Genomic DNA, 288,358 nt, shown 5'->3' with positions numbered 1-288,358 from the left:
CACCGTCTTAGTTACAAAGGATGCTCTGTGTAACTTTTAGTCTTTCTCTCCCTCAAAACGTATGCATTTTGTCTTTTACAGAGCTTCCATATTGTTTTTCATAGTGGCTGTAGTAATTCACATTCCCACCAGCAGTGTATGAGTGTACACTTTTCTTCACATCCCTGCCAGTAACTGTTATTTTTGTCTTTTTGATAGCCATTTTAACTGGGGTAAGATGATATTTTATTGTGGTTTTGGTTGGTGTTTCCCTGATGATTAGTGATGTTGAGCATTTTTTTCATATACCTGTTCATCAATTGTATGTCTTCTTCTGAGAAATGTCTATTCAAATCTTTTGTCTGTTTTTAATCAGGTTATTTTTTTTAACCATTGAGTTGTTTTAGTTTTTTATAGATTCTGTTTACCAATCCCTCTTTGGATGGATAGCTTGCTAATATTTTCTTTTATTCTACAGGTTGTTTCTTCACTCTGTGGATTTTTTCCTTTGCAGTGTGGAAGCTTTTTAGCTTAATTTAATCCCATTTGTCTATTTTTGCTTTTGTTGACTGTGTTTTTGGAGGTCTTAATTAAAAAAATTCTTTGCACAGATCAATGCTCTGAAGCATTTCCCCAGTTTTCTCCTAGTAGTTTCATAGTTTCAGGCCGTACACATAAGTTTTTAATTCCTTATGAATTTATTTTTGTATATGACAAGAAATAGGAATGCACTTTTCTTCTGCATATGGATATACAGTTTTACCAGCACCATTTATTAAAGAGACTGTCCTTTTCCCCAATGAATGTTCTTGCTGGCTTCTTTGAAAATAAGTTGGCTGTCAATGTATAGATATTATCTCTGGGTTCTCAATTCTGTTCCATTGGTATAAGTTTCTGTTTTATGTCAGTACTATGCTGTTTTGGTTACTATAGTTTTGTAGTATATTTTGAAGTCAAGTACTGTGATTTTTCCAGTTTGGTTCTTTTTGCTCTTTTCAACTATGGCCACCCTACTGTGCTATTGAACACTTTATTCCTTTGATGTCACTCTATTCTGACACCAATGAACTAACCTCTCTCATCCCCTTTTCTCCCTATCTTTCACTGCCTCTGTTAACAACTTTTCTATTCTACACCTCAATGAGATCAGCTTTTTTTTAGCTCCCATAGAATTTTTTTCTTTTTTGAAAAGATGAACAAAATTAACAAACTTTTAGGTAGATTAACTAAGAGAAAAAGAGAGAAGACCAAAATAAATAAAATCAGCAAAAAAGGGGAGCAACTGATACCACAGAAATACAAAGAATCATTAGACACTACTATAAATTATATGCTCACAAATTGGAAAATCTAGAAGGGTATAACTTTCTGAACACATAGAGCTTACCAAGATTGTACCATGAAGAAGTATACAAACTGCAGAGTTTTATTTCATTCTTCAATAATGAGTAACAAGATCAAAGCAGTAATGAAAATCCTGGCATCAACAAAGTTTAGGGCCTGATAAATTTACTTCTGAATTCTATTGAACATTTAAAGAAGAATTGATACCAATTCTACTCAAAAAAAGAGGAAGATGGAATATTACCAAACTTATTCTGCAAGGCCAGAATTGCTTTGTCTAGTTGTACTCTTTTGCAGTATTATACAACTTTTATAATTTTTTTCTATTACTATGAAAATGTCATTGCTGTTTTGAGAGAGATTGCATTGAATCTATATATCACTTTGGATAGTAAATATATTTTAACAATATTAATTTACCAACATCGATAGATGTTTTTTCAACATCTATAAATGTACCACATTTATTGATTTTCATATGCTAAATTATTATTGCATACATAAGATTAATACCACTTGATCAAGCTAAATGGTATTTTCTATGTGATGTTGGATTCAGTTTGCTAGAATTGTTTTTTTATTGTTGATTTCAAGTCAGCCAGAAGAGATAACTTGTAATGTTCCTAACACAAAGCTATAATAAATGTTTAAGGTGATGTCTGGATATTCCAATCATACTCATTTAATCATTACATATTGTATGTATGTACCGAAATATCACAGGTATTTCCATGTGATGTACCAATAAAAATAACAATAAATAGAATGAAAAGAAGTTGTACATTCCAGCCTTCCCCTTTAAATAGTGACAATATCTTTAAATCTTGTCCATGCCTTCAAATAATAAATATTTTTAAGTTACTTCCTTTAACTCCAGTCTTCCAGATTTAAACAGAAATTATGTAGAAAAAAGAAATATGACATCATTTCATGCTTAGAAAAAAAGTGTGATTAAAAATTTATTACAAAATATAATAGAATTTGGTAACAATTTCTTATGCAATTAAATAGGAAAATTAGTGATATTATATATTAATAGAATATTAAAGTTTATATTTAAAGTAATCACCTAAACTGTATTAGCAAGAAAAAATAAAACTACTTATGAATAAATTTATTATAAAATTGACAGATATTACACAAGTAAACGTTGAAATTAATGCTGAGGAAAATTTTGACAAAAGATACATCTACATTGTTTGAATGGAAGGCACTAAAAACATTTTAAATAATGTAAAAAATTAATCCAATATCAATATGATTAACACCTCTTCTTGTAAAATGGGGTATATTAACACATGTCAAAATGATAATGACATTCATAAAAAATAGTTGATATGTAAGAACAGCTTAGCCGCCACATTTCTTACTTTGCATATATAATCATAAAATCAAAATCACCTGTTATTTCTTGCCTGAATTATTCTATGACTCCTTCTCTCTTATAATATATAATGGCTTCACTTCAGTTTCAGCATTATTTTGAGTTATTTTTACAAATATGTGTGTGCACGTGTGCACATGCACACACATACACACAACCACACATCTAAATGATTGCAATGATGTACTCTTACATAAACTCCTCAAGTGTTCTTCTTTGCCACCATTTTTAAAGAAGAATCCATATGGTGATAAATTTCATTACTATTTTTTTACCGCTCACCAACTGTGTTTCAATTGAACACTATTTTCTTGGTGACCTCTCTAAGAAATTCTCACATAAAAATAAAACTTATAAATGTGCCATGACAAATGTAAGATGTTATGATATATGAACATTCATTTACATATATAATTCTCAATTACTTAAGTGTGATTTTGAATATCAAAATCATAAAATTAACCTTATATATTTAACACGCAAGTTCACAATTTTAAAAAAGGAATTGTGAAGACAGAATACAATGAAAGGAACCTATCTTAATTTAGACTCTTCTCTCTAAACATAGAAATTCACTAGGGATACTAAGTATATTCTAATTAATTAGTATATTCAATGTTTTTCAGTAAATACCATTAGTTATAAGACATAAGAACATATGATTTGGGTTTTAGAAAGTATGTAAATTCATAATTAGAAAAATACAAACCATTAAAATATCTGACAAGTCATATTTGGAGAAGAAAAGATAGCTTGATAGCTGACTTATCAAAAAAATAAAAACTAGGATAAAAGCCAGAAAATTAGAGTGCCATTTTCGTGATCCTGAGGAAAATATACACGTTATAGCTATCAAAATTATCCTTCACAAAATAAGGTCCCAAAAAAGAAATGTCCAGGCCCAAAAGTTTTAACTTGAGAATTTCATCAAACATTAAAAAAAAAATTAATACCAAGTTTACACAATATTTTTTCAAAAACATAAAATAAAGAGAAATACTGCCCATCTCTGGTTATGAGCCTGTTATTACCCCAATACCAAAACTAAGCAAATCATTATTTAAAAAAATAAAACTGCAGACCAATACCAGTCACAAACCTCCATGCATAATTCATTAAGAAAATATTAGCAAATCAAATTCAGCAATGTATAATTTATATGCAATGACAATTGGAGTGTATTGCGGGTATGCAAGGCTATTTCAACATTAGAAAACTAATGAATATAATTAACCCTAGCAACAAGCTAAGACAGAAAAATTATAAGATTATATCAATTGGCTAAAAAATAGCATTTCACAAAATCCAATCAACAAAACCCTCAAGAAACTGAAAATAGAGAGAAACCATATAAACTTGATAGAGAGCATCTAAATACACCTGTTTTTTATAGCTTACTTACCATTGAGAGACCTAATGCTTTTCCCCTAAGTTCAAGAACAAGGCAAGCATGTTCGCTCCTATTCAAAATAGTTCTGGAACTTCTAGTCACTGGAAAAGAACAAAAGACATTTTGAAAAGCACATATATTGGAAGTGAAAAATACAACCAGATTTTTTTTGCATACAACACAATTTTCTACATTGAAAATTTCAGCAAATCTATAAATAATTCTTCTGTACTAATAAATAAGTCCAGCAATGACACAAGTTAAACAATCAACTTATAAAAATAAATAAAATGTCCTCACACTGGCAACTAACAAGTGGAAACCAAATTTCAGATGGAAACACAATGTTATTCACACTTCTTAAAAAGAAACCAAAATATTTTGTGTAACACAAAACAAAACAAACCATGAATGAAAAAACTTACCATGAATATTGCAAAGTGTTGATGAAAGGAATAAAAGTCATCTTTCTACATAGGGAGACATACCATGTTTGTAATTTGAAAGAATAAACATAGTAAAGATGTCAATTATTTTTCAATAGCCCTATGTGGCTGTGACTACCGTATTGCATACTACAGAAACAGAATATTTCCAACCTGAATTTGATACACATAGCATAATACCTATCCTCTGGCCAATCCACCCTGTAAATCTCATTGATCAAAATAAGCTTCTTGTCCTAATCACTGACATCCAAGAACAATAACCAGAGGCTAATCTCCCATAAATACATGGGAAATAGTGGGCTGAGTTTATAACCAATTTATTTGGCCTAGGTTCTGTATGCAAGGCAGATAACAACCAAGTTTCTTTGACTATATTATTATGTTCCCCTATTAGCATGACTTAGAATAACACTAAACAATACAAATTTATCTTCATAGGAATGCAGAGAATACAAACAGCAGAGAGATTTGTTGACCTGTATGGAAGTCAAATGGCTTCCTCTATCATAAGCTTCCCCTAGTCTGAGCTTTGGCAACATATCCTACATTCATTGTGTTTGGTCAAAATTCCTTGGCCAGGCTGGAAATTCCAGTTGATTTTCGTAAAGTAGAAACCCTCCCCAAATACTTGTCCCTCAAAACCATACTGGCTGCAACTCTCTAATGCCATACAAAAAAATCTTTCCTAATTGTCCCCTTGTACTAACCACCCTAGGGACAATAATTCTTGAGGCAGTGATGACGTCATATGTGCAAGACATTACACAAAAGTGAAAAGAAACACAAATAGTCATATCCAAGGAATTATCCATATAAATTAAAGAAATGGCCCAAGGACTTAATCTCCTCATATTTTAAGGGCTATAACCACATAGCCCCTAAGTTACTATTGACTTCTTAATGGGAGGTCTGTGCACTTGCTAACATATCTTGCTGTACTTAGGTAGATAACACTCAGCAAGTTTTTTGGATAGCGAGTGACATGTACCAAATAATGTCACACTATTAACCAAGCAGACGGAGCAAATTAAAGTCTTCTTATTTTCTGATCTACTCTTCTGACTTTCTCTGAGGGCAGGCTAGCTGTGAAGAGTCTTTGAAATCCTGCTGTGCTCCCTTGTAGGATTCTTTGTCTTTAGGATGCTGTATCACTGGCTGCAAATTCAGATATTATGAAATACAATACAACTTGGATTCTTAAATGATTTGGAGCTAAAGAAAATGGATTTATATATAAATGAGCTAAAAATGGCACCTCTGTATTGGCCCCTATGTTTTTTACTTCTTCATAACAAGCTAGGATCATTGGCTCAAAGATTTAATTTGAGGCAGTGTATTAGTTCATTCTCACACAGCTATAAAGATATTACCTGAGACTGAGTAATTTATAAACAAAAAACGTTTAATTGACTCACAGTTCTGCATGGCTGGGGAAGCCTCAGGAAACTTACAATCATGGCTGTAGGTGAAGGGAAAGCAAGCACCTTCTTCACAAAGCAGCAGTAGAGAGAGAGAAGAGCAAATTGAGAACTGCCAAACACTTTTAAAATCATAAGCTCTTGTGAGAACTCACTCACTCATGAAAACAGCATGGAGGAACCATCCCCATAATACAATTACTTCCCACCAGGTCCCTCTCTCACGGGTATTACAGTTCAAGTTGACATTTTGGTGGGAACAAAGAGCCAAACCATATCAGGCAGAAAATTCTAATTTTCAACACCCAATTATTTGAAAAATAGTTAATATCAACAAAGTTTTAGCCATTTAGAGCTTGTCTGATTTCCATACTGTTTATAAGTTCTCCCCTAACTACAGAAAAGACCCACCCTATAACTAGGCAAGTCCTTAACCTGCTGTTGTCCTTCCGAGCTCTCTGATTCAGACTCCCTACCTTGAGCAACATTGCCTAGACATATAAGTTCCCACTAATTCTTCTGTTCCCTGGTAGTTCCCTTGCCTTTTCTGTTTCTGTGAGATAGCCCTGCACTTCAATCTTTGGAAAGCCACCTACTGAGAATGACTTCCTCTTTCATGAAACCCTTCCCAAGTGGTTGGACACCCAATAAAGCTTGTTCAACATTGTTTTCTCATGGTCATTTATTTTCCTTGATGAGTCCTTGAACTTAACACATTGTCTCTTAGCTGTCGGCTATTCTCTCACAGCTATATTATGAAGACCACATTTACATTCTTGCCCTTTTCTAAGCAGTAGACTACTGTTTCTTGTTTATTCATGACTGTTAGCTTAATGAGAAAGAATAGAATTTATTATTTAATCAAAATAGTAAATATTATCTAACAAGATATTAAATGATGAAAAAAGGCCAAGAAGTAAAAATAAATTTGCAAACTTTTAAATATTTGAGGGATGCTTATAGCTATAGCATGAAACATTTGCCTATCATAGTAGAAATCTAAATAGAATAAGATTTAAGTAAAAATGTTATTATTCTTAATGTAAACCAATTTTCTTTAGTTTTTTTAAGGTATGGAAGAGATTCCTAATAATTTTCAGCCATCTAAATAGTCATCTCATTTTCTTTCAACAGACACTGATATTTAATATTTTAAACAAAGTGATTCTCAGTGGGCCTAGTGACTGTCATATTCTTCTCTAAGACTACAGGGGTGTCAGAGTTTCCAGATAACATTATTGGAATAAAACCTTATACTCATAGCAAGCATATCAGAAAATCACTGTTGTATAGCAGCTTGAAAGCTATGGGCTTTGTTAAGTAACTAGCATCACAGTTTGTCAGAATCATCAACCACCAACTGGGACAGTGATATAACAGTTTAAAGAAGCACTGTTAAAAAGCACTGTTATCTTTTCAGTGGATGGAATTAATATTTAAAACTGTAGCTTTCACCTTTTATATTTCTGTGAATTGAGTTAGTTGATTGTTTTATGCTGAGCAAAACCATTCTAACTGTGAATATAATCAGTGTATTCCTTTCCCCAAAGCTAGAGTTTACAAAATAATTTCTGCTTAAACATTTCTTCAGTTCAAGCATTAATGACCATAGAATTAGAGTCATTTTATCTAAAAGGTTTATTTTTATTATTATTATTAATTTCAATGGAACAAAGGAAGATTTCCTGTCTCTTCCAGTTTTGTCACGTGTAGCTTCAACATCAGGCATTGCATTAGGAAAATGACAAAACTGATTTAATAAATTCCAAATGTCAACCCATATCAAAATCTAAAATGAATGGCAAATTGTTTTTCCATTTATATGAATAACCAATGCTTTTCTTCTTCAATCTGTTCTGTCCAAACATTCTACTGAGGGAAACCATTTAAATATGACACTTTTAGTTTGTTTTCATTACTGTAAAAATTATTTAAAAGTTGTTCAAATGAGACAACATATAAAAAAATGTAACATTTACATTCTTAAGTAAAAATATGTGCTTTAACCTGGAATTTATTAATATAAGACTCAATTTTATAACTTACATGCTTTGGATGTGTACGATGTTACAGGTGCTCCATCTACAGCCCTCAGGCTTTCATAATTCTGATGTCCTGGACAATGTCCAGCTGCCACTATCTCTATGTCTGCTTAAGGCCTTTCTCTAGGGAAGGCTACTGGATGTCATCAGAGCCTGGCATTCAATCTGGGAGAAGGTCTCAAATAAATTTATCCCAGATTCCTGTCTTTCAGATGGAGTAACAAATATGTGTTCTATGCTATTTCTTATGATGCTGGCTGGCCTGATAACACAACCTAATTAGCTGACTTCTCTTTCCAGTTTTAATTTCTGACTGCCCTACTAGTATTTCTGTACCTCCAAAATAAACTACTTACACTTGATTTATTTTTTCATGGGTGGCTGCTGGAGGAATCCAAATTACAAAATTCATCAGTTAAACTTCTGGTATTGTTCTCTCTCCTGAATCATGAAATATTCGTATTTCTTTTTATTCTCAAGAGAAATTAATTTCTCTATTCTAATAATAATGAGCTACACTAGCTACATCATTCATTTGCTTATAGAGACTATAATTCACTCTATATTTACTCTTTTCTCTGCCCACCTTCAATAAACACTTCTTGATAGTATTTCTTGTAAAGAACCACCTCCTCACATTGTACTCTTCAACTCACTCCAATCCAGCAAAAGGCTCTAACCCCTCCAGAATAGTACATGTGTTCATGCCAAAGTAACTTTATTTTTAAATCCAATAAATACATCTCTGTCTTCATTGATGTCAAAATCTCAACAAAATTTGATGTTATTGAATGCACTCCATTTCTTGTGAACCTTAGCCTTTGAATTTTTAATGTCTGTAAACCATTTGGGCCGTTTCTTTTTTTCCTTTTATTGTTTATACTGTACCTTTGCACAAGCTCTACACATTTCTTTTAGTTTTATTTCTTCTTTATTAGTAAGTGTAGCAACCATTTACCCAGAGCCTTGAGACAAATACCCATGAGACATAAATCATTTTCTCTTTCTTTGTATTCCCAACAGTTAATGTATTACAAAGAAACAACAACAACAATAACAACAAAACACACAAAAGAAACTACTGTTGCATACAGCACTTTGTTTTTACACATTCTCTAAGCTTTTCAGTGTCTTTTGCCTACCCATGAAATTCTCGACTGAGCCACCATCAGTTTAAGCCTGAATAATAAAATTGATTTCCAGCTCATATCTGATTTTATTCTGGCTTCCTTTCTCTAATCTCCTCTTCACACAGGAACCAGAGTAACATATTTTTTTGATACAAGCCTGGTACACAGTAAAGATACAATTTCAATTCTTCCTATTGCCTAAAAGTCCACCAGAATCTGGCTTTGCACTAGCTTTAAAAGACCATTTCCTAATGCTCTTCCATTTCTGTGTAGGCTTTTGATGTATAGTCAGGGTGGAGTCAGCTTTTGATGTATAGTCAGGGTGGAGTCAGGCATTGCAAATCTTTTTAAAATAATATAGAACACAAAAATATTGAAAATAAAATTATATGTGAACATAATAGTAATTTAGAATGAACAAACAAATCATAACAGATTATAAATGTTTAAAAACTTGCAAATTCTAAAGGCATCACAAAATACAGAAAAACAAGACAATATTATTGGTTAACTGCTTGCATTATTCTGTAGTATTTTTTACTGTGCTTTACGGGTGGAATCTCTAATTGTGTCTTCATATCATAATTAGAATATAATTTTCTAAAGAGATAGTAGAAAGATAATTCAGCCTCACATCATGTGGTATTCATTATGTATTGTTTGATGTGTAAGCTATTTACAAACAAACATAATCTGGTTGGTACCTTACAAACACAGATTCTGATTATTTTAATTGCAGGTATGCTAATCAAAACAAAAAAATTCTATGTTTATAATTTTGTGTGCTGCATTGTCAGTTTCTGATGAGAACTGCCATTTTAACTAGGCATTAATGAGAACTAGATCTTCACTTACAATTTTGCAACCTTATGAATGTAAATGTTTTCTGCTAACTGCCTCCTGCCTGTGATCATGTCACATTTTAGTTATTCTACAGAGCTTTCATCCTTCCATTTTGAGGTGCTAAAGCACATAAGCTTTTCAATGTACATCCAAAAATTGGGTGAAGAAGTATTCCTAGAAGCAAGTCCCATGCAAGTATGGTTAGAATTATAACTGTGTAATGTAACATTATATATATATATATATATACACACACACACACACACACACATACATATATATATGTACGTATTCCAGTCTCTCTCTTCATTCTAGTCTCTCTCTCTTCATATATCTCATATATCTCTTCATATATATGTAATATATACATGATATATATGTGTATATATAGAACATATGTGTGTGTATATATACATATATACACATGCATTTGGCAACATTCATTCACTGGACCCCAAAACTACTTTTTGTAGTTTGAATATTAATCTTAGCAATTTCTGTCCCCCTTGTAAGTGACTTTTCTCCTAAAAAGAGGCAACCATACTAGTAAGAGAGAAATAATATTTTTATATAGGAATTAGAAGAACAAGGATCAGTTAGCATTCATTGTTTTGAGACACAACCAAGGCATTTGGGAATGAAAAAGGAAGATCTGAGGGAGGCACTCCAAGAAATTAGAATTCTAACAAATGAAATAAATAGAGAGAAAAGAAAAAGAACTACCTCAAATCTGTAGAATTTGTCTTCACTGGAAAGAAAAAAAAAACAAAACAGGAAAAAATGATCACTTGGAATTTAGAGTGTGGACCAAGCACAACCAAAATTTAGGAAAATAGTTATGTGCACATAAGCCTGAAGTTAATTCAACTGCAAGATATTCCCTTTGGCCCAGAACCTTGCTGAGTACCATGCAAGATATTCTGTGCATGCAATACTGCCCTCTTCCCACTGCATCTTACATGCAGTAGCTTATTAAAGGCCCAAGGTACCTCATAAGTCCTTAATAGAGAGGGTAGGAGGCTTTGACAAAGAGCAAGTTGGTGGTGGTACAGGAGGTTAAAGGCCTAAGAATAGTAGTTTTGTGGAGACAAGTGTAAAAATTGCTCCCATAAAATTGGTTAGTTTTTGATTGTTACAACTATCTACTGGATATAATCACCTTGAAAGATAAAGATAATGTGTGATGATCAATAAACATTTGTAGAATGAACAACTGTATGCATGAATAATACTTGTCTACTTCATAGTACTATGAATTTGTGTTAGGAAATAATTAAGGCATGTGTTCTAGAATACAGTCCGCATTTGATTAATTGCTGTGTTGTTTACCAAGCTCTCTCATCCTCAGCAGGAATAATTTGAAAAGAAATAACATGATGATAGGTTTACCTAATATAAATAATGACATGAAATGTTAGTGTCCTAGCTTTTTAATTTCAATTTAGAGATTGTCTGATTTGATAAAATAGCAAGAGATATAAAGAATTCAAGCTAGACATAAAACCAAGAAAAATTTAAAAGTAAAATGTAAAAAGAAAAATTTGTAAGTATGGCCAAAAATATTAATACTCTCCTCTTAATTGATCAGTGAGACAAAAATAATAAGAATATGGAAGAGTTAAATAATGCTATCAACCAACTTAATTGACACATGCAGAACACTCTACCCAATAACAAAATAATTTACTGTCTTCAAAGTGTACAAAAAGTTTTACCAAAATAGACAATATTCTGAGCCATAAAATCTGTTTGAATAAGTTAAAAATTATTTAAGTCATACAAAATATAGTTCTTTCACTATAATAAAGTTATATTAGAAGTCAATAACAGAAAGATATCTGGAAAAATCTCCAAATAATTTGAAACAAACCAGCAACTTTTAAAAATAATGCATGAGTCAAATAAGACATTTTTTAAAATTACAAAATTTGTTTATTTAATGAAGGTGAACAGGAGATAAAATGAATTTAGAAATCATTTTGAATTGAAAGAATGTAAAAACACACATAAAATATTGAGAGATGCCCCTAAAGAATGATGATGTAGTGGGAAATTTATGGAAGTAAACGTCAATACTAGAAAAGAAAAATGGTTTTACATCAATGATCTCCACTTACAGCAGAAGAATCTAGAAAAAAAGTAAACCTAACCTCAAATAGAAGAAATTAAATAATGAAGATGAAAACAGAAATCAATGAAATAGATAACAAAAAGCCAATAGAGAAAATTAAAAAATCCCAAATCTGGTTATTTCATATATTCAGTAAAATTTATAAACCCATGGCCAAGTTGATGAGAAAAAAAGTCAGAAAACAAAAATTACTAATGTAAGGAATGAAAGAGTTAACATCAATGAAGATTTTTATAGCTGTCAAAAGGATAAGGAAACACTATGAATAACCATATGCCAGTAATTCTACATTATGAAATAAAGAAATTCCCTTACAGAAACAAATTACCAAAGTCATTCACTAATTAGGAAATAAACTGAGTAGCCTTATTTCTATTAAACAACTTAAATTTGTACTTAAAAACCTTCCCACAAAGAAAATTCTAGGCCAACACAGTTTCACTGATTAGTTCTACAGAATATCAAGCAATATAACAGAAAGTCTTCCTCACAATTGAAAAGGATGAAATACACTTTAACTTATTCTAAGAAGTCAGTATTACTTTAACACCAAAATCAATTATATTATTTAAACCATCTTACAGATTATTATTCCCCATCAACATGAGTGTAAACATTTTAAGTAAAATATTTTGCAAATAAAATCCAGCTGTAAATTAAATGGATAACTCATTATGACCAAGTAAAGTTGATCATACAAATGTAAAGTTGGTTTAACATTTAAAAAGATTAATCAATGCAATTCACAATAATGGAAAACTTTAATAGTAATAGAATATGTGAAAATCTCAAAAAATGGAACAACAACAACAACAACAAAATTTGACCAAATCCAGCATCTATTCCAGATTAAAATTCTCAACAATTTAGGTATAGAAGATACCTGAATTTAATAAAAGGGGCATTTAATAAAACATATAGTTGACATTATTTCAATTAGCAAAAGACTGAATATATCCACTTTAATATAAAGGTCATGACAATGATATTCCATATTCCTTCTTACTGCTTCTATTGAACATACTACTAGAATGCATTGTTGAAGCAATACCGCAAAAAAAGAGAGAGAGAGAGAGAGAAGAAGAAAGAAAGAAGGAGGGAAGGAAGGAAGGAAGGAAGGAAGGAAGGAAGGAAGGAAGGAAGGAAGGAAGGAAGGAAGGAAAAAGAAAGAAAAGAAAAGAAAGAACATAAATACATCCAGATTGGAAAAGAATTAGAAAACTGCCTTTATTCGCAGATGATGTGATAAATCTTTGGTTTCCTCCTGGGAGTGATAGTGCTCCTCAGGAGATATATGTCAATATCTGGAGTTATTTTTAATTATCACAAGTGAGGTGCTCTTGGCATCTAATATATAGAGGATCAGGATGGTGCTAAACATGCTATGATACACAGGATGGCCCCCTGCGACAAATAATTATACAGTCCAAATCCCAATAGTGATTCTGCTGAAAAACTATTCTATATAGAAAATATAGTGGATTTAAAAAAATAATAATTAAAATATTAAGTGAGTTTAGATAAGTTTTTAGGATATAATGTTAACACGTGTACATAATTATATTAAGAGCAACAAAAACTTGGAAATTGAAATTTCAAAATATCACATACAAGCACTTCAAAAATTAAGAAATACTTAGGGATACATATAGCAAAAGATGGGTAATACCCATATAGCTGAAATCTACAAATAAGACAAATTGAAAATACATAAATAAATGGAGATATATAGCTTGATCATTTGTAGGAATATTTATTTTTTGACATTATTATCTGTAAATTATATATAGATTTTGAGCAATCTCAATAAACATTTTAGCCTAATTTTTGGAGAAATTAACAAACCAATTCTACAATTAATGTGGAAATGTCAAGAACCTAGAATAGTTAACACAACTTTGCAAATAAAAAGTAAAGTTAGAAGTTCAGCACCAGTTGATTTCAAGACATGGTATAAAGTTATGGTAATCAAATAGTTTGGTATTGACTATTACATATATTGTATACATGTTATATACACATATATTCAGAACAATAGAATAGAGAACCCAGAAATAGATTTATATATACAGGGACAACTGCTATGGTTGGGATATGGTTTGTATTTCCCCACCAAAATTCTTGCTGAAATATGATCATCAGTGTGGCAGTGTTGGGAAGTGGGGCCTAGTGAGAGGTGTTTGGGTCATGGAGGCAGATCCCTCATGAATGGTTTGGTGCTAGTCTCACAGTAGTAAATGAGTTCTTACACTCCCAAGACAGGATTAAGTCTGTGAATAGATTAGTTTCCAAGAGAGAAGATTGTTATAAAGTGAGTTTTTCCTCTTGTTTGGTCCTTCTTCTCATGTGTACATGGTTGGTTCCCCTTTGAATGTCTCCAATATGTTATGATGCAGCATGAAAGCCCTTGCCAGAAGCCAGGGCCATGCGCTTGAAATTCCCAGCCTGTAAAACCATGAACCAAACAAACCTATTTTCTTTGTAAATTACCCAGTCTCAGGTTCTGTTATAGCAACAGAAAATGGATTAAGAGAACTGATTGATGAAGACTCTTTAAAAATGCAAGCAGTGGAGAAAGGACACTCTTTTCAATAATGGTGATAAAATAATTGGATATGTACATGAAAAAGAAAAAAGTTTGACTGATGTCTCTAACAATAACCAAAATTCACTTAAAATTGGCAATAAACTTAAATATGTTTCCTAAAATTATGAAAAAGATCTAGAGAAAACATAAAAGGCAAATGAAGGTTTGGTAAAAATCTCTTAGATATGACCTCCAAATTATAATTCATATAAAATGAGGGCTTTGACTTCTTCAAAATTAAAACTTTCCTTCTGAGTTTTTCTCTTAAAGGATTGAAATGAAAAGGCACAGACATAGATAATATATTTTCAAAACATATCTAATCAGAAACTTTTACACAGAATATATTAGTTTTCTATTGTTGCATAACAAATTACCATAAAACAGCTTAAAACAATATCCATTTATCATCTCACAATTCTGTAGGTCAGAAGTCCAAGTGAACTGATATGGGTTTTATGCTCAAGGTTATAAGGCGTTAATCAAGATAATGTCTGGGTTGAACACTTTAGATTGTGGTCCTAGTGAAGAATTCACTTCTAGGCTCACAATCACAGTACCATAAATTCCAGAATCTATTTCCTTGCAGATGTAGGACTGATGTCCTGTCTCATTTCTTTGCAGACTCTTAAACAAGGACATCTTTTACCTCCTTATGGTCATCCGCATTCTTTCTGATATAGTTTCTTCCATTTATATATCAGCAATGGTGCATTCATTCTTTCTTATTCTTCAAATCTCTCTGACTTGTGCCACCAGCTTGAGAAAGCTCTCGGTTTTAGGGTGGCAGTGTTCAGATTAACCCTACTAGATAATCCTCAATAATCTATTTCAGGATCAATTAATTGCCTATCACACAGAACATGGAAAGAATTCTTAAGCAAACAATTTACTTATTTATTTATTTTTAGACGGAGTCTTGCTTGTTGCCCAGGCTGCAGTGCAGTGGGTGATCTTGGCTCACTGCAAGCTCCGCCTCACGGTTCACACCATTGTCCTGCCTCAGCCTCCGGAGAAGCTGGGACTACAGGTGCCTGCCACCATGCCTGGCTAATTTTTTTGTATTTTTAATAGAGACGGGGTTTCACCGTGTTAGCCAGGATGGTCTCCATCTCCTGACCTCGTGATCCTCCCACCTCGGCCTCCCAAAGTGCTGGGATTACAGGCGTGAGCCACCGTGCCCAGCCCAAACAATTTAATTTTTAAAAAATGCAAAAAATATTTTTGAACAGATGCTTTACCAGAAAATATATATGGATGGTAAATAAACATATCATCATATACTCAACATTACTAATTACTACGGCACTGCAAAGCCAAACTACATTGAGATACCACTATACACCTACCAGAATGACTAAAATTACGAAGTCTGACCATACCAAGTATAGACAAGAAAGTGGAGTGTTTTTCCCATTCACTATTACTAGGATGTAAAATGACACAAACCCTTTGGAAATCCAACAATTTCATAAAAAGTTAAACACACATCTTTCATAAGACCTAGCCATTCCCTTTACAGGTATTCCCCCAAGAAAAATGATGGAGTATTTTTCTACACAAACTATTACATGAATAGTCAAATCTGCTTTACTGCAATATGTGAAAACTGGAAAGTAACAAATGCCCATCAGTTGGTGAACAGATAAACAAATAAATACTGGTATATACATGCAATGGAATATTATTCATAAACAAAAAGAAGGGGATTTTTCATGCCTACAATAAATATATGAATCTTAAAATGATTCTGCTGATGTTAGAAGTCAGACTGCCCCCACCAACAGCAACAACAACAACATAAAATTACATATGGTATGATTCAACTTACATGAAATCCTAGCAAAGTGAAACTAGTGTGTACTGAAAGCAGATCTAAGGTTTAGTGGGGAAAGGTTCATGAGGGGCAGGAGGGAAGAATTACAGAAGGGAATAAGGTATTTATGAGTTTATGCATGTGTTCAATGTCTTGATTTTGGTGATGTTTTATAAGCCATCAGTTTGTGCATATTAAATTTGTGCAGTCCACTATATGCAAATTATACCTTATGGCTCACGCCTGTAATCCCAGCACTTTGGAAGGCTGAGGCGGGTGGATCACAAGATCAGGAGATCGAGACCATCCTGGCTAACACGGTGAAACCCCGTCTCTACTAAAAATATAAAAATTAGCCGGGCGTGGCGGCGTGTGCCTGTAGTCCTAGCTGCTGGGGAGGCTGAGGCAGGAGAATGGCATGAACCCAGGAGGCGGAGCTTGCAGTGAGCCGAGATCGCGCCACTGCACTCCAGCCTGGGCGACACAGAGAGAGCGAGACTCTGTCTCAAACCAAAAAAAAAAAAAAAAATTTGTTAAAAATCTAAAAATAAATGCATTTTATACAACCAACTTATTTTATCTTCAAATATTTTACACCACTTTCACGTTTTTATAACAATCCTTAAAACTGTAAATGTCTATGCTTTTCTGTCTCTGTCTTTGTGCTATTACTTTTGCAAATATTTTTCTACATTTTCTGTAAAACACAAAATCTATAACACATAATTTATTTTTGATGTAGGTAACCAATTATCTTGGAATGCTCTTGAAAAGCTACACAACAATGTTTAATATTTACCTATATATTTATAATTAATTGTTTATTTTATCTTGAATATTTGGATTTCTATCAGTATGATTTCTTGGATTCATATATATAAACTTCAATTTACCTGTGAGGTATGACATTTAGGAGGTAAGTTCATTTTTTAAAGATTTAGGGCAGCAAAAGAATACAAGTCTGGAAAGAAGTGTGATGATTTGGAATATTTACTTTCAGTAATGGGAGGTGAATTAGACATGAATATGTCAATCTGGAGTCATTTGGATCAGAATGATATATTTTGTTGCAGGATACGCTTAATAACTTCTACAAATGGCAGATTTTTTTCACATTTTTAGCCTCTTTAAAAGATATTTAATATATAAAAATATAAATCTCATATTTCTATTTTGCCTTCAATTAGAAAAACATTTAAAGCTTTTAATGATAAAAGTGTGGGGAAATTTTAAGAGTATTGAAAAAATTAATAATTGATAAAAGTGTTTTTATAAATACTGACTGTATATTTTACAGTATAAATATTAATTATGAAAGTATTAACAATTGAAATGAAACAATTGAAATGAAAGTATTAACAATTTAATAGACATGCTAAGCATTTCTAATAAGCAATATATTATTTTAATGTTATTGAGAACATGAAATATTGCAGAACAGATAAAATCTATATGCAAAATAAGTTATTAAATAGTTTAGTTTATGATTAAGTTTATTTAATTCCACTTCCATTGGAGATATCAATTTATGTAAATGGACAGCTACTTAGAAAGAAAATGGGAGCTATTACAATTTTTGACATCTTTTATTTTCTCAAGGATTGATGGATTTCTTTTAAAGTAAGTGGTGAAATAATATTACTAAATATTGCTTAATAAGCAGGAAATTAGTATTATTAACATAGCTAATTTTGAGTAATTACTATGCTGAATACTGATTCAAAAACTTTGTAAAACTTAAATAATTTAATTTTACATCATTACTTTGAGGAAATCACTTTTATTAATAACTCTTTTTTTAACACGAAGAGACTGAGCTGTAGAGAAGTAACTAGTTAATAATTCCAAGCTAGAAAGTAGTGAAGCCAGGATTTAAACCCAGGAAAATGAGACACAAAACTAAATTCTTAATTAATTATGCCTAATTGAATCCATGAGACATAAACACAGCAAATAAAATAAATTTAATTTGTTTAAAGTCCAACCATTACTGATCTGGCTTCACAATATTAATTCTTTAATGAGAAGATTTTTAATCTGAAAGCAGAGCCAACTTGCTGGATGATAGTAACAAGATGCTCAAACTATTACGGCTGTGCTTCGGCATTTCCTCCCTAAAGCACCGCAGTGATTGTCACAAATTTATATAATTACCTGCCTGGAAATAAAAAGAGCTGGAAAAAAATCCATCAAATGTCTGCTTTTTTACGAGCTCAGGACATTCTGACAAGAGTAGTACATTTCAAGCCTGTGGCTCAAAATCCCATGATACTGAAGATAAATCTGAAAATTGGCATTATGCATTTTGCCCTACAGCAGCATGCCTTATTATATAGATGACTTCATCTGTTTGAAATGTGCTGCAATTTAAATATCCTCCTCCAATACCTTTATACTTAGCAACTATTCTTAAATTGTGTGGTTAAAATAAAATTATTTGTACTTTTTGTGGCAGATGATTTTGAAACACAAAGTAAAAGAAAAGCTAAAAGTTTTGACCTCCTCTTTCTCAATTATTTGAAATGCTACATCATCTTTAAAAAATTACATTCTAAATATAAAATATTCACTGTCAAATATCTCATAAACTGGCATGGAAGGTATTTCAACAGGTGAGAAATTTCTGTAATGTATAAGGCTACAAAAATATTTTCTTACACACTTGACCTATGCATCCATGATGAGATCAGTAACATACAGTTGAAATAGTCTATTGAAACATAATCTTGAAAAGAAGCATAATGCTGTTTTTAAAAGGCACAGAATATACTCAGTTAGAATATAAAGTGCATTTTTAAAAAAACGTCATTTAGAAGAAATAAGAAAACAATATAGTTATACCAAATACTGTATAGAACATACACTTAGTTTTTGATAGATTTTTTAGAGCAGTTTTAGGTCAAAACCAAAATTGAGTGGAAAATACAGAGTTCACATGTATCTCTTGCCTCCCCAAACTCACAGACTACTTACTACCCCATTATCAGCATCCTCCACCAGAGTGGTACATTTGTTAGAGCTGATGAACCTGTATTGACACGTCATTATCGGCCAAAGTACATGGTATGTTTTGATTTCTAAATGCCATTTCCTACTGATAGGAAACACAGCAACTCGGTGAGATGGCAGATATTAGAATTGAGTAGGAAAAATGTAAGTGAATTTGGACCAATGTGAAAACAATGTTCAAAATGTAAGCATTGCTGTTATTATGGTATATATATTATATTGACTCTATATATACAAATATATATAAATACACACACACACACACACACACACACACGCATAATTGAAAGTTTTGGGATGAGTAATGTAACATTTAAGTAACCTCAAAATGCCAAGTAGGATTCTCATAGAATTGTATAGTTGGCTCAACAATTGAAAGTTAAATTACTTAACCATATTAACTGAATATTTGAGAAAAGTCTTATAATCTTCTCATTAGAAACAGAAACACACTCCAAAAAATAATTAAACTCCCAATCATGATGAAACCTCTCAGGAAACTGCATATCAAGGAATTTTCTCAATCTGATGAAATGCAACTGCAAAGGACCTACCTACAGCATACATTATGTTTAATGAAAAAATATAGAAAGTCTTCCACCTAAGGTCAGGAAAAATGCAAGGTCTTCTCTTATAACTTTTGTCTGGCACTATGTCAAAGGGCCTGGCCAGAGAAACAAACAAAAAAATACACACGCACACACACACACACACACACACACACACACACGAAGACTAAACAGTTGAAATAGAAGAGATAACACCATCTCTATTTACCAATGAAGTGAAATGACAGTGTGATTTACACAGAAACTCCCCAAATTTTTTGAAAACCTTATGAAATTATTCCATGAATTTTTAAGGGAAGATGCAGTCATTAAAATTCATTTTATTTCATTATACCAGAAATAAAAAACCAAAAAATTAAAAATTATTTTACATACAATAGCATCAAGAAACAAATATAATTAAGAATAAATTTACCAAAAGACATTAATATTCAAAACTACAGTGAATTGCTGAGAAAAATTAAAGACCTAAATGGATGGAGGAGATACATATGGCATGTTCATGAATTGAAAGAGTTAATATTGCTAGCTATTAATTTTCCTGAATTTAATTTAGTTTCAACAGAATTGATATAAAAATTACAACACAGTTTTCTTTTGTAGTGATTGAATAGTATTACATAAAATTTATATGAAGGCTGGACATGGTGGCTTATGCCTATAATTTCTGCACTTTGGGAGGCCAAGACAGTAGTATCACTTGACTCCAGGAGTTCCAAACTAGCTTGGGTAACATAGTGAGACCTCATCTCTACAAATAAACAAACAAACAAAAAAGTTAACTGACTGTGATGGTGTGTGCCTGTAGTCTCAGCTACTCAGAAGGCTGAGGTGGGAGGATTACTTGAGTCTGGGAGGCTGAGGTTGCAGTGAGCCAAGATCTCACCATTAAACTTCAGCCTGGGTGACAGAGTGAGATCTTGTCTCAAAAAATATTATTATCAAACTTAGTTCTAGGAAACGTTGTCTATACAGTGTCAATTCTTCTTGTTGGAAATATGAAGTGACTTTTGTAGATTTCTATTGCTGTATAACAAAACCGTTATAAAGTTTTTGTTAAAACATCTACAAAAGCCATATTTGAGACTGGCAAGAAAACAGAAGGCTTTAAAAACAGCTAGTTAGGCTAGTTTAAAGTTTTAAGAAAATATTCACAACCCATTAATTGAAGATATGCAAACTGAATTGCAAAGTGCATGAAGAATTGTCTCCGTTCTTGGCTGCATTCTCTAACTAAGCTCAAAGTGTGGGCATTTCTGCTGGGTGGTTCTGCTGACCTGAGCTAGACTTGGTTGATCCTGATGATATTTTTCAAGCATTTGCAATCATAATTTGGGATAATTTGGGCAGATAAAATTGTGGTGCTAGCTTGTATAGTATGTCCTCCACAGAGATAACTCATACACTTCAGGCAGACTAGCCCACTAGGTTCTCATGGCAGAAGCTGGAATTAAGAAAAAGAGGTTAAGCATACAATGTCTTTGAAGTTTTTATTCAGTGTATCACACTATTTCTTCTGATAAAGTCCATTGCATAAAACAAGACACACTGAAAAGGTCTTAGGCATAGGGAGGGGCTAAGAATTAAGTCCACTTTTTCAATCAATCTTCAATAAATTTTATTATAATTTATATTGACAGCTGATAAAAACAGAGGTTGGACCATCAACTGCATATACAGTATAACTATCACTTACAAAAAACAGACCCTTCTTTTTGAAAAACTAATGTGCTGCAATGATAATAATAAATGAATTTATTACATCCTCACATTGCTTTATAACCATTGTCCAAAATTGTTTGCTTGATAATTTATGTTCTTCATGACTTCTGCCCATAAGAATTAATTAGGGATCACTTTTAACATCTTTCTGTCTTTTGCTTACCTTTTCAGTCATAATAATAAAAAAGCTCTGGATGAGGTCTTGTTTGTCATTTTGATAAAAAACATACCTCGTACAATAAGTCCTCTAAAATCTTACATTTTCACAATGCTACTAAGAACCTCAGTCCAGATGGCCTTGCAATGACATTGTAACTGGGTTCCAAATTTTTATTTATTCATTAATGAACTACTAATTACCCTTTTTCCTATATTCACAAATATATTAGATTCTGGAGAAACAAAAGTTACTGATACGTTGGACTTGTCCTTAAGTAACTTTCCGTATCTTGGAGAGATTTGTTTACGAAATAGTAAGTACTATTTAGCCCTATGATAGAAATGCACACACTGTACAAGGGAATAAGTGAAAAAAATCTACCACTAGTATTTCTGTTTAACTCATGGTATTGCCTCAACAACTCTATAATTAAGAATTAACATAAATATATAATTATAACTATTGATACAGTAATTTTAAGTGACTTTTATAATAATTATAGACAAAAGTATTAAGACTTAAATCTTTTTCTTTTGTGCTGGTCCCAACGTCCATACTTTTCCTTCACGTTATTTCCTATTGCACTTTGTTTGCTACAAGTTGTTCTGTGAAGGCCAAAAAGCACATAGTAAAGATTACAAATTTCACATGATAAAAGGGCTAGGAATATCATCAAAATAAAGTCACACTTTTTAAGAACAGGCTAAAATGCCCTAAACCCATTATCAATAGTTATTATGTGTGAGGCTGTATTTGAACATTTTATGTGTTTTATGTGTCTAGAACTTTATAAAGTTATAATACATGATATGACAGAATTTTATTAAAAGATATGAAACTCTCTTAGTTGGCAATGTAGAAAATCACATTCTATCTGCATGAATTACCTAGATAATTGCAGTTGCAAAGATAGCTACTCAGGTGTAGATTCCATCCAAAACTTTGCAGTTCACTCCACTTGACTTCCATTAGGAAGTAATAGTATTACTAGAACGTATCCTATGACTTTTTACTATGAAATTCTCAAGTAACTACCTTATTCTGGAAAGCTAAAGTTATTTAAGCTCAAATTACTTATTAACTTACAAACATAAAGAATTATTTTCTTTTTAAATTTAACCTTAATTTTGGAATTTGAACCAAAATCAATTTGTGAATTTTGATGCTTTTTTTATGTATGAAAATTATGAAATTTTTGTAATGTTTTAACCAAATAACTTGACATCTAGAAATAAATTTTAAGAAATCATTTATGCATTTAAAAATTTCCATACATAGATATTCATTATGCTGCTATTTATAGTAAATAATGAGAAGACATAAATAACAAATATTAGGAGATTGATTAAATCAGTTATGCAAAAGATGAATGTTATGCATTCTTTACAGTTATATTACTGTCATGTAACAAAGAAAATATTTTCAGCATATGTTGCTGTTGCTATATTAAAGAGCAAGTAGAGAACATATGCATTATGAATCCAAATATTTTAAAAAGAAAAAGGAGAAAGAGGGGTAAAGAGAAAGGTATGGGGCATGGAGAAAAACTGTTGACCAGGTTGGTCTCAAACTCCTGGCCTCAAGCATTCTTCCCACCTCATGCTCCCAAAGTGTTGGAATTGTAGATGTGATACATTGCATCTGGTCTCTGTATGGTTTTAAATTAGTATTTGTGTACTGAGTTTGAACAAGAAACATGTAGGATACATTCAACTCCTTCATTACACTTCCAGTCTCCCCGAATTCTACAGTATATAAAATGTCACCATTAGTATAAATGGTTTTAAAAATAAAATTTCAAGAATTAAATTGATAAACCATAATCTTCGACCAAAATAAGTTATGATTCCTAATCATTTGCAGAAGTTAATAGAATTGAAACTCTATTAAAATTCTAAGAAATGTTCAATGATCTTATTGTAAAGCATCAACTGATATCAAAGTGTTGATTATAAAAAATGTTAAGATTTGTACTACTTAGTCAAATAAATTTGTTTTATTCTTTTGTTGCTATTATAAATGGAATTGATTCTTTAATTTTTCTTTTGGATTGTTTATTACTAGTGTATAGGAACAAAACCGATTTTCATATATCCTCATGTATTTTAATTGCCTTGATTGGTAACACAGACTTCACATATAGTTCTAAGACCAACTTAAAACAATCCCTCCATTGATACATTCTCTTACAACACATTCTTACTGATACTTCCCTTCATTAAATGCTCAAGAATATCCATCTTTATAATTATGGTCTATTAATTGAATCTGTGATATCACCTATATTCTATATTTGATTCACATTGACTTTGTAACCTCACAAAAACTTTCAACTCTCTTTGTGCATTTATACTCATTGCAATATTATTCATAATAGCCAAGAGGTAGAAACAATGCAATGTACACCAATGAATGAATGGAGAAAGAAATTATGGTATATACAGTTGACTCTTGAAAACATGGGTTTAAACTGTGCAGGTACAAATACACTTAGATCTTTTCCAATGAATATATTGGAGAATTTGGGGGATGTTTGTGACAACTTGAAAAAGAAAAACTCACCAATGAACCAAGCAGCCTAGAAATATAAAAAAAAATTAAGAGAAAGATATTTCATGTATGTTTAAAATATATGTAGATATTCCTTGTCTATTTTATCATTTACTATCCTAAAGATAAACAAATCCATTATAAAAAGTTAAAATTTATCAAAACTTACATGAACACAGAGCAGATATGGTGTCATTCATACTGGAGAGACATGTAAACAGATGTAAAGATGCATTATTAAATCAATACTGCATAAAATTTGCTGTAGTACCTACTGTACTACTGTAATAATTTTGTAGTCACCTCCTGTTGCTATTGCAGTGAGCTTAAGTGTTACAAGTATCCACTTAAGATATCAAATACATTTCACTAAAAATGTAAAATGCTAATTATTTTCACATGAGCAGTTTGTCTCTCCAGTAAATGGCATATCACAGTAAAAAGTGATCTCTTTGTACTTTTTTTTTTTTTTTTGAGACTGTCTCATTCTGTCGCCAAGGCTGGAGTTCAGTGGCATGATTGCAGTCACTGCAACCTCTGCCTACTGGGTTCAGGTGATTCTCCCATCTCAGCCTCCTGAGTAGCTAAAACTACAGGTATGCTCCACTATGCAGGGCTAATTTTTGTAATTTTTGTGGAAACAGGGTTTCACCATGTTGCAAAGGCTGGTCTCAAACTCCTGGGCTCACATAATCCACCCACTTTGGCCTCCTAAACTGCTGGGATTACAGGCATGAGCCACCATGACTGGCTTCTTGTGTATTTTTAATCACTATAAAGGTTTTCATTACTATAAACAAATAACACCAAGAGACCTATATGAAGCGCCACTGGTGATGCTGGAAGTGCTTCCAAAAAGCAGAAAAAAAGCCAGGTAATTATAATAAAAGCTGAATTATTTGATAAGTACCTTAGATTGAGTCTACAGCTGTGGATGCCCACCGTTTCAAGATAAATAAATCCAGCATAAGGACCGATGTGAAAAAAAACAAACAGAAACCCTTGTGACACCATCACTGCAGTTGTGCAGCAAGTGTGAAAACCTTGTACATTTTATGAAATAACCTTTTACCTCATATTAAAAATGCAGCTTTTATTTGGGCACAGAGTTTCTATTAATATAAGGCATATTCATAGACATGAACATGATTTGAAATGTAGCAAAGTCATTATATGGCAAAGCATTAGAAGCTGAAGTATTTAATGTCAGGAAATTATAGCTTGATGATTTCAGAAAAAGATTTCACTTTAAAAATACCACGATAACAGGAGAAGCAATTTCTGCCCACCAAAAGGTAGCAGATGAGTTCCCAGATGCCACTAAGAAAAATAGTTGAGAACAAAAAATATCTACAGTGAAAGTGCTCTATTTTGAAGAGAAAACAATGCCACAAAGAAGATATAATAGTAAGGAAGATAAGCAAATACCAGAATTCAAGGCAGAAATAAACAGGCTAACTCTACGGTTTGTGCAAGTATAGTAGGGTTTATGAGTGAACCTCTTTTAATTATAAAGCTGTTAACCCATGGGACATGAAGGGAAAAGATAAACATCAGCTGCCAGTCTTTTGATTGCACAACAAGGAAACCTAGACAATGAGAGCCTTTTTTCTGGATTGGTTCCACAGATGGGTTGTCCACCATGTCGGGAAATACCTTGCCAGTAAGGGACAAACTTTTAAAATCCTTTTGATATTGGAAAATGCCCCTGGCCATCATAACCCCATGAGTTCAACACCAAAGGTGCTGAAGTGGACTACTTGTACCCAAACACATCTCTAATCCAGCCTGTAGATCAGTGGTCATAAGAACCTTTAAGGGTCATTACACAGGACGTTCTGTGAAAAAGATTACCCATGCCATGGAAGAGAGAGAACATAACCAATATCTGGAAGGACATTGAAGATTCCCTTATTGTTATCAAAAATGTCATGAAAGCTATGAAGCCTGAAGAAATAAATTCCTGCTGAAGAGAACTGTCCAGATGGTCATGACCTCATAGGATTTATGACAAAGTCAATCAAGAAAATCATATAAAAGGAGTGTGGATATGGCAAAAAAAAAAAAAAAGATGGGGAGTAAAAGGTTTCAAGATATGGATCTTGGAGAAATTCAAGAAATAATAGATGCCACACAAGACGAATTAACAGAAGATGACCTGATGGAGATGAGCACTTTTGAACTAGTGCCCCTTCATGAGGAAGAAAATGTAGAAGAAACAGTGTCAAAGAACAAATTGAGATTAGACAGTTAGAAGAGTTCTAATTATTCAAGACTGCTTTTGGTTTCTCTCATGATATTGGACTCTGTATGATACAGGCACTGAAACTAAAGCAAACAGTGGAAGATGGATTGGTACCATGCAGAAACATTTTTAGAGAAATGAAAAAGCAAAAACTCAGAGAGAAACTGCAATGTGTTTTCAAAAACTTAAACTGAGTGTGCCTGCCTCTTCTGTCTCCCTTTCAACCTACTCCGCCTCTTCCATCCCTGCCCACCCCTGAGACAGCAAGACCAATCCCTCGTCTTCCTCGTCCTCAGCCTACTCAACATGAAGACAAGGATGAAGACCTTTATGATGATCCTCTTTCATTTAATAAATAGTACATATATTTTTCTCCCTTATGATTTTCTTAACAGCATTTTCTGTTCTCTAGCTGACTTTACTTTAAGAATACAGTATATAACATATATAACATAAAATATATGTTAATCAACAGTTTATGTTATTGGTAAGGCTTCCAGTCAATAGTAATCTATTATTAGTTAAGTTTTTGGGGAGCCAAAAATATATGCAGATTTTGACTGCATGGAGTTGACCCCTGCGTTGTGCCAGGGTCACCTATGCAGAAAATTGAGTATTATTCATCCTTAAAAGGGAAGAAAATCCTGTCACATTCTACAACATGCACACACCTTAAGGACATCATGCTAAGTAAAATAAACCAATCACAAAAAGATAACTATTGTAGGATTTTGAATATATGAGTAAAGTAGTCAAATTTGTAGAATCAAAATAGAATGGAGGTTACCAGGGCCTAAGGAGAGGGGCTAAAGGGGAGTTGTTGTTTGATAAGTTTAGAGTTCCAGATTTTCAAGAAAAAAACTTCAGAAGATCTGTTTACAACAATGTGAATATACTTAAAACTATTTAACTACACACTTAAAAATGCTTGACAATAAATTTTCTGTTATACAATTTTTACCACAAACTTTAAAAAACTAAAGGGGAAAAGAACCCTCTGCTAACTCTTGGGGCTGGAGAAAAGGTCAAAGTGAGTAGTACAATAATTAGGAAATAGTGCCTTAATATGTCAAGCAACGGGGTTGTATTCCAGCATTTACTGATTCATCTCTTGCTTCCTTTCCTCTTTATTCTGGATTACTAACCAGTTGCCCCCAACCACAATCTTATGGTACTATCTTCTGCATATTTTTTGGATCTTTTTTTATATGTGACAGAAAAGAAGAGAACCTTTGCCTAAAATTTAATTAAATAAAAATATTTCATTTACAACCCTAGCAGTACAATCTTCGTGTTTATAACGTATTGTCACATTCACAAAACTCTATTAAATGTATAGATGAGAAAATATAAGATCTTATGTTAGTTACTATACATTGCCATAAATGATTTGATTTTTCAATATAAATAATTTCAATCCATAAAAGAAAGTATATTGCATCTATAGGCGTATAATTCCCTTTCAGGTATTTAAACATAAGGAAACAATTATTCTACCTTCAAACTTTAGTAGTTAATTTCATCTACTCTAATTCGCTTATACAAAATTTAATTCTGGTATTTTATTTTATTTTATTTATTTATTTATTTATTTATTTTTTGAGACAGAGTCTCGCTGTGTCGCCCAGGCTGGAGTGCAATGGCGCGATCTTGGCTCACTGCAAACTTCGTCTTCTGGGTTTAAGCAATTCTCCTGCCTCAGCTTTCCAAGTAGCTGGGATTACTGGCACCTGTCACCATGCCTGGCTAATTTTTGTATTTTTAGTAGAAACGAGGTTTCACCATGTTGGCCAGGCTAGTCTCAAACTCTTGACCTCAGGTGATCCACCTGCCTCGGTCTCCCAAAGTGCTGGGATTACAGGCATCAGCCATTGTGCTTGGCCTGGTATTTTACTTTTTATTCATGTGGTTAGAGTGGGCACTTGCTTTAAAAAACTCAACATCAATGTACTTTCAAATATAAGGCAATAAATAGGTAGTTCCTTGACTATTTTTAACATTATTTTTGTTCTAATGCTCATTATATTTCCTCTGTGTATTCAAAGAAATAGTTAAACTTATAACTGCAACTTGGAAGAATGCGTTTATCCATCTTTGACCTCTATTTAATAAATATTTCTGTCATTGCAATAAAATTTCATCAGACACTTAAAAGTTTGAGAAATTATAATGAATAGACGGGAAAAACATTCTCTTCTGCAAAGTTCTGATAAGAATTTGTTTCTGAAAGAGATTTTCCTCTTTCATAATGGGAAAATTCAAATCCTCACATATTACAGGCCAATTGTAATTATTCACTATTCTCATTATATTTCTTTGGGAAAACTAAATAAATTTGACATTACTTATGTATATGATTGTCTTTTTATAAATAATTTGTTCTTTGAAGTATATGAAATGGGAGTTATTTTAATTAGTGTTATGTTTGTTATTTTAGATTAAGGTTATCAACATGATGACAGGTTTTATGTATTGTCACTAGATATGCTCTAATATACACAATTATGTACTCTAGAACTATGAATGTCTCCTTCATAGAGATTCATATGTCATTTTAAGTGACATGCGTATTTAAAAATACACTATGCAGTAATTTGATTTGACAATACAAGAAAATTTGCCATACATCATTGTATATTATAGTGCATTATGTAGCAAAGTTTTGTTTATAATTGTAGATATTTATATTTACATGTATGGATATATGTACTTATGTATGTATATTTACCCATGGCATAAAATTGAGGTATGTTGGCCAGATTATCAGACAGAATCATACAAAGCCCTCTCAAGATGGTACACATGTGGCCTAAATGCAGTAGTCCTTTATTTCCTATTTTTAATTGTGTTAAACTTAATTAAAACAAACCTCTGTTACTTTATGAACATTATCCACATCATTGAGATTCAATAGCCAATTGAAAAACTGAGACAAAGACTCATGTAGAATCCCTAAAACAGGAAATAATGATACCCTTTTGAGTGTAAGGGAAGAACAAAAAGCTTGCACATGTCTTAGCTCTGACTCCCTTAATAAAATATCATAAATTGGGTGGCTCAAACAAGAGACATTTCACACCGTTCTGGAGGTTGAAAGTCCCAGATAAGCATGCCACTGCCCGAGATCTCTGGTGTATCTTCTTCTAAGAACACTAATCATATTAGAGCCCTATTCTCTGACCTCATTTACCCTTAACATGTCCTACCTCCAAATAAGATCACATTGAAATTTAGGCTTCAACATACGAATTTTAGGGGGAAACAACTTAGTCCATAGCAGTACAGATGCTTCTAAACTTGTCAAATAGAGTCCCAGAGACATATTTTTAGACATGCATATTTCCAGCCTTCATAGTTTGTTTTTAGCAATGCTTGAATATTAATTAATGAAAATGTTTATTTTTAATTTAAAATTCTAATTTTATAACTTCTTTGTTAAAAAAAAAAAGACTCTGGCAACACTTACCCCATATACTTGCATAGCAATGATCAGACAATGCTGAGAGTCATCCATTCCTTTTTAGAAGGACATTGACTCTACTCTAGTACTCACTATTCTCTATCATCTCCCTAGATCTGAGGGTAAGCTTGAATTAGCTTTTATCATTTTGTTAGCACTGTGTTACTTTTAATTGGAATTAACAAATAAAAAATGCTCATTTAAATAAAACAATGCCTGATAGAAACAATCTAATATTTAATATTTACTTAAAATAGCTTATTATTTGCCGGGTGCCGTGGCTCACGCCTGTAATCCCAGCACTTTGAGAGGCCAACATGGGTGGATCACTTGAGGTCAGGAGTTCATGACCAGCCTGGCCAACATGGCAAAACCCCGTCTCTACTAAAAATATAAAAATTAGCCAGATGTGGTGTCATGCCTGTAATCCCATCTACTCGAGAGGCTGAGGCAGGAGAATTATATGAACTCTGGGGAAGCAGAGGTTGCAGTGAGCCGAGATTGCACTGCTGCACTCCAGCCTTTGCCACAGAGCAAGATTCCATCTCAAAAATTAAAAAAAAAAGCTTATTATATATCAAGACTTCCCAAATGTAAAGCAATATATTCCCTGAACAATGAGAAAAATCTTTTCTCATATTTTTTGTTGTTTACATATTTATTTGGCATCCTTGAATATATTTTTCTTTTATGAGTATAAAGGAAATAAAAACTTCAATAATAATGCAGAATTCATTGATTTCATTGAAAGTACATAAATATATATTTTATACAAACTAATATAAAAGACAATTATTATTGCTGTATTTAGATTTATTTCATAAAACCAGACTTTTCACATGTATCTTCAAAATTTGTTTCTTCATTATCAATTAAGCTAACTTGTCCAAATTATTTCATTTTTATGCCTACTTACTTGAGGTATAAGATTTAACTCTATAATAATATAGCTTGAACTGTAATCCTTTTCCATTTACTTCTTTGTGTTTGATAATCTCTGCAAAGTAAATAGTTATTATATTTTCAAGTGTTATGTATATTGAGAAAGAGTCGGCAGCAGTAGTAACATATTTGAATTTATTCAAAATCGACATAATATCAAAGAGAGCAGTAAGCACAGCAAAATCAAAATCTCTAGGACAAAAAGAAAATAAAAGACACTGTAAGACCTGCAGAATAATAGCAACTAGAGAGGTCCGAAAAAAGCAATGAGGTGGCAGAGCTTGTAAGAACAGGAAAACCCAAAAAGTGAAGATAGATACTTCTTCATATATGCAGCAGGCAAATGTGAAAACAAGCTAAAACTGGGAAGAGTTGTTGAGCACCCCTACATGTGGGTAAGTTAACAGAAAGATCTGAAGGAGCTAGAACAGTATAAGCATTATGACTACTGGAAAATATCTGAAACCACCACCCTCCCTGGCACCGTGAAAAACTGGGAGTAGAAATGAAAATGAACAGGAGAGTTACATTACAGAAAAAAGAAAGATAATTGCAAAATACAGTGAGAATGGATTCCAGAAGATCTCAGAAATAGTGTACCATGTTTTAAAAAGGTACTTTTGTATACTAATTCTTACTAGTTCAGAGAAAAATAATTTCAACTAAAATTATCAAAATAAATTAATTATGGTCATATCTTTCACAAATTTAAAATGAAAGAAAAAAGAGTAAAGAATAAATTAATGAACAAATAGATGCTAGAAATATGCCTGCATGTCAGAAAGATATGTCCACTGAAAAATATAAAATTTATTTTCTAATGTCTCAAAATGAGAGGCCATAAACAAAGACAAAGTTAGTACAAAAGAAAAATTTGAATAAGAATCAAAAACTTAGTAGAGAGGTAGTAGATATTAGACAATGAATGAAATGCAAAATAAAATATTATTTAAAACCATTACTTTAAATAGGAGTATAAAATAAAACAAGCATAAAAGGTAATTCCTCAAAAGAAATAGAAAATGAAGGAAAAGAAATAATGAAAAGAATTAAAACAAACAGTAAAAGCTACCAAAAAGTAAACAAAAGAGCATCATACAGTTATCGGTGCCTTTAAAAAGAAACAAACCACAATAAAATATAATAAAATTTATAATTTTAAATTATTTTAAATAAAGTATGACTTAAAATGATATATTTTTTAAAAACAGTACCTGCTGCTTGGGAATATCTATACAGCAAATGACCAACATTAAGACTTTCTGTTAAAACTTCCTAGAATTTAAAGTAGTTTGATACTACTGTGTACCTACTAGAAAGTCTAAAACCAATACAATGGACAAAAACAAATGTTGACAAGGAGACGGAGCAATTGGAACTTATACATTACTGGTGGGAATGCAAAATGGAACAGCCACTAGGGGAAATAGACAGTATCTTATGAAGTTGTACTTCACATATGTTCAAGCAATATTACTGCTAGGTATTATGCAGGAGAAATGAAAGCTTATGTCACATGAAAGCCTGTAAGCAAATGTTAATAGTAACTTTATTCACAATCACATAAAATTAGAACTTGTCCAGATGTCCATCAACTGATAAACTGATAACCTAAGTATTGGACATCTATGTAATGAAATACTACCCAATAATTTAAAATGAATGAACAACTAAAATATACAGCAGCGTGAATGAATATTAGAATCATTATGCTAAGTGAAAGAAGACAGATTCAACAATCCACACAATATATGATTCAATTACATGATAAAACTAAGAGCTAAGAAAGCATACTAGTATAACAATATATGAATACTAACAGTCCTTATTCTAAGTTCATCCTCCTTTAGAATTTTTGAAAACTGAGCTCTAGCAAAAACCCTCTAGTCTGTTTCTTTACCATTCCCCTCTTGCATGTTCTATTTTAGCAGCTCAGCTTCAACTGAATACATATTGTCATTTACAGATAATGCTCAGTCTGTAATAGTGCATTTGCTTTACCTGTTGATGTATGTGAAGGCCTTCTTTGCCTCCATTGTGCTCTCAAAAGGTAACTCGTCTGCTGTTAGTATTAATTCTAAAATCCCGCCTTTTAAATATTTCTTTTCCTCTAACAATCCCTAGAACTCTGCATTTGTGTTTGCTTCAAATATTCTTGTTTTCACTTAGACTTTGGCTAGGAATTGGATCACTTTTGCTTTCTTTGATAGAAATTGCCAGTATTCAAATTGGAGGCAGAGCTGAATAGGAAATCAGTAGCCATGTATGGAGTATACATTATGAAATAACATCATTGATGATCAGGAAGGATCAATAGCTCATTAGTCTTTAAAAATCCAGTGCTCACAAACATGTGGCCTATACAAACACATATCTGTACAATATATGCTACAGAGTAGGAAGGTATGTATTGGTAAAGTTTACCCTCATAATGTTTTAAAATGTTTGTCCTCAGAGGGAATTTTGTTGTAGTTGTTTTCTGATTGGCACTCAGGTAAGTACCCCTATGTCTGCATGAATCAAGATATTTGTTCAAGCTTCCTTATGATTATTCTGTGTATTGATCCTGAAACTTTGAATTTTGAGGGCATTATTTTGTAATTATTTTTTAAAATTATAGTGTAGAGACTAACATTAATGAACTGGTGCATATATGATTACACATTATAAATATTCAATCTCTTTGAAAAATTTGTGTTAAATAGTATGTTCACATTAAGCCTTGCCAACTATTGAGTAATTCTGTCTCTAATATTATGTATATTATAATAAAATGCCATTGTTTAAAGACAATGTAATTATTTTGTTTTTAAACTGCATAAATATACATTATGCATTTAAAAAATATATTCTTGTAAATTTCTTACTTTATGCTAAACATATTCTTTAAATTAATTTTGAGCTATTATTTCATATGTAATTTTTTTGATTAATTAAAGAGGTTACAAGAGTTCATATTGTTTCCACTACATATTATCATAATATTATAGTTATATCAAGCACTATTCATTCAGTATACGCAAAATTGCAATATAAAAGGTTAATGAAAAACTCTTCCATTGTATCTATTTAGAGTTTTAACTCTGCAGGAAAGCAGAACTATACTGACCTGTATCCCATCTAAATAGACATTAATTAATTGAATATTTTATGGATTATGTAATTTACCTCCTTAACAAACAACCTTAGTGAGGCTTGAAATAGGAAAATGCTGTTTCAAATTTCAACCCAAATTTAAAATAGAAACAATCCAAATATTCACCTGTTAGGAAACCAAAATTAGTACAATCATTAACAGACATTGGTTTGTTTTGAAATCCACTTCTTAAATGAAGACCCGAGTCCAAATGACATATCTTCAAGATAAATTTATATATCTTTTTTTAAAAAATAACTTTATTACAACCTTAAGCTTTTTATTATTTTGCTCTCCCTTTATTATTTGTAACTTAAATTTACATTAACTTTAATTATATGTTGAATTAAATAGTTATTAGTTTCACAAATTAATTAAACAACTAAATAATGGCTTCTCATTTCTAATAAAATATTTTGCATGCAGATTTCAGAATGCCTACTTCTGATCTTACAAATTATAAGTGATCATGTTATAAAAAGACCACACAGTAAACACAAAAAATAAATATTCTGGAAATCATGAAATAAACATTGAGGCATTTCAAATATAAAGAAATTTTTTAATAAGCCATTATTATTAAATTATTTGTTATTAGATGCTAAGCTATTAGTACTCTTAGAGATTATTTTCATGGCCATCTGAGTTTATTAGTGCTGCTATAACAGAATATCTGAGACTGGGTAATTAATAAAGAGCATAAATTTATTTCTCACAGTTTTGGAGAGTAGGAGGCCAAGATGAAGGTGCTGCTAGATTCAGTGTCTTATGAAGGCCCAGCGTCTGTTTCCAAAATGGAGCCTTGTTGCTGCATCCTTTGACGGGGACTAATGTCCTCACATGGTGGAAAGCAGAAGGGCAAAAAGGGGTGAGCTCCTTCTATCAAGCCCTTTTATAAGGGCACCTAATATCATTCATGAGGGCAGAGCCTTCAAGACTCAATTATCTCCTAAAAATCACACCCCTTAATATAGTCGCATTAGGGTTAACGTTTCAACATGAATTTTGATGGGACAAAATTAATCAAACCATAGCAATGAATAATTCACGTTATAGGGCTAGCAACATTTTCTTATACATAAATATTACAGATTGAGTGCTATATATGTTAAGGTGCATTAAATAATTGTCTATTGCCCTTAATTTGTAGCTGATATATACATAATAAAAACTCATATACCAAAGTCAAATATATATACATATATAGTATGGTTTGGCTGTGTTCCTACCCAAATCTCATCTTGAATTGTAGTTTCCGTAATCCCCCTGTGTCCTGGGAGGGACTAGAAGGACATAATTGAATCACAGGCCTTGTTTCCCCATGCTGTTCTTGTGATCGTGAGTTAGTTCTCATAAGATCTGATGGTTTTAAAATAGGCTCCCCACTTTGGTGGGCATTAACTCTTCTCTCCTGCCACCACTTGAAGAAAGACATGGTTGCTTCTCCTTCTGTCATGATTCTAAGTTTCCTGAGGCTTCCCCAGCCATGTTGAACTGTGAGTCAATTAAATAAACCTCTACCCTCTATAAATTCCCCAGTCTTGGTTATGTCTTTATTAGCAGTGTGAGAATGGACTAATACAATAAACTGGTACTGAGTAGTGGGGTGCTGCTGTAAGATACCCGAAAATATGGAAGCAACTTTGGAGCTGGATAACAGGCAGAGGTTCAAACAGTTTGGAGGGGTCAGAAGACAGGCAGATGTGGGAAGGTTTGGGACTTCCTAGAGAATTGTTGAATTGCTTTGACGAAAATGCTGATAGTGATGTGGACAATGAAGTCCAGGCTGAGGTGGCCTCAGATGAAATAAGAATCTTGTTGGGAACTGGAGTAAAGATCATTCTTGCTATGCAGATTCATTGGAAGCATTTTGCTCCTGCCCTAGAGATGTGTGGCACTTTGAACTTGAGAGAGATGATTTAGAGTATCCGGTGGAAGAAATTTCTAAGCGGCAAAGTGTTCAAGAGAAAGCAGAGCATAAAGTTTGAAAAATTTGCGGCCTGATGATGTGACAGAAAAGAAAAACCCATTTTCTGGGGAGAAATTCAAGCTGACTGTGGAAATTTGCATAAGTAACTGAGAGCTGAATATTAATCACCAAGACAATGGGGAAAATGTCTCCAGGGCAGTCAGAGACCTTCATGGCAGCCCCTCCCATCACAGGCCTGGAGGCCTAGGGGTAAAAAGGAAGCATACATGGGAAAAATAGTTTCATGGGCCTTCCCAGGGGAGCTCCACTGCTCTATGCAGCCTGGGGTTGTGGTGCCCTGTGTCTCAGTCATTTCAGCTCCAGCCATGGCTAAAAGGGGCTAATGTACAGCTCAGGACATTGCTTCAGAGGGTGCAAGCCCCATGCCTTGTTGGCATACATATGGTGTTGGACCTACAGGTGCACAGAAATCAAGAATTGAAATGTGGGACTCTCCACCTAGATTTCAGAGGATGTACGGAAATGCCTGGATGTCCAGGCAGAGGTGTGCTGCAGGGGTGGAACACTCATGAAGAACTTCTGCTAGGGCAATGCAGAAAGAAAATGTGGGATTGGAGCCCCCACACAGAGTCCCCACTGGGGTACTGACTAGTGGAGCTGTGAGAAGAAAGCCACTGTCCTCCAGACCCCAGAATGTTAGATCCACCGACAACTTGTGCCATGTACTTCAAAAAGATGCATACACTTAATGCCAGTTGTGAAAGCAGTCAGGAGGGGTATGTACCCTGCAAAGCCACAGAGGCTGAGCTACCCAAGGCTGTGGCAGCCCGCCTCTTGCATCAGCGTGACCCGGACGTGAGACATGGAGTCAAAGGAGATCATTTTGGAACTTTAATGTTTAACGACTGTCCTATTGGATTTCAGACTTCCATGGGGCCTGTAGCCCCTTTGTTTTGACCAATTTCTCCCATTTGGAACTGGTGTATTTACCCAACGCCTGTATGCCCATTGTGTCTAGGAAGTAACTAACTTGCTTTTGATTTTACAGGCTCATAGGTGGAAGTGACTTGCCTTGTCTCAGATGAGAATTTGGACTTGGACTTTTGGGTTAATTCTGGAACGAGTTAAGACTTTGGGAGACTGTTGGAAGAGCATGATTGTGAGGACATGAGATTTGGGAAAGGCCATGGGTGAAATGATATGGTTTGGCTGTGTCCCCACCCAAATGTCATTTTGAATTGTAGTTTTCATAATATCCATGTGTTGTGCGGGGGACCAGCAGGAGATAATTGAATCATAAGGGTGATTACCCCCATTCTGTTCTTGTGATAGTGAGTTAGTTTTCATGAGATCTGATGGTTTTAAAAAGGGCCTCCCCCTTAGCTGGGCATTCATTATTTTCTCTTCTGCTGCCATGTGAAGAAGGACATGGTCGCCTCTCCTTCTGCCACGATTGTAAGTTTCCTGATGCCTCCCAAGCCATGTTGAGCTGTGGGTCAATTAAACCTCTTTCCTTTATAAATTACCTAGTCTTGGGTATGTCTTTATTAGCAGTGTGAGAAAGGACTAATACACATATGTGTGCATATTTATATAGAATATGTAGTATAAGTATTATGTTGAATATTTATAGACTAGAAGTATATAATACTTATATATATTTTATACATACTATATTATTATATATACTATGTATTTCTGTATGTATCTGTATATATTAAGATAGATAGATAGATAGATAGAGTCTGCATCTTTTCCAGGTGCATGGTGCACAGTATATATATTTATATATAGTATGTATAATACTTATACTACATATATTTTGTATTACATGTGCTTATATATAACAGAAGTATATAATATAAAAAAATGCAGTAAAACCTTGTAGGACTTATGGGGATGTTAGAGAAATACAAAGGTAGGAGCAACTAAATCTGCATGGAAAAATTTTTGAAAGACTCATGGAAGATGTTTTACCTGGATATTGAAGAGTGAATAGAAGACGTAAGAAGGAACCGTCATTCATGGAAGAAGGGATAGAGTCCTAAAAAGCATGGGAATGTAAAAAGTAAATGTAAATGATGTGCCATAAATATGACTGAAGCCTAGGATACTTATGTTTATCGAATAGTAACACTAGTACACAGGATGGAAGAATTAGAGGTACAGGAAACCAAACTAAGTGGTGGCAGAACTTCCCTGCAAAACACAGAACCCTTTAGTCTAAGATTTTCATAATTTTCTGTTTTGACCTAGTATGTCAGCTATTGGATGATTTTCCTCAAAACCTGCATACAAGAAGACACATACTGACTTTCTTTTCCTTTTTTTTTTTTTTTTTTTTTTTTTTGAGATGGAGTCTCGCTCTGTCGCCCAGCTGGAGTGCAGTGGCGTGATCTCGGTTCACTGCAAGCTCCGCCTCCCGGGTTCACGCCATTCTCCTGCCTCAGCCTCCAGAGTAGCTGGGACTACAGGCGCTCGCCGTCACGCCCGGCTAATTTTTTTGTGTTTTTAGTAGAGACAGGGTTTCACCGTGTTAGCCAGGATGGTCTCCATCTTCTGACCTCGTGATCCGCCCGCCTCGGCCTCCCAAAGTGCTGGGATTTCAGACATGAGCCACCGTGCCCGGCCCGACTTTCTTAATATTAGTAAGTTATGTTCCTTATATTTTTTCCTATCCCAACAAATTGTGGCCTGAATCATAGTTCCAATACTTATTTCTAAAGATGAACAGCAGTGTGTTTTGCTTTAATGCTGTCTAGGGTACTTATTAAAACACAAGTTCTTTGTGCCATCTTCACACAATCAGAATACTTGAAGGTAAGCCCTAAATATCTGAATATTTAGCAAGTTCCTTATGTGATTCCTATGAGCACTAATTATGGGAATTACTGACCTAGACCTTTCAAGATGCTCTATATTATGGGCAGAGGGAGAAAATAGTAACATGAAGCCAGGCATGTACTTACGGAGAATGAGTACGGCAATCCTCATTATCAGAAAATGTAGTGATTCCTTATTATGCCACTGAAGGTGAGAAAGACAAAAATAAATAGAAACAACAACAACAAAATAAATGCAAGACTAATATTTAATGAAACGTAAATTATTCTGGTAATTCTACTCTGTTCTTGCTAAGGTTCTGAACCTTTGCAGTTCTGAGGCAAATAACATTAATCTAATTTATAAAGAAATAAACTGAGGCCTGGATATTATGTTAGAGTACAACGATCCTACCTAGATTAAGGTTGTTTCTGGATCTCAATATGGTTTTTCTTAATTCCAGAAGATATAAATGGCTATAATCTTATTTTCTTCCACAATTATGGTAAGTGCATATTCACCTATTCAGACATTCTTTACAAATTTAGAAAATGTGTCTATCATACCCCCGAGGAAATCTCATTAAAAGTTTATGAACAAAAGGGTAGACAATATACTGAACATTCCATCTGTAATTGCTATTATTTTAGATTATCTAGTAGTTTATATTTAAGTATATATCTCTGCTATAAATTTAATGTATGCAATTTCATCTTACAAAAGGGATGGTAATACCACTGAGAATATCACTGGGAATACCATGGTAATAGAGCTCAGTTTTGGACATGCATTGCCAGTATTTTCTCTTCTACAGTTAAAAGCTATCAGAGTATTACATGTGTTATCAGTATTCAAATTAATAAATTGCTTGCATTTATTTGTTACTCATTATCTTATAATAACTAAAGGGACACTTTTAATGTTATAAATTAGCAAGTCTATTTGCTTCTTTTCAAAGTTTTTATTAGTTGTATTTTATTAGTGGTATTTATTAGGTAGTTTTTATTAATGTGTTACATAAAACCTTCAATGCTTTTTCTCCTAAAAAATTTGACATAATTTAGAAATTTATTTTATTATATTATCATTCTAATAAAAATAATTTAAAAATCACTTTTCTGCCTGCAAAGAATTTATTTAGTTCCAAATATTTGCATGTTCATTCACTCATATTTACACAATTATCCTTATAAAACTCATGAAAGTTAGCCTTTATAAATGTCTTAACTTAAAATGATTTAGATTTAGTTGAGTTTAAGCAACTAACTTAACACTAGTTAGGAATGTAGCTGTATATCAAAACCAAGCTTTCTCAGTACAAGTTGTATTATTTTTCCCCACAAAATAATTTATTTTTCTCATTTTTAATGTGTACACTTTTAATTGTGTCATTTATAACGTAATAGTGCAAGCATCCTAGAGCCTAGATTCGAGGTCATTTGAAAAGTAAAGTATTTGCATATGTGCATAGAAAATCCCTGGGTAAGGCAGGATCAATTCATAATTCATCGTTGCTCTCTTTCTGTTTTTCTCTGATGATTCCTGTCACTTCCAAATGTTGCCTTTATCATTAATTTGGTATCTAGATGATTGGAGATATGCCCACATCAAACGCAATGTGCAAAAATGGAAAAAAAGTGACCAAGTTATTCAGTAAAGTGAGGAAATTTTACCCATGTTACTCCCAGGTGATATTTTCCCATGTCTGATTAGCTGACTTAGGTTGTAATCACATTCTTAATTCAATCACCATTGTGGACTTTGAGAGCTCAATAATTCGTTTGACTAATCACAATTTGTAACTAGAGCTGAGAGTAGGATCAGCGTACCTCAAGTCATTGAAATGATATACAGATCATTTAGGAAGAAAGAAGCAGGGAATTTATATTTTAAAGAAAGCCAATAAAAGTGTCTTTCACATTTGTATTCTGGTTGTAGGATTAAATTGACTAGATCACCAAATAAGATGGAGATAGATATTCTAAAAAAAGATCTATAAACATTTGTGTTTGGTATGTGTATGTGTGGGTTTGTTAAAAACTGTGGGTAATATATGCAAAAAAATAGAAATCTGAGTAAGATACAAATGCCTACTTATTAAAAAATAAACATAAATTAGAACAAATTACATACACACTCCTAGACACACATTTGTTTTTAATTTATTTACGATGAAAAAGGAGAAAATATTTTTATGTTTTAATATAGCTGCAGACACAAGGAATTTACTTGATAATTTGAGGGGAATTATATTATTAAACTTTTGAGGGTGGCAGAAAATTTCAGGCATTTCACTATTGTTTGTATTGTTTACTTAGGCTAAGCAATCATCTTGTACTTTGGTGACATTCCTTGAGAACGAAAGAATAAATCAAAATGAGGAATAACACTCTGTGTCCTTTTAGCACGGTGCAATTAGTATCAAAGTAAAATATCAACATCGTTGTTTGTTTTTGAGATAAACTTAAGTGAGAAAAGTTCATAGTGGGCGACAATAAAATTAGTCTATTTGAGCCAAGCTATGTGATAGTAACCAATAAATTCTGAAATCACAGTGTTTAAGGACCAGAAAGGTTAATTTATAAATCACAGAAAATCTGCTGTAGGTCAGAGGAGTCAATCTTCAATACAGAAACTTAGTTTTCCATGTTCTGCTCTTCTTATCCTACTGTCAGCTCCACATGTGAAATACGAAAGGCAGAGAGAAGAGGCAAAATCATTTTTAACAGCCTTAGCTGGACACATATCACCTCAATCCAACCCAAATGCATAAAAGACTGTGATATAAAAGATAAAGTATGTATAGGCAATGTGTACTAACTACAACAGGAGCTTTGGCTGAGTGTGTGGGGAGTCAGTGTTAGAGGGTAAAGGAAGAAGGGAAGAACAAAGAGGCAGTGTGAGGTTTTATAATTGTACCCCAATATCCATGTCTCATCTCTTGAGTAATTATTCTTTCATGCTTGGCTACACATCCCCTTGACCAACAGAATGATATTAGAAGAGGTGGCCGGGTGCAGTGGCTCACGCCTGTAATCCCAGCACTTTGGGAGGCCGAGGCGGGTGGATCATGAGGTCAGGAGATCGAGATCATCCTGGCTAAACGGTGAAACCCCGTCTTTACTAAAAATATAAAAAATTAGCCGGGCATGGTGGCGGGTGCCTGTAGTCCCAGCTACTCGGGAGGCTGAGGCAGGAGAATGGCGTGAAGCCGGGAGGCGGAGCTTGCAGTGAGCCGAGATCGCACCACTGCACTCCAGCCTGGGCGACAGAGCAAGACTCTGTCTCAAAAAAAAAAAAAAAAAAAAAATGAAGAAGAGATGTTTTCCTGTTGAACAAGAGCCTCAAGAGACCTGTCATATTTTATTACTGCCAAGAGGAGTGGATATGCTCCAGATAGAGTCTGCTTAATCAACACTACAGGGGACAAGAAAGGTCAATGGAGTGACCCATTGGGCTTTCTATTTATGGCTTCAGGGTTTTCAAGATTGTCTCAGCAACCTCACAGACACTCACTTTCTTCATTGCTCAGGTAAATGCTAACTTTCTCGTATGAAATTCCAGAGGTGATACCTGAAAGGTACTAGGTTTATGGTCAAAGTTCTGATGAAGGGAATCTGAACTGAGTGAAGCTATAATAGACTCCATTCTGTTCCACCTCCCACTGAGGCTGAGGAGCCAAGAGATTACAGCAGGATTCTAGCCAAGGCCTATGCTAAAATCCACTTGATTCACCTATGTACTTTCTGTTTGAGGTTAAGCTGTTAATTTTACGTCGCTGCAGTTTTTTTTTCCGGTACCAAATTGGAAAAAATAATAGCATCTAATTCAAGGATTTGTTTTGTTAGATTATATCTGAATAATGCTATTTAAATTGATGCTTTAACAAAGTTGAATATTCTTGACATAGAACTGACTACATACACTGTCAAAAAATAATCATCTGATGAATTTAAAACGTAAAATATAGGAGGATTAGAAATATCACATGTATTTACAAGATTAATACTTTAAAATATCTTTATAATATAATAATTACAAAGGTGGCCTAAATTTTTATAGCTGGAAGACACTTGTTCTATTATATAGGTCCTTTTTTTTTAGTCTTACATTTGTTTCCCTTTTTAATATAATAATTTTTACCTTCAAAGCAGCAGTGTGGGAAGAAGAAAACAGTGTAAACATCAACAATTTCCAATTAGGAGCATGTGGTCGCCAGCACACGTATACCTAAGAGTTTGGTGCTTTAAAGACCTGGTGGTTTTTAGATGTCCATTTCCATTCATATGTACCAATTTCAATGACTTGACCAAGTTTAAAAGCCTCTTCAAAACATATAATGTTAGTGGTTTAATGTAAAAAAAGAAAAACTAATATAATCCCAGTTGTGCCTTGAAAGCTCATTTATACATAGAGAGCAGTTTTGAGATTTATTGGTTCTTTAGACTCAGTGTAAAGGAATCACAAAATATATTTTCATAAGGACAACTAAACAAGTTGGTTTATGGCATAATAAAATAAGGGAAATTACTGAGTGTTTTGGGGGCAAAAAATAGCAGTGATCTCACTCTGTTACCTCAGAGGTTTAAAATGGTAGAGGAATCTTGGTGTGCAGGCTATAATTGTTAATGGCAAAATGCTCAATAGAGACATGAAAGAGCAAAAATGATGCTCTGAGGACCAACAATGATTCAGAAGACACTCTAGATAGCAGGCTCAGGGTAGTAATTTGATTTGAATTATGTTTCTCATACCAATGAGAAAGAAAACATGAATTATTTGGAAAGCTAACCACAAACATACTTGTTAAAAATAAAATATATATATATTACTAATAAGCAATCTTCATCAGTATTGCTGCTTTAAAAAGTATTTACTTATCTTTAATTTTAAAGAAAAAAATAAAAAGTTCTGTTTAAGATTTTTACAGTATCAATTTAATTTGAAATTCAGTTAATGGTGCATTAAAAAATGAGTCAAATTGGATAGTTTGTAACCCATAGGATAAATGCTTGAGGGAATGGATACTTTATTCTCCATGATGTGCTTATTTTACATTTTATGCCTGTATCAAAACAACACACATACCCCATAAATATATGTATCTACTATGTACTCACAAAAATTTTTTTAAATAATGAAAAATGTTAAAAATTGAGTCAATTTCAAAAGTAGATTATTCTCATTATGTTTTCTTTAAAAAGAAAAACTTTTGAGTAGTTTTGAAATATATTCAGTTTAAACTTAAAAAAGTAGTTTTATATAAACGTTATTATTTATTGAGAACTAGATACATACAATGTGAGGGTAATGAATATCTTAGAAATATAGAGTGGCATCAGAGAAATCCAAAATTATTCTAAAGTTGTTCTCAAGTTTTCAGCTTGCGAATCGTTTTTGCATTTTGTGCTCAGTTAAATGTATATATTTTTGCTAGCTAAGTAATACAGATTCAAATACTCAGTGAAATTTGTGTTTTATAGACAATAATTCTGGGTCTTTAATTAAGCCAGAGCTGATGATTATTGACTAAATCACACAATGGATCCATTCACATCTTTTCAGTGTACTTAAAAATTGTTCATGTATTTGACTATTTGCATAAACAGACTGGACAATGCAGATATTTAACAAATTCAGGAAAGTCCCTTCTGATTAAAAACAAACAAATAAAAACCTTAGAGATTTGTAAGTAGATTTGCCAAACTATTTTTTTTTTTTTTACAGAAAACAGAGGATACAGCCACATCATTAGAGGCACATTGGTTTAAGCATAATTTCTTCCTAAAGCAATAATATTTATTTGTTGATTATTAATGGTAATAGTTAATTTGTTGATTATTAATTATTTGTTGATATATTTAGTTTAATATATAAACTAAAAATTTAAAATTTCTTTGGAAATGACAGCAAATCAGATTAATATGTGTTCATACTAGAGAAAATAGTAAATTCCATCAACAAAAGCATTAAAAAGTTACCACAAATATATAGAAAATATTCCTATAATATTAATGTAATTATATTTTCATGTACTATAGAGGCAAGAAGAACGACAGTTTCAGAGTATAGAAAATTTTATCATAGACATAATGTAGCTAAAGAAAATTCAATTTTTCAGTAGGTAGCTTTTGTATTTTTTCTATTCATCAAGTAAGCATTGAAGTCTTTATCTTTTAAAGACAGTATTCGAATGAAGACTTTTAAACTCAAGAATTAGTTACAGCATTTCTAATTCATTGACCAACCTTTTTCCAGCCACAGTCCATATGTTTTAATGCTACAGTGTTTTATATCATAGAACAAGTCAAATGGTGCATAAAACAGAATAAAATATCTCAATGTCTTAGATTTTTTTAAAACAAATTACCTTCTGTTTGATTAAGTCATTCAGTTTAGAAATATCAGCCATCAATATTTGATTAAACTATTAACAAAAATAAGTAATCAATAATATTTACACATTAGACTTTCTATTTAATTTTCTAAAAAAGTTATATTCGTAATTTTTTTCTTAATTACACAAGAGTCACTGCATGTGTTCTGCAGTTAAATAAACAAATCAACTAATTAACATCTTTGTATTTTCATGTTGACCTATTTGCCCCAGAAAATGTCATTGCCCGCATAATATCACTAAGATACACTGCTGTGCTGCATTATTGAGAAATTAGAACATAAAATAAAAATATTAATTAAAATTAAAAGCCCTATAAACAAAATATAGTCAGCAAAATGAAAGGAAGTAACTGAAAAATACAAAGAAAAGGATACTGCTAAAAAACATGGATCTTTTATATGCTCACAAATTTTGAAGTAGCAAACCTGTCTCCTTCTTCAGCCTAGATGAATAGTGCTGACAGAATATCCCAGAAAGTCATGTAGTCAGGAGTCACAGGCAGTTGTAGATAGATTGGGGATTTAGAGGGCAAAGGAGATGCTCTAAGTGAAAGCACCAATTTATCATATTGATAAATCATATTTATCATATTGTCTCGCAGACAATACTGAGTCTGCAAGAAATACCAGGAAAGCGGGCAGATAGCAAATGACAATGAAAGAAGAAGTAGAAAAGATGTTTATCTTCTATTTTAACACAATTGATAAAAAGGGAAGATTCTTACGATGTTTTTAAATTTTGGGTGAATTGTATACTATACTATTGGGTTTCACTGTAATATATTTATGGCTATAAAACAAAATAAATCTCATATATAAGTCCATGTAATTTTTCCTTAATGCAATACATTTTATTTTTAAATCATTCAATAATGATTATATTATTGACTTTAATGTCAAATAATCTTATGAAATATTACTAAGACTCTTAAATGCCTATTAAATTGAAAAATGTGCATCAAATTTGTGTGAGGATAAAAGGTAACCATTTGTATCTGTGTAACACTATAAAAACAAAGCAACAAACAGAAATTATTTTACACTGATCAATCATATTTTATTTATTTATTTATTTATTTTTATTTATTTTGAGACAAATTCTCGCTGTGTCACCTAGGCTGGAGTACAGTAGCACAATCTCAGCTCCCTGCAACATCTACCTCCCAGGTTCAAGCGATCCTCCTGCCTCAGCCTCCCGAGTAGCTGGGATTACAGGCCTGCAGCACCAAGCCTGGCTAATTTTTGTATTTTTAGTAGAGACAGGGTTTAGCCATGTTGGCCAGGCTGGTCTCGAAATGCTGATCTCTGCCGGCCTCGGCCTCCCACAAAGTGCTTGGATTACAGGCATGAGCCACCCCTCCTGGCCTATATTTTAATCAAGTAGTTTGAAAGTCATGCTACAAACTTATGCCAAATAGATGAAGCTTTACTGTGAAAATATTAGTTGTTGACCTATACATGTTAAATATTAGGTGATTTTAGAGATGTCACATCATTTACAGGCCAAGTTTTTCCCATACAATTACATTAAAGGTTCTTTCAAGTTATAAGCATATTTTGTTCATAGATATTGTGTGGTAAAGATCCAGAACTATCCAAGAATTTTCCCAGGAATTTATCTATCTCTTCTAGGTTTTCTAGTTTATATACATAAAGGTGTTCCTAGTATCCTTAATGATCTTTTGTGTTTTAGTGGTGTCAGTTGTAGTATCTCTTGTTTCATTTCTCAGTGAGGTTATTTGGATTTTCTCTCTTTTTTTCTTGGTAATGTTGCTAATGGTCTATCAGTATTATTTATCTTTGCAAAAAAACAACTTTTTGGTTCATTTATCTTTTGAATATTCATTTTGAATATTGCCAAAAGTAATCTATACTGGTTTTTGTTGTTTCAATTTCATTTAGTTCAGCTCTGATCTTGGTTATTTCTTTTACTTTGCTGGGTTTGGGTTTGGTTTGTTCTTGTTTCTCTATTTCCTTGAAGTGTGACATTAGATTAACTGTTTGTGCACTTTCAGACATTTTGATTCAGGCTTTTAGGGCTATGAACTTTGCTCCTAGCACCACCTCAGCTGTATCCCAGAGGTTTTGATAGGTTGAGTCATTATGGTCATTCAGTTCGAATAATTTTTTAATTTGCATCTTGATTTTGTTCTTGACCAAATGTTTATTCAAGAGCAGGTTATTTAATATCCATGTATTTGCAAGGTTTTGAGTGTTCCTTTTGACGTTGATTTCCAGCTTTATTCCACTGTGGTCTGAGAGGGTGCTTTGATATAATTTCAATTTTCTTAAATTTATTGAGGCTCATTTTATGGCCTATCACATGGTCTATCTTGGAGAAAGTTCCATGTGCTTTTGAATAGAATGTATATTCTGCGATTGTTGGATGAAATGATCTGCTTCTATCTGTAAAGTCCTTTTGTTCCGAGGTATAGTTTAAATCTGTTGTTTCTTTGCTGACTTTCTGTCTTGATGGCCTGTCTAGTGCTGTCAGGGGAGTATTGAAGTTTCCCACTATTATTGTGTTGAATATTGCCAAAAGTAATCTATAAATTCAATGTAATGCCTGTCAAAATACTAGAATTAGAAAAAAAAAATCTAAAATCAATATAGAAGCAAAAAAAGAGCCTGCATAGCCAAAGCAAGACTAAGCAGAAAGAACAAATCTGGAGTCATCACACTACCTGATTTCAAAATATATTCTAAAGCCATAGTCACCAAAACAGCATAGTACTGGTAAAAAAATAGTCACATAGACCAATGGAACAGAATAGAGAACCCCAAAGTAAACCCAAATACTTACAGCCAACTGATCTTTGACAAAGCAAACAAAAACATAAAGTGGGGAAAGGACTCCCTTTTCAACAAATGGTGCTGGGATAATTGGCAAGCCACATGTAGGACAATAAAACTGGATACTCATTCTCACCTTATACAAAAGTCAACTCAAGATGGATTAAGGACTTAAATCTACAACCTGAAACTATAAAATTCTAGAAGATAACATTGGAAAAAACCCTTCTAGACATTGGCTTAGGCAAGGATTTCATGATGAAAAACCCAAAAGCAATTCCAACAAAAAAACAAAGATAAATAGCTGGGACCTAATTAAACTAAAGAGTTTTTGTACAGCAAAAGGAACAGTCAGCAGAGTATACAGACAACCCACAGAGTGGGCGAAAATCTTCACAATCTATACATCTGACCAAGGACGAATATCCAGAATCTACAACAAACTCAAACAAATCAGTAAGAAAAAAACAATCAATCCCATCAAAAAGTGGGCTAAGGACATGAATAGACAATTCTCAAAAGAAGATCTACAAATGGCCAACAAACATAAAAAAAGCCTCAGCATTATCAGGGAGATGCAAATCAAAACCACAATGCGATACCACCTTACTCCTGCAAGAACGTCCATAATCAAAGAACCAGCAAACAGCAGATGTTGGCGTGGATGTTAAGATCAGGCAAGACTTCTACACTGCTGGTGGGATGTAAACTAGTACAGCTGCTATGGAAAACAGTGTGGAGATTCCTTAAAGAACTAAAAGTGGAACTACCATTTTATTCGGCAATCTCACTACTGAATATCTACCCAGAGGAAAAGAAATCATTACTCAAAAAAGATACTTGCACACACATGTTTATAGTAGCACAATGCACAATAGCAAAATTGTGGGACCAACCCAAATGCCCATCAATCAGTGAGTGGATAAAGAAACTGTGGTATATATATATGACAGAATACTACTCAGCCCTAAAAAGGAATGAATTAACAGCATTTGCAATGACCTGGATGAGATTAGAGACTATTATTCTAAGTGAAATAACTCAGGAATGGAAAACCAAACATCATATGTTCTCACTGATATGTGGGAGCTAAGCTATGAGCATGCAAAGGCATAAGAATGACACAGCAGACTTTGGGGACCTGGGGAGAAGAGTGGGAAGTGGGCGAGGAATAAAAGACAACATTTATGGTGCAGTGTATACTGCTTGGGTGATGGGTGCACCAGGATCTCACAAATCTCCACTGAAGAACTTATTCATGTAACCTGTACCTCAATAACTTATGGAAAAAGAAAATTAAAAAAATAAAAATAAAAAATAAACGGATACTATAGAAGTTGGGAGTAAACTTAAAAAAAAAAAAAAGAAGAATCCAGAACTATCAACCCTAATTACCACATCAATTTCAGCAAGTACAGATTTATCAAAAAACCACTTTTCTATTTTCAAGTTTACTATTTCCATCACTATCATCACCACTACAACTACTACTATCACTATTACCAGTAATATAACATTCAGTTATGTCTGTCACATTACTTTATGGCTGGAATAAATTTTTCTTTCTTTACTCCATGATGGTTGAGGTCATGTTTACTGGTTTTGTCCCTTAGCTCCACTCTGATTGATGCCTTGTCACTTACCTGTGTGTTTATTGAATACAATACTTCGTCTAAAACTTTAAGAAAAAATGTTAGATTTTAATTGAATTTTGCATTGTTGAAATATTTTTTGCTTTGATTTTTAATCGTGGGGTTTTTTTTTGGGCTATCATGTGTGGATATTCTTGAGGACTGTATACAGTACTCTTCTTAAGAGAAAGTGGAAGGGTTTTGTTGTTTGCTGGTTGGTTTAATTTTTATTATTATTATTATTACTATTTTAGAGACGGAGTCTTGCTCTGTCGCTCAGGCTGGAGTGCAGTGGCATGATCTCGGCTCACTGCAAGCTCTGCCTCCTAGGTTCACGTCATTCTCCTGCCTCAGCCTCCCGAGTAGCTGGGACTACAGGCGCCCGCCACCACGCCCGGCTAATTTTTTTTGTATTTTTTAGTAGAGACGGGGTTTCACCGTGTTAGCCAGAATGGTCTCCATCTCCTGACCTCATGATCCGCCTGCCTTGCAAAGTGCTGGGAGTACCGGCATGAGCCACCGTGCCCGGCCTGGTTGGTTTAATTTTTAAAATAAATATATGGAGTACTATCAGTCTCTGACCATTAAAAAAATTGAGTGTGAGTTTCTTTGAAGCAAACATTTAAGTGTGTGAAGTTTACTTTGAATACATTTTTATCACTTGTCTTTTTTATATCTGTTATTTTTATTCATTGTAATTTGAAGTTCTATAAATTATCAAATATTTTATATTCTATTTTATATAATTTAGTAATATTTTGTAAGAATACAGTAATATTTATAATATTTGACGTTTTTATATTTCTCTTTTGCTCACTATTTAAAGAAAAGTGTTTTGTTCTTTATCTGACAATTTGCTCTTCATTCTTAGTTATATTGTTTTGGTGTAGAAGAACTTGGCCTGAACAAATTTTGCAGTTTTACTTTATTAAGATTTTTTTTTGTGGACACATGTATGACCAATGTTTAAAATTTGCCATAACTAACAATGTGTGCATTTTATATTTGTGAGATTCCCATCGTGTGTATATATGAAGCATATATTTCAAATTGTTATCTTCAAATTTATGTGAGCTTATTTATAGTTACAATGAAAAATGTGTTTTATGCATATGTTCATTGCATCACTATTTACAATAACAAAGACTTAGAATCTACCTAAATGCCCATCAACAATAGACTCGATAAAGAAAATGTGGTACATATACACCATGGAATACTATGCAGCCATAGAAATGAGCTAATGATGTCCTTTGCAGCAATATGGATGGAGCTGGAGGCCATTATCCTAAGTTAACAGAAAACCAAATGCCACAGGTTCTCACTTAGAAGTGGGAGCTGAACACTGAGTACATATGGCCTCAGAGAAGGAAGCAAGAAACACGGGGGCCTACTTGAAGGTGGAGGGAGGGAGGGAAGTAAGGATGGAAAAACTACCTTATAGGGTACTATGATTATTACCTGGAAGGTGAAATAATCTGTAAACCAAACCCCTGTAACATGCAATTTACCTGTATAACAAACCTGCACATCTACCCCCTGAACCTAAAGTAAGTTGGAAAGGAAAAAAAAATAAGATTCCCATTAATATTCTAGTATGGATTCAACAGTAAAAAAATAAAATAAAATAAAATAAAATAACAAGCCTGCACATATACCCCTGAACTTAAAATAAAGGTTTAAAAAAGTGTTTTAGAAGTTTCATTATATGTATGTTTTTTCCATATATTTTAGACCAAAATAGTTTTATGCTAAAACCTTATATTACATTGTACAGAAATATCAAATATAACCATATATTTAATCTACGATTCACATATAATTATGCTTTGTTACTTTTATCATTTTAATTTAGTTTTTAGAATATAATGATACCTTAGATTTTTCATTTGTTTGCTATTTCTTTATTATATTCTTACACATCCTTTAAATTTTTCTGGGTCATTTATATTCAGATTATTTTTTTTAAACATATTCTAACCAAAAGTTTTCTGTTAATATAATGCAAAATTTCAAAATGAAGGAAAATTTATCTTAAATACGGGAACTTATCAATAACAATAAAGTTGATGCATTTATTTTTCCTTCTGCTGTTTTAAACTAAGGTCTCTGTGCCTAGATTCTATGATAGATTGCAAAGATGGCTGCAATTCTTTGCAACTCTTCTTCTCAGTGGAGTCTATTGTTCCAAAACTTGAATTTGCACTGACCCAGTGACTTACCAGAGAAGTCAATTGTGTGTGAGTTTCTAAGCCTGTGTGAGTTAGAAATGTGTTCTTACTTGTGGTATCCATGCCATGATTATCATGTGAGCAAATTTAGGGTAGCTCACAGAGGATGAGAGACCACATGAAGCCCCAAATCAGCTGCTTCTGCTGTTGTATTTTAGACCAGCTAGTCCTCAGCCCACCCAGTAGCTGACTCCAAATACATGAGTGAGCTGAACCAAGATTGGAACCACACAGCTTAGTCCAGCCCAAAATGCTGACCCCCAGAATTGAAAAATTGAGAGCTAAATAAATGGTTGTTATTTTTAGTCCCTAAATATTGATATGCATGCTTACTCATACAAGCTCTCTTATATTATATTCTCTCTCTCTCTCTCTGCTATTTTCACAAACTTTTTTATTATTTAACCAAACTGAAGAGAGACTCCTGCTTTGCTTTAGCTCTGAGAATATTTCTCTAACTATGCTTTCATTTTGATCAGATCTTTGTTTCTGGATACATTAATAGACAGATTTTTGAAAATCTGGATCTCATCTTTATGGACCTTTATGTCCATGTTCAAACATTTCAAATTTTTGCCCACTTGTGCTAAATTGTGTGACAATTTCTAGTTATCCAGTTTTCATCTATCTATCTATCTATCTATCTATCTATCTATCTATCAATCATCTATCTATTCGTCTATCTCCCTCATCACCAATTTGCCTATCTGTTTATCTGACTATTGTAATTATTCTCCAGTAATATATCTATTATTTTCTTCGAGAAATTTGGCATTCTCTGTCGAGACTTTGGCTTTTCTCAAACATTTCCTTATATGTGATTTTGTACTTACCTAAATACTTGAGATTCTCTGATTGCCTCTGGGTTCATTTTTTCTTTGTTTTCTATAATTTGCCTTCATTGTGTCTATGGGAAACTGGGACATTCTGGGAATACAAATACGAAACATGCTCCCTTTTGACTTACAAGTGTCTCTCTCCTTCCATTGTTGCCATCAGTTACTCAGGACCCTTCCCTAACTCTCCCAATTAGAAGTTAGCATTTTCTGTTCTGTCCTGGGAACAAATAACTTTGCTACTGGTTGGTGCTCAAAAAGTTTACTTATCCCATCAATATATCCGAACTCAGTTTTTCCAGCCATTACACTGATAGTTAATATAATGAAAAGATCTTCATCACTAACCTAGGATCCTTTGTCTCTGAGGTTATAGTTCTCTGGGACCACACGTGCCTTTCTGAGTTCTTTGTGTTAGAAATTTTGTACTGAAGAAAATACTTTAAATTTGAAAGTTTTCCCTTGCTTTTATGACATCTTTACATTAAGAAAATTCTTCTGAACACATATTTTCTTTTAAAATATTCTTATAGTTTTGTTTTTCTTTTCTTTTTGGGAATGTTCTGAAAAAAATATTTGGAAATGAAACATAGGCACCTACATTCAATCTATAATTATGTTAGAGATACATATTTATAAATTGTTTTTGGCTTGTTTATAATCTATTGATTGTTCTGCCATATTCAACCTAAAGTCAAATGAATATATTTATAATGAAATCAGTTAAAAAGAACTATAGACAAAAAGGTTTGGATTTAGTTTAGATGGCAATTTTCTTAAATTAAAATTTCCAGTATGTTATCTTAAACACTTTAGATAACCTTCTGATTCTCAGTGTTATCATGTAGACATAGAGAAAGTAATGAAAACTAGCTAATAAGTGTGTTGAAAGAGTAAATGAGATAATGCATGTGAATTATTTAGCACAGTGCCTGGTATATAGTGAGAACTTATAAATATTAGGTGTTATTCTATTGAGAGTGCACATTGAACAATGATGTATTTGATTTTCCCTTTATCTATTAAATAGGTTTGAGGAAGGAGGTAGAAACTTGTCCCAAATCCATCATCCAGAATAATAAGTTACTATATTGTGTTGATATTCATATTTACATTCAAATGTTGTAAATAGTTATAAGTATTGCATTTTCAAGGTGCTTTATAACTATTTTTCATAAAGTGTTATAAAGAGTTGTATAAATTAACAAATATTTTGCCTTATGCTTAATGAGTAAACTTATTTTAATTACAACAAAATTATTTTTAATGGTTACACATATGGGTATACAATTCTTGCAAACAAGTTGTTGATTTTGGGCAACAAACTGCTATCTTAAGCTAAGGGCTTTTTTTGGTTGTTTGTTTTTTATTTGTTTTTTCTCAGCTAAAAGTGAGAGTCTGGGTGTGATGTGGTTTGGGCATATGACCCAGTGATGAGAGGCAGTCTGAACTGAGATTTTACTCTTTTCATTGCTTAATCTGCATATGTAAGATTAGAATAGGAAAAGGAAAGGAAAGGAAAGAAAAGGAAAGGAGAAGAGAAGACAGGGGAGGGGAGGGGAGGGCACAGAGAGGGAAGGGGAGGGGAGGGGATGACTGACTCGAGGGGAAGGGATGGAAGGGGAGGGCATGGGAGGGGAAGAGAGAGAGAAGGGGAAAGAAAAAGAAGAGAAAGACATCCTGGCAAGCTATTACGTCTGCAAAACAATTGCTGCTCTGAGATTAGAGCCTGAATTTCAGGGGAAGAAATAAATTAGCTCCCAGCTGAGGTGTGAGAACAATTTGGTCTCAAGTCTCTGCCCCCACCACCCAGATTCAGGCAACGGTCTCCACCCTCTTTGACTTCTCTCTTTTCCACTAAAAGAATATGGTGGAGACCATAATTAACCAGGGCAATGACTCAAATTATGGGCTTAAGTGAGAGTTTAGAAAAAAGTCGTATTTTACTTCTATCAAGTGTAAATATACATTTTCTTCTTCTTTTTTTTTTTTTCTTTTTTTTTTTGGAGACTAGATCTTACTCTGTCATCCAGGCTGGAGTACAGTGATGCAATCACAGCTCATTGAAGCCCGAGTTCCTCTTGAACTCCTGGACTCAAGCGATCCACTCACCTCAACCTCTCAAAGTGCTGGGATTATAGGTGTTGGCCACTGCACTAGGCCTAAATGTACTTTTTAATGCTTAAAAGCAAACTGCAAGCTTCCTGCCAGACTGACCTATTATGGCCAGTTAGGGAGAAAGTCAAGGTTTAAGCTGTGTTAAAATTTTCCCTTTCAATACTGTGATGATCATCCATGTAATGTATCTATTTGCTCACATATGGTCTTCATCTTAAAGTCCAGAAACTTGAAGTTTCATAAACTCAATTCCTTCATCTAAAGTACATACCATTACTAGTTTTATTGTTTAATATCAAAATACCCTGAAGAGGAAGTATATCCCCCTGGTAGTAGAATGTAAACTCTACAAGTATAAGACTTTTTGGTCTGCTTTTGCTCTTTTTCTTTAGTGAATGGTCAATTTATAAATTTCACCGTTATGTATTCATGAAAGTACATCATACACTTGTTGATTTGTATTTTTTTAATTTGAAAAGCAAAGATTTGTAAAGTATTTTGCAAATATGTTCACAGTTAGCACTTTGTATATGACTATTTTTCATTTTGGATTTCTATGTTCACACATACTTTCTGGTTTCTTCCTTAGATGTCATGTTTAGGTTATTACCCTAATCATATAACCACATATAAAAAAGTACTTTGTTATTTTTGTAATTTGTAATCAGAATATTTGATATTTTTTGAATTTATAATTATATGTAAGATGAACCACAGACCTACCATTTTCTTCCAAATGATCAGCTAGGATTTCCATCATATTTTGTTGGTTCTCCACTAACTTAAAATGCCATTTTGCAGAATAAGTATATTTTATTGGATCTCCACTATTATGAAATGTCATTTTAAAAATAGATTATGATTTCTATAGAATAGAACTGTTTCCATTCTTTCTGTCTGTTCTTAACCAATATTGCTTTATTTGATGTATTGTAAGCCGTTCCCACTCAACCTAAAATGAGTGTTAAAATGTCAATCACATCTGTGTTTGTTACAATAGTACTTAATGGGGTGGTAGAGAGGTTAAAATCCATTTTTTCCATATCCAGCACTTTAATGCTTATGTACATTTTGTTAATTAAAAAAAAAACCTTATAACACATTTCTCATATTAAGTTGGTACAAGACTTCTTGTAAACTTGAGAGAAGATAGTGACCTTGTCCCTCAGGAGATTAAGTAGAATTATAGTAGACCCAGAATAAATGAGATATATGATTTCCCTGGTCTAAGCAAAAACAATGCTCTGTCTTCATACTACTTCCAGATTAACTATCTATTTAGAAGGGCATGTCAAAAATACAATTAAAGTGAATGTATTTTATTGAAGTGTTTTCTTCTTTCTATGTCTTTGATTATATGTAATGGTTGATGCAGTGTTCCTAAGAGATCAAATGTGGGCTCACCATAAAGCAAAAAAAAAAAATTACCATGATTCCCCTTAATGAATGAAGCATTGAGTTTTAACAGTAGACATCTAGCATCAAGTTAAATTTGTTTTATTAACTTAATGCCATGCAATGGCCTTGAACTGTGGTTTATAAAGCAGGCTCTGAAAGCTCCTTGCAGTAGAATTCACTGGAGAACTTGTTAAAATGTTGAAATTCTGGATATCTCTTCAGATCACTGCAATCATAAGGCTCAAGAAAACTGCATTATTAAAAAGTTTTTCAAATGAATCCTATGGATACTAATATTTGGTGTAGGCTAATCTAGCAAATATACAATTCCACTATTTTCTAAAGTAAGTCTATTATATTCTTAATTTTAAACCACCTCTCTGAGGAAAAAAATACAAATACTCAGTTATACATTTAATTCATTTGTTAAAATAAATATAAGGATCATTTTAGATAATATAAAATCCACTATGCAAAGGAATTAAAATACAACCTAATGATGAGAGAAGATATTTTATTAAGACATAATTTTGCCTATAGAGCACAAAAAAAGTTAATACTGACAAGTAAATTATGCTTCACTTTTTTTTGTCTACATTCCAACTCTTGCCACATTTTCTGTTTTCCCATCTTGACTTATAGCAAGAGACGATAGCAGCTGCATTCCTCTTGCCTCAGGAGTTAAAACATATCAAGCTTTCTGACTGATGTAATCAATTCTAGCTCCTTTTAGATCTTTGAGCTTTATAAACAATCCGTCCTGAAGGGGGAATTGACAGACCAAGTAATCTTCAATAAACTGTCTACCATGAAGGGCCTTCCACATATTTCATGCTACTGCTTTAAACAAGTGGACATAAAAATTACTCTTCTTGCTTCACAATCCATCTGCCTTAGCGGGATTGGCAAGTCCTTACTTTAGAACACATTTCAAAAACAAAACCAAGCATGCCTTGTTTCATTTCCATGAGAGAATATATTTCCAAGGGCCCTAGTAAATAAACTTACCTCTTCATTCCCACTCCCTGCCATCTCTATGCCTCTCTTCTGGAAGAACAGCATGTCCAAGCTGAGGAGGAATAGAATGAAAGAGCTCATGCTCTCCCTATTTTTGCCTGAATGACCATAATTGTAAATTCCACTGTATTTCAGATGAAAACTATTAGTCTTCTTCAAATTAGAATAGTTTCTCCACTTTCTTTTGTCATTAATGACTTGACATTTTTACAGAACTCAGTTTTTTCATTTTGTAGAACCACATCTATTTGAGTTTGTCTCATGCCTCTGTTCCAACAATATTTTCTTAGATTCGAATAAAGTGACGTTATGAAATGTTACTCCTAAGATGAGGTTGCAGAAAAATAGTGGCTTCTGACTTGGGTCCTTCTCTAATTTCCTAACTTGCTTTCTATGCAGACAGCTAGTTAACATGCTATCATCTAAACTATGGAAAGTCCCATATGGCAAGGAACTCACATTTCCAGGCAATGGCCAGTGAGAACCTGAGGGATGCCAACAGCTATTTGAGTGGACTGGAAGCTGATCTTCCCCATGTTGAGCTTTGATCTAACAAAAGCTTGGGCCAGCATCTTGAATGAAACCTTCCAAGACACCCTGAGTCAGTGACACCCAGTTAAGTTGTACTCAGATTCCTAACCCTCAGAAAATCTGAAGAGACTAAAAAATATTTGTTGTGTCATGCCTCTAAGTCTTGGGGTAATTTGCTACATAGCATTGCATAACTACTTCAAATGCCTTTCTCATTTTTTTCCCAGAGGTAAGACCTTGATTTTGAGGACCTGCTGACCAGAAAAAGATAGTCTGGGCCTCAGGGAACTTAGAGTTATCACTCTATCCACTATTATAGATATTATAATGTTATACTTTTCTTCATTCATCCAAGTAGGCTAAGAGGGTGGTTATCAAACTACAGTACAAAGCTTAGCAGTATTAGATAACTAAGTGTCACTACAGATTCTATGAAGTTCTGGTCAATTATATCTAAGCTATAATACAATAATTTAAATCTAGGTATTTTTAAATATCCTACAATGTTTCTGGTATACAGGCAGGTTGGAAGTGCAATACTGTATGTTTTATATTATTAATGTAATAAATATAATAATGAAAACATTACAATGTACTCTTCCTGGAACATAACTATTATAAAGTCAAATGCATTATATGATAGTGTCTTAATATAATTTTTCATTTAAAACAAAGGCCATAAAAAGTAAACTCAGTTAGCTTCAATGTAATGCCTAAGTTTGTAGCAAATATTGCCAGTCTACCAATCAATAAAGTAATATAAACTGAGCACCTGTCAGGTTCTTCATTTGATCCCATAAAATCCCTCTCTCCCCCAAAAGATCATTGTGTTAGATATTTTATATTAAATTGGGATTTGGAGAAATAAATTTCATCCCAGATTCTAAACACAGAAAATTGCAAAAGTAGGATTTGTACCAGGGCACATCCAAACCCAAATATACTACATCTTGTGAAATATAGAGTGCTGTGCTCAGTGGAGTTAGGTATATGCTCACATTGTACACATACCACTGAGTGAAGGAACTCAGATTTCTATTTCATTGATTGTGTTTGGGGCAGAACATCCTAAGCATATTCATTATGAATCTACTTTATATTTACCTGGGGAGCTACTGAACTTCCCCTTTTCAGGAAATCATATTACCTCTTAGCCTAACATCATCTATTATTTCAAAATAAGAAAGAGAGAGCAAAGAAAAACTGTAATGTTCAAATAAGAGCTTAAAATATTCTCAACAATTACTATTTGTTCATTTATCTACATATTTGAGGAGCTTATATTTTATGATGACAATGAAATGATATGGCAACAATCATAATGTCCAACTCAGATTTCCTTCTGTTAGGAGGGATATTGATAAAAAGCTTCCATTACTGTGTGATTAATCCACCATCACGTTGACGCTGAGGTACACTCCCCACAGACTACTTGAAACTGGTAACTGAGAGCAGGATGCACTAATACAGACCCATATGTACAAAAGCAAGACAGCTTTGATGTGAGATTTGGCAACAGGACACTTCTTCAGCCTGGCCAAGTGTTTCTTAGATCCCTGCTAAAGTCTGAGGGCCTTTCTGCTGGATTTCCCAATCTTCACAGAATAAAGATACGCACTATTGTATGAAGGCTCTTTTAATCTCTTCTGACATGCTCCTTTTATTTCTGTTAGAAGACATTTTCTCACTAAATCTTTTGTTGGTCCAGCTCAGAAGTCTGCTTCTCAGAAAGTAGTGATAAAAAAAAAAAAAGTCCTGGTGAAGAGTGCCACTGAAGTGTAATGATTCAGGCATTAGAAAGATAATATTGGGAAATACACCAACACAGATGGTGATCACAGGCATCACAGCGTTCACATGTAGGTAAAGGCTCAGTGTGAGCCCCAAAGGGGCTCTTTTGAGGTTTACCAAGAGGCATTTTTTCCTCTTATAGATGAAACTAGTCAGCAGACAGGAGACTTTATGTGAAAGATTTGCAGAACTTCAGAGACATTTAAATGCTTAGTTAAGGTAACTCTGTTATAGAAAAATCATGATCTGAGTATGAAAAACCTGGATCCTCTAAGCATGGGATGGAGGACGTTTGGATGGACACCCCTAAAGATGTTGGTTCAGAGCTTCTAGAGGTGTCCTTCACTTCCCTAATATGATATAGCACTTTTGCAACAGCTACATTCAGTAGTTGTTCCTACCTCTTCTCTTGACTGCCAGGACAAGAAGTAGGGTTAAATTCCAACATGCAGAGGGCCTGCCAAGAGAGGAAAAAGTATAGATGCTGAAGATATTACACTAATTAGATAGTAAATTCTGGAGGGACCAGATCAATGCCCTTGGGATTATATTAATAGCATTAGAATGCTTAATCAAGGGGACCAGAATGTAAGAGTGGATAATCAAAAATCTATTGATTTGGCATTTTCTTGGGACATTTGATTTAACACACTTTCAAAGATTCCAAGCAGTGGGCAAACATGCAGCCAGCATGGCTTTTTGAGGCCTAAAATGTAAATTACCACTGCCTAGTGAAGTGAAGATGGCTGTGTTACTCCAACAGTTAAGGAGAAATAAAGAAGCTGAGGAAAGACGGCATGTGGAAACGCAAATTACAGGAGACATTAGAAAACTCACGAGAGGATTATGTGCCACAGAGGACCCAGAGGACACACCAGTCACCAAAGGCATCAGGAAATTGTGAATGAGAATGGCACCAGCATCACTGACAGCAGAAGAGACTGCCATAGAGATGGCGTCATTATTACCCAAGAGAATGTTGGACCCTCAAAGAAGAGGGCAAAGGATAGCACTTAGCTGGAAGAAGCCAAGAGACAGCAATGATGATAACAAGGCCTTGGAGCCTCTCAGGATGAACATGAAGTCAGGAGGAATAAAAATGACAGGCAGCAACATAAAAACTGTTGATTTATGCAAACTGAAACAGTCCCCCACCCAAGCAGATATAATACATAAAAAACAGTATTGCATACCAGGCAGCATGATAGGTTAGCATCACTAGAGGAGACATAAACGTCTAAAGAATGTAGGGGCTATTGTCCTTAGTATATCTATAATTAATTATTCTGGTCCTTTCAGGAGATAGATAATACCTGGATAATAATTATAGATGACCGCAAACTTGACTAAGTGGCATCCTTATCACAGCCATAGGGCTGGACAGCATCTATGCGACAACAGATAAATAAGACCCCATATACAAGATATGCAGCCATTGATATGGTGAATGTATTCTTTTCCATTCAAAGAGAAAAGGACATAAGAAACACTTTGTAGTCATGTGAGACAGCTGCCAATATTCATTTATAATTTTGCCTCAGAGCTATGCTAACATTCTCACCCTCTGCAGTATATACTCCAAAAAGATATAGCGCAGAAAATCCTGTCACCCATCACAGTTGCCAGGGTGTCTCTCCTTCAGCTCACATAGTTAGGGTAGCGGTGGGGGAACCATATAAATAGCTGAAGGAGGAAGAAATTCCCTGAGCTTGGATTATGTTTGACTTACCCAGAGATTGGCTACAAGCTAAAAAATCACCAGTGATTTCATAATAGTGACTTTCTAGCTTTCACTTGAAAGACAGGGGAGAGGGGAACTATCTTGAATGAGAGGAACTATGAGTAGTTCAACTGGTATTCCCATTAATTAAAATGAAAGCGGTCAAGGAAATAATATTTAGGTTTCTTAGTACTGATTAATGTCCTAGCCTTTTGATCAGGATCTTGCAAGGAAAATGACTTGAATATCAGAGTAAAGGAGATCTTGATGGAAAGAAGCACAGGGACAGATGTATAGCAATGGCAATAAAGAGTTAAGATTATTGTACCACACATCAACACCCACCAGGAAGCATTCATCAATAAGAAAGCACTGAATAATCAAGTATGCACATAAGTTGGCCAGTTGATATTACTTTATTATCAGCTACTCTGAAATATGCATGATGGACACATAAAGTGAGTGTCCACAATCGCAGTGACAGATGCTATGTATAGGTCCAGTAGCATGGTTTTGCATTTTCAAAGACCAATTTTATTACTATTGCCTATGAATGTCCAACTTCACAGCAGAAGCAGTGAGAGAATGAGCCTATGACCTTGGGATCTATTATTAGTACCACATACCTCACCTTTCAGAAATAGACAGCTTCATAGAATGCTACCATTTCTTTCTAGAAACAAAACTGAGGTTTCATCTCAGAGGCAATCCTCTGAAAATACAGTGTGCTATCTTTCCAGATGCAGTATCTATTATATCAGAGCTTCATATGTGAGTATGGGAAGCCAAAATGTTACTTCTTACTATCACTTCAAATGAACCACTGGGATTGTGGACAGTGGTGTCCCTACAACTCAGGGGTCTGTGGATTTGGAAGATTTATTCCCCATAGGGGATGTTCACTTGCCAGGAGATGAGCAAGGCTCTCACTGAATTTCAAACTGTAACTGCTGTTGAGTCATTTTGGAACCCTTATGTATAGAGACTAGCAGATAAGGAGTCACCATACTGATGGGTATGAATGACCCTTGTGACAAATAGCAAGGTTTCTCTTCAAATAGCCTGCTCAGCTTCTTATTCTCCAATTCGAAATACCCCCCACTTTCTTCTCCTTTTTTCTTCTTTCTAATTTTACTACATGCCCAGAATGCCACAGCCCCAGCTTGCATTCCTTTCCTTATTTGAAAATGGACTGACTCCCTAGTCCTCTGTAGATAGCCCCTTCCTCCTCTCCCCTCTCTCCATCACTCGCCCACCTTATCTAAAACAGTTTAAATGTTTAGCCAATCGAGTCTAGTTTAAATTGTGTGGTCCAACCCCAGCCAATGGGAAAAGGACACAGGGAGAAAAGATGCGTTGAAAATAAAAGCTTCTACTCTCCTTTGTTCAGTGGGCCCTCGTGAAAACTACCCCTACAAAAAAACACCCTTCTGCACAAAAGTAAATTTACTTTACTAAAAAATCCTTTGTTTAAATACTCGTCTTTCTTTACAACTCCAGACTTAATTTCTAACAACCCTGATCAGCAGAAGAGAGATTTGGTTTTAAACAGCAGTGTAGAAATACATGTAAAATCCAGGTGAACTATCCTGGTATCTGCTGGTATTCATCTCCCCCATTAAAACTTAGTGGACACTTACACCAATTCCAGATTAAAAAGGAAATAATAAGCAGGGTTTGAATTCTTTAGTAATGAATTTATGAGTCATGCCGTTTGTTAGGTCACCAAGATTTGCAGAATTGACAATTAAAGGTGAGGAGAATTTAAAATTAAAAATGGAGGAGGAAGAGGATGAGTATTACTTGTGACACTGAAATCAAGTGGAATGGCAGGCAACTCTGTAGTTCCCCCCACTCACCTCTCTCTTCTGAGTTTTGTCTCAGGGAGGGAGGCTAACAGAGATCACAGAGGAACTGCTTTCCAAACCTGGGGGAGAAACAGGCCTGTGCAACCAAGGTATGAACTGTGATAAGCATAAAATAGACTACTCGACCTCCTCCTCAGGAAACATAATTGACCATTGGTGTCAGCTGCTGCTCTCTGAAACTAATCATCCATTTGCACAAGACCAGGTGTCCCATGGGATGCTCCCAGCTAATAACTAAATGCAGCAAGTATACAGTTGCCGATTTATTTCTGCAAGACGAACTCTTCTGTCCAAGGGCTTTGGCTCAAGGACTCCCCATTGGCCTGACTGAATCTTTCTTAGAACCACACACTGCGGTCTGAAACTCTTTCTACCCACACACTGTGCTTTCTCTGATACCTGTACATTGGTCAAGCCTGTATCACAATCTGAAATCTTTTCCAGCCTCCCCTGACCAATCCCACTTTCTTTCACAGATATTTCTCCCAATAAATCTCTTCCATGTCTAATCCTGTCTTGGCATCTGTTTCTCTAAGGAACCAAACTACACAGATGAAATTCTTATTCTAATGATATAATATATACTGTCATAATTTCCATTTTAATGCCTATATATATATTACATACACAATACTAGTTTTTGAGGGGATTTTAGTTTATCAACAATTAGGAAATACCGTTTGTGACTTTTTTCTGTGTTCTTGTTTGCAGTACTATAAACTGATATTTTGTTAAGAATAGATGTATAATGATAAAAAGAAACATTTTTGTTTTCTTATTTCTTGATTGTATCTCTGAAATTGCTTTGAACATATTGATCTTTATTTGAGTTTTATGAGTTCCATTAATTTTCATCATTTAATTTTACATATTGAATTAAACATCACACACCTTTAACTTCAATGTCAAAAGTCTATGATGTTTTAAATCAGCATAACTTATTTTACAAGATCCAAATATTGTTAGAGAAAAAAATATTATTACCTCAGAAGATGAGAAAAAATGATGGGTTTGTTGTATGTGAATGAATGTGTTTTAGATTTTAGTATTGTTCTCCAAAACTTTAAAATCTGTCTTTTCAGTGTCTCATGTCTCTGCATTGTTCATTGCTCTTTGTATTGCAGGTGGTATTATGATTACTTAAACCAGCTTAGATAAAACTGACAGAATTAAAAAGCCTGTCTAATCAACAATTAGAATATTTAGTAATGGAACTTGACTCAGTAATAGTTATAATTACAGGCTCAAATACTTCTAGGCATTTCTCTATCACTTTACTTCTCTGAATGTTTTATTTTGTTTTCTCATTGAGCACACTGCTTTTAATCTCATGCTGACAAAATATTGAAATATATGTTTTAATATTTTTGCCACTTAAGATTTTTGAAGAGTCAAGTTTTTAACATTGCAGAAACATGCTCTGATTTTTTTTTTCTTATATCAAGTATTCTCTCTTAGATCAGGAACTTGGAGCTAGTGGGACCATAATGTAATACAAAAGATTTTTCTGGAGCCACAGAGTAAAGGTAGAAAGAGGACCTAGTAGAAGGGACTATTTCATGAGGGAAAGAAAAAGATGTTTACCAAAAAACAAAGTGAAAAGGAAAAAATGTCCACTCTATTCTAAAATTGATGCCGTTATTACAGAGTTCATGATATAACAGAGAGATGTTCAAACATGACTTTTAGTATCAGTGCAAATCTAAATTGGAAAAGTAGAGTTAAAATTAACTGTTAAATATGAGAAAAAATTCCAAGATGGTTTGATCAGGAAAGTTTGTACTCAATAGCAATATGTAAAACCTTTAGATGACAGCAATATGTATAAACCTTTATTTTGTTTGAAAGAAGGGCAGAATAATAACATTATTATGAGTCAAGCCCATCAGTCATTCTGAGTATTACGTCAGAAATCATTCTGAGCTCCAAAATATTCATCACATACAGTTTGGAGTATTACATTGATTAGTATCTAAAAACAGAAAGATCATATGCAATGTAATAACTTTTAATAGTCAGTCTATCACATTCATCCCACTTTTCTCTACTATTTTTATACCTTGTCTTTTTCATGTCACTCATCATATAGTCTTGTATTTATTTGTTTAGTATCTGCCACTATTACTTGACAGTGAGTTTCTTAAAGGTAGAGACTTCGTATTTATATCCTTCGTAGTCTATAAAATGCCTAGTGTAGCGTGTGTTCTGGAAAAAGTATTTTTTAGCCACACACAAAAAAAAAAGAGAGAAAGAAAGAAAGAAAATAGGACTAACCCAAAGCAGAAATTTATTACCATACATCAAGGATTTATCATTATAAAAATACTAGAATTTGAAAATAAGGAAAATAATCTATCTGAAGTTATTTTAGGTCCAAAACAGAAGAATTTTAAACATAGCAACAAGAAAGAACATGAACATTGGAAGCATCTTTTACAAATAGAAAAAATCAGATCTACTCGATATTGGATCATTGAACTATTGACCACAACTAAGGTCATGTGTCATTTAAGGACTAAAGAATAGTTGAGCATTTAGGTGAAATTCAGGAGGTTGCAACTTCAATGCTTTTAGATATACTAGATCAGACTATTTCATGTTTTTTTTTAAATAACAAATGCAAATCCTTTGTACCATAGCAAAACTAGATTATAAATTGTGATACTAAAATAGTTAAATGGTTCTCTCTAAACTATATAAGGCATAGTATTTCAGTTGTAAATATGTTTTAATTATAAAATAAGGAAAGCTTAGAGTAACAGGAGGTAAAGATTCAATATAGATCAGATAGTTCAGGTTTTTTTTAATGCCTGATTTTTAAAAATACAAACGAAATCAAATAACAGGTAAGACAAAAAAATGGGAAGACTTCAGATGGTTTTCATTTTTTCTATGCTTGTTACTAATGGAGATAACCAGATAGGAAAATGTGTTTAACAATTTAACCTAAAACTTTACTATCAAAAACAATGAAATACAAAATAGTGTAAAAGAATGGTGATATTTTTGCATAAATTATAAAAGTAAAATATAAGACAAAATAATGGGACTAATATACAAAGTATGAGCTGTCTTTCAATATCTCACTTTAATAATACTAGCCACAATTTCATGATAAATTATCATGATAAAATGTATTCTAGAGTTAAAATGTTTACCCCCATAAGATATGGAAGTCTTAAGGTATCAGGTGATAGTAAATTACTTCTTTCTAGTCACCGTGTTCAGGAATAATCAATTTAGTGTGTCATGTATTTAGAACATACAAGCTAATGTCAAATCATTAAATAATTATCACAGTTTTATTAATAATTGTAATATATTTATGCTATATTTCATAATCAGCAAGACTGGTCCAATAATTTGCTCACTACGAATAAGTTCTATACTTTGGAAAATAATTAACTCTCTCAGGCTGCTAAGCACCATTTAACATACTAAAATTGTGATTTACTAAATGGCAGAAGTTAACCTAAATGAAACGAATGCAGTTCTGCAATTTTTATTTTTTTTTCTTGCTCTGTCGCCCAGGCTGGAGTGCAGTGGCATGATCTTGGCTCACTGCAAGCTCTGCCTCCCAGATTCACATCATTCTCCTGCCTCAGCCTCCCGAGTAGCTGGGGCTACAGGCGCCCACTGCCACGCCTGGCTAATACTTTGTATTTTTAGCAGAGATTGGGTTTCACCGTGTTAGCCAGAATGGTCTCAATCTCCTGACCTCGTGATCCGCCCGCCTCGGCCTCCCAAAGTGCAGTTTTTGATTATTGTAGTTTTTGTGGCCTCTGCAGTTTATACTCTATATTGTGCCTCATCTGAGTAATGCTCTTACAAAAGTTTAAGGAGAATACACTTCTTTGGATTGTTACACCTAATATACTATTATGACCAAGACCATAGACTGTTGACCTCTGGGTGTTAGGTGCTTCCATTGGGTGGCTTCTAAAGACACACCAAGGGAAGTAATTAGAACTATGTGCATGACAAAATTAATAGATGAGAAATGTCTGAGTGCCAATACATGTTTATTCTAAGAAGCCTTTCATGCAGTTGCTGGGGATCAAGTCCACATCATATTTTTACAAATTTTACAATTACAAATTGCAATTATAATTACAACTTCACATCAGAGTACACAACACCTGTAATTAGAAGTCATGCTTATTTTGTCTTTTTCCTTAGTCATCACAATCAGGACACAATCATGTTCATTTCTTGTGACTCATGACTGTGCCAAGGAGATAATTTGAAAAAAAAAATCCAAAGAAAAGAAACTAGATGAGATTTTTCAAATATTGGTTTTAATTTGGAGATATCTATACTGCTCTTGAGTTTTCCTAAGGAAATGCTGATGTTCCTAGTATTATTTCCAACAAAATAAAAAGAAATAAAAATAGATTTGTATATGCCCTTATTTTTATTAGAATATAGATTTTTATTTCATCTGGAAACACTTTTTAGTTATTTACTTGGTGAAGAAATCTGAAAACAAAGACATGTGCCAAAAATATATAAAATTCATTAAGGCAATTTTATTGTATGATTTCTTGTGCCTTTGCAGCACTGAGACCTATTTTGCAATATTTCTGAATGTTGAAAAATGATCACAGGTTCTTATATGTCATAATACCAACAGTGGACATTTTGATTGGTTGCTTAAAATTATTTGTTATGAAAATAAATAGCGAGTAGTGACAGTGAAAATGTCATGATCACAATATAAGATGTTAATTTGTAAGGCTGAAATTATTTAAATTTCAACAAATGTTTTGGATAACTTACAAATGTAGTTAATACGACAGACAGACCACAGTTTGGAAAATGAGTAAAAAACAATATTTTGAAGCAGTAATATAAATAAATGTGTAAAGTATTGATCTGAGAAATCTGAAATATGCATTAAAAAGGTTTTGAAATCTTCTTACCATCAACATTCCTACATCTTTTGAAATAACAGTTCTTCTGTCTCTCTGCCATAAATAATTTACTTAGTTCTTTCTCCTAAATTTCTAAATTCTAATAACAAAATTCTTAATTATATCTAAAAGCAAAACTATCTCTTTGCATTACTGAAATGTCATGGCCAATGGTCAGTTGGGAATAAAAGAATTAACAGCTGGTCTGTAACTTGTTTTCTTCTCTGAAGCACCTGGGAATAAATAGTCTAATCAAATTGCCCTCAAAACATACTAGTTGAATCTCTTGATAGCATTTATTAGAAGAATGTTTTATTATTTATGGAATTTTTTAGCAAGATATACCTGGTCTGTCTAGGTTACTTATGACAAACACACCTGAAATTTATGGATGTTTGTGGTATGATACTCTGGAAAAATGTTTCAGTTAGAGATGGAATTATCAGAGAAATAAATATTGGTATTTCATGGTTGTGCTGATTATAAATTCATTGCCTCTCAACCACAAATTCATCTTTTTAGACTGCTCTGGGAACATAGATTTGGGTCCTTTTAAATATTTGTTTTTCCTGTGCCAGTTGGCAGCACGTTTTGTCAGCAGAGGGCACTGCAAGAGAAAAAGAGCTTAGTTCTGTACTTCGGATATGTTGGCTTTGTAGGTTCCTATAGCGTTCATAGCTTCTCTAGTGCCTAACTCTCTCAGCTCAAGTCAGGTAGCAATTATCTTCATAGCCAGCAGCTTCCATGACACGTCCCATCTCCAGAGCAGTTTTGAAGAAGAGTGGCCTTTTCCCAGTGTCCACTTCTGCAGTGTGTGGCAATCAGTGGCACTTCACAGCACCTCTCAAACCACAGGCACTTCCACAGTATCTGGCCCCTGCAATGCACATAGGACAGCAGAATCATGTAGTAAGCAGCTTTGTCCAGTATCCCGGATAGTGGATTTCTGGCAAGTTCCAAAGGCCATATTTCCAGCAAGTTCTGCTGGCATGACATCTCACGACTTCTCTGTCATCCAGTGAGCAATAGCTGTGCCCTCTTCTACAAAGTTGAGAACTCAACAACTGTGTGATTTTCTCTCCTCATAGGACCCAGAATGATACAATAATCTAACTAGCTCTGTTTCTGAAGGTGATGCTCTGATTATATCATGTAGAAGCATAAATGTTAAATTTGGATGAGTGTCTTACAAAAGAGATCTGAGTGATGGACTGGCAGTCTCAGGCTCTTCTGCACTTTGTCTGTGTCTTTCAATTACCTGTAACGTTTGAGTTTGATTCTGAGCAAAGTATTTGATTTTCGTGTCTAATTTTACAACTCACCTTTTTGTGTTATCTCTGTATATGTAAAAGGAAAGCACAAACTGTCATAAAAATTACATTGCTGACTCCTAAAAATAAGACAAAGGGACAAACATTCACTATGAATATATATTACAAAAGCAGTGTTGGAAGAGTACTAGCATGTTCTAAATAAAATATGTTAAATGGCTTCACCAAAGAAAAAAGATAAATTTGCAAAATGTAGAGTTTTTGGAATATGAGTATATTATACCTTCATTTAGTTCTATAGAATCCTTTAGGTTTGGCTATCATTTTAAAAAAGTATTCTCAACTCTGGATACTCTACTAACATCTATTCTCCATTTCCCATACACACAAGTATCTTTCAAAAATATACTATTTTATTGTAAACTCGATATTTTTAGCACTCTTAGGGCAATGAAAGTGAGAGTAGATAACCTAAGGATTGGATGAAAACAGATTTAGTAACAATAGTTTGACTGACAATATGGTTTGGCCCTTATAATCCCCACATGTCATGGGAGGGTCCAAATGGGAAGTAATTGAATCACGAGGGTGGTTTCCTCCCATGCTGTTCCTGTGATAGTGAGTGAGTTCTCACGAGATCGATGATTTAATAAGGAGCTTCCCCCTTCGCTTGGCTCTCATTCCCTCTCCTGTCTTCCTGTGAAGAAGTGCCTTCCTCCATGAATGTAAGTTTCCTGAGGCCTCCCCAGCCATGCTGAACTGTGAGTCAATTAAACCTCTTTTCTTAATAAATTACCCAGTCTTGGGTATTTCTTCATAACAGCATGAGAATGGACTACTACACTTGATTACTATTTAATAAAAATTAAGAAATAAGACAAATGCCCAAAATCAAGGAATGTGTATTTTTAAATATTTCCTCATTTTTTATTTCACAAATAAGACACAAAAAACTACTAATTGAGTTGTCATGAAGATTCAATGAAATAATGAATGTGAACATTCTCTCTTTTTTATTATTATTATTCAGGCTATGACAACTAATCTACAAAACAACCAGTTCTAAAATTATGATGACTTATTACACGAAGGTTTAGGTATTGTTCACAATACATGACTATGACTAGGCAACTCTCTCACTTCTTACCCCAGGACTCAGACTGAACTGAATGAGCAGCCACCAGACTAAATGTTGGCATTCTGCTGGCAGAGTGAGAGAGATCTCTGGATAATCTTACATCCACAATTAAATGCTCCAGTTTGGAACTGGAACTTGTTATTGCCACTAACAATGCATTGGATAGAAGTAGTTATGTATCAGCCTCACTAAAAGGGAGCCAGAAAAAGTATATCAGGGTTCTGAATATACATAAAAGCAGAACTACTTATAAAGTCAGAGTGATAAATACCGTAATCTGTCTTCTTGCTGTGAAATATTTCACTCAATTTTGAACTCAAAACACAATAAACCTTTTCACTGAAAGACACCTCAAGTCCAAAATCATGTATAATGTGCAATAGGTTCTATACCAGGTAGACCTGATCCAGACATTTATAAAGTGAAAAAAAGTATCTGCCCCTTAAACACTTGATACACCACATTAAATGCTCCCATTGACAAGAAAGAGAGAGAGTAGAAAATATAGATCTCACTGGTTTATAGCAAAACAGAAATTCTGCTGTGCAGTTATTATGGGGACCCTTCATTGTGGATGGAGAATGTTTCTTGATTAGGCCAGGTTATTTTCCTAAAGAGTGGGGGATTCCAAAATGATATTCCTCCATGAACTTTGCCTCTGCCTTCTAAGATTTTTTTTTCCATTTTTCATTATTGCTTGATTAAATTTCAAGTGGGCATTAGAGGATGTGTTTGCTTATGGGGCAGTTTTCTCAAATTCTTTTGCCGGAGTTACTTATATCCACAGTTAGTTTTGAGAACATTTTGGTTCTTAGATTTGCTATATTTTTTTTGTAGTTTTTGCTTGTATGATGCTCTCTTTTGTGTTTTGTCTTTTTGTTGTTATTTTTTGTTTTAATTTCCATTTTAATTTTAGACTCCGGGGGTACGTATGCAGGTTTGTTACAAGAGTATATTGCATGATGCTAAGGTTTGGGCTTTTATTGATCCTGTCACCTAGCTAGTGAACATAATACCCAATGGAAGGCTTTTCAGCCCTTGCCCCTCTTCCTCTCTGCCTCAGTCCTTCCCACTCTCCCAACTTTTGGAGTCCTCAGTGTCTATTGTTCCCCTCTTTATGTCCATGTGAACTCAATGTTTAGTGAAAATATGACATATTTTGTTTTTTGTTTCCACATTAATTCACTTAGAATAACAGTCTCCAGCAGCATTCCTGTTGCTGCAAAGGACTTTCTTCTCTTTAATGTTAGGTAGTAGTCTGTGTGTATACATGCCACACTTCCTTTATCCATTCTACCACCGATGGGCACACAGGTTAATTCCATGTCTTTGCTATCGTGAATAGTGCTGCAATGAACATCAAGTGCATGAATCCTTTTGGTAGAATTATTTATTTTCCTTTGTGTATGGGATTTCTGGATCGATTTGTTGTTACGTTTTTAGTTCTTTAGAAAATCTTCAGATGTTTTGGTGATCTGCGGTCCCATCAACAATGTATAAGCGTTATCTTTTCTCTACATCCTGCATCTGTAATTTTTTGACTTTTTAATCATAGTCATTCTGATTGGTTTGAGATTATATCTCATTGTGGTTTTGATTTATATCTCTCTGAGGATTAGTGATGTTGAACATTTTTTCATGTTTTTGGCCGCTTGCATGTCTTGGTTTTGAGAAGTGTCTGTTCATGTCCTTTATCCACTTTTTAATGGGGCTGTTTTTTTCTTGTTGATTCATCTAAGTTCCTTATAGATACTGTAAATTAGTCCTTTGTTGGATGCATAGTTTGAAAATATTTTCTCCCGTTCTTTGGGTAGTATATTTATTCTGTTGATAGTTTCCTTTCCTGTGCGTTAGCTCTTTAGTTTAATTAAGTCCCATTTATCTATTTTTTATTTTGGTCATCTCACCAGAAGTGTATTAAAAGGCTTGAGAAAAGATTGTGAGCAGTGTCAACCATGGATATTATGTTTGCTCTTATTCTTTATCTCAATGCTTTATTCTTCCTAATTATAAATCCTCACCAAGAATATTATTTCTCATATTTTATTGAAGAGTTTATAAAACCTATAGATAATAATTAATCAGGTCTGTAATGTACATTTAAACCTAATCCACATGGATATTGACTCCTACTGTAAATCCTTAATATTACATAGTGCATATATTAGTTCATTGGACATAGCACATTTTAGTCAAGACGTCCCTCATCAACATGGATATCCCCTACCAATTTTTGATGTCTTAATCTACCAAGCTCCAAGAAATCATCATCCTGCTCTGGAGTGCTACCCTCCTCGCTCCAGGCCAATGATACTTGGGGGTGACTACACTGAAACTATACCTGGCATCCAGTTCTTACTTCAGGGCCATAAAACTAAGATCACCCACATATTCCCCTTAAATAAGACATCTCAATGGGCTAATGACTACCACCATATTAACCAGTCACGGGAACACTGTCATGCATTTGGTATTTTTAATTTTGGGGGTGATATCACTTAGCATCATGGAAGACCTCGTCCCTGCCAAATCCACTGTAGACAGACTCGGATGAAGTCCACAGTTTATATCTCGGCTGATATGAGCAACTAAAGGGAAGGCAGTTGAGGTGTAACTACAGCCGAATGGTCCACTATTTCCATGCTAAGGGTGCTTCAATATTTTTCATCTGCCTCTTCTTACACGTTGGCTGAGGTTTATACTATGGATCATTTACATTTCTAGAAACCTGAAATATCGGTATTATTCTCCTACTCACAACTATGGCAACAGTATTCATAGGCTAGTGCTCCCGTAAGGCCAGATATCATTCTGAGGAGCTACAGTAATTACAAATCTACTATCAGCCATTCCATATATTGGAACTGACCTTTTGCAATGATGATGTGATGTAAAATCCATCATCAACATAATGCAAAGTAACTGAAAACCTTGGGACATTTTCTGACAAAACATATGTTAACTTCTCATTGGTGATTAGTGGTGATTCAAACATAATTGAGTGAAAATTAAATAAATGTGCCATTTTTAAGTGTAAAATAATTACTGTCACTTAAAGTATGTATGTAAAACTCATAATTTTCTAATTTACATTGACATAGGTTCTAAGGCTTTAATAAAGGTTTTCATCAGGGAAAATACATACTGGAAAGTTATCTGTCTCTGAGAAAAATATGAAGTTATGCAATAGAACTAATATTCTATGCACAGGTAGCAAAAGTCAATATTGCTAAGGCCTTGCTCTGGGTAAATATTGGAGAGGATGAAAAGTAACATGAGCTTAACCTCATTGTAGATTAGCATGGACTGAATGTTTATGACCTGACAAATTCATATATTAAAATTCTAACCCTAAAGATAATGGAATTAGGAGGGGGCCTGTGGGATATGGGATTAGTGCCCTTATAGAAGAGACTCCATAGAGATCTCTTGCCCCTTCCATCAAGTGAACTTACAGCAAAAAGATGGTTATCCAGGAAGTGGGCCATCATCAAACACTGATTCTGCAAGCACCTTGACCTTGGACTTCCTAGGCTCCAAAACTGTGAGGAATAATTTTTTGTTGTTTGTATTCTACTCAATCTATGATATTTTGCTGTTGTAGCCCAAACAGTCTAGCACAATGTCCCAAAGAATATGAGTATAAATATATATACATATATGACATACGTATGTAAGTATACAAACATTGATTTCTGAAAAAGTCACTCTTTAATATATGTTATATTTCTACATTTCTATTTTATTGTATATGCTAAGATAGAATGAACCACATGAGTTGATTCATTCAATTTCTTGTTCATTTTCCAGTTTGCACTTATACCATGTCCTTTCTTGATTTCTAATATATATCTCTTCTCAAGACTAGAGAAGTACACCCAAGTCCATCTTTCTACAGAAGTTTCCTGGATAAATAATCTAAATAAATCGCAGTCATCCCTTCGTATCTTTGGTTTCAACATCCATGGATTTAACCACAATTGATCAAAAATATTTTTAAAAGTTGTATCTGCACTGACTCTGTAGACTTTTATTTCTTGTCCTGATTCCCTAAAGAATACAGTGTCATAAGTATTTACATAAAATTTACATTACATTAGGTATTATAAGTAATCTAGAGATGATTTAAAGTCTGTGGGAAGATATGTGTAGGTTATATGTAAATACTACACCATTTATGTAAGGGACTTGGGCATCCCTGGATTTTGGTATCCATAGTGAGGTAAGTCCTAGAGCCAACCGCCAACAGACATCAAGGGATGACTCTACTTCAGCGAAAGGGAATAAGCAACAAAAATAATCATTTAAGGAGACCACTCCATTAAAGAGACCACTCTTTTATTTGTTCTTTCCAAAAAATTGTTCGAAGACAAATCACATGTAAATTATTGTCATTTCTAGTCTTTATAAATAATAGAGTGAAATGAGAGGAAAAATAATTTATTTTACCTATATTAATAATGCTTTGTTTGGGGTTTATGCAACTTGGGGATGGTTGAGCCAAAAGAAAAATCATAATAATGACAATGACAATGATAATAATAAAGAAGTAGAAGAAGAAAAGGAGAAAAATAATTGAGTTGCTTGGTTCCAGATAACACTGAAAGTTTTAATTTTGAAAAATGTGTTTTATGATGAAGAAAAACAGGAAGAAAAATGAGAAAAAGAGGCAAGAGAAAAATAATTGGATTGCTTAGTTCTAGATTACACTGAACATTTTTCTTTTTGAAAAATATATTTTATATCCAGTTATAATATTACTATACTGATGAACTAAAAAGAAAATAGAACATTCTTGGTATGCTCTTGCTGAGTTATTGTTTTAGGAATATTCAAGTATTCACCTGCCTACTTATCAATTTTTTTCTTGGATGTCTCATAGGAAACTAAAACACAGTATGTCCCAACTAAAACTCTTTATGCTATTTCCCAATACCTGCTCTTAGTCAAACAAATACATCAATACTTCCTGTATTTGTAAATGTTACCAATTTATACCCTATTACTGAAGGCCAAAACCTAGGAGTCACAGTTAAAACTTCATCTCATTCTCTTGAAATGTTAACATAGAAGAACAGGTGAGGTAAAAGTAGAAGGCTAGACCCTCTTGCACTGACCCCTCCCTTTTTACCTCAGTATAGATTCTTAGTAAATTGTAGGGAATTAAAATTCCCCAAAGGGTACATTTCTTCTGTACAATATTTATTCAGGCTATATAATTGAAGTAGAATTCCTTTACACCAGAGTGTGAAGACAAATTGCCTGCGAACCAAAAGTAAAACCCCAAATACCCTGTAGAAAAGGAAGTTCTCTATTAAATTTCATTTAATTCAGGCTTTTCTGAGTGAAATTAAGTGTCTATGTTAGGATCATGCTTGTTCCCGAAGGATCACCCATACAAAGCTACAGCCATACCAAAAAAAAAAAAAGAAAAAGAAAGAAAGAAGAAGAAATAACATTATACAGTATAATAGATGGAGGGTTGTGTAAATAAATAAACAGATAAATAAAAATGGTAAAAATCAACAGAAAGGATCTTTAACTTGTTTAGCTGGACAAGAAGAATTGGATAGTACAAAGATTTCTGCAGGTCATATGTTTGAAAGGGCTTACCAGAATTTGCAGGGTGTACTCATGTATGGCTATTATTTAGGTAAAGAAAAGGGACAGCAAAAGATTGACTGTCCTGCATGTCCCTCTTTTAAATCAGTAAGGTCTGTGCAAAAAATGCAAGTCGGATTTACAAGTCAAATTTGTTAAACCCATTGGGCCAGTTGCAAACCATTGTTAAATATACTGACCCCAAGGGTCCTTCATCAAGTTTCAGACTTAAAGAGCACATTGTAAATCCACTGTTCTCATACTGGCCAAGTTTAAAGAAAGTATTTTAAGTTCATCTGTAAATCAACTCTATCTCCTGAAACAGCCTAGTAAATTTCTTAAGTGACTGCATATTTATATTGAACATAAATGAATTACTTTGTTACAACATGTGTCTATAGTGGGGTTTTTATTTGTTTGTTTTTTAGTTTGTCCAGTAAAGATGTACAAATTAGAACTCTAATAATTTATGCAATATTAATTGGGTTAACAGGGATTCCTGATTTTCCAGAAAAAATGGTTAGATTCAATAGTTCTATTTTGTATTAAATGGTGATACATATCTGTATATACACATATATATATGTAGCTACATCTATATATAATTGCAAGAAATAAGGTTAATTTTTCCTTTTATTTTCTTTTTTTAATTGGGAAATTTATTGTAGATGTGTGTGGATGTGACTGTGGTGTGTGTGTTCATCTAGTAGTAAGTGACTTTTCATTATAATTTTATTTTTATTTTTTAATTTATTTAGATTTTGTTAGAACTGTTTGGAGCTCAGGTCAAAACTGAGCAGAAAATAAAGAGTCCCCATCCACCCTCTGCTACCACGCATGCAGAGCTTACTCCACTATCAACATACTCCAGAATGGTATATTTGTTCCAATTGATGACCCAACATTGACAGGACATTATCACCCAAAGTCCATAATTTATATTAAGGGTCATTCTTGGTGTACATACTATGAGTTTTGACCAATGTATTATATTTTTATACTATTATAATATCATCCAGAAAAGTTTGACTGCCCTAAAAATCTTCTGTGATTCAAATATTCATCCCTTTCTTTCCTCTAATTCTGAGCAACAATTAATCTTTTTACTATCTTCAAAGTTTTGCCATTTTCAGAATGTCATGTACTACTACAGCTGAATCATATAGCACATACAATTTCCAACTGGCTTCTGACACTTGGTAATATGCATTTCTTTCCTCCATGCCCTTTCATGGCTTGGTAGGTCATCTCTTTTTAGCAGTGAGTAATATTTCTTTGTCTGGATATACTATTTTATTTTACTCAGTCACTATTGAAGAGCATCTTTATTGTTTCCAAATATTGGCAACTATGAATAAGCTGCTATGAATAGCTATGTGCATGTTTTTATGTAGGCATCAGTTTTCAATTCATTTGGCTAAATACCAAGGAGTATGATTGCTGGATTATATGCTAAGAGTTTGTTTAGTTTTGTTAGAAATAGCCAAACTGTTTCCAAAGTAGCTGTACAATTTTGCATTTCACCAACAATAAATGAGAGTCATTATGGTGTATTTCTCCCCCTTGAGTTAGAGCTGGTGCTGTTAGGAACATCAATGACAACATTACCATAATCATAGCTTAAAATACACCCCAATTGCCTGGAAATCATTTCTTTTCTTTTCCTTCTTTTTAATTTTTTTTCTTGGCTGATAAAAGATAATGGAGGTTATAATTTGGGGATCCAAGAAAACTCATACGGAATTAAAAATATAGACAGGGGAATATTATACTTTGATCTACTTCCTAGATCATTCAGATGCTGGTATTCTAAACCACGTGAGTAATTTTCTTCTCAAATTGTAGAAAAATTGGTATCTTAAATCTGCTTCATGAGATTAATATTCTCTGTTAAAACAGTTTTTAACAGAGACAAAGTTAATGTGGGAGAAATTCCTACAAAAATGACTAATGAGAAAGATTTTGAGTAGCCAGTTTTTTGCACTGTTTATGATGCATTACATAGTTTGGACAGAGACAAATTTCCTGCTCACAGTATTTTTCTTTAGGAAAATAGTTTCTTAAATCTGTAAAAATTCTAGTAGAGATTAATACAATTTAAAATGAGATTGATTCAATAGCAGAAAGAGTTAAACTCTAAGAATCTACTATATCCAGGTCAAAAGCCTTGACAGACTATCAATTTAGACAGTAAAAATTTCTGGGAAGGAAGCCAAGTGAGATAGCACCAAGATAAAGAGCTGTAAATCTGAAGAATGAAGTTCTCTCTGCTTCTAAAGGACCACCTTACTTATCCTGCTCTTTTTAAATTTAAAGATATTTGCTTTATAAAGTCTGAGGAAAATGGTGGGGACTTATCAAGGGTTAAAGGCAACAAGCATTAATTTTTGCCTCCAAGTTCATTAAGACATCAGACATATTTAGAAGAACCGTAAGCTGTACGCCAGAGTTCAGGTATTTAGGATGAGATAAAGTTTATTTCATTCTTTTTTCATAGTGGGATTACCTTAAAAGAAAAAGACTACTATAATTTTGGAGGAAATAAATAAACATAAATCTGAGTTTGCAAAGTTGAAGTAACTGGAAATGTCCTCATGTTTCCCTGGGTATGTTTTTAGAATTAGTTTATTCTGCTCTTGCAAAAATACCATTCTTACCTAAATAGAGCAAAGGAATACAGGCCATTGATTACTGGGCATTTTAAGTGAGACAGCTCAGAGATGTTAACCTTCACCAAAATTCTAGCATTCAAGATACAACATTTGATAGTAGGGTTAGTGAGTAAAACTAGAACAATGATACAGATTTTGAGGAAGGAGTGATCTAATCCCCTATTTATAATATAATTATGTAACTGATGCCTGTGAATTACCTCTGGTTATCAAAAAATAAATGATGTTGTATCTTCTATTGATATAAGGGCATCTGATAGAATTTTATTTTGAAATATCTCTCCGCATTTCAATTTGTTTGGTAGAAAGTCAATGATCTGGGGAATGCATCAACTTCAATACAAGTTCATGTTGACTGCCAATACAGGTTCTTTCACATTACTTTGGCAAAGCAAAAAAAAAATCATATTTCCTGTTTGGTTGCCGGAATATATAAATTTATCAACATTTCCATAATCTGAAAAAAATAGATTATAAACCAATGAACTTTGAAGTTGGGTTTCTTTGGGAAGTAGAATTTGAAACAGAGGTTTATATACAAGGATTAATTAGGAACTGCTCTTTTAATAAACATTGTTGAGGAGTGAAGAAAGCAGAATTGGCAGAACAATAATTTGAACTAAGATTTGGTTACAACAGAGGTCTTGGCTGATCAAACTCAGAGCTCTGGCATGGGGATAACCCTACAGACTTGTCATGTATTGAAGCCAGGCAACTTGCCTTTACATTCATTGCCTTGGCCAGATATTGAACACTGCCTTCTTGGGTAAGAGAATATAACTTTAGGCAAGAAAACTTTTTTAGATGAGAGTCATTCTTAAAGAGGGGCTCAGGAGATAGATGTGAGCTGCCAACACTGCAAAAACCTGAAAGAAATGAATGATTTATTCTGGTAGCAGGGGATCTCTAGGAAGCCCTAAGAGCATAGACCACCTCTTGTGTGACTTAGAGCTGCTTGTTTGTATAATGTGATAAGAAAATACATTTTAAGTAATGTTAGCCAGCAGCTCTTCCAGGAATAATTACAAACTGATGTTTATGCGTATGCATTAAAGTTCGCATTGCTATACCTTGTTGATATTATATTCCTGCAGTTATATGCTCATAACTGAAACTGATTCTTATGTTATCTCTAATCTACTACCAAGTCTAGTTTTGTCTTGTGTTTGACTTGTGCTTCTGGTGGTTTCAGAGATTTACCTGACGGCTTGACTAAGAACTTTATCCCTGAGTGGTCTTAACTCCTGATCAACAAGCACTTCTCAGATGATAGTTAGTGAACTTTCCCACTTACCTTCATTATTTGGCAAAGAATAGATGCACAAGTGAATCACTTGGGTGCCTGAATATGTATTATTAGTTCAACTATCTCCTGATGATTTAAGTTCATTATCTCTAAAAAGAACGTGACTTGTTTCCTTGTCAGTGGTTCTCCTGCAATGAGGAGACTGAAGTGAATGAGTGATAGCCATAGGTTCGAATTGAATTGGACTCTTGCTATTTCCCTAATAGAAGCATTTTCCTTCTGAGAACCAAGGCTCCAAAACAAAACCTACAGTTGTGTAGATAGGAAAGGCAAAATCTCCAAGTGTGCTTCTGGAGAATGCTGAAAAGTGACACTACTACTTATGCGCTTTGGATTGTATTTTACTTATTAAGGACACAGGGCTTCATAATTGTCACTGATGTAGAGTGTATACTTTATCTTTGCATATAGTGTCCATCACCACAAGGCATCATATCCAAATGGCACTTCAACTTCACCTTGAACAGGCCATTCCTTTGCCCTGTTAAGCCAGCACCTTCTGTGTACTGAATGGTGCAGTAATATGATAGGACTCTTGGATTTTAGATCATGAGTTGCAAAATTCTTGATAAATAATTGGTCTCTTAATCCAATTCAGTATTATTCAGGATCCTGTGTTGGTGAATGAAATACTCTGTAATCCTTAAATATTGTATGGGCAAGACATTATGTGCAGCAAAGGCAATACCATATTTTATATGTGTTGATTCTAGCCAAGATAAATTGCCACACCTTTTGGGATTGAAGGGGTCCAAGGTAATGTCTCTTTGCCATAACAAAGTGGCTGGTTAATCCCCTTAAAAGACAGTGACATGTTAAGAGTTCATAATTTGTCACTGTGGGTTGCAGTTACAGTAGCTAAATTGCCCTTCTCACTTTATGTTCACCACGACAGTTCTTTTTATATGCCTCCTACTCATGGTCTCCTAGTCTGTCATTTCAGACCTAGATCAACCAGCCCAGTCAAGCCATTCATACTGGGGTGTGTGTGTGTCATACTTTTCTCAGGCTTACTCTCTTTTCTCATGGAGTGAAGGTCCAGATTTAATGTGAAAACTAACCATCAGGAAGGTTTTCCCTCCCCACTGCCTTTCAAGGGCACCTAAAGGAGGTCTGTAGTATACTCCAAATGCATTTTCCGCTTGCCCTGACATATGAAGTGAAATCACATACCATATCAAGACAATCCATCTGTAAAAACAAGCATGGTCTTTCTACTCCTTCTGCTGGTTTTATTGGAACCACCCTAAAGGGACACAGTGTGAGCTCATGGAGAGGCATGGTATAAGCATGGGGCATGGTACAAACACAGGGGCTGGCTACCTGCTCACACAATTTACTTCCATCCTCCAATATTGCTTGTGAACTGGGTTTACCACTTTTACTTCACCATGAAATCCTGCCTACCCATCCAGTTTTACGAATTAGTGAGTGCAACAGAACTTACCTCATGGTTGGCATTTCTAGCTACCAGGCACCTTGGTGTTTTTTGGACAGGCACTTCATTTCTACCTGGATTCACTATCGTGTCAGGAACTGCTTTTCAAATGGTATTTTCCTCTGTGGATGGCATAGTTTTATCAATGATCTATCAGGCTGCCTTATGATTCTCCGATGGAGGCTTGCTATAAACTCCACACAGTGTCTTTCTGTAACACTAACAAGTCTAGAACCATAGGGTCTGCCAAATCCTATAATACAAAAATAGGATGGACTTGCATTACATTTCAGACCTTCTTCAGCATCCTTTCCTGCTCTGATACTCACCAAGAGTTGTTAGTCTTTTGTGTCACATAGTATATGAGTTAAAACATCATTACAAATTGTGGAACATGGTAATTCCATAAACCCAAAGGCCTACCAAAGATTTTGTGTGTTTGTTTTTCTCTCTTATTGTGGAAAGTGTAAGTTACAATTTCTCTATTACCTTAAAGGAGCCATTCCAGTATATACATACCCTAAATCACTGGAAGCCTAATATTTCCTACTAATGATGAATGCCCCTGAATATATTTAAGCTTTATTTCAACCCTCTGGAATGCATGTGTCTTACCAAAACTTTTAACCTACTGGCCACTTCTTGTGAATTGGGAGAATTAATGTAATACAGTTGATATAGAGGATCAATGTCATAGTCTCTATTTCTCTTCAGACCATATTATGGCAGAGAAAAGAAGAGTTGGGCAAGACCAGAAATGTATGTTGTTTAGGATCCCATCTATATGCAAATTGTTTGGTTTTCGTTGTTGTTAGTTAAGGTCTTCTGAGAAGCACACACAAAGACATAATTAGACGATGAAGACATTTAATGGGCAGGAGAAGGTAGGCAGAACCTTGTAACCTTGACATAGAATTTATAACTATAAAAACAAGGGGAAAGAAAGAAGAATTGATTTGGAAGAGTCGCAGACTGCAGTGAAGCTCTGAGAAATTCTTGACCAAGTAAACGAGAAGCCCCAGAGGAAAAAATGCCCATTAGTGGAGTAATACATTGGGCTAGAAACAACCCAACTTTATTCCCTAGTCATGCTTATTCTTTGTCTATAGGAAATCCGGGGAGAATGCAGCCTTGTCATGAGACTGCTGGAAATCCAAATGTGTGACAGATGGAGGATTGTTACCATCTACGCTGCTCACAACAGGTTCTCTTGAAAGGACATCTGAGCAGCACAACTGCATGGCTGTCAAAACCTGACTCTGATCAGGTTTTAACACTATATTTATAATTTTCTTCGGAAAGAAAGCATCTATTTTCTGGATCAGACATTAGAATTAATTACAGCAATAACAACATCACTTTCCCTTATCCCAGTCTCTCCAAGGCAATGAAATGAGGGCAGTTGTCAACTGCACTTTCGGGTCTGTGCTACAGAAGAGGAGCCCTCAAGTGACAAATCTAGGATCTTATAAGGAGCTGCTGTGCAGCTACCGCCCTCCCCTCCTGAGGAAAGAAGAGAAATCTTATTTTCCTAATGTAAACAAATCTCAAAGAAAAGTCCCTAGGTTTTTGCCTTCCTTCATGGCTTGAGGTTTTTTTCCTTTTCAAAGTGTAAACACATGGTTCAGAAAGAGATAAACTTATACATCTCTCAGGAGTATTTTATTCTTAGGTTTCTGTTCAACAGTCCATTAACCTAGATTGCCTGTATTTGTTGCTCTGAAAGCCATGAACATTCAGAAGCATGAAAACATTTTTTGCTACAATTTCATACTTCTTGCACCGCACAAATACGCTTAACATATGCACAGGCGGGAAGCAGCTCCTCTATGGCTCCTATGGGCCTCTCTTTCTCAGTTCAAATTTAGAAGAGGGAGGTTAGTGACACGCAGACCCAGCTCCGTAGTTGTTTTCAAGGCCAAGCTTGGCTTCTATAGCCTTCTTCCTCTATTATTTATTCTAAATTCTCATGCTCAGCTATCATCTTTGCAGTTTGGTTTCTTATGTGGTAACGGAACTCAAACTCTCATTCCTGAGTGATGTGAGTTCTTGGTAACCACCCTCTTCTGAGGCCAGAAATGTTGCATGAATACATTTATGGTTACAATTAGAAATAAAACACTAAGGGATACTAAAATGAATTGATGGCATGAGTTACACACCTATTTCTTCCTTCCCTAATTGTGTAAAACCATCTGTACCACTTTCTGCTGATCAGAAGAAAACACCCTTGTCAAGATAATGCGTTCTTTACTTATCTTCTGGTCCCTATACACAAAATGTCTAAAGTGCTTAGGTGGCAAGCACCTAAAAAGCTAAAACATGTAGTTTAATGTGATGCTTACTGTATCATGAGAAAGTGATCTTATGTAGTCTAAAATTCTCCTTAATTCATTATTACATTCCTCCACCCTTGATTCAGCACCTTCAGAATCCAATCACACACATACAATCCTGTCTCCTTCTAGTAATTGTTGGCTAAGATCTGCAATTCACTTATGACGTATTCTGTACCATTAATAAAAATGTCTATTCCTTTCCATACCGGATAATATTATGAATTAATGCTTGTAGTAGGCTAAATATGGCCACCCCCAAATATTAAGTCCTAATACTTGAGACATAAAAATGTTAAGTCCTAATGCTTGTGACATAAAAATGTTATGAGGCAAAAGGGTCTTTCAAATGTGTTAAGAATCTTGAGATGGGAATATTATCCTGAATTACTAGGGTGAGCCCCAAATACAATTACATGCACCCCTATAAGAGGGAGGGAGAGGGAGTTTTAACACAGACAGAAGAGGGGAAGGCAGAAGGCAAAGATAGAGGCAGAAATTGGAATGATTAAACCACAAGCCAAGAAATGCCCGTAATGACCAGAAATCCTGACAGCACTTTGATTTGGGATCACTGATACTGACTTCAGACTTTTAGCCTCCACTATAAGATAATAAATTTCTGTTGTTTTAAGTCACTAATTGTGCTAACTAGTTAAAGCAAACACTGGAAACTAATACAATGCTAATCATTAAAACTGCACTTAGAAAGAGATGTAAGGTTAGATGATGAGGGGAGCACATGTTTTCAACAAGGAAGATAACTGTGCATTTTCTTCAATAGCTGAGTTTTCAGCTTTAACACAGAGGACTGAGATATTCTGCAGGTATAGAGGTTCCAAGAGAGTCGGAGGTTTAATGACTTCTGAATACATTGACAAAGATAACTCTATATGAAGTCTCAGAGTCCCAATCCTTTCTATCAGGTCTCTGACCTCAGTGTAACATATTGCTAGCATTGAGAATACAGCTTTCTCTGGAGCTCTCCTTCTCTCATAATTAAGACTTAGCCATGATCCTGAGCTTTTCCTATGTTCCAGCTGTAGGAAATGAGTCTCTTTACATGCTGCCAAGGAGGCCATCTGGCTTTCACACTTAGGTTTTAATTGGAGATTAATCATCCCCAGACGTTCTGAAGCATTGAAGAAACTCAGCAGCACCCACTGGATTTTATAAAGTTAGTATTACTAATTCCTATAGAACTCTCAAAATCCTGAGCCATTGCACTTTCTAATATATTCCTTTCCACTGGTATTTCTTCTCAGTTAAACACCAACGGAAGTTTAATAATTATACCACTACCACAAGTCATACCCATGGGCTATTTATTAGTCAGTCAACTACCACTAACAGTAGGGTCTTCACAGCCAACCAGCCAGCAAGCCATCCAACCCCAAACTCCCATTTTAGAGTTGGCTACTTTGGTTGATTCCTGGCTTCAAATGTTTATGGTCAGGTTTCCTAGGAAAACAACTCTGACACACAGATTTACATACAAAACTCTTTTTTGTTTATTTTTTGGTCTTTTGTTTTGTTTTGTTTCGGGGGGAAAGAAGTGGTTTTCTTTGTCATCCTGGTCCTTAATAGTATTAGCCAAGGCTCCTCTCAGCTGCTCTCCTGCCCTGCTCTGCCCTCTACAGCCCTCTCTTGGAAGGACTCCCCTCTCCACCAGTAGAGGACGCCAATGTGACATGAAGGCTGCTGGGAAATGTAGTCCATGGTCTTAAAGGGTCTGCTCTGAGTCCCAGGAACCCCTCCTCTAGCTGCAGGATGGGCTTAAACCTTTTAAGCCTAGAATTTACAACAGTTTGGGGGCCTTTCTCTCTTGGTTCTTCAATTAGCCCTATCCAGAACACTTTGCAAAGCTTAAGGAGAGCCCAGGGCTGTTCACAACTTCCCCTTCCTCTAAGGCCTCCAGCACAGTGAGGTAATGGAATTGTGATTATGACATCATGGACAGTTCAGCTGCTTGCACTGGGGGAAAGGGAGAGTATCATGGTTACAGCTGGATCACCTAAGGCAGAGAGGGAAGGAACCAACAGGTATATGAAGAAGACTGTATTTCCTCCTCAGGAAGAAAAAATCACCTATAAGTAAGTCTCCACCACTGCCTCTCACTTCAACCAAAGTTTAAAGTACTTTTTAGAAGCCCTGAATTTAGATGTTAGAAGGTGAAGAGATTGGGGAACAACTAGATGGTTACTGGTTGTTATGTAAATTTCAATCTCAGCAAGCATTAAAGATGATTCAAAGAGATTGGCAAAATAATGGAAAAAGGAGAGGTTTTAAATAATGCCTTCATGTTGTGATTTCTTTGTAGGGCAGAATTTTAGATTTTTAATGTATTGGAAAGTAGTAATAATGCAATTAATTGTTATGGTTATATTTAGTAACAAAGTTCCTCAGAAACATCTGTTTTCTCTACATATTTTGTGTTTTACTTAAGACTAGATAGATATTTTGAACCCAGAAAATTTGAGACAGGTCTCAGTTAACTTAGAAAGTTTATTTTGCCAAGTTTGACGATACACACCCATGACACAGCCTCAGGAGGTCCTAATGACATGTGCCCAAGGTGGTCAGAGCACAGCTTGGTTTTATACATTTTAGGCAGACAGAAGACATCAATCAATACATGTAAAATGAACATTGGTTCAGTCCAGAAAGGTGGGAAAACTCAAAGTGGGGAGGGGTCTTCCAGGTTGCAGGTAGGTGAAAGACAAACAGTTGCATTCTTTTGAGTTTATAATTAGTCTTTCTAAAGGAGGCAATCAGATAAGCAATTATCTCGGGAGTAGAGGGATAACTTTTAAAAGAATGGAAGGTAGGTTTGCCCCAAGTAGTTCCCAGCTTGAATTTTCTTTCTGGCTTAATGATTTTGGGGCCCAAGATATATTCCTTTCACATTTCTTTCCTTTCTTTTTACAAATGTTTTGGATAAGGCATTTTAGAAGAAAATGATTCTTTGGTTCCAGGTTTTGTCTGTATCGCATGGCTAGAATGGTTTATTCCTAGGCAGGTAGGCCCTAAGTTATTAGGAAAGCTCATGGTTAGAAGGTTGTGAAGTCTCATGTCCTGTAAAGAGAAAATAGGGGGAGGAAGGGAGAAAAACAGTAACAAACTGAAGAATAATTCTGGAAAATCGATATAGGCCATATTACTCTGAAGTCATACATCAGTAGGCAGGTATGAAAGTGGCTTATATATGTAAGTAGGTTGCTGTTATTTTCTTCTGAATTTTAAGATGTCTAGCTTCAGTTCACAGGGCTTTAGGAAAGCACAGCTTAGTTTTCAGTGATTTCAAATCAGGAAAAAATGTGGGAAAAAGGAAAAGAAAGAAGAAAAAAGTGAAAATATTATTTTGGAGGCTTGTAGCCAGGAAAAATTAGAATTCAGCCGAAGCTGTAGAAAATAATAAAAATTGAAAAACATGAGGCAAGACTAGAATATAACAAGAGGTGTAATATAGTTTTTGAAACATGATCTTTCTGTCTCCAGTTTCCCATTTTTACTAAAGAAAAATCATAGTAGGGCTGATTTGCCTTATTATACTTGGACAGATTATTTGTATAAAGTACAGCAAGAATAATTATTTTTCATATAGAATTTTTTAAATTGGCTTTGATGGAACTTTGTTCCACAGAAAGAATCTCAGATAAGACTTTTTTAAAGCCAAGCCCAGCCATCGATTTCTACCATCAAATACCTACAAGTTGGGTGAATTTCCTCTACTCTTGGGGTTTCAAGATAAACTGTGGGCTCCTGGACCTGTCAGAAAGTGACATTCTTTACTTACTACAGGTCAGAAACCCTGTACAGGGACTGTGGAAACTATGAAGGCAGTCTTCCAAAATACTTTTACTGGCTCCATTAAGTCATTTGATTCTTTAAAGGAAAGCACACCATTCCAGTCAAAGGCTTGGTAAAAATAACCAGATTTTTCCAATTGTGTCCTGTTACAAATGGAAACAGATTTTTATTGCACTTATACAAATAACTGTATTGCCATAAGCTAAGAATACACACAAATAGTTTCCAAATTCTGGCAAAATCAGGGAGAAACAAATATGCTCCAAAGTTTATTCATAGGATTTTAATACATTGTTAAAAGCTGTCAATAGCTCAAAAGTTTTAAGACCCTGAAAAACAAAACAAAGCAAAAAGTCAAAAATATTAGTTCAGTTCATGCAGTTAATTCCTGTTCTGCCTGATATTTGTGAATATTTTAGCTCTCCATCAGTCTTAAAAATGTTTCCTCTATTCTGATATCAAAATCTCCAAAGTTATCAGAAACCTGCATTCAGGAGCACCTGTTACAGTTTAATAGCTGATTATAAAACCACCTTCTAAAGAGTACCAGAACAACCCAACAGTTGTCCAGGGATGACAAAAAGTTTTAGGGCAGCCATAGTCAAAGGCACAGTTGACAAGAAAATCTGTTACCTCTGTGGCACACAATAATTTTAACATAACAATTATGACTATTACTTATAATGTACATGTCATATGAGAATTACAGGAGTTTCCCATAATTTGGCAACACATACCAATAACATATTTATACTAATACAGCCCAAAGAAAACCAAATGCCATTTCATATTTGACAATGCTTCCTGCATAATTTTTGTACCCAATAAGCCAAATGATGTCATTTTTGGACTTTATTAAACCTAATATCTTAAAGGATTAATTAGGTCAGAAAAAGACATAATTTATAACTTGATTTGGGAAAGTCTGTCAAATATCAAGGGTTTAAAAGACTTGATTTCACAAAATAGGATTACTATTCTGTAAGTAAGCCATTCATTTAACCAAAGTGATAACTCAAGGATTTCAAAAAAAAGGTGAAAACCTTCATTCTTTGAGAGAGGAGACTTAATTTTCCAAACAATAAGCCCTAATAAAAACATCATGAAGGTAATTAACTTTCTTTTTCAAAATTTTACCAATTATATAATTTTAATCTTGACCATAAGACATAACTTCCATAAATCTTTGATAACCTTTATAACCTTTATTAAGGAATTGGTTAATGCTTAAAGAAAACCTTGTTAATCTGACATAGGGGCCCATATACTGTTTTTGCATCAGTGTAATTTGACATTGATGATTAATTTAGAGAGAAACTGAATTTATTTTATCTTTCAAAATCAGCCCTTACAATCTCATGTGCCCACCTCTTCCACTATAGCCCCTGGGCCTTGAGGAGTTGAATAGCTTTAATTTCTGGCCCTGTGTCTCAGGAATGCACTATAGTTTGATTGGCATCTTCTACAGGACCTGAGGATGAGGCTTTAATTGCTATCAGTATTTAAGATTTAGTAGGTCTTGGTGTCTTTTTTATACCCAGGTGTCAAAGCCCTGTAACTCAATGTCATAAGAACTTTAAAGGCACATATAGGAAGATACATGGATGTAATAACTTTAATTAAAAAATATATACATGTATCTTATTTTTTCCTAAGCAAACCAAACTTAATAATAATGGTATGGTAATTATCTCAATAAAACATAAAATCTGTTAGGCCAGTTACCAAAAGGCAAAAGAAAAGACCTCCTTTACTGCACAGAATATTATGTTGGAAGAAAACATTTCATTTAGATCTTTAAAAAAATAGGCCTTTTACATTTGATTTTAGGGGATCTAGAACTAGAAATACCATTTGACCCAGCCATCCCATTACTGGTTATATACCCAAAGGATTATAAATCATTCTACTATAAAGAGACATGCACATGTATGTTTATTGTGGCACTATTCACAATAGCAAAGACTTGGAACCAACGCAAATGCCCAACAATGATAGACTGGATAAAGAAAATGTGGCCTTATACACCATGGAATACTATGCAGCCATAAAAAAGGATGAGTTCATATCCTTTGCAGGTACTTGGATGAAGCTGAAAACCATCATTCTCAGCAAACTAACACAAGAACAGAAAACCAACCACCACATGTTCTCATTCATAAGTGAGAGTTGAACGATGAGAACATATTGACACAGGGAGGGGAGCATCACACATCGGGGCCTGTTGGGGTTTGAGGGGCTAGGGGAGGAATAGCATTAGGGGAAATACCCAATGTAGGTGACGGGTTGATGGGTGCAGCAAACCACCATGGTACATATATACCTTTGTAACAAAACTGCACGTTCTGCTCATGTACCCCAGAATTTAAAGTATAATTTAAAAAAAGAATTAATAATTAAAAACCTTATGAAACAGAAAAATAGGCCTTTTAAAAGGGGCGAGAAAGCTGAAAAACAATAAAAATTGAACTTTCGGTTAAAAAGATTGGAATCTCATTATTTATTAAGAGTGGATCGGCTTCTTAAGAAAATTTCATTGTTCCAACCAATAATTTAGTGTATAAGTGTGTTTTTTTACATCAAGCCCAATCTCTGGACAGAGCATTATAATTTCCCTTTAATTATAAACAACTTGATCATATTCAAGTTTTCTTTTTTTTAATAAATTGTCTCATTGTGGCTTACACAGACCATTCCTGACATTCTTAGATTTTATGGTTTGTCCTTAACATCCCTCTTTCGTTTTTTTTTTTTTTTTTTTTTCCGGCTCACTACAAGCTCTGCCTCCCGGGTTCATGCCATTCTCCTGCCTCAGCCTCCTGAGTAGCTGGGACTGCAGGCACCTGCCAACATGCCTGGCTAATTTTTTTGTATTTTTAGTAGAGATGGGGTTTCACCATGTTAGCCAGGATGGTCTCAATCTCCTGACCTCGTGATCTGCCTGTCTCGGCCTCCCAAAGTGCTGGGATTACAGGTGTGAGCCACTGTGCCCAGCCAACATCCCTCTTTCTTAAACAACCAGTCGTTTTAGGACTAAATTTACTATATAAGATTTTTTTTATATATAAAATTATTTCTCTTTAAGCTTTCTTATCACATCAAAACCTCTTTATTTTTATAATTTTCTTTACATCTCTCTTATTTTCTGGTTCCTTTACTTTGTTTCCTACATAAACTTTAAGCTTTGGATTAGACAAAACTTGTTCACCCTTTTTAAAAAGGACACACTTTTTTTTTAAGAAGAATGTTTTCCCAAATTTTCATTGGAAAACACCCAAAAAATGAAATCTCTATTATTTAATTAATGTAAATTTATTCTAATTTATGATGTTTGTCTGCAAGTATTTATCCCATTACATTTACTAATTATTTTATTTTGTTTACCTAGATTATTTATGAAAACTGCAATAGTCATCATTTAAAGTTATGGGACCACCATTGCAAAGTTATAACTGAGACACTGAAAAAGATTTGACCTAACTGAATCCATCTTGCTTTTAACCTCCAAGCTGTGTTTGTTCATTCCTGAGCATAGGCTGGACTAACATTGGGGGGAATTTAGTTTATAGTTTAGTCTGAAACAAAGATGATAACAGTTCTTTCCCCAGAAAAACCCTCCTTATTGCCTGTGTAATAGACTGCCTAAAGTCACAGTATTAGAAGTTATAGTAATCTCACTAAATTCAAGGTGTAGCTATTTTCATTAAACCAATATCAATGTCTTATTTATTAAAAATTACACAGCAAAAATCATTCTGTATTGGACTGGGTTTATAGTTTTGTTACTCCTATGCCAAATTTTGACACCTTATAGTATTTGGCAGGGATAAATATGAAATTACTTGATTAATAAATGCAACCAAAAATTGTATGCTGGCAATTCTTAAGACATTTCTAATATTACTTTACGAACAATTTTAAAGCTAGCTTATTTATTAAGGATTTTACTTAAGTTACATAAACTTGAAAAAGCATTTGACTAGTCTTTTTTTTTTCCGGTAAAGTATTTGATTCAAACACCTTTATTTTCTTAAGCCAATTAATGAGAATTCTTTACATATTTTCAGTAGTGAAACTTTGTGTACACAGCACATAAATAAATAGATGTATTAGGTATGCTGATACAAATACATCTTATAGATTCTTAAGACCTCCTTTTTTTTTTTTTCCTATCTTAGACTTGCAAACTCTTGATAACCTGTTTCCTTACCCTGGCAGTTGTCAGCTAAACAGGCTAAATCTGCATATTAAAGGAAACAACTTAGGAGAAAATCAGATAGCACAATTTACATGATAGTATCAAGAGAAACTCTGGTGAGCTAGAGGGAAATTAAAACAAATTTAATTGCCAATTGAACATAAAATTATAGAAGTCTATTATAAAGGCCTTCAAATATATATATATACACACACACATATACATACACACATACACACACACACAGATTCTGTAGCTTTTTCTTCAGTACTTTAGCCATGAGATAAATATAAATTCACCAACTTGGAAACAAACAAAAAAAACAACCTGTTAGTTCCAAAGAGTGGTTTTCATCTCAGTAGAAAAGTAACAGCAGATTTAAAACAGGCAGAAAAGAAAAATAGAGAAAAAGAGAACCTGGGAACTGTAGTTTCCAGGTGGACCTTAGGGCTCTTTTTCCTTAATGCAAATGTACACAAACACCATATTATTTCCATTTTACCCTGGCAAGCAGAGCTGCCCTGAAACCTACAGAGTGCTCGAAAGGGGGAGGGTCATTCTCCTTGTTTTCTTTTCATTCTTAGATTATTTCCCACTTTTTTATTCCTTAAAAGGAGAAACTTAGCTGTGGCCTAGGGTTTTTGTGTGGTAGATCGGTATGTGCTGCTTGTGGGCAGGACTCAACCATGTATCACTGCTGAGTTGTTTCCACCCTCTTACATGTCTCAGTTACTCTCTCTCCAGATGTCTATGAACTCTGAGAGGGCTCAAAACACCAGGTGATCAGCCCTTATATGCATTTCCTAGACCAACCATTTTGAAAATTATTTTTTGTTGGGGATTTCCCTGCATGGCCACTGCACATGGCAGGGGGTCAACCCTCAGACATTCCTATGAGGCCCCCAGTCACTCAGGGATACCTTTCAGCTGGGAGAAGCAAATGCCCTTTCTCTTCAAAGCTAAGAAAACCCAAGTCTCTCATTAATGTGTGAAAACAACAGTTCAGTTTCTCATGCAAATATGCACAGACAAACCAAATTAAGATGAATTTTGGGAGAAAAAGCAATAGCAAAGACCCTTTAGAATGCACCTCCAAGCTAGAATTAGGATCCTCAAACAACAACTTCCTAGGAGAGAAAAGAAAAAACAGCCAAGACCACTTCCTGCAAACTGCTCATCCACCCGTAACTTTGTAGCTCTTGTCTGCCATTATCTATGCCAAGGTCAAATCCTCTCACAGGGCGAAGTCATCCCTGTTACCCCAAGCGAAAAAGATCAGGTCATGCAATACAGAAAAACAGATCTTTAGACCTAAAAAGAATCTTCCCATGACTCTAGAAAACTCCCCAAAGAAAACATAACACCCCCAAAGAGGATAAGTAGTGCCTTCGTTCTGAATTCTTTAAAGGGGTTCAAGTCATTAGAAGCCTTCTCTAGATTTTTTGGTACTGCCAATAGCAAAGGGGGAAGGAGGTATTGGGTGGAATAAAAGTAAACAAAAGAGCAATCTTTTTTTTTTTTTTTAAGACAGGAAGCAAACACAGAAACCAAGCACATGCTTTTTTGTTTTCTCTTTTTTTTTTTCCTTTTGCAGCTGCGATGAATTTTAGCCAAATTCAAGAGGCCTTGAATTTGAAATTGTCACTCAGATTTGACTAAGTCAGGTAGAGTTGGTCAAATCTGATGGGAGAAAGACCAGAACAAACAACAACAACAAAAATCTCAACAATATGATCACTGGGTGCTCCAATGGTAAGGAGAAATTGAGACCAGCTGGTTGTTAATCTTAAGTTCAGCCAAGACAAACCCCAATTCAGTTACTTACTTAGCGATGAGTCTCAGGCTAAAGACTGCTCTCTACCATCCTAGAAGCAGGGGAAAAATATAACGCATCTTTCTTCCTGGAAGCAAGCTCAAACTCCATAAAGGAGTTGCCTGCCTTCCATCATCATGGAAGCAGGAAAAACTTGCCTTCCTTGTGTTGGAAACAAGAAGAGCTCCAAAAAAAAAAAAAACAAAAAAAACAAAAGAGGAGCTGTACAGCAAAATCAACTTTAGATCTTGAACAGATTTTGGGAGATCAGGGATTCTCTGGAGGGGGTGCTCTCAGACCTCAGCAAATTGTCCTCTTGGTTTGAGCCATAAAGTTAGCTCATGCTGGTATCAAGCACCAATAGATCTGTCAAAGGTCAGGGGAGCATCTCCACTTAGAATTACTTTGTGGTTGCCAAATGTGAACCCCCAAAATTCGAGATAGTCTCAGTTAATTTAGAAAGTTTATTTTGCCAAGATTGAGGACACATACCCACAACACAACCTAAGGAAGTCCAGATGACAGGTGCCCAATGTGGTCAGAGTACAGCTTGGTTTTATACATTTTAGGGAGACATGAGAAACCCATCAATATATGTCAAATGAACATTTGTTCAGACCAGAAAGGTGGGACAACTTGAAGTAAGGAGGGGACTTCCGGGTCACAGGCAGGTGAAAGACAAAAAGTTACATTCTTTTGAGTTTCTGATTAGCCTTTTCAAAGGAAGCAAGCAGATATGCATTTATTTCAGTGAACAGAGGGATGACTTTGAATAGAATGGGAGGCAGGTTGGCCCTAGGCAGTTCGTAGCTTCAGTTTTCCTTTTAGCTTAGTGATTTTGGGATCCAAGATATTTTCCTTTTATGTTGTATATCCATGATCAGCTAGAAGGTAGATCCGGTGGGGGGATTCTTCCTCACTTGAAGGAATAGAGGAGGCAGGAGTCATTGAATCTGCAACTGGGGTGGAAGTGAGGGTCAGTCTGTTTAGGCTAGAGAGTTTCTTTCTGTCATTAAACTTTTGTTTTAATGGGTTTCAAAATTCTGTGATAGATTTTTGATCAATTGTTTTTATTTCAGAGGAACTGGTTTTAAAAACTAGTATTTAAAGCTACCACTCTCTTCTGCACACACACACACACACACAGACACATACACATACACACACACAGTCTAGTAAACATTCTCCTTTCTTCCTGAACATTTTATGATGCTTTGTTATCATTAACCAGTTAAGTTTCAATGGTCAGTAAAGACAAACAGTTCTGAGATATTTCACTGATTACAACTGGGGTGGCAGGTGTTACGGACAATATTCATTAGGCTTCTGAACTTTCTAAGCAGACTTGGTGACATTGCCAGCTCTAGCAGCCTTCTTGTTCACACTTTGATGATGTTACTGAACCCTGATTTGGATGCTTGCTGTTCAAAAGAGATATGTGACACAAGAGTTGGTGACAGAAAAAGCAGGTTCATTCAGAGAGCCAGAAAACCGAGTACCATATTAAATCAGTACAAATTTCAGGCTCTTTTTATGTTAAGGGAAGGGAAAAGAGAGGGAGTTTGGTATTAAGAGGTGACCACTGACTACAGATATCTGGGTCCCAGTGAGAGTCTGAGCAGGTTGGGAACTTCTTTCTCCTTGGTCAGGTCTCAATGTTCCTATAAATGTTTAATAAAATATAGTTGTTTAAGGCCAGGTGCGGTGACTTGCGCCTTTAGTCCCAGCACTTTGGGAGGTCGAGGTGGCCAGATCACCTGAGGTCAGGAGTTTGAGACCAGCCTGGCCAACATGGCAAAACCCCATCTCTACTAAAAATACAAAAATTAGCCAGGCGTGGGTGTGTGCACCTAGAATCCCAGCTACTCGGGAGGCTGAGGCAGGAGAATTGCTTGAACCCAGGAGACGGAGGTTGCAGTGAGCCAAGATGTCACCACTGCACTCCATCCTGCGTGACAGAGTGAGACCCCATCTAAAAAAAAAACGTTGTTTACATACTTCTCCTTTAATTCCAGAGTTAGTTTTAAGGGCTGCATTGCACTTTTTATATATTATTTCACTGATCTAAAATTATGTTTACATGCAAAAATAGGTAAAAGCCTCTCAAACAAAACAGTGTTATGTTCTTTTACTGTTTCACTGTTACAGTGATACCCACAGGAAGTGTCTGCTTCGTATTATAAACAGCAAAATAACCTAGAGAAGGATATTCAGACATGTTTTCAATACACATGGGCTAGCCAAGAACCCTATCAATGATGGCAGCACCAGCAGATTTCAAGAATTTGAGGCCATCATTCTGGTTTCTTGCCAGAATGATGACCAGCCTTCTTCAGCTAAGCAACCTTGCCAGCAATGTGAGCTATGTGGCAAAGACAGCACTGATTTGGCCTAGATGGTTCGGGATAATCACATGACCAGTGAAGCCAGCTGCTTTCACTGAGGCATAATTTTTACTGTTACCAGCCACTTTCCTGTAACAAACATATTTCACAGAAATGTTATTAATATTGAAGCCCTTTTGTCCACAAGAAGAGCTTCTCTCAAAGCTTCCTGGTGCATCTCAACAGGTTTTACTTTGGATGTAACACTAAGGAAAGCAAAGGTGAACATGATATTAGGTTTAATAATTCCAGTCTCTCCTAGGACCACAGGGACAGTACCAAGTCCATCAATTTTGTAAACATCCTGGAGGTGCTGATGCTAAGTCTTGTCAGTTAGTGGGCAGAGAAAGAAGTTGAATTTTATTATTGTCTCCCAAGCCGAGTTGTCTTACATCAAGGCCCACCATGATCCATGATCATAGGTGTCTTTGTTGCTCATCCAAGTGTGTATTTTAATTCACACATTTGCTTGAATGACCAATATTTATAACTGTAGTCTATGGAGGTTGTGTTTTACTTAGTCAACTTGCAGTAACCAGGAATTCCATTAACAGTATATCTATAAAGGTGTTTATCTGTGTTTGATCTATTGACTCTCCTCAGAAACAGAATAAATGGGCAGTCCTAAAATTAATTTGGAGATTATATGTCTATTTAATTAAACCAATTAAAGTTACTCTTAGTGCTTCTGTAAGAGTCACAACCAACAAGGCTATGCATACCTTAATTCATACTCCTCCACGTTTACTGAAGGTCAAAGTTGATAACCAGAGAAGTTTATGGCATTTACATAATGGTCCAGGACTACCATCTATGACAAACCTAGACTTAAGTTGATTGGACTCTACCACAGCTATAAATGATCTTATTCTAGATTAAATTAAATTTGTCTAATCTTAATCTGGAAAAATATTACAATTGAAAAAAATTTGATGGGTTAAAGAGTTGGAAACAAATCCACAAACAAAGCCATATAAACTACATAAATTTGTGACTAATCAGAAACTTTGAATGGTGGATACTCAGGTGATAGATAAAAATATGTAGATCTTGAAAAACTGGGTCTTTGTCTTTATTGGAATGAAATGAACTTGTTTCTGGGCTTTTTCTACAATTATGCCACTGATCTGTTTATCTTCATGCCCACCCAAAAAAGCTTTACATTTTAGGCCAGGCGCAGTGGCTCACGCCTGTTAATCCCAGCACTTTGGGAGGCCGAGGCGGGCAGATCACGAGGTCAGGAGATCGAGACCATCCTGGCTAAAGCGGTGAAACCTCGTCTCTACTAAAAAAATACAAAAAATTAGCCGGGCGTAGTGGCGGAGGCCTGTAGTCCCAGCTACTCAGGAGGCTGAGGCAGGAGAATGGCGTGAACTCGGGAGGCGGAGCTTGCAGTGAGCCGAGACTGCGCCACTGCACTCCAGCCTGGGCGACAGAGCGAGACTCCCTCAAAAAAAAAAAAAAAAAGAAAAAAAACGCTTTACATTTTATTGTTTGTAATATTTCTCTATCTGGCACACTTTCCTTGGTTTTCTGCAGGGTAATCTTAGACTTTAAATGTTCTTTATTTTTTTCACATTTTGAATTACCTAGTCCAGTTTCATGAAATACCCTATTGGAATTTTGAGTGTTTATTTTCATGAACAAAGTGTATCATTTTATGTATGTTTCTTTTCTATATTTTTAAATAAATTATATACTTTGATTAAAATAGTGTTATTCCATATTATAAAAGATTAATTTTATGCATATATTTTATTTGCTGTTCTATTTAATTTTTACTTTAACTATATGTGAAATTAATTTATTTTAATGGCTCTCTTAAAAAGCAAGCATTTAACTTTTAGTACTCTGTTACTACATATATATTTTTAAAATAGACAATAATATTACTTAAAATATATGTTTATTTTCTTCCTTTATAACATATATATTTTATATCTTATTTATACGGTTGCTTATTTATTTGTTATTAGTATTTGTTTATTGTGTTGGCTAAGAATTCAAAAACAATATTGAAGACATGGTGTCAATATGTGTATCCTGGTCCTTGAATTTGCTATAAATAACAATTATGTTGTCAGATTAAGGATGATCCTTTAGTTTTCTATGCATTTTTAATCTCAAATGGATCTTTCCTTTTAAAATATTTTTAATCACATAATTTATATATTATGCTATTGTGAATTACTCTAATATGTTTAGTCAAATAGTCTAAAGGATATGTTAATGCCATGAATCTCATACCCATGATTTTTATCAAATAATTTTTAACATTTTGTTATCACTATGGATTATGTTAACATGCTTGTTTTTTATATTGTTGAGATTGTACAAATATTGAATTTCCCAATCAGACTCTCATGAATCAGAAATCTCAGTCAGTATCAAAGCTTAGCAAATAAGCACCAGCTTATCTGAAACAGGGAGAGGGCCAGGACTTAACAGCATGACTCCCTAGCTGTTTTCTCCCCTAATGTGATGTGCATTGGCCTACACTAAAATATAAATTTCTAAATAAGGTGGGCAGTAACAACACTGGTATAGAAGGCAGGTCATGAAACATCTCTATTTTATACTCAGTTATTGGCTTACATGACATTTCCCACAAAATCATGTCTCATAAACTCATGTATTCTAGACTTATTTACTATAAGCAATCCTTGACAAATATGTACATCCTGCTAAAAGCAAATGATTAGTTTTTTTTATTTCCCCAAAACGTTTATTTAGTAAAGGAATGAAAAGATTGCTGATCTGCTGCTACACCCGCAGTTAAATTCATGTCCCCATTGCAAATTATCATGTATAAAGTAAACACAATGCCAACAAAAAATTTGAACACAATTTTTACAAGTGAGTTATCATGTAATAGCCACCCAGGTTCAGAAATAGAACATTGACTGTACCTTGGAAGGGCTCCTTTCTAATAACAATCCTAGTCATCACTGAGAGGTAATATCTAATCTAATTTTTATGATAGAACTCCTGTTTTCCTTATAAAATTATCAGCTGGGCCCACCTTCCTAAATAATAGAGTTTTATTTTTCCTGGTATTGAAATGTATTTATATGGATTTTATATAAATCTTATAAATTGATTTTTATAAAAAATATGAAATTATGTTATTTTATTTTTTATCATTCTTCTATCTCATTATATTTTATATTAATTCAGGTTGTTACATGTTTTTGTGTTTAGTTATATCCACTAATGAATAGCATTCCATTCTATGACTCTTCCAAAATTTATTTAAGCGTGCAAATAGGCCTTTGTGGTACCTCCTAGTTTGGTTTAATATGGGGAAAAAACAGATTGTGTATTATGCAGAAGCATGTATGGTCACGTTTTTCAAAAAATGTTGTAAGGTATATACTTCTTGGTTCACATTTGTTAGAAAATGCTGAAGTAATTTTTTAAAGAACCTTTCATATCTCTCCCATAGGGGAATATGGAAGTTCCATTGTTCTATTTCTTAAAAAGTAAATAAACAACAACACTAACAAGAAAACATTCAGTGTTGGCAGTCTTTACGAACTTTAGCCATTCCTAGCTGTATAATGGCATCATATTGTGTACTAATTTAAATTTCTTTCATTTATACATTTGAGCACATTATCTTATAGCTACTGTCCATTTGGATACCTGCTTTTTTCTGGAGGCCCTGTTCCAGTATCTAATTTTTCTATTACCTTCTTTCTTTTTTTTTTTTTTAATTTTACTTTAAGTTCTGGGATACATGTGTGGAAAGTGCAGGTTTGTGACACAGGCATACCTGTGCTGTGCCATGGTGGTTAGCTGCACCTACCAACTTTAAATTTTGTTTCTTTCTACTGATGTATTGAGCTACTTAAGTATGCTCGATAGGAGCCTTTTTATTATGCATCTTACATGTCTCTCACAATATGAATTACATTTTCAATCTCTTAATAACTCTTAAAATCATGAAGCTATAAACTTCTATTGTCATTTATAAACACTGTTGAATCTTCCATATTTACATGTACAAATTGAATGGGAACTGATGGTGGGCTATAATATTCGACAGGCATTAAGACTCTTTTCTTTCCACATGGTTACAGAGCAAACAAATAACAGGCATTGAAAAGATGACACTTGCCCTGCTTCCCTGAAGTGCCACCTTTGTTGTAAATTATGTGCCCATATGGGCACGTGTCTACTTCTGTGTTCTTTTCTCACCTCTGTTGAGCCTTGTACAGGTAACATTGTACAAATATCAAAATATCCTGTCTTAATCATTCTGGCTTTACAATTACTCCTAGTATCTGATAGAGCACGACTTCTTAAATTGAGCGTGTATACATTTCATCTGGAGTTCTTGCTAAAATGAAGATTCTGATTAAATAACTGTTGGTGGAGTCTGAAGTTCTGCATTTCTAAAAAGCTCCTACGAGATGCTGATGCTGTATAATCATGGACCTCACTTTGATTAATGAGGCAATGAAGTCAGTCCTCCAAAGATGTTCTTTTTATTTCAGTTTGCATTAATTATTCTGGCTTTTATGCATTTCAATTTAAATATTGTTATCAGTTCATCAAGTTTTGGCCCCTAAAAAGCTACAGCCAAGTAGCAGTGGCAGCAACAAAAACAACAACAAACTTCCACGGGAAATTATATTTGAATGTAATTGTGTCAATAAATTAATTATAGGAAATTGACAGTTATAAATTACCGAGTTTTCCAGTTAAGGGACACAATTCATATCAACAATAATTCACTTATTTTACTAAGTGTTTTATATGTAACAATTTTGCAATTCATTAGATTTTCTTCCCTAGATTTTTATATTATTTATATGGCATACTTCTTAAATTTTGTGTTCAGTGCTGGTATGCTATCATGTATTTTTTTTATGTTGTTTTCTCTGGTCTTTCTGATATGCTACCTTAGAGCATTAAAACTATTAACTAAAACACATTAAACAGTGTAAAATTGTATGCAATTTATTTTACTGGCTTCTTTTATACTTGTTCATATATCAGAAAAATTTTTCTCAACAGCAAGGCAACTATTGATAAGGAGTTACAACCTTTACACAGTAGACTCTTCATTTAAATTTGAATCATAGAGGTTACTTCTTTTCTTGTCATCACCTGTTTAGTTTATGAACTAGATACATTCCAGTTGCATTAATGTTTAAAAGAAAAAAATTATTAATTTAATTAAATATTTCTTCTGTCCTTGAATACTTGTACAGAATAATGTACTCTAACAACAGTTAAATATTAGATGCATATTATTGTTGAATCATTTTATTTTGATTGACATAAAGATACATCAACTTGCAAATGATGGCAGCAGTGATGCTTAACTCAATAGTCTTTAATAGTTCATTTATTTTTGACCCATTTTGAAGTATGAATTGAAAATTGTTGTGAGAGTAAAAATTGCCTTTGAAAACAAGCCTTCTACAGCTTTTATTAGAAGCCCTTGAATAGTAAGTGAGTTTTGAGATGGTATATGTTTTCTTTATTTTAGAAATTATTAAGGCAATTTCCTCCGATAATACTAAAATAACTTTAGAAAATAATATGAAAATGGTGAAAGTACATCTAATACTTTTATTGTAACCTGAAGCTATTCTATGAATATATGAATTGTCATTATTTTCAGTGTTCTATGATTAAAGAATAAAAATGACTTAAGGATAAAGGGTGCATATTGCTTCATAATATTTAGTTGACAATTACCTATATTGGGAAAAAAGGATCAGGCTTACTTTAAATAAATTTTAATGTTATTATTATAAGCAATTGTATCTCTTAATTTCCTACGTTTTATTTTAATAATAGACTAGATCTCAGCCTCAAAGAGTTTTCATTCTCAAAGTTACTTAGAGATCACTTAACCTTCAGTTACAGTTAACCCTTGATGTCACATCACTATTAATCTTACTTGGAAATAATTATATTATTATCAATTGAATATAAAATAAAACACATTTTAAAAGAAAAGTTGAGCATGGTTTTATTTTGTAGCTAAAAATGTAATTTAAGAATCTACTATTTAATTGTTTAAACAAATTCTCAAGCAGTATGTCTACCATATATAATTGATTTTTTATTTTATGGAGTCTTTTGATGGGCAAATATTTTGAATTTTGATTAATTTCAACTTATCGATTTCTTTAGTTTATGGTTGCTCTTTCAATCTCCCTAAAAAAATTTCCTACCAATGGTTACAAAGAAAATTCCTTTAAGACTGTATAGTTTTAAAAAGTATCTTGCAATTTATTATTCATTTTCAATCTGATTTGATCTTTTTAAGTTCTTATATTCACATATGAAGTTTAGAACTGCTTGTTAATTTTTACTACAAGCCTTCCTGGATTATATAACGAAGCATTGGAACTACCAGTCATTTCAGGGAGAACTAACATCATAACGATATTGAGTCTCATCAAAGTTTGGTAATTTTCAGTGTAGTGCTCTGTCACTTCATAAGTTAAAGGTATTCCAAAATGTCTAATTTATTTTATCCGATGGTAAATGTAATAATTAAAGAAAGAGGAAAGAATCATGAAAGGTGGCCCTTAAAGAGGGCTTCTGGCAGAGTTAGGTCAGAGGCACACTTTCTTACAGACTAAGAGTTTTTAAGTACTCAAGGTGATGTTTATCAGAAGCTTGGACTGCTTCTGTGTCTTTTTATTGTGCTTATCTGGGAGGGAGAGTTCTGTGTCTGCTCCTATACATCTTTCTGCAGCTGCAGACATACTCCCTGAGTCTGCTTTTAGCTTTCCTATCTTAGTGCACCTGAAGGGAAAGGAATGAGCTTATTAAGGCCCACTGTTTTACTGGGGCCCATTGTATGAGAGTGAAGTTTGGCAGTTACCCAAGAGACGTTCCCCTCACCTCCCTCTGTGCCTGAGCTGTCTTGTCTGTGTTTTATTCTCTGCTCTTTCTGGCTGCTTGTAGTTAGAAGAGAAGCTTCTACATGATTTCCTTGAAATGCATGAGACTGGAAAGGGAGCTAGAACTTAAGGTGGTGGTGTTTGTCCAAAATGACAGTGCTCCTCCTCTGTTAGAAGGACCATTTTTATAATTTTTGTTTTAGTTTTTATTGCTAGGTTATAAAAAGAAAATTATTATTATATACTAGATTTTAGTAAAAAACATTTAGAATCCTTAGCATTTTCTCAACACAGACATACACACATAAAAGAGATTTTACTTATTTCTCTATCTGTATGCTTTCTAGCTTTAGATTATGCCACTATTTGTTCTTTCTAGCACGATACTGAATATAAATGTTAAGATGGGCCAGTTGCAGGGCCTCACACCTGTAATCTCAGCACTTTGGGAGGTTGAGGCAGGAAGATCACTTGAGCCCAGGAATTCAAGACCAGAATGGGCAACATAGTGAGACCCTGTCTCCACAAAAAATGAAAGTAGCTAAGATAAGAGGATCACTTAAGCCTGGGAGGTAGAGGCTGCTGTGAGCCATGATTGAGCTACGGCACTCCAGCCTGGGCCATAGACCCTGAAAAAAAAAAAAAAAGGGAAAGGAAAAAGAAGGAAGGAAGGAAGGATGGAAGGAAGGAAGGAAGGAAGGGAAGGAGAGAGGGAGGGAGGGAGGAAGGAAAGAGAGAAAGAAGGAAAGAAAGAAAGGAAAGGAAAGAAAGAGAAAGAGAGAGAGAAAGAAAGAAAAAAGAAAGAAAGAAGAAAGAAAATAAAAAGAAAAGAAAGGAAAGAAAAAAGAAAAAGGAAGGAAGGGAGGGAGGGAACAGTTAAAAGTTAAGATAACATACTCTTAACCTCCAAATTAAAAGAAGCCATTTAATATTTTAACAATAATAATCTTAGTTGTAGATTATACACAATGTATTCTAACCTTATAAAGTTTCCTATTTTATGAAGATTTTTTTTTTTAAATTATAAATTGGTTTTGGATTTTGTCAATGTGCTTCCTGAATATGTTGAGATAATTTTTACCTTTTTTTGTTGACAATGTGGAATACTATTTTGGTTGATTTAAAATATTGAAACAAACTTCCATAATTGAGATAAACCCATGCCTGAGTGTGTTAAAATTTTTATATGTTTTATAATTTGATTTGATAATGTTTTATTAAGAAATTCATATTTTATTTTTGAGTGACTTAAATGGAATAAATAAAATACAATCAACCTTTATTTCCTGAAAGAAGTTTATAAAATCACTATGTTTTCATTATTAAAAGTTTCACAAAATATACCAGTGAAGCCACCAGGTCCTTGAGACTTTTTTCAAAATATTTTAAAATTATAATTCTTTTAAAGTGATTTAGGCCCCTTCAGTGTTTTAAATTCCTTTTGTATCAACTTTGCTAAACTGAGTTTTCGAGAACTTTGTTCATGTCATGTAAGTTATTAAATGTATTAATGTAAACATTTTTCTTCATATTGCTTACTAGTTTAAGGTATTTACAATGTCTAATGGTATCTCCATCATTTCTAATGATTATTTATTTTTTCATTTTTATCTTGATCAACTATGTTAGGAATTTATCAAAATAACTAATATATTCTATCTGTAAGCTTAAATTTATGTTTCCAACTTTGTTAATGTCTACCTTCATTTTTCCACTTTCAATTTGTTCCACTTTCAATTTGTGTGGATTGGCTTTCTAGCTTCGTAATATGATATATTACATAATCAATATACAATTGTTTGTCAGTATTATGATTTTTAGTTATAGAATTTTCATTTTAATAGATTCTATTTCTGTAGAGTCTTATGCAACCAATAAGATGATACTGTTCTTCATGTCTGTATTTATATTTAAAATAGCAGCATCAAAGTCCTTGTCCCCTATTTCCAACATATGGGTCAACACTTGATGTGTTCCTACTTATTGCAGTTTTTACCATATATTATAATATATGTATATATACACACATATACAAATGTATGTATACACACTTACACACACACACACACAATCTCCTTGAACAGATTCAAGAGTATCCACCAGTAATTTAGTTGCCTGACAAAATTGCCTGCATAAGGTTCAATTAAATAATCTAATTGCTTCATGAGAGCTCTTCATTCTGGCAGAGCTTTAGCTTCAGAAATGCATAACCTCTGAATCTCTATACATCAACAATGACTTGCTGCTAGGCTTCCCAGAGGCCTCCATGAATGTGCTGCCAAGCTTTTGGCCAAGGACTTTAGGAGAATCCCTTCACAGTTTTCTGGGTGGGGGTCCTCTTCTGTATAACTTTACCTTTCCAAAAACCTGCCTGACAAATTTGCGAACTGAGAAGCTCTGATTTTCCCATGTATGCACCTCGGCTCAGCTTCGATCTGCTTTCCTGATTAGGAATGCATTCAAAGGTAAAACCTTGGGTGAATGTGGAGCTCACTTATGGATCCAACTTCTCTCGCTCTGCTGTTTGTTATCCAACACCAGAAAACAGTTCACTTATAAATGTGTACACTTCTGCAGTTGTTTAAATTGAGAAGTTCACCTTAGCTATGGGTAGAGGAAACCCATATTTTTAACATTATGTGAAACAATAGAAAAGGAAATATTGTGAATTCAGAAAAGCTACTGAACCAAACTTCTGCCTAAAACTTACAGAAACTAATTTGACACACACACAGACACAGACACACACACAGACACACAAACACGTGCATTCATAGAAAATTATGAAGGTCTAATTTTAACCAAAATTATCTTGAGAACAAGAGGATTAGGAACACTGCTAACACTGTATACTCACATCAAAAATCTGCTAAAAATATCAAAACCTTAACCTGTTATTCGAAATGATTAAGAAACATTAAGATATTTATAGGACATATGAAAATACAATATGTGAAAGTTATAAATATCTGAAATGGGTGGCAGGAATGCAGAAATAATTAACTTTTTTAAGTATTAGAAATTAAGATTAAACAAATAAGAACCCAGGAGTGAATTACAAAAATAATAATGCATTAAGACGCATAAACGTTAAAAAAGAAAAAAAAAACAAAATATAAAATCAATATAAGTTTTTCAACAGAAAGTAATGAATATTAAATATAGACAATAAAACTCTGAGTTAATAGAAATTTCTGAAGGAGAAAATCATGCAAGGGAGCAGAACGCATACTAAAATGTATTATTCAGAAAAACTTTATTGAATTAAAAAAAGAAAACTACGTAATGTTCCAGAATGATCAATATGTATTCCAATAGAACTGCTCGACTTCAAGAAAAAGAATCAGTTCTTTGAGAATCTAGACAAAAACAAAAGCATGAGGTATAAAGGGAAAATGTAGGAAGTCTTATATATCATCAATTTATGACAAAAGTATATATCAGAAATAACATATCTAAAATTCTCAAGGAAAGACAATGGGGCCCTAAACCTCAGCCATTACTGAGAAGTGGAATATTTAAGTTCCAAGAGTTCATAACTGTTCCTTCAATAAGAAAAAGACCAGCTGAATCTAATGTTCCCTTCACTTGTGATAAACATTCTTTGGATGTAAATAAAACTATGAAGAATAAGTTTCTCCTCTGAAGTAGTTGCCTCAAACCCAGGTGTCAGAGAGCACAGATTGCTTATGATTATAGGCCTGATGAAAGGACAAGAAAGTTGTAACAGTCAAATTTCATTTTTAAGGAACTATTTTATTTATTTATTTATTTATTTATTTTATTTTACTTTTTTTTTGGAGACAGAGTTTCGCTCTTGCCCAGGCTGGAGTTCAGTGGCATGACCTCGGCTCACTGCAACCTCTGCCTCCTGGTTTCAAGCGATTCTCCTGCCTCAGCCTCCCAAGCAGCTGTGATTACAGGTGTGAGCCACCACGGTCAGCTAATTTTTCTATTTTTAGTAGAGACGGGGTTTCACCATGTTGGCCAGGCCTGTCCTGAACTCCTGACCTCAAGTGATCCACCCACCTTGGCCTCCCAAAGTGCTGTGATTACAGGTGTGAGCCACTGTGCCCTATCTAAGTAACAGTTTAATCAAAGGGTTGTATGAGCATCCCACAAATGAAAAAGTGGTTGAATAAAAACCCTAAACTGCCAAGTAGCCATGGCCCATGACAATCACTGAAGGTTATCTGCATCAGGAGAAACAATGTTTAGCCGCAAAGAGACTACCGTTTGTGGATCAAGGATGGAAGCCTGGAAGTGTATGGAGTTGTTTTCGTTCTTTCTACCTGGTCCACTTCTGGCTATCACAAGAATAGAGAAACTGAAGAATCATACATATGCATCCCACTCTTTGACTAAAATAAATTCCAGAAATCAATCAGGTCATATTTTTTTCAGCAGAAAAATGGTTTTGCCTTGAACTTACTTCCAGGGGACACGGAAATGAAGAAGTTGATGGACTATTTGGAAGGCCCATGATCTTCACATAAATAAATATTATTATTTCCATTATAAAGATGAGGAAATTGAAGTCCAAAGTAAAGGAGTCATTAGTTAAGGTCACACAAATATTAAGTGATGAAGAAATAATCCACCTTATGCAGTCTGACCCAATAAATTATATACAAAAACACCATACTATAGTACCTCTCTTTGCACTACACAGAATATACTATTGAATTTATGTTGTTATATTTATAGATATTATCTTGATTTTATGCAACGTACTTGCCTACTTTCTAGTTGAAGTATTTCTTCAAGAAAGCCTTGCATTATGTACATTCCAAATGTAGAAGCACATCTGGCAGCGCTTACACCACTGTCCTATTCTTAGGCTCACACAAAAACTTCAGTGAACTTCCTAGATCATTCAGTTTAGAACTCATGCTAAGTGAGTGATGAAAGCCTCATGGGTGCTTTGATTACCTCAATTCCTTGTCCATTCACTGGGAAATAGTAAGAATTACATATGACAACATTCAACATGAGGGAACCAATTGCTTTATGTTGTAATATGGCTTAATATGTACTTACAAAAAGATGCATTGAATCAAATAGCAATCTCATCAGCTGGCCAGGTTATTCATTTAATAGACACAGGTGAGTTATACTGACAATACGGAAGTAACTGCATTTGTGACACTGATAATTCTAAGAAATATCACTATGAGCTGTAGAAAATGTGACTCGTGTATTTAATTGGCAATATTAGAATTTCCTGACATTACACTGTGTCAATTCTAAACTCTTCAATGAGAAGAAAGACTAAGAGGCTTGAGTAGAATAATTTGTTCATAGCTTTACTGTGTGGCGTTATATAGTCTGTACGTTTGGAATGCATGCATGTAGTGTTAACAAGATGTGTTTGTGTGCAAGCAAGGGCAAGTGATGTTGACTTCTCACCTCTGTAAGCCAAACAATATAGGGAGAAAACTTTAAAGATACCAGTTAAAATTAAATATCAGATCTCACATGCCAAGGAAGAAAATATTTTATACATATTATAAATGAGACTTTCAGAGTTAAAAAGCATGAATACTTTTTTCTTACCACACAGTTACTAAGTGACTGAGTAAATATCTGAGCCCAGCTTATTTCTAAAGCCCACGTGCTTAATACTGTGTAGTTTTACATTTTTTCAGAAGACAATAATAATACATCAGCTGAGTGAGTATAAGCCAATATATATACTTCATAAATAAAATACTGTAGTATTTTCTTAAGGCTGCCATAAGAAAGTATCAAAAATTGGTGGCTTAATGCAACGCATGTATTTTTTCACAGTTCTGGTGTCTAAAAGTCTGAAATCAAGGTGTTGGCGGGGTGAGTTCTTTATGAGGGCTTTGAGGGAGAATCTGTTCATTGCCCGTCTCCTAGTTTCTGGTGTGTGCCTGCAATCCTTGATTTTCCTTGGCTTGCAGATACATCACTCCAGTCTCTGCCTTTGTCTTCATGCGGTGCCCTTCCTATCTCTGTCGTCTTCTTATAAGGATACAAGTCACACTGGATTAAGGTCCCAGCCTACTTTAGTATGACCAAATCTTAAATTAACTAATTTCATCTGCAATTATGTTATTTCCATATCAGATCACATTTTGAAGTACTGGGTCATGACTGCAACAAATCTTTTGAAGGGACACGATTTAACCCAGAATATCTACTACATGCTGAGATGCTATATGTTAATTAACATATTCAGAATGTGTTATTCATGACCCAAGGAGAAACCGTACATCTTTTGAATCTTTCTTCCAGTTGAGAGCTAAACAGCAACTTTGATTTCATAAGCAAGCGTAAGATTCTTTTTATAAAATAATTCAAAATGCAAGAGTTGTAAAAATATTATGCAACAGAACAGTATAACAAATATACTGACTGGAAAGTGAAAAACAAAAAGTACAAATAGCAGTATAAATAAATACTTCATATGTTCTGAAAGACAGAAGATATGAAAAAATTTTCAGATATCTCTGAAATATCAGTCCAGTGATGTGCAATAACTAATAGACTTGTGGACTCAATTAATTATGTATTTAGAGAGGAAGAACGAGGAAGTGCATTTTAGCAAGAATTCAGATAGATTCCAAGGATATGAGTAAAAGCAGAGAGGTATGCAGAAATTTGTTGTGGAGGTTATAAATTAAAGGGCAGTGATTATGCAGTTGTATGCTCAATGTTTGATATTCATTATTTTTATCCATAACAATTAATTTTAAAAATTAATGTTATTTTGCCAAAGAATAGCTTATTATAATTATATGTCAGCCCACATTGTTGAAGATTAAGTTCATTATTGTATTAGTGAAAATGCTTTACAGCACTGAATTAATCAAAATGTTAAATTTAAAACTTCATATAAAAGAAATTCATCTCACGCCTGTAATCCCAGCACTTTGGGAGGCCAAGTCCGGGCGGATCACGAGGTCAGGAGATCGAGACCATCCTAGCTAACATGGTGAAACCCAGTCTCTACTAAAAATACAAAAAAATTAGCCAGGCATGGTGGTGGGTGCCTGTAGTCCCAGCTACTCGGGAGGTTGAGGGAGGAGAATGGCATGTGAACCTGGGAAGTGGAGCTTGGAGTGAGCCAAGATCGTGCCACTGCACTCCAGCCTGGGTGATAGAGCGAGACTCTGTCTCAAAAAAAAAAAAAAAAAAAAGAAATTCATACTTCATATAAAAGAAGTATGGAGCTAAGTATTCCAGGGTTGAGCATCTATGGAGTTCTCTATACCATACTTCACTATCCTTGTTGATGGTTTTTAAGTTGATTGTTTTATTTTGACTTCTAGAACTCTAGTTATGACAATGTTAGACTAGTATAAAAAACAAAAGGAGGCTCCAACTGTACGTAGCTGCCTAGGTTTCCTTGCACCTTGGTAATTATTACACTGCTGAGTAAACAGCAGCCAATATCTGTTTGGCATTCTGAGCCTCATTTATGCCAGCTCTGCACTGACTATACCAGGATGCCAAAATAGTTGAAAGGAGAAAGAAAGGGAAGAGGGCAAGCCCTTCCCTAAAGATTCAGCCACATTGAAATAGCACTGTCAATCTCACCCAACACTTGCTCTTATCATTCACTGCCAAAAACTTCTACCTAATGTGAACAGGTAGAAAAAACAGGTTGCAAGTAAACATATTACTTCCCACAAACTTTGTAAGGAATATTGTGCCCAGATTGAAAAAAGGTTTGTGTTTCTCAGGAGTAAAGGTAAGATGGATGTTGTATTCTCTATTGGAGAGCCCAAATGTGAAACAGCTCACTTGCCAACTGAATAGTTTCAGAAGTATTGAACCCAGCCTTCAGATTTTCAATTATGTAGACAGGTTGAATTAAGTTCAAAAAGGTTAAACTATTTTGCTGAGGTCACCCCAATACCTAATGCAACTATAAGAATGTAAATCCAGGTCTCCTGGACACTAATTCATGTTTGATTTGAATATAATATGCCCCTTTGAATGTAATTCTTTCTACACAAGAACAAAAATTATATTCACAACTTAAATGCAAAAGAGTTACTTCTAAATTTTTACCTTTTCAGTCATCTTTAAAAATGAAATATAAAACAGATATCAGTGTTCAAATCATAAATGCTAATTTCAATAAATTATTAAAAAATTAACACATTAATAATCACACACCAGTTTTAAAAATTACTACCACTGGTAATGCTCCTGTCCTGCCACTTCTGAGTCAGTAATTTCTCTCTTCACTCAAAGGCAAGTAACAGCCTGATTTTTAACCCCATAAAAGTTTGCCTGGCTTTGTATTCCAGATTTATAAAATCATATATTTGTATGTATTATGTTTGTAAAATTTAACCTAATACATCACAGTAACTAGTTTTTTAATACAGTATCCTTTTGTGCAGATTTTTAATATTCTATTGATGATATATTTGAGTAACTTCTTTGTTCTGAAAATGCCTCTATTCTAAATACTGCCTCTATGAATATTCTTACACATGGGCTTGAGGCATGTATACACTAAGTCCTTACTTAACATTGTTGACAGGTTCTTGGAAATGGTGACTTTAAGCAAAATGATGTATAACCAAATCAATTTTACCATAGGCTAAGTGACAGAAACAAGAGTTAATTCCCCATGTCATATTTCTGGCCACAAAAACATTACCCAACTTCCAGATAAAGACCTGAAAGACTTCTATCATTGAACATTAACATAAATGTGAGCTATGTATACCCTTAAGAAAGATTAATAAAAACAAGTAAGATAATAATTTACAATTTTTAGTGATTCAGGGAGTGATGGTGGTCATCGTCGTGACTTAAATCAAGGAATAAGTGATTGCAAAGCAAAAAATTGTAAGGAGTACCTTCTACCACCGTGCAGGTCAAAAACAATCACAAATATGGCAGGCTTGCTGAGAGTTTTCCTCTCACATCATTTATTGTTGTGCATTTGTATGATTATCATATACTTTACAGATGTTTATTTTAGGACAATTTGTGTTTTGCATTCATTCACTTTCTAATCAGCTTATTCCAGTGCAGGGTCACAGGTGACCACAGCCTGTCCTGGCAGCTCAGGGCCCAAGGGACGAATCCACTTTATGCAGGACAGTATTTCATTGCAGGGCACGCTCACACACCCCCCACACTCACTCAGAATGGAACCATACAGACATGCCAAGGAACCTAACATGCACATCTTTGGGGTGTGGGAGTAAACAAGGAGACCTGGAGAAAACCCAGGCAGACATGGGGAGAACTTGCAAACACCACAGACTGGCTCCAGACAGGAATCATTTATTTTCTCATCAACATTATATTAAAATAACAAGAAGATGTTGAATTAAATGACGTTATTCAAAGACCTGTGCATTTCCACTTGCTAAGAGAGAAATTGCTGGGTTATATTGTGTGTATTTAACTTTATTGAACGCTCCAAAGTGTGTGCAATCATTTTACTTCCACCAGCAGCTATTGGGAATCCTACTTGTTCCATATTTTTTACGATTACACAGTGTTGTGATTGTTTAGATAGATAGATAGATAGGTAGAGAGTACTTAGATAGATAATGATAGATAAGATAGAAAAGATAGATGACAGATAAGACAGATGGATGATAGATAGATAGATAGATAGATAGATAGATAGATAGATAAATAGATTATAAGCAGCTTTTCATATTGAGGCTGCATTGTAAATAAATGGCTAGGTCCTCATAGTCCTACATTTATCATTTTTTGGGTGATGTAGCTCTTTCCATCTCAGGACAATTTATGTGGAGTATGGCAACCAAGTAGCCAGAAGCATGGCTGAGGAAATAAATAATTTAGTAGTGAAGGGGCATACGCCTCATGCCTACCACTATTATACCAGTCCAGCTTAAAATTATGAAGTAATGGTAGTTTTAGGAATACAGTAATCAAATAGTTAAAATACTTGTGCAATTCAGAGGTAGGTGTCTTTTTCTTTTCAACAATATTGACTTCATGAAGCGTATCATCTTATAATGAAAAGAGTTATTGATGTCACCATAATTGTTCCTTTGGATCTTTGAAATAACGCATGTTGCTTTTAACATATCTTGATTTAGTCTTTTAAATTTTCATTCAAAATCAAGTCACACTTTTAATAATTTAGGCATAACTTTGTTTTAAGACTTGATTCAGGCCATTGCCAATGTAAAATAAATTAGGCATAGCACTTCTTAAATCTTAGAAAAGGGGCTAGTTAATACTGTTACTGCCCAGAGCTATGATTAGAAACATGACGTGACTTATTTGATTGAGTAGTCTTTTCCAATGCTTACATGCACAATAAATACTAAATTTATTCTAAGAAGTGCTACGTGGTGGTAGGAGAGGTATTATTTATCATATATTATCTGCATTTTTTATTATTATATCTATTCTATATTGGTATTTGTGATAGTTAATACTGAGTGTCAACTTGATTGGATTGAAGGATACAAAGTATTGATCCTGCCTGTGTCTGTGAGGGTGTTGCCAAAGGAGATTAACATTTGAATCAGTGGGCTGGGAAAGGCAGATCCACCCTTTAATCTGGGTAGGCATAATCTAATCAGCAGCCAGCCTGGCTAGAATAGAAGCAGGCAGAAAAATAAAAGAGAGACTGGCCTAGCCTCCCAGCCTACATCTTTCTCCTGTGCTGGATGCTTCCTGCTCTTGAACATTGGACTCTAAGTTCTTCAGTTTTGGAACTTGGACTGGCTTTCCTTGCTCCTCAGGCTGCAGATGGCCTGTTGTGGGACCTTGTGATCGTGTTAGTTAATACTTAATAAAGTCATATATATATATATATATATATATATATATATATATGTATGTATATATATGTATGTATATATAGATGTATGTGTATATATATATGTATAAAACTCACACACACACACACACACGTTCCATTAGTTCTGTCTCTCTAGAGAACCCTAATAAGGTGCTTTAAAAATTTTTGAACATCAAAATATATACCATATAGGTAATTCTCTTAAAATTTTTCTAATCTTAAAATGCCAAAAACAGCATTAATAGAAAAATATACCATATCCAAGGTGGTAAATTATTTAAATATCAATATTGTTATTTTTAGTGTTATAAAATGAGAGAAAAGATATGAATGCAAAAACAGACTACTAGATATAATTTTTGTAGAAGATGAACAGATCAAGAAAACCGTTAATGACTATAGGTGTGTCTTAGTTATTCTTTTCATATGCTATACAACAAACATCCAAAAGATAAGAAAATATGTTTTCAATATATGTATAAATTGTTGATCTGTGTGAGTGGTTAGATATGCTTCTTATTCTGATGAATAAAAATGACTTGATACATATGCTTTCATATGTAGGTAAATTAATATAACATTTATTATTTCATTTATTTTTGTATATATCTATATGTATGTGTTTGTAAATATAATATGCGCTTGTGTGTGTGTGCGTGCATATGTGTGTGTATTTCTCCTGAAATTTTATGATGAAAAGAAAAGATTTCACCAGTGTCTGTTATTACGGCTGAACTACACAACAGTAATTTAGGTTACTATGTAACCTACATGGCCTTCAAGTGTCCATGTGTATGTGTGTGTGTTTCATTCTCATTTTTAAAATGAAGAATCAAGCCTAGAGAACTGTAAGTAATATATGCAAAATAATTGAACTAGTAAACGATGCAGAATACTGGCAGTCAGATATTCTTCATATTATTAATACTTTTACTGGTTTTATCATAATACCTTTCTGTTACCACTAAATAATCTGTTTTCATTTTTATTCATTATATTACTTTTCTATGCTTCTAATTTTTCTAATTTTACTTTGGTAAATGCCATCTTATTTATTGATTATCATATTTATTTATTGATAATCGATGAAAATGAAGTACATGTTTTCAGGATATTTCAGAGATTATTTAGCCTAGACTTGGATCGTTATTATTATTTACCTCATATTTAATAATAAAGACATTATAAAAACCATAAGTCCTTACTGGGGAATGGTTATAAGGCTTTTGCATATTTCTTTTTTTATTATTATACTTTAAGTTCTGGGATACATGTGCAGAATATGCAGGTTTGTTACATAGGTATACACGTGCCATGATGGTTTGCTGCACTCATCAACCCGCCATCTACATTAGGTATTTCTCCTAATGCTATCCCTCCCTTAGTCCCCCACCCCCTGACAGGCCCCAATGTGTGATGTTTCCCTCTCTGTGTCCACGTGTTCTCATTGTTCAGCTCCTACAAATGAGTGAGAACATGTGGTGTTTGGTTTTCTGTTCCTGTGTTAGTTTGCTGAGAATGATGGTTTCCAGCTTCATCCATGTCCCTGCAGAGGACATGAACTCATCCTTTTTTATGGCTGCATGCTATTCCATGGTATATATGTGTCACATTATCTTTGTTCAATCTGTCATTGATGGGCATTTGTGTTGGTTCCAAGTCTTTTTTATTGTGAATAGTGAATAGTGAATAGCAATAAACATATGTGTGCATGTGCATTTATAGGAGAATGATTTATAACCCTTTGAGTATACACCCAGTAATGGGATTCCTGGGTCAAATGGTATTTCTAGTTCTAGATCATTGAGGAATCGCCACACTGTCTTCCACAATGGTTGAACTAATTTACACTGCCACCAACGGTGTAAAAGCATTTCTATTTCTCCACATCCTCTCCAGCATCTGTTGTTTCCTGACTTTTTAATGATCGCCATTCTAACTGGCACGAGATGGTATCTCATTGTAGTTTTGAGTTGCCTTTCTCTGATGACCAGTGATGACGAGCAATTTTTCATGTTTGTTGGCTGCATAAATGTCTTCTTTTGAGAAGTGTCTTTTCACCTCCTTCGCCCACTTTTTGATGGGGTTGTTTGAGTTTTTCTTGTAAATTTGTTTAAGTTCTTTTTAGATTCTGGATATTTGCCCTTTGTCAGATTCATATGGATAGACTGCAAAAATTCTCGCCCGTTCTGTAGGTTGCCTGTTCACTCTGATGACAGTTTCTTTTGCTGTGCAGAAGCTTTTTAGTTTAATTAGATCCTATTTATCAATTTTGGCTTTTGTTGCCATTGCCTTTGGTGTTTTAGTCATGAAGTCTTTACCTATGCCTATGTCCTGAATGGTATTGCCTAGGTTTTCTTCTAGGGTTTTTATGGTTTTAAGTCTTAAGTCAAAGTCTTTAATCCATCTTGAGTTAATTTTTCTGTAAGGTGTAAGGAAGGGACACAGTTTCTACTTTCTGCATATGGCTAGCCAGTTTTCCCAACACCATTTATTAAATAGGGTATTCTTTCCCCATTGCTTGGTTTTGTCAGGTTTGTCAAAGATCATATGGTTGTAGATATGTGGTATATTTCTGAGGCCGCTGTTCTTTTCCATTGGTCTATATATCTGTTTTGGTACCAGTACCATACTATTTTAGTTACTGTAGCCTTGTAGTATAGTTTGAAGTCAGGTAGCCTGATGCCTCCAGCTTTTTTCTTTTTGCTTAGGATTGTCTTGGCTATGCAGGCTCTTTTTTGGTTCCATATAAAATTTAAAGTAGTTTTTTCCAATTCTGTGAAGAAAGTCAATGGTAGCTTGATGGGGATAGCATTGAATCAATAATTTACTTTGGGTAATATGGCCATTTTCACGATATTGATTCTTCCTACCCATGAGCATGGAATGTTTTTCCATTTGTTGGTGTCCTCTCTTATTTCCTTGAGTAGTGGTCTGTAGTTCTCCTAGAAGATGTTCTTCACATCCCTTATAAGTTGTATTCCTATGTATTTTATTCTCTTTGTAGCAATTGTGAATGGGAGTTCACTCATCATTTAGCTCTCTGTTTGTCTATTATTAGGGTATAGGAATGCTTGTGATTTTTGGACATTGATTTTGTATCTGGAGACTTTGCTGAAGTTGCTTATCAGCTTAAGGAGATTTTGGGCTGCGATGATGGGATTTTCTAAATATACAATTATGTCATCTGCAAAGAGAGACAATTTGACTTTCTCTTTTCCTAACTGAATACCCTTCATTTCTTTCTTTTGCCTGATTGCCCTGGCCAGAACTTCCAATACTATGTTGAATAGAAGTGGTGAGAGAGGGCATCCTTGTCTTGTGCCAGTTTCAAAGGGAATGCTTCCAGTTTTTGCCCATTCAGTATGATATTGGCTGTGGGTTTGTCATGAATAGCTCTTATCATTTCGAGATATGTTCCATCAATACCTAGTTTATTGAGAGTTTCTAGCATGAAGGGCTGCTAAATTTTGTCGAAGGCCTTTTCGTCATCTATTGAGATGATCATGTGGTTTTTTTCGTTGGTTGTGTTTATGTGATGGATTACATTTATTGATTTGTGCATGTTGAACCAGCCTTGCGTCCCCAGGATGAAGCTGACTTGATCATGGTGGATAAGCTTTTTGATGTGCTGCTGGATTCAGTTTGATATATTTTATTGAGCATTTTCACATCAATGTTCATCAAGGATATTGGCCTGAAAGCTTTCTTTGTTGTGTCTCTGCCAGGTTTTGGTATTCACATGATGCTAGCCTCATAAAATAAGTTAGGGAGGATTCCCTCTTTTTCTATTGTTTGGAATAGTTTCAGAGGGAATGGTACCAGCTCCTCTTTGTACCTCTGGTAGAATTCGACTGTGAATCCATCTGGTCCTGGACTTTTTTGGTTGGTAGGCTATTAATTGCTGCCTCAATTTCAGAACTTGTTATTGGTCTATTTAGGGATTCGACTTCTTCCTGGTTTAGTCTTGGGAGGGTGTATGTGTCCAGGAACTTATCCATTTCTTCTAGATTTTCTAGTTTATTTTTGTAGAGGTGTTTATAGTATTCTCTGATGGTAGTTTGTATTTCTGTGGAGTCAGTGGTGATATCCCCTTTATCATTTTTTATTGCATCTATTTAATTTTTCTCTCTTTTCTTCTTTATTAGTCTGGCTAGAAGTCTATCTATTTTGTTGATCTTTTCAAAAAACCAGCTCCTGGATTCATTGATTTTTTGAAGGGATTTTCCGTGTCTCTATCTCCTTCAGTTCTGCTCTGATTTTAGTTATTTCTTGCCTTCTGCTAGCTTTTGAATTTTTTTGCTCCTGCTTCTCTAGTTCTTTTAAATGTGATGTTAGGGTGTCGATTTTAGATCTTTCCTGCTTTCTCTTGTGGGCATTTAGTACTATAAGTATCCCTCTACACACTGCTTTAAATGTGTCCCAGATATTCTGGTATGTTGTGTCTTTGTTCTCATTGGTTTCAAAGAACATCTTTATTTCTGCCTTCATTTCATTATGTACCCAGTAGTCATTCAGGAGCAGGTTGTTCAGTTTCCATGTAGTTGTGCAGTTTTGAGTGAGTTTCCTAATCTTGAGTTCTAATTTGATTGCACTGTGGTCTGAGAGATTGTTTATGATTTCCATTCTTTTGCGTTTGCTAAGGAGTGTTTTACTTCCAATTATGTGGTCAATTTTAGAATAAGTGTGATATGGTGCTGAGGAGAATGTATATTCTGTTGATTTGGGGTGGAGAGTTCTGTAGATGTCTATTAGGTCCTCTTGGTCCAGAGCTGAGTTCAAGTACTGGATATACTTGTTAATTTTCAGTCTCATTGATCTGTCTAATATGGACAGTGGGGTGTTAAAATCTCCCACTATTATTCTGTGGGAGTTTAAGTCTCTTTGTAGGTCTCTAAGAGCTTGCTTTATGATTCTGGATGCTCCTGTATTGGGTGCATCCTCTTTTTGTTTCATTGATCTCCTTTACCATTATGTAATGGCCTTCTTTGTCTCTTTTGAACTTTGTTGGTTTAAAGTCTGTTTTATAAGAGACTAGGATTGCAACCCCTGCTTTTTTTTTTTGCCTTTCATTTGCTGTTAAATATTCCTCCATCCCTTTATTTTGAGACCGTATGTGTCTCTGCATGTGAGATGGGTCTCCTGAATACAGCACAGAGATGGATTTTCAGCTTTTATCCAATTCGCTAGTCTGTGTCTTTTAATTGAGGCAACTATCCTATTTACATTTTAAGATTAATATTGTTATTTGTGAATTTGATCCTGTCATTATGATGCTAGCTGGTTATTTTGCCCATTAGTGATGCAGTTTCTTCATAGCATCAATTGTCTTTACAATTTGGTTTGTTTTTGAAGTGGCTGGTACCGGTTGATCCTTTCCATGTTTAGTGCTTCCTTCAGGAGCTCTTGTAAGGCAAAATCTGGAGGTAACAAAAATCTCTCAGCATTTGCTTGTCTGTAAAAGATTTTATGTCTCCTCCGCTTATGAAGCTTAGTTTGGCTGGATATGAAATTCTGGGTTGAAAATTCTTTTCTTTAAGAATGTTGAATATTGGCCCCCACTCTCTTCTGGCTTGTAGGGTTTCTGCTGAGAGACTGCTGTTAGTCTGATGGGCTTCCATTTGTGGATAACCCGACCTTTCTCTCTGGCTGCCCTTAATATCTCTTCCTTCATTTCAACCTTGGTGAATCTGATGATTATATGTTTTTGAGTTGCTCTTCTCAAAGAGTATCTTTGTGGTGTTCTCTGTATTTCCTGAATTTGAATGTTGGCCTTCCTTGCTAGGTTGGGGAAGTTCTCCTGGATAATATCCTGAAGATTGTTTCCAACTTGGTTCTGTTCTCCCTGTCACGTTCAGGTTCACCAATCAGACGTAGATTTGGTCTTTTCACATAGTCCCATATTTCTTGGTTCTTCCTTCCATATTTCGACTTCTTCCTGGTTTAGTCTTGGGAGGGTGTATGTGTTCAGGAACTTATCCATTTCTTCTAGATTTACTAGTTTATTTTTGTAGAGGTGGTTATACTATTCTCTGATGGTAGTTTGTATTTCTCTGGGGTTGGTGGTGATATCCCCTTTATCATTTTTTATTGCATCTATTTGATTCTTCTCTCTTTTCTTCTTTATTAGTCTGGCTAGCAGTCTATCTATTTTGTTGATCTTTTAGAAAAACCAGCTCCTGGTTACTTTTCACTCTTTTTTCTTTAATCTTGTCTTCTCACTTTATTTCATTGAGTTAATCTTCAATCTCTGATATTCTTTCTTCTGCTTGATTTGGCTATTGATACTTGTGTGTGCTTCACGATGTTCTCATGCTGTGTTTTTCAGCTCCATCGGGTCATTTATTTTCTTCTCTAAACGGGTTATTCTAGTTAGCAATTCATCTAACCTTTTTTCAAGGTTCTTAGCTTCCTTGCATTGGTTTAGATCATGCTCCTTTAGCTCGGAGGAGTTTGCTACTACCTGCCTTCTGAAGCCTACTTCTGTCAATTTGTCAAAATCATTATCTGTCCAGTTTTGTTCCTTTGCTGGTGAGGAATTGTGATCCTTTGGAGGAGACGAGGAGTTCTGGATTTTGGAACTTTCAGCCTTTTTGTGCTGGTTTCTCCCCATCTTCGTGGATTTATCTACCTTTGGTCTTTGAAGTCGGTGACCTTCAGCTGGGGTCTCTGAGTGGATGTCGTTTTTGTTGATGTTGATACTATTCCTTTCTGTTTGTTAGTTTTCCTCCTAACGAGTCAAGCCCCTTTGCTGCTGGTCTGATGGAGTTTGCTGGAGGTCACTCCAGACCTTGCTTGCCTGGGTATCACCAGTGGAGGCTACAGAACAGCAAAGATTGCTGCCTGTTTCTTCCTCTGGAAGCTTCATCCCAGAGGGGCACTTGCCAAATGACAACCAGAGCTCTTCTGTATGAGTTGTCTGTTGGCCCCTACTGGTAGCTGACTCCTAGTCAGGATACATGGGAGTCGGGGATCCACTTGAGGAGGCAGTCTGTCTGTTATCAGAGCTCGAGTGCTGTGCTGGGAGATTCCCTGCTCTCTTCAGAGCTGCCAGGCAGGGAAGTTTAAGTCTGCTGAAGCTGCACCCCCAACCACGCCTTCCTGCCTGCTCTGCTCCAGAGAGGTGGAATTTCATATATAAGTCCCTGACTCGGGCTGCTGCCTTTTTTTCCAGAGATGCCCTGCCCAGAGAGGAGGGAATCTGGAGGGGCAGTCTGGCCGCAGTGGCCTTGCTGAGCTGCGGTGGGCTCCTCCCAGTTCAAATTTCCAGGTGGCTTTGTTTACACTGTGAGGGTAAAACAGCCTACTCAAGCTTCAGCAATGGCAGACACCCCTCCCCGCACCAAGCTCTAGCATCCCAGGTCGAGCTCAGACTGCTGTGCTAGTAGCGAGAATTTCAAGCCAGTGGATCTTAGCTTGCTGAGCTCTGTGGTTGTGAGACCAGCTGAGCCAGACCATGTGGCTCCCTGGCTTCAGCCCCCCTTCCACGTGAGTGAACGGTTCTGTCTCGCTGTTGTTCTGGGTGCCACTGTGGAATGAAAAAAAAAAAAAAAAAAAAAAAAAACTCCTGCAGCTAGCTCAATGTCTGCCCAAACTGCCATCCAGTTTTTTGCTAGAAACCCAGGGCCCTGGTGGTGTGGGCACTGGAGTGAATCTACTGGTCTGTAGGTTGCAAAGACCATGGAAAAAGCACAGTATCTGGGCTGGAGTGCACTGTACAGTCCCTAATGGCTTCCTTGGCTAGGAGAGGGAGTTCCCTGACCCATTGCACTTCCTGGGTGAGGCGATGCCCCACCCTGCTTTGGCTGGCCCTCCTTGGGCTGCATCCACTGTCCAACCAGTCCCAATGAGATGAACTGGTTACCTCAGTTGGAAATGCAAAAATCACACACTTTCTGCCTCGATCTCGCTGGGAGCTGCAGACTGGAGCTGCTCCTATTTGGCCATCTTGCCAGCAGTCCTGGCTTTTGCATATTTCAAACCAAATTTCAATTATTCTCTTTTAACCTGTGAAATATTTTAAATGAATGCACTTGAATGTATAATGTATCTTTTTAGTATAAAGATTTTCAGGTAAACTAGAACAATTGGTGTGTAGTTTTTCATTAATTTTATGCTTTAGATTTATACTTTAATGTATTTTGTAACTCAAATATAAAAGTTTTTCTGTGGATGCTCTGTAACAAAATCCAGTTATGATTAATTAGCAGAATGAGTATATATATGCTTACCAGGCACTGACAGTTTAGTGGGATGTTAATATTTCTGGGAGACAAAGATCTGGATGACCGTATAAATTCATGTCCTCCCCCTTTGAAGGAACTTAGCAGAAAGCTGAGTCATCCCATGAGAGGAGACTCATGTTCCAGAGCTTGGAGGCTCCCAGTTTGTATCTGAGCAAAGGCTTTTCCTCAGTGAGGAACAATTTCATTCTTATGACCTCATTTAGAATTTCCTTGACTTCCTATCTCTATGATGCATAAAATATTCAGAAGGTGGGGTATACTTTCTGAGAAGAGCAGCCATTACGTGTGCAGTCCAGAACTGAACACTGGCACGGCTCCCTCTGAGACAATGGGAGATTTGGTATTTTGTGCGCTCTGCTCTTTCTCCACTTGTAAGTTTTTCTCTACACTTCCCCAAAAGAAAACAACTGTGTTTTACAATTCTTGTATTAGTGCTATATGACACTAATAACCTGTGTGTCCCTGACTATTTGCAAATAATTATAATAAAACAAATGAGTAGTGCACAAACATAACCTTTTTAAGTAAGTATTTTAAAATACATTCAAAGAGAGAAAAAATCTAGACTATTACTTTGAGGGATTTTTTTTTCTTATGATTTCTCCAATAAGCAATTTTCAGTCACTGAAAGACATGTCTTTTGAAAAAGCAATAGTATATAAAATAAAATGTAGGGACAACCTGAGGTAATCTCTCTGAAGTCCCGTAACCGTTTTAAGAAACTCTTCAGGCACAAACAAAAAAATCTCATTAATATCACCAGCTTATTTGGAAAGAAGACAGAAAGACTCAAAAATGGAATGGCTACAATTCTCCAGAAGCATCCATCTGGAAAAACTCTCATATTCATATATTCATGCTAATATAATTCTTTTGTAAGCACAATATGGTGTCTCTGTGTGTGTGTGTGTGTGTGTGTGTGTGTGTGTGTGTATACATGTTTATATCTTAGAATACTCTTTTAATAATGTAGAATAAAAAATAAGAATACTTTTTAATTTAAAAAGTTTAAATCTGATTCAGAATTTAAACTAATTTTTTAGACAAAATATAATTTGAGCTATATATAATATAGCTCTGGAACTATAATTGTAATTTTTATAATTTCTACTTATAAATGTTTCCTGTGTAGTTTTCAGTTTTACCTTAGAAGGAAAAGAAAAGGAATCATTATGTTTTGGAAATAAACTTCTCAAATTTTTAATTTATATTAATAATAATTAAGATTGTGCCTTAAACGCCAAATTAGTTTGCTGAGCATAGGAATTGCATCATTGTAGTGAATTGAAAAGTAAACAAATAAACCAGTTTTCAATTTTCTGCCTGGATTTCAAACCTCCTCTACAGAAAGTAAATAAAAACAGTATCATTGAGCCCTTGCTACTCCACGTATACTCCATGCACAGCAGCCACCAGCATCAGCTGTGGGTATTTTTCAGAAGGGAAGAATTTAAGAAGCCTCCCTGGTACTGCTGAGCCTTGACTCTAACAAAACCCCCAGTTGATCAGTTTCTAATTGAAGTTTGAGAACTCTTGCTGCAGACCTATAATTGTTGAGCTTGGCTGTGTTTTAGAATCAACTGAGAGGATAATAAAAATGCTAATGGCTGGATTTCATACCCACGTATTCTAATTTAATTAATATGACTGTGGCTTGGACATTGGGATTTTGAAGGTACATCATATATTCCAACGTAGTGCTGCTCTTCTAGGCTCTTTACAGAATGCTTAATCTCATGTAATTCTAAACCCAATTTGCAATGAAGACATTATTGCCTCCACTTTGTATTTGAAAAGGGAGGGTACAAAAAAACCTTAACATTTTGAAGTTTAAAGATCATAAGGCCGGGCACGGTGGCTCATGCCTGTAATCCCTGCACTTTGGGAGGCCAAGGTGGGTGGATTGCTTGAGGTCAGGAGTTCGATATCACCCTGACCAACATGGTGAAACCCCGTCTCCACTAAAATAGAAAAATTAGCTGGGTATGGTGGTGGGCACCTGTAATCTCAGCTACTTAGGGGGCTGAGGCAGGAGAATTGCTTGAATCTAAGAGGCAAGGAGATTGCAGTGAGCCAAGATCACATCACTGCACCCCAGAGTGGGTGACAGAGAGAGACTCCGTCTCAAAATAAATAAATACATTAAAAAAAACACACAAATATCATAAAGCAGAGCTGGTATTCAAATTGTACCCTCATTTTTCTGTAAAAGTCATATTGTCTTTGGTACATGGTCATAGGTGTGAAATTTCAGGAGCTTATACACTGAGCCACATTAAAAATATATATATATATATTTATATATTTTATATATACATATAAAATCTAAAATGAAAAGTTCTGACCTAGTCTCTTCCTCATAGAATCATTAAGACTAAGAAGTTTACTAGCCAATTTCAATTAAAACCTGGCTTTATTCTTTAAACTTTTTTTGCTATAAAATATCACTCAGACTACCAGCAATGTTGAGGTAGGGAAAGTAGTGACTTTTAACTAATCATTACATGTCTAAGTATATAGTATCTGTTTGTTTACTTTTATGTTTATGTAAAAAACTGGCCTATTCCAAAAGATACACGCAAATTAGAATGGATACATGCAAATTAATAAAATTCAAATTCTCCAATTGGATACCATATTGAAATAACAAAGGGAAATTTGGTTAGGAATAAAACATACTTTGAAGTCATATTAATTGCTTGCTTAAGCATACATGCTCATTGTTACATTTGAGCAGCAATTATAAAAATAGAAATTTAAAGAGTTTTAGGAGCCATACTTTTCATTAGGCAAAAGAAAATAATTTTCATTAGGAAAAAACAGATAATTAAAAATTTTCAAACAAAAAATAGATAATTAAAAATGAGGGATTTCATTAAAAATGCTTTTGCATAAAGAAAATGAAAAAATTTAACATACAAAAAATTATCTGGATTTTTTTGTTGTTTAAATTTTTTTTAAGCTTTTCAAACAACTGAATGTAAAATAAAGGTGAAGAAATCTTACTGTAGAATTTTAAGTTATGTTTTAGCAGCAGACTATTTTTATGAAAATATCACAAGTAGTTGTAAAATAATTGAAAAAGACAATGACTATCATTTGATTGAGCAAATATATGATACATAATTTCTAAGTTTTATTTTTCATATGCTTTGTAATAATTTCATTAGATAGATATTATTGTCATTACATTTTATAGTTGAGGAAAGAATAGAGGAGATTGAGTTTAACCGAAGACTTGTTAAAAATATAGCTATTAGACTGAGCAGCTATAAGTGTAATCTTGACCTACTCATTTTTCCTCATTTTCACCAATAAACATTTCATTAAATCTTAGACCTTACAAACCTGTTTGAGAATAGGGTACGTAGATCAGGGGTCAGCCAACAAAGTGGGCCAAACCCAGCCTGCCACATGTTCTTATAAATAAAATTCTACTGGGCCAGAGTCATACTCCTTTGTTTCTGATGTCTGTGGCTGCTTTCACACTACAATTGTTGACTTTAGTAGTGGTGACAGAAATGACAGATGTAGCAAAGACCTTCTCTTTCATAGAAACAAAAATGTTTACTATATGGTCATTTACTGAAACAGTGTGTCCACCTATGATGTGGAACAATATTTTCTGAAATGTAAGTTTGGAATATTAAAATTATAATCAATATGCATTGGAAAAAGTTTTTTATTGTCTAATATCTTTGGGAAAATGATAAACTATTTTTATTGTATGATTCCTCAGCATTTTAAATATATTAGTATGTTTTTGAATCTTAAAGGGAGATTATATAGTATAGCTTTAATACAATTTTTAAAACTCTAGGATGTATGTACATTCTTTTAGAGCTAGTTTGTGAGTGCTAGGAGTACAGCAGTGCACCATCTGGTAAGCACTGCAGTATGAAATTATAGTTTAATTTCTCCTTTCAATAAATATACCTTCTAATTATACATTTTACTTTAAGAATAAAATTAGATATAATTATTCCATGTTTGTATAATAATTATTTCCAAACATTTTTTAAAAATCAAATAAATAATAATTAGCTGAAAAGTTAGGAAATTATTGCTTTTTATATTTATTTCAAACTGATTGACTGTCTCAATCTATTTCTTTCACCTAATTACTTTTGAACACCTCAACACTTTTCATAAAATCTTTTTTAGAAAATACAAAAATGGCTTCATTGAGTATTTCTTATTTTGTCGCTGCAAAAGCACAAGCAAGTTAGAGGAATAATACAGAGAATGTCATTAAAATTCCGTTGAGGTTCTCAGCCCCTCTGGTAGCTACAGTCAGTTTAGGAGTTTATTTCATAGTAATGAAAAGTAGAGTTGGAGGACATAATTTTAGTGTAATACTCCAAGAAACATTTGTTTCTCTGTTTAGATGCTGATAGCTTTTGGTAGCAGCAGGTTTGAGGTTACACTCTCTGGAAAAAAATCATAAAAGGGTTGCTATTGTACTCTCTCAAATAAATTCAAACGTGTGCTTTAATAGCATCCAGATCATTGTTAGAATCAACATCAAAGAAGCTGGTAAGGATGGTGGGTTATTACAGAATTCCATAGACACTGCCTTGTTAGCATTTCCAAGGTCAAAGTTGACTTAAGAAAAAAATTTTTCAAATATTTGTTTGCAAAGTCAAATTGGTCATTCTTGTCCACACACTATTTTATCATGTGAGTATACGAAGAATTTAGCAATGAAAACAATTAAAAGGTCTGTATTTTAAAATCAATATATTTGAACCAAATAAATATGAAAAGGGAATAAAAATATTTAAAAACTAATAGTAGTTAAAATATAGTTAGCCATTTACTTGAAAGTTTATCCCAAGCCATATTTCTTCAACATTTGTAACATTTACTTAGATTTTAAGTATATTGGTAAAAATGTTAGTGTCTTTAATATATTTGTTTATGTACTATGTACTATGGCCCATTGTATGTGAAATCTCTTTAAATAGGGTTAATGATATTTAGTACTACTTTTAGGAATTTGATAGAAAATATATAACACAGCAGTTATTATATATATATATATATATCAAGAAATCTGCCTTTCTCGTGGTAGAAAAACTACCATTGAGTACTATCCTCACTACCTGGGTGGCAGGATCTGTATCCCAAACCTCAGCATCATGCAATATACTCATGTAACAAACCTGGGCATGTACACCCTGTATCTAAAATAAAAGTTGAAATTATAAAATAATAAGAAAAATTATAAATGTTACAACCTCTTATCGCGATATCTATAAAGGGTCAAAATCATTTTTAAAACTTCAACCAAAATTTGTTTTATTAAATATATTGCTGTTTTCTACTCCTGAGAGAAAAATGAGAACCATACTATCGACCCTTTGCAGTAAATAAGAATAGGAACTTTTTTAAAATTCAAATTAAAACCTCAACTAATTTAGTTTGTGTGATTAATTGGACTCCCTTCTTTTCTGACTTTGGTGTAATACCAGGACATGTTTGATTAAAAAAAAGATAAAAATGAAATCATATGGGATAAGAAAAATGCACGGGCAAGTATACTCTGCTGTGCAATATGACAAAGTGAAAGAAACTGACCCAGCCCAGGTAGCCTATGTGAGTCAGAAGTTATTGAATGGAGTTGGCATTAAACAATAAAAATTTAAAAAGTGTCAGTTATTCAATTTTCCAACTCCTCAGAAATGCCTGTGGTATTGACTGCTGTATCCAGGCCACATCTGTTCTTAGGAGTATTGCAATAATCAGTTTGGTTGTAAAGACAACTTTTCATTAGTCAAAACATTCCACAGTAGCCAGGATATTTTTACTCTGGATTTGAAGCAACACATCTCCCAGTGTATTTGCCATATAAATAGATGGAAAAGCAATTTATTACAATGATGCATATCTCATTATGTTTTTATTCTACTCTTGTTTTAGATATTTAGAGTTTGGCTGAAAGTAGGAATTCTAGGCAGGACATAATTCTTTTTCATAATTTTGAAGCCTTTGCTCACATTGCTTCTGTCTTCCAATATTACTGTCAAGATGTCCAATGCCATTTTTACTTTTTCTTTGTAGAGGATATTATTTTTCTTATTTGTTGATTTTCAGTTCATTTCTCTCTGGATCCTTTGTATACATCTGTTTTTCTCTGGTGCTCTGATAATTCATTATGACAAATGTTGGTGTGCAACTTTATTCGTCTTGTTTGGAATTCATCTTGCTGGGTGCGCCTTTCCATTAAGAACATTATTACTTTTCAATCTTGGAAAATGTTATTGAACTATTCATTTAAAATTTATTTAAAATTCTTAAAAATTTTGATTATAGAAGCAGAGAGTAGAATGGTGGTTACCAGAGACTAGGGTAGTTGGAGGAGGTTGGGTTGGGGAGATGTTGGTCAAAAGATACAAAATTTCAGTTAGATAGGAGGAAGAATTTCAAGAGATTTACTGTACAACATGGTGTCTATAGTAAATGTATTATTGTAGTATTATGACATAACTCCCATAACCCTTGATACAAGTCTTTTGTTGTAATGTTGGGTGTGTTAGGCCTCAGCGATAGGCCTCAGGAAACAGGATCTCTCTGACCTTCTCCTGTCTTTTCACTTTCCTGAAGGCAGGACTCCTGCTTTTTTGATTCTGGGTCTTAAATATCTCCCCACAGAAGGTCCCAACCTATACCCTGGGGGAAGGATTGCTGACATTATGAAGCTTCCATAAAAATTCAGGAGGACTGGGTTTGAGGAGCTTCTGGATCTCTGAACACAGGGAAGTTCCCAGAGAGTACTGCCCAGGGAGGCCATGGAAGCTCCATGCCCCTTCCCCCATACCTCTCCCTACACACCTGTTTGTATGTATCCTTTGCAATAGCCTTTATAATAAGTCAGTAAATGTATAAATATTTCCATAAATTCTGTGAGCCTCTCCAGCAAATTAATGGAAACCAAACAAGGGGTCATGGTGTTGGCAGTGGAAGACAGCCAAGTTACAGGCAGCATATCTGTGTGGGTCTGCAGCAACTTCAGCCTTTGCCTCTTCAGAAGAAAGAATTCGCTAAGGGGCATAAAGAAGAAAAGAGACCCAGGCAAGTTCTAGAGCAGGAGTGGAGGTTTATTAAAAAGCTTTAGAACAGGAAAGAAAGGAAAGAATCCTTGGAAGAGATCCATGGGCACCTGAAGGTAAACGAGAGAAAAGAAGGGCCTTTAACCTTGATACTGGGACTTTGTAGGCTCGCCTCTTTCTCATGATTCTTCCTTTAGGGTGGGCTTACCCTTGGGAATTGAGCAAGAGCAGTGTGTTTAGGAAGTTGTACGCATTCCCATCTGAGGCTTTCTTCCTTTTTCCAGTGGAGTACACCTGGAAGATCATAGTTCGCCATTTTTTCTCTTAAGGCGTATGCCCAGGAAGTTGCTTCTCCCTGGGGCTTGCCTTTAATTAACACTTTAATCTTAACAGGTGTGGACCATCAGGAAATGGCCTCTTCCTGGCACCAGCTGCAAATTTATCACTTTTAGAGAGTCAGTGTAATAATTACTGAACCATCACCCAAGGTTCCTAGTGGGGTGGCAGGGAGCCCTCTCCTGCTCCACTGATGCCAGTCTAGCTACCTGTAATAATGGGAACCCCAGCTTGAAGCCATTCAGTCAGATGTTCCAGAGGCCTGGGGTTGCACTTTGCTCTCTGAGGGTGTCAGAGGCAATTTTAGGGACGGAGCCCCCAACACGTGGGCTCTGACACAATCTCCAGGTAGACTGTGTCAGAATTGAATTGGAGGACACCCAGCTGGTATCCACTGCTTGGTGCATGGGAAAATCCCACACATATTTGGCCACAGAAGTCTTCTTGTGTGTTGATGATTATTGTTGTGGTGACAGAGCAGAGGCAAACCATGGTTAGGGAGAGTTTTTCTTGATGTAATTATATTGCTGAAAAATGCAAAATAAGGGAATGTTAATTGTTCTCACCATAAAAATGAAACTATGTGAGGTAATGCATATATGAATTAGCTAGCTTTAGTCATTCCACAATTTATATATGCTTCCAAACATGTTGTACATGATACATATAATTTTATTAGTCAATTTAAAAATAAAAATAAAAAATAAGCAGACATTTCTCTAAAGAAAATATACAAATGGCCAACATCAATTATCAGATAAATCCAAATCAAAACTAAAATGAGATATCACCTCACAGCTCTTAGAATGGCAATTATAAAAAATAATGATAATAACCTCAAAGATTTCAAGTGTTAGCACAAAATGAAGAAATTGGAACCCACAGTGGGAAAGTGGAAATTCCCACTGTTGGTTGGAATGTAAAATGGTACAGCAAATATAAAAACAGAATGGAGATTCCTGAAAATTTTAAAATAGAACTGCCATATAATCCAGCAATTTCACTTCAAGGTATATATTCAAAACAATTGAAATTAGAATTTTGAAGCAATATATGCACTTCTCTTTTCATTGGCAGCAATATTCATAGTAGTCAAGATATACAAACATTCCAACTGTCCATCGACAAAGGAATCAAAAAATGTGATAACAATGGAATATTATTCAGTCTTAAAAATGGTGAAAATTCTTATATTTTCAACAACATGGGTGAATCTGCAGGGTATTATGTTAAGTGAAATGAACCAGTCACCGAAGGACATATACTACATGATTCTAATCATATGAGATATCAAAATGGTCAAACTCATCAGAAAATAAAATAGTAGTTGCTAGTGCTTGGGGCTGGAAAAAAATAGGGACTTGTTATTCAATGAGTATAAAGTTTTAATTATGGTTAATGAATGATTTCTAGAGATCTGCTGTACAACATATTGTCAGTAGCTAATAACAACATTCTGCACTTCAGAATTTGTGAAGAGAGTGTATCTTATATTGAGAGAGATATACTTAACATGTATACCTCATGCATATGTTAATTAGCTAGCTTTAGTCATTCCACAATGTATATACACTTCCAAACATCATGTTGTATATGATACATGTAATTTTATAAATTGACTAATAACATGCACACACACATGCATGCACACACACGCATGCACACATACAAAGACACAAGGAAATTTTGGGAGGCATTGTCTATTCCCTTGATAGTGGTGTCAGCATACACCCACACTCATCAAGTAGTACAGATTAACTATGTGCAGATCTTTTTCTGTCAATTACACTTCAATAACGCTACTAAAAAAAGATGAGAATTCTTACTACTTGGAAAGATCCTTTAGGAAGATAGACTAAGTAATGTTCCTATGATTATTCTATAGCTGTTTTCTTCATAACCCATTAGGCTTAACTATTAGGACCATGATCTACCAAAAATTAGGTCATCCCCTTTGTTGTAAGTGATTAAAAGTTTTTCACACAAGTTTTCCTGAGACAACTACTCTCAAACCAACCCATTCTCTTTTGAGACCACTGGAAAACGGTTAATATTTTGTTGTCTGAGGCTCTGAGATAGATCTGAATAATATTCTAATTAACTTTTATGCCAAACCTACCCTGCTCCAAGGCTAACAATCTATTTTCTATTAATTATCTATCCCAAATTAGGTTTGGGCAGATTATACAACATAGCCTATCAGGAGGTATTCTATGAGTTTAAATATTTCATTAAGAAATCTAATAATAAAATTCATAAAGGCATTTAATAAAAAAAACCCCAACATTATAGACATATTATAAATTTGAATATAAGCCCCTGAGTGGTATGAACTTTCCAGGGAAATATCAAAGTTCAAAGATTAAATCCTCACACTAGTTAAATTTCAAAGGAATTCAAGTTTGAAATAAAAATATCCTACCTTTGTGTGCTGAAATTCCAAAGGAATTAAAACCTGCCCCAATATTAAATTATTTTTTATCTTAGCCAAATGGTTTTCCAAGTGTAGGTGGTAGTAGAATTCTGTCAGTAGCTCAGGAATGAGGTTTCTTTCACTGGAATTACTGCAGTTTCTTTCTGAGACACAAAGGTTGAATTAGCTTAATGCCAAGTCTTGAGGTATCACATATTTTTATTTTACAGGGAAAAAATATTATGGAACTTACAAGCACCAAGGTTAAAAACACTGCTAGAGAATGAAAATCTAGGCAAAACTATTTTTCCATGCTAAATTTATCAGTGATGCCCAAGATGATAGCAAAAATTTAGTGATATTTGAGGAAGTGCCAATGCAGATTTTAGTTTTCTACTACATATGCTTATCAACCAGTTAACGACTATTGTCTAAAATCAACAATGTAAGAGTTTGAATTCAACTAGGAATAATATCCTATATAGACTTTTGTTTAGCTTTATGTGTTTTCTATATCTGGGCTGAAAATGTGCTTAAAACTTCAGGGTTCACGAGGACTGCCTCCTAGGGATGGCTTTCAGTTAATGTTCACATGCCTTCAAGTTGTAAACAGCATTTAGGAGAAATCTGAACTGAAGCTGATATTTACAAATCTGCATCTTAAGTCCTTATGACCTACAGAGAACCAGTAACTAGTTCAAATACCAGCATCTAGAACTAGTTTACTACTAATACTGCCTTCTCCTTAAGGTACTACCTTTCTTCTCTTTAGATTTTCACACTTTTATAGGTAAGCTTACATGTTTATGTACTTAAATGTTGGCAGCTTGAAATTAACCATTTTCCCCCTACACATGATCCCATAGACAAACTGCATGAGCTGAAGGTTAATGCTTCCAAATATGTCCTTATCTATTTGTGCCTAAAAGAATTTAGAGAAGTAGATCTAATTTTATCTACCTAACCTCACACTAATTAAATTTTTTGACAGTGATCTGTAATTCACTCAGAACTCATCAGTTAAGTAGTTTAAAAGGTTAAAAAGGCTATATTATTCCAAAAATAAAACCTTTGCTTCAGCCATGCCTACTTAAAAATATGTGTGCCTGTGTAGAGAGATCTAGCAGCTTGCATTTTGAAGTTGCATGTCTCTGCAAAACGATGTGCAGTCTAGTATTTTGCTGAAGTTTATGCAGCTAGTATTTGCTACCTTGATACTATAGCAGTCTACTGAAGTTATCTACAAATTTTCCAAGCCTGGTCATGCAGTCCTGCATTTCTACAAATGCCAGTATCTGCATTCACAGTGACTCACCAGTGGATAATCACAATACAAGCAGGAGTCAAAATACCATGTGGTTTCTTCTTTGGTCAGAGCAGTTTAAAATCATCTAACTACTGAACAGCCTGTCCAGCCACACATTAGCCAGTATAAATGGACAAGTTTGAAATGCCTTGTTCATATATTAAAATCCTAGATCTCTGTACCCTGAATCATCACAAGACATTTGGCATGTTATTTTGGTCTGAAATTATATTCCTGGCTTTACTTATCTGCATTTCTAATCAATGTCCAATTGTTGAGGACTTTGTAGCAACCCAAATTACAGTCCCCTCCTTAAGCAAGGTGAGAAAACAGAAATACCCGATGATGGTATCAATATTGCTCTTATTGCTAATAATGGCTTAATCATTCATGTTGTTTTGAAGATCAAAATAGGTCTGCTAACAGAACTCAAGATTGAAAAGGGTTTATCCACCTAGACACAGAGGCAATGTGGTGGAAAGTATCCCTATATAGTAGAGAAGTGCCTGTCCTGTGGAGGACAAGGGAAAACTATCTTTCAATAGAGTCGCAGACATAGCTTAGCTCAAGATACCCAGTTTATTTTCTTGACTTTTTACAAAAAGCAAATAATACCACCTTCTCTTAAATAGAGTAAAGGAAACCCGTAGGATCAATAGGGGGCGTCAGTAAAGGTCAAGTGTATTTCTTATACTTTAGTAAGATGATGAGAATCATATCCTCCAAAAAACTTATAAACTAGAATGTGCTACAACTTTAGATTTTAGATACTATTTAATGCAAAGGCAATTATTAACTACATCAGTTTTCTACATTTTAAAAGAAAATTTGTTAAACCATAGGCTAATTTATTTCATTAACTATGTTTATAAATCAATGCAAGTATTTTAAAACAGTGAAGATTATATATTTAGTTCTACAAGTGGATCCAAACATAGATACGCTGATTAGTTTAATTTTGAGGTGCTGGAAGGAGGCTTGGAGAAATAGGTATTGTTGTTCACAACTTAAGTATAAATAATAAATAAACACAATTTGATGATGAATGGCTAACTCCACCAGGGAAGAAATGCTTAGTTGTTTACCTGCCTTTCAGTCTAAGTATTTTTTATTGATATTTATGAAATCTTAAAAATGAATAGAAACCATTTTTCTTATTTATGTTGATAAAATAAATATATTATTCTGTTTTAAAGGTATAACTTAACTATATGACCAAATGATATGTTAGGTCTGCCTAAATAGCAGAAAAGCTCATTTGTGTGGTTGGCCATTGGAACCGAAGTGAACTTCAGAAGTCATCCAACCCAGTCTTCTTAACTGGCATATGAGTTAAGTCTCACAGCAAAGTATGTGGCAATATTTAGATAATACTCTGTTCTTCTGACTTCCGTTTCACTATCTTTTATCTGTATCAAATTGTCCCTCCCTTTTGAACTACTATTGCCATATACAAGATAGTTTCAATTAGCTCTGGACAAATCACATTTAATGATTTGTTTGTGCATACTGATATTCTCAAATAGACTCAGTCTAGGAACAATCCTGGAGTCCTCATGAGTATTAGGAATTTGGCTGACAGCAAACACTATCCTACAGTTCAGTTACAGAAAATGCATTGAATCTTGTTATCTCTAAATGATGCAGCTCAGGAAATCGTGACAGCCTGAGTTAATTAAGGATTGAGAATTAATTCAATGTTAGCTTCAATGTAGATATACTTAGTATTGTTTTCAACTGAAAAAATCCTGCAATTAATTCATTTATTGACATAACATAATATTTTGTGAAACAAGATGCCATACTGATAGAATAATTCTCATTTAAGATAGTATATAAGTTGAAGGTTAATGATGTGGCAACAAATAACATAAGCAAGATAAGTCCCAGATTATCATACAAACATGCAGAAGAGTGTGTACCGTAACCGCTCTGTTATAGATAAGGGATCAATATTCTTTTTTCTATTATTTCTATTTTCAGAATTATAGGCTGATAACTCTCTGCTTCATTACTATCAAAATTACAGTATTAGGAAGGAAACCTGATTTCTAAGACACATTTTTATTAAATATGTATACAATAAAATATGAATTCTTTTTCGTTGGGGTAATACATCAAAACTTCAGGAACCAAAATGTATAAACATGTAGCAGTATGTAACTGCTACTTTGTTAATTTATTCAAGCAACAATTATTTACTAAGTAATGCATCAATCAATGTGTACAAACAAGACAAACAAGACAACAAGGAAACAAGAAACATTCTAGGTATTTTACATTGAAATATTGTATACAGGGAATTGTATAGTTGACATAAGAGCTGAGAAGACAAATAAGAGATGATGAAGTAACATAAAGAACAGCAACTGGGAGGACAAGTATCACACAGAGTAGAACAGATATAGGGAAAAATCCATTCGCGAAGGCACTAGAGAATTAAGAATGCCATGATTTCTTCCCTTTTCCTTCACTTTAGTCTTCCAACAGTGCTTCCCTTGGTTGAAACCACATGGTAACCATTGAGCAGAAGAACCTAGGAAATACAGTTTTCAGAACAGCAAGGTATGAATTGGAATACAAATCATGTGAACAGGCACATGTGCCAACTATGTACCAAGCATTCTTCTGGGAGGCAGGAATTCAGAAATAAACAAAACTGACCCAAATCCTTGTTCTCAGGGAGGTTTATAGGGAGGTTTATAGGTAATACTTAATATCTACATTACTCATAATTACTATAAATATTCCAATATGCTTTAAATACACCAGTCCAGTAAGCCTCATAAAATATCTACAGGAGAATATTATTATTGCTGTCATTTATATAAGAAATAAAAAGACCAAGAGGGTAAATGCCTGAGGTCCCAATGCTTGCAGTGCCATAGCCAAGATTTAAACCAAGCATTCTGGCTCAGAGTACATTCTCTTTAATCTTGTTCCATTCTACATTTTTATATCTTATACTTTCTATCTTTTCTTTATACTATAAATAATAATAATTGCAATTATAACATTGAGTACTTTTTTAAAGTTTTAAAATGTTTACATACAGATATCTAAAATCTTGAATAGCAAGTATAAATTTGTCCACTATTGCAAAAAATATAAACACATTTTCCTTGCTTCTTGAACATAATAAAAGCATACTAATATTTTTGAGATGAAAATATACAACTTCTAGGGAATATTCCCATGCCTCAGTTGTTAAGGTTTTCAGTTGATGAGACAGGGAATCAGAACCAGAAAACAATGTTGTAATTAAATTTCACATAGAGGTAGGGAACAGCATAAGAGCAGTGGGTACTTCTGAATGTAACAAGAATTTAGCCTACTTTACAATCTCCTCATGGCCACCCAAAATCACAGAAAGAGACTAAAAATGCTAGTAGGGTTTTCTAAATAAATGAATGTATTATCTCCAATACTTGCTACCAGGTAAGAGAAGAATTATTTCTGAGTCTATGCTGTGGCTCCCTATGTAAATGTGAAAGTATTTTTATGGGAAATAGGTTTTACCTCTTTCCCCCTTATGTTTTCAGCAGATCAGAGACAACATTTGTAGAAATATCATTTATTGTACTTTACTTCATATAGAACAATAAAACACAAATGTCTCCTCATGACGGCTGAGGCACTATGATTGTAGTTCTTGTCCTCTGTCCCTAGTTCTTATTTTTATATTTTTCCATTTTTATTTATTATTTTTAAGAAAGCAAGAATAACTGTGCCACGCCTCAAGTAGGTGGGACATTTGTCTTAAAATTATATAGTTTCAGGTCATAATGACTGTGTGATCTTTGATTTTTTTTAACTTCAAAATAATTCATATAGCCTAAAACAATTGAAATGTGAGCTGATGACTTTGTGGAATCCTTGCTGCCCTTTGTGAAAGATGTATGCAATAAAAATTTCTGCCTAGTGCATAGAATACTGACATCATGTAATTATAGCCATGCTAGGCAACAGCCCTTTAGTCAGAATACTATTAGAAAAACCATACCTGTTCTAGAAGTAATTCATTCTGCATGAATTATAGAATAAAATGGGAGGCTTGGGTTTGCAATTTGAACTCTTCTTTTCTTCCTATTTCTATTTCTTAGCTAACAGGTTTACCTTTAAATATTTTGCACATCTAAAATTATTTCTTGTTCTAATTTCACACTAGGTATAAAAATTAAATTTGTTCAAGTATTGAATTCCTAATTATCCACCTACAGATTGTTACCTAAAAGCCATTTTTTAAAGTTTATTCATCAGTTAGTGAAACTCTTCTTCTGTTAATATTAGGAGAAAGCTGAAGAATAAAAAAGGGGAAAGAGGGTTGCCAATTATAGTTGATTTGACATGAATATGAGTCTTCTGTTGCTTCCTAAAAACAAATAGGTAGGTTGGGTCTGCAATCCATAATCACAAATTATTTAATGTAAAATTATATGAATATATGTTTATATTTTAAATATTTGAGTGTATATAATTATGCTTTAATTAAAGTATGTAGTAAACTATTTCTTGTAATTCTATACCATTTCACTCTTTATATTAACACAGATGATAATCTGTGGTGTAACTGTAAATATTGCTGATAAGAACACAATAAACACACACATTATAGACCTTAAAGCCTTAAATACATGTTACCTTTATAGGAAGCCATCCTTAAAGACTATGCATTTGTTAAGATAACATGATCACTGAACTTAATTTCGAAAGTCTCTTGGGAAACTTTAAGATGCATATAGAATTTAATGAATTTTTAATGCAGGAAAATGTTGTAATGTTTCTATAATATAATGTCTCATTAATGGTTATTAAACATTAGAAACATTATAAAAGTCAATATTAGGGAGCATGTCTTATATTACCCTTAAAATTTCATATTGCAAACTAATTAAGGGCATTTCCCATTTAATGATTCACTAAGGTACAGTAATATACATTCTCCTTATTTTTTATAAGCAGAAGTGGCTACTGTCCTCAGGTTTAAACACCTCAGGACCATATTCTGCTTTGTTGCCAGGGTGGACACTCTACCAACCACATTTCTCTTCTGCCAGCTGGCTCTAAAGGCTCGAGGGAGAAAAGACACCTTCTTCTTTCTGCTTGCTTTCTGTTGATTTTTCTTTTTCTAGTTGTTTCCCATTTTATTCACTGTAATAGTGACAACTTGTTTCAGTAAGAACATGATTTCATGTGTTTGTTCGTTTGTTTTTTTAATTTCAGCACTCTCAAAACCATTTCTATCTTACACCTTCAGAGAAGCCAGCCTTCATTAAAGACTGAATGAAGTAAAATAAAGACTTAACACAGACTGGCAAATTGGATAAAGAGTCAAGACCAATCAGTGTGTTTTATTCAGGAGACCCATCTCACGTGCAGAGACACACATAGGCTCAAAATAAAGGGATGGAGGAAGATCTACCAAGCAAATGGAAAACAAAAAAAGGCAGAGGTTGCGATCCTAGTCTCTGATAAAACAGACTTTAAACCAACAAAGATCAAAAGAGACAAAGAAGGCCATTACATAATGGTAAAGGGATCAATTCAACAAGAAGAGCTAACTATCCTAAGTATATATGCACCCATTACAGGAGCACCCAGATTTATAAAGCAAGTCCTTAGAGACCAACAAAGAGACTTAGACTCCCACACAATAATAATGGGAGATTTTAACACCCCACTGTCAACATTAGACAGATCAACGGGACAGAAAGTTAACAAGGATATCCAGGAATTGAACTCAGCTCTGCACCAAGCAGACCTAATAGACATCTACAGAACTCTCCACCCCAAATCAACAGAATATACATTCTTCTCAGCAACACATCACACTTATTCCAAAATTGACCACATAGTTGGAAGTAAAGCACTCCTCAGCAAATATAAAAGAACAGAAATTATAACAAACTGTCTCTCAGACCACAGTGCAATCAAACTAGAACTCAGGATTAAGAAACTCACTCAAAACTGCTCAACTACATGGAAACTGAACAACCTGCTCCTGAATGACTACTGGATACAGAACAAAATGAAGGTGGAAATAAAGATGTTCTTTGAAACCAATGAGAACAAAGATACAACATACCAGAATATCTGGGACACATTTAAAGCAGTGTGTAGAGGGAAATTTATAGCACTAAATGCCCACAACAGAAAGCAGGAAAGATCTAAAATTGACACCCTAACATCACAATTGAAAGAACTAGGAAGCAAGAGCAAAGACATTCAAAAGCTAGCAGAAGGCGAGAAATAACTAAGATCAGAGCAGAACGGAAGGAGATAGAGACACAAAAAACTCTTCAAAAAATCAGTGAATCCAGGAGCTGGTTTTTTGAAAAGATCAACAAAATTGATAGACTGCTAACAAGACTAATAAAGAAGAAAGAGAGAAGAATCAAATAGACCCAATAAAAAATGGTAAAGGGGATATCACCACTGATCCCAGAGAAATACAAACTACCATCAGAGAATACTATAAACACCTCTACACAAATAAACTAGAAATCCTAGAAGAAATGGATAAATTCCTGGACACATACACCCTCCCAAGACTAAACCAGGAAGAAGTTGAATCTCTGAATAGATCAATAACAGGCTCTGAAATTCAGGCAATAATTAATAGCCTACCAACCAAAAAAAGTCCAGGACCAGACTGATTGACAGCCGAATTCTACCAGAGGTACAAGGAGGAGCTGGTACCATTCCTTCAGAAACTATTCCAATCAATAGAAAAAGAGAGAATCCTCCCTAACTCATTTTATGAGGCCAGCATCATCCTGATACCAAAGCCTGACAGAGACACAACAAAAAAAGAGAATTTTAGACCAATATCCCTGATGAACATCAATGCAAAAATCCTCAATAAAATACTGGCAAACTGATTCCAGCATCACATCAAAAAGCTTATCCACCATGATCAAGTGGGCTTCATCCATGGGATGCAAGGCTGGTTCCACATACGCAAATCAATAAATGTAATCCAGCATATAAACAGAACCAAAGACAAAAGCCCCATGATTATCTCAATAGATGCAGAAAAGGCCTTTGACAAAATTCAACAGCCCTTCATGCTAAAAACTCTCAATAAATTAGGTATTGATGGGATGTATCTAAAAATAGTAAGAGCTATTTATGACAAACCCACAGCCAATATCATACTGAATGGGCAAACCTGGAAGCATTCCCTTTGAAAACTGGCACAAGACAGGGATGCCCTCTCTCACCACTCCTATTCAACATAGTGTTGGAAGTTCTGGCCAGGGCAATCAAGCAGGAGAAGGAAATAAAGGGTATTCGATTAGGAAAAGAGGAAGTCAAATTGTCCCTCTTTGCAGATGACATGATTGTATATTTAGAAAACCCCATCGTCTTAGCCCAAAATCTCCTTAAGCTGATAAGCAACTTCAGCAAAGTCTCAGGATACAAAATCAATGTGCAAAAATCACAAGCATTGTTATACACCAATAACAGACAGACACAGAGCCAAATCGTGAGTGCACTCCCAATCACAATTGCTTCAAAGAGAATAAAATACCTAGGAATCCAACTTACAAGAGATGTGAAGGACCTCTTCAAGGAGAACTACCAAACACTGCTCAAGGAAATAAAAGAGGACACAAAAAAATGGAAGAACATTCCATGCTCATGGGTAGGAAGAATCAATATCGTGAAAATGGCCATACTGCCCAAGGTAATTTATAGATTCAATGCCATCCCCATCGAGCTACCAATGACTCTCTTCACAGAATTGGAAAAAACTACTTTAAAGTTCATATAGAACCAAAAAAGGGCCCGCATTGCCAAGACAATCCTAAGTCAAAAGAACAAAGCTGGAGGCATCATGCTACCTGACTTCAAACTATACTACAAGGCTGTAGTAACCCAAACAGCATGGTACTGGTACCAAAACAGAGATAAACCAATGGAACAGAACAGAGCCCTCAGAAATAATACCACACATCTATAACCATCTGATCTTTGACAAACCTGACAAAAACAAGAAATGGGGAAAGTTTCCCTATTTAATAAATGGTGCCGGGAAAACTGGCTAGCCATATGTAGAAAGCTGAAACTGGATCCCTTCCTTACACCTTATACAAAAATTAATTCAAGATGGATTAAAGACTTAACTGTTAGACCTAAAACCATAAAAATCCTAGAAGAAGACCTAGGCAATACCATTCAGGACATAGGCATGGGCAAGGACTTCATGTCTAAAACACCAAAAGCAATGGCAACAAAAGCCAAAATTGACATGGGATCTAATTAAACTAAAGAGCTTCTGCACAGTGAAAGAAACTCCCATCAGAGTGAACAGACAACCTACAGAATGGGAGAAAATTTTTGCAATATTGTCATCTGACAAAGGGTTAATATCCAGAATCTACAAGGAACTCAAACAAATTTACAAGAAAAAAACAAACAACCCTATCACAAAGTAGGTGAAGCAAAAGAACAGACACTTCTCAAAAGAAGACATTTATGCAGCCAAAAGACACACGAAAAAATGCTCATCATCACCGACCATCAGAGAAATGCGAATCAAAACCACAATGAGATACCGTCTCACACCAGTTAGAATGGCGATCATTAAAAAGTTAGGAAACAACAGGTGCTGGAGAGGATGTGGAGAAATAGGAACACTTTTACACTGTTGTTGGGACTGTAAACTAGTTCAACCATTGTGGAAGACAGTGTGGCGATTCCTCAAGGATCTAGAACTAGAAATACCATTTGTCCCAGCCATCCCATTACTGGGTATATACCCAAAGGATTATAAATCATGTTGCTATAAAGATACATGCACACATATGTTTATTGCGGCACTATTCACAATAGCAAAGACTTGGAACCAACCCAAATGTCCATCAATGACAGACTGGATAAAGAAAATGTGGCACATATACACCACAGAGTACTATGCAGCCATAAAAAATGATGAGTTCATGTTCTTTGTAGGGACATGGATGAAGCTAGAAACCATCATTCTCAGCAAACTATCACAAGGACAAAAAACCAAACACCCCATGTTCTCACTCATAGGTGGGAATTGAACAATGAGAACACTTGGACACAAGAAGGGCAACATCACACACCGGGACCTGTCATGGGGTAGGGGAAGGGGGGAGGGATAGCCTTAGGAGATATAACTAATGTAAATGACGAGTTAATGGGTACAGCACACCAACATGGCACATGTATACCTATGTAACAAACCTGCACGTTGTGCACATGTACCCTAGAACTTAAAGTATAATTAAAAAAAAAAAGACTTAATATGCTAATACTTAAAATATGAGGAAACTCTGTTAGGTTCCTAGACATTGCTCCAGCTGAATAGTGCCTTCTGATCAGGAGTCTGAGTTCCAGCCTCATTTGGCTACTCCTCTACCCTTTTAAGTTTTAATTTTCTCAACTTCTTCCCTTTGTTTCATCAGCACTAGGTGGGTAACTGCACTCTGCTGTTGCTATCTTCATATACCTTAATATTCCTTTTTCTGCCTTTTCTTAAATGACAATTGTCAACTATTCTCCCACCCTTTTATATTTTTTTGCAACTCTCTCCATACAGTACAGTTTACTTCCCTTCTTGAATTCCAGTTGACACTGCAACTTGCTTTGACCAATAGCATGGACAGAAATGAGACCTACCAACTTTATATTGCTCTCTTCGAGGTCTGTGCCACCACGTAAGAAGTATAACTATGCTGCTTCTAGTGAAGTTGAGCCTCACCCAGATGTCTCAGCTACCATAACTAAGGCACTAGACATGTGGGTGAGCCATTTGGATTTTCCATCCTCATGCCCAGCTGAACTCCCAGGGCAATGGAGCTGCATAAATTGGACCATTTGGAATAGAAGGACATCCCAGATGATTCCAGTCAGCCCAGAATCATAAGAATCCTGAGAAATAATATGTCATGATTGTCTTAAGCAACTAAATGAAAACATAGTTGGATACAAAGCAGTATATAACTACAAAAGCCTTTTAGTTCAAGAGCTAGTTTAACTTTACAGTAAATATTCAGTAGAAAATCTCTGGTCTGTGGTTTCTGTCTCCTGACTGGATCTTGACAGATCCAAACATAAATGCTGAAACCAATAAAATAATCTGGTCTAATGTTATATGTTTTGCTAATGTTTTCACATGTTAAACTGGCTAATACATTTTGAAAACAATCTTAATTCCAGGATATTAAGAACATAACTCTAACAAGAATTAGTTTATCAGAAAAAAATTTAAAAAATTAAACAATATCATAATGTGATAGTCTAATAGCTGCTATTGAAATAGTAAATTTTATTGAAGGGAATGCTTAATATTTAATAGTGCAGCTATTAACTATCTTCTTAGTCTATCAGGCCGTTGATAATAATATCAAATAGAATTCGATTCAGGTCATTTTATATATTGTCTTCATAGGAAGTTAATATTATATTAGTGATGAATGTGACTATTATAGTTGACTAATGGCATTTGTGATTATAAGATCAAATATCAATTATGTTAACATGAGGTGTCATAAATGGATGATAATTATGATGTGAATAAAATAGTTATGAGTTATTGGGTAAATTATAACTATAATGAGTTTTAAATATTGGGTTTGAAATTTCATTTATGTCACTAGATCAGTGAGAAATAATATTAGAGACTCTGTAATTGAATAAGGTCATAAGACTTCTCCAGCCAAAGAATTTCAACAGAATAGCATGTGACTTTAAAGGAGATTTTCACAGCCGGGCACAGGAGCCTGAGGTGGGAAGACTGCTTGAGGTCAGAGTTCAAGGCTTCAGTGTGCTATAAATAGGCCTGCACTCAAACATGGGCAACACAACAAGACCCTTTCTCTAAAATATATATATATATATATATATATATATATATATATATATATATATATATATAAAATGAAAAGAGACTTTCTTCCACAGACAGACCTAAGCAGGTTTTAATATAATCCTTGGGATTAGGTAATCCTAAAACCATCAAGACAGAGAAAAGATGTTCCCCCAAACCAAGTAATTCATATAATATCAGGACATTCTCTAAAGGCAGAATTTTAGTATGTCAAACTGGATAGCAGACTATCACATCTGAAATAATGAATATTTGAACATGAAAAAATGGAGAAAAGATGACTCCCTGAACTTTATCCTCATAAGGCTTTAATAATCAGTCCTCAATCTGGGGTTTGGGGAAGAGTTGTACTAATCCCTTGTAAGAGCAATAGTATAACCTTACTTTTTTTTTTTTTTCTTTTCCTTTTAGTGAAATTTCCCTAATATCCTCTGGCAAAATAATTGAAATGCTTCCTCTTGCTATGATCTTAACCTGTATATATTAGGATCTAATTTATACTCTTCTTCAAATATGTTATATTGCTTGAAATAAGTTTCTATGCCTATTTTCTTTGCAACAACCTAAAACTATGAACACAAATTTTTCTACAATGAGAATGATATTAAATTTCTGAAGAGCAAGGGAGGGGGGTAGTAGTTAGGAATAGCGGTAAAAGAGAGAAAAAACAATTTACATCTGCAAAATAAAATAACATTGCTGAAAAATATGTGCATATGCATAGGTAATTGGACCAAACACATAGTGGACAAAAAAGCTGTTAAAACAAAGTGTAATTATCTGTATAGCTATTTGACTGAAAATCCCGCACCTGAGAGAAAACATCACAATCATGTATTTTTGTGAAAGTCATTTAACTGACATTTATATAGTACCTACTCTCTGCTAGTTATTAAATATTTAAGTGCCTGAATTTTCACATTATTATCCAACAACAATTATTACTACCACTTTACAGATGAAACACTCAAACAAAATAAGATAAATAATAGTACGACACATATCATATACACACATATCTATTGCCCATTTGTACATTTCTTTGGAGAAATGTCTACTCAAGCAATTCCTTAGCCAATTTTTAAATTGGAGTATTTGATTTTTTGCTGCTGAGTTGTAAGAGTTCCTTATAAAAGTTAGTAGAATCAGTGAACCTTACTTTTGCTTTAAAAACTGAGACGACTTATTTGCTGTCTTGGTTTTAACCTTCAAATTTCACCAGTTAGAATGCTTAAACAAAAAGTAGCCAAGATTGCTACTTCCAACAAGATACAAATTTGCCAGAAGAGTGGAGTGCAGCAGAACTTTATGGTTTGTAAGCATTTTAAATATAGACCAGAAAATAGTATGTTAGTGTGCATTTTCTCTTTGTCAGAATAATAAATGCCCAATTCTTTGCCCTTCTTTTTTCCTGTAACAAATAGGAAAGCGCATTTTCTCAGTCTGCTCATGTAAAGACAATACTGAGCATAAATTTTACAGTGTCTAGAGAGTAAATGATTGAAAGCATTTTGCACAGTTTCAAGAAAACCTCCAGGTTTGTATGGTGATTCTGCTTAGAACACTTAGAGTCGATATATGAATACAATCTCTTCTATGTATGAGGGAATGTAGGGAATGTAGGGAAAAGATCATCTAAATTTTGCATGATTATCAGGAAACAGACAATGTGAAACTGATAGTATAGGGACAAAACAATGTAAACAAATAAGCAGCAATATTGAATAAACATAGTTGGTATATTATATGATTGTTTATTTATAAGAAGTGAATGAAATGGCCTTGTCGCTAAATATCTAAAAGAACAGATATTCAAGCAAAGATTCCATATATTTTATTTATTTATTTACTTATTTATTCATTTATTTGAGACGGAGTCTCGCTCTGTCGCCCAGGCTGGAGTGCAGTGGTGCCATCTCGGCTCACTGCAAGCTCCGCCTCCCGGGTTCACGCCATTCTCCTGCCTCAGCCTCCAAATAGCTGGGACTACGGGCGCCCGCCACCACGCTCGGCTAATGTTTCTTTGTACTTTTAGTAGAGACAGGGTTTCACCGTGTTTGCCAGGATGGTCTCGATCTCCTGACCTCGTGATCCACCCGCCTCGGCCTCCCAAAGTGCTGGGATTACAGGTGTGAGCCACCGCGCCCGGCCAGATTCCATATAAAGACTTGTTAATTGAGTCTTATTTACTTGTCTGCTGAGATAACATGATCCGTATAAAGATAAAATAGAGCTAATAATTGTAATTTTGAAAATCACTCACAATACAGATTTAAAAATGTCTTATATATTCCCTCTTAGAACCAAACATCCAAAATTGTATTTTAATTGAAAAATATTTATATTATATATCTATATTTGTCTCTCTATATCTTCATATATTTAATTTTTCTATGAAACCAAAAATTGAAAACCTAATGATATAACAGATTACTGATTTCACTTCTGAATTTTTATTTCTACACCAAAGGTATATACAAAAGATCAATAAATCATTTTTTTTTTTTTTTTGAGGCAGTCTCACCCTGTCACCCAGACTGGAGTGCAGTGGCACGATCACACTGCAACCTCCACTTCTCAGGTTGAAGAGATTCTCCTGCCCCAGCCTCCTGAGTAGCTGGGATTACAGGCCATGCCCAGCTACCTTTTTGGACAGGGCTTCACCATGTTGGCCAGAATGGTCTCGAACTCCTGACCTCGTGATCCGCCCGCCTCAGCCTCCCAAAGTGCTGGGATTATAGGCGTGAGCCACCACGCCCGGCCAATAAATATATATATTTTTAAAGTTTAACAATAAATATACCTCTTCTAAATTATTAGTGGTAACATTCACTTGACACCTAATCATATCTTACCTTATTTTTTGTCAATTGGCAAATATTCTGAGTAGATTCTCTATGAAAATTACCATGTGAATATGAATAAAAGTTATTTCCTATTTTACCTCTTTTATCTGTTCATCTTATTGCTTAAAGATTACTTTCTCCATCAATACATGTGCTGTTTTCATTTTTCCCATAAAGCCAAAAGCACCTGCTATAATCACAATATGCACTTAATAATTAGTTTAATTAATTACTATTATCAGTATTAAATAATTTTATTGTTATAGACAAAGGAATTGCAGAGTTTGATATACAAACATTGGTGTGTATGAGATTGAAGTATCTTCTTGTGAAGTAACAGGAAGGATTTCAGCAAGGCAAAATGGAACAGATGCATTTTTTTAAACTCTTCATTACTCTATAATTTATTGGTGACAATTTTATTGTGATTTGGAATTTATAGGCTAGCAATCTAATTGATCAACTAGAAGATATTTAAAGTATAATAAAACTTGCAATGCTGTCATTTATTTCCATAATTAGTGAATTCATGGTTATTTAGTTTTTAACATATTTTCATATTTTGTTTTATTGTTTGAGAAATCAGGTCAAAAAATTTAACCTCCCAGATTTTGTTTTGAAACTGTAATAAAATTATACCATATTATCTAATAGTCTATAAAGTTTTCAATATGCTGTTAAATTTCAGTTTTATGATTAAAATATGTTTATAAATTGTTTTGGTCACGTGTTCTTCCATAACCAGCACAAAAGTTAGTGGCTGAAAACAAGCATCAACAAAGAATTTCCCACTGCTTGTGACCTGGTTTTTTATGATCTTCTAACTATTCATGTTTTCCACATTTTTAAAAGGTTGTGAAAACAGATGCCATATATGAATCACAAATTCTAAAATATTTAGTTTGTAACTTTTTCTTAAAAATCGTTGCTAACATCTGGCTTAAACAAACCACCAGTTCATTATATATCACATTTGGATAGGGCTTACCTGGTTGTTTTCTGATCTTTCTTCTGACCTCCTATGCGGTTGGACTCAGATGGTAGTTGGGCTTATGGCTAGAGGTGGTTGTTTGTAACCTTATACTTTTCATGTGGCTTTTTTCTCCTTTTGGCAAGTTTCGTGAAAGACTCCAAGAGTAAAAAAGAGGGAGTTGCCTTAATGCTTTATTTATACTTGGACTAGAAATTTAGAATGGTACTTCCTCTGCAGTCCATTTGTCAAATGTTTCACAACTCTACTGGAGGGATATAAGTTCCATATTTTGATGGAAAAAAGTAATTATTTACAAACTAGGAAGGGCAGAAGTTTCGGGGCCATCCAACCCTCTGGCCACAAGAATTTATTTCTTTCCTTGTATCACATATAGCCATTCCGTTTTTAGACACCGTCCTGCCAAAGTATCATTGTTTTACAGTATCAGCTTGAATTCTAGAATTTCCTTGTCTTTTGTGAATCAGGTTTCTTTGGTGTGGAATCTCCAGCTCATCTACTTGGATATTGTCCCTTTTGATCTGAGAATCTTTAAAATAGAGACAAATTTTCAGTACCCCATTCACCAAATATATAATAGTGAACAAGGACAAAGAATGTGTAGATAGAGTTAAAGTGGTAGGAAGAGAGTAATAAGCAGCTCATAACTTTTTTTAACATTTTTTAATTATACTTTAAGTTTTAGGATACATGTACAGAACATGCAGGTTTGTTATGTAGGTATACACGTGCCATGGTGGTTTGCTGCACCCGTCAACACATCATCTACATTAGGTATTTCTCCTAATGCTATCCCTCCCCTAGACCCCCATCCCCCAACAGGCCCCCGTTTGTGTGTGATGTTCCCCTCCATGTGTCCATGTGTTCTCATTGTTCAACTCCCGCTTATGAGTGAGAACATGTGGTGTTTGGTTTTCTGTTCCTGTTTTAGTTTGCTGAGAATGATGGTTTCCAGCTTCATCCATGTCCCTGCAAAGGACATGAACTCATCCTTTTTTATGGCTGCATAGTATTCCATGGTGTATATGTGCCACATTTTCTTTATCCAGTCTATCATTGATGGGCATTTGGGTTGGTTCCAAGTTTTTCTGTTGTGAATTGTGCTGCAATAAATATATGTGTGCATGTGTCTTTATAATAGAATAATTTATAATCCTTTGGGTATATACCCAGTAATGGGATTGCTGGGTCAAATGATATTTCTGTTTCTAGATCACGGAGGCCACACTGTTTTCCACAATGGTTGAACTAATTTACACTCCCACCAACAGTGTAAAAGTGTTCCTATTTCTCCACATCCTCTCCAGCATCTGTTGTTTCCTGACTTTTTAATGATTGCCATTCTAACTGGTGTGAAATAGTATCTCATTATAGTTTTGATTTGCATTTCTCTAATGACCAGTGATGATATGCTTTTTTTCATATGTTTGTCGGCTGCACAACTGTCCTCTTTTGAGAAGTGTCTGTTCCTATCCTTTGCACACTTTTTGATGGGGTGGTTTGTTTTTTTCTTTTAAATTTGTTTAAGTTCCTTGTAGCTTCTGGATATTAGCCCTTTGTCAGATGGATAGAGTCCAAAATTTTTCTTCCATCCTGTAGGTTACCTGTTCACTCTGATGATAGTTTCTTTTGCTGTGCAGAAGCTCTTTAGTTTAACTAGATCCCATCTGTCAATTTTGGCTTTTGTTGCCATTGCTTTTGGTGTTTTAGTCATGAAGTCTTTGCCCATGCCTATGTCCTGAATGGTATTGCCTAGATTTTCTTCTAGGATTTTTATGGTTTTAGATTTCACATTTAAGGCTTTAACCCATCTTGAGTTAATTTTTGAATAAGATGTAAGGAAGGGGTCCAGTTTCAGTTTTCTCCATGTGGCTAGCCAGTTTTCCCAACACCATTTATTAAATGCTTGTTTTTGTGAGGTTCGTCAAAGATTAAATGGTTGTAAATGTGTGGCATTATTTCTGAGGCCTCTGTTCCATTCCATTGGTCTATATATCTGTTTTGGTACCAGTACCATGCTGTTTTGGCTACTGTAGCCTTTCAGTATAGTTTCACATCAGGTAGTGTTATGCCTCCAGCTTTGTTCTTTTGGCTTAGGATTATCTTGGCTATATGGGCTCTTTTTTGATTTCATATGAAATTTAAATTTAAAGTAGTTTTTTCTAATTCTGTGAAGAAAGTCAATGGTGGCTTGATGGGAATAGCATTGAATCTATAAATTACTTTGGGCAGTATGGCCATTTTCACAATAGTGATTCTTCCTATCAGTGAGCATGAAATATTTTTCCATTTGTTTGTGTCCTCTCTTATCTCCTTGAGCAGAGGTTTGGAGTTCTCCTTGAACAGACCCTTCACATGCCTTGTAAGTTGTATTCCTAGGTATTTTGTTCTCTTTGTAGCAATTGTGAATGGGAGTTCACGCATGATTTCGCTCTCTGATTGTCTGTTATTGGTGTATAGGAATGCTTGTGATTTTTGCACATTGATTTTGTATCTCGAGACTTTGCTGAAGTTGCTTATCAGCTTAAGGAGATTTTGGGCTGAGATGATGGGGTTTTCTAAATATACAATCATGTCATCTGCAAACAGAGACAATTTGACTTCCTCTCTTCCTATTTGAATACGCTTTATTTCTTTCTCTTGCCTGATTGCCCTGGCCAGAACTTCCAATACTATGTTGAATAAGAGTGGTGAAAGAGGGCATCCTTGTCTTGTGCTGGTTTTCAAAGGGAATGCCTCCAGTTTTTGTCCATTCAGTATGATATTGGCTGTGGGTTTGTCGTAAATAGCTCTTATTATTTTGAGATACGTTCCAGTTTAGAGAAGAACATAAATGACCTGATAAAACAACAGTTTTTAAAATATCCAACTGGGTACCTGCATGTGGTTCCTTGATTAAGTTTCAATGAAGTGGCTCCCCATAGATGTTGGCTCCATCCTCAGGAATTTTCATTTGCCCTCTGACTTAACCTCACTTTTCTATAAGAAATGGCTCATGCTTTTAGCACAGCAGCTCTTCTGGCCTGCATCCTGCTTATAAAATTTTGAGGTTCCTAGTGATCTCTTTTCATTATAAACTGCCACCTTTTTTTAGTACAAGATGTTATAATTCCTTCAATAAGCTTTATAGGTTTTTAAATTTATCATGTTATAATAAAACTCATTAGATGAGAAAACACATACAAACAAAAAACAGCACTCACATTCCCTTCAGAAGTAAGAGCTGCTGTACCTTAGACCTCCCATCCAAGGCTACTGAGGTAAAATTTTTCTTAAAACTTTCAGAAATTCTATTAGTTGACCTAGCGGTCTTTTTTCTAGCTGAAAATTTCTAAAGGTGACAAAGTTTTTTGAGCCTTAACAAAGGCATGTACAGCTGATCCTTGATCTGAAATTTACGCAGAGATCAGTTTATACTGGCGATGGCCAAGACGTGTCCTTTGCTCTGAGGCTATTTCCTACTTTGAAAGCTGTTTTTGTCTTCCACAGAGACTAAGAATAGACAAAGTTTTATTTTTGAAGACAGAAAAGTATTGCATTTTTGTATTTTCTCTAAATTATCTTGAAAAATTGAGCACTTACTTTTTAGCCCTTCTGGCTACTCTCGTACTTTATCATCAACCGATATACAAATTTAATATTTATATTTAAAAAAGTTCACACTCTCAAATTTTTTTCTGGTAATATCTTTAGACAGATCAACAAGTTGGGGTAACCTTTCAATTTTTCATAATCCCTTTATTGATTATTTTATTAATTATATGGCTTTTATATAACTTGTGTCTCTTTCTTTCCAGCTCAAATAATATTCTCTGCAAGCCTAATAATCTTCTCAAGGCATTTCCAGCTTCCATCCCCCATGATGTCCTAAAGTGTGTAATATATATGGGGAGCTTTTTTCAAAAGCAACATTCCACTTAACATTAAAAAGTCTATTTCACTTCAATAGTTTTGAATAACAGATAACTTCCAAATTTGGTGGTTTACACAATAGCCATTTTATTCTGTAAGCTGGCAGGAGCACAATCGGTAGGTTGCTTAATAGATTTAGCTTGAGGTCTCTTAAGTGAGTCAAGTTAGATGACGGTTGGGCCTGCCAGCTGGGTCTGGATATCTGGTGCCTGTGTACTTCTCCATGTGGCCTCTCTCTATGTTGCATCTCCACTTTCAAGACCTTAACAAGTGGTTTCTCTCTCTAGTAGAATAACTTGGACTCTTACTTGGAAGCTTAGTTTTCCATGACTGGGAGAGTAGACTGTCAAATCTTAATAACTGTGCTCAGTAGCCCAAGATGGCACTTTGTCCACATTCCACTGATCAAAGCAGTGACAGGCTCAGCTCAGATTCAAATAGCATCTCCACTCTTGATTGTAGGTAGTGCATGCCACATACGAGTGGTATATAGGTTTCACACTATCTTTGGAAACTAACGTGTGTGTGTGTGTGTTTGTGTGTATGTATGTATGTATCCTTTTGTCGTTTAAACTAAATTAAGTTGTTGAAAACCAGGCTTGTAAACTTTTTCTTATTTTTCTTTCCATTTTAAGGAATAAAGCATGCAGGTTTACCCATTCTCTGGCTCCCCAAAAATGAAATGGCTACTAGAGATGAAGCAAGATGCTGTATAAACTAGAATGTTTTTTGTCAGTTTGCAAAGTTTATCACTTTCTGGATATCACTTCTATTAATCTAGTTGGAACACCAAATTGGCATTTTATGATTGAGACAACACTGGAGTTCGTAGCAGAATTTGTAATATATTTTATCTCTGATTTAGGAGAGGAGCATGGACTGGATGAATGACAGAATAAGACTGACTTGAACAGACGAAACTCAAACTCTGGAAAAGAAGCCAGATCACTCACTATTACTAGTGATATAAAAATTGCAGTGCTGGCATTTGGAGGATGTAGAGTCTCAGAATAATCCACATCTTTCTACGTGCAGCCTAAGACCCTGACCCTCACCTTGACAGTCACACACATTTGACACTGAATGTGTCCAGTATATGGTCATGTGCTGCCTAACAATGTTTCAGTCAATGATGGACCACATATATAATGGTGCAACCATAAGGTTATACTATGATATCTTTTTATTTTCTATGTTTAGATATGTTTAGAGATAAAAATACTTGCATTACATTGTATTATAACTGTTTACCATATTCAGTACAATAACATGATGTTCAGGCTTGTAGCCTAAGAGCAACAGGTGATACTATATAGCTTAGGTGTGTGGTAGGCTATTCCATCTAGGCTTGAAAGTACACTCTGATGTAGAGTGTGTAAATACACTCTGATATTTGTACAATGATGAAATCACCTAATGACACATTTCTCAGAGAGTATCGCCATTGTTAAGAAACACGTGACTATATTACTAAACTTTTAATGTTGTATAAATGGAGCAATATGTAATTATAAATAATTACAAATGGTAACTAAGGTTGTTATAAATTTGTAAACTGTTTAGTTTAGAAAAAAAATCTAGCAGTAAAATTTAATGTTCACTTACTCCATCTTTCTTACTGATATTAAATACTATTTTGTTTCTCTTTGAAAAGTTATATTTGCATTATTTTGTGAAAGCTTTGAAAAAGAGTAAACCAACTGTTGAAAGAGCTCTTATTTCTTTTCTATGCCTCTTACAAGAAAGAAGTTCAAGTTTTCCTAAGGTATTATTATGGCTAATACATTTTTAGCCATGATAATATCTCACATACAAATGTTACTCACATAATATTGTCATATTATGTATTATTACTCAACTGCTGGTTTCAATAGAAAGCATATTACATGTTCTCAGAATTTGAGTTGATGCCCAGAATTAGAAATTTCATGCAACCACATATGAAAATTATGCATGATAACTGCCAACTTCAGTTTATTGTAACATCTTTTGAAACTTGCTGAATTATTGAGTCAAATACTCTCTTCAGCATCTCCCCTCTATGGTGAAAATACCTGTACAATAATTTTATATGTAGGCAATGTTCCATATATGTTACTATTTTTAAGCTAAAAGTATGTGAATTGTAGAAATTGAGCAAAATATGTATTTTAATGTAATCTCCACTTGGCTAATTATCTTGTAAATAGTTTGCATGCTTTTCAGTTCTTCTCCTTTACCATGGCTGCATATCTCTATGGGTCCTAGTAGACATGGAAACTCACTCATTAGAATTCCTGCAATCTGTTAGTGTTATTCTCACTGAGAGAAATTTATAGTCTTTGCATGGAGTTGATCCCTGAATAAGTGAAATCTCTTTAGATCAGGCCAGATACACTTTAGAAAAGTAATCATTCTGTACTTTTCAAGTAACTACATCTGACTGAATAGATAAATTGAGCTTTAGAGACATATTTTTCTGAACTCTAATGTGCAATAGTGCAGGCTAATAGTAAATCTTGGAATATCATACCAGAAAATAGGCTTCTGAGCAACTAAAAGGCAAATGGCAACTTTTGCACTCAAAGAAGATGAACAGATTGTGAATAATTTAAGGAGAGACTTAAAATATTCCAAACCTACTATTCCAAAATAGTAGGAATAAGTCACAACACATTGTGGATTGATGGTGGGAAGCGGGGCTGGCATGAACTTGTACGGCAAAGTTCAAAGAGTTTTATAGTTAACAAAGCAAATTTAACCCAGATACCTCCCTGAATCATTAAAATTATGGAGTGATTTACATAACTCCTTAGTCTTATGGAAGGCCAGTATATTTCCCAATATGCTGACAAATACCCATAGCTTATGATTTCATGTTTCTTTCTGGTTGCAAATCCTATTGCTACTAAATGTTCTCTTTTAGCCGCTGCAGCCATGTCATGTTTCCCTGCCTGACACTAACTCAAATATGGAATACAAAAATGTCCCTTTGGTGTGCCTTATAAACCAATTGAATAATATAGTTGTATTTAGATAGCAAAAGATGCTCAAGATTTATGGGAAACACTGCTAACATTGCAATACAAATGGCAGATAAGGTAAAGCTAAATGTTTGACTTTTTAAAGTTTCCTTTGTTTAGCTAACTTGAATAATTCTACCATATTCCACTATAATGTTTTATACCAATTATGATATACTTCATATCTATCCTTCTTATATCTTCTCCCAACACTGGATATTTCTAAACAATTTAGATAGATTAAACGTAGAGAGATAGCCTCAGAAATGGGTAAAAGCCTGTGAACTCCCTTACTCACAGGGGGATGGCATCCCTGGGGAAAGAGTTGTGGTGTCATTCTTTGTTGAAATAAAGATTAATTGCTTTTACTTCTTTTAACATGTTAAAATGTTGAATATAATTGAATTGAGAACATACATGTAAAAAAATGCTAAAAATTTACCATGCTCCAACAACTGATACATAACAACTGTTTTTAGTGTATTTCTTCTTAATCATTTGACATTTAATGTATGACTATACATCCAGAGGTAATCTCATCAGACATTATGCCATGTGTCTGTGTAGTGATTTTCATGTGCAGATTTGACACTACTGAGGGCAAGATTTATATATCAATGTAGAAAGTATTGATTAATAGTATTTATTGAATCTATATGCAAGAGAATATAAAAGGGAAGATGAAAGATGTTTGCTCACAATGGATGTTTTATTAGTATTCATACTTATCGAATAAAATCCAGTAATTCAGGTGATTAATTACCAGGTTTAGAATTAATGGATAATCACTGATATTTCATGCTATTAAATAGCACTTGCATTGTACATTTTGTTGATTTAAAGTAGGTTCCTAATATTGATGTTTGCTAAGTGCAACTATATTAATTATTTTTGTCTGGTGTTATAATAAAAATGTATTTGTTGTTTTTCAAGTGATCAGATACATGAAAATATGTCATCTGCAGTGTATGAATAAGAAAATGGCTCAAGAAAAACATGCCATTTTGCAGGACAAATAGCTCAACAAACTCTCAACAAAGAACAGAAGGGAACTCCTTCAACTGAAAAATATCTATAAAGATCTACAACTAGTATCATATTCAATGGTGAAAAACTACATGATTTTTCCTTACGATCAGGAATATGGCAAGAATGTCCTCTGTTACTCAAAGTGGTACATTAAATTCTAGCCAGTGCAGTTGAGCAAACCGGCAAGATAAAGAGATTAAAGGACATCTGGGTTAAAAATGTTTTATTCACAGGTAATATGAACCTGTATCTAGAAAATTTTAAGGATTTCATGAAACAATTTATGAAAACTAATAAGCTCATCAATGACTCTGAGTAAAGATCAACATATAAACATCAAATGTATTTCTACATACTAGTAATAATCCAAAAATGAAATTAGCAAACCAAGCATATACGTATAGCACCAAAAAAAACCTGCTTAGAAATACGTTTAACAACAACAACAGCAAAATGCAAAAGGTATATACAGAAAACTACAAAACTTTCCTGGGAGAAATTTGAACAGACTTAATTAATGGAGAACATTATGTTCATGCATTTGAAAGCTAACTAATTTTAAGATGACAATTCTTGATCTATTGATCTAATGCATTCTCTATTGAAGTCTGACTAGAATTTTTCGCAAAATGACAAGCCAATTCTAAAATATATATGAGAAAACAAGACACAGAAAAGTACAAAGGCTTTTTTAAAAAGTTAGAGAACTTACATTACCTGATTTCAACAGTTAGTACAAAAAGGAATAGTATTAGCCAAAAACTCAGAGTTAAGTGGCTCCTAGGGCCCATCTCTAAAAAAAACAAGCAGAAAGTGTCAGAATCAACTCATTGGCACTCTGGAAAACAGTCAGAGGTTGACAGGAACCGAATGAATGTTAACCACGGAAAAAACAACTTAAAAATGTCGAGAACTTGGTAGCATTGTTACTTGTTCTTGTGCCACCTCACTTCCCTGACCACCAGCAGTCTTGAAGGTGGCAGCTCATGTTCTCAGTGAGACCCTGGTCCCTGGCTCCAGAGGGAACAAAGCAGACCTTCTATGCGAAGAATTGTGTTTGTCTCTTTTAACCTGTCTGAAGACATCCTGAGCAACTGAGGCAAGGTGTTTGCTTTGTTTCAACTAAACTGAAACTCTCTCAGGAAGAAAAGAAGTTATTCAGAGGCCAGGCCTTGAAAACAATGAAAGGTAAATGGACAGCCTCTCTGCCATCTGGGACAGACAATTATAGTGAAGCAAACAAGCAAAATATGGAAGCCTGAAAGGAGGCTCTGAGAAGAGAGGTTCTTTGAGCAAGTAGGGCATGGAAAAGCTCCTGTATTCTGGGGAATGTATACTGGGAAATTTAAAAGCCATGTACTTGGCTGGGCACGGTGGCTTATGTCTGTAATCCAGCACTTTGGGAGGCCAAGGCGGGCAAATCATGAGGTCAGGAGTTCAAGACCAGCCTGGCCAATATGGTGAAACCTCATCTCTACAAAAAGATACAAAAATTACCCGGGCGTGGTGGCAGGCGCCTGTAGTTCCAGCTACTCAGGAGGCTGAGGCGGGATAATAGCTTGAACCCGGGGGGCAGCAGTTGCAGTGGGCCGAGATCGCGCCACTGCACTCCAGCCTGGGTGACAGAGTGAGACGGCGTCCCAAAAAAAAAAAAAAAAAAAATAAGCCATATGCTTGCTTAGAGTAGGACACATGTTCAAATGTGTTCAGAAAGGCCGGAGAAGGCCTAAAGCTTTCGCCCCTGGCTGATCTTCAGGCTCAATAAGCAAAGAGTGAAGGCTAATACAGTGCGGTAAACAGCCTACCTAAGTGCCAAAGGAGTGCCAACACAGATTGCCAACACATGCCAATCTGCAAAGACAAGAAGAGTATGTGTTTTCTCATTTTTCTCTTTTTTAATTTTTCTGTCTTTGTTTGGTTGTTTAGTTGGTTTTTCTTTTTCTTTCTGCTTTAGACATTTAAGAAAATCTGTCAACATGACAACCTGTATGTGCTGCAGAGCTTTCTTTTGTTCTGGGCTCTACTCAAAACCAGCTATTTCTACGGCAAATCAGTAAATGGACCATAGTAGTAGACCCAAATGAGAAATTTGTTTCTGTTAGAGTAGGTAGCTAGGCAGACATGAGTGGGACAGGAGAGACCTGCCCCCAAGGAATGTCAGGCAAACATGAAGTGATGATCAGGTGGTTGTTACATTGTATCTCTAAAATGATAATCAGTCGCATCCGGTGCCAGGAAAGGCAATCTCTCAATAGATAGAAAATATTTGAAGCTGGTGACCAGCAGCTTCTCAATACGATCTCAGGAGATGGGCGAGCAGCTTCAAGCATGCACACTAAGAGGCAAAATGGCAGTTTAACAGGTAAGGGAACTTCCTCTAGAAACACTCGCCTGGTAAAGGAAAAACACCTCAAGTGAACATGTGCACAACTTCGGTAAACACACTGTGCATGTGACCCCTCCCAAGTGCTGGCAGGCCACTGCCCATGTAAACAGCCCATCCCAAGAGGTGAATCAGGGGAGAAGTAGCACAACCCTGGAAGCATGTCAATGTATAAGACCCCCAGTCGAAGGTCAAACCAAGCACTGGATCTCTCAAGTCACCCTATTAGCCCTCTTCCAAGTATACTTCAGTTTTTTCATCTTGCTCTAAAACTTGTCATACATTTCACTCCTGCTCTGCAACTGGCCTCAGTGTCTTACCCTGCCTTATGCTCCTTGGCTGAAGTCTTTCTTTCGATGAGGCAAAAATCAAGTTGGGGCCGACCTGTAGGAATTCACCACTGCTAACACTGCCTTCAAAATTCTAAGAGGCTCAATAAGAATTAAGCTTCATTTTGTGTGTGGCAGCAGGGGCCAGATACAACAAACTCGTTCTTTGCCTTGGACAGGATAACGTCACATGCTCATGCCACTGTAACCTTAGAAATTTCTCTGGGGTGAAAGGCCACTGAATCTTTGTGGGATTTATTTCCCACCTTGTGACACACAAATGTCTATTCAAGTGTGTAGTTTTCTACTTCCTGATCACTAACAATCAACATAATATCATCAATTTAATGAACCAGTGTGATGTCTCATGGAAGGGAAAGGGGATCAAGGTCCCTGCTGACTAAATTATAACATAGCTTATCTGGAAAGCTAAGATACTTCTGATGTGACCGTGAAGGTATTTTGCTCTCCTTGCCAACTGAAAGTAAACTCCTCTGGTGGTCTTCATTAACAGGTGCAGAACAAATAGCTGTCAACCTGAAATAATCAAAAGGGTCAGAATCCAGTTTTGAATAGTTTATTCAAATGAAAATCTAGGAATAGCCATCCAAAGATCACAGACTCCAAAGAAATGGAGTCAGTTCTCAGATATTAAAAGTTATAGTCTTGCTTATATAGTCAGGAAATCAAGTTTAGTAGGATTATAACTCTTTATTCAAGGCTGGTTTATGAGTTACAACGATTTAATTAGTTATAGTTTGCTTCCTTTTCCATACAGCTTGTTTTTCCATTTCAATTTAAAAGAGTATATTTAACATTCCATCTAATATATTGTGATAGTCATGAATTGTTTTTTGTGAGAAAGGTAAGAGGGAAATTAATCTATAATGAAGATCAACAGTAAAGAGAGACATAGTCTTCCTTGGTGATCTTTAGTCATTTACAACATTTTATAAAACCATGTAGGTAAGGAAGAAGTCTAATCTATAAAGAGAAACATAGGTTATAGATAGCTGCCTATGTTACAGCTGCCTGATGTGAGTCTCCCCTAATCACATTTCCCCAAGGCTGAAAATATTTTAAAGTTTCAACAGCTTACATTTTGAATTACTTATTTCCATACAGCATTTGCTCCATCAATAGCAGCATACAAGGTAACAGGAGATGTGTTAATTTGCTCAAGTAATGAAAGCACATCTGCAAAAGCAACTGCAATTTGAACATTTACAATAATCCACTGTCCCCTTCTCCAAGATCCATTTGTTTTCTGAGTATGCCAAATACATGACTTGAATAAGGCTCTATGGAAATCACCATGCCTGCATCTTTCAAGTCTGTGATGGTGGCACTAATCTTTGCAATACCTCCAAAAATGCATTATTGCTTTCAGTTTATTATATGTTGGGGTAGAGGCAATTATATTGGCTTATACTTAAACTTTTCTACCATAATAGCTCTCAATATACAGGTCAGGGAACCAATGTGTGGACTGTGCCAGTTGCTGAGTATGTCTATTCCAATTTTACATTCTAGAACTGGAAAAATAACATCAAATGGGTTCGTGGATACATTGGTCCACTGTGAGATAGATCTAAGCAAAAATTCCACAATCGCCATAATTTCTCAACTCTGGTAGACTACAGTAACAATTTGGGTCTTCAGGAAAGAGTGTGTCATTTCAGATCCAGTCTCCAGTAATCTCCAAAATGTTTGATTATTTCCCCTTTTCCATTGCATCATTACCCTAGTAAACATCCATAGGTCCATTTGGAAAAAGATGGTAAAAAAACAAGCAGTACACATTTTTCGTGGTGTAGAAGTGTCCTGAAAATTGGTTCATATTTTAGAATTGATTGATAGGTCATGAATATCTTTTTTGGTACTTCAAATTAGACCTCTATTCACTAAACCTAGAAGTTTCCCTCTTACACGGGTCAAATAAGACTTTAATAGACTGCCCATCTATTCATTTTCTAAGTACACCGTGATTAACTAGCCCATAGCATAAGTCACTGCAAGTCAAAGTTTTCTGATTACTCCTCAGGTTCCATTAACCTGAGGTCCGTTAACCAGGTCCACCTTGTCTTTGGCAATTAACTGCAGTCATGAGGCCACTGCTGCCCTGGGCTGTCATTATTTCCATTGAGTCTTGAGGTCACAGTTTGGCAACAGAAGTATCTACTCTAATTTCTGACCTACAAATAAGAACATTCAAGACTTCCCTTACAAATTTATTTCTCACAGTCATGGTAAAAGGTGAAAGGTGTGTCATAGGCTTGTTCCAGGGTAATTGAGCAAATCAGTATGATAAATCCATTATAAAATTGCACTATCTCTACTCTCTTCCTTCTTGTACATTATACCAAATTACTTTTAGCATTTTAATTTCCCTTAGTTTAGAACATGTTTGCTCTTTCAACCCCTCAAGGTAAAAGATGAATTCTAGAATTTCTGCTTAGGGTCTCATGTCAATAAATTCAGCCTGACTTAACTTTATATTCTTTCCTCCTTGAATCGACATTCTTAAGATTCATTCCCAAACATATTTCTCAGATCTTATTCTGTGTACATTTTTTAAAATATTTAGTTATTTGGGTGGGTAGTGTATTTCCTCATGGATCTCACTTTGTACCTTACTCTTTGGGGCCTGCTGAGACTTGAGTTAGCTTTACATCTAAAATCACAGAGAGGTGTTAGAAACAGGTACTGAGAAACATCAGCAGTGGCTGATAAGGCAACTACCTTGTGGGATGGGCTAACCCACTCAAGCAAGGAAAGAATGGCTGCTTTTACTGGCAAAAACACTTAGCAGAGTTCATGAGTCCAGTGTTCCCACCTTCATTAGGATCTTCCCACATCTCCTATTTCAATTTCCATAATCCCATTCCTTCTCAATCAATGCTTCCACTTTAACAGAATCTACCTTGTGGGGTTAGGGTAGGAATTCAATTTATGTTGTAATTCAGCTATTCACCAAATGAAACTATTGTTTTCGGAAATGTCTATGATACAGGTACATGTGATAAAGGTTCTTGTTGCATTTTATTTTGTGTTTGGGCAAGTAGAGAATATTCTAAGTCATTAATACAGAGTTTAATTTGGAAATATGAAGCCCTGAACATACTTTTAATTACCTGCTTTCTCGAGCAAAGTTAGGGGCAGCCAGCCAAACTCATACTCCTTCATTTGAGCAAAATGTTCTAAGCTAGTAAATACATGGTATTGCAGAAACTTGCCTTCTAGAGGTAATTGATTAGGACTATCCAATACAAATATTTCATGTATTATTGTCACATTATGTCACATGTGATAGAGTCTGGAGACAGAGTCAATAGTGCCTTTAAATCTAATTAGATTGGATAACTAATTCCAGACATCCCAGAACAAATTCAGTAAATTGAGCCTTAGGCCTCTGTTCCTCTACAACTATTTCAGGTACCAAAATTTATATCAGTCAAAGTTCAACCAGAGAGTCAGAAATGAGTAAGAAGTACACTAAGATGTTTGTTGCAGTAGATTGGCTTTCTTCATTGTGGATCTGGCCAGGCAAGTCTTAAATCTCTAGTGCAGGACATTAAGGACTCTTGGGCACAAGCTAAAGCTGATGTTCATAGATGAATAGCTTTTTCAGGAAGCCCCAGTTCTGCTCCTAAGGTTTTCGGCTGATTGAACCAGGCCATCCAAGATTATCTAGGACAATTCCCTTTCCTTAATGTCAATTGGCCATGGACTCCAATCACTTCTAAAAAATAACAGTATTAGTCTTTGAATAAGTGTGGGCTGAAGCCTAGTAAATTAACACATTTTAAAAACCATTTTGTGTAATTGTATACACGTATATTATTCATAGTCTTCTAAAGCAGTAAGATATTTTAATGTGTATGTCGAATTGATTTGTAAAACAATAGATCAGCGACAAGACAAGGCTGAATGTTATTCTCGAGTAAATTTAATCTTGCAAAGTTTTAATTGCTGCAATTATAAATTGCACTATCTCTACTCTCTTCCTTCTTGTACATTATACCAAATTACTTTTAGCATTTTAATTTCCCTTAGTTTAGAACATGTTTGCTCTTTCAACCCCTCAAGGTAAAAGATGAATTCTAGAATCTCTGCTTAGGGTCTCATGTCAATAAATTCAGCCTGACTTTAGAATGATTATAACTAATTTGGAGCTCAATTTATTATGTTCTCAATTTAAAGAAAGCAATAGGAAAAATAAAAATTGAACAACTTTAAAGAGCAGTGGATCAATTTTTGATGCATGATACATGATACATAATATATATGCACGTATATATTAGTCACTCTCATGCATTACCTTGAGAATGTTTTAGTTGAGACTTCAAAAAGTGTACCCCATTGATCCAGCAAGTCTTTTTGGCTTAATTAAATAAATAAAATATATATTTAATTATACACAGCATAAATATACACAGAGCATTGGGAAAAAGTGAGTTAACATCATACTATTTCAAATAAACTGAGCCAGAAAGTTGTCATGTTTCCACTTATACAAGTGTTTAGTAACTTTTTTTTTTAGTTTGTGAACTTTTTTAAAAAACTGACTTATTTCAGGCTTTTGGAATTTAAAGACATAATTTTATGTGATTTTTAAAACCAATGTTAGATAATTAAATGTATAATTTTAAAATACAATTCTTTATGAATACATAATCTAATGAAATACTGTGACAAAGCTAGTCAAAGAGAATACAATTCACAAAAAAACAGTACATGGACCATAATATTAAATAACATTATTTTATTTTACATTCAATTCAATTTATAATCATGCCTCCTCTCTCATTTACTACTTCTTTCTTCTTTGCTTCTTTTTTTGATGGCACTTCTCTTCTGAGAAAACTAATAAGTAATACTGAGGCAGCTAGGCATCAAAAAGTCCTGTATAATATAGACAATTTATATAGCTGACTCAGATTTATTTGACACACATTAAATATTTCAAAAGATTCCCCAAATTAGTGTACTTCCAACAGATTATATTGCCAACCATGATTGCTCTTTGCACCACAAGCTGATCAAGAATCCTGGAAGTAATCATTGTGTAATCTTGAAAACTTGCCTACTAAAAGTTTTGAAGGAAGGTATAAAAAGAAAGACTATTAATGATCACCTTTGTATGAAATTTCCTTAATTTCATTGAAATATACACATTTAAAGGGCTCTGTCAGAAATTAAAGAACTTTCTAAAACAAATACTATACCTAAAAACATATATTTAGCCTTACTGAATTTTCTGTGAAAGTCCCCAGAAATGCTTTGCTCTGTCCCATTTCTTTTTATTTTAACTTTTATTTTAGGTTCGGGGTACATGTGAAGTTTTGATATGTAGGTAAATTTGTGTCACTGGAGTTTGTTGTACAGATTATTTTGTTGTCTAGGTACTAAGCCTAGTACCCAATAGTTATTTTTTCTGCTCCTCTCCCTCCTTTCACCCTCTGACCTCAAGTAGGCCTCACTGTCTGTTGATCCTCACTTTGTGTCCATGAATTCTCATCATTTAGCTCCCCACTTATAAGTGAGAATATGTGGTTTCTGTTCCTGTGTTAGTTTGCTAAGGATAATGGCCTCCAGCTCCATCCATGTTCCTGCAAAGGACATGATTTTTTTCTTTCTTGTGGCTGCATAGTGTACCATGGTACATATGTAACACATTTTCTTTATCCAGTCTGCTGCTGATGGGCATTTAGGTTGATTCCATATCTTTGCTGTTATGAATAGTGCTGCAATGAACATTCACATGCATGCACCTTCGTGGCAGAATGATTTATATTCCTTTGGGTATACAACCACTAAAACCAGTAATGGGATTGCTGGGTTGAAGGGTAGCTATGTCAAGGAATCACCGCACTGCTTTCTACAATGGCTGAAGTAATCTGTATTCCCACCCATAAAATGTAAGTATTCCCTTTTCTCTGCAATCTTGCCAGCATCTGTTGCTTTTTCAATGAGATACCATTGTGGTTTTGATTTGCATTTCTCTAATGATCAGTGATATTGAGCATGTTTTTATATGATTGTTGACTGTGTGTATATGTTCTTTTGAAAAGTGTCTGTTCATCTCCTTTGCCCACTTTTGAATGGCGTTGTCAGGTATCGTGATGCCTCCAGCTTTGCTCTTTTTGTTTCGGATTGCCGTGACTATTCAGGCTCTTTTTTGGTTCTATATGAATTTTAAAATAGTTCTTCTAGTTCTGTGAAGGATGTTGTTGGTAGTTTAGTAGGAATAGCATTGAATCTATCAATTGCTTTGGACAGTATGGCCATTTTAATAATACTGATTTTTCCTGTCCATGAGCCTCAAATGTTTTTCCATTTGTATCTGTCATAACTGATTTCTTTGAGCAGTGTTTTGTAATTCTCATTGTAGAGATCTTTCACCTCCCTGGTAAGTTGTTTTCCTAGATATTTTATTCTTTTCCTGGCAATTGTGAATGGGATTTCATTTCTGATTTAGCTCTTGGCTTGGCTGTTGTTGTTGTATAGGAATGCTGGTGATTTTTGTACATTAATTTTGTATCCTGAAACTTTGCTAAAGTTGGTTATCAGCTGAAGAAGCATTTGAGCCAAGGCTATGGAGTTTTCTAGCTATAGAAACATGTCATCTGCAAACAAGGACAGTTAGACTTACCTGTCTTCCTGTTTGGATGCCCTCATTTACTTTTTCTTGCCTGATTGCTCTGGCCAGGTGTTCTGTCCCATTTTTAAAAAAATATTATTGCTTTATTACTCTATTTATAAATTATTACAGTCTTCCTTTTATAGTGAATGTAATGTTCCTTCATAAAATGAACAAATGGCTGAAGATTTTAAAATTAATATCTTTCTTAGTCTACATTGCCTATAATATTGAGGGATTGAAGGTGGCAGAAGTGTAATAAGTAACAAATGCAACAAATCATCATGATTGCTATGAAGATTTAACACTACATGCTAGAACATCTTTTCAGGAGTATTTCTTAGTTGCAATGATCATAATTAAACAGATATTTCTCTTCTTATAGTTCAGAAAGTATGATAGCACTAAGAAGAGCACATTAGGATGAAATAATATATTCTTGCAATAATTTGATGCAAATATATAGTAAATTTAGAAAATAATAAGAGTTTTAATAAAACAATAAGAGTTTAATAAATAAACTTATCTAAGTAAACATGAGTTTAAAAAATAAAACAATAAGACTTTTAATAAAATTTAGAAAACAATAAGAGTTTTTATAAAATAAGATTCCGGCCGGGCGCGGTGGCTCACGCCTGTAATCCCAGCGCTTTGGGAGGCCGAGGCGGGTGGATCATGAGGTCAGGAGATCGAGACCATCCTGGCTAACAAGGTGAAACCCCGTCTCTACTAAAAATACAAAAAATTAGCCGGGCGCGGTGGCGGGCGCCTGTAGTCCCAGCTACTCGGGAGGCTGAGGCAGGAGAATGGCGTGAACCCGGGAAGCGGAGCTTGCAGTGAGCCGAGATTGCGCCACTGCAGTCCGCAGTCCGGCCTGGGCGACAGAGCGAGACTCCGTCTCAAAAAAAAAAAAAAAAAAAAAAAAAAAAAAAAAAAAAAAAAAAAAAAAAAAAAAAATAAGATTCCAATATCACACTCTAATAGTGTAAAAAGGCTTAATGTTAAAAATTACACAGTGGGTGCATAATATATACCTGAATTTGTAGAAGTTTTATACTATTTTAAGGGTAATTTGATAAAAATCATGAAAGAATTACATGAAGTTATACCTAAGGTTATATTTAAAATTATATTAGTGTGGTTGTTGAATTATTATAGGAATAGTACGTATCTTAACATAATACCATTTTAGATAATAAATTGTCAAAGGAAAAAAATTTAGAGAAGTTTTATATAAAAAACAACCAAACTGCGTCTTTCTGGAGTACTAACTAAAAGTATCTTGGAAACAATAAATAGATACTCTAGTTTTTATCATAATCCACTTTGGGATATACAGCCAGCACACAGTAGTTTACTTAATAAGGATTTGCAAAATATAGAAATTTTAAAAAACTGATTCAGAGTCAGAGAGAATTATTTCCAAATTCTATTTGAACCAGATGGCGCTAATTTGAAAAGCCTATGTTTTCACATGCTTTAATTATCTTATTTAAAATTTATGTATTATGAACAAGATGTGGGCTCTGTTATAAGCCATAATGTTGAGATTAAGAATTGAATAGAATATGATGCACACTCTCAAACATAATGCAAATTTTTTGTGGGAGTGCAGGTGTATTTCTTTCCTAAGACTGCTACAATAAATTGCTACAAACTTGGTGGCATAAAACAGCCAAAATGTTTGCCTCACAGATCTGGAGGCCTGAAAGTTGAAGCTAAGGTGCTGTCAGGGCCACACTCCCTCTGGAGGTTCTAGGAGAGAACCTGTTCCTTGTCTTTGACATCTTCTGGTGGCTGCCAGTAATTCTTGTTTTGTGACCACATCACCCCAATTTCTACCTCCATCTTCACATCTCCTTTTGAGGGATATGGAGAGTACCTACCCATTGATAAAGAGTTTAATGTAGTGAGAAGGTATAACAACTTAATATGCTTATAAAAATAACCCCAAATTACATAAGATAAAACTGCAGGAAATTGGAGAAATTGATAAATCCATGTGCATTTGTGAAAATTTAAAAATATCTCGGAACAACTGATTGATGAAACTGATAGTTTGATAAAAATAAAAAAAATTTTAAAGATATAAATAAGCTTGATATACACACACACATATACACAAACATTTACACAATAAATTTAAAAAATAATTTTCAAGTTCAAATGAAACAAAAGTTGATAGAAAATTGAAAGGGTACAAAACAAAAATTACATAACTAAAATACAATTAGTTGAGAGTTAATTTAAAAGTTAATAAAACTGTCCAAACTAATGGGATTCACCTAAAGCATTATGTAAAACAAACAATTTAAGCTAATTCTTATATATGAGAATCAAAGAGCTACAAGTTGGTAAACAAAATATTTAACCAAATAATTTAGAAGACCATAAGAGCAAATGAAAGAAAATAGAAGTAAGAAAAAGATAAAAATAAGACCAGAATTATATAATCAAATGTTGTTTCTTTGAGGATTATATTTTGATGAATTTAATTTATAGAAAACAAAACAGTTATTAAAAAGTAATAGAGAGGTATATCTAAAAATGAGGGATAGATAAAAAGATCTTCAAAGAAAAACAGAAACACAGTTATGTCTGTAAGTTTAAAAACTTAAACTGACAACTTATTTTAATACATACATGATCAAACAAAATTCAACAATGCTCAATAATAAATTGAAAAATTAAATATTTGTAAAATTTAGAATTTTAGAAAATGGAAAAACTGATGCTCAGTATAGAAATTGAACCACTAGTTTAAAATGTCATATATAACATGTAAACAAAATAAATGACAATGTATACACTTGAAACATTCAACAGTGAGGTGACCCATGATGTATCAGCAACTAAGTAGATGAAGTAGTAGGAAGGCAGCAACTTCTGAGGGTCTTGACAACTGAAGAACTGACAGATTTTTAGTAAGTAGTGTACTTCAGAATAAAGGATCACAAATGCTTATGGAAGTCTCTGCAATTCAATTGAATAAAAGCAGCCCAAGTTATGAGGGGATTTGTAAACTATAATTCCCAAGACGATCACTTATTCTGAGAAAAAACTCCTGGGAATAAAAATCAAATAGAAAAGTATAGAAGCTGTAAGTAAAATGGAAAAAATAAAGTGCAGATAAAAACACTGAAGGGAGACAAGACAGATTTTAGGAATTATAAAGGCTCACTTTTGACAACATAAAAAGACACATGGGAGACATGAAGCTAAAGAAATCTGACTTTTAGACCCCATTATAGTCATCTATGTTAATGGGGCCAGGGTTTCTCAACCTAGACAAAATTGACATTTTGGAGCAGATAATTCTTAGAGGGAAGATGTCCTAGGCAAGGCAGGGTTTTTTTGCAGTATCCATTGTCTTTCACACTAGATGCCAATAGCAACTCAACCATTAACAATACCCAAAAATGTCCCCAGACATTTCCAGATATTCTTGGGTAACAAAATCATTCTTATTTGAAAGCCCATCTTACTTAACTATGACAATAGAAAAGAATTGTGGTTGAATTGTATACAAGTCATTGCCAAAACAAAGAGAGAAAGACAGTAAGAGATAACAATCAATGATGCCTAATCCACAATGAAGGCACATGACAAAATATATACACAAAAGAAGCAAAAAGAAATTAAGAAAAAAGCTGTAAAAAAAGCATAAAAAACAATTAGGAAAAATTCAGAAATGAGATGATATAACAAAAGAATGGTTTTAAAGAAATTTGACAAAATTTACACAAAATTTTTTTGTGTGAAAAATTTAAAAATAGAGAGGGTGAAAAAATGGCCAACTACATGAAGTCAGGAAGAATTTCTCCCATTGAGACAGACCAGAACATTGAATAGATTGGCAGAATCCAAACATCATCTGAGAGAATGTACTGGGAGTTGATAGACAGACACCCTAAATGCTGGTGCTGAAGCGGGAGGAAGCTGGGAACCACACATCAGGTTGCCAAGAACCAGAAATCATTCCTGGCCCTGAATAGCTCCTAAAGAAGAGGTGAGTGAAATAAATGCCAAGCAGCCTACTTTCACCATGGACCTCAAGGATCATAGCTACAGGAAACTCCACAAATTCCATAGACATTTGAGTGGCAGGGGAACTGCCCAGAGAGTAGGCAGAACTTGAATGTGCATGGAGCCCAGGTGGTGAGGTGCTGGGATGGTTTCAGTGGAACATGACCATTGGTGTTCATCCCCTAAGGTTCTTCTTGCTCCTCTAGGTGGTTCTGACCTGTGTAATCCACCACACCTGGAAAAGCAGGTCTGTCTTGCCCACAGGACAAGGGTGTGTCCAAGCTGCTCACCTTTCTGTTGACCAGCCCCTCCCAGAGTTCCTGCCTGTCTGTGCTGCATGCCAGAGCTCATCTACCCAACCAGAGCACTTTTGCCAGTGCCCAATGCCATAGTACTTTCTCTGAAAGCCTCTATTGCCCTCACTGAAGCGCTTTTGGTGATAGCCAGCTGCCAAAGCTGGTGAATTCACCAGGGACTCTGCCATCACACTACAGTAGGCTTTCCACATGCAGTACCCATGCCATCCCTGCCAGAGACTTTTGATGAGAGTTTCTTGCCGCTGCATGTCACCATTGCCCCTGTGGAGCACATTTGCCTATAGAGCCATCACCATCCCCACTGGAGCACTTCTTGCCCACAGTGCTGCTGCTGGAATGCCTTCCTCCCATGGCCTCTGCTGCTCACAACAGAGCACTGTTACCAACAGTCTGAGAGTACCATAGCCCCTCTATCCCAGCTAGTGCTTAACCTCAAGGGACCAGAGAACAAAGATATAGGCCCAGTCCCTGCCACTCAGAGTTAAAGCACAAAGCTTGAGCGTGGAGTTGAGCCTTGGCACTCTAAAAGCATCTAGACACTGATTCATTTAACTGTACCCAATGTGTGTCAAACCCTCAAGGGCAATCAAGAACATAATAAAAACACAAAAGCCCAATCCAAAGGATAACAACTCCAAAGGATAAAGGAACATCTGCCCTCACAGATGAGAAAGAACCTATAAGGAACTCTGGCAACTCTAAAAGCCAGTGTCTTCTTACTTCCAAACTATCACACTAGCCCCCAAGCAATGGTTCTTAACCAGATAAAAATGGCTGAAATGTCAGAAGTGGAATGCAGAATATGGATGGCAAGGAAGCTCATTGAGATATAAGTGAAGGTTGAAATGAAATCCAAAGAAACTAATAAAACTATGCAGGAGTTGAAAGATGACATAACCATTTTAAGAAAGCACCAAAATGAACTTCTGGAAATGAACATTCATTACAGGAATTTCAAAAGACAATTGGAAGCATTAACTACAGAATAGACCATGCTGAGGAAAGAATCTCAGAGCTTGCAAACTACTTCTTTGAAGCAACGGAGGCAGATAGAAATAAAGAAAAAAGAATTTAAATAAATAAACAAAATTTCCAAGAAGTATAGGATTATGTAAAGAGACCAAACTTATGGCCAGTGGCATTTCTGAAAGAGAAGGATAGAGACACAGCAACCTGGCAAAAATGTTTGAGGATAAATTCCATGAAAAATTTCCCAGTCTCACTAGAGAGGTTGACATGCAAATTCAAGAAATTCCGAGAGATACTATATAAGACAACCATTCCCAACACACATAGTCGTCAGATTTTCCAAGGTCAATGTTAAAGAAAAAGTTGTTAAAGATAGCTGCAGAGAAAGGGAAGGTCACATAAAAATGGAAGCCCATCAGGCTATCAATGGATATTTCAGCAGAAACCTTACAGGCCAGAAGAGATTGAGGGCCTATTTTCAACAGCCCTAGAGAAAAGAAATTGTAGCCAGTGACTTCATATTCAGCCAAACTAAGCTTCGTAAACAAAGGAGAAATGAAATCCTTTTCAAACAAGCAAATGCTAAGTGAATTCATTACCATTTTACCTGCCTTAAAAGAGATGCTAAAAGGAGTACTAAACATGGAAATAAAAGAACAATAGCTGCCACCACAAAAACACACTTAAGTACATAGCCCATTGACACTACAAACCAACTATACAATCAAGTCTGTATAACAATCAGCTAACAGCATGATGACAGGATCAAATCTTCATACATCACTATTGACCTTAAATGTAAACAGGATAAAGGCCCCACTTAAAAGGCACAGAGTGGCAAGTTGGATAAAGAAGTAAGACTCAGCTGTCTGCTATCTTCAAGAGACTCAACTCACAAATAAAATAAACTTGTGAGTTTATTTTATCAACTTAAAATAAAGGGACAGAGAAAGATCTATTAGGCAAATGAAAAACAAAAAAATTAGGGGTTGCTATTTTCATGTCAGATAAAACAGACTGTAAACCAATAATGATCAAAAAGAACAAATGAGGGCATTACACAATTATAAAATATTCAATCCAACAGAAAGACTTAACTATTCTAAATATATATGCACCCATCATCCAAGTACACGTATACATAAAACTGGTTTTTCAACATCTATTAAGAGATTTAGAAAACCACACAATAACATTGGGGGACTTGAAAACCCCACTGATGGTATTAGGAAGATCATTGAAGCAGAAAACTAACCATGATATTCAGGACTTAAATTTGACACTTGACCAATTGGACCTAATAGACGTCTACAGAACACTCCACACAATAGAATATACATTCTTCATATATGCACACAGCATATACTATAAGATTGACCAAATGCTCCACCATAAAGCAAGTTTCAACAAATTCAGAGAAATTGAAATCATATAAACTATATTCTCAGTCCACAGTGCAATAAAAATAGAAATCAATGCCAAGAATATCTATCAAAACCATACAATTGCATGGAAACCAGACAACTTTTCCTGAATGACTTTTGGGTAAAGAATGAAATTAAGGCATACATAAAAACAATGAAGCTAATGCAAACAGCCACACAATATACCACAATCTTTGGGACACAGCTAAAACAGTGTTAAGAAGAAAGTTTATAGTGCTAAACACCTACATCAAGAAACTGGAAAGATCACAAATTAAAAATCAAACATCACATCTACAGTAACTAGAAAAACAAGAGCAAACCAAGCCTAACACCAGCAGAAGAAAAGAAATAATGAAAATCAAAACTAAGCTGAATGAAATTGAGATCCAAAAATCAATATAAAAGATCAACAAAAGCAAAAGTTAGTTTTTTGAAATATTAAAGAAGATTGATGAATTGCTATCTAGGGTAATAAAGAGAAAAAGAGAGAATAACCAAATTAATACAATCAGAAACAACAAAAGTGATGTTACAATCAACCCCACAGAAATACCAAAGCTCCAGAGTGACTATTACTAACACCTCTATGCACAGTAACTAGAGAACCTAGAAGATATATATAAACTTTTGGAAACACACATCCTTCCAAGATTGAACCAGGAAGAAATTAAAATTTTGAATAGATAAATAGTAAGTTCTGAAATGTAATAATTATAAAAAGCCCGCTAAGCATAAAAAGCCCTGGGCCAGATGGATTCATAACCAAATTACAGCAAACATACAAAGAAGAGCTAGTACCAATACTACCAAAATTATTCCAAAAAAATGAAGAAGAGAGACTCCTTGCTAATTCATTCTACAAAGCCAGCATTATTCTAATACCAAAACCTGGCAGAGACACAACGAAAAGAGAAAACTTCAGGCCAGTGTGTCTGATAAACATAAATGTAAAATTCCTGAACACAATTCTAGCAAACCAAATCCAGCAACACATCAAAAAGTCAATTAATCACAATCAAGTGGGCTTTCTTCCTGGGATGCAATGGTGGTTGTGCATATGCAAATCAATAAATTGGATACATAAAATTAAAAAAAACATATGATCATCTTCATAGAGGCAGAAAAGGCTTTTGATAAAATTCAAGATCCGTTCATGTTAAAAACACTAAACAAAATAGGTATCAAATAAACATATCTCAAAATAATAAGTACCATCTATAACAAACACACAGCCACCATCATAGTGGATAAGCAAAAGCTGGAACCATTTCCATTGAGAACTGGAACAAGACAAGGATGCCCACTTTCACCACTTCTATTCAACATAGTACTGGAATTCCTAGCCAGAGCAATCAGGCAAGAGAAACAAAGGGAAGGCATTTAAAAAGGAAGGGAGGAAGTCAAATTATCTCTCTTCATGGATGATGGTTCTATACCTAGAAAACCTAATAGACTCTGCCAGAACGCTCTTAGATCTGATAAACAAGTTCAGTAAAGTTTCAGAATAAAAAGTCAATGTACAGAAATTGGCTGTATTTCTATTCACCAATAAAATGCAAGCTGAGAGCCAAATCAAGAAAGCAATCCCGTTTACAATTGCCACAAAAAGAATAAAATAGCTAGGAATACAGCTTACCAAGGAAGTGAAAGATTTCTGACAAGAATTACAAACCACTAATGAAAGAAATCAGAGATGACACAAAGAAATAGAAAAACATTCCATGCTCATGGATTGGAAGAATCAATATTGAGAAAATGACTGTACTGCCCAAAGCAATTTACAGATTCAATGCTATATCTATCAAACTACTGATGTCATTTTTCACAGAATTAAAAAAAAAACTATACTGAAAGTCATATGAAACCAATAAAGAGCCCAAATTGCCAAAGCAATACTAAGCAATAAGAATGAAACCAGAGGCATCACACTATCCAACTTCAATCTATATTACAAAGCTGTAGTAACCAAAACAGCATGGCGCTGGTATAGAAATAAACATGTGGACCAATGGAACATGATAGAGAACCCAGAAATAAAGCTACAAATCTGAAACCACCTGATCTTCAATAAAGTTAACAATTACAAACAATAGGAAACGGACTCCATTTTCAATAAATGGTTCTGGGAAAACTGGCTAGCCACATGTAAAAAAATTGAATCCGAGGCCATTTCTTTCACCATATACAAAAATTAACTCAATATTAGATTAAAGGTTTAAATGTAAGATCTAAAACAATAAAAACTCTAGAAGGAAAACTAGCAAATACCATTTTGGCATTTGGCAAATAATTTATGACTACCCAAAAGCAATTGGAACAGAAACAAAAATTGACAAGTGGGGCTTAATTAAATTAAACAGTTTCTGCATGGCAAAAGAGCTATCAACAGAGTAAACAGACAACCTACAGAGTGGGAGAAAATATTCACTGTCTATGTATCTGATAAAGATCTAATATCCATAAGGAACTTAAATACATAACCAAAAAGCAAATAACCTCATTAAAACATAGGGAAAATACATGTGGAGACACTTCTCAAAAAGACATACATGTGGCCAACAAATATGTGAAAACATACTCAGTATCACTAATCATTAGAGAAATGCAAATCAAAACCACAATAAGATACTATCTTTGGGCAGAATGTAAATTAGTTCAGCCACTATGCAAAATACTTGAGAAATTTCTCAAATAAGTTAATTAGAACTACCATTCAATCCAGCAATCCTATTACTGGGTGTATACCCAAGGAAAAATAGATTATTATGCCAAAAAGACACATGTACACATATGTTCAGTCTGCACTATTCACAACAGCAAAGACATGGGATAAATCATTTGCCAATCAGTAGTAGACTGGACAAAGAAGATCTGATACATAGACATCATGGAATACTACACAGCCGTAAAAAAGAACAAAATCATGTCCTTTGCAGCAACATGGAAGCAGCTGGAGGTCATTATCTTAAACAAACTAATGCAGAAACAGAAAACTAAATGCTGTATATACTCACTAAAATGTGGAAACTAAACACTGAATACACATGGACGCAAAGATGGGAACAACAAACACTGGGAACTGTCCCCTTGAGAGGGGAGAGTAATGGGGGTATAGGTTGTAAGGCTACCTATCGGGTACTGTGTTCTCTACCTGGATGACAGGATCATTCGTACCCTAAGCTTCAGTGACACTCAATTTACCCATGTAACAAACCTGCCCATCTATCCCCAGAACCTAAAATAAAAGTAGAAAAAGAACAAAAACTATATATATATACACACACACACACACACACACACACACAGTTATACATACACAATTCTAGCAAACCAAATCCAGCAACATATCAAAAAGTTAATTAATCACAATCAAGTGGGCTTTCTTTTATGTGTGTGTGTGTGTGTGTGTGTGTGTATATATATATAGTTTTATATATATCCACTATATATATATATAGTTTTATGTATATCCACTATATATATATATATATATATATATATATATATAGTTTTATAAATGACAGCTAAAGCAGAAGCAACATAAGAATGAAGAAACACCATGGGGTGGGAGTGGATCCATGACCATGAGGTCCATTGATGTAACATATATCATACCATCCAGAAGACTGGAGGATTTACCCAGAGGTTAATGCTCTTGTCATGGTTAAGCCAGGGAAACTTTAACATGCAAAACAGCATGCATAGGTCAAATAGAAAATCCAATATCTATTGTATTTGTCTGGAAACATAATATTTTCAATTTACTAATAAAAGTAAGGATTATGGTGCAACAAAATTGCCAAGTTAAGGGAAAACGCTTTTTTTCCCATTAGCTTTCCCATCTATATTTACACTGATTGTTTCTTTGATTCTTATTATTTCAACTCAGCTTCAATATTTGCTTTATACTGTTAATTTCTGTTAATGAATTACCAGTTACGATGATTGCCGAGGGGCAAAGTTTAATGGGATGATGTGTAACTTTAGAATTTACACTATATATATATGTGTGTATATATATATATAGTGTAAATTTTATATATATATAGTGTAAATTCTCTCTATATATATATATATAAAACTTTCATAGAATTTTTCCACAACTATGCATAGGCAAAATAATTTTCTCTGTTTGGAAAACACTACTTGCATGGAGGTACATGTTGGGCTAAAAGTATTTGATGAACTTTAAAAAGTATACACAAGAAGTGGTTTCTTTTAAGGTTTACCTTCCAGCAATGGTCAGGCTTAGCACATGTTGAATTATTAAATATTCCTCAAAGTAAATGAAATATATTACAAAAATTAGAGAAATTTTACTGTTACAATAAAGAGCTTTATTCTGAGAAAATTCTACTTACTGTTATGTGACTAAAAAAAATGCTATGTTCTTGGAATGCATACATATGCTGACAATAAAGAATATTAATTTATAAAACTGGAAAGTATTTTATAAAAACTGTTTTGGCTTGGTGCAGTGGCTCAGGTCTGTAATCCCAGCACTTTGGGAGGCCGAGGTGAGTGGATCACGAGGTCAGGTGTTCAAGACCAGCCTGGCCAAGATGGTGAAACCCTGTCTCTACTAAAAATACAAAAAAAATTAGCCAGGCGTGGTGGCAGGCATCTCTAATCCCAGCCACTCTGGAGGCTGAGGCAGAGAATTGCTTGAACCTGGGAGGCAGAGGTTGCAGTGAGCCGAGATCGCACCACTGCACTCCAGCCTGGGTGACAGAGCGAGACTCCATCCCAAAATAAAAAACAAAAACAAAAACACAACTGTTTTACGGTGGCAGAAAAAGGAGGAGAATCGTCTTTGAAAACTAAAATAGTATGTACAAAATGCCTAAGTTTAGGGACATGGATCACAAAACTTAGTTAAAAGAATAAATTAGATATATGTCAAATAAATAAGGCCCACATGTATACAGCCCTAGTTCACTAAACTTATTTGGTTGCTTTATTTAATGTTATAAATAAATCAACTGTTTTATTAATTTTCTTGATTTTTGAATGTTAAAAATGAAATAAAACTTGTAATGAAATATTGTTATATGAAAACAGCATTAGAGAACTCTAATCTGTCAATGAAGAAAAATTGTTGAAGCTTATACTATTGTACTGTTAAAGGTCAACTCCAAATCCCAGGTCAATTGACTGCAGTTTGGAAATCCAACTCTTCATGAGTGAGTAAGTTGAGAAATCTACACCAAAGGGAATCATCTTTCTAGAAGTGAAATCAAGGAATATTTGACAGAGTAGAATAAAATTTTTTTTATTCTTTATTTAAGGAGAAAACAAATACTGTTCTAATAGACATTTTCTTCACAGGAAAATATAATATGTTGTAAAATATTTTCAGTTTGTGTTTCATATAACAACATTTTAAAATGAAATAGTTGTCATAATAGATAGTCATTTTAAAATCATTTGACCTTTAGTTGTATATTAGCTTTTTAATTTGTTTCCAGTTTTTATTTTGTAAATTTCACAGTAATATTTTTTAACAAATTCTGATTGTAAACAAAAGAAATGTTGAAAAATAAAATATGAATTCTTAGTGAATTTTGGATATAATATAAATGTCTATCTACTTCATGTTAAAGAAATACATACTACATCTACTTCATGTTAAAGAAGTAGAGAGACGTTTATAAAGAAATCTATATAAACTTGTCAAAGCAGTTGTTTTAAAGTTAGAAAAATACAGTATGTTGGAATATGTTATTACAGAAAAACATATATTATGAATGTTTAAAATTAGCCATTCACAGCTTGTGAAATTTTGGGGTTTACATTGAAAAAAAATCCACAGCTGTGCTTTGTGTTTATCTTATATTAGATAACAAAATTTTGAAAATAAATATTTAACAAAAATTTAACAAAAATATGAAAATATTATTGAGATATTTATTGATTATAACTTGATGATATACAATGTCAAGTCCTTCTAGACCATTAATAAGAATATAAGATTTGCTCACATAAAGTATTATAGGAAATTTGTTTAAATATTCACCAATTGGAAATTTGATTCCATGCTGTGAGACAGACTTTTATTAAAGATTTAGCATGGACAGCTTTATGTAAACCCCACAGATGACACATGGCTCATAAGTCCTCAGACACTGTCACTGGCTTTGTCTGTTCCCTGTGACTGACATGTCAACTTTTATTTCTGAATCTGAAAATCCCTGATGCATCTATGTTTTTTGTGATTCCTGACAGCCTTACTCAAAGATGAAACAATATTTTGGACAAGTTTTGACTTACTGAATTTTGAAGTTGGAAGAGATCAGTAAAACTTTCCTATTTATAAATATATAGATAGGAAATAAGAAGTTCAGAAGTTTTAAGTGGCTAAATTTTTCTAAGGTCAAACTGACTTAAAAAAACAGGATGTATCTAACTGCTAGTTTCTACTTTCACATTACCTTTTTATTTTCTTCCCAATAGTAAGAAAAGAAGTAAGTTATGTGAACAGTAGTGTATATTTTTAAATGCTACCACCCACATCTTTCTCTGTTCACTGGCATCTCTGCACTACTAGTAGTGAGTTCAGCATCAAAAGTGAGACCAAAAATAGTCTGGATGTAGAACTAGAGCTTTGTTCTCTTCTCTGTCAGGAAAGTCACTTCAGCAAAGCTGAGAAATCAGTTATTATGTGCTAAGTGTCCATAGCTGGCAAGTGAAGTATCTGAGATAAACAAAAAAGCATAAAGAGGCAATATCCTAGGCTTTGAAGAATTTATGTTTGGGCTACGAAAATAAAAAGGAACAACTAAAATATAAATAGACAAAGATATGTGGGTGTGAGTGTGTCCAGAACCTAAAAAGGTGCCTGAGGAATGATGCAGGCATGTTAAAACAAGATAAAAGCCAACTTGTCTAGGATGTACCTACAAAATATGGGACGATTTGAATATCAATATATGTAATAGTAATGGCAGACTATACCTTAATAAATAAAGTAGAATTCATGAGGTTATACTGATATAAATAAATATATGAGTAAATGTGAGAGAAAAAAATAATTCTTCCTTAATGTGGAATGCCAGGTGGTAAATGCATAAGAACTGATGAAATTAGAGAGTCACCATTTGGCAATAATAACCGTTACAATTGACCAGAGAAAAATCATCAATTGATGTTATAATTATTGGGTGAAAAGTAACAAGAAATCGGACTTTAGTATCAAAGAATCTTTCCACAAAAGACGTATTAATTAGATACATTACTCAGATACATTGATTTGAAAATAGCAACAGGAGAAATTTGGCAGATGCCACTTTAACCATATGACCAAAATTAACATCACCAATAGTCAAAGAAATCAAAATCTTGTACCACCTGGTAAGATATAATGAGAATATAGTATCACTTCTGTGATATTTTTGTCCTTAATGTTTAACTACAATCTAAGCAGGGGAGGAAGAAGAGATGTATCAGATAACCATAAAGATACTCAACAAAATGGAAGCTTAAAGTCTTTAAAAATACTATGATCATCAAAGATAAGACTGAGGAATTGTTGCAGATTGAAGGTGACTAAGAAGACATGACAAATAAATATTAGGTGTAGTCCTGGATGTTTTAGCTGAGTTCTTTATCGGAATAGTGGGTAAAACATTAATGGGATTTATAGATTAGATGAGTAGTATTATGAGGAATATTAATTTCCTAAATTTTGTGGTTATATTATACTTTTCAAAGTATTCTAGCTAACTATTGATCTTCTTGAAGAAACAAAGAAGGAAAAAAGAGAGACACATGAAGAAAAAAAAGAGGAAATTAAAATTGTGATTCTAAACAGGTGTAAGTAGGAAGCCGCTGTAGGGTACAGAGCTGATCTTCCCAGCAGAGACCTAGAAAACTTTAGGGCAAGAGGGAATCATGACTGCACGACCTCAACTTAAATTTAATTGATCTAGAAAAAATATGTTATGCCTGCTTATTCTTCCACCCATTTATCAATCATCCTTAGTGAGGAAAAATATGATAATGCAAATGTGGTAAAATGTTAGCAATAGAAAGGAAGGGGTGTTGAATATTTTAGTGTTCTCTGTCTTATTCTTGAAAATTTTCTTCTAAGTTTGAAATTATTTCATATTAAAAAGGTAAGAAAATAATGAAAATGACACGTTTGATGTTATAAAATGTTTATGGGTAGCAATTATTAATCTAATCTGATCTATTAACAAAAGTGTTGTTGATGTTGAAAGTTGTCTCTGGTGCTTTATGACCCATTTTGAACTCGAGTAAGAAAATAGCTTGACTTTGCTTTTTGTCTCAAATCATTTCCATAGTCTACAATAAACATAAAATAAACAGCAAATAAAAAGTCATTAGCAAATAAATAAAGCAAGAAGTGCCCATTAAGATGATGTATACCATAAACACATTTACTTACATACATATTCCAATATCAAATTCCAACAATGCAAAAAATGCAATACTTTCGCACTCACCTTATAGCGTCATATCAAGGAAAAAGGCAGTGAAGAGCATAGAAAAGAAAATTTCAAATTTTCTACAACCACCCCTCTCCCATTCTCCAAAAGTTCCACACAGCAGGGGAAGAGAATCAGTGTGCTTGGGGAAGAGAGAGTGAAGTGATTATAGGACTTTGCATTGGAACTCAGCACTGCTAAGTCAGAGAAGAAAGCAACAGAGGGTAGAATTCACCCAGTGGCCACAGAGGGAGCATTTAAACTAGCCCTGACCAGAGGGGAATCATCCATCCTAGAGGTTGGAACCTGAGTTCCAGCTAGCCTCACCACAGTAGGGTCAAGTAAACTGGGGTCCCAAATAAACTTGAAAGTCTGGGCCACAAGGACTGCAATTCCTAGGCAATTCCTGCTGCTATACTGGGCTCAGAGCCAGTGGACTTGGGGTGAACACATGCAGTGGGACACCCGCTGGGGAGTGCTGTGTCACCCATCCTCTACCTCCATATGGTCTGGAGTTGCTCTGGGAGAGACTCCTTTCTTCCACTGTGGGAGAGGAGATGAGACAGTAAAGAGGATATTTGTCTTGCAACTTCAATACCAGTTTAATCATGGTAAAATAAAGCATCGAGCAGAGTCCTGAAGTTCCCATTCCAGTATGCTTATGGATGATATTTCTAGTCCCACCCTGGGCCAGAGGGAACCTTCTGTCACGAAGGAAAAAATGCACTCTTTGCAGAAGTCATCTCCTGCTGACAAAAGAGCCCTAAGGCTTTGTATAAGCATCAGTGGTAGCCATAGTTGCCATAGGCGTGAGGTAATAATGGCCATGAGGAGACTTCTGCCTGAAGAAAGGATAGTGAAAAATAAAGAGGACTTCATCATGTAAATTCAGTACCAGCTGAGCCATAGCAAAATAAACACCAAACAGATTCCTAAAGTCCTGATTCCAGGCCCTAGTTCTTGGACAACATTTCTAGATCCACCCTGGGTCAGAAGGGAACCTGTTGCCCTGAAGGAAAAACCTATTCCTGGGAGGATTCATCATCTGCTGACTAAAGAACCCTACGGTCTTGTGTAAACATCATCTGTAGCCAGGAAATGGTTTCTACAAGCCTTGGGCAAGACTCAGTACTGTGCTGGCTTAAGATGTACCTCTCCTCAATTCTAGGCAGCTAGACATGGAAAAAGACAGTGTTTGTTTGGGGGAAAGTAAGGGAAGAGAACAAGAGACTGCATTATAATCCAGGAAATTCTAGACCTTACCCAACACCACCATGGCATCACTTCAAGGAGTCACGGTGTTACTGGGCTTGTGGTGCCCCCTAATGAAAATACAGGTGCAGTGACCAAAAAGCTAGACCACAATACTCAATTCCCTTTGAATATCTGGAAAGCTTTCTCAAGAATATGGGGACAAACAAGCCCAGACTCTGATTAGAATATGTAACTAACTTTTCAATGCCCAGACATTGACAAACATTCACAAGCATCAAGACCATCCAGGAAAACATACCTCACCAAGTGAACTAAATAGGTAACTGGTGACCAATCCCAGAGTGACAGAGATAGATGACCTTTCAGAGAGACAATTTAAAATAGCTGTTTTGGGGAAGTTTAACTAAATTAAAGAAAACACAGAGAAGGAATTCAGAATCTTATCAGATCATTTTAACAATGAGGTTGAAATAATTTTAAAATCAGGCAGAAATTCTGGAGCTGAAAAATTTTATTGAGGAATATGTCAGAGTCTCTCAACAGCAGAGTGGATCAAGCAGAATAAAGAATTAGTGAGATTGAAGAAACGCTATTTGGAAATATACAGGCAAAAGGATCAAAAGAAAACAGAATAAATAGGAATGAAGCACACTTACAGAGATCTAGAAAATAGCCTTAAAATGGCAAATCTCAGTTACTGGCCCTAAAGAGGAGGTAAATTGAAAAATCAGGAGAGAAAGTTTATTCAAAGAGGTGATAACAAAAAACTTTCCAAACTTAGAGAAAGATATCAATATCCAAGTACAAGAAGGTTATACAACACCAAGCAGATTTAACTCAAATAAGAATACCTCAAGACATTTAATAATAATCTCCCCCAAATCAAGGATAAAGAATGGATACTAAAGGCAACAATAGAAAAAAAAACAAGCAACATGAAAAGAAGCTCCAATACATCTAGCAGCTCACTTCACAGTGCAAATCTTACACGACAGAAAAAAAATGGCATGGTATATTTAAAGTGCCAAAGGGGAAAAAAACTTTTTTTTCCTTGTATTTTTATCCAGCTAAAATATCCTTCAAACATGAAGGAGAAATAAAGACTTCCCCAGACAAACACAAGCTGAGGGATATCACCGACACTAGACTTTTCTTACAAGAAAGGAAGAAAGAAAGACCACAAAACAACAAGAAAACAGAGGGGCTGAATGGATTAAAAACAAAACAAAACAAAAAACAGAAACCAAGATCCAACTATTTGTTGCCTACTAGAAACACTTCACCTACAAAGCTGTACATAGAGTGAAAATAAAGAGTTGGAAAAAGATATTTCATGCAAATGGAAACAGAGCAGAAATTAAGAGCAAGAGTAGCTATAATTATATCAGACAAATTAGATTTTGAGACAAAAACTATAAAAAGATATAAAGAAGATAATTATATAATAATAAAAGGCTCAATTCAGCAAGAGGATGTAACAATTATAATACATATGCACCCAACATTGAAGCACCAAGATATATAAAGCAAATATTAGAGCTGAAAAGAGAGATAGACCTCATTACAATAATAGCTGGAGACTTCAACACATCACTTTTAGCATTGGAAATATAACCCAGAGAGAAAATCAGCAAAAAGAAAAAATCAGATTTAATTTGCACTATAGGACGAATGGAACTAATGGATATTACAGAACATTTCATCCAATGGCTGCAGGGTACACATTATTCTCCTCAGGACATGGATCATTCTCTAAGACAGATCATACCACAAAACAAGTCTTAAAAATTCACAAAATTTGAAAATCATATCAAGAATTTTCTCTGATCACTGTGGAATAAAACTAGAAATCAATAACAAGAACTTTGGAAACTATACAAACACATGGAAATTAAACAATATGCTCCTGAATGACCAGTGGGTCAATGAAGAAATTAAGGAGAAAATTGAAAATTTTCTTGAAACAAATGAACATGAAAATCCAACATACCAAACCTATAGGTTATAACAAAACCAGTACTAAGTGGAAAGTTTAGAGCAGTAAGTGCTTACATCAAACAAGTACAAAAACTTCAAATGAACAACCTAATGATGCATCTTAAAGTACTAGAAAAGCAAGAGCAAACTAAATTCAAAATTAGTAAAAGAATAGAAAGAATAAGGATCAGAGCAGAAATAAATGAAATGAAAATTTAAAAAATTCAAAAGATCAATGAAATGAAAGGTTGTTGTTTTTAGATAAGTAAAATTGACACATTTTTAGCCACAGTAACTGATTAAAAAAGAGCAAATATTTAAAGAAATAAAATTAAAGATGAAAAAGGAGATACTACAACCAATACTGCAGAAATTCAAAGGATCATGAGAGACTACTATGAGTAATTACATGCCAATAAATTGAAAAACCTAAAAGAAATGAACAAATTTTGAAACACACACAACCAACAAACATTGAATCATGAAGAAATCCAAAACCTGAATAGCCCAATAACTAGGAGCAAGATAAAAGCCATAATAAAACGTCACCCAGCAAACAAAAGCCTGGGACCTGATGACTTCACTGCTGAATTTTACCATTTAAAGGAGAACTAACAGCAATCCTACTGAAATTATTCTGAAACATAGAGGAAGAGAGAAACTTCCAAATTCATTCTATGATGCCAATATTACTCTGATACCAAAACCACACACAGACACATAAAGAGAAGAAAACTACAGGCCAGTATCTCTGATGAACATTGATGCAAAAATCCTCAACAAAACACTAGGCAAAATGAATTCACGACACATTTAAAAGATCATTTGGCCAGGCATGGTGGCTCGGGCCTGTAATCCCAGAACTTTAGGAGGTGGATCATGAGGTCAGGAGATTGAGACCATCCTGGCCAACATGGTGAAACCCCATCTCTACTAAAAATACACACACACACACACACACACACACACACACACACAATTAGCTGAGCATGCTGGCACACGTTTGTAGTCCCAGCTACTCAGGAGGCTGAGGCAGGAGAATTGCTTGAACCCGGGAGACGGAGGTTGCAGTGAGCTGAGATTGCGCCACTGCACTCTGGCTGGGCGACAGAGTGAGACTCCGTCACAAAAAAAAAAGAAAAAAAAGAAGTAGATTATTTATTATTGACTCAGTGGGATGCAAGGATATTTCATCATATGAAAATCATTCGATGTGATACATCATATCAACAGAATGAAGAACAAAAAACATACTACAACTGATGATGAAAAAGCATACACTCCTTCACAATGAAAAGCCTCAAAAACTGGGTATAGAAGAAGCCTACCTGAAAACAATAAAAGCCATATATGAGAGACCCACAGCTAGTATCACACTGAATATGAAAAAACTGAAAGCCTTTCGTCTCAGATATGGAACATGACAAGGGTGCCCACTATTACCACTGTTATTCAACATAGTACTGGAACTTCCAGCTACAGCAATCAGAAGGAAAAAAAGGATATCCAAATTAGAAAGAAATAAGTCAAATTATCCTTGTTTGCAGATGATATAATCTTATATTTGTAAAAAACCTAAAGACTCCACCAAAAAACTATTAGAACAGATAAATTCAGTAAAGTTGCAGATACAAAATCAACACATAAAATCAGTAGCATTTCTATATGCTAACAGTGAGCTATCTGAAAAAGAAATAAAGAAGTAATCTCATTTAAAATAACTAGAAATAAAATAACATACATAGGAATAAACTTACCAAAGACGTGAAAAATCTCTACAACAGAAACTATGAAACACTGTTGCAAGAAATTAAAGAGGAAACCAAAAAAGAAAAGAAAGATATTCTATGTTCATAGATTGGAAGAATCAATATGGTTAAAATGTCTATACTATCCAAAGAAATCTATAGACTCAATGCAATCCCCATCAAAATATCAATAATATTATTTACATAAATATTAAAAATAATTCTAAAATTTATATGGAATCACAAATGACTCAAAATAGCCAAAGACATTCTGAGCAAAAGAATAAAAAATTGCCATATCTGATGGCACACACTTGTAGCCCCAGCTACTGGGAAGGCTGAAGTGGGAGGATTGCTTAAGTCCAGGAGTTAAAGGTTGCAGTGAGCTATGATCACGCTACTGCATGCCAGCCTTGGTGACAGAGCAAGACCTTGTTTCTATATTTTTTAGAGGATAAACCTGGATGAATCATATTACTTGAATTCAAATTATACTAGAGAGCTATAGTAACCAAAACAGCATGGTATTGGCATAAAAACAGGCACATAGACCAATGGGAGAAAATAGAGGACGTGGCAAGAAATCCATCTGCAGCGAGCTCATTTTTGACAAAGGTGCCAAGAACACACATTGGGGATAGGGCATTCTCTTCAATAAATGGTGCTGGGAAAATTGAATATCCATACACAGAAAAATAAAACTAGACTCCTATCTCCCATCATATGCAAAAATCAAATAACAATGGATTAAAGACTGAAATCTAAGACCTCAAACTGTGAAACTACTCCATGTAAACATTGGGGAAACTCTCCAGGTATTAGTCTATGCAAAGTTTTATTGAGCAATGCTCAAAAGCACAGCAACCAAAGTAAAAATGAACAAATGGGATCACGTCAATTTAAAAAGCTTCTGCACAGCAAAACAAAAAAATCAACAAAGTGAAGAGACAATCCACAAAATGGAAGAAAATGTATGCAAACTATTCATCTGACAAGATATTAATAACCAGAATATACAAGGAGCTCAAACAAATCAATAGAAAAAAATCTAATAACCTGATTTAAAAATGAGCAAAAGATCTTAATAGACATTTCTGAAAAGAAGATATACAAATGGCAAACAGGTATTTGAAACGGTGCTCAACATCATTGATTTTTAGAGAATTGCAACTCAAAACTAAAATGATATATGATCTCACCTCAGTTAAAATGGATGGCTTTTATTCAAAAGACAGGCAATAACGAATGCTGGCAAGAATGTGGAGAGCAGAGAACCCTCATTTACTGTTGGTGAATATGTAAATTAGCTCAGCTGCTATAGAGAACAGCTTGGAGGTTTCTCAAAAACTAAAAGTAGAAGTATCATATGATCCAGCAATTCTACTGCTAGATATGTACACCAAATAAAGGAAATTAGTATATCAAAGAGCCTTCTGTACCCCACGTTTATTGTAGCACTATTCACAATAGCCAAGATGTGGAATCAACTTTTGTGTCTATCAAGAGATGAATGGATAAAGAAAATTTGGTACATATAAACAATAGAATGTTATTCAGCCACAAAAAGAATGAGATCCTGTCATTTGCAACAACATGGATAGAACTGGAGGATGTTATATTAAATGATGTAAGTCAGACAAAGAAAGATATACTTCACATGTTCTCATTCATTTGTGGGAGCTAAAAATTGAAATAACTAAACTCATGGAACTAGAGAGTAGAATGAAATTTACCACAGGCTGGGAAGCATAGCTGGGGGGAGGAAGTGGGGTGGTTAATGGGTATAAAAACATAGTTAGATGGAATTAATAAGATCTAGTATTTAATAGCATAACAAGGTGGCTACAGTCATCTATAATTTATAGTACATTTAAAAATAACTAAAAGACTTTAATGGAAATATCTGTAACATAAAGAAATTATAAATGCTTTAGGTGATAGATACCCTCATTTACCCTGATTTGATTATTATACATTGTATGCCTGTATCAAAATATCTCATGTACCCCATGTATATACTTACCTACTATGTACACACATACATTAAAAATAAAAAATAAAGCTATTAGAGATAAAAACAGCCTGAACATTTGTCTTACCCTTTTGAACTAATAACAAAAACAAGAAGAAATGAAATGAAAAGAAAAGAAAGAAGGAAGGGAGGAAGGGAGAAAGGGAAGAAAAGAAAGAGGGAAAGAAAGAGAAAGAAAGAAAAGAGGAAGAGAAAAAGAAAGAAAGGAAAGAAAGGAAAGAAAGAAAAAGAAGAAAGAAAGAAGAAGAGGAGGAGGAGCGAAGGAAGGAAGGTAGGAAGGAAGGAAGGAAGGAAGGAAGGAAAGGAAAAAGAGCAAAAGATTTTTGCTTGTTAACTTCCTTTAAGATTAAAAGTTTACTGATTGTATAGTAGTTGCAGAATATATAAATATATAATGCTTCCAATTATAAAGCATTACTTTGAATTATCATAATTATCACTGATTTTTGTGAGTTATATTTATTAACTTCAGTTTTATGTATGAAAAAATATTTTCAACTTTTTGAATACATCCATTAGATACTTACACTAATTTTAATGTTCCAACTAAATTTTTTGTTATTTTCTGAAGAGATAATTTTGAAGTTATGTCTAATTGAAATTACATTAAAATGTTGTAATTGTTGGATAATCATGTTATATTTGACTGTGTTATATTTGACATCATAATTCAGTGCCTCCAATCAAATTTCTATTATTATAACTTTGTAGGCAAAATCAATTCTTTTACTTTTCTTTGTAGTAGTTTCAAATTCACAATATTACAATATGAGTGTCTGAATTAAAAAAAGCTTACGTTTGAAAGTTATAGGTAGTGTAACCCTCTTAATGCATTGTAATAATTTGTTTTCAATTATATATACATACATTTATACCTATGTGTATGTATTTCTGTATATGTCTGTCTGTGTATATAAAATCACTTATCCTTAATACACTATGTGCCTAATATTTTTGTAGTACTAATTATAGTAATTAGGGAGATAATAATTTTGATTACTTCTTTTATTATGTAATGTTGTATTGTGTGCAACATTCATGTGTTAAAAATGTTTCACTATCTCATGTAATATTTATAATTAGTTAAATGTCACTTATTTTTAATTGTGATAAAAAGCATAACATGAGGTCTACCTTCTTAACAAACTTTTAAGTGAATTGTACAGTATTGTTAATTATAAGCACTAGTTACACAGCAGATCTCTAGAAATGTTTTATACTGTATAACTGCTTGTATATATTTTTGTATAAAACCATTGTACAGCAACCCCCTCTTTTCCTCTCCTCTTATCCTGTAGAAACCAGCATTCTGCATTCTGCCACTATGAGTTTGACTACTTTAAATAGTTCATATATGTGATATCACGCACTATTCGTCATTCTGTGACTATTACACTTAGCATAATGTACTCAAGGTTAATCTACTGAGTACATTATGAGTACATTTTAACTCATGGTTGCATATAACATGGTTTACTTTCTTTTTAATGCTGAAAAATATACCAAACCTCCTTTATTGATTCATCAATCAATGACCATTTACTTTGCTTCCACAACTTTGCTACTGTGAATAATATTACAAATAAATGTGGATGTGCAAATATCTCTTTGAGATCCTGATTTCAATTGTTTTGGATATATATCCAGAAGCAGGCTTGCTGGATCGTATGGTAGTTATACTTTTAATTTTTTGAGGAATTTCCATATTGTATTCCATAGCAACTGTACCATTTTATATTCCCACAAATAGTGCGAAAATGTTTCAGTTACTCCACATCTTTGCCAACACTGGTTTGTTGTTTGCTTTTCGGTAATTACCATCCTATTAGGTGTGAGGTGATACTTCATTGTGGTTTGGATTTGCATATCTCTGGTAATTAGTGATGGTGCGCCTCTTCTTATATACTTTTTGGATATTTGTATGTCGTCTTTGAATAAATGAATATTCAAGCCCTTTGTTAATTTTTTAAATCAGGTTATTAGGGTTTTTAAAATGTAGATATAGGAGTTTCTTATATATTTTGGAGATTAAATCCTTTTGAGTTTACAAATATTTTCTCCAATTCTATACATAGTTTTTCACTCTGTTCATTATTCTTTTACTGTGCAGAACTTTTTAGTGTGATGTAGCCCCACTTCTCTGTTTTTGCTTTTGTTGCCTATGCTTTTGACACCTAGCCAAGAAATGATTGTCAAGTCCAATGTCATGATTCTCTCTTCTCATGTTTTCTTTTAGAAATTTTAGAGTTTTAGGTCTTATGTTAAAGTTTTTTCATGAGTTGATTTTTGTGTATGGTAAGATGAAAGTCCAATTTTATTCTTTAGAATATGGATATCCAGTCTTCACAACAGTGTTTGAAGAAACTGTCCTTTCTTTATTGTGTATTATTTTTACCATTGTTAAAAATCGATTAACTGTATATGTGTGGCCTTATTTCTAGTCTCTCTATTCTGTTTCATTACTCTGTCTTTATGCCAGTACCATACTAATTCAATTACTGTAGTTATATAATATGTTTTGGAATCAGGAAGTATGAGCTCTCCAGCTACATTCACTTTTTCTAGATTTTTATGGCTATTCTGGGTCTTTTGTGGTTCCATATAAATTTTATGGATATATTTTATATTTCTATGTAAAAATATTAGTTGACTTTTAATAGGGATTATTTAATTTAATAAAGATTAATTTAATATGTGGGTTGTTTTGGATGGTAGGGATGTTTTACTTATATTAATTCTTCTGATATATAAATATGGGAGGTCTTTCCATTTCACTGTGCCTTTAATTTCTTGTTGAAATTCTCATTTTGTTCACACATTATTGTTCTGAGATCACTGACATCTTTATGATGATCATTTTGCATTCCTTGTCAGGAAATTCACATATCTCCATTTTTTTAGGGTCAACATCTGGAAGTCTATTGTGTTCATTAAAAAAACATTTTTCCGATTCTTCATGATTCATGACAGATTTTTGCGGGATTCATATGTTTGAAAAAGAACTTTCCTCTCCGAGTCTTTAAGGACTGAATTTGTAAAATGAAAGACATCAATCAACCTGGCTAGAGATTCTAGAGGCCTCTCAATTTTTTTCTTTGGATGTGTCTTCTCCAGATTTGTGCATGTAATATCCTATAGGGATTTATTACCTTTCTTTTTCAAAACTCTGTAATCTCTTATTCTCTCCAGTATTTGTCTGTTGTGCCAGGGGTCTTCTGGAGCAGCTGTACACCATCCGACTCTATTTTTTGTTTTCAGTGACCCCCAGTCATGTAGCGTATCTCAGATAATCTCCCCATCACCATATGTATGAACACTGGGCTTATATTTCAGTCTCATATTTATCTACCTGAGGAGAATCTGGGGCCTGATAATTTTCCTGATCCTGTTATGCTGAGTTGGCAGAATGAGCAATGGCCAGTGAGTGCATACTGGTAAATCACCACCTTGGCTCTCAGCAGTTCCCAATAGGGGCCCTTTTCTGTTAGCTCTCAGATTCAGGCAAGACAGAAACCAGTCTCTTGGTCAGTCTCCCAAGAGTCAAAATATTGAACTTACAGTCTAGTTCTCTCCTTCCCTCCCCAAGAAGACTGAGAGCCAGGAGTTTTCTCCCAATTTGGCAATTGCCAAATAATTGGCAATTGTTTGGCAATGTACTGAGGGGAAAGTTATAGTGAGATAACTTTACAAATTTTCCTACCAGTTTTGGTGGTTGGTTTCACACTTGCTCACAGAGCATGAGCCTCTTAATTGGTCTCTGAATTTCTTACAAAAAGGATTTTCTGTATATTACTAAACTCGTGTGCCTGTGGGATGAGGAAACCCAGGGCTTCCTAATTCTCCATGTTGCTGATATCACTGACAAATTTTACAAGTGAGGAAAATGAATTTCAGAGCAACCAATGTACTTTACCAATGCCACACAGGTATAAAATATCCAAGATTTAACGGAAACACAAGGCTTTTCCCTTTTTTTTTTCTGTGCATGTTTGGGGTGCTGAGTTGGTTCTATCTCTACTCATATGCCTTCTTTATGACACTATAAAATGAAAAACCTGTGTTCACGGTTCATCCTTTAGTCACATGAAAATAACAAATTTAATTGAGCAAGCTGCATATTTAGCCCACAATTTGTAATTATCTTCATTTACTGATATATTATAATTTTAAAGTTTAGATCTTAGAAAATTAGACCAACTCCTCTTAGGAATTGTTCTGTCATTCCCGAAAGATATAACGAAGATTAAGAAAAATGTTTTCATCTTTGATCAATAATTATAATTTTAAAATTATATTTATTTAAACTGTATCCTGTCTCCTACAGAATTCCAAAGAAGATTGCTCATCTAGTGAATAAAAATCAATGATTATTTTCAAATTTCATGTCCATATCTTTATGATTACAAGTCACTATTTTTCACTGTTTGACTTCTTAATAACATATTTAATTCAACTTTATTTTTGGTTCAAATATTTTGCATCTACTCTGTGACTTCTTTGCACTGCATCTCCAAGTACATGTGGTCATTAGTGCCCAGTGATGGTATTCAGAATCAAGTCAATGCATTTAGGCATGTAACCAGTAAGGAAAAGTGCCTCTTTACTTAAAAACAGACCTTTCTTCATAGTCTGATGAATGTTTGTAAATTTTATGGATGCAATTGTGTCTATTTAGTTTGATAGATGATTATTCAAATGAGGCATGAAGAAATAAAAAAAGTAGATGAAATTCACAAGGTCATAGACTTGTGAAATATGATGAACTTGATTAAAGGTGACAGGCTTCTTAAAGAATGTATGCATGAATCATATATCATTTCTAATAATTTACAAAAAGGCTGCAAATTCATGTGGAGCTTCATTAATTATGACAGATAAAATATAGCTACAGATGCAAAATGGGAGATCTGTGAATAATTTGGCACTATGTTAACTAAATAATAAAGTTTTAGCATCCCTAAATCATTTTTGAGCACTAACATGACCACCCCAGAGGAAAATTCAACACGTACTTACCACAAATTTCTTTTCATGAACAAAATTATTTAAAATATTATATAAAATTACTTTCAGAGTATGTATATAAGGTGTTTATAAAATATAAATGAATTTTATGTTTAAACTTGGGTCTTATTATGTATAGGCAAATATTGCAAAAATTTTTGAAATTCAAAATTCAAAGCACTTCTGGTTCCAAGCATTTTGAATAAGGGACACAACACATGCACCTTTGTGCACATTAAACAACAATAACAAATCACCCCTATTATCCAAAAATATACTGAAAAAAGATACCATTTTTATTGCTGATCATTTTCCTGTTTTCCTCCTTTACTATATTAATTTTTGAGATATTATATTAAAATATATATATTTTAAACTATCAAATATTTTAAGCAGCTGTTAAAATTCAATTCAAATTGAAAATCTTTTGAAATGGTTCAATTTATGTTTTGGTTTGACATGCATTTTAAAATATTGTAATAGACTTTAGGTTTTAGGGCAGTTTTTGATTCACAGTAAAATTGAGAATGTACAGAATTCCCATATACCTCTGGTTCCTTTCTCAGCACACTACACCCAACACAAAAACAGTCTTCCCCAGTAGCAAAATTCTAACCAGAATGACAATTTGTTAAGGTCAGTGTCATTCCATAGCTTACATTAGGGTTCACTCTTGGTAGTGTTATAATCTTTGGGTTTTGACAAATGTAAAATGACATGTATCCAACATTGCAGTATCATGAAGAATTTTGTACTTTCCCAGAAATTTTCCGCCTATTCATTCCTTCCTCCCCTCAACCCCTGGCAACCAATAATCTTTTTACTGTATCGATAGTTTTGCCTTTTACAGAATGTCAAATAGTTGGAATCATACAGTATGTATCTTTTCAGATTGGATTGCCATGTGTTTTTATATTATTAAAGATTAAATATAATACTTTATTTGTAAATATATACCAAGCATACTTTTATGTATAACTCTTTTCCCTATGACCTTGTAGTGCTTTATATTATTTCATTTAACTTCAAATTGACACAAGTTTCAATGTAAGCCTTGAGCTTAAAATTTTCTACCATATTGCACTCAAGTTGTCAACAATATGAGAAGACAGAATGAGACGTTGAAATATTAGTAGTTTCAGCAATGCTTAAGGTGGACACAAATACATTAAAAAAAATAAACTATATATACCTATAGAATGTGTCCTTTAAAATGTGATTATTTGAGTAGAAACTTTAATCTCAGTCTGTTTCAGTAGGATAAACAAAATAAAATCATGTAGCCTAAGTTACATTCTTGGCTCTGTTATTTTTTTTCTCTGCACTCTTTTGCCCTTTGCTTATCCTATATCGTAGATAAGGTGTGCCTTTACTTTTTAAAGACTAATCTGTGTTTTCTATCTCATCCATTATTATCAAAATGGGTCATAGAATTTTGCCCTCATATTCACTTTAATCTACGGGTAGCGACTATTTGAAGGATTGTATTGAGAATAAGTTTTTATTGGATAATAATAGCTGCTTAACAAACCTCCGGATGAACAATGTCTCTCAAACAAGTAGAAGATTCTTTCTAATTAACCTACAGCTCTGAGGAGGTATTGTACCTCTCATCATATATTCGTAACCCATGCTAATTCAACCTAGTGGATTCACTGTTTTAATATTGGGCCCTGAAAGAAACTCAGGTCACAAAATGGGAAACTCAAGGATAGCATGCAGAAGACTTTTCTAGACCAATGTTGGAAGTACATCATATCATTTGTGCTCACAGCACATCACTGCTAGACCTCAAGACAACAGCACTCCAAGGGAGACTTAGAAAAGCAATACCAAAGAAGAAAACAAAGATTTAGTTACTGACTTGCTACTCATTGCCAGATTAAATCTGAGCTATACTGTGAACTATGGTGTGATGAACTGTGGTGTGGTAAAGGACCATATGGTTTCAGTTACTGAACAATCTGGGTCATGTCTGTCTCAGTATAAAACTTAATTGTCCCACTTTCACTCTTAAAAGTCTCCTGGTATGGATAATAAAGGGTATCATAATTGTATATATTATGTACATGTTCCACAGGGGTAACATCTAAGTCTTCCATAAGAGATTAAATATCCAACTTTACTCTATTTTAACCTGTATATTTAAGACACATGTCTCCTCCATTATTTCTTTCTTGACCATCACAGTTCAGTAGACTTTCTGCATTGTTCTAAATAGAACATTTATACAATCATGTCATCTCATCAAGCTATCATCAAGACTTTCTCTTTGATCGCTGGATTTTCCATATATGTATCTGGTAACTACTGTTTCTTACTTTGTAGTTACTTTATCTTTAATCCTTTTGTGATGTACCTTATGTTGAATTGTAATCTTCAATGCTAGAAGTAGGGCCTGGGTGGAGATGTTTGAATCATGGGGGTGGATCCCTTGTGGCTTGGTGCTGTCTTCTTGATAGTGAGTTTTTCTGAGATCTGTTTAAATGTGTGTGGCACCTCCCACCACCCCACCCTCTCCCTCTTGCTTCTATTCTGGCCATGTGATGTGCCTGTTTTCCATTTGCCTGGGCCATGACTGTAAGCTTCCCAAGGCATCCCCAGAAGCAGATGCCAGCACTATGATTCTTGTATGGCCTGCAGAACCTTGGGCCAGTTAAACTTCTTTTCTTTATAAATTACTCAGTCTCCGTTTTTTTGTGTTTTTTGTTTTGTTTTGTTTTGTTTTTGTTTTTTGAGACAGTCTCACTCCTCTGTTGCCCAGACCAAGCTGCAGTGCAGTGGCGCAATCTCGGCTCACTGCAACCTTTGCCTCCTGGGTTCAAGTGATTCTCATGACTCAGCTTCCCTGGTAGCTGGGGCTACAGGGGTGTGCAACCACACCTGGTGGGCTAATTTTGTATTTTTAGTAGAGACAGGATTTCACCATGTTGGCCAGGTTGGTCTTGAACTCCTGGCCTCAAGCGATCTGCCCACTTTGGCCTTCCAAAGTGGTGGGATTATGGGCCTGAGTCACCATGCCTGGCCTGAGGTATTTCTTTACAGCAATGCAAAAATGGCCTAATACATTTTGCAAACAGAATCTCTGACCATCCAGTGAACAAAATGCTTTAAATGAACACCAGTGATTTTCAAAGACCACAGTATGATCTAAAAGACTATAATAAATGGTCTGTTGGAGTTTTTATTTTTCATCACTCTATATAGTATTTAGCATTATTGAGTCTTCCTTCTAATTTAAAATCCCCTTCCTCCTGTAATAATAAACTGTTTTGATTATATGCTTACTTTTATGACTCCTTTTCTCTTTCCCTTTAAAATTCTTATTTCTATTACCACGTACCTTTTAATAAATGCTCTTCCAAGTTCAGTCATATCTCTTTTCTAGTGGGAAATGTTTTTGGTTGGCTGGGAGCAGTGGCTCACGCCTGTAATCCCAACACTTTGGGAGGCTGAGACGGGTGGATCATGAGGTCAGAAGTTAAAGACCAGCCTGGCCAAGATAGTGAAACCCCGTCTGCATTAAAAATACAAAAATTAGCCAGGCGCAGTGGCAGGCGCCTGTAATCTGAGCTACTCAGGAGAATCGCTTGAACCCAGGGGATGGAGGTTGCAGTGGGCTGAGATCATGCCACTGCACTCCAGCCTGGGCAACAGAGTAAGACTCTGTCTCAAAAAAAAAAAAAAAAAAAAGAAAGAAAGAAAGAAAGAAAAGAAATGTTTTTGGTTGTTGCTTTTGTTTGGCAGATTAAAATTTGTTGTTGCTTTGAGGAGCTATTGTAAAAGCAATATCACAATTATTTTTTGTTTTTGGTTTTCTGATGCTACAGGAAGGTTTCTGCACTCTGAGAACGATTTGTGCATGGGTGTTAGGCTTTTTTTACTCAAGAACACTGACATCAATGGGCAAGTACAGCCATTCTTTTAGAGGATTTATAGATTTCTACTTGATTCCCCTTGGGGTCAAATAAAAAATCAGTTCTCTTCCAAATCTTGAGGGTATTTTGTCCTTTACAAATTTATTTATTTTAATAATTCCATCAGTATTTGTGTTTTAAACAGCTTTATTAAAGTATAATTGATATATAAAGAACTACACATATGATTGTGTATAATTTGATGGGTTTGGATATATACAAATATCTTTGATACCATTATTAAAATCAAGGTAATTGCGTCTACCAAAAAAATGCACTCAAAATATGTATGTTATGGTGCCTCCTATATTGTTCTTCCTTGACTTAGTTTATTGCACTAAATAAAAATGTATGCACCCTATGTGTCTCATCTACAAATTGACATGACTAGAAGTAAAACCACAAAATTAATCCCCAAGTATCTTCTTATCTTTTTTTTTTAACTTTAGTATATGTCACTACAATTTACCAATTAGTAGTTCTGCCAGAAATTTGGAAGAAATAGGTACATCTGATTCCTCATCTATTGCTTTCAATGATACATTCTATGTGTGGTGGAAAGACAGGATAGAAATGGTATCATCTCTCTCTCTCTACTGCATTCTGTTTTCTAATTTAAAAAAAAAAAACTCTTTCAGAGAATGGATTTCCTGTATCTGCAAGTTTTATGAAGGGATAGGAGTTTGCCAATAATGATTAAAATAAAATATTGTTTTAAATTTCTATTTCCCTCAGTAAACTAAACTGCATGGAGGCAAGGATGACACATATTTTGTTCAAAATTTAAAACCTGGAGTTGAATATTACTTTTTCATATTTTAATTGACCTTTTGAATATCCTATTTAAAATGTTTCTATTAATATAGCTTTTGGCTATGTTTTTTTCATACATTATGGATATTAAACTCTGCATGTTAATTGCCAATATATTCGCTAGTGTACTATTTATTATTTAACTTTATTTATAAGAACTTTTGTTCTTCCAAAATTTGTTTTTAATTAGGAAGATCTTATTAACCTCAGGGTTGTATATTTGTTTTCCTAATTTTTCCTTTATTATTGTTTACATTTTTTTGCATTTAAGAATTTAAGAAATTCTGCTTTACACTAATTTGTGAATACTCACTGAAGCTGCTCTACCATACAGTAGCTGCCTTAAAAGAGCAGAATAATTTTCTTAAATAAAAAAAGGAAACACCAGGGAGTGCAGGAACTGAGAGCAATTACTGAAAGATGAAAGTGGGAACACTAGGTATGTTCTGCTATAAGCACAAGAAGATGGGCTGGGAGTAATGCCAATGTTTGCCAGAGTATTACCGTGAGTACCACCAACCAGTGATCTCCTGCCTAAGTCTATCTCTGCCAACCATTCACACAGAAAATTAGAATAGACATCAGAGACCGAGGTGGCTACCTCCAGAAGAGCACACTGAATATGGCATATTGTATTATTAAGAAATAACTCTTCCCTGGAAGTCCACTTTCAGTAGGAATGAGGAGTGAATACCCTCAAAAGCTAGCAGACTAAGGTGCACCTCATAAAGGGATTTTTCTATGCTTTACAAACTCACAAGAAGCCTGGCAGAAGGAAAACCCCAATGGTGAATTGTGGAAACAACAGTAGAAGACAACCGATGAGAAAATGGAACTACAAAGAGATTACACAGAGGTCATTATTAAACAAATCAATATATTTTGGAGAGAAAAATAATGATAAAAATTAAAAAGTAGCATCAACATTTTAAAGAAATACCATAAAAATAGAGGCTAAAACATTAAAATGAATACAATTAATATAATCAGAGAAATAAGGTGACATCTTATTCCTGAAACAAAAAGAATAATTTTTTCTTAAAAAAGTTCTGACTGGGAATTTTTCTAGTAAAGCTGCTTAAATCTTTGCACTTTGATTCAGTGGGAGGCTTCACAACTCATGCTTCAGGCATATTTGGGTGACTTTTATGCTTACTTTTTTTTTTTTTTGTCTTGCTCATTTGTTTTCCCTCTCATTTCTTCTGGACTTGAAACAAAAGCATTTAGTTCCAAACTCTGCTGACTGCCATTCTAAAACCACAAGGGAAAGCAAGCTTAAAATCATACAAAACAAGAGTAAAACACAGCAAAACAAAGCAGAAATAAATGATCAAATATCAAACAAATAAACAATATGACAAAAAAAAAGAAATGAACATTTGGAGGCATCATTGAGCCAGTTTCTCTTTTTCAGAGCTGAGGATATCTTAACTGATAACAGAAACAATACTTGTTATGATAAATCCTAGATAGAATGAATACAAGTGAAAAGTAAGCTGCTGACCCAGAAGATAGAACATAGGCTAGCAGACTAAGGTGCACCCATACTACATAATAATAATATGTAGTAAAAATTACATCTGCATAGTAAGAAAAAAGGTATTAAAATATACTATATACTATGGCACTAGTATATAAAGATTTAATAAAAGTTTACATGTTTAATATTGAAAATGTCAAGATTTAAAATTTGTATAAAATATTTTGTTGTTTTAGTGAGAATTAGAGAAGGGAGAATATTTTAGTGGGTATGCTGTCATGCTATGCAGAATAACCTTGGTCTTACATTAAAGCATATTTTGTAAGCAAACATGATGTTTTGGAAGTATGATTTGATGGGTTTGAATATATACAAATATCTTTTTTACCATTACTAAAAACTACCATAACAATGCAAAGTCATAAAAACAGTTTATTGCACCTGCCTGGACAACATGGTGAAACCCCGTCTCTATTAAAAAACAAAACTAGCCAGGTGTGGTGGCAGGCACCTGTTATCCCACCTATTGGGGAGGCTGATGCAGGAGAATCACTTGAGTCCAGGAGATGGAGGTTGCAGTGAGCTGAGATCGCGCCACTGCACTCCAGCCTGGGTAACAGAGTGAGATTCCAACTCATAAAAAAAAAAAAAATTATTGCAATTTTTTATCATTTCCTTCAAAGGTTTCTATCACTTCATTTCAGGCCAAATGTTGAACTGGTTTTTTCCATTTTATTTTCTGAGAAAAAAATAGAGTTCTTTGAGTTCTGAATTTAATTATTATAGATTTGAGTAAATATTCATATCTTCTTGGTATAGAATTACATAACATTTAATTCTTAATAGCATGTACTTGAATATTGTGTTTTCTGTTTTACTTTAAGGTAAATCAAATAGATCTGCTTGATTTTTTTCAGAGTAAGATACTTAAAATCTCTATTGTTTACTAATTTATTAATTTCTATTTTCAGTTTCAGTTTTCCATCTGATATTTTGTAGGTTTGTTTCATTTTTTTTGTTGTTGTTGATGATGTTTTCCTAATTTTTACCTTGCTCTTTCTGTTTATCTTTATATGTGTGTGTGTGTGTGTGTGTGTGTGTGTGTGTGTAGATAGGTAGATATATAGATATGCTTAATAGTTTAGTTATTAAATCTGATTAGTGTTGTGTTCTATAATTTCGTATTTGTATACTGTTTTTCTTCATCATATATATGAATAAAAGCATTCCAACCCAAGATTAATAAATGTTTTGGTAGATTTATTCAAAAGAATTTAAAACTATATTTTCTTCAATAGATTTCTGGTTATTTGCAAATAAATATTCTCTATAAGTGTCTATGTTTCACTTATTCATTAAGCACAAAGCTTGCTAAATGTTTGTGTCTGTGTTTAAGCTGAGCCGAATAAAAATGCATTTTCTTGGGCATTTACTAGTAGATGGTAAATTTTACAGTGTTTTTTACAGTAAATTTTACAGTATAATTTATACTAGTTTAGATTTCATCTGCAACTGTTGAATGTATAGAAATATACTACAGGTGTTATGCATATGCACACACGCATGCACACACGTACAATCATATATACCAGCATACTGACATAGACTAGCAAATTTGCTAATGCTGTGATTGAATAAATAATTGATGGAATAAATTAATAAAGAAAAAATTGAATGCATAATTAAAATCAACTTATGTATTATACTTATTGAAATCTGAATTATAGCAATGACTTGATCAATAACATTTTGTTTAACATTACACAATTCAAACTCTCGCTCTTTCCTAAAAGTAATTAATGTATGGAAATCTCCAAGTCATGCTTTTCTTATAAAATTTATTACTATTAGCCTATTAAATATTTTGCCAAACATTACTTCCATAAATCTATTTATTTTGGAGACCAGGAGCAAAATCTGTTTTTGCCTGACTCAATCATACGGCTGATGTTTAATTAAAAACAAAAAAACTGATTATAAACTAATGATTCAGATCATCCCTCTAGGGGATCAGAGAGGAAAAGCTGACATAATATGACAGACGCTTTCTTTCAACCACTAGTTACAGGAAGCACATTCTAAATATAAAAAGTCAATTTGTTTTCAGAAAACATATTATTGTATATAGTAAAAAGAAAATTAAACAAATAAGCTTTGAAATAAGTAGATATCAGGGTTACAAATAGCAAATCTCTAATATTTGACTTGGAAAGAATAAAATAATAGTATGTTTCTTCAACTGTACTTTTCTCTGACAGTGAATTACAACAGGAGAAATTCAGACATCCATGCCATGGGTGCTAATGCATTTTTAGAAGCTGAAAAGTAAGTAGCAGCCCCAGCTAGCAGAGCTTTTTACTGATTTCAATCCATGGAATGTACCTTAGTTAAGTATAGATACTTATGACATAGTGATATAATTTAAAATAAAAAAATGTCATGTATATCTCACAACAAAATTTTTCTATAATATTAGTTACACTGAATTTACATGTAAGCTATGAATGTGAAAAATGAAAAAACCCAAGAAAGTATAAATGTATCATCAAATGATTTTGATTTAGGATAATTGTTTTAATAATAATTATGCAGTAAAAATTATATCTGCATAGTAATAAAAAAGATATTAAAATCTATTCTTCATTTTGACATGCAAAGAAAAATAGGTAATCAAAAAGGAGCTGATGGAGACCAATGAAGACAAAACAAATTCTATGATACGTAGTAATACATTTTGTAAGATCTATGTTGTTGATTATAAACTAGATACAAATTTACATACCTTGTACAAGTATAGTGTGTCAGACACTGTTAGGCCTGATCCAATCTATTTTTAGGTTCTTTCTTATAGGATTCCAGCAAGAGATGACCAAGTAGCTAGATTCTGGCTGATATGATTTCTGATATACTCATCCTGGGATATTTTTAAAATTTTTCTTATATAGTCAAACACCTTTCTCCTCTTCTTTCTCCCTGATGAAATGCAGGCATTGCAACAAAGATATAGGATCTATATTGAGACCATATGATAATAAGACTAAGAAAAGAAAAATACAATCATGAAAACAGTCCTGGTAGAGTTGATATAGTTGCTCCACTGAACTGACAGTCCTAAGAATGCTTGTCATCATATTCCAGAGCCTTGAATGTTAGCTGCATTCCATTATCTTTAGACTAAGCCCTACGAGAAATGAATACAAAGTACATTTTTACTTGTGCCTCAGTTCCACTACTTATAAGTAGATAGCATAATTGCAGAATTGTGTATAGGTTAATTGATAGTTTAAGGGCAAATTACAATCTAAGGAGATACTGTAAGAAGATAGTGCAAGGAGATCTTGTATAATTTATTTTAGGCTGAGAAGATAGAATTAAAAATCTTGCCATACTCTAGTCCTCATATTGGCTTCAGCTAATTTGTAATTTATTCAGGCTGCCTGAAAATGATTTTATTCTGCTTGCCATGTAGTTTAAGGTTCTTGGACCACTGTATTTTCAATCCTTTGTATATATCTTTTGTCCGATTTTTGTCATGCATCTTATCTTTATATTTTTATGAACACAAAATTGTTTGTTATTCTTTTCCATAGACAATCATCCTTTTTTTTTTTTTTTTTGAGACAGAGTCTCGCTCTGTCACCCAGGCTGGAGTGCAGTGGCGCTATCTCGGCTCACTGCAAGCTCCGCCTCCTGGGTTCACGCCTTTCTCCTGCCTCAGCCTCTCAAGTAGCTGTGACTACAGGCGCCCGCCACCACGCTTGGCTAATTTTTTGTATTTTTAGTAGAGACGGGGTTTCACCATGTTAGCCAGGATGGTCTCGATCTCCTGACCTCATGATCTGCCCACCTCGGCCTCCCAAAGTGCTGGGATTACAGGTGTGAGCCACCGCGCCTGGCCGACAATCATCTTTTAAAGTTGGTAAAAATATAGCTTTAAGAAATAAAAAGAACATATTTTATATTGCCTTTATTTAATTCAGTGCTAGCATGCTCTGTTTCGTTGTGTTGATTCAGGTGTTGTGCCAATGAATGACTTTATTCATTTTTAAACGTGAGTCTATATTTCCTTTTAACTTTTGAAGATATTTTAACTGGATACAGAATTCAGGGTTGACAGGTTTTGTTTTGTTTTTCTTTTCAGCACTTTACAGATGTCAATATATTGTCTTCTAGACAACATGGTTTCTGATATCTGGTGTCATTCTCACTTTTTTGTTTAATATACTATCTTATATTCCTCTGACTACCTTCAAGACTTATATATGTTTTTTTGATATTGTTTATTTAAATGTGATATTCCTCCATGTTTTATACTCCTTGATGCTCTCTGAAGGTTTTGATTCTTCAGCTTGTTGTCTGTCACTAATTTTGAAAAATGTTTTGGCATTATTCTTCAAATATTTCTTTCATTCTATTCTTTTTTACAATCACATAGGCATCATGTTGCTAGGTCTCAGGAACATAGCCTTTACTAGTGCTTCTGTACCTCTGCTGACATTCTCCCATAGCTATTGGATGCCCTATTTTGCCCCATATCCCTATTATCTCTGGACCTGTTTCAGTTTGGGTAATTTCTATTAACCTAGACTCACTTATTCTTTGTTCACGTGTTGAGTATACTAATAAGCCCTGCATCAGTGAGAGAAGTATAATCAGTCCGACTTAAAGAGGGAAGAGCGGGGAGAATAGAGAATGAGTGGAAGGTTTTACGACAAAGTCTATCTGTGGGGCAAGCCATTAAGCTATATACTATCATGCAGGAGCTGAGGCTACAGTGTTGAGGCAGAATGTATTCTTCCACAGTGAAACCTGTTTGCTCTCATGGCTTTTAACTGATTAGATGATACGCATCCAAATTATTAAGGATAATTTATTTTACTTAAAGTGAAATGATTGTTGATTGTAACTACATCTATAAAATACTCAAGAACAACACCTAGATTAGTGTTTAATTGAATAACTGGATACTATAGCCTAGCCAATTCAACACATGAAACTATCACAAGCCAGTGCAACACATTTATCGTCTTTGTTGCTGTTTTCACTTCTATAATTTTTAATTATTTGTTATAATTTTCATATTTCTTCTGACATTACCCATATGATCCTGCATGTTCTGTACCTTCCCTGAAAGACTTCAACGTATTTATCATAGATAGGGAGATCCTGCACTGATGTTTTATCTGAATCTGACTTTGGATCTTGGGTGTGTATTGCTTTCCTTAGACTTATGTATGCCTCATATATTTCTTTTTTATGCCATAAGTTAAATTGAACTACAGTGTATAAAATGACAGCTTTTATGCCTACAAATGACTACACCTTCTCTCTTTCAATTGTCACTTAATGTAAGAATTTGAACTATTATGATTAGGAAATGGACCAGGTTTCAAGTCTTGCCTTTTTTACATTTGTTCTTAGTACTCCCAGGTGTCAAATTCTTATAGAAATAATTTGTATTTGAAATGGGAGGGGCTGCTCTGATTAAATATTTATTTTTACTCAATGTCTGCTCTACCCTTAGCTTTAGGTCTTACTTATGTTTAGCATCTCAGAGATGGCCGTCTTACAAGTTCTTTCCTTCTCTACCTCTCACCAGTGTTTTACTATCATTGTTACTGGATTTTTGTTAGCCTCGTGGGAATGGGAGTGGCTGGGGACGGGCAGACATTCTTTGTTCCTTAAATGTAGCCTCAGTGGATCTCAGCAATGTGGTCTTTTCTAATACTTTGAACTTCCACCAGCTTTAGTGCTTAGCTCAGCATATACACCTGCTCCTTAACAAGGTATAGGTTTATTTAGATTTTGGTCCTTTTCTCAAGATGAAAAGGGCTTTCCCTAGTTCTCTGACAGTGTTTGTGCCCTTACCCCAATAAACTGAAGATTTGTTTTTATTAGGAAGTAAAGGAATAAAATTCTGGGTAGAACTTCTTGTCTCTCATGCAGCAGCTTCCGTTCTCCCAGGTATGCATCAAAAGGGACATACCCTTAAAATTTCTCCAATCTATTCTGCGAGTGCTCAGTAGGGTTCATAAAGAAAAAGTCTATAGTGGATACAGATGCCTCCATTTGTTAAAAGCCCTAGGGGATTCACACTCCCCAGTCCACACTTGGCCTCCTCCAATTAGGGAACAATCCTGGCTACACTCTTCTTTCTTGTGTTCTGTTGCCTCTAACCTAGCTAAAGCTGTCCCACATTTATGTCTCTTTACAGGCATTCACCCCTCCTTAAATAGAGCTCTCTGACACATTCAGCATGTCATAAACTTGAAGCCTGTCTTGAACTTTGCATTGTAAGAGTGGGTGTGATGTCCTTTCTAGCTCTCTACATCCTTTACTGAAATCACAAGTCCCTCCCTCCCTTTTGTCTCCAAACCCCATCAGTTTGTGTTTGGTCCCTGCATTAATTATTTGTCATTGCATAACAAATTACCACAAACTGGGTGGCAAAGGAACCCGTGTTTATCATCACATAGTTTTTGAGGGTCATACCTCAGGGTATATCATGGGTGGATCTTCTGCTTCAGGTTCTTTCACAAGATTGTGATTAATGTGTCAGCCAGGCCTGCATTTCATCTGAAGGCTCAACTAAGGAGGGATTGACTTCCACGGAAAAGTATTCACAGGAGGTTTGACTGAGGACCTCTTTTTCTTGCTTTGACTGTAATTACCTATAGTTTCTTGCCATTTGGGCCTCTCCAACATGCAGTTTGCTTTACTGAACTCAGCAAAGGGAAGAGTCAAAACAGAAGTAACAGACTTATGCAGCCTAATCATGAGAATAGCCTTTCCATCCATCCATCACCTTTGCTTTATTCTATTGGTTAGAAGCAACTCACTAGGCTAACTTATACTCAAGGGGAGACACTATTATACAAGGTTGTGAATAAGAGGCAGTGGATATTATTGAGGACCTTTGTAGTACATGCCTGCCACAATACTCAAAGTACATAAAATTACTTAACTTTGCTGATCCTTCCATATCTCCAGGATCCATGGCTATAACTGCTACCAAGCTCTGGGCTGCAGTAGTGTATCATCCATAACGCAAATAAGGTAATGTAGAAGATTTCACATCCAAATATGTTATTCCTCTAGTCATTTAATAATAACTTAATATTTTCTGTATATTTGGGGTGCTAATACCCTATATGGTTATAATTTCTTGCCCTGTCAATCCAGAAACAAATATGAGCTATCCAAATTATCCAGGAAGAAAAATAATTTATGGCTAATTTGTAATTAAATGTAATGTTGAGATAAATTGAACCTGTCTATATTGTGGCTGAATTACTGCTGTGGCCCTTCCACTGATATCAAAAGTAGTTTACTAGTATCCAGCACTCCGGAAATTTTATTAGTCTCTTTGTTTTTAAATTTCTAATTTAAAAAATATATATATTTTCTCTACTTCTTGCTTATACCAGCATCCTGAGACAAGAGTGGTAAGGGAGATGTAAATTTAAGGTGATTTTTTTCCTCTTCTCTTTTAAAAAATCACAATTCTAAGAATATTTGACTATAAAATTACTCTCTTGGCTACTGGCAACATTTCTGAAATGTTTACTTCTGAGAACAGTGTGATTGATAAGGGTACTGTATTGGATGCTCTTGCTCCATTTACAATACTGAATATGACAAACACACACCTACACCCCACAACAACAATAACAAAACATAGCAAAGATCCAATATGGAGTAGCTGACAATAGTATGTCATTCAGGTGCCCCAGAGAAATGAACTTGATTAGGGATATGGTGGGGGCTAACCTCATTGGTATATGTTGCAGTTACCACTACAAAAGCGGTTTCTTCCTCGGTTAGTGGCTAGTGGCAGCATATAGATTTCACCCGCAAAAACATAGAACTTTACCTAAGATAAGCAATTGGTTATACTTAATTGGCTTATTTCCTGGCTGTGTGAGAAAAATACAGTGGCAAATGTCACAAAAGGAATGAGTAACTGTTCTATCTATAAGATATTCAAGTCATTCATTTTAATTTTAACATGCTGAAAAGATTTTTTCTATTTCTCTACATAGCTTTTGATCTCACAAAAGGAATCTGGAAATAAACCATGGGGCAGATATTTTGACCTTCACATCAGTGGATATTTTTCTAGGTATTTTGTTTTTCAGGAAAGCAGAGCCTTGATGATATATCTAGTGACTCAACTTATAAACAGGAAACCAAAGGTTCTGTAACCTTAGGTAGACGTGGTCATTTGTAAGTGTCCTATTGCTTGTGAAATCACATCATTAATTCAGTTGTATCTCTTATTAGACCTAGTATTATGGACCTGTGTCCTCACAAAATTTATATGTTGAATTCTTAACCTCAAGTATCTCAGAATGTGACTGAACTTTGTGATAGGGCTTTGGGAAAGTAATTTAGGTGAAATGAGGTCATATAGTAGGCCCTAATGCAATGCGACTACTGTCCTTATAAGTACAGGGGGTTAGGACAAAGACTCACAAACAATAATGACCATGAGAAGATGCTGGAGGAAGACAATTATTAAAAGCCAAGGAGAGAAGCTTCCACAGAAACAGCCCTGCCTACACTTAGATCTTGTACTCCTAGCCTCTATAACTATGAAAAAATAAATTTCTGTTGTTAAAGCCACCTAGTCTGTGGTATTTTATTTTAACAGTTCTAACAAACGATATACCTAGGGACTGCATTACTTGGCTGAATTCTAGATTTCTTCAGGTTGATATTTTGATGATGATGTATCTTCAGAACCTGTAGTACATTGTCTTTAGCTTGCAGCCTGATGTTATTATTGATTCTTTGGTCCCCCAGGAGTTACAGCTAGGGTCTGGGTTGGCCAGAGTCTCTCTGGACAAGTTGTTTTTGGATAACTATAATACTCCCATAATTATGTAAGTTTGTTATACAAAATGTATTGTTTTCTATTCATGACTTGAAGGGAAAAAATGAGGACATATGATATCATTTTTCTGCAAAGTAATTTCCCTCAATTCTCCCAAAACCAACCTAACAAGGCTTGCTCCAGCTGCTCGCTAGAATTCTGACTGATTATGACTGAAGGCATTGTAAACAAAAAGGAGTTTTTTGTTGTTACTGTTGTTGCACTTGCTGTCTTCTCGCAGAATACCATTCTTCTCCCTGCGATTTCTATCAGGACCCTTTAATAATGAGTCACTAGGCACACACAGCCACCACAGGAAGGTTAATCCTTTTGAGCGGAACAGCAAATATGTCAGGACAGTAGCAAGCAGGACAGGCTGAGCTGGGGCTAGAGTGTTCTGTGGAACTGATTTTTCAAGTTCTCTGGTCCTGGCAGGTTGACATAAGAGCCTGGGCGCTCTGTTAGCTACTGCCAGGCGGGTTGGCTGCTAACTCATTGTTCTTTCACAGTTGAGGGGATACTGGGCCTGTGTGGTAGAGAAGTTCAGGTATACTTGGCACTGACAGTTAAGGACTAATCACCTGTGGTGACAGTGATAGTAATGGCAACATCAGAGGCTACAGTAGTAAAGGAATTTTGCTTGCAGAGGAAAAGAGGAAAGATAGAGTGGCAGAGGCCATTGAACCCCCACATCAGAAGACAAAAAGAAGCAGCAGCTTCCATTCCAGATGGGAAGACACAAGCAGGATTTTAATAACCCTTAAATTCCTTTCACAACCAGATTTTAATTTCCATTTATCCACCAAGACTTCTTTCTGGGAAGTGTTAGGGTTTACTTCATGAATGGCACTTGCTGTTTCCCTGAAAGCTTGAATAATGAATTTCTTTAATGTTTACCTGTGTATTACAAATTGCCTGTATTTGTCCCAGAACATGTGGGGGTTTCCTGGCATAGCTTTTTGAGCTATTTCTTGTTCTTCTAATTCTCTCTCCAGTGTCTCTAATGCAAGATAATTCTGTTGATCAAAAAGGTAGCTTCTCTGGGTCATCCAACAAACATTCCTGGTCTCACTACTAGGATAGTCTCAACTAGGTCCTCAGTCTCTGAGCAACATTATGTCATATACTAATGATCGTCTGCACTAAATCATGGGAAATATTATGTTCATTTTTATCTTTCTTCCATTTAAACAAGGTGCCTAAACCCTATATTGAAGGCTACAGAGAGGACTACATTGAGACTTGGCAAAGTCCTATAGAAGTTTTGTTTTCTTATGGTAAACTGTAAGTATATAGTTTATTAATGATGCATCAGGCAGATAAACATTTGATGAGCAAAGCTTCCTTCGGTTCCCCAGCTCCTCACAGGGAGTGGGCTTGAGCTGATGATCATATAGGCTATTCTTCAGTTGTCCCCCAATCTCTTCTCAGCACCATCTGTGACCTGCCTCATAGCCCAGGATACTAGTTCTGTGGACAGAATCACACAGGTTTGTGTGTGTGTGTGTGTGTGTGTGTGTGTGTGTGTGTGTGTGTGTGTTTCCCTGTATGTCTTTAAAGTGGTATCTATCCAAAGCATTCACAGGAGTTCAGAAAATAGGAGAAAAGAGAAATACAGATATTTTCTCACTGAACATCCTTCTAATGCATGGATTGCATCCATACATTTATTTCAATGATTATTTAATAATTTTCTATTGCCTATAAGAAAAAAATCCATACCTTATAACATGAAATTTAAAGACATCAAGCAATCAGCTACATCATGGCTCTCTGACTGCTTCCCTGACCTCTGATATACCTTAAGGTATAAAGATTTTTTATACTTTAGTGCCATTTTAATATAGCGCGCTTTTGTTTAAGCTACCCTCTTTCTCACCTTGATTATCACCCTGCACTTACCTAATTATTATATAGCTCAGCTAATTATCTCCAAATTAAACAACATAAATCTCAGATCAGGTGTCATAATTTCAGGAAACTCTTTAACATCCTACTTTTTAAACTTTTAAATGTGTCTCTACTGTGCTATCAATAAATTTTGCACAGATGTACAAAAGCAGTAGAATAAATACATAAATCGTGGTATATTTATACCACGAAGCGTAGTACAACAATAAGAATGGATAATTCTTGTAATCATATTGTTCAAGGTTCCAGGTCCAAGAGAGTACCTGTTGTATGACTCCACTTTTATAAATTTCACAATCAGGCTACAGTGTTAGAAGTCAGGAAAGCGGATGATACCTTGGTAGTGAGTAGCAGAGAAACACAGATGGGAATTCTATGGGACTGAGAAATCGTAAACATTGCTGAGTGGAGCAAGGAAGATGTAAACAAGTGGAGAGATAGATCATACTCATTGTTGCTAAAATGCAATATTGTTATCAATTCTCTATAAATCGACCTGTAGGTTCAACAAGATACCAATAAGATTTTCTACGCCAGCTATTAAAAAGGCACTAACATAGATTCTATAATTTACCTTTAATTGAAAAGGACTTGGAATAGTCAGAACAAATAGAAAAAGAAGAATAAAATTGAATATCTCAAAGTTCCTAGTTACAAGACTTAGTATAAACCACAATAATCAAAATAATGTAGTAAAGTATTGGCATGTGGATATTCAAAAAGATAATAATAGATAATCAAGAAATATACCCACATATAATTCAGTTAATTAATTTTGCTGAAGTTGAATGAAGCAATGATTAATATGTACTTTAAAAAAATTAGGGCTGACGAAACTGTAGACACACTAGAAAAAACAATACTAATCACTACCTCACATTATGCACAAATATTAAAGTGACATGTATCTATATTTATATAGTCTTTCAATAAAGAGAAAATATTTATAACCATGAGGTAGAATAATATTGTAAATAGTAAACACAGTGAAAATAAAATTTAAAAATATCAGAAAATTAGACATCATTAAAATCAACAATTTTTGTCTTAAATTAAAAGAAACTCAAGAAAACTGATAATTCACAGACACAGAGAAAATATTTTCAATGCATATTATCTGATAAAATATTGAAAATTAGAGTATATTTTATTTACATGAAATCAATAACAAAAAGAAATTAACGAAAAAACAGTGACAGTGAGGAAAGATATAGGACCCAGAATTCACCAGAAAATAAATATGATTGTTCAATAAGGCCTTGAAAAAGTGCTCAGCCATATCAATTTTAGGGAAAATGGCTGAAATTTAAAAGATCATACTTAAAAGACTATAATGGCTGAAATTAAAAAAAAATAGCAGCATAAATATGTAGAAGAATGTGGAGCTCCTGAGACTTTCATGTATTCATGGTGCAGGTATCAAAAAGACCAACCAGCTAGGAAAGTGTGTCTTTGTTTTCTGCTGCTTATAGAATATATCTGAAACTGAGTAATTTTTTTACATGAATTTATTTCGTATAGTCATGGAGGCTGAGAAGTCTAAGGTCAAAGAGCCATACCTGCTGAGGGACTTTTTTCTAGTAAGACTCTGCAGAGTCCCAAAGCAGTGCAGAGCATCACATGGCGAGGAGGATGAGTGTGCTAGCTCAGGTATCTACACCTCTTCTTATAAAGAAAGCCACATCCCACTCTCATGTCAGCTTATTAATCCATTAACCCATTAACCCACAAATCCATGAATGGATTAATCCATCCATGCAGACAGAATGCTTGTGACCTAATCACCTCTTAAAGACCCTAACCCTTCAATATTGCCACATTGAAAATTAAATTTCAGCATGAGTTTTGAAGAGGACAAATACTCAAACCATAGCCTTTTGTTTCTCTTGGATAATCTGGAATTTCCAGACTCCAGTCATACAGAGGAAAAAAGTGATTCTGAGCTTCTGTAACTTATAATCAACTCATTTCCCTGCATTTGGAGCACAGGGGATAAAAGTTGAACATCACAATGAAAAATGGTATACATAAGAAGTTCAAATGTAAAATAGAAGCCTTTAGAGAAGAAGTGGTGAGCTCACTTGCTTGTGTTGATCAGTATATTATGCAGCACATTTAGACATAAAGAAGGAATCCAGAGAGTAAAAATAGTTTTAATCAACACATCCTCTGCATTCCCCTAATGTTAAGCAAAGAAAGCTGATGTGGTGGTCTCTTACTGTTCTTTAAATAAAATAGCAAGTTGTTACTTTGGCAATTTATCATGCCATTTATTATGTCATGTGACAAATTTGGCTGGATGGGTAGAGATGAGCTTTTCTTACTTAGATGTTCACTTTTGGGACAACTTTAAAATACATTTTTATTACTTTTTGTTTCCTCAAGTTCATGCTCTGTGGGAAGCAATCTATTATAAGGCAGATTTGTTCAATAGGTCCTGCAGGGATTGACAAATACAAGTCTCTAGGGATGTTATTTTGGTGGTAGAAAATAGAAAGAAATCTTTGAAATAAATGTAAGAAATAGATATAAAATATACACAAAACAACCAATATGTTTTTATTTTAGATATTTAGAATTATGAAGATTAATCTCAAAGAAAACTCAACCATTGCTTTTCCTGAATTTATAATTAGCTTGATAAAATATAATTCCTAAAAGGCATATAATATTTTTATATTTTAGCTGTCTCTCTAATAACCAAATCAATGAAAACCAATTTTCCAAAATTATTATTATTATTTTTAATAAAAATTGTCACACTATATCCAGAGAAGAATACAATTTTAGCATTCCTGTAACACATTCTTCAGATATATAATTCTAAATAAATCTCAATATCTTTTCAGTCATTATTCAACAAATAAACTTTGTGGGTTACCAGAAAATAGTCTTAGGTGTGAAGTCAAACAACAAAATTATCAGCATACTATTAGCAGCAGTCTGAATTTCAAACCTTATATCTTTAAATGTATGGCTTTTTTCCAGTTTAATCAACAATATTAAAAATATTATTATCATTATTATTTGATCCAAAGAGTAGCAGTATAATTTCCTAGTTATATAGAAACTCTGAAGTCAAGTATGCCTAGATTCAAATCCTAACCTCGGCACTTATCAACAATGATACCTTAGGCAAGTTACTTTGTCTTTTTGTACCACAACTTAATTTTGCCGCCTACAAAATTAGTCTAATACTATCCACATTACAATTTTTTGCGAATTCAATTTGTTTATCCATGTAATGAGCTTTGAACAGTGTATGACACACACCAGGCAGTTTATAAGTGATTATTATAAATATAATTTTCATTCTCTTTGAGGAAACAAAATTTTATCATAAGAAAGCTGCTTCGGTTCAAGTTTTTTTCCGACCATTAATACAGCCCATCAAACACAGTTAGTTGTCTCTTTCATTAACTTGTGTCTAGCTAACTACCTTCGTTACATTTCAAAAACCTACTTTCTGCTTCACTAGAATGTTGATTCCAATTTTAAGCAGATGTCCTTCAGTTTTACATGATGGAAGTCATTTACCTATACCCTGAATAACATTTCCACCTCCTCTTTCTGGACTTTGTTCCTCAGTCATTTACCCAGTTTCTTTACATTGTTTTTCTCATTCTCTCTATATCCTTGACTAATGCACATATTCAAGTATCATCACTCCTTTATCTCTTGATACTTTACTAAGTATCATCACTCCCCACTTTACCCCTAAAGAACACACCCTAAATGCACTCTCTACTGCCTCACTTCCAGTTTTTGTATGTATCTCTGTTGTGTCTCTGGAACAATTCTCATTAATAGCAGCTGCAACTTCAATGGTGCCATATAAAATCAGCAAGTATAGCTTTGGTTTTTAAATGTACATCACTGCCAAATTACAAAATGTTACTCATTTATTCGTGCAGCTCTACTCCCTGAATTCCCTGACTCAACATGCTCCTTGTTTTCACACCTTTGTGCGTAGTAATTTTGCAACATCTCCTTTGTGGGCTATTAAACTTTGTCCTGTCACTTAAATGCTGGTCTTTTTAAGGGTTCTGCACAAACACTTTTCTCTCACTCTTTAAGCTACTGACAGCTTCCTTCCTTTCTTGGAATTTTTTCTACCAATTCCATACATTAACATTTTTCTAGTCAATATAACACTTCCATACAGTAAAATGCACATATCTAGTGTACAGAGTTTAATAATCTTTGACAAAGTCATCCTAATCAAAATATAAAATATTTTATCTTAGAATGTTACACTATGTTCCTCTAAAATGTACTATGTATTAAAATATTCAAATTAACTTAAAAATCTTAAATTGTTCAATAATTTTAAAATGCATATATAGAGCATATGTCATTCTATGTTTAGTGTTTTTGTTAAACTTCATACCATTTTCCATAGTGGCTGCACCATACTTTATCCTCATCAACAATATATAGTGATTCCAATTTCCTTACATCCTCATCAACAATTCTTATCTCTGTGTCTCTCTCTCTATATATATACACATATATATATGTATGAGTGTGTATATATGTATATATATGTATCTAGGTATATATACTATATATAAAATATATGTTATATATAGGTTTAATATATATTATATTATATATTATGTATTTCTTATAATACGTAACAATATCTCCTTTTGTGTGTACCATATATTACTTCCTGGTATGTATTCCAAAAAACTGAAATCAAGATTTTGAAGAGATACCTGCACTTATTAATTGCAGCATTATTCACAGTAGTCAAGATACAAAAACAATCCAAATGTTTATCAACAGATGAATGGATTAAAAAATATTGTATATACTGCCGGGAATAGTGGTTCATGCCTGTAATCCTAGCACTTCGGGAGCTCGAAGTGGGATGATTACTTGAGCCCAGGAGTTTGAAACCAGCCTGGGCAACAGAGTGAGACTCCATCTCTACAAAAAATAAATATATATATATATATTAGCTGTGTATGGTGGTGCATGCCTGTAGTCCCAGCTACTTGGAAGTCTGAGGCAGAAGGATTGCTTGAGCCTGGAAAGTTGAGACTGCAGTAAATTATGATCGTGTCACTCTATTCCAGTCTCACAGCAAGACTGTGTTGAAATAATAATAATGATAACAAATATAGCATATACATACAATGGAATATTATTCAGCCTTTAAAAGAAAAGGAAATATTGTAGTCCCAGCTAGTCGGGAGGCTGAGGCAGGAGAATGGCTTGAACCCAGGAGGCAGAGCTCCTAGTGAGCCGAGATCACGCCACTGCATTCCGGCCTGGACGACAGAGCGAGAGTTCATCTCAAAAATAAATAAATAAATAAATAAATAAAAAGAAAATTAAAAAAAGGAAATACTGCCTTTTGTTACAACATGAATGAACTGGCAGGACATTATGCTAAGTGAAATAGACCAGTTACAAAAAAACAAAGACCACATAATTCTGTTTATATAAGATGTCTAAAATAGTCAAATTCCCAGAGCAGGGAATAGGATGATGGTGGCCAGGAGCCAAGGACAAGGAAAATGGGAAATTGTTACTGGGTATTAAGTTTCATTATGCAAGAAATATAAGTTCTACAAATCTGCTGTACAGCATAGTACCTATACTAAATACACTATTTTGCACTTTAAAATGTTAAGGGGATAGGTCTATTTTAAGGGTTCATGCCACAAAACACATACACACGCACACAAGGAAATTTTTAGAGGTGGTATATATGTTTAGTTCTTTGATATCTTTATTATAGTAATGTTATCATGGTGTATGCATATATCCAAATTTATCAATATATACATAAAATATGCAATATTGTATATATTAATTATATATCAATTTATCTAGCTTAGATAACAAAAAATAAAAATTTATGAAATTAGATATATTCATATATAAATATTTATATAATTAAATGCTTATATTGGAAAAGAAGAATAATCTCAAATCAAAATCCTAATATTTCTTATACAAAAAACAAACAATAAAGTAAACCCAAAACAAACAAGGAAGAAAATAATAAAAATAAGAGAAGAAATCAATGAAATTAAAAGCATAAAATAATAAATAAAACATCCATTAAATCAAATATTGCTGCTTTGAACATAAAAATAAAATTGATAAAACTTTAGCAATGCTAATAAGAGATGGATGGGAGAGACAGAGATAGAGAGAGAGAAACTACCAATATTAAGAATGAAAAACAGAACACCACTCTAGATTATCTAGATATCAAGAGGATTATGAAGGAATATTATATATGACTTCATGCCAATAAGTTTACTGAGGAAAAATAAATGAATTCCTTGAAAGACACAAACTACCAAAGTTAGTCAAGAAAAAATACAAAAGGAATAGCTTTGTAAATAGTAAGAAAACTGAAAAATTTAATTAAAACATCTTCACATAAATGTATGTGCACACAGATGCACATCCACAAGCAGACCCTTAAATCATCATGCCCAAATGGCTTCACTTGTAAAATCTTACAAATATTTAAAGAAGAAATAATATTTCTATACAAAACTTTTCAGATAATAAAAGGAATTATTAATATTAACTAACTCACTTTCCATAGTATTACTATTTTTCTTTCAATTCTTCAGATTTTAAAATTTCTATATATCTTCAAGTTCACTAGTTTTTTTTGATAATTCTAATGCAATGCTGAAACTTATCTGATTTTTATTTTAGTTAATACATTTTAATTTCGAGGATTTTCTTTTTTAAATTTCTGTTGAGCTTCTTCACCAATAGTATATTATCCCTCAATTATTTGAAAATATTTTCTTTTAACACTTGAGAATATTTATGCTATCTGATTTGAATCCATCATCTGCTTAATCCAACATTTAACCCACTGTGAGTCAATTCTGTTGACAGATTCTTCTGACTTTGCATCTCACTTTCCTGTGTCATTGAGTCTTTAGCAATATTTAGTTGAAAACAGTATTTTCTACAATATGTTGTAGCAACCTTATATTCTGTCATATTTTTCTGTTAATTAATTTTTAATTCTAGTAGATTAATAACTTGCATGGCTTCAGTTTGAAATTGTGTCTCCCTGTGGTGTGTAGCAGCTAATTATCTCTACTCTAGTATGATGACCTCTAATAGTGGAATTTTTTAGCTTGGTCCTTATATGTTTCCCTTGGGCTTCAAATAATTGGTGCTCAGTTAAATATCTAAGCAGAGATGGAGAGTAAGCCTTCTTTTGGTTTCCAATTTTCTGAGGTTGTTCCTTTACTTTCAGAGTATCTCATTCATTCCCTTATAATCTGTACTTTGACATTTCAAAGCTACTCAGCATCACATTTTTGCTACCTGAGCTGTGACTGGTTGAGAATGCAGTCAGTTAAATGAAGCAACAAACTGACAGACAAGCTCCCTGAAGCTCTCACTTTCATGAGTGAACTCTCTTTTGGTATCTACTTGCTTTTATTATTTTTTAAACTAAGAAGAAAGACAGAGATCTCCTTTTTGCATGCATAATTTAGCTTTGAGTCTCATATTTTGGGGAGACTGTCCACTGATTGGGTTCTCACAGTTTCTGTGGTTCTTGCATAGAACCTTTCATGCTTCCTTCCAAGCCCTGAATTCTGATTTTATTGCCTTTAACAAGTAGTGCTATGATTTTCCTGCCACTGGTTTATCTTAGTTTTGGAAGTTGAGTTGTGCCCTCAAACTAATAAACAAAAACTGTTGATAAATACCCCATTCAGTTGTATTCATTTTTCATAATTAAATTATTCTACAACTTCTGTTGCATATTGGATACTTTAAGAGATTCCATAAATTAATGAAGTTTATATAATTAGAAGATTGGACAGTCAATATTCAGGCCCACGTTTTCCTGAGCCAAACAAAATGACTCTTCCCCTCCAGACTGCATTATGTACAATACTTGGATATAAATGGATATGTGGTCCTACCAGGCTATTGTGTCTACCTTGTTTTTCCACGTGAAGCTTATGCTATCAGTGTGTCCAATCACAAGTCAGGTTCATAGAAAAAAAAAAACTTCATCTTTAATAGCTGTATAACTGAAAGACCATTAATTAGCTCTAGGATTTGAGAGTTTTTTCTTGAGAGCAGTTTAAATATTTTAAATTGTAGGCAAATTAATTGATATAGCAGTGTCGAAACTTTTGAATTAAAGACCCCAATTAAAAATCTAGACAAAATAAAACGTTCCCATAGATAATCGCTAATATGTCATGAAAATTGTTACTTTATATGATTAACTGAAATACTAGGCAATTAAATAAAATTTTGAAATCGATAGACTCCAGGCAGTAGTGGTGAGGGGGGCTGCCAAAAAAGTACCCATCTCAGCAAGCAGTCTCTGTCCAACACAGCCGAAGCAGATACAGCCAGCACATGTTCAGCCTTGGAAGCCTCTTCATCCTTATAGCTCTGAGATTCCCTTGCCCATTGAGAGATACCCTGTGGCATAACCCAGTCTGACCCCTAAGGACAAATAGGACCAATTGGGACTAAGTAGTGAGAGCCACAGTCAGAACCACTTAAACCAAGCAGACAAAAATAGCATTGCAAATGTTTGGAACTTTAAATTGTCATTGAAAACAGTTCAAATAAGCAGGCCAAACATGCATGCTAACCTAAATAGGATACCTGTCTAATATAATAAAAGATTTATATAGTGCCAAACGCTTCCTAATATAATATGTAAATGACCAGGATATACTTGAAAATTCTTCATCACACCAAGAACCAAGAAAATCTCAACTGAATTAAGAAAGGACAATTAACTGACATGAACACAGAAATTAAACAGTTGTTGAATTTTTCTGAAAAGGATTTTAAAGCAGTTGTTATAAAAATGCTTCAACAATCAATTTTGGTCATTGATTTTCTCGAAACAAAAAAATCAGAAATTCTGAGTAAATATTTTGAAGTTATAAAAATAAATAAAAATTGTAAAACTAAAAATTAAATGCCAGACAAAACAATTTTCTAGATGAACTCAAGAGTAGAGTAGAGTTGACAGAGAATAGAATCAGGGAACTTGAGGACAGGTCAACAGCATCCATCCATCTGACCAAGCAAAAAACAGACTGGAAAAAATAAAAAAAATTAAAAAAAGACAGGGACATGTGATAAATAACAACCAAAGATTCAACATCTATATTATTTAAGTTTCAGAAGAGAGAAAGTTAGTAGGGCTAAACGTGTATTAACAGGAATACTGTAATGGTTAAACATTTTCTTTTCTTTTTTTTTTTAAGATGGAGTCTCGCTCTGCTGCCCAGGCTGGAGTGCAGTGGCGGGATCGCAGCTCACTGCAACCTTTGCCTCCAGGTTTCAAGCTATTCTCCTGCCTCAGCCTCCCGAGTAGTTGGGCCTACAGGCACACGCCACCATTCTCAGCTAAATTTTTGTCTTTGTTTTTTGGAGAGACGGGGTTTTGCCATGTTGGCCAGGCTGGTCTTGAACTCTTGAGCTCAAGCGATTCACCCGCCTCAGCCTCCCAAATTGCTGGGATTACAGGCTTGAGCCATTGCGCCTGGTCTGGTTAAGCATTTTCTAATTTGATGAAAAATACAAACCTACAGAGTTAAAAATCTGAACATACCCCACACAGTTAACCCTCAAATAATGCCAAGAGATGTTTAATTGTATTTTTAATACAATTTTTAAGACAAAAAAGGAAAGAAAAAATCTGAATGCTGTGAGAGAGAAATGATGTATTACCTATAAGACAGTACCAATTCTAGTAAGAGTAGTTTCTTCATCTGAAGCCATAGAGGCCAGAAGAAAGCAGTACAACATTTTTCAAGCTTTAAAATAACTTTTCAACTGTGAATTCTGTAACGATCAAAACTATCTTTCAGAAATAAAAAGTAAATAAAAACATTCTCAGACAAAGGAAAATTAGATTGTTTTGTCACTAGCATATACCTAAAAGAAAGTTTTCAAAATAGAAATGCAATAATAATAGAAATAATTTTGAAGCATCTGGAAGAAAAAAAGAGCAACAGAGCAGAAATATGTCTGCATAAAATTAGTAGCCTCTTCTCATGAGTTTTATAAATTGTATTTGATAATAATAATTAAATTATAACATTGGATGATACCCATAACAATGATATTTAAAAGTGGGGTCAGTAATTGAACTTAAATGGAAGTGACACTTTATTGAAAGTGGTAAAATTTTGAAACCATCAAACTGTAATTAATCATATATGTAAATCATACACAGGGCAACCAGTAAAAAGAAAATACACAAAGAAATATAATGAGAAACCCAAAAAAAACCTATTAAGTAACTCACAGAAAGGCAAGAAAGAAGAAACAGTGGAAAAAGAATCAGAGAGAAGAAGTGAAAAACAAATAATGAAAGACAAACTTAAGAGAAAAAAAAATTCTGGTCCAAAATTTGAAGTATAAAAATGAAATATTAAATAATAGAACAATCTTTAGCCAAAACAATCTAAGAAAGAAAAACTTAGAGTTTATAAAGGGTAAACAAAATGAAAGAAGGAAATACGCTAAATTATTAAGGAAATAAATTGTAATTGAAGACTTTTAAAAGTAAATCCAGGTAATGTATTTTGCATGTGGCTATAAATATTTGAATGAATATTATATTTTCCCATTAGGAACTTTTTAAACCTATTTATTGATAAAGAATTCATATAGCATATAATTTATCTATTTAAAGTGTACATGTCAATGTTTTTAAAAATATTTTCACAGAGTTGTAATATCATCCCCACATTCTAATTCTAGAACATTTTCAACACTCAAAAAACAAAAACAAAAAACTACATATTCATTAGCAGTAACTCTTTATCATTGACCTTTCCTTACCACATGCAACTACTTGTATGGTCATAGACAACCATTGCCTATAGTAATCAATTGACTAATCAATTGCCTGAAATCATAGGCAATCATTAATCTGCTTTCTCTCTACATATATAGATTTGCTTATTCTGGAGATTTTATGTAAATCGAATCATAATACAATCTTTTATGACTGGCTTCTTTTATTTAGCATAATGTTTTCAGGGTTCATCCATGATGCATCTTGTATTAATACTCTGTTCTTCTTTTGGAATAATATTCCATTTATGAATATATGACATTTGGCAAATCCATTTATCAGTTGATGGATATTCGGGTGGCTTCTATTTTTGGCTACTATGAATCATATATAAGCATCCATGTAAAAGTGTTTTTTTTTTTAATTTTTTGGTGCATATATGCTTTTCTTTCTCTTGAATATATACCTAGGAAGAGATTCTGTGTTTAACATGTTGATAACTGGCAAATTCTTTTCCCAAATGGCTGGAACATTTTATAATCCTACCATCAGCACTTGAGGGTTCCAATTACTCCACATTGTCTCCAGAGCTTGTCTCTTCTTTTTAATTATACACATCCGTGTAGGGTCCAGCCCTACTGGTTCCGTGGGTTTTTTCTTCTCGTGTGCGGAGATGAGAGATCCTAGAAATAAAGGCACAAGACAAAGAGATAGAAGAAAAGATAGCTGGGCCCTGGGGACAACTACCACCAAGACGCTGAGACGGGTAGTGGCCCCGAATGCCTGACCGCGCTATTTATTGTATACAAGGCAAAAGGGGCAGGGTAAGGAGTGTGAGTCATCTCCAATGATTGATAAGGTCACGCGAGTCACGTGTCCACCGGAGAGGGAGCCTTTCCCTGTTAGGTAGTGGAGGCGGAGAGAGGAGAGAGGACAGCTTACATCATTATTTCTTCTATGCTCTTCTCAGAAAGATCAAAGACTTTAATATTCTCACTAATTCTGCTACTGCTATCTAGAAGGCAGAGCCAGGTGTACAGGGTGGAGCATGAAAATGGACCAGGAGCATGACCGCTGAAGCACAGCATCACAGGGAGAGGTTTAGGTCTCCGGATGGCTGCGGGTGTTCTTGACTGATATCAGGCCTTCCACAAGAGGTGGTGGAGCAGAGTCTTCTCTAACTCCCAGGGGGGAAAAGGAGACTCCCTTTCCCGGTCTGCTAAGTAACGGGTGCCTTCCCAGGCACTGGCGCTACCGCTGGACCAAGGAGCCCTCTAGTGGCCCTTTCCAGGCGTGACAGAGGGCTCACACTCTTGCCTTCTGGTCACTACTCACGGTGTCCCTTCAGCTCCTATCTCTGTATGGCCTGGTTCTTCCTAGGTTATAATTGTAGAACAGAGATTATTATAATATTAGAATAAACAGTAATGCTACAAACTAATGATTAATAATATTCATATATAAACTTATCTATATTATATTTCTAGTATAACTATTCTTATTCTGTATATTTTATTATACCGGAACAGCTTGTGCCCTCGGTCTCTTACCTTGGCACCTGGGTGGCTTGCCACCCACACTGCCTAGTGATTATGATGTATTGCTGTCATTTTGATTTGCATTTTCTTATTGACTATTTTTGTATTGCTTAAATGTACTTGACATACTTATAGGAGTGACATTTTGAAATAGAAGACTTTTAATTTAAAACATGTTTATTAAAACAAGAAAGAAGGACTAGGAAGAATGATGCCAAGGGGAAAGAGCTGTATGGTTAATACTAAATTAGTACTCTTTTCAGGCTTAGGAAAATCCAGTTACCCATCTTACTAAAGATACCCTTTGCTTTCTTTTAGCCCATTCAGACATGTCAAGGGAATAAAACATTATTTTCATATATTTTCTCATAAAATGAACTCAAGTATGTTAGAATACAAGATACATTATTTATAGATAATAAAATAAAAGTCTAAAAACTAAAAATAATAAAATATTACTGTATTTATTTTACAATTTTAGATTCCATTGGAAAACTTCATCAGAAGTAGATTTTCTCTATATTGTAATGTATTTCCAGAAAAGCTGAACACATATCCATCGCTATTAAATATAACTATTTAAGACATTTTTTCTGAACCCCCTAAAAAAACACTTAAGAAAAGTGTTCTGTAAAAATCATCCACAAAGTTCTCCAATTGAAGCGGCAATGGGGGCCACTCATTCTTCCAGGCCTTTGGTCCCAGATCATGTATTGTATCTCCTTTGATTTCCAATTATCATCTATTTCTTGGGGTCATTTTATGATACCTTACCTGCAGTTTAAAAGACTCGATTAATCTGATTAATCTTTTGTGAGCCTTCTAGATGTCATATGATGTTACTAATTTATATTGTAATATTTCTGGATACAGCTAATGCTTCAGTACTCATTTGCATGACTAAGATAACCAAGCAAGTTTGTATCCTGTTGAGGACTTTAAGGAAGTGTAGAGTTTTGGGAGATAGATTGCATACTCAGAGCATGTGAATGCAGCACAGACATAGAAGGAACCTGAGCTTTAGTAAATTAGAGAAGAAAGATAAAAACTGGAAATTGCTGCTGAAAATTGCTAAATGATGTAAAGTAAGACCATAAAAATAGATATGAATTGCATCAGTGAAATTCCTATCTACATTTCTAAATAGACATTTATCAGGTCTGATTTAAATTAGAATAATCTCTTCTCAAACTAAATATTGAATAGTCTTGTCTTGTTCATTTTCCAAAGTTAGCATTTTACTTAGCAAATATGATTATGTTACTCCACTGCTAAAACCATCAATTGGCTTCTACTTCCTCTAATCTACTTATCAAGTATATTTATTTGTTATACCAGGCATTCATTTTGTGAATTATGAAGAATGCAGTGTTTCAAAATGTGTGTACATCAAAGATCCTGCATGACCTTGCCGGTGTTTATTTCTCCATTTTAAGACTCTTTTTCTTTCAACCATTCCAAACTTCAGATCTTACATCACAATATTCTATCAAGAAATTGCATGGGGACCGGAGTCAAAGGCCAGTTCTGCTTCTTCCATCCTTAATGCACAAGTAGTTTTTCTTGATCTTCACCTTACTCATTTCAATAACAAGAAAATTTTACTTGTCTTGTAGGCAATGGCCTGTACCAACATAATTATTTAAAGTAATTTGTAGCATATGTCCAAGCAAAGAGCTGCAATTTAAATAAGGCTATTTTCAAAGGGGAGTTTGCTTTTCCTTTTCCTACATTGCAGGTATTAGTAAATCTTTTATTTTTCATATACTGATATAATTTGTTTTATGAGTGCCTATATATTTGCATGCATACTGATAATCTATTAAGTGCTGCACATTTTATATAGCTAAATATTTTTATTTTCAAAATTCTTTTGAAGCATTCCAGGAAATTGTGGAGCTCTATGAAGAAGATCAAGTATTTTCTTATTTTTGAAGATATTGCGGAAATAAATAAAACAGCATCTAGATAAGTGCAAAATGTTGATTACAATTAATATAAAAGCACAGCTTTCTGAATGATTTCCTGTTATGAGAAAAGAACAGTTAGGAAAGTAATTGACAATTACTTACATGTTAATTTATTTAAAATATGTTTGAAGATCTAGTAAACTATTAACATATTAATATACTCTGATTATCTATTTCACTAATTAATACTCTTAGGTATATATACATGATAATATATAATAATAAGTTACTCTTTAGTTTTTTTGTCCATTTTGAGAGTTTTCTATTCTCAAGTATACTCCCCAGGCTAGAGGGGAGATGGTATTATTGGTAAATGGAAACTTTCAGAACCCTTTAAATCACACTAAGCAAGCATACTCCAATCTCTTCCCATTTCAAAGTTGCATAGGAGAAAAAAATACCCTTTTGTTAGGTCAAAACGCTCATGTTAGGAGCGCTGTACTATAAAGTAAACAATTACTGAATCTCTGTAGGTTTAAATGCCAAAGATAAAAGGATGTACTAGACCTCTGAAATTCTGAAAAGTTCCAAATACTTCATAACTAAAGAGGAGAGAGCACTGGTGATATTACCATCCTAAATACCTCTTTTTTTTCTTCCTGAGATGGAAGCTTGCTCTGTAGCCCAGGCTGGAAGTACAGCGGCGAGATCTTGGCTCAAGCAATCCCGGCCTCCTCGGTTCAAGCATTTCTCTTGCCTGAGCCTCCCAAGTAGCTGGGACTACAGGTGCCCACCACCACACCGGCTAATTTTTGTATTTTTGGTAGACACAAGGTGTCATGATGTTGACCAGGCTGGTCTCGAACTCCTGACCTCAGGTGATCCACCCGCTTCCGCCTCCTATAAATACCTAATTCTAAATAAAATTAGAAGTTTTGAAAATAAAGCAGGCCACTTATTAGACACAAACGTGGACCATTACGTAGTGAGAAAAGAAACAAAAGATACTCCAAATAATTCAAAAGGTTTAGAAGCAATGTAAAATACATGAAATTTATGTTAGTAATGTGCTTTAACTTAACTCATACATACTTTTAGTATTACATCTTAATGATCAGCTTTTAAGTATAACCTTGGAAGAAAGGTGATTGATAAGTTAACTGATAAAGTTTTAAACATTGCCTTTCTTAAATTATGGTTAACAATATTGCACCTAGCATGTCATTGTCACATAATCAATTTTGATGGACACAGGATTCATAATTCTATAATGAAATATAATAAAATATTTTTTAAAAAGATGCTTCTATCAACCTGCATTTGAATGCCAAGTGCTTTACTCATAACACTAAATTAATGACATTAGTGTCATTTTCTCAGCAAGAAATCATCAAAGAAGGCTTAAATGTAGGGGAAAAAAGGCTTTTATTCAAGCACACAACTTCAATAATGCAAGGGGAGTGTACCCAATTACCAGTAAGCAAATTGGTTTTTGTAGACATGTTCTACCATTGTCAAACTTTCTCCAGTGTGAAATTTCCAACCAAAGATATCAAATATATATATACACACATAGTGCCATTATCTAATGAATTTCATAGGATTTGGTGACAGATGAAAAACACTCTGTTACATGAAAGCAAGAGCTAAATTCCTATCCATCACGAGTTTAAATATGCTATTGATTTTTTTAGCTACGTTGTATTTTACATAGGTTCCTGAGACTTGCAGAATTCAGTGAGAGGCAACATTTAACCTATAAATTACCATTGAATTGCATTAATATTAAAAGTACTTTATGTGTGTGTGTGTGTGTGTATGTCAGTAAGCTACACAGAATTTATGTTTGGAAAGATGCAAAATAACAAAGAATAGGCTAAAAATAAGATTTTGTAAAGCTAAAGTAAAAGGAAGGGAGTTATCTATATCTGTATCCTAGATCTCAATTTCTATCTAGATAAATGTATTTGTAGGCAGATGTAGACAGATATAGATACAGAATAGTGTTTTATTACTTGGAAATATGTATGCTACCCCTCTGTGTTTAAAATTATCAATTTTATAATTAATTGCGTTAAAGAAATCATGCACCATTAGTGAGAGTTATCAAAGAAATGATGAAGATTAGTCCACAGTTTTGGTCTTACAATCTTATTTATTTTCTGGTAAAACTACAAACATTCTCATTCTAAAATCAATTTTAGTACTCATTCTTCTTTAGAGTAAATGTAATAATGATTCTGACTTTATGTTTTTAGGCATATTTGCCTGTCGTCATTTAAGTTTCACCTCTTCTTCCGGTTCTGCCCCACCTAAAGGCAAGCTAATACAAAAGCCTGGGTGCTCACTCCTTTGCCACTGGTGGGAAGGTCTAACCACGTAAGCACCTAACTTCACACAGCTCCACAAAAACCATAACCCAATCATCCAATCATCTTTTCCTAGTCTCTCCTCTAAGGTGCACTTTTGTACCAGTTTGGGAAACCTGCATTATTCTCTCCACAAAGCTTCAAAATGTTGGTCATTAAACTTTTTAACTCCTCTTGGTGTGTGTGTGTGTGTGTTGCATCAGTCTCAATATCTAAACCAAATTTTGGCTATGAATCCATCCTGACTCTGAAAAATTGCTCTAATAGTGAGAACCTTACAATTGCACATATTTTGTTAAATTCAACAATTCTTAAAATTTGTATTATTATCATAATTTGATTTAATATTAATTTTGATGCAATTTAAATAATATAACTAAAACATAACTATAATTAAAAATAGAAAACATACCAAAGTACGGACTTAATGTGTACATAAACTTAAAACATTTCTTAAAAAGTTACAGTTGCAATAAAATAACACATTGCCGTAACATAAAGCTAATTCCATTATGTCGAAAAAATGCCTGAAATGAATATTCAATTTTAATTTTTATTTATTTGGCAAAATGGTAAAATAAACACATTAGGAATCATGCACCATAATTACTGATTTCCACAATAGGACATGGCAGAATTTATAACTCTATAAGGAGTCTGCATCACAATCTATGAGTCTAATGTGTTTCGTTATATAACTGTTATTAATATTGTAAATATGTGACTGCAGTAAAATTATAAAATTTATAATTATGAGAATTTCAATATTAATTTCTATGTGTAATAATTATTTTTAAACAGATAAAATATTTTTTAGCCTACATTAATAAATGCTAGTTTTATGTTATTTATTTTTAAATTAAATTTTACAAGAGAAATTCAATGTAATTACTAATAGAAATTTAAAAAATGAGTTGTTCTAGTATTATCGGGTCAACATTATTTATATTGACACAATTTGTTCATATCTAACCTTTTTGCACCAATGAATGTTTGCTACAATATGCAATTTATTAATGCATTATGCCATCTTGGTAATTTCAATATTTTTATAACTATAAATATTGATTTATTTTAGTCATAAAATATTAATACCTGACATTAATAACCAAATTTTCCTCTCTGATTATTAGATTCATACCCAGCTACCTATTTCAACATTATGTAGGTGTCAACTAAACTTTTTAAACTTAGTGTGTCCAAAACTGAACTTCTAATACAAGTTTCTATTTCTCTGCAATTGCAACTCTTTTTGTAGTGTGTAAACTCAAGTAGATGTAATCATTCTTGTTAAATTTTCCACCTCTGCTGTGGCTTGAATATGTTCCCTTTAAATTTCAGATGCTGTCATTTTGATAGTGTTAAGACATAGGGCCTTTAAAAGGTGATTGGGCTGTGAGGATTCCTCCCTTGTGAATGGAACTAAGGCCCTTAAAAGAGGGACTTCACACATTATTTGGCTAGCTTGTGCTTCTGCCTTTTGCCATGTGAGGACACAGCAAGAAGGTCCTTACCAGATTAAATGTAGGCATCTTGATCATGCACTTTCCATATTCCATAACTGTGAGAAATAAATTTATAGTATTTATAAATTACCTGGTCTCAGGTATTTTGTTGTAGCAAGACAAATGGACTAAGACAACATTAAATGTCACATTAGTCTGCCATCTACTACTTACACCTCTATTCCCAAAATATATCCAAAATCTGACCAGTTCTCAAACCTTAGAATTTTACCACATTGTGAGCTAAGCCAACATCGCTGCTTAAAATGATCCTTGAAGATCCATCTTGGTGGCCTCTTTCTTCATAACTACTATGCATATCTCAACTCTTCAGCAAAATTGATTGCCTTATATGCTATGTCATATAGTACTTAATGCATCTTTACTACTGTATTAGATTCCTCTAGCTACTTTAACAAATTACCTAAAACCTGGTGGCTTAAAAACAAAAGGAATGTATTCTTTTACATTTCTGGAGTCTCACATTCCCTTCACAGGCCCGAGGGAACAGTGTTTCCACACTGCATCTAAATTCTTAGAGTTTCTAGTGTCGCAGACTCTGCTTCCATCTTCATGTAGCCTCCCCCTCCTCTCCTTGTGTGTGTCTTTTCTGCGTGTCTCGTATAACAACACTTGTCATTGGATTTAGATCTGATGCAGCTAATCCATGATGACCTCATTTCATTATCCTCAATTAATTATGTCTTCAAAGATTCTTTTTCCAAATAAGGTCATATTTACAGATTATAGGATGATTTGGATGTATCTTTTAGGGGCCATGATTGAACCCACTATAACAACTATTTATATATTTATTTCATCTGAACTTTTTTCTTTCTCTTTTCTCCCTTTCTCCCTTCCTCCTTCATTTCCTTTCTTCCTTGGACTAATGTGACATGAATGAGGTGATAGCATCACAATATTTAAGGAAATAGACACACATACAACTAATATTCAGAATAAGTAACATTATAAGATATTGTTTAAAAACAATGAACCAAATGCCAATATTTTTAATAAAGACAAGATCAGAATTACTAATTATTTTTTTTCAAGCACTCTAAAATGGTGCTTTTTTATATATGTCAGTTTCAGGTGTCTCTAATTCTCTCACACACAAAACAATGTTAAATTCCTCACTACAGCCTTAACTTTTGTTAAAGGTCAATAATTATCTTTGTCTATTTCACCACAGAATACAACATATAGCATTGATACAAAGGATGCACTAAAGGATGGACACAAATGAAAGAACTGAGACATGAATTTGTTCTTAAGAAAATTATTCTCCATTCTTTGAGAAGTCAACTGAATAGGATGAAGAAACTGCTCTATGTTATCAAGTTTTTAAATTTTGTATTTACTTATTTACTTTTGTTGTTACTTAAATCAACTTTAAAATAAAATAAAATTTATATTTGAGTACAAAATGGTGCAGAATTCTTACAAAAATAAAAGAAAAAAAAAAGCCTGCCTACAAAAGGAGGGAGAGTTTTACAAGAAAAAAAGAAGTACAATTCAGAGAAATCCATCAGGAGAAGAGATTCTTCCAATGATATTTTCATATAATACATCTCCATTTAGAAAAGATTTGCCAAAAGTTTTGAGCACCAAAGATATATCAGGCCTTAAACAGCATTACATTGGAATCCATGAAAGCATAGTATCTCTGAAAGTATTGTTTTTGTCTGTATTTATGGGGTCAAAGGCAAAAACTTCGTTTATTCATTCTCTTACAGCTCGGGAGGCTCACATTCCCTCCAGAAACCCCAGAAGTAATGTTTGGTGAACTAGGAATGTTTAGAAAGGCAATTTAGACTATCTCATAATTATTTAAATATACCTATTCTATTTCTTTTCTCCTTTTACATGCACACACACACACACACAGACGCACACACTTTTTTTTCCCATATATTACAGGAGCGACTCTTCTAACGCCATCTAAAACTTCAGACAGGTTGACTGTGGATATGGAAGCAAAAGGGCACAATTTCCCCATTCTCAGAGCCTTAATTTCAATATATTTCAGGTACTTTTCTTCTCATTAATCAATACATCACCCAATATTTATTGTACCAATGTACAGATGTACCGCATACTGTGCGAATTGATAGGGTGCAAGAGAGAACATGACAGACGGTGTCCTTGTTCTCCGTTAAGCACATGCTATAGTGAGGAAAAAAAGAAAACAATTACTTAAAGCATTTAAATAAATACATTATTTAAATAAAAAATCATCATTAGTTTCATGAAAGAAATAAATTGGGTTCTTTGATGAAGACAATCAAAGGCAAATCCCTTAGAGTGTCTCTAAGAAAACAGAGTCTCTTTGTAAAGGGTATATTTATGCCATGTATGTAGAAACCAGAAAGGTGAGAACAAGCCAGGAGTAAAAAGATCTAAGGGGTGATACACACACACACATACACACACACACTCACACACACACACACAGAGACATGCACATGCATGTATATTAAATAGTTGTAAAATCCAGGCAAGTTGTTTGAATTGGGACAACCTAAGATCTGTATTTTTTATCAAATCACATACCTATAAATAACATAACTATGAGAAAAAACTATGTGAAATTTTTATAAGTTTTAGAGATATTAAAAATGGTGTTCAAAGGGAAAACTCACTTGTAAGGAAGTAAAATATATATGACTAATGTTTACATTTTATAGAAATATAAATGAGACTAAAAACCATGACAAAGAAATATATGGCATAAAATAATGTAAGGTCTTTAAAAATATTGTATTAATAAACAAGTAAAAATTAAACATCAATGTGTTTCTGCCAAGAAAATGTTTAATCTTTTGAAATATTAAACAATTTATTACATTAGCTATCTGTTTTTTTTTTTTTTTTGAGATGGAGTTTCACTCTTGTTGCCCAGGCTGGAGTACACTGCTGCGATCTTGGCTCACCGCAAACCTCTGCTTCCCAGGTTCAAGCAATTCTCCTGCCTCAGCATCCCGAGTAGCTGGGACTACAGGCGTGTGCCACCACGTCTGGATAATTTTGTATTTTTAGTAGAGACGAGGTTTCTCCATGTTGGTCAGGCTGGTCTCAAACTCCCGACCTCAGGTGTTCCACCAGCCTTGGCCTCCCAAAGTGCTGGTATTACAGGTGTGAGTCACCGCACCAGGCATATCAGTTTTTAAATAGTGAAGGTACAACCATGCAAATCTATCATGGCTATCAAGTCAGTGACAATGTTATATAATTAGAGAATAGATGGGACACTTCTCAGAGTATTTTTCCAGCTTTACTGAGGTACAATTGACAAATAAAAATTGTATATGTTCGAAATGCAAAACATGATGTTTTATATACATTGTAAAATAATTACCATAATCAAGTTAATTAACACATCCATCATCTCACATAGTTGTCCTATGTTGTTGCTATTGTAAACCCTTAAGACCTACTCTCTGGAGTCTGGTTAATGGTACAAACGTACAGTTAGATAGAAGAAATAAGTTTCATTGTTAGCAGAATAGGGTGACTATCAGTAAAAACAATGTATTGTATATTTCAAAATAGTTAGTAGACAGGGCTTGAAATATTCCCAACACATAAAAATGCTAATTACTCAAGGAGAAGTAAACATTCTGACTTGATCATTACACATTCTATGCATGTAACAAAATATTGTAAATATGTAAATAGCACGTATCAATTAAAAATTGATGTGTTCAACGAACTGCAGGTAGATATTTTAAAACAATAATAAATTGAGGAAGCACCTATAAATTTAGAGAGTAAAAAACATATTAGCCGATTACAGTGTATGGCACTTATGTGAAGAATAATCTATTTTAAAAATCACATTTCAACAATAGAGAAATTGTGAATACTGACTATATAGTTTTATAGGTTAAAGAGTGCTATATTATAATTCTTTAAAGAGTCTTTATCTTTTAGAGATACATACTGAACAATTTGCTAATGAAATGTATGGGATTTTGTTAAAAATGAGTAAAAAATAAATAAAATAAATAAAACAATGTTAGCCATGGAAAAATCAATGATCTTAACAAATTTGAAGTAAATATTATTAACTACAGTGACTATACTACATGCTAGAATTCCAGAACTTATTAACCATATAACTGAAAGTTTATATTCTGTAAACATAACTTATGCACCATTATTACAATATGAGAATATTCTGAAATTGATTATAGGTTTACCTCTACTAGTGACTTTTATACTTTCATGTGTTTTCATGTTGTTACTTAGTGTCCTTTAGTTTCAATTTGAAGAACTCTCTTTAGCATTTCTTGTAAGGCAGGACTAGTGGTGATGAACTCCCTAGAAGTCACCAAAAAAGGGGCTTTTATTTCTCTAAAAATGTCTTTACTTCTCCTTCATTTCTGAGAACAGCTTTGCTAGATATAGTTTTGTTGGTTGACAGGCTTTTGTTTGTTTGCTTGCTTTTTTTGTTGTTGTTGTTATCACTTGAGATAATCCTACCCCTTCCTGGCCTAATCTATCCTCCAGTTTCCTGATTATTCTGTATGATTGATTCTGCTGCTGAAGATCTGCATCGATTGTTTTTTTCAGTTATGCCATTGTATGCTTCAGCTCCAGAATTTCTGTGTGGTTCCTTTTCATGGTTCCTATTTTTTTCATTAAACTTCTAATTTTGTTCATGTATTGTTTTCCTGAACATTATTTAGTCATCTAGCTATGTTCTTTTGGATCACATTGGACTTCTTAAAGACGAATATTTTGAATTATTTGTCAGGCAATCTGTAAAGCTCCATATCTTTGGTGTTGATTACTACTGGGGCTTTATTAGTTTCCTTTAGTAGTTTCATGTTTGTCTGATTTATCATGATTCATCTAGCCTTACATTGATGTCTATGCCTTGGAAGGAGCAAACACCTCTTCCAGTGTTTAGAAACTTCTTTCAGCAGGAAAATGCCTTCTCCTTTCAGGTTCCTGGGATGATGCAATTGCCTCTGTAATCATAATAAAGTGTGGTCAAAGCTGGTTGATGCGGCTTTTGGTGGGTCTGCAGTTAGTTCTTTGTTTGGCAAACCTGTTACCAGGTACTAGGGCAGCTGTGGATCCTGTCTGGACCTTGACAGGCTGGCTGCCTCCAAGACCTTGTTCAGTAGGGCAAGTACTGGGACAAGGGCCTGCTTCAAAGTCTGCAGTTGCTCAGCAGGTGGGGGGTCTAATACCAGGTGCATGGATAGGTGAGGCTCTCACTATGCCCTTTGGTAGGTCTGTGGTTGGTCAAGACTGGCCCAAGACTGTGGCTAAAAGGTACTGGGACTAACTTACAAGGGTTCTTTAGGGTGTGCAGTCTGCAGGCCTGTCTCCAAGGGCACAGATGGGCATGCTTCCTGCTGGCTTCCTAGGGTACTTGCCTCAAATAGTGTTTCAGTGAGTTTTAAACATATTCTATTAAAATGTTCTGTGATATAGTTAATTATGAATAGGAACAATTAGTGCCTTTGTAGTAGTTAAAATACCCAAACACTGAAATAAGGATCTTCTCACTATTTTTATATGTACAAAACCAATGTAATTATTATCTCTGCCTACAAAGAACTTAGTTTAATGGAGAAAATACGTAAAGAAACAACTATCATATAAAGTGATAAATTCTACTACAGCTGTAAAGCAGAAGTTTTGGGGAATATAGGGTTATGGTTAACCTGGTTTAGATAAGACAGCAATTTTCTGAAAGATGTCAGATATATGCAGAATTATAAAGGAATAATGTCAGGATACAATGTTATATAAGCAGATTTCAGATATCTGCATACTCACACATACACCCACATGCAAATACCAACAAGTTTTCAAGTATTAATGAATTAAACAAACTCTACAATAGCAAAAAAGGCACATAGAAAACCTATTCCCAAAAGCAACCCCATCTAAAACATTGGTTTCTTATACTGTTATAGTTTATTTCATACTAATAATCATTACTTCACATTAAGTTGCTTACATATTTGTGTACTTTTTGTCTAATTTTTACAAGGTCCTTAACTAGTTCCCTGAGAAGTGAGTCTCTCACACACACACACAAATGATTATTTAAACATTTTTAAAAAGGAGTAATTGCTATTATAAGGTGTAATACAGATGGAGAAAATATGAATTATGAGAGAAAAAATAGGAGTATAAATTAAAAGAACGATTAGAAGAGACATTTATGAAGAAGTAATATTTTGGTGCAGACAAAATCAAATTTACATTAGAGTTTGATGAAACTTTTCCAAGTATTTTTATTCCAGGGAAATATTAAGATAAATGTGCTATTAGAATTTTGTCCTTTAAATATCAAACTACTTCAAAGAGCTTTGTTTGTCAGGTATGGTGATTTATTTTGCTAGCTCAAATAAAGGAGTAGAGGAATAGTGTAAAAACATGAAAGAAAACCTATTAGGATTTCAAGCCAATGTTTATCCATGCTTAAGATGAAGAGGACCTAGAAAACTGTAGTTGTTGAGGTCAGTTTCTACTTTCTCAGAATATGTATGCTTTCTTTATTCCTGTTTGTCTCTCATAGTCCTTATGACTTCTTTCGTTTCTTTTCCTTTCTTCACAGACTGTTCTCCTGGAAGATTATTTTGTTTGCATGTAGCCCAACACAGATACTTTCCTAAGTAAATACCAACATACATTCCAGTGGCCACCGCCAAGAGATTATACCCATAATATCTAGCAATAGACAATTGTAAGAAAAAATACTTTAGGTGGCTTTTTGGACAAGGTGCCTTGTGTACGTTTGTTTAACCTTGTTAAAATAAGCTGTTACTCAGAAAATCATGTATATATATTTTTTTTTTAGAACAACATTGGTGTAATGGTTAATTTTGGTGTTAACTGACTGGATTAAAGAATACTTAGCTGGTATTCTCAGTGTGTCTATGAGGATGTTTCTGAAGGAGATTGGCCTCTGCCCTTAATGTGTGTGGATACCATCCAATTGGCAGGGAGCCTGGAGAAAAAAAAAAAGGAGGAAAAAGAATTTCCTCTCTCTCATACACTCTCACCTGCTCTTGCCCCTCTGCCTTCCACCACGGGATGACAAAGTAAGAAGGTCCTTGCTGGATGTGGACCCCTTGACCTTGGACTTCCCAGCCTCTGGAACTGTAAGAAATAAATCTCTGTTCTTTATAAATTACCCAGTCTCAGGTATTCTGTGTTAGCAGTACAACTGGGGTAAGAATAGTGATTTGATTTTTATTTAGAAAATGTTTCCTATTTGAGTGGTCTAAAGTACACTTGTATTTTCCTAGAACTTTTTTTACTGTAAATGGCTGATGGTGCTTCATACATGGATTTTCACTTTAACTAAAATACACAAATTGATTTAATTAGCAATTAAGATTGACCATGATATCTTCTCCAAGTGAAGTAAGAAAACAATCAAGTTTTGTCACTTGATAGTTCATAACTGTGATAGACCCTAAAATGACTCAAAAATGATTCCTGACTTCAGGTGTTCATGTCTTTTTATAATCTCTTCCTCTTGAGTGTGGACAGAAGCTGTGACTTTTGTCTAAACAATAGAATTTGGCAAACATTAGGAAAGATTGTTCCTGTGATGTCATACTTTATAAGATTCCATTTTGCTAGTGAAAATGGGCCTTATTATCCCCCTAGCTTAAAGAATAAAGCTGCCATTTAGTGAAAGAGTCTATGGAGAGAACCACAAGCCAATAAACTGCTGGAGATTTCTAGGAGCTGATAGCAGGCCCTGGACAACAGCCAGCAATAACTTGGGACCTCAGCCCTTCAACTGTAAGGAGAGTTCTGCAAACATCCTGAGTGCACTTACAGAAGGATTTACCTCCAATTGAGTTTCCAGATGAGAACCCTGCCCTAGTCAGTCAACATGTTGAAGATACCTTTTCAGAGGAGCAAGATAAGTTGTGTCCAGACTTTTTGACCCACAAAGACTGTGAGATAGTAAATGTTATTTGATTTAAAATGCTAAGATTTTGGTAATGTGCTACACAGCAATAAAAACCCAATAAAAATTCTTAAAAAAAAAAAAAAAACATCACTGTTGTTGTTAGCTAGTCTTAGACAGCATCTTATGTAACACTCCAGGGAAGTAACTTTTGGCAAAATGTTGTAAATGTGTTTCCATACAATATTTAAAGCAACAAATTTCTATTTTCATTTACTTGCTAATTGTATTTTGATTATATAATATTGGTACTTTTTCTAAATAATTACATAAAATACAAACATACATTGATTATAAATAATTCATATGATCTCATAACTGTTGCATACTTATGGTGACTTTCTGTTGAAAATAATTTTGTCATGTTAATACAATATTCCAAAATGTTAGATTGCCAGTAAATTATAAATAATTCTATACTTTCCTCAGACTCATCTTCCAAATAACTTATAAACTACAGTAATTACTTGTGGAGGGGCATTTTGCCCCTGCATGATCAGAGATGCAACACATTGATATCCATCTAATGCTCTTGGCATTCTTTACTCAAGTGGTCCTACTGCCCACCTGTTTTTACGCTTACAATATACCGGTCCTAAAGTTAAGGCTTATCTGAATGCTAGAATACTCCCTCACTTATGTGACTTTATTTCATTATCTATATTTTTCTTCCGTAAGTTACGACCCCATTTATTAACCTTAGTCCCTCAGATAAATCTGTCTCTATCTGAATCCCATGTGTGGCCTGTGTTTAATAAGCTCTCTTCCGGGAGATTCTTGGCCACCTGCAAATAGAGAGGTATGCCAGGGCTTCTAATTACACTTATGTAAATCCCTGCAAATTAAAAAATCTCCCCAGGTTCACGGCACTTGGGAGTTGGCTTTCCCCAAATCATCCAAAACTTGTCTAGGGCATATAATAACATCAAACAACAGCTTAACAAATACGTATTTAGTACTAACCATAATATAAGATTTTTTTATTATTATAAACTCAGGCCAGGCCCAGTGGCTCATGCCTGTAATCCCAGCACTTTGGGAGGCTGAGGCGGGAGGATCACAAGGTCAGTTGTTTGAGAGCAGCCTGACCAACATGGTGAAACCCCGTCTCTGCTAAAAATACAAACATTAGCTGGACGTGGTGGCGGGTGCCTGTGATCCCAGCTACTCGGGAGGCTGAGGCAGGAGAATTGCTTGAACCCGGGAGGCAGAGGTTGCAGTGAGCAGAGATCACACCACTGCACTCCAGCCTGGACAATAGTGGGAGACTCTGTCTCAAAAGGAAAAAAAAGAAAAAAGAAAAAGAAAAAAAAAACTCAATGTAAAATAAAAAATTAAAAAGAAGTATAAAAAATTAAAGAAAATACAAAACTCCACCATTCATATACACCATTATATCTCTTTACTTAAGGCAAGCATCGTAAATTATATAATTTATTTATAATACAAATAGACTTTCTATTTTCAAAATTATTTTTTAATTATAAGTTTTAATTTAAAATACAGAGGTGCTATGGATTGAAAGGTAATGTCCAAAACCTCATGTTAAAATGCAATCATCAATGTGGCAGTATTGAATGGCAGGGCTTGGAAGAGGTGATTAGGTCATAAAGGCTCAATCATGAATTGATGGATTAATGAGCTAGTAGATTAAAGGGTTAACATGGGGGTGAGAGTGGTAGCTTTGTAAAACGAGGAATACAGAGCTTACCTAGTATGTAGCCTATTTGCCATATGATGTCCTGCCCAGATTTGAGACTTTACAGAGTCTCCAACAGCCAGAATGCCCTCACCAGATGTGGCTCCCCAACCTTAGATTTCTCTGCCTCTATAAATGTAAGAAATAAATCCTTTACTATGTGCATCGCCCTGTTTCAGGTATTCTCTTACAAGCAAGAGAAGATGGACTAAGAGCTATATAGTATATGCATTTTGAAACATTACCTGGTACAAATCCATCTTTAAATAATTTGTATAAATTTTAATATATTTCACAAATATATACAAATACACACACACACACACACACACACAGAAATATGATTATTATAGGTGGTTTTATAATGTCCAAAATGATAAAATTCAGTTTACCTTGACCTTGTCAATACATCATATAATTCTCAAAATAATTTTGTGAGGTAGGCAACAGAGATAAATTTACCTTCATGATACAGTAAAAGTATGGGCTCCAAAAACCTAACACAGTATTTTGTTGCAGAATTTCAGTATCCTTAAAAATGCTGGAATCAGAATTCAGTTAGAATGTTCCAAGGTAATGCTAAATGCTTCTGCCAAATTTTCTGGAAGCTGAAAGTTGGTAAAATTAAAAATATGCTTAAAATAACTAGAAATTCAGAAATTTTATTTGCTTGATTTGTTAGCAGCACGGGGAGTTAACCTCTTGTCAATGAAATTTTGCAATCATAATCCCAGAAAACCTCATTTCTCTGAAAGGCAATTTTCAGATTACCCTGATATTTATTGATTAATTTAAATACAAACAATGTGTTTCTATCATCATTCATTCCTTCAGCTAGTACTTCTTGGCTGCCTGTCTGGCACAATACATAATGTTAGGCTAGATACTCTATCTTCTTATTTGAAATATATAGAGAAATTATCTTTATATTTTGTTGCTGATTGTGTTACAGATTTGAATCCCCATCTCTTGCAAAACTAAAGGGAGTGGACTTAACTTGGTCTTTTGGAACATATTGTCTCTTTAATGTAGTTATTTGTTTATTTTCCCAAACAATATATTTGATGCCAGTGAATTCAGCCCTGTGTGACCTGTACAGAGTGGCTCCTTTCTGAGTGATTGATTTTGACTGATTTAATAATATCAACATATTGAAAGAATGTCTAATAATGCTGATTATTAGACATTATAGTATATTAGACTTTTTAAAATGTTAGACATTATATATAATACATATAATATATTATTAGACATTATAACATGATGTCTAATAATCAGCATTTTTAGACAATATATTGAAAGGATTTTTAATAATGCTGATTATTAGACATTATAGTATAACAAACATTTTTCATCTATGTTGTGAATAGCTGATATATTCATGGTTTTAATATACCACTTGCCTATATTAAAAGTATTTCATTAATAGCCAATGACAAAAGCAACTTTCAAAAGGAAGTCTCCTCTTCTCAAATTATATATATGTATATACACACATGAGAACACAATAACTGTCAATGAATTAATTACTAAAACTAAATCAAACCCAGTATGTGGAGAACTTAGTATGTTTAAAATTATTCTATCATGGTGAAAAAAACACAATATCAAAACAATCATCTATCATTAAAAAATAATCATCCAAGTATACTTTCATATTATTCTGGTAATATTCTTTAAAGGTAAACCACTTTTAGAGCGCAAGTTACAGAAATGATTCACATTCAATTATTTTTAATGAACATTCATTTATTAGTACATTAAAGACTCTATATTGGGCACCAGGGATTTTAAAAAACACAATTAGAACTGGGTGCGGTGGCTCACACCTGTAATCCCAGCACTTTGGGAGGCCGAGGCAGGCAGGTCACGAGGTCAGGAGTTCGAGGCCATCCTGGCCAACATGGTGAAAACCCGTCTCTCCTAAAAATACAAAAATTAGCTGGGCATGGTGGCACTCGCCTGTAGTCCCAGCTACTTGTGAGGCTGAAGCAGGAGAATCACTTGAACCTGGGAGGCAGAGGTTGCAGCGAGCTGAGATCATGCCACTGCACTCCAGCCTGGGCAACAGAGTGAGACTCCGTCTCAAAAAAAAACCAAAAAACACAAACAAAAACAAACAAAAACCCCCCATGGTTAGAAAATAAACCTTGCTGGAAATAAACTTAGAAAAACATGGAAAAGATATAAAAATTAACTATAAAAAATAATAGTTTTATTATAAGTAATAGTGATTGGAAAACAATGAATAATAATTATTTTTTGAAACTCAAATATTTCATTAAAGATGGAATTTTTGTATTGGGCATGGGTGATGATTGGTGATTTTCCAGATAAACTGGTAGATCATTCCTCAGGCACAATGGGTTAAAAAAAAATGAATACTGTGAATGAGCAGTGTGGAAGGTAAAGAAGAGAGGGGAAGCAGAAGTGGATCAGGGCAGAGGAGAGCTGGGTCATATATATGCAGTTTGGCAGAGTGACCTAGAAAAACACACAGTGGTAGGAGATTAAATGATTGGTGATCAGATTTGTAAAAGGCGATGAGTAGAATACAAAACATCATTTGAAGAGGAGAGAAAAATAAGCAGAAGATGATGGGGTGGCTATTTCAAAGGGCAATGATGAGAAAAACATTGAACATACAAATGAAAAGAAAAAGTATATAAAAATATTGAATCCATAGGATATAGCAGTGAAATACAAATCACAGAGCTCTAGTTTGGAGGTTATTGCCAACTAAAATACTGAACATGGGAAGAAAAACAATATGCTGATAGAGATAATCATTGATTTTTTATTTCTTATTAAATTACATTAACATGTATATGTGTTAGGAAATTCTACTTCTTGAAACCTAGATGAGAAATACAATTATATTAAGCAAAGTCACTTAAATTAAGAATGCCAGTATTTCAATTTTAGCACTTTCTGTGAAAATACATAAGAAGATGGTGCGGAGTTTTGGATAGACTGACATGAATTGTGAACATATAAACAACAACTAGAGTTGAAGGTTTTACTAATTGGAAAACAGATGACCTGAGTGAATTAATATTTACTTGTGAGAAAGAGGAGCAAGATGGCAGAATAGAAGGCTCCACTGATTGTCCCCCTGCAAGAACACAAATTTAACAACTATCTACACACACACACACACACACAAACACCTTTGTAAGAACCAAAGATTGGGTGATAACTCACAGCACAATGTTTCAATTCATGTCACTGAAGGAGGCACTGAAGAGGTGGAAAAAGTCTTGAATTGCTGATGCCACCCCTCCCTCATGCCCTGGCAACAGCAGCATGGTGTGCCCTAGGGAGAGGGAAAGCCAGCAATTGTGAGGCATTGAACTCAGTGCTGTCTTTGTTACCGAAGAAAACAAAATGGGACCAAACTTCGCTGACACCTGCCCATGGAGGGTGCATTTAAACCAGCCCTACCCAGAGGGGAATCATCAATCCCAGCAATGGAAACTTGATTTCCCCTAAGCCTTGCCACCATGGGCTAATGGGATCTGGAGCTCCAAATAAACCTGAAAGGCCTACACCTAGATGAGTCCCAGGGCTGAGCTGAGCCCAGAGACAGTGGATTGGGTGGCAGGGGGTTGGGGTTGCAGGGCTGGGGGCACATGACCTATTGAAACACCAGCCAGGGTGGGTAAGGGAATGTTGGCATCACCCCTCCCCTAAACCTAGGCTGCTCAGCTTACAGCTCCAATAAAGCCCACTTTCTTGCACTTGAGGAGAGGAGACAGAAGAGTGGGGAGGCCTATGTCTTGCATTTTGAATACCAGCTTAACCACAGTAGGATAGGACACTAGTCAGAGTTGTGAGGCCTGTTCCATACCCTGGCTCTCAAATGACATTCTTAGACACACCCTGGCCCAGATAGGAACTTTGCTGCCTTGAAGAGAAAGACCTGGTCCTGGGAGGCTTCATTACCTCTTAACTGAAGAGCCCCTGGGTCCTGAATAACAAGTAACAATAGCCAGGTACTACATTGAGAGCCATGGGAGAGATGCTGAGACTTGCTGGCCTCAGGTGAGCTTCAGCACATTCCAAGCTGTGGTGGCTATGGGGCAAGAATACTGCTTGAGAAAGCAGAGGGAAAAGTAAAGAAGTCTTTTTATTGCACCTGGTACCAGCTTGGCCACAGGTGGGTAGAGCACCAAGTGGGCTCTTAAGGTCCCTGATTCCAGGACATGACTCTTTTACAGCATTTTTGGACCTGCCCTGTGTCAGAGGGGAGACCCCTTCCCTGAAAGGTGAGACCTAGGTCAGGTAGTTTTCACAACAATTTGACTTGAGAGCCCTAGGGCCTTGAGGGAACATCAGTGATAGTCTCCTCTTGAACCTCAGGTGGAGGTGGCCACAGGGTGAGGCTCCTCTTCCTTTAGAATGGGGAGGGAAGAGTGAGAAGGACTGCATCTTATGGTTTGAGTGCCAGCTCAGCCACGGTACAATAGAACACCAGGTGGACTTCTAAGGTTTTTGACTTTAGTCCCTTGCTCTTGGACAGTTTTTCTGGACCTGCCTGGGACCTGGGGAAACTCACTATCTTGAAGGGAATGGTATAGGCCTGACTGGCTTTGCCACTTGTAGATTTCAAAGCTCCAGGGCTTTGAGTGAACATAGGTGGTAGCAAGGGAGTGAATGAAAGTAGACTCCCATCTCCTACAATATACAAAAATAAAATCAAAATGGATGATAGCCTTAAATTTGAGACCTCAAGCTATGAAACTACTACAAGAAAGCATTGATTAAACTCTCTAGGACATTAGTCTGGGCAAAGATTTCTTGAGGATTACCCCACAAGCACAGGCAACCAAAGTAAAAATGGACAAATGGAATTATGTCAAGCTAACAAGCTTCTTCACAGAAAAAGAAGCAGTCAACAAAGTGAAAATACAACCGACAGAATGGGAGAAGATATTTACAAACTACTCACCTGACACAGGAACAATAATCAGAATATATAAGGAGCTCAAACAACTCTATGGGAAAAAATCTAATAATCCAATCATAAAATGAGCAAAATATTTGAAAAGGTATTTCTCACAAGAGGACATACAAATGAAAAACAGGCTTATGAAAAGGTGCTCAACATCATTTATCACCAGAGATATGCAAATCAAAACACAGTGAGATATCATCTCACCCCAGTTAAAATGGCTTATATAAAAAAGACAAGCAATAACAAATGCTGGTGAGGATGTGGAGACTAAAGAATTATGGTAGACTGCTGGTGGGAATGTAAATTAGTACAACAACTATGGAGAACAGTTTGGAGGTTCCTCAAAAAACTAAAAATAGAGCTACCATATAATCCAGTATTTCTACTGATGGGTGTATGCAAAAAAGAAAAAAAAGAATATATTGAAGAGATATCTGCACTTCCATGTTTATTGCAGCTCTGTTCACCATAGCCAAGATCTGGGAGCAACCTAAGTGTCCATCAACAGATGAATCGATAAAGAAACTGTGGTACTTATACATAATGGAATACTATTCAGCCATAAAAAAGAATGAGATTCAGTCATTTGCAACAACATGGATGAAACTGAAGACCCTTATGTTAAGTGAAATAAGCCAGGCACAAAAAGACAAGCACTGCATATTCTCATTTATTTCTGGAATATTAAATCAAAACAATTGAAATCATGGAGATAGAGTAGAAGCATGGTTACCAGAGGCTAGGAAGGGTAGTGAGGAATGAGGGGGACATAGGGATGGTTAATGGGTATGAAAAGTAGTTCGAATGAATGAATAAGGCCCAGTATTTGGTGACACAACAGGGTATCTATAATCAACAAAAATTTAATTGTACTTTTAAAAATAACTAAAAGAATACAATTGGATTGCTCATAACACGAAGTATAAATGATTGAGGGGATGAATACTTCATCTTCTGTGATGCGATTATTATACATTGCATGCCTGTATCAAAACATCTCATGTGCCCCATAAATATAAATGCCTACTAAGTACCCATAAAAATTAAAAATCAAAAAACAAATTTAAAAAAATTTGTGAAACATTCACTTTAAATCCTTACAAAATACCCTTGTTCGATTTAAAGTGGAGAGGGTGACACTTCATTTTTCTCCTAGTCTTTATCTGCTGACATAAATATCCAGGTACACACCACCATAAAATGAGAGCAACTCTTCTTCTTGTGCACAAGTGAATATAAGCCATAATTCCATCCCCATCTCTATCTCAAACACTTCAGATATCTATTCTGATTATTTACAAGAAGGGATTGTGGATGGAAAGGTTATTCATTCAAAGGATGAGTGGAAAGGCTGGGAAATATGGGGGATTTAAAATGTATACATTAGATTAAATATAATTTTGTCCTTAGTATCACTTTTGGTTGGTATTAACAGCTCCTAAGAAAACAGAATTAGCTGACAAAAAATTGTGATTTCATGATTAAAATTAAAATATTGATTAGATACAAATTGAGTTTCATAAACCATCACATAGATCATTTTGATAAAGACATGCCAAACAAGCAATGCAGTGCCAGTAAATATTCAAGGCAGATTTTACAAGTCAAACTGTTGCTACATATAAACAGCTGTAAAGAACTAGTATTGTGTTTATCAAAACAGCAACTATTTTCTGCTTACATATTTAACAGAGAAAGACATATAAAGTTGATATTTACTACTTAAATCAATATACTAACCTGTTATAATATACATTCCAGCTTTAATAAGTGCAGAACCGTAAGAAGAATATATTTTTAGAATTGCAATCAAGCCTAAAAATCAGACAATAGGCAGATATTAACTACATACTTAAATTCAGAGTCACAAAATGCATTTCTGAATAAAGCTAACATAATTTTTTCTCTATCACTAATTTAGTGTTGACTTAAATTTGAAAAATATGAACACACATATTGTTTGATTAAAAAAGAGGAACTTTATGAACACTCTATTGTCTGTGTTCAAGTTAAGTGCTTTATGATTCACTGAATGTCATTCATTGATGAGTTAATACTGTGCAATCATCTGCAGAAAATGTCAAGAGAATTTGCATGGTGATAAATTCTTAATGTTATTCTTAGGTCATAAAAAGTAATTTTTATTCACTATTAATGCAGAAACAAATAATCATATATTTTCGCACAAATATTTTAATTTTCTACTAGGTTTACAATTATTTTTTTAAATTACATAGATATAAAATGATGTTTTAGTGAAAAAATTATACTTTAAATATTTGGATACTTTATAGAAAACCTAAGGGTTTATATTAAGCTTTCATATAGACATACATCATTAACTAACTTAAATCTCAACTTTAAATAAATAATAATAATGTGTTAGTCCGTTCTCACACTGCTATGAAGAAATACCTGAGACTGGGTAATTTATAACGAATAGAGGTTTAGTTGACTCACAGTGCCACATTGCTAGGGAGGCCTCAGGAAACTTACACTCATAGCGGAAGGCAAAGGAAAAGCAGGCGCCTTCTTTCTGGGGCAGCAGAACAGAGCTAGTGCAAGCAGGGGAAATGCCACACACTTACAAAACCATCAGATCTCTTGAGAACTCACTCACTATCTTGAGAACAGCATGAAGGAAATTGCCCCCATGATCCAATTACCTCCACCTGGTCCCACTCTTGACACATAGGGATTATGAGGATTATAATTCGAGGTGAGATTTGGGCAGGAACACAGAGCCAAACCATACCAAATAATGAAGACCATACACATGTACTTTTATAGAACAAAAAAGTGTATCATAAATACTTGAATGTTGGTGCATGATCAGGAAATACGGAAAAGAAATATAAGTTATAGTTGTAGTAAAAATGTATATTTGAATGTCTCAATTAACATATCTGAATATTAGTTTAATAATTTATGGGCAGTATTAGTCTACTGGATGATTGCTAAATTCAGTGAGATTTCTAACATGCACATATACCTAAATATTTATCATGGCATTAAAAGATTATTCATGGTATTATGACAGTTTTCTTCCCAACTGACTATTACTAAATATTTTATTTTACACTGCAAACATAATATTTTCAATTTTCTATAGACTGTATTTGTATTCATTTCATAATTTTGGCCCATTTGTTTTAGAATCTCCCTCATGCTTCATATGTGACAGAACTCATGCTTGTCATCACATTGTTTACCAAAGCTGAGTGAAGAGCATTTATCAATTGTTTTCATGTGTTCTCATCAAAATTTCATTCTAGTAGTACTCACACTATACTGTAATCACTTTATTTTCAAACTTCGTGTCCAGAAAGTTAATGGATATAGGATTTATTTCTATTTTATGTTGACTAATTTATTACAAGTACCCATCAGAATGCATAGCAGGTGCTTATTAAATGTTTACTGAAATAACACATGTTAAATTAAGTCACAACTAAATATAAAAAGTGTAACGCTATATAGAAGTACAATTCAGCAGATATAAATCTAAAGTTTAAAAATATACCTAATCCATTATGACTTTATGTTTATATTTAAACACTACTCATCATAAATTTGAGATAGAACATTCAAATTTTGTGTAATTGAAAAAGACACAATATAAAAATGAGTAGCTATCATTATATAATTTCTAAACTTTCCTAAAGGTATCCTTACATATGTTTATATTTTGTCATACTCGCAAATGATAAAATAAATCAGATGGTCTTATTCACATTTTTTTCTCCTGATAAAACTAAGTTTCTAAGAAACTATATAAATTGCTTATTTTCATAATTATATGTTATAGCCAAGATTTCCAGGTGCAGATTGAATCCCTTCCCTCCTTCCTAACCTCCTCCCAAAATACTAAGACATCTCTTTAGCAAAGATAGGTTGAATTAATCTAAAATACGTCTGGTCCCAGGATCCCCATTAGAAAATGAGGCTCATAATTTGTTCCTGCATTCCCAAGCTTTCCATAATCCAGCATCTAGCTTAATCTCTTGACATTTAAAAAAAATCAATTGGATATTAATTTAGATTTTTTGCACTTACCATAATTTTTTGAGTTTCATTTATGTTGGTGCATGTAGGAATATTTTATCATTTTTTATTGCTGTATAGTATTCCATTGTTTAGGCATATTAGAGTTTTATAACTAATGATGGTTATCTGGGTTATTTTGGCTATTATGAATAACAACATTGTAGAAATTTGTGTACAAGTCTACGTAAAAATATGTTTTCATTGCTCTTGGTTAGATATCTAGAAGAGGAATTACTGGAACTTAAGAGAGATTAATGTTTAAGTTTTCACAAAACTTCAATAAGTTTTCCACAGGAGCTGCAGTACTTACATTCTCATAAACAATGTATAAGTGTACCAGTTTCTTTACGTCCTTGTCAACACTAAATATACTTGCTAATTTGATTATAGCCATTCTAATGAATGAGATTAAACTATGGTTTTAATTGATATTTCCTTGAGGACCAATGATGTTGCACATGTTTTGATGTGCTTATTGACAATTATATTCTTGGATAAAATGTCTATTCAAATATGTTGTCCATTTTTAAATTTAATTGTCCTTTTATTAATAAATTGTACACTTTCTTTGCAAATTCTGAAGACAAGAGTTTCCGCAGATACAGGATTCTTGAATATATTTCTCCATTTTGTGGATTATCTTTTCATTTATTTTAATGGTGCCTGTTGTAGTGTAGATATTTTTAAATTTGATGAAGCCTAATTTACCTTTTTTTTCCGTGGATTGTGCTGTTGATGTTCTATATAGGAAATATTTGCCTAAGCAAGTCCATGAAGATTTTCTATTACATTATCTTTAAAAGTTTAATAGTTTTTGTTTTTACATTTATGTTTATGATTTATTTGAAGATGATTGCTTTGTACGGTATGTGGTACAGGTCTTAATTCACCCTTCATATATGAAGAGCAATTTTATAATTACTGTTTGTTGTAAAAGCTATACTTTGTCCATTAAATTGCTATGCCACCTTTGTCAAAAATCAATTGTCTGTAAGAGTTTATTTCTAAGTTATTAATTCAGTTCCATTAATTTATATGTGTATCCTTATGCCAGTACCACACTTCATTACTTAGCACCATAGTAAATTTTGACATCAGGAAGAATGAGTCTATAAACATTGTATTATTTTTTGAAGATTTTGTCTACTCTGCGTTCTTTGCATTTACTATAAATTTTTAGCAAGGACTTGCCAATTTACCTAAAAACATATGCTGGTATTTTGATAGGGATTACCTTGACTCTAGATTGTCATTTGCATAGAATTGCTATTTTTTATATGGCTGAGTTTCAAATGAAGAGGGAATGTCATTTCATTTAATTATATCTTATTTTTTTCCAGCATTGTTGTGTAATAGTCAGTGTACAAAGTTTATACCTCTTTCGTTAAATTTATTTCAGGCCAGGCCACAGTGGCTTGCATCTATGATCCTACCTACTTGTGAGGCTGAGGTGGGAGGATAGCTTGAAACAAGGAGTTGGAGAATAGCCTGGGCAACTAGTGAGACACCCCCCATCTCTAGAAAAATAAAAATAAATTATCTGGGTGTGGTGGCACACACCTGAAGTCCCAGCTACTCAGGAGACTAGGGTCGGAGGATCCCTTGAGCCCAGGAGTATGAGGCTGCAGTGAGCTATGATCATGCTACTGCACTGTAGCCTAGCCAACAGAGCAAGACTCTGTCTCTGAAAAAAAATCCAAAGAATGTTATTCTTTTCAATATTATTGTAAATGAAATTAGTTTCTTAATTTTAATTTTTGGATTGTTATTGTTAATATATAGAAATATCATTTTTATACTTTTTATATTTTATAATGTTTCAATAGTTAAACAGTATTTGTGAATACTTCATACTTTCTAGATAAATCCCGTTTTTGACAGTAGTGAACAATGGAATACGAGTTTGTTTGAATTTTGACTGATAGCCTAGGCAGTTTGTCACGGACTGGCTTCTCTGGAATGAGACACTGAGATATAGTTGGGATAAAGTATTTTTTTTTTTTTTTTTAGAATTTATACCAGTGAAAAGGAGGGAGGAACAGGACTGGGATGAAATAAGGTGAACAGCAGTGCATGACAGAGAAATGCTGACCATTCCAATAGAAGGCTCTGAAGTGAATATTCCCATTCAAATATTCTGTGTTGTCAGGCTGAAATGATCAGGCCTTCATACATTCACCTTACTCAGTCACAGGCTGTGGGTTACCCAGGAAGGACATCACTTAACTTCTTGGAGCTGAAAAGTCAGTCATTCATTGAAAGTGAAAATGGGCAGCACACCTTCATGTCTATCCATGTAATTTTACATAATTATTCACTGAAAGTTTGAAAAAAGATGAAGTTGCTCGCTGCCTGAAAGTGGAAGCCATGTTCATAATACTGTCCTTGAGTTACATACTTTTTACTACCAACCCATGTAATAAATTATTGCTCCATTAGAAGCAGAGCTAGTACCTTGCATGTAGTTTCATGAAGATAATCCAGAATTTGTTGTGGCATGTTTTAGGGCCTTTTCAGTTTTTAGCATAGCCTTAGCCTCTGTAAGCCATAATTTTATGTAAAGGTTAGAAAAAATAATTCATTCAATTACTATTGGAGTTTTTTGGTTTGTTTGTTCAAAAAAAGTTTAATTCATTGACTACTTTGTGTCTTCAATGCTTTAACTTTACCAAGGAAACATTCTAAAAGGTAAAAAGATTATTACATACGTTAGGAAATTCTCATTGGATAAAGTGCTTTCTGAAAGTGAGAAAATTATTTTTAGAAGTTTCTTTTTATCCTTTAGTCTTACCTTACTTTTTGTTGTACTCAGGAAACAGTTTTCTCAGTGGATAGAATAAGTTCACACAAGTCCCACAAAGTGCTAAATAAGCCCCTGCCTATGTATTATTTATAAAGAAAATCTGGCCCTATGTGGTTTTTTCATCAACATTTTCATTCTATTTCAACCCTAACTTGCTTAAGATATATTTTTTATTCCCATCTTTAAAAAATGTTGTTAAAATCCAATGAAACACAATAAGAGAACAGTAAAATTATTTATATTTTTGTACTATCATCAATCTTTAGAAATTTTATGACAAGTAAATCTATAGATATTAAACCAAGCATATATAAGATGTAAGGTACCTTTGAAAAGCTCATGTGAAAAGGACAATATTTTAATCTAGATTTTCATAGTATAAATTTTCCGCGCATGATTGAAAATCAACTCGTTTATTTATTTATCTTTTACTGCCACATCAGGAAGTGATTCAAGAAAATGTCAACCAAGTACCAGCTCACAAATAAGATGAACTATATTTTAAAATTCCTGTAAATATCTGTTATAGAATTTTATTAATATTAAACCTCAAGAAAGAGGCTGCTTTTGTGTCCAATTTAAGTTTAATCTTTAGCTCCTATACCTATAAAATTTGCCTTTTTAAATGAATAAATTGAGCCAAAGCCATCTAGGAAATGTATACTTCATATTCATGTATTTATTCTTCTTATAGCATAATAAAAACATGAACTACAAGAATGAAATCATGAGTAAATCATATTGTTAAATCTAAATATTTCTTGAGCAAGCAAAATTTGAAACAGACATTTTGTTGTTAACTAGTGAGTTCTAAACATATTTCTATCATTTTAAGAAAATGAATTTTAAAATTCTATCATAAACAATTAATAGTAGTCCCAAATTAATCCCCCTCACATTAAAATTCACTTTCCCATTACATTCCATTAATTTCTTATCAAAATACAGAAAGAGATTATGATTTTCAGTAAAGGACCAAGTTCAAAATTCTAAATAAATGTATGGTCAGAGTGTCTACTAAAGGCAATTTTGAAAGCTTCTAGCCATTTTAAACAACATGATTTACATTTTTCTGCAAATAATAATTTGAAACTAGAAAGAAGATATTTTATAAGGTCAGCTTTCCTCCTGTCTTACTCATAATTTTTGTATTATTGGGGCAAATGAATATTGATAGATATTATCAGTATTTGTAGAACAACTTGTTTGTGACAAGAAGACACTCACATGAATAATTTATTGTAAGGTTTTCATTTATTTTTATGTGTGTGTATTCCAGAACAAATTACCTTATGCAATTGGGACACTGCAATATCATACAAGAACATAGTGAAACCAAGATTCTCACTGGAGTCCAGAATGAACCATAGGTATAGATTCCCCGAGTAAGACCTAGATCAGACTCCAGGAGAGGTTTCAGGATCCAGGAAACAATAGCAAACAAAGTACTGTTCTTCATAGTTAATTGTTCCTACTCAATTATGACAAAATAAAATTCTCTAAATCTGCCTATCTTTACTTATATCATCATAAAAAATTAGCAATTTTTTGCATACCCACAAATATTCATATAATCTATTAAAATATACATGTATAAAAAAATCCCCCCTCTACAAGCTCCCTCCTCTATGGATCCTCACAAATCAGCACATCTTTGGAATCAGCACCCAGGTCAATAAACAGACCATTTATCTTCATGTATTTTGGTATTATGCTTACTCAAACTAAAGAGTACTTTTTTTTGTTTTGATTAACAGCTTTATTGAGATATAACTGATATACAGAATGCTGTATAGGCTTAATGTATACAATTTGATGAGTTCGAACATATATGCATTTACCCATTAAACCATCACCACAATTAAGGGAGTAAATATATCCATAATCTTTGAATGTGTCCACATGCCCTTTTGTGGTTTGTTTTACTTTTTTGTGATATGAACATTTAACATAAAATCAACACTCTTTAAATTTTTTAATTGCACAACCCAATTCTTGTCTACCCAAGAATTCTGTTATCAACTGTAAGTTCATAAGGTTTCCAAAAACCCCCTCAGGTTTGGTAATTTGCTAAAACAGACATACAGAACTCACAGAAGCTTATTATACTCAGATTTATGTTTATTATAGAGAAATTATGCATTAAAAGCACTCAAGGGAAAAAAAACATATAGGGAAGAGTCTGGGAGGGTTCTTAACGGGAATTTTCCACATCCTCAGAACGTGTTACCCTTCTGACATTACATACATTACATGACAATGCACTAGAGGTATTGCCAACCTGCAACTCTCACCAAAGCTTTAGTGTCTAGAGTTTTATTGAGGCTTCCCTATACAAACACGATTGATTGATTCATTGTCAGTGTGATTGAATAAAATCTCCAGGTCCCTCTCTCCAGAGGTGAGGCAATATCATGTGACCCAAAGCTTCAACTTCCTAATCACATGGTTGGTCTTTCTACTGTGGCCATATTCCAAGACTACTGGATGTGCCTGCCTGGTCCCACTATCAGGTTAGCACAAACTGTCAGGTGTGGTCCCAGGGGTCTACTATAAACAACAAAGATACTCCTGTCACTCAGGATATTCAGAGGGTTTACCTTCTGAATTACTTTCAAGGAGCTTGAATAAAGATCAGACCTCTTTTTGATGTGTCCACCTTATTATACTGAAGGTGAAGCAGAGAGAATTGTCTTTATTATTTTGGGGTATCTCCAAATTTTTCCCAAAATATACACTATCTCCAGCTTCCAAGTCACATTTATTATTTGAATATTCAAATTCAGAAAGCCTAGAATATGCAGGTACACAATGAATCCCATGGGGAATTGCCTCCCAACATCTTGGTTGATCCCGCCTTTCAACACTTGGCATTAGTTAACAATATATTATAAAATTTGTATATTTTAAACTGTATTCAATGTGTCATGCTTTCAAAGAGTGATGTTTTTATTTAAAGAAAAAGTGAACGTCAAATTTTCTGAACTAGATTTTCACTATTAAAGAAAACGTAATGTCTGCTATTTTAATGTAATGTCTGCTTGTTTGTAAGAATGTATAAGTTTAAGCTCATCTGCAAAGTCTAATATATAAAAGTAAAACATTTAAAAACTATTTTAATTTTTGACATGCAATACATTTAATAGGTATAAAGCTTCATTTAAAACAAGATATTTGTTTTGTATAAAAGTTATACACATTGTATTTATGAGTATTGAGTGTGTTTTGGAAAATAGAGTTTAGAACATGGTTTTATTTAGCTTAGTAGTTTTTGTAAAACATTTTAAAATCAATTATTTTTTATAAATCTTAAAATAGTTTTATGTGGGCATGAGTCATATAAGTTAATATATCAAAGACTTGAAGTTACTTTATATTAAGTAATATATAGCACATTTTATATTAATTTATGTTAATGTGTTACATATCTGCTGTAATAGCTCAAATTTAAAGGTTTTTATTAAGCAAATTGTATATGAAAACGTGTTATGAAAAACCATACATTGAACCAAGTAGGTATTCAATGCTATAAAATATTGAACTAATATTACAAATACTAATTACAACTAACATTACAAAATGCATTTAATTCAAAATAAAATAAGGTAGATCTTGAGATTTAATAAGATCACCCATAAAGCTGTGAGTTTTGTCCTACATTTTAAGGTTTCTTAGGCTAGTGGCTTTTGTTTTTCATAGTTTTCAACTCCAATAACACTACTATATTAGAAATATTATGGAATACTATGCAGTCATAGTATTTTTAATGTAGTAGTGTTACTGGAATACTATGCAACCATGGTAATAGTTTGGGACATGGATGAAGCTGGAAGCCATTATCCTCAGTAAACCAACACAGAAACAGAAAACCAAACACTGCATGTTCTCACTTATAAGTGGGAGCCGAACAATGAGAGCACATGGACACAGGGCGGGGAAAGACACACACTGGTGACTGTTGTGGGAGGGCAGGTCGGCGGAGAGCATAAGGAAAAATAACTAATGCATGCCAGGCTTAATACCTAGGAATTGGGTTGGTAGGTGAAGCAAACCACTATGGCACACATTTACCTACGTACCAAACCTACACATCCTGCACATGTACCCTGGAGCTTAAAATAAAAAAGAAATTAAAAAGAAAAAATATATAACATATATTAAAAATTATTACATATGCTTACTTTGACTGTTAGACATAATTAAAAATAATTATTTCATTGTCAAGCTTTAAATAAAATATCACCTAAACATCTACTTGAAATAATGAAAGTGAAAAAATATTTGAACTAAATATGAATTGGACTATGAATATTTACTTTTAATAGTGTATCCTTCTTACTAACGCCAAGTAAAATTAATAGTTGAATCTATCCATGAACAAGTTTAAAGTGGAGTCTGACTAGATCAGAAGCTCAGTAAGAACGGTAATATTGCGTGTGAAATGCCAAAGTGTGGAGGGAGTCAAGAAATAGGCCATTCCCTTTTTTCAATAGAGGGCTGCATTAAAAATTTTTTAAACAGTGTGTGCATATGAGCCAGGGGCTTAGTGGAGAATCAGATGCAAGCAAAATATACTTACAGTAAATTACAAATTCAGAATAGAACAAGGATTTTTCTCGATTTAAGTGCACTTAAAATCTAATGCTAAAAATGTCAATTCTCTATGAAAAAAAGTTCTGTATTTCATAGACAATGATTATAATTGACAGAGTTTTCACTGTTTTTAGCCTTTCACTTTATTCAAATAAGCATTTTTCAAATTTCTAAATATGTGCAAGACTGCTAGTTGCTGACGGGTTTATAAAGGTGAATAAGATATTTAAACAATTGAGTATTTTGCAAGGCAGATTGAATTTAGTACTAAGTAAAAGAAAAATGTGCTATTGTACAGAGGGAAAACTTATATTGTTCTTACATGAAAGACCAATTTACATTCTAAAGAACAAAATTACAGCCAATAGAAAAGCATATACTTTTATCAAATAACCATATTCACCACTTACATAATGTGAAACAAAATTTTCCTACAATACATTTAAAATAAAATAGATTGAATATTTTCAAAGTGTTTTTGAAGCACAAATTATCACTCTTCTTTACTACTTCATAGGACTTTCTGGAAAGAGAGCAGCACATAATTGGTGGCCTGAAAATAATGCTGCTCTAAAATGCAATGGCATTTACCTTTATGACCAAATGAAGCAAAAAAAAGTAAAAATGAAAATAAAATCAAATGATAAACCAATAGAAAGTTTAAAAAGCCAAGCAGAAGAGAACCTATAAAAGTACACTGAATATATATATACAAAACAATAATTTTCTAAATATGCGTTATTATTTCTCTCAGATAAATTTTTCTAAACCAATGGTAGCTACCTATATAAATAAACACATGGAAAAGACATTGTTTTGTCTAGTAATGTACAACCACTGTGATGTAAATGTCCAAAATGAACTTAGAGGTGCTCAGTGCTAACTTTTTGTAGTGTATCTACACATTTAGTAGAGTACATTTTGTTTTAGTGATCTAAGTTTTTTATTCTTTTATTATAAATCCACCTGATTTTATCATCTCCTCTCTATATACATTGTCTTCTACATTAAGTGGACCAAAATGGTCATGCTCTTTATTGAAATTAATTAAAGAACTTTTCAAAATTATTTAATATTATTTTATTTTTGTTATATCTATACATGATGCTACAGTAAGCAAAATTTTCCTGCAGTATTTTCACCCATAATATTCTTCTTTGGTCTTTTGACGAAGCCTCTTAACTGTCAACTGACTTTGTCATGCCTTTGTCATGGTTGAGAGGACTTTGGTTCACAACTGGGCTTCTCAAAAAAGTTGTCTATTTGTGCACCCCTCAGTTATTCGTGTTGCATGTCATTGATGTTCCCAAATACAAAGAAAGATATGATTTATCGACTCTACATATTTCTTATCATCCTTTACACTTTTTCTAAAAAAAAAACACAAAACTTACCTTTTGAAATATTTTCTCTCAGATTCCATAATATTATCAGCATTTTTTCATTAATTCACCTATTGTTTAGTCAACAAAAATTAATTTTAGGATTAGTAAACATTTCCTTCTCTCAAGTGGAATGTAGAGGAATAAATGTATTATAAATTGGTATCATTACTCCCATGATAGAGATAAGTATCCCGTACTAATAGAACAGTGAGTCAGACACAATACAGTTGGTGATTAGAGTAATGGTTATGGGTGTAAGTACAGTTTTCCTGAGGAGGACTATACATGACATAAGCATTAAAAGTGAGTTGGCATTAGCCGAATGAAATGAAAATAAAGGAAAAAGCTAGGTAAGGTAGAAAGGACAGTCTTATCAAAAGAATAGCAATAAACAATGTAGTCCAGTGTCTTACTGTTACTGGAAATCACAAAGATAATTTGCTGGAGCATAAATATGAAATAAAAAATTAAAGAAAGAAGTTCTCAACAATTTTTTTCAGAAGGAAATATTTCTCATTAGTCATTTCCTGAATGTTTAATTTTTTATAATGTCAATATCTATATGTGCCATCCAGTCTTAACAGTCCATTAACGAGGGTACACATGGAGCCTGTGATGTGAGTTAAAACATATTGATATATCCATATTGTATGTTACCACATTCTGCCAATGTATTTCTTTTTCAAAGAGTCCACATAGTGCAATGAGATTTTAAAGAAAGAATATATACTCTATCATGGTCAACAGTGTGAAAGAAAACAAAAGAATATATACTCTAACAATAGGAATCTAAAATAGCCTTACTATATTAAGTTTCCATAAGTATGTTGAGTATTTATTTTTACCTGTCTCTAATAAAAATAAGTATAATTGAAAAGACACTTTTCTTCACCTTAAGTCTATTATAAAATGGATTTCTTTCCAAAAATGGAAGCCTAGTTCACTTAGACTAACTAGCTGGCAGAAAACAATGAGGACGTTTAATTAAATCTTTAAAACATCTTACTGAAATCATCAGAAATCTAACTCTTTGCAAAACAAGGACGAAATGCTAGATTCAAATATATATATTTTGCTTACAATAAATTGAGGCCATAATTTCGGGAAACTTTTCTCTTAGAAAAATCTGCAATAGTTGATGGGTGCAACAAACCACCATGGCAGGTGTATACCTATGTAACAAACCTGTACATTGTGCACACATTCCCCAGAACTTAAAGTATAATTTAAAAAAACCACCAACACAAAATAATCTAATGAACTATACACCTATGTATATTTGCCAACACTTAATAAAAATTTAAAATAGCAGAAAAAGAAGAAAATTAAAACGTGCAATAGTAAAGTGGTGGCTGAGAATCTTGGCGGCTCTTTTAATTCTCCTTTTGGTTGAGGGAGACACATTTTTTAATTTCATAGTCCACCGAATGTGTTGAAACTAATGCTTCCCTTTACATATTTTTAAATGGAACCGAAAAGGATACAACCATGGAATGAAGTAGAGATTGCCTGGTTTTAAGGAAACTAAACTCAAGCTTCAATTATTTTAACCTCCACGATAAACTAGAATCATCTGGTGTTGTTATTGCATTTAGACTCCAGCAAACATAAATTATCTCTGTATGAAGCTATTATCCAACATCTGCAATAATCTCTACTCTTTCCTCATACACTATCCAAAACTCAGTTTAAGATAGCGAGGCTTTCTAAGATATGAGTAAACAAAGAAAAGAACTAAAATGAAAATAGTTACCTAGAGGTTCTTGATAATGGAAATATGATAAAAATAATATTAATACAACTATCCTTAATATGTTTCAATAGACTATAGCCAAGAAAAATCATTTCTCAGAAAACTGGAAACTCTAAAAAAGAACAAGCCAAATAAAACAAAACATACAAAAAATTCAGAATTCAATGACTTGATTTAATTATTAATGATTTAATCTAACAGTAGATTTAATACAAATAAGGAAAATCTTGTGAAGCAAAAAAAGGGAATAAAGCATAGAGGAACTAAATGATGTAAAATGCATATAAATAGGGGTTGGCAGGTTTGGTTTCTCCTGAGGCCTCTCTTGCTGAGTTGCTACTTTCACCCTTATGATCTCATTAAGCCTTAATTACCCCTTTAAAGGCACTGTCTCCAAATACAGTCACATTGGGTTTAAGGCTTAACATATCAATTAGAGAGAGGAAAACAAAACTCAGTCCAAAACATATGAAAAGGTCAAGCATACATATAATTGGAATTCTAGGAAAAGAAAAGAGACAAAATACCAGAAAATAAAAATGTTTGAAGGAATAAAGGCCAACATTTTACCCAAACCGATGAAAAAAAAAAAAAAGATATCAAGTAGCCACTACAAGCAGCAGCAAATCAAAGAAACTCCTCAAAATATAGAAAAATATCTGAAAATCAAATCAAATACAAAATTTTTAAAGAAGCCACAGGACAAAAATACATATTATGTTCACATGACTAGAAAATATACTGACAGCATTCTCGATAGAAAAAGTAGATGCCGAAAAAAGAAATGGCAATTTTAATGTGTTAAAAGAAAATAAGAATGATATATCCAATAAAAGGATGCTGGATTAATTAAATGCAACACATTTTTTTTTTTTTGCCAGTCAAAATCAGAGGAAATACATTACATGCAGACTGAACCAGACGGATACTCAGAAATTCATAAAGGGTAAATATGTTGTCATGAAAGTATTGACTGGATTAAAAATAACATCTTACTGGTTTTAAATACTACAGAGAGTAAAAACACAGGTAGCATATGAGATGTGGAAAGTTGCATGGATTCAAAGTGTCCAAAAGTCCTTGCATCATCTAGAAAGTTGTAAAAGTAACAATACATATTAGACTTTAAAAGCCAATGGTAATCACTCAAAAAAGTAATAAATGAATATACCAAAAATGTTATAGAATGAATGAAGAGCGATTTAAAAAATCAATTGTAAGTTAAAAATTAGCCAGATTAATTTTTTAAATATAAAAATGTGAGACAATTTAAACTTAAAGGAAGGGAATAATAAGATGTAATAGTTAAACACAATATATCAGGTTTTGCAGTTAATGAGAATGAACTAAATATTCAAAGTAAAGAACAAAATGTTGTAGGCTTTAAAGAATTCTTATACATCATCTTTTATGGAAATATAAATCTAAATATAATGAGAGTTTTTGAGAAAATAAAAATAAAAAATGCTACATAAATACACACAAAAGCAGTTTTTGGAAATGCAAAGACATCTATCACAGACTTAGGATAAATCTCAAGTATTGTGGTACTTTTATATCTATTATTTTTTAAATGTATTTTTGTATAACAGAGTTTTCAGAAACTGCTAAGAAGACAGACAGGGTAGGTGTCAAATTAATCTTTGGACTTAGCAGTAAGAAATTTGTTAGCAAGTTGAGAAATAGCAGTTTTGATGGAGTATTGATTTGGGATTCAAACTGATGAGATGTATGCAGTAAGCAGGATGGAAGCAGGAGTGTCAGTGAAGGGGACTTATGTGGATTGCTTGAGGTACATGTGTGACCTTAAAGAGGCTATCCTTAGGGTAAATGGAAAGGTAGGGATTAGGTGAATTTGATTATTCATTTGTAGGAAAATGAGAGTATTCCTGTGGTATGTTTTCAGTTTACTCTGAGAAAGATATTAGCATAGTGATATTCTGTATCCAGGTGTTAATGTCATCCAAATGAGAAGTACATCAACAAAATGTTAAATTTAATATATATTTTAACTGTATATAACTTTTTGAAATATTTATCGTCAAATTGTACCTTTATATATAACTTTGTGTATTGCATAGATATTTTTGTCCCAGCCTTTATATGTCTACAGGAGTATCTAGAGGCAAAATAATATATGCCACCTACTGTCTTGATGTTAGTGGCACAGAACTGGTTTCCCACTGGGCCCCAAGAAGGATCTTGATCTTACTGGAGGTCAATGTAAAAGAGGTTACATGTGACAAATAGACCCAGGCTAAAAATCAAAAATGGGTTTGAGAAAGAAAACAAAAGTCAACTAATCTTTATTGAGAGAAAATATCACAAAATTAGAGATTCAAGGAAAACATACGTATTATTTCAAATATTATTTTGAGAAGAGGAAATCTTAGATGACTATGGCTATTATTAATGAACATGTCTAACCTCTTCATAGTCATTGTAGCCTAATTAGCTAGGGTGGTCTTATATTTGATGCATATTATTCTGTCTTTGAATTGTCTCATAGGAACACAAATGCATAGGACCACATAGGCTGCAAATTTGGTTTTACTATGTTACATTTAAAATGCACATGTATATCTTGGTATGGTTTGTTTGAAGGACATAAAAAGTGTTTTAAGAAATTTCAGGCCGGGTGTGGTGGTTCACGCCTGTAATCTCAGCACTTTGGGAGGCCAAGGCGGACGGATCACGAGGTCAGGAGATCAATACCATCCTAGCTAACACGGTGAAACCCCGCCTCTACTAAAAATACAAAAAAAAAAAAAAAAATTAGCCAGGCATGGTGGCGGGTGCCTGTAGTCCCAGTTACTCGGGAGGCTGAGGCGGGAGAATGGCGTGAACCCGGGAGGTGGAGCTTGCAGTCAGCAAGATCCTGCCACTGCACTCCAGCCTGGGCAACAGAGCGAGGCTGTCTCAAAAAAAACAAAAAAACAAAACAAAACAAAAAACAAGAAATTTCTAGAAAATGAGGTAAGTATTAATAATGATATATCTGTGAATGCAATATGTACACATACACAAACATATTCATCTAGAGTATACCAAAATGTATCTATTTTTATATTATATGTGCCTATATGTATTATAAGCATGTATACACTATATATACATATGTATGTATATGTGTGTATGGATATGTGTGTTTGTGTATCTCCTGAAAGACTAAAAGAGCTTTCGTAAGAGACTAAAAAGAATATAAAAATATACTCCCTGCCAAAAGAATATTTTGAAAATAAAATTATCATGCTAGGACAATTATTCTAAATATTTTGATTAGATAATTATCCACTATTTCTTTCATTTTTTTTAGCGTGAATCAAAGTATAAATACAGATCATTTAGCACATAGCTAATAACAGAGAATGTGATCATTTCTATTCTATAGTACATGCAGTTTTGTACAAAAAGCTCTTGATTTCACATTGCTTAATTGTTTTTATCTTCCACCATAGGGTTCTTAATCCACTTTTTGTTGATTTTGGTTTTAAATTATTACTTGGTAGAGTTTACCACCTATCCAAACTCCCTGTGGGAAAAGCCTGTATTTTATGGCTCTTCTATATTTAGCTAATTTTTTAAATTTAGATCTCTTTCAAATTTGTCTTTATGCATGCAGCAAAATATGATTGATCATCTTGACAGTTTATTGTGTTGTACTTATGAAAAAGTTATTTTCTAAGTATTCCATCTCTCAGTTGTATTTCTATTTTATGACTTGACTAACAGCATCTCTCTTTGACCAATGGCGAAAACATACTTTTTCCACTAGTCCTAAGCTGAGTTTTTAATACATCAATTATTGGTTTCAAGAGTTTATGAGTTTATTTCTCTAATCACAGAATTTAAGGTGAGAGCTTATATTAAAATACTTTTTAAAGAAAATTATTCCAAAGAACATGATTAGGAGACTTGGAAAAGGGAAAATAGATTAAATGAAAGCAAATCCTAATTGTATTGTTAATCTAGGGACAATTGGAATTCGACATCCTTTAGGACTATCTGAGGAACCAAAAATGGATCTCAGAATTGTCTACCTGACATATAGAAGAAAGTATTTGTCACTGACTCCTTTTCCCATTGATCAATACTTATTCCCAGGGTTTTCATACCCTTGCATTTTTAGGTTTGACAAAAGTTCCTGTGGAGACTAATGCAAAAAGTTTATTTACTCACTGGGAAAATGCCTTTAAGACAGAAAGCTACAGATATCTGTTGCAGTTGAGAAAAGGTGCTGCTTCCAGACTATACCGAATTGAAATCTATTGCCAAAGCAATGACTGGAACAAAATGAAGGCTAAGAAAATACGAGATATTTATTAATTTCCTACATCCTAGTTTACTTCTTTTGTCCTTTAGATATACCCATTTCCTATATAAAATCCAATTTATTAATATATATTATATGTATATAGCTACATCTGTAATATATACATGCATAAATATACACACATATATGTTCACATATATATATACACACATGCATGCATATATATATACACACATATATGTGCAGCTTTAGAAATGCAACAGAGAAGCATTTTTAAGTGTGGAATATACTGCTTCCAGTATGCAAAGAAGCCAACTATGCAATATATCCATTTTTAGTAGTTATAATGTAAGAGGTTCAAAGGCTTGTCCTTTACTACAGACAATATATCCTAGTACCCCCAGCTCACTGAACCCATAAAATTTCATGTGTGTGTATATATATGCACATATAGACAACAGTGCTGTTCTCATCTCCTCACCTTTTGTCCATTGTAGTACATCTTTGCTATAAATTTTTTCCTTATTTCTGAGAGCTATTACATAAAATCTTATATCAGTAATTAGACATTCCTTATAATTGCAATAGGGATGATGGCAGTGATACTTTGTACAAATAAGACAAGTAATTTCTGGAATTTATAATAACTCCCAGAAGTATGAATCTCTGTCTTTTACAGGATGGATATGTTTTACTATAATTAACCTGAGACTGAATGTTGGCTTGTTTCATTAAGGAGTAGCACCATATTGAGTGGACTGAGTTGTTTAACTGCTGACAGTTTGGACAATCAGCAGTGGCAGTAGCATGACCAGCATTTGTGAGAAGGTCAGCATCCAGTAAAGTCTGTGTATAACTTCTATCACTGTATCAACTCTGTTTATAGGACTATTACACAACTATTGGGTTGTGTAATAAAAAAAAAACAGACTAGTTCATAACCACTGGCCTAGTTACATGTATTAAGTATCTATTTTTTGTAGGGATTTCCATAGATTTCACAGATCTGTCTACCTGGTTACTGAGTGGTTCTTCTGTATACCTTATGAGATGTGTTTGCTTTCCGTCAATTAAATAGGGCCCTCTGCATATCTCTTTCCCATACATTCTTGCCCTGATATCAAATTTTTACCCTTTCAGCTCCCAACAAGCCAGTCAATCCATTCACTATTTCCCTTGAGTCCATCTACCTCTGAATTTCAGGGAAATTCTCTCTCCATACAAACTAATTTGCTAAGAGCAGTACTTGCAGACCTATGGGAGATGTTCCCTTCCTTGCTCTCCTTCAGGTTAAAGCTGAGTGTGCTTGCTGTGTGGGGTAGTCCATTTTTAGTAGCACAAGCCTAAGGAGTCAACAAATGTATGCACCAGGTCCGAGATTCTTCTTCCTCTGTTGGTTGTTCATATGAAACTTGCCAAGAGTAAGTAGATGTGAGCTGATGTTGGAGCAACAGAGATTGGTGACAGAGTCTGGAGTATCTGTTAATACAACTTACTCATTAGCCTCTGAACATTCTCAGGACCAGCACTAGATGTACTGACTCCATTATATAATTTCTGCTAAGTTTACCTGACTTTATGAGTGTGTGCTTCTGATAATACTTAGATCCTGATTGACAACTTTGAGCACATAATTACTTAACATCGAATAAATGTAATTGGTACCTCTCTGGGTCTTGTAACAAGCTGAGAAGTTCATTCTGAGCTGTTCTCTACTATAAAGGACTCTTGCCTCAGACATGTACTAAGTACCTAAAATTATTTTCCGTAGGAATTTTCATACATTTCACAGATTTTCCTTTAACCTAGAGATACTCATAGCATTATTATACCTACTTTATGAGATGGTCCAAGTGGAAGGGCTGCTTGTACCACAGCTTGAGCTTACTTTAAAGTCTTCTATTTTTCTGGACTCTCTTCAAAACTGGCAGCTTTAGAAATGTGGCAGTGAAGCATTTTTAAGTGTGCAATATACTGCTTCCAGTACGCAAAGAAGCCAACCATGTAACGTATCTATTTTTTAGTAGTTATAAGTTAAGAGGTTCGAAGTCTTGTTCTTACTACAGACAATACATCCTAGTACTCTCAGCTCAGTGAACCCACAAAATTTCATCAAAGTGTTATTATCTGTCTATGAGGATCTTAAGCATCCAGAGAAGATGCAACTTTCTGCTCACCAGGTGTACTTGTTTAATGTCAACAAACAGTGTACCAGAATCATGTTCTGCAGAATTTTGAAATGATCAATTTTTTTCTGCTCACCAGGTGTACTTGCTTAATGTCAACAAACAGTGTAACAGAATCATGTTGTGCAGAATTTTGAAATGATCAATTTCTCTTTGGATAATGTGAAGGAGAATTAATATGGTAGAAGAGCAAAACAGTTAATATTCTCTTCTAAGAAACACAAACTGGTTTAGATTTTCTTTATGGATAAGGATTGAGAACACATTGACTTGATAAATACTATTTTTTATCAAGTCCCAGAGACAAAACTCATCTGTACCAGTAAAAATGCCATAATAGGAACATATAATTCAAGGTTGGATAGAATTTAGTGAAGACTATGGTAGTCTAAAATAATCCACCATGATCTATCTTATTGTTGAAGGATATATAACTGAATTGAATAATTACATAATAGAGAACCATCTTTTTATATTTTATTCTTTGAATATGTCACTACTTTCATACATTCTACAAGGGATAAAATATTTCTTCTATTTTAATACAATGGCTGGAAGGTGGGTGGATTAATTTTCACTTGAATGCTTCTATTAAAATTATTCTTACTTTACACATCAGGCATAATGTGAGGAGTCTGACAGGTGCCAAGTTTAAATATCCAATTTTGAATTTGGTGATTTGAATGTAACTACAGCATCAAAGATTGAAACATATTGGACCTGCTGTGAAATGGACTTCGATCAAGATTGTTTTAATAATTTTAGTCATAATGGTATTTCAGCCCCTCTGATTTATTTGTGCTTGATCATATCTTGTATTCCACAGCCTTCTAGAGTTTAGGTATCTCTCTTTCATAGCATAAATGTTATAAATGTCTGTAAATCATGTTTTGGTATAGTTTTGGATAAATGCTTATTTTTTTAACATTTATGTTTGGTATTAATTCTCAAGGAAATCTAGCTTCTACTTTAAGCAGTATCCTCTGGATCTGATAATTGTCCTAGAAATAAGTGAGGAATTTCAATTCCTTATTTGAGATCTGACACAGCTTTATTCTTCATACCCCTCATTATCTCATTATGGTTTATGGTTTTACATATATATGTGATATATATACATATAATATGTATATAATATGTATAGATATTATATATAATATCTATCTATATCTATCTATAGAGAAAGATAGAGAGATAGAGAGAGAGATGTGGTGTTTAAACATGTCAGGTTAACCTCTAGTCAACTGCACATTCATCCATCCCCTAGAAACACTACATTCTATTAATTATTCCTCTGCTAATCAAAGTGTGATATATCAGCAGCAGTAGCATCATATGAGAACTTGTTAGAACTTCAGAATCTCAGGTCTCAAACCAGATATCTTGAATTATAATCTATATTTCAAAAAATACTCTCATATAGTTTATATGATTTTTAAAGTTTCAGAACCACTATAATAGTGAGTATCACAGATTTCTGTAGTTGAAGGCACCTGGGCTTCTATTTCAATCTTGCTGTCCATTAGAATAACTTTTAGCATTTGTCTCAAAGAGTGAATTCTGCTACTTAGAATCTACTAATATGGAATTCTATAATTCTTAGATCCTGATTACTAAGAAGCTAAGTTCCATGGTACCATGCTCTATTATCAACCTTGGCCTAAAGAGGAGAGCTACTCATGAGCTTTTTAAGAAAATGGTTCCATGTGTTATTATAAACTCATTCTATTATTTTCACCTCTGTGAGTCTTTTGATTGCTTTCTCATCACTTAGGCAAGAAAATTCTGGCATTTACTGCAGGACATTGCCATATATTACATTTTAAGTAATTATTCCTAGAGTGTATTCCAATGAATTCCAGGTGCTCTAGTCAGAATTTTAAGTCCTGATTCATAAAAAATATTTAACATATCAACAAATGGTCTCCCATGTCCTTAGCATTGAACTGGATGTTCTAGCCAGTGCAATAAGGGAGTTAAGAAATCAAAGAGGATTCAGATTTGTTTTAAAAAGAAATAAAGCTGTTTTTATATGCAGACAACATGATTGTCTATTTTGAAAATTAGATGACTGTTAAAGTGCTACTAGAGCTAACACCTAATTTTAAAAACTTTTAAGTATAAAAGAACAATAAAACTGATTTTGCTTCAAAATATTAGCAACATTTACTGGGGGTCATATTTTAAAACAACACTACTTATAATAGGACCAAAAATAATACATGAAAATAAATCTGAAAAAAACAAGTGCAAGGCCTGTATGTTCAAATCTATAAAACATTGTGGGCATAACTAAAGACTAATTAAATAAAATATATACCATTAGGGTTTATATACCTTAAAAGTAAATGAACTAAACTTTTTAATTTAAAGGCAGAGGTTGGCAGATAAATTTTAAAACATATATGAAACCACTACATATTGTCTACAAAAGACTCACTTTAGATCCAATTAAACAGATAAGTTGAGAGAAAAAGAATGAGAAAATATATTCAATGCAAATGGTAACCAATTAAGAGCTAGGACGGCTAAACTAATATCAGAACAAAATAGACCTTAAGTTAATTTTTTTTACAGGGGACAAAACAACATTATATAATAATAAAATTCAAATCCATCTTGAAGATATAAAAATTATGAACATATATGCTCCAAAAAATAGACTCTCAATACATATGAAACATACACTGAGAGAGTTGATGGGACAAATTGTTCTATGATAATGATTGGAAACTTTAATACTCCACTTTTAATAATGAATAGGACTAAAGAGAAAAATTAATAAGGAATAGAGGATTTGAGCAACAGTAAAAAACAAGCAGACCTAAAGGACATATGCATGGTAGCATGCAAAAACAGAATACATATTTTCAATTGCAAATGGAATATTTTCCAAGATAGATTATGTATTAGTCCACAAAACATTACTCCATAAATTAAAAAGTTTGAAATCTTACAAAATATCTTCTTTAGCTCAAATGGGATGACAATAGATATCAATAAAATAAAGAAAACTAGAAAATTCACAAATAGGTAGATTTTAAACCACACACTTTTGAACAACCAATAATTCAAAAAATAAATCACTGGGAAATGAAAAAATACTTTGAGATGAACAAAAATGAGAATACAACCTACCAAAATTTATATTTAACTGCAGTTAAAGCAGTGATAAGAAGGACATGCATAGCTATGAAGGCTTATATTAAAAAATAAAAAAGAATTTTAAATCAATACTTACCTTTACAATTTAAATAATTAGAAAAAGAACAAACTATAAAATCATTTGAAGAAGTAATAAAGATTAGTTCAGAATTAAATGAGATAAAGAAAAGAAAAACAATAGAATCAACAAAATCTAAAATTAATTATTTGAAAAGATCATTAAAATGACAAAACGAGGTAGGCTGACTAATGAAGGAGAGAAGAAAATTATTAAAATTATGTATGAAAATGAGATAACTGACTTTTTAAAAATAAAAAAATGACAGAAAGATAATGCTACAAACAATTCTACAGCAATAAGATAACACAAAATGGATTAATATTTAAAATATACAAAAGTTCTAAATGAACTCGAGAAAATTAAAAACCTGAACATACCTGTAACAAGCAAACAGATTGAACTAATCATCAAAACCCTTTCAACAGATAAAAGCCAAGGAACAGAAATTTTACTCATAAATTTTACCAATGATTTAATGGATAATTAATACAAATTCTTCTCCAGCTTTCCAAAAAGTAGAAGATAAGGGACTATTACTATCTAATTCTATAAGGCTAGCATTACTTTGATACAAAAGGTAAAGGCATTTCAAAAAGAAAACTGCAGAACAATATTGCTTATGAGTACAGACACATAAATTCTCAACAAAATATTAGCAAACCAAATGCAGTAACATATTCAAATCATTAAACACCATGACCAAGTGGGATTTATTCCAAATATGCAAGACTTTTTTTTTAAAATGTTGAGGCCTCCAACTTTGGTGCTTGTTCTTTTGATGTTATATCTAAGAATTCATTGCAAAATCACAAAAGCACAAGCAATAAAGTTGGAGGGCTCAACATACAAAATTAATCAATGTAACATACCACATTAATGGAATAATATAAACCACATGATCATTTCAGTTGATGCAGAAAAGTCATTTGAGAAAACCAGCATTCTATCATTATTAGAAAACAATAACAACAACAACAAAACAGTTGACAAACTAAGAATAGGAGTTAACTTTCTAAACCTAATAAAGGGATTTAGGAAAAATCCATGGCTAACATTATACTCAATGGTCTAAAAACTAAAAGTCTTTCTTTTAAATCAGGAACAACACAATGATGCCTGATTTTACTACTTTTATTCAACATTGTGTTGGTAGTTATAACTAGAGAAATTAGACAAGAAAAAAAGTAAAAATACATTTTGGGAAATAGAAGAAAAGACATATAGCTAACTTATTCACAGATGACATGAATATATCTATTCAAAAAATTCCAAACATTCCAAAGAATTCACAAAAATTGGAGCTAAAAAACAAATTCATCAGTTACGTGATACAAAATCAACTCATACAGATAAGTTGTGTTTTTATAAACTAGCATAAATAATCCAAAAAAGTTAAGTTCATTTACAATAGCATCCAAAGAAATAAAATACCTCAGAATCAATTTAACCAAGAAGGTAAGACTTACACAGCATAAACTACATTACATTACTGAAAACAATGTTAAAAATTTGAATAAATAGAAAAATATCCCATGTACATGCATTGGAAGATTAACATTATTAAAAGGGAAACACTACCAAAAATGACTTACAGATTCAATATAATCCTACCCAAATCCAAATTATCTTTTTTTTGCATAAATGGAAAATGAATCCTAAAATTCATAAGAAAAGAGAGCCTAGAAAACTAAAGACATATTGAAAAAGACAAAGTTGGTAGGGTCACACTTCTTAATTTTCAATCTCACAACAAAGCTATAGTTATTAAAATGGTGTGGTATTGGCATAAAAATAGACTTTTAAAATAGTGCAATAGAATTGAAATTCCTGTATGAATCCCATTCCTTTATGACAATTGATTTTTCACAAGGGTGGCACTACCTTTTGAAGAGAAAATAATAAGTCTCTTCAACAAATGTTGTTAGAACAATTGGATATCCATATACAAAAGACAGAAGTCGTGTCCTTACCTGAAACCATATATAAACATTAACTTAAAATGAATTTATAAAAATAAATTTTAAGAGCTAAAACTATTAAACTTTTAGAAGAAAACATATGGGTGAATATTTATGACCTTGAATTCAATAATACATTCACAGATAGTGTAAAATAAAAGCACAAGAAACAACAACAATATATAAATTTGGTTTCATTAACATTAAAAACTTTTGTGTATCAGAAGGCATTATCTAAAAAGTGAAAGGGCAATTTCTGAAATGGAAAAAATGATATGCATATATTTCATAAAGGTCTAGAATCCAGAGTATATGAATAATTTATGCATTTCGACAGCAGATATAAAAACTAAATTAAAATTTGACAATGCAACTTAGTAGACATTTATTCAAAGATTTCAAGTGATCAGAAAAATGCATTAAAATGCTCAACATTATTAGTTACAAGAAAATGCAAAGCAATCACACAATGAGATACCACTTCAAACCCACTAGGAACATTTTAAATAGAATAAAATGGAATATAAGTGTTGAAATGGAACACTTGTACTTTTTGGGTGGAAATGTAAAATGGTACAGCCACTGTGAAAAACATTTGGCAATTCCTCAAAAAGTTAAACCTAGATTTACCATATAATACAACAATTTTGTTTTTAGTTTTATACCCAAAATAATTAAAAATAGGTACTCAGACAAACACTTGAACACTGATGTTTCTAGTAGCTGCATTCACAATAGCCAACAACCAGAAACAATCCATGTTCATCAATGGAAGAACTGATTAAAAATTTGTTATAGGCTGGACGCTGTGGCTCACATCTGTAATCCCAGCACTTTGGGAGGCCAAGGCAGGTGAATCACGAGGGCAGGCATTCGAGACCAGCCTGGCCAACATACTAAAACCCTGTGTCTGCTAAAAATACAAAAAATTAGCCGGCATGGTAGCAGGAGGCTGTAATCCCAGCTACTCTGGAGGCTGAGGCAGGGGAATCGCTTGAACCTGGGAAGGCAGAGGTTGCAGTGAGCCAAGATCGTGCCACTGCACCTCAGCCCGGGCGACAGTGTGAGACCCAGTCTCAAAAAAAAAAAAATTGTTGTAAATATGTATGTGTGTATGTGTGTGTGTGTGTATATATATATATATATATATATATATATATATATGAAATCGAATATTATTCACCTGTAAGAAGGAACAAAGTACTGACACATACTGAAACATGGATGAGCCTTAAATATAGTACGCTAAGTGAAAAAAGCTGGATTCCAAAGCTTATGTATTATAAAATTGCCCTTAAAAAATCATTCAAAATGGGTAAACCTATAGAGACAAAAATCATGATGGTGGTTGCCAGAGTCTGTAGGGCAAGAGAAATGGAGTGTGACTGTTTAATGGGTACAGAGTTTTTTTCTGGCATCATAAAAACATTTTGGAACTTGTTATGGTTGTCGTAGTTGCACAACATTGTGAAAATACTAAATTGAATGCTTTAATATGGTAAATTTTATGTTAATGTGAATTTTACCTCAATTTTAAAAAGAAGAAATAAGTGAATGTATTACCATATGGTAATTGAGTAGAATTACCATACTAATTCTACTCAAAAGAATGCTGGAGTAACTGTACTGATTATAGAAAAGCAGATTTTAGGATTAGGAAGATTACCAAGGATAAAAGGGGATAAAGGTGTCAATTCTCCAAGTAGGCATAATGTCCGTAAATGTTTATGCATCTCCAAGAGAATATTAATATACATGACACAGAACCTGCTAGAACAGTGGAACAAAATAGTCAAGTCCAATATGATAACTGAAGATTTTGACATCTCTCTCAATAATTGATAGATTAGTAAGGATATTAATAATCTAAGCAGCATCATTAATCAACTTGATCTTATTGATATTTGTAGGTTACTTTATTCAATATCAGCAGAATAATGTCTTTCTTACAAGTTCGTATGGAACATTCACCAGATAGACTACACTCAGGCCATCAAATGCATTGTAATACATTAAAATAATATAAATAATTCAGCCTATGTTTTCAGACCTCAAAGGAAATAAGGTAGAAATTATTAGCAGCTAGATAGCTAGAAAATTACAAAAATATTGGGAGATTAAACAACATATTTCTTTCTCTCTTTTTTCTTTTTTTTTTGAGATGGAGTCTCGTTCTGTCACCCAGGCTGGAGTGCAGTGGCACGACCTTGGCTCACTGCAAGCTCTGCCCCCCGGATTCACGCCATTCTCCTGCCTCAGCCTCCCAAGTAGCTGTAAACAACATATTTCTAAGTAACACATTTATCAAAAAAAAAAAATTTCCAGATAATTCCAAAATATTTTGAATAAAATTAAAAATTATCAAAATGTGTTGAATGTAGCATAAGACATGCTTAGATGAAAATGTGTAAATTGAATGGGTATATTTGAAGACAAGTAAGACCAATACTCTAAGATTTCACCTTAGGGAACTAGATAAATTAAAGCAATTTAAGAAACAGAAAATAGTAAAATTTAGAGCAGAAATCAATACATTAACAGCAGGAAAACAAATTTCTTATTCTACAGACATCTACAGACATTGAAAGGAAAATAATGCAATATTATAAACAACTTTACTACTGCAAATTTTATAATTTAAATAGATCAATTCCTTGAAATTCACAAACTAACAAAATCACGAAAGAAGTAAGAATAGCCCTAGATCTATTTTTTAATTGAATAAATAATTTATAACCTAACAAAAAAGAAATCAAAAAATTCTAGGAGGATTTATTGCTGAAGTATACCAAACATTTAAGGGATAAATTATACCTATTTTTTTTTACAATCTCTTCTAGAAAACGGAAGCAGAGGGAACATTTTCTAATTCACTTAATTAGGTCAGCAGTACCCTAATATGTAAATCAGATAAAGACATTACAAGAATGAAACACATAGACCCATGTCTTATGCACATAGGCACAAAAGTCTTTAACAAAATACTATCAAATTGAATACCAAATTTATAATATAATTTATCTGCCTTGATCAATTGGGATTTTTTCAGACATACAAAGCTGGTAGCTCAACAATCACAAATGAATGAATGTAATATCTACTTCATCATTAAGCTAAAGAAGATAAATCATATAATCCTACGAATAGAAGCAGAAAAGCATTTGATAAAATCCAACACCAATTTATGATAAAAGCCATAGCAAACTAAGAATAAAGAGGACTTTCTCAACTTGATAAAGAATATCTATAAAAATTCTGGAACTAATGTTATACATTATAGTGAGAACCTGATATGTTTTCTCTAAAATTGAGAACAAAGCAAGAATGTCCTCTCACAGCACTCTCATTCAACAATGTACAGTACTCCTGTTTTATTTCCAAGTTTTTTTTAAAAATTAAATTTTCATATTTTTGTTAATTCTTTGGAATTTTCTACATAGAAAATCATATCATCTGCAAGTACAGGCAGCTTTAGTTTTTTTTTTCTTTTCCAATCAGAATGCTTTTTATTTCATTTGTTTTTTTCCTTATCATTTTATGTAGGATTTCCAATACGGTATTCAAGAACTAAAAGACTCCATATATTTAAGATATTGATTTTTATTATCTTAATCTATAGATTCAATGCAATCCCAAACAAAATCCCAGCAAGCTAATGTGTTAACATTGACAAACTTATTTTAAAGATTATGTGGAAAAGCAAAACTCCTAGAATAATCAAAACAATACTAAAGAAAAAAGTTGGAGGACTCGCTATACTCCAGTTGAAGACTTACTGTAAAGCTACAGTAATCATATAAATTAATTGAACAGGATAAAGAGCAACAAGGGAGAATCTCCAAAATGTGTAATCAATTGATTGTTAACAAAAGTTCAAAGGCAATACGATGGTCGATGGTGAAAGAATAGTCTTTTCAACAAATTGTGCTGGAAAAGTTGTTGACAAATACGTAAAATCTGTCTCACACACAGACACAGAATTTACACATTTTACAAATATTAACTAAAAATGATTTAAAGACCTAAATATAGAAATAAAAAATATAAACCACTTCTGGGAGAAAATATTGTAGAAGATCTGTATTTCAGTTTTTTGATAAGTTTTTAGATATGACACTAAAAGCACTATCAATGAGGGAAAAAATTAAATTGGACTTCATTCAATTTAAAAAGTTTTGCTTTACAAAGGACAATGTTAAAAAAGTGAAACACCATGAAATAGTGGAAAATATTTGCAAGATACATATTTGATAAAGAATTTGCATCTGAAATACACAAAGAACTTTTACATTGAAAAATAAGAAAACAAACGAAACAATTTAAAAATGGGCAAAGGATCTGAATAAGCACAACCACAAAAAAGATACACAGATGATATCTAGACATGTAAATAGATTACAATATCATTTGCCATCTTAGAATTGCAAATTAAAACAACAATTTAATACCAGTATACATACCTATTAGGATGGCTAAAATTTGAAAAACTGACAACACCGAATGTTGACAACGATGCTGAACAATAGGAATTCCCATTCACTCTTGCTAGGAATACAATATTGTACAGCTCCTTTGAAGAAGAGATTGTGAGTTTCTTATGAAACTACACAATCTTACCATATGATCAGACAACTGAACTCCTAGATATTTATGTAACTAATTTTAAAACATATATTCACACAAAAACCTGCATGTGAATGTTTGTAGAATCTTTATTCAAAATTGTCAAAACTAGAAGGATCAAATATGTTCTTTAATAGGTTAGTGGATACACAAGTATGGTGAATTCATACAATAGAAAGTTATCCACTAATTAAAATAATAAGCTATCAAATCATTCAAAGACATGGATAGACATTAAATATATATTGGTAAGGTGAAAGAAGCAAGTCTGAAAGACCGCTATATGCATCCAACAAATTATGAGACATTCTAGAAAAGGTGACATAATGATTATATTTAATGCTGTATCCTGGATGGAATCCTGGAACACACAAAGAACATAAGCAAAAACTAGGAAAATCTTAATAAGATGTGGATCTTAGTAAATAATTATGTATCAGTATTTGTTGATTAGTTGTGATAAATGTACTATATCGGCTGAAGAGGTTAATAGGGGAAACTAGGTATGTGGCATATGAGAATGTTCTTTCCTATCTTTGCAAATTTTCTTTAAATATAAAATATAAAAGGTTATTTAAATAACCCACATATTACAAATAAATATGAATTAAATTATTATGCCTTAAGCTGCTGTAAAGGATTCTTTTCCCCATTGATTTCCCATCAGTGTACTTAATATTCATACAAACACCTAGGATTCTCCAAGCTCTCTGCAGTGAGACGCAAATGTCAGTGAATAGTAACTAAATTACTAAAATGATAAAATTTCCATCTTAACGTGTTATCATAATAGTAAGTATTATTATGGCAACTATTTTGAGTTTACTGTATGCTTTATCATTCTAAATAATTTATACTATAATATTATCACTGATTCACTAGAACAGCTGTATGATTTACAGTATTGATACCTTCATTAAACAATTTTTTAAATATATAAAATTTGTGCATTTTTACAGGGTACATGTGTTATTCTGGCGCATGCATAGAATATGTAATGATCAAGTCAGGGTACTTAGGGTATTCCTCACCCAGAATATTTATCATTTCTATGTGTTGGGAATGTTTCAAGTCCTCTCTTCTAGCTACTTTGAAATATATATTAAGTTGTTATTATAGTCAGTCTACTCTGCTATTGAATATTGGAACTTATTCCTCCTATTAACTATATTTGTACCCATTAACCAAGCTCTCTTCATCACACTTCCCCCAGTGCGCACGCACACACACACACACACCCTTCTCAGTTTCTGAAAACTATTATTCTACTTTCTACCTTGATGAGATCAACTTTTTTAGCTCCCACATATGAGTGAGAATGTGCAATATTTGTCTTTTTGTGCCTGGCTTATTTCACCTAACATAATAAACTTCAGTTTCAACCATGTTGCCGCAATTGACAGGATTTGATTCATTATTATGGCCAACAAGTATTTAATTGTGTATGTATACCATATTTTATTTATCCATTCATCTATTCAAGGACACTTAAGATAATTCCATAGCTTTGCTGTTGTGAATAGTGCTGCAACAGAGGGGTGCAGGAATACCTTTAATACACCGTTTTTCTTTCCTTTTAATAAATACCCAGTAGTGGGATTGCTGAATCATAGGGTAGTTCTATTTTTAGTTTTCTTAAGATATCTCCATACTGTTTTTCATAATGGTTATACTAATTTACATTCCCAACACCAGTGTATGAGAGTTTCCTTTCCTCTGCTTCCTCACTAGCATGTTTTTTTAAATGTCTTTTTAATAATAATCATTTTAACTGGGGTAAGATTACATCTCATTTTGGTTTGGATAGGCATTTATCTGATGATCAGTGATGTTGAGAATTTTCAAATATACTTGTTGGCCATTTATATTTCTTCTTTTGAGAAATATCTATTCATGTCCTTTGCCTACTTTTTAATGACATTGTTAGTTATTTGCTATTGAGTTCCGTATATATTTTGAATATTAGTCCCTTGTCAGAAGAATAGTTTGCAATTTTTTTCCATTCAACAGATTATCACTTCACTCTGTTGTTTCCTTTGCTGTGCAGAAGCTCTTTACTTCAATATAGACCAATAGAACAGAATAAAGAACCCAAAAGTAAATCCACTTTTTTATATCTACTTGATTTTTTTAAAAGATGCTGAGAACAACCACTGGCAAACAGACACCCTTTTTAATAAATGTTACTGGGAAAACTGGATATCCATATGCAGATGTATATCTTGCATTATATATAATACAAAAATCAACTCAAAGTGAATTAAAGACCTAAATATAATATACAAAACTATAAAACTACTAGAAGAAAACAGAGAGGACATACTGCAGGATATTGGTCTATGCAAAGATTTTATGGCTAGGACTTCAAAAGCATAGGCAACAAATACAAAATAGGCGAATGATACCCTCATTTTACAGAAAATCAAAGGGAGCCCCTGGGAACTTAAACATTATGTACCTATCAAGTAGCAAGTCATGCAAGATGTGTTAGCATCAGACTACTATGAAAAATTTCTTTAGAAAACTCCTTTGATAAAAATATTACAACTAAAAGACTGCCTGGCCTGAATCAGTGGCTCTCTGTTTATAGAAAGAACTTTTTCAGTAACTTGAGGAGTGGCTTAGGTTTCAGGCATGTATACTTTTTGAAACATGACTTCAAGTCTACTATAGAATTCATGAAAAAGTGTTCATTTGAGTATGTGTGCATGTGAGGGTTTGTTCAGTCATGGCAGGATGACTATTAAAGACTATGATAAAAATCAGAAATATTGATTAGGTAATGGACATACAGAGTTTAGGTGTGTGGTCAGGATGGAAAAAGTGTTTTGAAATTTTTTACCTGTAACTGAACACATGGAAGTAAAATAGCTTTTCCAGAAAAGGAAAATAAAATAAAAAAAAAAGTAGAGAACCACTCTCAGCATCTTAGTTGAGAACAACACTGAGAGTGGAAGGAAGGCATATATGAATACTATGGCAAAAAAGTGGGTGATGGCTGAAAAGTTTAGAATAAGAAGCAATGGAGAAACTGACTTTCAGGGTGGAATAAAAGTGTCCCTATTTCTAATACTTCGGAGATGATAAGAAAAGAAAATTACTGCTATAGTTGGCTTTTGTCATGCTCATTTGGGCTAAGGTAAGGAAACAATGAGGTAGCAGGCTCTGAAAAAGTGGGAATAATGTAAGCCATTATTTTGAGGATCCACAGTATGAAAATATTGTTAAAATTCAGTAGCAGAAAGGAGGCATAGATAGAGCAACTTCAGCCCATTTAATTTATAACTAAAGTGTGAGATTGTTGTTACGTAACTCATCCTTAAGTATCTTGACTTTATTTACATAAACACTATTGACCTGGGGAGAGAAAACTTTATATTCAGTGCAATGCTGGCAATATGAAAAAGACTACATATTTGCCACGGTTGAATTTTAAAAGATTTTTTAACTCAGCTGTCCTCTGAGAAACAAGTGAGTCCTAACCTCCCTTACATCCCTGTCAAATTGAAGCCTGGAGCTTTTATGATATTTATAAGGGTGTCTTCCACTAGAAACAATGATGTTGCTGGAATTACTGAATCTATTAAATGTTATCCTAACATTTTCTTATGTAGGCACATCAAGGGAAAGCATTAAAAATTACATTATAAAACTGCACAATTATAATATTTGTAGAACCATAAAAGAAAAAGAAAGGTTTATGTTACAAATTGGTCCTGTCTTTTTGAGTCTTAAGAACTGGCCTAAAGTGCCTTATGCACAATTATTTCAAATTTGTATTCTTAAACTTCTAATAATTCAGTGGCTAGAAACAGCATTCCATTTAGATTCTGGTGTTAGTGGTAATGTTACATTTTGTACTTTGAAAACATATCAGCATGAATTATCTCTGCTTGCATAATGACAAAATCATTTTAAATACTTATGTCTGGAAGGTTATGTTAACCATGTCTGTGCACAACTAGACACTATCACAATAAAGTGCCCAGAGTTAAATATTTTATTTTGTTCTCTTTTAAGGAAACCCAAAATAGAAAGTCTCAAAAAATGTATTTGTAATATTTCAAAGCCAATTTCCATTTCCAATGGATTATCTCTTTATCATATGCAAATCAATGTCAATTGTCTAAGAAAATCATTTGTATCCATTTCTCCAAGAGTCACAAACTTGCCCTGTTTTACTGTAACTTATATATCACTGTATTTTAAATTAATAAGATGATTAATTTCTTCCCCTCCACTTCACAGAAACATTTAATTAACTCTCCTTACCCAAATTCTCTTGAGAAGTTTCTAGGTGAAGCGTTTCTAATATCATCTTCTATCATCTTCTACATTTAGCACTTTTATAAGTGTATGCACACAATCAATGCTCCATTAATCTTGATAATAAGTTAAGAGGGAAAAATTCAAATGCCATTTTTTTGTTTATGATACCATTCTTTTGTTCAAATGTTAGGGTTCTTAGAAATTTTGTCATTAAAGTACACTATTTTTGTACAATTAATTGTACAAATGCATATTACATGTAATTTTTATGTTTTGCATAACATCCAAATACATTTTTACTGCATTACTAACAAAATATATATATTAAGTATAATTATGTTAATATGGCTAAATTTATATGGCTTTAATTTATATATTAAAGCTCAGACTGATCTTTGACCCTTCTCATTCTTCTCTATTCACCATATCCAATATATTAACACATCTTGTTGGAACTTCATTCAAAATATGTTAAACATTATCTCATATCTTTTCAACACATCCGTTGTTTACCTTGACCTAGGCCACCATTAATTCTCAGTGAAATTACTGCAATAGTCTCATTACAAGAATAAAAAACAAACAAACAGATTTTAGCCAGTAAATGAGACAAGAAAACTAAACTAAATGTATAAAGATGAAAAAATCAAAAAGTAAAATAGATTTCATTTAAGATGACATGCTTATGTTATATGAAATCTTTAGAAATATACCAAATCTCTTTCTTCCCAAAACACAGCAGAACGAAAGCCTAGAGCTCATAAGTAAGGTCTAGTGTGACAGGTCCCCCACTAGATTACTTAAGGATGTAGGCCTGCTGCTTGAACCTTAAAGGCTAGTCAGTGAGTCAAGGCCATGGGCTCTCAGGGACACCAGCCATTGGATTCTTAGGGATGCCAGGCGAGAAGCAGGTGTCCCTGAGAACCAAAACATCCCAGCGAGTAGCTGAGAGCCTACCAAGGAAAACAGTCCCATCTCACACACGCACAGTAGGCAAAAAGCCAGAAAATTAGCTTGAAAGCAGCTTAAAGATGAAAAGCGGCAGGACTCTTTAAAGCTGCCCGGCTGCTGCTCAGAAGTCTCCCATATGTAAGTGTTAATCAACTTACCAAACTGGACTTGTCTGAGTCATCTTTTGGTTGCCTGGCAGCCTTCCAGTCTGTGATAGTGGATGTTACAGTCCCAAGTTTTTCTCATAACACAAGGTTCGTAGAGCTACAGAATACACTACTAATGTGCATAATCAATTGAATTTCTATGTCCTCAGAATAAACAACCCATAACTTAATAAACTAATTCAATTTAAAACATCAATCATTATAAAACATTTTTACACAGTTTTTTTTAAATGGGGACCTGCAGCATTGCAAATTACAACACATTGCCTAGATATATTAAATAAGAGGCAAATACATGGAGAAAACTACATGTTCATGGGTTGGAAGTCTTAATAATTTTAAGATGGCAGTTCTCCCTAAATGGACATAGAGATTTCATGAAATTCCTATAAAAATCCCAATAGCACTTTTTATGGAAATTGGCAAACTGATTAAAAACTATACATAAAAATGCAAATGATTTAGACCAACCTGAAAAGAAAAATTATTGAAAAACAAGAACTTACACTTTCAGGTTTCAAAAATTCCAGTAAAGCTAAATAATCAAGATGCTGTGATACTGGCATTAGGATAGACACATAAAGCAAGGGAACAGACTAGAAATAAATGTGACATAAACCCATTAAAAGATGCTCACCATCATTGGTAATTAAGGTACATGCAAACATACATATACAAAAACACACACACATGTAATTAGACACATCTACACACTTACTACAATGGTTATTAAAACTAATGACAAAAATCAAATATTACAGAAGTTGTGTAGAAAGTAGAGCCCTCATACATTGCTTGCAGGAACATAAAATAGTATAAACATTACAGCAAACAGGGTGGCAAATTATATATCCTCATGACAAGAAAAAAATTAAAAATCACTTATATATAGAAAAGATAGTAGGACAGCAATGCACAGTTACTCTCTTGCCCAAGGGATACATCAACTTTTCAACTGTTTCATATTATATTCTGTGGGAACCTTTAACATATTGATACTGTACAGAGCATCACACAGGTGATATAGCAATGATAACATGTTAATCAGAATGAGTTAACTACATGTTAACATCTAATTACAATGGATGTTATAGTAAGACCCATGTTCACATGGAGGGGATAAAGTCTGCACAAAGTGGTTTCCCCCATTTGTGAAGATTTCAGGAGTTCAAAGATCTGAATCATATTGCGACACCCCTTCTAAGATTAAGACAAATAAAGTATTGTACTGTATATCCCTTTGTCTCCAAGAAAGACAGCTAGTGCTATTTTTCTTTTCCAGTTAAGGTATCACTATTCACATACCCTGTTCCCTTATGTCAGGTCTACTTGACGTTTAAGGTGATACATTTCTTCTCTCAACTACTGTTCATTTTCTTACTAAAAATAATAGTTCAGATAAAGTAAATTTTTTACATTTTTCTTCTATATAACAAAAATCTTGAGAAAAATCTACAAATTATAATCCTTACTCTCCAAATTCTGCAATCTCAGAAAGGTTACTTTAAAACAGTAATATTTAACTAATGTATAACCCAATAGCTGACTCCTAATTATACATAACTATTACAATAGCTAACATTATAATAAACCCCTTCCTGGATTTCTACACTTCACCACACTTCATCTCTATCATGAACCCAATCATTTGAGTCACATCACTTTATTAACATAGGTATAATGTGCAGTTTCAAAATATATAACTTTCTAAAAAATGATAGTCTGGGCTGAGCATAGTGGCTCACGCCTGTAATCCTAGTACTTTGGGATACCTAGTCTGGTGGATTGCTTGAGCTCAGGAGTTAGAGACCATCCTGGACAACATGGTGAAAACCTGTCTCTACAAAAATTATCCAGATGTGGTGGTGCACACCTGTATTCTTAACTACTCGAGAGGCTGAGGTGAGGGAATGGATCATTTGAGGATGGAAAGTCGAGGCTTCAGTCAGCTGTGATTGCACCACTATACTCCAGTCTAGGAATAAGAGACCCTAAGAAAAAGTATTCTTACTTTCCTCTTTTTAAAAGACATCTTTGAATCATTGCAAAAAGTACAATTTTTAAGAGGCTTTTACATGAACTTTCCATCTTTTTCCATTATTCACTATGGCCCTTTCTTAGAAAAGATTGGCCTTTCAGATTCAATGTGCATTTGGATTTACGCATTTTGAAAATGTGTGCCCCTAGAACAGATAACTACATGCCCCCCTTTCCAGGAGTATAAATTTTCCTGAAAGTTTAGGAAAATATGTTAATATGTAATTATCCAGATATATTATTTAAGGAAATTACATTAATGTTAAAGTCAGACTTCAAATACATGTTACATTGATTAATATTACTTTGAGCTACAGCCTCTGACACCAGGGAAACAGGCACACTATTCTCATTGCACATCTAAAATCAAAGTTCCTGAAGTAAATTTTACATACCTGTCTGTAGTATTGAGAGGTGACAGCGTGCTGGCAGTCCTCACAGCCTTCGCTTGCTCTCGGCGCCTCCTCTGCCTGGCCTCCCACTTTGGCAGCACTTGAGGAGCCCTTCAGCTCACCACTGCACTATGGGAGCCGCTTTCTGGGCTGGCCAAGGCAGGAGCCGGCTCCCTCAGCTTGCAGGGAGATGTGGAGGGAGAGGCGCGAGCGGGAACCGGGGCTGCGTACGGCGCTTGCGGGCTAGCTGGAGTTCCGGGTGGGCGTGGTTGTGGTGGGCCCCGCACTCCGAGCGGCCGGCCGGCTCTGCCAGCCCCGGGCAGTGAGGGGCTTAGCACCCAGGCCAGCGGCTGCGGAGGGTGTACTGGGTCCCCCAGCAGTGCCAGCCCACCGGCGCTGCGCTCAATTTCTCGCCGAGCCTTAGCTGCCTTCCCGCGGGGCAGGGCTCCGGACCTGCAGCCCGCCATGCCCGAGCCTCCCACCCCCACTGTGGGCTCCTGTGCGGCCGGAGCCTCCCCGATGAGCGCCGCCCCCTGCTCCTCGGCGCCCAGTCCTGTAGACCACCCAAGGGCTGAGGAGTGCGGGCGCACGGCGTGGGACTGGCAGGCAACTCCACCTGCAGCCCCAGTGCGAGATCCACTGGGTGAAGCCAGCTGGGCTCCTGAGTCTGATGGGGACGTGGAGAACCTTTATGTCTAGCTCAGGGATTGTAAATACACCAACTGGCACTCTGTATCTAGCTCAAGGTTTGTAAACACACCAATCAGCACCCTGTGTCTAGCTCAGGGTTTGTGAATGCACCAATAGACACTCTATCTAGCTACTCTGGTGGGGCCTTGGAGAACCTTTGTGTCCACACTCCGTATCTAGCTAATCTGGTAGGGACGTGGAGAACCTTTGTGTCTGGCTCAGGGATTGTAAACACACCAATCAGCGCCCTATCAAAACAGACCACTGGGCTCTACCAATCAGCAGGATGTGGGTGAGGCCGGATAAGAGAATAAAAGCAGGCTGCCCCAGCTAGCAGTGGCAACCTGCTCGGGTCCCCTGCCACACTATGGAAGCTTTGTTCTTTTGCTCTTTGCAATAAATCTTGCTACTGCTTACTCTTTGGGTCCACACTGCCTTCATGAGCTGTAACACTCACCGGGAAGGTCTGCAACTTCACTCCTGAGCCAGCGAGACCACGAGCCCACTGGAAGGAACAAACTCCCGCACGCCGCCTTTAAGAACTGTAACACTCACAGAGAGGGCCCGCGGCTTCATTCCCGAAGTCAGTGAGACCAAGAACCAACCAATTCCGGGCACGGTATGAATGAAAATCCAGTACTTTATATTAGTTTCTCCTTTTGGGGGGAAAAACTATTAATGGTGTGATTCCAAGAGCTTATGAGGTGTGTTCGTTACCTGGATATCTATCTATATATACCACATCGAATTTTAATAAGTAAATTTCCATCAAGTGATATATAGATGCGTACTAACTATTACATAATAAATATTGGAGAGTCTTTGTGGTACTGGCACAAGCTGGAAAAAGTAATGTGATGCTTTTTTTTTTTTTTTTTTTTTTTGAGACGGAGTCTTGCTCTGTAGCCCAGGCTGGAGTGCAGTGGCGCCATCTTCGCTCACTGCAAGCGCTGCCTCCTGGGTTCACGCCATTCTCCTGCCTCAGCCTCCCGAGTAGCTGGGACTACAGGCGGCTGCCACTGCGCCCGGCTAATGTTTTTTTTTTTTTTTTTTTTTTTTTTTGAGATGGAGTCTCGCTTTGTCACCCAGGCTGGAGTGCAGTGGCATGATCTCGGCTCACTGCAAGCTCTGCCTCCCGGGTTCAGGACATTCTCCTGCCTCAGCCTCCCTAGTAGCTGGGACTACAGGCGCCCGCCACCACGCCCGGCTAATTTTTTGTATTTTTTAGTGGAGAGGGGGTTTCACTGTGTTAGCCAGGATGATCTCGAACTCCTGACCTCGTGATCCGCCCGCCTTGGCCTCCCAAAGTGCTGGGATTACAGGCAATGTGATGCATTTTATACAAAGACAGGCCAGAATACGTAGGCTTCTATTTTCAAATTTTGTCTTCTGGCAATGTTGATACATTTGCACCATTACATCTCTTAGGTAATTTTCAAGCATTTGCCTTTCTTTGTTATATAAATCTTCTCTTTCTAAAGGGATCAATTGGGATTAGAATTTTATCCTACTGCTAAAACATAAAGCAAAAAGGCCAAAAGTGATCTCACCTTTTCAGAGAAACGCACTTAAATAGCAGCAGCAGGTGCCTCTCTTTTCTGAGCTTCCCTTCACCTGAATGTGGTTCTGGTACTTAAAGGTACAGTATTTATTTTTTTACATAACATAGCCCTAATGTAAGCCAATTGCGTACCATGTGCTGTTACAAAGAAGTATTGATCCATTTTCCTGTTGAAGGAAAAGTTGCTATTTTTGGACTTATTGAGAGATGATATGTGGATTTCCAGCTTGATGTCTTCCTAAGGGATTTAAAGGTGATTTTTGCTTTAAAAGAGCAGAACAATACTATTTTTTAAATGGAACCTTTACATACTGGCTAAGTCATAGATATTTTATTACTTAGCAATACTGTCTGTTTTTCTCTTTATTGTAAAGACTCCTACATATATAATTATCTTACTTGCTCAAAGGTATATTAATAAAGCAAAAAGGTATATGTTAAACTAAAATTCAATGGTTTGAGAAGAAATTTCCTGACACAGTAGTTGAACAAAAGTCTTAGATTGTTCCATCTGAGCTTTCATAGATTACATGTTATTCTTATTATGAGCTTGTCATAAATGAACCTTGTAGTACTAGGGCACTTTTGTTTACAGAGTCTAACGAGTTTGCAATACAGTAAGAATGGAAATCGTCTTTTAAAAGTAGCTTATGTTTTAAAAGCACATCCTGTCCTTTTATAATGTCAAAAAGTTCAACAAAAATTTTATTAAAATTCACAAGATTAAAATTTTTTTTATTTAACAGTCTACTTTGATTCTGATAAGATAAACTAAAAATTGTGACAATCCTAGGCAAAATGTATAGTAAGCTAAGTCAGATTTTAATGTAACTCTCTGTAGCCTAAATTTTCTTAGAACCCAAGAGTTAGCATAATATACTATTAGCATAAAAATTACAGGATTACTCTGGAAGTGCTGTTGTTTCTGGACCATGTTGGGGATTTTATTTCTACTATTCCTACCATCAGTTTTTACATTCATTCTGAATCTGTTTGGGTGACTGTGATTGTTAGTGCCAGTAGATGTGTGCTAACTAGTAATATTGGAAGATGCTTTATCTTAAAGTAATGTAACTCTGCTATAGAAGAATAGTCTGTCCTCCAAAGAATTAGTGTACTTTTATTAATAACTTTAAAATATTAAAGACATTCTCTTCTCCCCAAATATCAGTATCAAGCATTGTTTACCTCCTTACATCTTAGTTTCACATGCATTATCTCTAATTTTACAGCAAGTTTGAATTAGGCAGAGACATTAATATCCTACTATTATAAATGATTACAGAAAGCTTTATTAACTTGCTAAGGTTTATACATCTAGTAAGCAAACAGTTGAGAATTCACATACAGATTTTCCGATTTCTTCCCCAATGTGCTTTCCACTGTACAATGCAATATTTCAAATGAAGTATCACTATGTTGTTGACTGTTCAAGATTAAATATGCATGAGAAATAAAAATAAGCATAGAGGATGAGGGTGATAGTTTAAAAGTAAGTAAAATATTTTTATATCCAAAAAGCTAAAGAAGGAATACTATAAAAGAAACTTTAGTAATTAATATATCATAATAATATTTATATAATTTATCTTATGTATGTACTTAGTATAAGTAAAATTTGTAAACTTACTTGGAACAAAATTTCAAGTTACAGTTTCGATTTAATAGAAAATTTGCATGTTTCATATTGCTGTTGAAGACACTTAATTTTCACACAAAATCTTTCCCAATCCTTTTTCTAGCTTTCGCCTGCCATGCAAACTGAAAAACCAAAAGGCCACTTTCTCAGTTTCCTTTACTTGCATGGAAACCAATCAATGAGAAGTGAACAGAAGTTGGCTAATTAAAATTAAATTTAAAAAATAATATTATTATAAAAAGAGACAAAGTTTACCGAAGCAAACTTTCTCAGTTCTTCCATCATGCTTTCTTTAAAGTGAACAAGTGAGTATAGCCATAGTAGCCATCCAGCAACCTTGTGAGAAATATTAACAGAAGAATCATAGACATGAACTTAAAGGTGGTTGAACCATGAAACCAACATAAGCAGAATCTACTGTCAGACTTATTATATCAGGAAAATAAAATTCTATATCTATAATATAATTAAGTTAGGTTTTCCCTTACCAGAGAATTAATGCTTAACCATTTCAATTATTCTTAAAATTTACACTTGAAAAACAGTAGGTGTAAGTTACATTCTTTAAAAGGAAAGTAAATGTCATCTGTGAGCTTTTATGACATTATCAAATGTGAAGATGAATATAAAGCCAAAGTCAATATTTTGATAAGTGCTTTGTTTTAAATTTGAAAGGGGCTGTGTCAGTCTAATTCTCCCTCTCCTTTTAAGTTTAGTGACTGAAGGGCCAAAGAGCTGGCAAACGTAGTTTGATATAAACAAACATTACCACCCAAATATTACTTAAGTGGTAACTGAAAGAAATTCATTTCTCATTGATTGCTCTTTCTGAAAACAGATGCATTGGAAAACTGCAAGCTTCTGTATTGCAATTAAAATGGTGAACATACAGCAACTATATAGTAGTTAAGATTATTAAGAGCAAAGCCTTATTAAATTACATATAGGAAATTATTCTTAGAAGAAACAAATTATGACAAAAATGATGTATTTCCTGAAGTTTTGTCTACTTTTCAAAAAAGTATTATTTTCCTGGATGATATCTGATACTCTTATGACTTGGTTTCAACTACTCACTTTATGTTGGATATTCAAATATGTAGATCAGCAGTTCTAAATCATGTTTCTAAAAACTTAGTACTTATCTTCCAACTCATGTTAACTTCTCTCAAATGCCTTTTGATTATCATGTACCATGAAAGTATTTGTTCTCCTGTATTTTCTACCATATTTTAAGGTACTTTTACCTCCACAGCAGTCAATATTTAATCCAGATCCAGTCTTTTCATAATATTTCATTATATTTCCAGTGTCTCTCAACATCCTGACCTCTTATTCATTTTCACTGTCATTTTAGTTCTTCATTATCTTCCATGGACTACTAAAATAGTGGTAGAGGAGCATATTTCCCTACTTGCAATCATTCCATTTTCTATACTGACTCTTTCCTCAATATGTGTCTATTTTTGTAAAAACTCTTCAGTAGCTTCACAGTGGCAAGCAAACTCATTACAGCAAATAAGGCCATTCACAATCTGGCTCTATCTATATACAGCCTTAACGTCCTGTTCTTTCCGTAACCAAAGCTATGCTTTGCACAGATAAAACCACATGCTAGCTGATGAACACACAATTATTTTTCTTGCCTCTTTTATTTTGCTCATATTTAAGTGCCCTTTCACCTGCTTCCACTTGTTGAAGCCCTATTCATCATGTAAGACATAGGCCAAAGTGTGATACCTACTGATACAACTCCCTGATTTGATAAAACAACAAATTTCCTGGTAAAACTCTGCCATAATGTCATCAGAAGAATTGTCTGAATGAGCTTGCTATAAAGAACAGGAGCCAAGAAGGCTTCTATTCTATCTGAATGCATTTTATTGGTAGATTTCACAGTAGTGATTTCCTTTACCCTCATAAAATCTGAACTTATTTATAACATGTTACTTCACATATTGTATTTTAATTATTGTCAATTATGTTTATTACCTCTGAGAGCCTGTGAAGAAAGAGACAGTTTCATATACTTTTTATTTAAATACTTGCTGTACACAGTGTCTGACAAAATGTAGATGCACAGTCAGTGTGTTCAAATACTATAAAAAGTCAATGAGACTAAAATTGACAAAGTATGGTTGATACTATGGTTAATTCACTGAACAATTCTTCTTGTTTTAACTTTACTATGATGAAGCTTATTGGCTATAAACACATAGGATAAAAATAATTTTAATGGATTATTTATGATGTTTTGAAGTTTGCCCATTATGTTTCTTTTCTCCCAACAATTACTCAATTTATTATAATAAACATTATTTTTTGCACATACAAAACAAAAAATATATAAACACTGATTACTACCTGGCACTAAAGTGTGCAATGCAGGTTATAGGGCCATAGAAGAGCTACATTCCCTGACATCATTTGTAATTCTACACATACACACCTAATAGAGCTTTAGTGAGTATATTTTTCTTAAATTAATTTTTTCTACAAGTTCTAATACATTGTATTTGAAAAATATAAAAACCTAAATTTGGGAAAAGATGATTTTGACCAGAGAGATGTGGAAAGAAGTGATATATGCTTCTGATGCCTGAAAAATTAGAAATGGAACATTTGCTTAGTCCTGGAAATGAAAGGCACATGCTGAGCCTCACAGAACGCTGTATTGCTAGATTTAAACAACTTTGGCCAAAATATTCTTCCCAGGTTTTCATCTCAGATTTTTATGGTTTGAGGTCTTACATTTAATCCATCTTGAATTAATTTTTGTATATGGTGAAAAGTGAGAGTCTAGTTTCAATCTTCTGTATTATGCCTAGCCAGGTATCCCAGCACCATTTATTGAATAGGGTTGTTTCGTCAACCTTGTTGAAGATCAGATGGTTGTAGGTGTGTGGCTCTATTTCTGAGTTTTCTATTCTGTTCCATTGGTCTATGTGTCTGTTTTTGTACCAGTACTATGCTGTTTTATTACTGTAGCCTCATAGCATAGTTTGAAGTTGGATAGTATGATGCCTCCAGCTTTGTTCTTTTTGCTTAGGTTTGCTTTGAATATTTGGGCTCTTTGTTACTTCCATATGAATTTTAGAATTGTTTCTTTTCTAATTCTGTAAAAAATGACATTGGTAGCTTGATTGAGATAGTGCTGTATCTGTAGATTGCTAAAATGACAGTATGACCATTTTAATGATATTGATTCTTCCAATCCACAAGCATAAGTGGTTTGTCCATTTATTTTTGTCATCTCTGATATTTTCAGCAGTGTTTTGTAGTTCTCCTTGTAGAGATCTTTCACCTCCTAGGTTAGCTATATTCCTAGTTATTTCATTTTCCTTGTGGCCATTGTAAATGGGTTTGTGCTCTTGATTTGATGCTCAGCTTGGACATTATTGGTGTGTAGAAATGCTACTAACTTTTGAACACTGATTTTTGTATTCTGAAATCTTGCTAAAATTGTTTATCATTTGTCGTGTCTCTTCTGGATTTTGGTATTGGGATTATGCTGGCTTCACAGAATGAGTTAGAGAGGAGTCCCTTATCCTTGATTTTTTTTTGGAAAAGTTTTAGTAAAGTCGGCCTTGGCAAAAAAATTATGGTCAAGTCCCTAAAAGCAATTATGAAAAAAAAATTGAAAA

The 288,358-nt window shown here is 34.2% G+C and overlaps 4 long non-coding RNA genes and 1 pseudogene across 4 annotated transcripts, besides 3 other annotated features; 3 read left to right on the top strand and 2 right to left on the bottom strand.

Moving 5' to 3' along the window:
- Positions 85,943 to 85,992: an enhancer, noted in NCBI's record as "active region_27817". NCBI's record gives its function as "activates an Ori minimal core promoter by ATAC-STARR-seq in GM12878 lymphoblastoid cells {active_cell/tissue: GM12878}" and the evidence as "EXISTENCE:reporter gene assay evidence [ECO:0000049][PMID:35858748]".
- On the top strand, positions 86,039 to 223,281 carry LINC01609 (long intergenic non-protein coding RNA 1609). The gene is made up of 4 exons (NR_125418.1): positions 86,039 to 86,160; positions 205,642 to 205,707; positions 208,722 to 208,810; positions 223,103 to 223,281. It is a non-coding gene; the product is annotated as a long intergenic non-protein coding RNA 1609 (long non-coding RNA).
- On the bottom strand, positions 96,050 to 96,606 carry EEF1A1P37 (eukaryotic translation elongation factor 1 alpha 1 pseudogene 37; annotated as a pseudogene).
- Positions 129,972 to 148,141, bottom strand: LOC107986965 (uncharacterized). The gene is made up of 3 exons (XR_001746031.1): positions 147,979 to 148,141; positions 131,987 to 132,141; positions 129,972 to 130,091 (listed from the first exon to the last, which is right to left on the bottom strand). It is a non-coding gene; the product is annotated as an uncharacterized LOC107986965 (long non-coding RNA).
- On the top strand, positions 135,668 to 139,667 carry LOC107986964 (uncharacterized). Its single transcript, XR_001746030.2, has 3 exons — positions 135,668 to 135,848; positions 137,574 to 137,669; positions 138,507 to 139,667. It is a non-coding gene; the product is annotated as an uncharacterized LOC107986964 (long non-coding RNA).
- Positions 142,506 to 143,388, top strand: LOC105375705 (uncharacterized). The gene is made up of 2 exons (XR_928534.1): positions 142,506 to 142,726; positions 142,884 to 143,388. It is a non-coding gene; the product is annotated as an uncharacterized LOC105375705 (long non-coding RNA).
- Positions 170,657 to 171,206: an enhancer, noted in NCBI's record as "OCT4-NANOG hESC enhancer chr8:112163265-112163814 (GRCh37/hg19 assembly coordinates)". NCBI's record gives its function as "activates a minimal SCP1, AML or CMV promoter by ChIP-STARR-seq in naive H9 embryonic stem cells {active_cell/tissue: H9 hESC(naive)}" and the evidence as "EXISTENCE:reporter gene assay evidence [ECO:0000049][PMID:30033119]".
- Positions 171,207 to 171,758: an enhancer, noted in NCBI's record as "OCT4-NANOG hESC enhancer chr8:112162713-112163264 (GRCh37/hg19 assembly coordinates)". NCBI's record gives its function as "activates a minimal SCP1, AML or CMV promoter by ChIP-STARR-seq in naive and primed H9 embryonic stem cells {active_cell/tissue: H9 hESC(naive and primed)}" and the evidence as "EXISTENCE:reporter gene assay evidence [ECO:0000049][PMID:30033119]".
- Positions 223,282 to 288,358: the final 65,077 nt, after the last annotated feature.

This window comes from Homo sapiens, chromosome 8 (genome assembly GCF_000001405.40).
Source record: "Homo sapiens chromosome 8, GRCh38.p14 Primary Assembly".
In the NCBI taxonomy this organism is placed as follows: Eukaryota; Metazoa; Chordata; class Mammalia; order Primates; family Hominidae; genus Homo; species Homo sapiens.
Note: the sequence above shows the minus strand (reverse complement) of the source record. Positions and strands in the feature narration are given on the sequence as shown.